General features: G+C 36.6%; 4 protein-coding genes and 3 long non-coding RNA genes across 12 annotated transcripts; 4 read left to right on the top strand and 3 right to left on the bottom strand.

The window, feature by feature from the left end:
• Positions 1–15,983: 15,983 nt before the first annotated feature.
• On the bottom strand, positions 15,984–28,490 carry LOC149773750 (uncharacterized). 2 transcript variants are annotated; one of them, XR_016417281.1, is made up of 3 exons: positions 28,068–28,490; positions 19,596–19,725; positions 15,984–16,412 (listed from the first exon to the last, which is right to left on the bottom strand). It is a non-coding gene; the product is annotated as an uncharacterized LOC149773750 (long non-coding RNA). The 2 variants fall into 2 exon arrangements; XR_016417280.1 differs by lacking the exon at positions 28,068–28,490 and adding an exon at positions 23,536–23,662.
• Positions 25,874–55,073, top strand: LOC149773749 (tetraspanin-1-like). The gene is made up of 8 exons (XM_089946036.1): positions 25,874–26,055; positions 30,492–30,574; positions 36,640–36,903; positions 37,775–37,849; positions 41,841–41,948; positions 47,309–47,506; positions 52,576–52,662; positions 54,136–55,073. Exons 2-8 carry the CDS (start codon positions 30,515–30,517, stop codon positions 54,313–54,315), a joined length of 972 nt encoding a protein of 323 aa, XP_089802162.1. The 5' UTR covers positions 25,874–26,055; positions 30,492–30,514; the 3' UTR covers positions 54,316–55,073.
• A 13,899-nt stretch (positions 55,074–68,972) lies between these two features.
• Positions 68,973–93,903, bottom strand: LOC149773748 (uncharacterized). Its single transcript, XR_016417288.1, has 3 exons — positions 93,796–93,903; positions 92,349–92,417; positions 68,973–70,341 (listed from the first exon to the last, which is right to left on the bottom strand). It is a non-coding gene; the product is annotated as an uncharacterized LOC149773748 (long non-coding RNA).
• An 8,259-nt stretch (positions 93,904–102,162) lies between these two features.
• LOC149773747 (uncharacterized) lies at positions 102,163–157,091 on the bottom strand. Its single transcript, XM_089946047.1, has 8 exons — positions 156,970–157,091; positions 122,821–122,903; positions 122,013–122,103; positions 120,960–121,036; positions 117,658–117,981; positions 117,069–117,199; positions 105,493–105,628; positions 102,163–102,224 (listed from the first exon to the last, which is right to left on the bottom strand). The coding sequence occupies exons 4-8, from the start codon at positions 121,018–121,020 to the stop codon at positions 102,163–102,165; spliced, it is 714 nt and encodes a 237-aa protein (XP_089802173.1). The 5' UTR covers positions 121,021–121,036; positions 122,013–122,103; positions 122,821–122,903; positions 156,970–157,091.
• LOC149773746 (uncharacterized) lies at positions 129,269–162,358 on the top strand. Its single transcript, XM_089946046.1, has 7 exons — positions 129,269–129,853; positions 155,803–155,919; positions 159,043–159,297; positions 159,492–159,801; positions 159,984–160,262; positions 161,144–161,275; positions 161,505–162,358. Exons 1-7 carry the CDS (start codon positions 129,269–129,271, stop codon positions 161,864–161,866), a joined length of 2,040 nt encoding a protein of 679 aa, XP_089802172.1. The 3' UTR covers positions 161,867–162,358.
• LOC149773745 (uncharacterized) lies at positions 156,459–175,818 on the top strand. Of its 5 annotated transcripts, none has more exons than XR_016417283.1 (6): positions 156,459–156,545; positions 168,849–168,937; positions 169,652–169,748; positions 170,626–170,680; positions 172,742–172,891; positions 175,576–175,818. It is a non-coding gene; the product is annotated as an uncharacterized LOC149773745 (long non-coding RNA). The 5 variants fall into 5 exon arrangements; XR_016417285.1 differs by having other exon boundaries at positions 168,849–168,942; XR_016417284.1 differs by lacking the exon at positions 156,459–156,545 and adding an exon at positions 162,569–163,004.
• A 33,209-nt stretch (positions 175,819–209,027) lies between these two features.
• On the top strand, positions 209,028–211,496 carry LOC149773744 (uncharacterized). The gene is made up of 3 exons (XM_089946045.1): positions 209,028–209,303; positions 210,186–210,335; positions 211,248–211,496. The coding sequence occupies exons 1-3, from the start codon at positions 209,277–209,279 to the stop codon at positions 211,494–211,496; spliced, it is 426 nt and encodes a 141-aa protein (XP_089802171.1). The 5' UTR covers positions 209,028–209,276.
• The last annotated feature ends 1,458 nt before the right edge of the window (positions 211,497–212,954 follow it).

Below are 212,954 nucleotides of genomic sequence, written 5' to 3'. Positions count from 1 at the left end.
ATTCCCCTGTATCAGCACTGTGATTCTCTTGTATCAGCACTGCCAATCCCTGTATCAGCACTGTCAATCCCCTGTATCAGCACTGTCTTTCCACTGTATGAGCACATATAATCCCTGCTGTCAATCCTATGTATCAGCATTTCTAATCCACTGTATCAGCGCTGTCAATACCCGGTACCCTTCCAACAACTCGAACGGAAAATATCATAAACTTTCTTGCGGTACTTCACAATGAATGAGTATAGTCGAGTTCGTATACCTGTCTCATACTTACCGCCTTTCCGCAAATATTTGTGACCGAACATTGTTTCAGCGTGACAAAAGGGACATTTCTAAACTCTTATTAAGTCACAAGCACAGAATCCTGGATAGTTACAGATTTTATTTATATTTAATTTGTATTGTGTGCTTGACCTTTGTCCGAAATTGACATTAGAGTAGTTATAGCATACCCGGTTAATGTCTCATTTGTTAGTTATAAATAAGTTGTTTACTGATATTTGAGTTGAAGGTTTAACGGTATTTACAAATTTAGAATGTTCTGGAAGAGAACGTGTGACCAACCGCCTGTTCGTTTTAATGTGTCTTATTATATAAAGTTGAGGTAAAAAAAAACATATTCATTCATATTTTAATATCAGTCTGAAATTATTTACTGTTGTGTTCAAATATAATTTGAGAGGAATCACTTATTTAAATAAGTCATTGGAATTGCAAAGTGCTCAGTGAATATTTGGACAAGACCGCTATTTAGGGATTGTTGCGAATTATTTCAAGGACATTCTGGATTATATCGTTGTGATACTTCAAGACTATTGGTGCATCAACCTATTCGAGACTATTTGTATATCAGCACATTCATTTTTGGAATTCATTCGGAACACTATAATTTGTATTTGTAATAGAACAATTAGGAGTATTTTGGATTCAATTCACAATAAATGTAAGTTCATTTTAAATTTTCACTTTTGTATTGGGGGGAAATAATGTGTTAAATTTTATAAAGCTTGTTGGATTTGCTTTTGTTTGTGTTACATAGTTTAAGACCATTGAGTCGCAACACATTTGTTAAACCTAACTTGGAATCTCCACATATAACGCCTCCCATTAAAAAATTCGTCTCGATATATTTAACAAGAATAAGCTCAATTTTCGATCCAAACGCAATCTAACCTTCACCTCTGCTATCTGGCGATTTACTATCCAGTTTTGGTTATTATCCCTGCAGCATATGCATGTTCATAGTATAACAAAATAGTTCCAAACAATTTCTTCACTGCAACAGGAATACTGAATTATTCTTTAAAAATACGTTAACATGCGGATATTTTGAAAATCTAAAATTGTTCATCCTCATTGGATCATTTCCGTTGTCAAATCTTCAGTTTCCGAGGTGGGTAGTTTTTTGCATGTTGTCGAGTTCTTCAATTTTGGAGGTAAGTAATTTTGCATGTAGTTGTCATTCCATAATGCTTAAATAGAAATGATCTATTTTTAAAACAAACACAGGAACTGATGAAATTTGACAGCCAACTAACTGCATGCCGTAAGAGGTAATTATTAGCGGCATGAGCTGTGGTGGTTTAGTAGTTAGCGTGTCGGATTCGCAATTGAAACGATTTTGACTGATAGCTACCATTGGATCAGCTCATAATGGCTACTGGGTCCCCTATCCTACCAGCTCCATGACTGAGACATGATTATAAATAGCTGCAAGACTACAATTTCCAGTACATTCTACTCCGTACCATATGAAAAAAAATAACAATGTAAAGATAGCAATCCAAATCTCTCTCTCTCTCTCGAACGAACGAACGAACGAACGAAAGAACGAACGAACGAATAGTCAATCAAGAAAATCTCATTTGAAACAAAAAATAAACGTCTTGCTAAAATACACGTGGAGCCTCGGCCTAACGCTTGATTATTGGAGTTTGAATCACACAATCATCAAATTAGAATAGGTACTACGAGAAATACGAGAAAACATCTAATCATGTTCTTCACGGGTTACTTTGATGAAAACGCTACATATCGTTGTATCTCTTCCACTAATCCAATCCCACTTCTGACACCACTGCTCATATGTATAGAGCGAGCAGTGAGAGCATAAATAAAATAAACGATAGCCTGTTTTAAAACAAAGAACTTTATTTACCAAGAAAGCAAGAAAAAAGGAAATAGTAAATGGCTGTGCTGTCACGAGCAATATTGAATCAACAAAATTACGAGATTTCAGATGTATCTAATATTGATACAATATTCAATAAAAGTTTTAATAGTTTCTAACATTGTTTTAATTACACACAGACTATGATAATTCATTTGATAGAGGAACTGAGAAGCTATCCACATGCAATGCAGAATTTGTTGTATGTTAATATAACAAAAATAGCTATACGTTGTCTTTTTTAATAAAAGAGAGAAATGCCCTAGTCATTTGCAATATGTGAAGTTATGTCAGTATAACAGAAATAGCTACAACAAATGTAACGTTATCCTCTCCACATAACAAGTATGCTGTTAGTCTGTCCACATAACAAGTATGAAGTTATTCTGTCCTCATAACAAGTGTTCTGTCCAGGTAGCAAGTGTGAAGTTATTCTTTCCATATAGCAACTGTGAAGTTAACCTGTCCACATAACAAGTGTGAAGTTATCCTGTCCACATAACAAGTGTGAAGTTATCCTGTCCACATAACAGGCGTTTATATTCTATTTAAATTTCATATGATGTGTGAAAGCAAAGAAAAACATAAAAAAAAACACAACACTTTTTAGGAAGCCAAAAACCTATCGACGGAACCTTACTCCAACGCAGGCTTAGGCACATCGTTCAAGCGGCACTCGGCACTGAACTGAGAAATAATTATAAAACAATCAGCCGTCACTTATTGATTACATACACGTCATTGCCAGGTCAAATATCCCGACTCATCTGACTTATCAGTGAACGGTACAATGCATAGTCTGCAATAGTTTGTACATTATGGTAAAAATACATGTTAACAAGCCCGGCATTGAAATATAACTTAAACAAGAACGAGAATACCATTCTCACCATGAATAGCATTCATAATTCATATCAACTTGTAAATAAGGATGCAAATAAGAATGTAACTCAAAACTATACACAATTTTAAATACTGTATCAAACACAAATGTTAGAAATATAGAGAAACGGAAGTGTCCATCCATACTCATGCTGCTGAAAGAAGCAACTATAATCAGCGAGACATTGTCCTGACAATGATTAAACGTCAATAATGGAGAATCGTTTCAAACAGTTTTCGTGCTATTTGCAGAACATTATGTTTAGATTAAAATTTCCGTCTCTCATTTAAAATTTACTTCAAATGAATTCCTGAAATTTACCGCTAAATTTAATCAAAAGTTAAAGATTATCCAAATTGCAAGTTAGACTGTCCAAATTACGTGCTAGACTGTCCAAAATTACAAGTTGGACTGTCCAAATTACAAGTTAGACTGTACAAATTACATGTTAGATTGTCCAAAATTACAAGTTAGCTGTCAAAATTACAAGTTAGACTGTCAAAATTACAAAATTACAAGTTAGACTGTCAAAATTACAAGTTAGACTGTCAAAATTACAAGTTAGACTATCAAAAATTGCCAACTGCATTATTGCTCTTGATTAAAGTTTGGTTCTACTGTTGTGTGTGATGTCAATCAAGAATGAGTCGATCAGCCACTGATGTAGAAGTGTCCGATTACACGATCGTTTCCTGTAAAAATTACACATTTTGTGCAGTGTGAGGTTAAGCATTGCAGTAAGCAAGTCTTTCTTTCTTTCGTTTATTTGATAAAAAAAGATTTTCTAAATAAAATAAAACTCAGAAAACATTAATCAAACAGGATGTAATGTGATGTGATCTGGATTTTTAACGTATCTTTAACAATTTTTCAGTCATATCGCGACGATGTCTGCAATGTGGCAGTTTATAGTGATGTCTAGCACTGGGGCATCATGCCGCAGACATGTAGCATGATGTCCCACCCAGTCACATTATCCTGACACCAGGCCGACCAGTCCTAACACTAACCTCTTAATGCTGAACGCCAAGCGAGGCAGCTGTTAGTACCATTGTTGTAAGTCTTTGGTATTTGTTAAACAGGAAAGTATTCAGAAGAAATTTTCGAGCTGGCTATACAGCTCGTTCTATCGGTGTCGCCAGGATACTACACGCGATCAAACTATCACAAAACTTTGTAGATGTTGAGGAAAAGAATGGATGCATACTTATCTTGTAGATAACCACTGGAGAAAAATAAGGAAGTGAATGCGAGAGATAGAGAAGAAGACTGGAAAATAATGTTTGTCAAACAGTTAATACTGCTGGCAGGTAGCACGGGACACGCTAGTTAGTCACAGAGAATATTGTTTACAGCTGGTATGGGCCACAATAAGTTAGTAAAACTGAATACTGCTGACAGCTGGCACAGTAAGTTAGTCAAATAAACGGATAACGGGACTCTCAATTTATTTATATATAACACAATGCAGCATAAACTGTATGCACACCATGTCGGCAAATGATAATAATAGCTCCTGATTCCATCATCTCTTTTAAAACAACTATAGTTTCGGACTAGAGTTTAGCTGATAATGTACAGACGAACACTCAGAAGCTTAAAATAGCAATGAAAATGTATCCTGTGTATAGCCATATCAGATATCTTAACAATGTATTCATGACGAAGTGTCTCCTGTGTATGTCCATATCAAATATCTTAACACTGTATTCATGACAAAGTGTCTCCTGTGTATGTCCATATCAAATATCTTAACACTGTATTCATGACAAAGTGTCTCCTGTGTATGTCCATATCAAATATCTTAACACTGTATTCATGACAAAGTGTCTCCTGTGTATGGCCATATCAAATATCTTAAAACTGTATCCATGAAAATGTATCCTGTGTATAGCCATATCTGATATATTAACACTGTATTCATGACAAAGTGTCTCCTGTGTATGGCCATATCAAATATCTTAACACTTCATTCATGACAAAGTGTCTCCTGTGTATGGCCATATCAAATATCTTAAAACTGTATCCATGAAATGTATCCTGTGTATAGCCATATCTGATATATTAACACTGTATTCATGACAAAGTGTCTCCTGTGTATAGCCATATCTGATATCTAAACACTGTATTCATGACAAAGTATCTCCTGTGTATGGCCATATCACATATCTTAACACTGTATCCACGAAAATGTAACCTGTGTATAGCCATATCTGATATCTAAACAGTGTATTCATGACAAAGTGTCTCCTGTGTATGGCCATATCACATATCTTAACACTGTATCTATGAAAATGTATCCTGTGTATAACATTATCTGATATCTTAACACTGTAGTCATGAAAAGTGTCTCCTGTGTATAGCTTTATCTGATATATCAACACTGTATTCATGAATTTGTGCTTTCTTTATATAGCCATAAAAGCACTGTATGAACTTCAATTTTTTTTATCACTAGGCAAACTTTGAAGAAGATGTGCACGATATATATTTTGTATTGTGCATTAAATATGCTTTTGCTCAAAAACTTAAAATGCACACATAATAATTATTTATTACTCTTCCTGTAAATGTGTGTGTGTGGGAGAGAGAGTGAGAGAGAGATATTTCTTCAGTGGCCAACCACATTTCAGTTCTTTCCGTACCACAATGAGACAGGCACACCTTTCATATTTATGTACTTGTACCCATCACAATTTGTCAGGCGTATACACGTACAGCGATTATATGTAGCATAAATGAGCAATCCATCTTCTTTAACGTATTTTTACTTATTTTGGGGGGCTCAAGTAAGGTTAACGTATGTGTATGTGTATATGTATGTGTGTTTGTGCCCGTGTGTGTGTGTGTGTGTGTGTGTGTGTGTGTTGAGAGAGAAAGATGTAAATATTTTTCACTATGGCCAACCACACTTTAGAATTCTATATTTCAAAATGAGACAGCTCCACGTTTTACATTCATGTGCATGTATCTTCGACAATTTGTCAAAAATACAGAAAGTTTATCTGTGGAATAAATGAACAATCTAACCAACATTTTTAACGTACGTTTATTTATTTTAAAATATCTCTCTCCATACATTCATTTTATGCGCAATTCAAGTAAATTTTAAGTTATGGTTTTATGTAGAAAATGTTTAAGAGAATAACATTTATTATTTTCATTATATGCTCATTTTATTTCTCCGTTAACTTTACAATGTCAGAATAGTGCAGTATATTTCGATTCTGAACACCTTCATATTGCATGAACGAGTGCATAAAAATAGTATCGTATGTTAGGAAGTACTTTCTATTGTAAACAGACATTGGACGCAGACGTCAGTACTTTTGATTTATTGGATTTGTCTACGGATGAAGTAAACAAACCGCTTGAGCCATTTGAAAACAGATGTGATAAAGTTGACAATCTGATGAATTCATTGTCATAAATGAATCTTTCAACGAAGCAAGCTACTGAACGTGATATCAGAAGTGTGCAGCGTTGGCTTTATGACAACAAACGTGAGATACGCTGCATTAAAAAATGTCATTCCGGATCATTTAAACAAGTATTTAGCAGCGATATTTATAACGATTCGCAAAGCTAATGGTTGTAGCTCTTTAACTTATATTTGACAAAAAGCATAGAAAGGCATCTTAAGGCTAATGGGTGTCCCATCTCTTTTAGAGACCGCCTATTTCACAATTCATTCGAAGCACAAAATTCTATTTATAAAAACATGCCATTATACAAGGCTGGTTTTGGAAGAAAAGCAAGAGCATCAGAGCCGATAAGCCACGATGAAGAAGAAGCCATATCTTCCGCCGGTGAAATTGGCTCTCATATGCCCGCTGATTTTGCAATTTCCCCTGTTTTCCTTTTTTGGGAAAAATGTTTGGGTTTAGAGACCAAGACGAGCAAAGAAATTTACAGTTTGGAGATCCATCTGTTTTCACATATTCCATCAGTACCCAATATCTTCAGTGTGCTGAGAGGGATAGCAAAACCTTTGACGGTACTGGGAGGGATGGCAACAGATCCACAATACCTCACATTTTTCCACCGGAACAGTACCGGGGCGAGACCTAGTTCATTTTACTTTCAGTATTTGAAGCGAAGACCCCCAAACGATGGACTGACCACAGTTCCAATGCAGAAACTGACAGAAGCTTCCCAGATGTCGTAATCATCTTTCTACTGATTCAATTAATGTCCATATTTCAAACAAAAATATAAATAAAGAAAAAACAATGTCGTAAAAAAATATTCTACAGACAATGTAATGAATGAATGAAAACAGATATGAAAGTAAACAAAAAGAATGGAAAAATCTTTAATAAAATGTGTAGTCTGCACATACCAAACAAGTTCCACAATCAAATGGATCAATTAACGTTGCAAAATATAGGAAAGCAAGGAGATTTTTTTAAAAACAAAATTAGATATAAAAAAAATTGAAAATTAAAAGTGTACATTGCAAAAGAATTTAAATAAAGATATATTTTACTTGACAAAATATTAAAAAATTGCAGGTATTATCCCAGGCTAATGGGAGTTATCAGCTGCGATCTCTGATGAAAATAAACGCAGAAAGGGCAGGAATGAAGGGTTGAATCACCAATCATTCAGTAAGGATGACTACTGCGACAACCCTTTCGAACGCTGGGGTCATTCCCAACAAACATCATGCAAGTGACTCGGCTTAAAAGTATGTCATCTATAACTGGTAATAATAATGAGAATAAATCTACATGCCTTTCTGCATCTTGAATCTCTTCACGATGTACATTGTTGGCTATTTCTACTAATAGGGTTTTCCGGGTTCTTCCTCCACCATTAATACAGGCCGCCATATATAGCCTATCGTGCTGAAAAATGGCGTTAAACCCCACAACAGCAACAACAACAACAACAACAACAAGAATTTCTACTAATAAGAATTACGTGGTTTCCAAATACTGATCCACATCGCGGAAATGTACTGTAACATGTAGGCCTATAATCAACACAACATTTTAAACCGAAATCTCATCCTAAACGAAAATGTACAAAACTCTGAAATGAAAAGAACTTATTTAATGTTCTTGAGAATTTAATTAAAGGACTTTCATATTTATCAAGCTTAAGATTTCAAACTATCAATGGTAGAACAGAAACAAATATGCAGCTTGTTGTCAACGCCAGTCCCTCAAGCTACATGTACATCGTGCAGAAAACAACCAGAACTAGATAAACAGAGTTTAGCTGGATTGACAAATGTAATGAACAAAATTCCTACATTCCTGACCAGCTGGGAAATTTGTTCAGCGGCGCAGTCATTCATAACACGACTTGAAATATAAATTTTATATAGAACGTAATGGGATTTCTTCTTTAAATGAGTGACTGAGCTCGCGGTGAGCTGGACATAGGACACAATTAATTTTACTATATGTTATCTACATTGGTTTCTCAGTACTGACCTTTCCACTGTGTGACAATCAATACAAATCATATGCTAATCTAAAATACCTTCAAAGATGACTTCACGGTGAAGTTCTCGTCAAAGGTTGACCTGCTCTTTTTTTAGATGCTGAACTGTCAACACATCACCATGTAAACAGAACACAGATTTCACTTCCGGAGCATCACCAAGGCCTTATTACTCACTGTGCACTGTCGCCGAAATACACACATACAACAACACCCTGAGCTCATATTATCAAGAATAAACAGTTACCTTTAAATCCCTACCAAAAATGCATAAATAAAACTCTTCTATCACCACCAAAATGAGAGAGGAAAAAATGTTCTAAAAATAGACTAGAACTACATTCGTGGGTACTGAACTGGAAGTATTAATTGTGAACCGATTCCTGACAGGGTTAGACAATTTCACCTCCATGGATAAAACCTCCATCCGTGATCAAATCAATGTCTCTTAAATGCTGCTGCAAAGTTTTAAGGACTTTCATCCATGAATAGGACAGATACAGGCTTTTAGCTGACACCACTGTAACACAGACACAACTCAATTCCAAATGGCCGAATTTCAAAAATGCACAAAACTTAAAGTTTAATTGTGATTTTGCTAATCAAGATAAACACTTCAAATAAACTGTAATTAGTTTTTAGTTCTAACACCAATCTGGAAATTACTAGAAATTAAACTAGACTGTTTAACTTTCTTAGAAAATTCAATTTTAAAAAATCATACATATTTTGATATGAAAATTTAAATTTAACTTCAATTTTAATGAAATTTTAAAACCTGAAGTTGACAAATTTTGTTCTATGGCAAAGTCTCTCCATTCCTTTGTCATAAACATCAATGGTTTTCCTTATCAGGTGTGAAGCAATTAAACCAAAGCTTGTCAATGAAAGGTAACACCTGAAATCTGGTAGCATCTAAATACGCAAGCTAGGTCTAACCAAGTACATGACATCATTTCCACCCATGAAGGGGAGGAGTCTTCAGATGTCAGGCTTCCAGTAGTATTGAAGAGTTGGTGAAGTTCTCTGAAACCAAGCTAGCATGCCTTCTCCTAACTATATAAGTGAGAGAGAGAGGATGATTCTTGTATTTTACATGCAGTTATCATAACTGAAACCATGAAAGGGTACAAAAAGAGGAAGACAACTTTTTTTAAACCTGGATATATTCCACATAACAAAGGAGTCACATATCTGACTGATGATACTCTACCAAGTTCCAGTGCTGCATCTGTTCCAGTGACCAGAAGAATGGATGCAGACAAGTTCTCTCTCATAGCAGTGACAAAGCCGACAAATGGGGGTCTCAAGTCAGTTCAGGCACCAGACTGTAATGGCACACCTGGGTCTGCAAACATTCTACAACCATCATCCAAAGCAATACTGGACCTGAAAGAGACAAATTTAAATGAGCATGATGGGACACGTATGATCTGTATGAAAAAAAATGTTGAAATGTGGAATGATATCATTCATCGCCATGGCAATCAAGTCAACATATGTGGTAGACCAGAGTTCCAAATTGCTAATGAAATAAAATGGGGACTTGCTTGGAAGCATACTATGATGTGTAAAAAACTGCAGCTTTAAGTCACCAGAGTATAAGTTGTATGATGAGATAAAAACAAATAAACCTGGGCCAAATCCTGCTGCTGTAAATATGATGTTTCAAGCTGGACTACAAGATATACCAATGGGCAACACCAGGGCTAGATACTTGCTTGCAGCCACTGACATTCCGCCACCTAGCAGAACATCTATGCAAAGGGCCTCCAACCTTGTAGGCAAAGCAACTGTGGAGCTGAATGAAATGGACATGACAGAGAAGCTGAAACTAGTCAGACAAGTTAATGTTATGTGTGGTGTTCAGCATCCTGAGCAAATAAATGTTGCTTTTGATGCGAGATACAATGCCATTAGCTTTGGACATGAAAAGAAACCTGGTCAAAGTTCATCACAAGCTGTTGGAATTGCCTGCGAAACTGTTACAGAGAAGCAATACACTGTGGGAACTACAATAGAAAACAAGCTGTGTTGGACTGGAGCATGGCTGAAGGGAAAAGGTTTTGATGTGAAATGTCCAGGAGGCCATGTTGACTGCACAGCAAATCTGTCACCAGTTGCACCACATTCAGAGTATGAAATGGCAAGAGAAATGGGACAAAACTTTCTTCTGCAAGAGATTCTCATTAGACATGCAACAACAGATGGAGATGCACAGGCTGCTGCTGGCTTCCAAAATGCTTATACCATTCTGCATCCAATGTGGAAAGTAGAAAGACTGTCGGATCCCATCCATTTGGGTCGTTTACAGTTCAAACGGTGTAATTCTGCAATATTTAGTGAAAACATGTTTCCAGGAATACGAACAAGAGAAGGAAAAAGGCTCAAACAGAAAATTGTCAGCCAAGACATTAAAGCACGTTGCGGTTTAATCTTCAAGCAAATGATGGAGGACAATAGTGGTGATGTTACAAAAATTAAATGTCAACTTCCCCAAGTATTGGATGCCACTCTGCGCTGTTATTCAGGGGACTGCTCCAAATGCCGGCATTATTCAAAAGTCTGTGGGGGAGGAAGTACTAACAGCTGGTGGATGCGATCAGCATACCTGGGCCCTCATCAAATGACTCATCTCAACATGACAGAAAATGATAAGAACATCCTGCTAGAAGTTCTGAAAATGAAACTCTCCTGTGATGTTGTAGAAAGATTGCGACTGAACACAAACACACAGAAATGTGAGGCAGTGAACAGATCAATCAGTGTTTCATTACCTAAGAATGTGAACTATTCCAGAAACTTTGAGGCAAGAGTGCATTCAACAATACACAGACTCAATAACAGCCTGGGATCATCACTGAAAAAAAAAGTGACACACTTGGGAGGTAAACTTTCAACAAGGACTCTGAGATCACTGGAGACAATGGATAAAGACTGCACTTACCATCAGTTGTATCAAAAGCATCCCCAAACCAGGAAACGTATTCTAGCAAGACGAGGAAATATGATACAGGCCCATCTGAGGTACAGGACACAGCAAGGCAATAGGAAGTCTGACTACTGCAAAGGACTGCTAGATACCAAGGGCGATCACTCCTATGCAAAGGTTTAGCAGGAGCCAATGGACACTGCAGACAGAAAAAGTTATCTTAATTCCATGTGCAAAATGAAAGCGCTCAAATACACCATGAATAACACATTGTACAGAAGGGAAAACTGTAGTGGGGAAATCCGTAGGTAACACAACGCATGTTATGTGCAGTTGTGTTACTTACTACCACCTGATGAGACCTATGGAGAGGTCGAAACAGTTTTCTCTGAATATGAAGACACAAATAAAGAAATAAAAAAGCAAAATAAATAAAGATTAAAAAAATCAAAATTAAAATAACATGACATGACAAGACATGACTTACTAGACTAGCTGAATGAATGAATGAATGAATGAATGAATGAAAGGAAGGAAAGAAGGAAGGAAGGAAGGAAGGAATGTATTTAAGAAAGCACTGTCATACCAGCATGGTCTACTAAAATAAAGACCACACTCTTTCCTTTCTCCTTGTTACTCAACACATACACCTATCCATCCATCCATCCATCCTTCCTTCCTTCCTTCCATGCCAGACATACATTGATATGGATGTGGGTGGGTGTAAAGGATATATCATGATACCTGAATTTATTCCATATTACAATTTCAACTTTAACATGCAGTCTGGATAGTCACCATGGCCAATGCAATGACCATAACCTTTGCAATACTGTCTATTATTATTAATGGAATGATGCTCTAGAACCAGATGATCCACATTCACACACAAACTATTATGGCATAAATGGGATGCATCTAGCTCCTTTGGTATAGTCAGACTTCTCAACTTCACCATCAGTGCCAGTCTGTGAACATGTTTTTTCTTCCACGTGTTTGTTGTGGGATCCTTATATGACAATAGGCCATATAATCCATTGGCTGTTACATTTCCTGTCCATATTTTACAAACACTATTATGTGCTATTACAGAATTCAATGAAATTTTTGCAGACAGGCTTTCAAAAAAATCCTCCATTGCAACTTCAATATGGTGTAGGAATACATTGCTGCTAATAATAATGAGTGTCATCTCCAACAGATACCATTTCTGTGAATTTATAGGGATTTTTTTTTTTTAAATTTTTACATTTTTTAAAATTAATTTTAAAAAAAATTAATATTTTAAAATTTTAATTATATTTTCGGATTGCTACAGTCAATATACACAAGGTGTGAAAATTTCATGTGTCTATCATTAATAATAAAAATATTATAGCAATTTAAAGTTGAATCAATCCTTCCCTGACAGGACATAGGACACAATTAATTTTACTATATGTTATCTACATTGGTTTCTCAGTACAGATCTTTCCACTGTGTGACAATCAATACAAATCATATGCTAATCTAAAATACCTTCAAAGATGACTTCACGGTGAAGTTCTCGTCAAAGGTTGACCTGCTCTTTTTTTAGATGCTGAACTGTCAACACATCACCATGTAAATAGAACACAGATTTCACTTCCGGAGCATCACCAAGGCCTTATTACTCACTGTGCACTGTCGCCGAAATACACACATACAACAACACCCTGAGCTCATATTATCAAGAATAAACAGTTACCTTTAAATCCCTACCAAAAATGCATAAATAAAACTCTTCTATCACCACCAAAATGAGAGAGGAAAAAATGTTCTAAAAATAGACTAGAACTACATTCGTGGGTACTGAACTGGAAGTATTAATTGTGAACCGATTCCAGCTGTCAATTTCAAAGGTCGCTGGGCGGTGCTATGTGCGCACGAATACTGTTATTGCGCATTGATGAATCTACGGCTGTGTATTTATTTTGGAACAGAGCATAACTGCAATTACTTTGTTTCTTGTAGTGTATTCTTTTATTATTATAGCCTTTGGTCATTAAAAAATGAGTATATAATAAAAAGGTTACTGTATTTGTATGGGAAAGTATATACTGCACTCCCAATCTCGTGCAACAATACTCAGTAAAATTCGTTCATATTTTAATACCAATCCAATTACCTATTAAAAAATACTAGCTGTCTTCATCTATCTAGAAAGTGACTCTATATGAACCAAGTTAAGGGGGTGCAACTCGTTCAAGAAACCAATAGTGGAGACCAAGTTGTCGCTAAATAGAATCAACAAATAAATATAACTAAGACTTGGTATTTGCCTCGCTTTATGTCGTCTCGTTTCACTCGTAGAATAATAACTATTTTAAAAGCTTACTGCAAGTATTAATCAACCTTTTATCTTGCAACAATCGTGCAATAAGAAACATTTGTCTTCAACAGGTAGAAGCACAAGTTAATATAAACATTTCTTTCTTTATGATAATGGTGGATTTAATAAACATTTAATTATTTGAGATACTGGCAGATAGTATTTTACGCTCTAATCATCTATCTGCCATTATCTGCACACTTTACGAATTGATTTTGTTCTTCATAGCACATAGTTAAATGTTATATATCACGTATTATTTGTTTGACTAGCTACAAAATGTATATATATATATATATATATATATATATATATATATATATATATATATATATATATATATATATACTAGATTATGAATTACTTATAACTACGACTTCGCCGTATTTGTCCTTGATGCGAATATTTCATAGTTACCTCTTACCTGATGAAAATATGAAATTTAGAAGATATATATATATATATATATATATATATATATATATATATATATATATATATATATATATATATATATATATATATATATATATATATCTGTGTGTGTGTGTGTGTGTGTGTGTGCTTAAATTTTGCAGCAAACAACGCAGATAGATACCTTAGTCCAATCGAACTGAACGAGCATAATATTCATAAAGACAAAAATATCTATGTTTTACATAAAAGCAAATAATCTCTATTAGAAAGAAATGCAGTTCATTTTTTAGTTTTCTTACTCATATCCCATTTTGCAGAGAAGACTATGAGATTGCCTTCCATTGTATTTTTAATAGTAAGAAATTTAGAATACCAGACTGACTTACACATTCCATAAAACATTCCAAAAACCAGCTATTCGTCCCATGTAGTGCTCATATACTAATTTTAGATCAGCTATCAAAAAGAACCTAAACGTCTTTGATTGACATGATACTCAAAGATTTCATTAATCTTCTAAGATAAACCACTTGACTACGGTGTGTCTTTGTTATCCTTTCTTCAGCCTTCTATTCTTGTCCATTTTCACTTCTTTATATCAGCTCTACACTTATTAGTTTCATTCACTTTACTTTGTTTAAATTTTGTTCTTTACGTATACTAGCATATTGAATGTTTCAAAAATGCATTTTTAAAAATGCACTATGTTTCGGATCGACGTGTAAGTATTTACTGCTACTATTTCGACTTGCCAATTATCATCCATCTGCTCGTAAATTTGGTGGAGAGCTGTTGCTCAGTTGTTACGACTTGTAACTCGGCTCCATTGGCTGAAAATATTGCAATATATTTTATTTAGACCAGAATTCAGATAGATTGAGAGAAATATTGTTTTCGATTTGAAGTGAAATTAAAGACACATACAAATCAAAAGCTATTTTGAATTCTCAGTTAAATACTTTATGGGTATCATACCGATGCATTCCATTAGCAAAAGTACAGGCTGTATGTTTCATTGTAGTTAACCTATGATTAGGTATGTATGTCACATAAGTGACCTATGATTCTGTGCTTATGTCCCATAAGTGACCTATCTGTCACAAAAGATGCTAGAATAATGAAACTGCTAACATACCTGAAAATGTCATCTTAGCGAGATCACTTTTGTGTGGGCAAGTCCTCACACGGTAAAAGCAACAATAAAAAGCAAATAATATATTCAGTTCTATCTCTCTTAATACGCTTACCTTAGCACAGTTATAAATAAATGACTCGAAAGTCTTGTAAAAGAAAAAGAAAAGAGCTACCATCCCAATAAAATTAAATTACTACTCTCCTATACCAGGAAGATGTGATATCTCATCGCACATAGATGAATAAGATACCTTTTATCAACATAAATAATAGCACAAGGCTACAATTTCGTACTCTTAACAGAATTAAGATATGTGATATGTGATAGAAATATTTCACAAGGTTAATAACAAAGTAGGGAACTCTATATCAAGTGATCATGTATATTTCGTTATATGTTTTGATGTCATGAAAGTATTTTTAAAGCTAGTTTTGGTACCACTGACAGTCAAAATGATACAACCATTTATCTGTCGATTGCGGACATGACCAAAAATCATCCAACGATTTAGAAAAGATGCTAATTGAACGATTATATTGTTACGAGTCTATGCTCTTAAAATAAGTAACAGAAACGAGTGAAAACAACAAGCTTTGTAAAATTTAAAAAATAATTTATTTCCCTAGAATACAAAGTGAAAATGAGAAAAAATTAAGTTATTGTGAATTAACACCAAACATAATCCAAGAATTAAAGACACAAGTCCTAGTAATAAAAAGTCCTGAATAAAACTCAACTCAAGTCCCGAAGAGATCCCAAATTGAAGGCGATGACGTGTCTATTATAGCCTACAAAGAACAGATGTGTCACCAATCTCTTGTTGAATCACATAAATATTATTCCAAGTTTGAAGTTAGTATAAATTCTAGAGAATGTCTATATCCAAGAATTTTGTCGGAGCACTTTTGTATTTCCAGAGAAAATAATCACTTGAATTTAATAATTTCAAGCAAAAAAAAAATTCAGCCTAAACTGGTCACAACATAAGATGTTAAAGCACGAATCGTAATATCCTCAGAGTTACAATATAATATAGTTCTCTGTTTGACCTCAGGTCACAATTAGCATTTTCTGAAAAAAAGAAAATAGAGAAAAATGAAGTTATTATTAGTTGTTTAATAAATGAAATAAAAATAAAAAAGTCAGTCAGGTCAAGCAGAAATGAATCCAATTTTGGACAAGGTCAAGTCCAGCAAACAATGTTAGTTACTATAGCATGTAATGAAATAATTATAAAAACTAAGAGACGAAAAGTTTTATTAAATATACATAACAATATGATAAGATGTTAACACTGCACTAAATAACACCTTCCTTTATAGCAAGAGTGGTAAAATAATGCAGTATGAAGAAGGAAAAAACTGCACACAGTATGTAAATAAATATGAAAATTGACACACATCTAATCTGACAGTATAACCTGAAGATCTCGTAAAATGTGTATGGTCAATCTAGTAAGATTCGATCAAAAACAACGACAAAATTTATGGAAAGCATAGTTAGATGTAACCATGCACAAAGAGCCTTAGAATATGAAGAACATGTTTTAGGTCCGTTCATAGGACAAACAACATTTGACATAAATCTGAAATCATGTATACCTTTGAAAGGATTGCAAAACTGTTACCAATTGTTGAAAATAAAATTACATGTTGTGTACTTTGTGAAGTATGTAGCTATAAAGTACGCTCTGGGTGTTTGTTTAGAATGTAGCCATAAAGTACGCTCTGGGTGTTTGTTTAGTATGTAGCCATAAAGTACGCTCTGAATGTTTGTTTAATATGTAGACATAAAGTACGCTCTGGATGTTTGTTTAGTATGTAGCAATAAAGTACGCTCTGGGTGTTTGTTTAGTATGTAGACATAAGTACGCTCTGGATGTTTGTTTAGAAAGCATTTTAAATAGCTGAATTTGGAGACGGCAAATCCTTTTCGACAAAATCGAATTGCCTGAGACTTGAATTTGAGGTTTACTTTTTGAGAACAAGACAAAGAACACTATTTAAGACATCTGTACTATGCTACTGAAAGTCCAGTTACTTACGCAAATATCAATCAATTGTAAAAATAAATCAAACGGGACAAATATTATATAAAATTGATTTATGCAATACTTCATTAAAGAATCTACCTAAATAGTGCACGAGCAAGCTTGAAGATACGAATTTGTTTTACAGAATAGTATATAAGGACTTATAGATGCCCATGGAATCCCGTACACTATTTCGTATCGTAGTTAGATCGCACTGAGTACATAACGCATATTTTGTGTCCCCACGTGTATGTTTATGTCTTACTTTATGTCTGTGTGCGGTACTTTTGAAAGACAGGCGGCATTGTTCAGTACACGTTCAGCTGATTGGGATGTGGCGTGGGGTTGATAATAACAATTTTGAACAAAGCCGGTTCAAGACCACGTTTGACCCAGTTTTTTATGCTGTTTGAAGGTCGTTGACCGCTTCCATCAAGGATGCGGTAGTGTGGAGATCGGGAGAAATCATGGCAAACCAGGCGGGATCTATTTCACGTGATAAAAATAGAATATTGTTGCAACATATTGTTTTCAACAATTGAAAATGAAACAATTTCTATTTATTTAAATTATTCAACTTTTCATCTAAAAGAGAAACCTCATTTACTATTGAGTAAGTATTATCTTATTATGTGTTAAGTAAGCATTTTTTCAAGGCAAAGAAATGAAAGCGCTGTGGCTCACTGGTTAGCATGCCGGCGTCGCGACCGAATCATCAGCCTGGATCGGATACCTTAGTGTCTCTGTGCGCATGGCACTGAACTCCAATTGCCTCGTCACTAAATCACCTGAGTGTATTGCTGAACCGTAAAACATAAAAAAATCAACAATAAAGGAAGTGTCGATCTTACTTAAGTCATATCCTTAGTTTTAAGGTGGATCCATTTTGAGTATCCATAGGAAAACGTTATGTTTATATTCAACCAATGTGCTTTAGTTTTAAGATTGTAGGTTCAATAGCATGGTAGCGAAACGACATGATGTCATAAATTTTTAATTCTCCATTTTATATCTTCTCTGTAAATAAATTTGGTTGCTTAACCTCTGCCACTTGTCTTTTCACTTATATATTCTCGCTCTGTCCATCCATATGACAACTGGTTTGCAGTTTAAGCATGAATGTAAGCTCCCCTGTTTGTAATATGGGACAATATATTTAGAATGTTCTATTTGCAATATGGGACATTATATTTTCAACCATTTATTACAACATTATGTCTCGGATGATATATACTGGTAAGTAATACATTCTTTTTTTGTCAAAATATCCCTGGGTGTAAATGTGTTGGATCCTTAATGCATCGACACATTAACATGTGGCCTAATTGCTCCACATTCACACTCACACTCTGCCCAACCAAACCATGTATTGATTGCTTGTTGATAACGACATGATACTAACCTATTACGGGAGCAGTATTCAATTGTAGAAGTATGTGAAATATAAAATTTACATTCTTTTCTTGCTATTAGTGTTATGTGATAGAATTGATTTGTATATTTGATGTTTTGAAAATTATTCTAAATTTTCCAGAGAGTCGGATCTATGTCACATAACACCATATGATAGATTATAATCTGTTTCAGGTTAGCAGTTTTTGTAGGTGGACAGATTAAATAACTATTAGTGTTGTTGTTTGGATTTAACGCCATTTCTCAGCGAAAGAAAGGTTATCCATGGCGGCCAGTATAACTGGTGGAGGAAGAACCGGGGAAAATCCGGGTAAGAACCACAGACTAACGGGAAGCTACTGACAGATTTCTCACATATTCACCTTGGCCTTGCCTGACGCTCGAACTGTGCGGACAGAGTAAGATGACAATGATCGGTAAAGGCAAGTGTTTTAGACCCGTTCGGCTACCCGGGACCCCGAAAAATAATTATATGATAAAAAATGAGTGATACTTTAGATTTTCTAATTCAGTAAGTTATTCTTGTCGCTCATGTATTAATGTTGAACTTGGTTATAATAATAATAATCTAGTCCAGTTGTCATGATGAAAGGATTTAATATGTAACGAAGCCAATTCATGTGCATGCATGCCTAACGTATATCACTGCCTTCGTTCTTGACCGTCTCATGTACTACACGGCTCAGTCATTATACTTTTAAGCTGCTTTGTTGACGAGAGTCGTAGAACTGAGGGTGGGTAGGTTCGTGAAACACGTATGCTGCTGTCGACTGAAACATTGGCTCAGATGATAGTATTGATTTACTCACCGTGAGGGACCTAAACGTAGAGATCATCGGGTCAGCATGGAATAAAGAGGCTCTCGAGAGATCCTGCGGCCGACTAGGAAGGGCAAGCAATGCGTGGTGGCTCCTTGACCATTCAACAACAGCTGTGGAACTGCAAATACATAACATTCATCAATGGGACGCTACGAGATACACAGATGTATCAGGCGATAGAGGCTTTCCTTAAAATGCCGCCTTATATTGCTGCAAATACCAAGATATTGCAAATTGTCTTAGAATGGTTCATAATCTTTTCACAGAGCATGTTGCGTGTACCACGCGATTTAATCTTGCCCTTATCTTGCCACAGATACCATGGATTGAAACCTGACTTAGAATGTTGCCCAATCTTGCTACAGAAGGTGTTATGTGTATAGGTAATTGAAGCTCACCTTAGAATGTCGACTAATCATGCCAAAGATAGTATAGAATGTTGCATACTTTTGTCACAGAGCGTGTTGTATGCACCAGGCGATTGAAGTTTGACTTAGAATTTCGCCTAATCTTGCCACAGCGTGTTATGTGTACCGTGTGATTGAAACTTGCTTTACAATGCAACATAATCTTGACCACAGATACCAAGAGATTGAAATTTGCCTTCAAAATATGACTTGTCTTACGCAGAGCGTGTTATATGAACCAGCCCATTACATTTTCATTGTATTGTCCCATAATCTTGACACAGAGCGTGTTCTGTGCACCAGGCGACCGAAACTTGAATTATTACGGTGCATATATAGTCTTGCCGCAGAGATTATTATGTGTATTAGGCGATTAAACCTTGGATGTTGCCTAATCTTGACACAAATACCATGCTAATGCAACTTACCTGAGAATGTTACTTAATCTTGCCACAGATATCATTCTAATGCAACTTACCTAAGAATGTTGCCTAATCATGCCACAGAGCGTATTATGTGTACTAGGCGATTAAAACTTGCCTTTGGATGTCGCATGCCACAAATACCATGCTAATGCAACTTACCTGAGAATGTTGCCTAATCATGCCACATAGCGTATTATGTGTACTAGGCGATTAAAACTTGCCTTAGGATGCTGCATGCCACAAATACCATGCTAATGCAACTTACCTGAGAATGTTACCTAATCTTGCCACAGAGAGTGTTATGTGTACAAGGCCATTAAAACTTGCCTTAAGATGGTGCTTAATCTTGCCACAGTGCACGCTTTGTGTTCCAGTCCATTGAAACTTATCTTAAATGTTGCCTGATATCTCCAAAGATACAATTGGATTGAAATTTTACGTGCAATGTTGTCTGACCTTGCCACAGAGCATGTTGTGTGTACCATGAGATTAAAATTTCACACAGAATATATCCTAATCTTGCCGCAAAATTTGGTATTTGTACCAGACTATTGCAACCTGCCGTAGAATATCGCCAAATCTTGCCACAGATACCATTAGATTGAAACTTTCCTTACAATCTCCTCTGATCTTGCTACAAAGAGTGTAATGTGCAATTCATATTTGCTATAAAATACAGCTTAATCTTGTCTTGGATACCTGGATACCATAGGATTAAACTTCCATTGGATACCTGGATACCATAGGATTAAACTTGCCTTGGAACTTTGCCATAGAGCGGGTAATGTCTTAAAAAGTGACATATAATGTCCACTAATCTTGATCGTCAGCGTATTAAGTGTACCAAGCAAATACAACTTGCCTTATAATACCCCTTATCTTGCTGTATAGCATAATTCATTGCGCAAAGGGCGATATCGTCCGCCAGAGCTTAACAGGCTTGAGGCAGCTACTCCGGCTTCTTGTACCCTTTTGCAGGATATATGTTTTTATTGTCAGTATTCGTCTACGATAATGTCTTCACCATGCATTGGCTGTTCTGTAAGAATATGTTTCTTCATTTAATTGATTTGTAAAACATAACTACTAGACATTTTCTCAGTCGTTATGCTCCACAGTTACAACCTCCTTTGTTGCGGAGCATGACGCTATCATGTTATACTCGCCTGTCGACCCGTTTATGCTATGTTGGACCCTCATTCATTGCATTAAATAACAAGTCTTTGGCACCCCATACTATATTATGCACTAGTCTTAACAACCTGGGACTACATTCTTCTTTACTTAAATGTGGGACCGCTCCGATGGCTTAGTGGTTAGAGCGTCCACCTCGGATGCGGAAAGTCGTGGGTTCGATTCCCGGTCGAGTCATACCAAAGACTTACAAAAATGGTACAGACAGCTGCCTCGCTTGGCGCTCAGCATTAAGAGGTTAGTGTTAGGACTAGTCGGCCTGGTGTCAGGTAAATGTGAATGGGAGGGACATCATGCCACATGTCTGCGGCATGATGCCCCAGTGCTAGACATCACTATAAACTGTCACACTGCAGACATCGTTGCGATGTGACTGAAATTTTTTTAAAGCTGCATTAAAAATCCAAATCACACACACACACTCACATACACACACACGCACACACACACACACTTAAATGTGAACGGCAGAGAAATAAGAAACGTGGTTTCAAAGCCGGCAGGTTAGAAAAGGAATAAACTTTCCAGTTATCCTCGCTTCGACCCTTCCTTCGCAGTCATTTGAAAACTCGACTCATAATTTGGATAACTTAATTCAAATTCCTCTTAAATAGTCAACCCTGAAATCTGACCAACCACTGCATATCGCATTATTCAACGCCCAATGATTAGGAGCATCAGAAATAGTTAACATTATCAGTGATCAGGATACTGACACGTTTTTCCTGTCAGAAACTTGGCTAAAAAATCACGCGATGATTCAAAGTGTACGGATCTAACAACCCCTCCCCCTCGGTTGTCGTAAAAATGAAAATATACTCCACCGTCTTAACCACTCACACAACTGTCAATTTCGACCACGCATAGTTTGAACTGGTCCAAACCACTCTCACACTGGAACAAAGGTCAGTCCATCTTTTTCTGCCACTACTGCCTTCATAGTCGAAAAAACAAGCTTATTGGATCTCTCTTTTTGGAGCAGTTTCCTAACCTTCTGGAGATTGTAAATTCGGTAGGTGGCAACCTGATTATTCTGGAAGATTTCAACTTTCACTTTGACCGTCGTGGAAACCCATGCAAGTCAAAACTCCTAGATTCCATTCACGTTTTTAACTTCAGTCGTTTAGGCAATCCACCCATAAACATGGCCACATTTTCGACTGGATTATTCAAAGACCTGATGATATTATTCTCCAGTCATCATTGGTGTCCCAAGGACTAGCATGAGATCACCCCTTCGTCATATGACGTATCAACATATCAGTCCCTAACCCTTCATCTTTGTTTGCTGCTTAGAAATACCTCCATATGATAAATATAACCGAACTAATGCATGACATCCAAGAAAATGTAACAACTTAGTCAGCTCCTTCAGCAGTACAACATGACAAGTGCTTGCGTTTATTGCTTGACAAATATGCCACAACAACCAAATTCAGAGAAGGAATTACAAAGTCTTCTACAGGGTGTAATGGTCCTACGGCACAGCTTGAGAACACAATTTTAATTGACTGATCGTTACAAACAGTTGTGATACAAAACTTCAACGGCAATCTTTGACGCCGTTTGGACCGGTTTCTATGGATTCGGTACTTACAAATATTATGAAGAGTGCCCCGAAATCCTGAGAACTGGATCCGATTCCGACATCACTTGCTTGAGTGCTTAGTTTCAATATTGAAATCACTAACTGATTAATACTTTTCTCTCTCCCGGGGAACTCCCATTTTATTTTTTAAAGCATAAAATCCAAACTTAGAAGAAAACTTTCCAAAGATAATAATTACACCACATGAAAGCTGATCACTTCATCAATGTATCCATAACATATTTTAGTGAATATAATCACATTTATCCATCCAATTTGGTGAAAAATCGGAAGCTCAAAAACACATGACTTACCCTAAGGTTGCTATCTTGTCCTCCCTAGTATGAAACACAAAATCTGTTCACTATGCTACATTTCGTTGACTGACCCTAATCCAATATACCTATCTGACCTCACCCATATGTATACCCCAACTAGAAACTTACGTTCATCTTTCGACAGATGTATTCTCATTGTTCCCACTAATAAAAATAACTCATACGTACAACGTTTATTTGCGTACCAGGGTAAAGATACGGGGAACTAATTGTCATTGATCTTTTCATACAATCACACCGTTATCTCATTCAAGAGCGTTCTTGAAAATCACCTTGTTCGAAGTGACTTAAAGACGTAGTATTGTTTACTTCCTTAATTGTTTTCAGCCTGTTTTTTTTTTGTAATTTCATTTTGTTTGCTTTTGTAAACTTTGCATTATATATGTTTTAATTTGCTGTTTAATATTGTAAATCGCTTAGAACTTCTAAAGATTAGGCGCTGTACTAAATCCTCCTTATAATAATAATAATAATAATAATAATAATAACAATACTACTACTACTGTTATTATTATTATTATCATTATTATTATTATCATTATTATTATTATTTTTATTATTATTATTCAATATCGTGTAGTTGGAAATGTCAGTAGCATACTTCCTGATTTTAGATTTCGCCTACTTCACTTTAATCTTTCTTCAAATTGGAGTGAATATGAAGAACTTCATCTGTGTGAAAATTCTTACTTAGGGTCCTATATCTCATATCATTTAGGTTCCTATATATCATATCACTTAGGGGCCTATATTTCTTATTGCTTAGGGTCCTATATATCTTATCACTTAGGGTCCTATATCTCATATGACTTAAGGTTCTATATCTCTTATCACTTAGGGTCCTATATCTCTTATCACTTAGGGTCCTATATTTCCTCGAACTATGGTTCCTATATCTCTTATCACTTAGGGTGATGTATCTCTCATCCCTTAGGGTCCTACATTTATTATCACTTAGGGTCCTACATCTCTTATCACTTAGGGTCCCACATTTCTCATCACTTATGGTCCTACATTTCTTATCACTTAGGGTCCTACATCTCTTATCAATTAGGGTCCTGTATCTCATATCACTTGGGGTCCTATATCTCTTATCACTTAGGGTCCTGTATCTCATATAACTTAGGGTCCTTCATTTCTTATCTCCTAGGGTCCTATATTTCCTCTCACTTAGGGTCCCATATTTCTTATCCTTCAGGGTCCTATATTTCTTATCCTTTAGGGTCCTGTATTTCTTATCATTTAGGGTCCTATATTTTTTATCGATTGGGATTATATATTTCTTATCCTTCAGGGTCCTATTTTTCTTATCCTTTAGGGTCCTATATTTCTCATCCTTTAGGGTCCTATATTTCTTATCATTTAGGGTGCTAGCTTTCTTATCATTTAGAATCCTATATTTTTTATCGATTAGGATTGTATATTTTATTCTCACTTAATGTCGTGTATCTACAAAAATTAGCACCCTCCTTTTCTAATTTTTGTAGATTTGACCTATTACAATTTATTTTTTTTATTTCTAAAGAATTCCATTGACACGTTTATTTCTTCTTAAGTGTTATAAAATATAAAATTCCTTGAACTCTTCTCGTTATCTTGATTTTGGCTATCACATAGTTTTCGAAAATGCACTCTGTACAGAGGTATTTCCCTTTGCTATACCAATTAGGTAGTTCAAATGTGAAAATAGTCAACACCCCCACACACCCCATATATATTATTCCGGATATTGGAGGAATTTTGTCTACCTCCGAAGGAACTATCGTGAAGATGTTATTGTTGAAATGATATGTAATAGCATTGCCGATTTAGTCAATGTATCAATGCATTTTCAAGCAGACTTTTATACGTCAACATAATATAAAATCCGTGACAATAAGTTATTAAATGTAATTCAAAAGAATTATTCCTCGATTAATTTAAATGCGTAATACTATTTCGGACATTATACTGATGTAATGAGCACTGTCCGAAATGTGTAACTTTTGCTCATTCCAAAGTTTTGAACAGTAATGGTAATATATATATATATATATATATATATATATATATATATATATATATATATATATATATATATATATATATATATATATATATATAAACTTACTTGACAACAGGATAACTATTTCACTTCATATTAACTGGACGAGAGAGAGAGAGAAAAAGAGAGAAAGAATGTTAGTTTCAGATGATTGAACCATTTGTTTTAGGTGTCCATAACAAGTATACATAGATCCCTTTGTTTCATTATTTATATAAAAAGTCGCATACAACTGAGTAATGGAGCATTGTAATTCATAAGGTAGTTCGAATGACTATGATAAAAATATGTCAGATAACAATATGAGAAAGAAAAGTTTCTTCATACTTGATAAGCTACACTACACAGAAATAGTGCTCTCGTACAATAAAGACTTGGTCATTCCATGAGACAAATTCATTTACAGTTCTACTTGCCTGGAATACAGGACCAGGTAGGAAAATATTACTGAGGTAAGGAAACTTCTTTTCAGACCAACATTTACATAAAATTGGAGACATTTATTTGTTGTTTCTTCGGACGTATGTTATCTTTACTATTTAATTTTGTACTTAGATTTCAATCTTACCGTATTCTTTAAAGAGTTTTCTTATGGTATTCAAGCATGTCAATAATTCCTGTTCTCTGTCAGAATTTTTGTTTTGTTTTTGTAAGTTATTGTTTTTCCTGATCAAGATTCTGATTAGCTAGACACGTTGTAAAACTCTCGATCGATCGATCGATTTACTTAAGTAACTTAGTGCTCTCAGTCGTATTACAGACATCGTACAGGTGCTTTTTCGTATATTAGAATATTGTCGCACAGCTTGTAAGATTACTTATCGAAGGATAAGTGTGGATCACAACCAAAATATGGACTTGCTGCATGTTCTTGAAGCATTTCAGCGCAGACATCCACATTTCCGATGTAACATTAACAAATTACATTTCGATTATCAAGTTGAATTATCCGATGATCCAAGTTGTATTTATTTATTTATTTATTTATTTGTTTATTTATTTATTTATTTATTTATTTATTTATTTATTTATTTATTCATCCAGTTAAAATCTTATGTTGCGTAGAATTAGAATGTTATGATATACGAGGGGTACGACTGAAGTGGATATCTGAATTGGGTTTATTTGAAGTAAAATCATACATTTTACAAGTTAAAAACAAATAATTTTCAGTATTCGAATAACGCCATTTATAAAATCGTTGTATCATAGTGTCGCATTATTACAGTAGTAGTTCTAAACAAGCTAGTTGCTGTTAACTCCCCCATGGTATAACGTTACATAATGTGACACAGTTTTATCATAGGGTGGCATTATTACATTAGTGATTGCAGCAATGCCAACTGGACACATCACAATTTTGACAGAGATCATTCTAAGTAATTTTCCTATCAGTTATTATTGATTTTTTTCGCCATAGACACGTGCTTAAAGATTTGTTTGAATGCGCTTCTTTTATTAGGAATCAGCGACACATCACTTATCACAAACGAATTTAATGAAGTAATGCACTGATTTCACAAAATGTAACAACGCCACCTAGTGTGAAACGTTAAACATCATGAGTAATTTTCTTCCTTATTTTGGTCCAAATTCGCAATAGAGAGAATGAAGGAATTTCCTCTAAGCATTATGAATTTTGGTAAACAATACATAATAAAAACAGAGAGAGAGAGAGAGAGAGAGAGAGATCTGTGTGTGTGCGGTGTGTGTATTTGTGTGTGTCTTTAGTCGACAATTTAAGTTCGTCTGGTATGATCCGAATGGAGACTATTTCCTGGTCTACTAATGATCTCAAAGGGGGAACGTGTACCTAGATCTCCTTGATACACTTTTAATGATACAATTGCACAAGTCAATAACCAATGACTTGCAATAGAAAATTAACTCTTTATCTCTTAGTGAATACACTTGAGTCAATGTTCCTAGTCGATGAGCACAAACGAACATTGTCTATTTAAAACTGGTGTTGTATATCAAGATTTGGTACCGTCATTGTATGTAGTGTAATTGGGGGGAATTTTGAGGGTCACACCAATTATCAAATTACTACCGATAAATAGAAAGCTGCCACATGTATTGCCAAAACTAGTGAAAGTCACCCACCCAAATCAAGTCCATTGAAACCATAACAATAAAAACTTTAAAAGCTTTCCACAGAATGAGAAAATGTATCCTCTAAAATTTACAGAATAAAGAAGGCTCAATAAGTTTTGCGAGGACGAAAGAGAACATGGAACGGTGTATTTGAGATATATTTATTGGTGTTATTTTGAAATGAAATTTATTAAATATTCAGGATAATTGATATATTTTGCGACCCTTCTGATTAAAAGATTGAAGTGTTATGCTACAAATGTGACAAAAATCATTTGATATCATGATAAATGTAATATTATACGATCACATGCTTCATAATATCGAGATTATTCACTAAAACCACACAAAAAGGTAGAGAACTCACTTTGATGCACAAACGGTGTCTCTGACATGACGTCCTTGCATAGTGAACTGACCTTGATGTACAGACAATGTCTCCGACATGACGTCCTTGCCACATATGAAAAGATAGTGAGCTGACTTTGATATACCGACGATGTCGCTGACATAACGTTCTTGGCACACATGAAAAGATAGTGATCTGACTTTGATATACAGACAATGTCTCCGAGATGACGTCCTTGCGACACGCGAAAAGATAGTGAGCCGACATTGATGTACAGACGGTGATGCTGACATGACGTCCTTGCCACACATGAAAAGGTACTGAGCCGACTTTGATGTACAGACGGTGTCGCTGACATGACCTCCCTGCCACACATGAAAAGATAGTGAGCCGACTTTGATGTACAGACAATGTCTCCGACATAACGTACTTGCCACACATGAAAAGAGAGTGAGCCGACTTTGATGTACAGACAATGTCTCCGACATGACGTCCTTGTCACGCATAAAACGGTTGTGAACTGACTCATTACAGATGGTTTCTCCTAAATGACAATTTTGCCTTGTGAACTGATTCTGATGTACATGCGATGTTTCCGACATACCGCCCTTGCCTTGCGAACTGACTTGGGTGTACAGACGATGTCTCCGACATACCGCCCTTGCATAACCAGCAACCTTTGATGTACAGACAATGTCTCCGACATGACATCCTTGTTACACATAAAACGGTTGTGAACTGACTGATTACAGATGGTTTCTCTTACATGACGACCTTACCTTGTGAACTGATTCTGATGTACATAAGATGTCTCCGACATACCGCCTTTGCCTTGGGAACTGACTTGGGTGTGCAGACGATGTCTCCGACATACCGCCCTTGCCTTGCGAACTGACTTGGGTGTACAGACGATGTCTCCGACATACCGCCCTTGCCTAACCAGCTATCTTTGGTGTACAGACGATGTCTCCGACATACCGCCCTTGCCTAACCAGCTACCTTTGGTATACAGACGATGTCTCCGACATGCTGTCCCTTTTGTACACTGTGTCACTATGAGCTTGAGCTGTTATACGTTTCTAATGTGACAAAATAGAAATTTGGGCTTATTACCTTCATAACACAGTAGTCACATGAAAAACATAATTCATTAAATGTCAATTTTGATGAAACATTTCAAAACCTTTCTCTCACTTTTCAATATCAAACGTACGTACCATCACATGCTGTCCTCACCAATTACAAGATATTGTTGTATGATGTACGAACTAATGACCAAAATATTTAGATATACTTCAAAATTATATAGCTGGCGCTCTACAGTTTTGGTATTTTGCATGGGTTAAATTTTTTATAGAACATTGTTTTTCCAAGTTTTCCTCACTGGTTATGCTGGCTATTTAAAAACAGACCTTGTATATCTTAGATAGTGTTAAAAGAACTTTATTTGGTATATGATTGATGGGTGTAAGTTGGGTTATAGAGTATACAGCGTGGCCTTAATTAGTTGTCCAGCTATTTAAAAAAAAAAACTGCTAGCTCCGCTTAGTAACGTTCACCTCCTGGACCTCAGAGGTAAATTGCTAAAAGCTGGAATTGTCAAAAATGACAAAATTTGTTTTCCCTATTTTAATAACTGCTAAAGATAGTGCACTTTAGTCTAATTCGGACTGATATTACGAGCACACGGGATCAGTCATTTTGGTTAACTCTGTGCTTAAGTCATATACAATTTGCACAAGTATAATAGACAAAGAAATTTCAGCTACAGTACATAAAATCAACATAGTTATTATTATTATCTCCAACGTGCTTGGTGCAAATGCAAACAACTTCACCTTACACCCGTCACCCTCTCAGAAGTTCACAATATCTGTACAGCGCCCCCAAATCCAGTGTCTGCGCTTGATAGTGCAAACTCAACTCTTTCCCGTCAATGATAACATCTTGATCATGTTCTTATAATAATGAGACTTGAATTGTTATTGTTATGTAATATGTCTTCATCAAGGATGGTGAAAGATAAAATGTTTTGAAATAGTCTCATATTCATTCGAAATATGTTGTTTGTATACAAATGGTTGGAGATCGTCATAATTTCCTTGGCTTTAAGTGACCGTCCAAGATCATTGCTCATTCAAATTATACCGATTATACTTTCTCTGTATATCGAAAACAGTATGTAAGTTGACTTGTTGGAGAATGGGTGTGTAGGATTTGGCATTAATGGGTAGGGGTATGTAGGATTGAGGAGATGTGTGTGTGGTTGCTAGGGATGATATCCTGCTTTTAGAAAGGCGACATAAACAGTTTCAAAGGAAATAAATGAATTATCTATTTTACCATTCCAAGGTCTAACCACTGCAGAACTATTCTCATACGCTACATTAAATTGAATAATATAGATGACTTAAAGTATTAATTTCAATTTTGACTTTGCAGGGAAAACTGAATCCAGTGTCGTCATGGGTTGTTGTGTGACAGCAAGTCGTGTTGTCATCGTACTTTTCAACATTTTATTCATAGTAAGTAAAATGATGTAAAATATAGCACGCGCACAATATTACATTTAATCTTGATATCTTCTCCACAAATCAGGTAATTGAATAGTATGGGTGGATTAATTATACAGCATACGTGATCGAGACGAGGTCTTGTACGTCGCTAACACGAGTTACCGATGCAATGCGTAATAGCTCTTTGATAAATACTGTCGACATTTTTTATCTCCGCAGTCACATGAACTTTACTTTTCCGGATAAATGCTACGACTGATAGACTACGGATCAGCCATATTGGGAAATATACCCAATTACAATCCAGAACTGAGAAACTCCAGAAAAGGGCTGCGTGAATAATTATTTAACTTGCTATTAGGACTCCCCCGAATGTTTTGTTTTCGCATCTCCAATGGCTATCTATGCATAAACATTATCTTTCTTTTGAAGAAATCATCACATATAAGTACCTTAACAGTTGTTTGCCAGGTTATCTATCGAACCCAACTGAAATAAGATCGACAAATACTGAACGCAATCTCCGATCAACAACTAACAACGAACTCCAGATTCCATGGTTGAAAGCCGACCATTTCAAAAGCTTACTTTACAGTGCCAGTACCTACCTCTAGAATTCATTACCCCATAGAATAAGTAATTCGAATTCCCTTGTTTGGTTTAAAACGTTATTAAAGAAAATCTGTCTTGACAAGATGGAATTATTTATCAAAGCCACCCAATCAAGAACTGTATAATTGTGTACAGAAATAATATGTGCATGTTTTATTATATGTAATTTTATATGATTTCTGACATGCCGAAATGCGTATACATGTGCATAGTATGTTGTTTATATATGTACCTGTTGACCACTATAGTGCATATATTAATTAATTTTAAATATGTCTGAGTCTGTGTGCGAGCATGCCTGAGAAGTTTTGAAAAAAAAATTAAATTTACCTGTTACAAAAATTGCGAACCACGTCGCAGACGGGTCTTTCATGACCAAATGTGTCATCCTCGTTAAATAAAGATTATTATTATTATTATTATTATTATTATTATTATTATTATAAATACCATTAAGACAGGAGGATGACAAAACTTTATATTTATGCCTGAGCGCCCGCAGCACATGTCAAGGGTGGGTGGGTCACATAACCACCCTGGAAATCATTCATACTGCATATATATATATATATATATATATATATATATATATATATATATATATATATATATATATATATATATATATATATATACTTAGTAAATATTAGCTTTAGTTTCAAACTGCTTACCATACTAACTCTCCCTGCCGTGACTCACTGACACCACCCTTTGCAAAAAGTCCTTACCCCCCTGCAAAAAAATTCCTTCAGGCTCCTAAGTATTTATGTTGATTTACTAACATTTTGCTGCAATATAACATGCCTCTGTAAGTTTGTCACCATACCTATATAATCATTTCAACTTACTGCCATGAGTAACTGATCTTCGGTGCACAAGAGAATTCAGTTCGATGGTTCATTGAAAACCTGCATGTTTATAAATATTTTAATTGATTTTATTGTACTGGCAGTTTTAATTCTAATTTGGAAATACCTCAACAAGCAACAAGTCTACAGAATCCTCAGTTCTTATGAACAATGGGCCTGAATTGTGTTACCTTGGTAACGATATTTTATCTGTGATGTTGTATCATACAAATCGACTCTAATGCCCCACACTCTTTCAACTTTTTGTAGCCTTGGTTATAAAGATGCAACTAGAGTTACACAAGAGTTTGCAGTAGAAGACAGGTTATATTGTTATAGCTAAAGTTTTCCAGACGGTGCAGAATAAGTCAGGTAGTAATAATATAGCTAGAGTTTCACAAGAGTTTGCAGAAAAAGCCATGTTGTAATAATATAGCTAGAGTTAAACCAGAGTGTGCAGAAAAGTCAGGTTATAATGATAAAGCTAGAGTTAAACCAGAACGTGTAGTAAAAGCTGTAAAACCTTAAGTTATATTATTGACTAGGGGAGAGAGATGGGGGGGGGGGAAATATATTTTAACGATTCATGACTTTCCAGAACGTCAATATGCGTGTCTTATGTTATTTGCAATTGGTTATTGCCAGCTGATCCGGATTTATGTTGTTTATCCTACTGATTAATCTTAACAAACTGGATTATGCGACGGCAGATCTGGATCTGTACAAATTTGCAGTTATGTCGTCTTGTACGCGAATTTTGAGGTCACTTGCATAGATGCATTGTTTGTTTGCTTTTTATTTTAAATATAGTGGGTGCAGTTTTAATTCCCATTTATTACATTGAATGCCCTTGTCTCATTCCGTTAATTGTATATCTGTCTGAAAACAATACTTTCTATCTACTACTCTGTGGATCCGTTACAATTATACGTGTAAAGTGTCCATTATAATCACACTGAATGACAACTCCTTTCACTGCTGCCACATCTGCTGGTCTGAAGGTCAGTAATACAATATCTAGTATTGTAGTATCGTACAAAAGTCTTCTTTCCAAAATTATATCTGGCCAAAGAAGCAGGGCTCTACAATAATGACATTAATTCTGGGCCGAGTAATGTTTGGTTTTCACCTGTATCTTTTCCCCAGGTCCGGCCCTTGGGCAAGGAGAACGAGGCAACCGCCGTGGGCCCCGCGCTTCTCCGCAGTGCAATTTATTTTTGCTTGCGGCCCAGCGCTCATCGCTTGCTGCCTTGGACCATGCAAATCCTATTTCCGGTCCTGCTTTCCACAGCTATTGTATTTGAGCTGTACTATAATATTAGCCCCAGTATTATGGCACTGATTATTACTTATTGCATAATGTAGTTCCAATACTAATTCTTTCAAATTTTAACCCTCGTTTTCAACAACTGCATGATGTTCAATAACAGAAAGGTGTACACTCACCTTTGGTTTCTAGAAGTAAAAGGACTGCAGTTTTCTTCTGTCAGTGTAACGATAGTTTTCGCTGAATTCTTTAATAGCACTACGGTGTTTGTGTGTCAGTCTATTGAATAGCAATACGATGTTGATGTGGCAAAGTATTGAATAGCAATATGGTGTTGATGTTGCAATGTATTGAATAACAATAAGGTGTTTATGCGGCAGTGATGTGAGGTGATATGCTTTGGAATTTTAACGTAACTTTAACAATTTTTCAGTCATATCACTACCATATCTGCAGTGTGGCAGTTTATAGTGATGTCTCGCACTGGGGCATCATGCCACAGACATGTAGCATGATGTCCCACCCAGTCACATTATCCTGACACCAGGCTGACCAGTCCTAACACTAACCTCTTAATGCTGAGCGCCAAGCGAGGCAGCTGTTAGTACCATTTTTTGTAAGCCTTTGGTATGACTCGGTCGGGGATCGAACCCACGACCTTCCGCATCCGAGGCGGACGCTCTAACCACTAGGTTATGTGGCAGTGTAGTGTCTAGCAATACCGTGTTGCTATAGCAATACGATGTTTATATGACAGTGTTTGGGATTGCAATACGGTGTTTATGTGGCAGGTTATTGAATATCAATGCAGTGTTTATGTGGTAGTGTATTGCGTATCAATGCAGTGTTTATATGGCAGGTATTAAATATCAATGCAGAGTTTATGTGGAAGGGTATTGAATATCAATACAGTGTTTATATGGCAGGGTACTGAATATCAATGCAGTGTTTATGTGGCAGGGTATTGAATAGCAATGCAGTGTTTATATGGTATGGTATTGAATAGCAATGCAGTTTTTAGGTGGCAGAGTATTGAATATCAATGCAGTGTTTATGTGGCAGGGTATTGAATAGTAATGCAGTGTTTATATGGCAGGGTATTGAATATCAATGCAGTTTGTATGTGGCAGGGTATTGAATATCAATGAAGTGTTTATGAGGCAGGATATTGAATATCGTTGCAGTGTTTATGTGGCAGTGTATGCTTTAAAGTTTTAAGTTGCTGTAGTTGCCAGGTAGCCATGAATTGGCTGGAAGACGAATGTTGTAGTATTTCCTTGAAATACTGATCCATTGTAGTAGGATGGGTTGTCTTCATGACTAGCATTAACAGGCGTCTTCTTCCACGAGTCTTGATTTTTATATCCAGCAACTCATAATTTTGCCATTCTGGAGAAAACATATTATCTGATTCAGTGGGGGTTGAGGGTTGGAAATGAATTGCACTTTGTTCCGGAGATTCCGACCTGTCGTCCTTTTTTAGAGTGTAGCCTCCACCACATCGTTAAACTTTGTTTGATTTTCATGCCTTGGTTTTTGTTATCTATTAACTGTCTTCAGAAATCCAAACCTCTTCGAAACAAAATACCTAGATTCTACATGTTCCAGGCATCATCATTTGTTTGGGGCTATCACTCTCTTTGGTTAGACAAAATATGGCTTCAATTGTTCAAAAACACGCTGGTAATATTCCACAGAGACTTTCATGACCTTGGTTTGAGCTATTCAAGGACATACTACGGATGTCTTACGTATTATTCCACATCTAATTTTGAACCTGACATCATCATTGTTTCCGATTTTTCTTTATTCATCTGTTTATGATCATCAGTCATCAGAAAGCTTTTTCTTTATGAAGAAACCTGATCACTTTTAACCTTAATTGTGATTTTTGTAAATGACGCTTTCCGCTGTTTCAGAATAGTATTTAATGTTTTCTATCCTCTAAACATGCGCCTCCTTTCCAAACTAAGCTTTAAACGCGATTTTATTTTCCTGTCTGGTTTTTGCTATTCTTTTTCACGCTCAGAAACGCAGATGAAATGTTCATTACTACTTGTACATCATCGATGTGTCATTAGTTTGTTTCAGTTATCATGATTTGTATGTCATAAAGAAAATGACGTTCGAATAGGGTTTCTTTCTGCTTCGCAAACGTTGACAAGATGGAGAATTTTAATCTATGTCTTCATAACTATCGCTCATTTACCTGCTGATGTTATTAATGCCTTTTCAGTTCCCCAATAGCACCACTCTTTTCTATTTAATTCCTAAATGAACATGTGCAATTTAGTTTTGAAAACGGATTAGACCTATTAGACCTAACCTTTCTGAGCTTCTACCTGTATCAAATACTGACTAATGAAAAAATAATGTTGCTAAAATTTGGATGAAATAATTAAATCCTTTTCAAACTAAACTTTCTTTATCATTTGTTTTCACTTCAAGTAAAGATTTCTCTTCCTGTTAATCCAGCACCATACAATTCTTGTTGACTTAGAGGTTATTTCAAGATAGAGGTTCCTCACATGCTTGTTATTTCTGTTGTTCTTATATTTTCGTCCATTTCGGATACATCCCACAGCGACCATCATACAAATTGTGTCTTTGCTGTAGCATTTATCCCTTCTAAAAACAGATTCATTCAAGACCGAAAAGTATATTAGGATGTTTCTAACTATAATCGCTAATAGGTATGCCGGGTATCTGCAGAATGGCGAGAAATGAATCATACTAAAGCCTATCAGTTCGAATGGAAACGGACAAGATAGTCCTGGCACTAAGATACAGAAAGTTAGTTTGAAAATTTATAATATCTTCAACCAATGTTCGGCATCAATATTCTGTTATTTAGTTCCGACAGAGCTAGAAACCGCTGAGGGTCTAAAAGAAACTATGAAGGATTAGTCATTACGAAACTCCCAACACGCTAATAATTTCCATTATTCTAATACAATGATATTGATGTGAACTTTCTAGCAATGGATTCATATTTATCCATAACTCGTCAGTTTCCATGGAAACTCTTAATAAATCAACAGTCCTACGTCTAATGCATTTTATATCATAAAGAATGACACTGCGTCACTGTGGTGTTTGAAATTGTGTCACAATTCCTTCCAACTTTTAATTATGCGTTGAAATTTGTTTCCACTAATACAAACAGAACAATGATCATCTATACTATTTTCAGGATATATAGTAGTTATCTCACTGTAAATATATCGGTCTGTGTAGTATTATGATTGACATGGCAAAATAATTTAGATTTAAGTAAAACCCATGTACAGCTTTCTTTATACGTGAACATGTATTTCGATGTGAATATTGTTTCCCATCTAATGCAGATTATCGGTCTGTTCTTCTTCGCCGGTGGACTTTTCCTCAAGTTTGGGTCAAGCGTGTACAAGAGTGCACTGGCCAGTGTGGAGACTAGCATCAAACAGTCTATATCTGCTACGGGAGGAGGAACCGTGGACATTAATCTAGATTTGGGGTCCGTGACAGAACCAGTTGCGTTCGCCTTCATTGGACTTGGATTGTTCATCCTTGTAATTTGCTTTCTGGGATGTTGCGGAGCCTGCTACAAATTCCGAGTCCTGCTAATGTTGGTAAGGATACGATATATTCAACTTTTACGAGGACCTGGATTTATTACTTTGCATCATCATCATCATCATCATCATCATCATCATCATCATCATCATCATCAACAACAACAACAACTTTCTCTTCTTTTTCTTCTTCTTCTTCTTCTTCTTCTTCTTGACGCACGCATTTTGATAGCTGATTATATTAGTGACAGTATCAGAAAGTTTACTTTTCAACAAGTGTGGGCGCTAATTACTAAAACGTGTAGTGGCATATAAAACCAGCAGTTGTAGATTCAAATCAAGACAACTAAACTGTGAAGTATTCTGTATAAAGATTCGCACTCTCCCTCTGTGTATTTCTCCGTCCCTCCCCCTCCCCCCTTCCAAAGGTGCTGCACGGCCTGTGTTCTCTAGTGCGTTTTCTTGGCTCATTTGCTTCTGTATTGTTCTTCAGAAGATAGATTTATTTGTACGTTTACCTCATATTATTTTGTAAAATATGGGATTTTTTAAAAAATTGTATTGTACGCTTATATTTAGCTCTCAATATGGACTAATTAATTTTGTATCTAAACTTTATTTTTTTAAAGAACAATGGCTTAGCGGATGGATTATATATTCTTGTTATGTTGGTTGACACAATTGTAATGTCGATAACGATGTTGATGATACTGATGATAATAATTACGACGGTGACAATGATATTGAAGATGATGATGAAGACACCGACGACGATCATTGTTACAATTATGATTATATTCTCTATAATGTTCTAATTTGCTCTCGTTACGTTGATCACCAACTCAGTCATTGTTTCTAAGAGTTTGCAGACGACATCACTGTGTGAATCGTGGTAATAATATCTACGGCTATACACTTTTCTTTTCAGTACATTGTCCCGTCCATCATTATTTTGGCAGCAGAGATTGTGGTTGTAATTCTATTTTTGGGAGTCCCATCAGTGGTAAGTAGCATTTTTTAACAGAAAATTGCATGTTATAACAGCAGTATGTGTTGGGACATACGGCATTTAAACAAAATTATTAAGTATTCGTTTCACAAATTTGTCAATTGAAGTTCTTTTAACTTGATAAACAAACACACACACACACAACACATACACAACCCCCCATATATATGTATGTATGTATGTATGTATGTATGTATGTATGTATGTATGTATGTATGTATGTATGTATGTATGTATGTATAGGAGAGAGAGATAGAAAAAGAGAGAGAGAGAATTTTTTAACGTAGCTTTAACAATTGTTCAGGCATATCTCTACGATGTCTGCAGCTGCAGTGTGGCAGTTTATAGTGATATCAAGTACTGGGGCATCATGCCGCAGACATGTAAACTATTGAAAACAATTTTAGATCGATAACTAGCACATCAAGGTTTTAGCACAATAAACACCTGTGTCAAAATTTCATTTGGGGTGGCTTTCTTTTCTAAACAAAACATCTATGTTTCTTTCAGTTTTGATTCATTTATGTTACTTATCGTAGAGAAAGGAAAACGGATGGAATTAATTGTATTAAAAGATATTTTGATTTGAAAATATCTTTCGGCTCAGTGTCATATGTAACTCGTACAAAAACTTTATCAAACTTTTTTCAAACGATTAACTTTGGTTCATTGGTATTTCTTTTATCGTCATTGGTAGCCAGATTATGCAGTCATGGGAATTCATATTTTCGCGTATTACCATCTTAAATAGGGATACGAGGGCACAAAATAAAAATAATACTTACTACATGAAAAGCTTATCGAAGTCACATATTTGTGTAAAAGCATCTCACGTTGGGATAACATAACACTCAAATAAAAATCAAACATTTCTAACTCACTTTTGTTTGGATAAGGTATGACCCTAGATAAAAAAAAAAACAATAAAAATAATTGAAACTGAAATTCAATAGTCCGTTAGTACTGGGTCAAAAATTGTCAATATTCACTGTCGCATGCAGAGCGTAGTGATTAGGACGTGTCTGTTAGTCAACATATATTTTTATATTATTAGTATATCCTACGTTTACGGCAATAATTACAGCTGAAACACGACAATGTGGTGTAGGAGATTTTAAACTAGATGAAAGGTAATTCTAGCCACATAAATGTTAATGTAGGATTTCCAATTTATGTTATCTCAAATCTTTCACCATCAGCTTTTATTTAACGAGCAAAAACATTATCGTTAAACAAATGGACAAAATTCAGCTGGAAACATAATTGGGATTTATATAAGATTAAATAAGAACTAATCCACATTTATCCAGAACTGGAAGAATATAAACATATTTTGACCATGGTAATTGCACATGAGAAATATTCAGGAAATCCTTACTGAATGAAATACATACTTTCCTTGATGTTTGTATGATATTTTTCTTACCTCCCCTGTTCATTTTAACCAGTGCTGATGTTGGTTAAAGCTGGATGAGTTATGAATAAGCAATGATATATATATATATATATATATATATATATATATATATATATATATATATATATATATATTATTGTTTAAAATTAAAATTGAAAATTGTATTCTTTATATGAAGTGATCATTATCATAAACCTTGTTTTTCAAATATTTGTTTTCTCAGTGATGTAGAAAATAGTTTTTGGATTAAAATATTTATCACCCTCCTCATTGAAATGCATTGCAGTTTTTAAGTCTTAATTCTTTTGGACTAGATTTACAATCTTTCCCGACACATCCCAATGAGCTGAATGCAGTTCCAGTCTCTGGCGGATAGAAATACATTTTCTGCAGACATATTTCTGCCTGCCGTATCGGTTTATTTACATTGACACTAACCTTAAAATGATATTTCCCATCATCATGGTTAATTTCATCTTGCAGTTATTAGGACCTCCATTCTGAAGCATTATTAACCTTTCAGGATATTTATACACAACTTGCTCTATGTCCTGGGAGGGTGTCATAATACGTATCACCGTTTAACCTAAGTGAACTTTTACAAATAATGAACCGTGCTGCAAAAAGATTATGTTCATGTTAAAAGTACATTTGCATAGAATGTACTTAGGCTATTAACAGCTCGAATTCTTTTCGTAGCTTTTACTAACACTAAAAAAACAAAATGCCTGTTTATTGGCAAATGATACATTGACCTGTACCCCGCTTGCCTATGTGAATATTGATTATTTGATTATTTCATTTTAAAATAGTGCACAACGCAAGCAATTCTTTTGAGAAAAAGGACCATTGTAGTGCCGACGAGTGGTTTGGTGTGAAAAACTGCTACTCACTTGAAATGTGAATTTGATTTTCTATCATTGTTATTGGTGTTGTATAATATGCACGAGCGCACTAGAGATTCATTTTTTTTGTTGTCTCTATATGATATGTTATGGCACGACAATTATTAAGCGCAAGAATGATTTATGAAGTTATTTTTATTTTGATATTTAATGTCCTTGCATTTCTATTTTGAACGGTGACACTCTTCGCTGTTCTGAATGATCATACATTAACAACAGTTGGCTAAGACACGAGAAAGGTTAAACGAAATAACAACGTAATCATCCATATTTCCAAGCTCGTTGTCAATACATGCGACCTCAATACCAATAGTACTAGTATTAGATCAAATGATTATTTCTCCTTGAGGGTGAACAATTCAAGTAATCAATATTCACTGAACAAGCTCTTTTATTATTACATCTAGATTTCATACCATTGGATGCTTCACAAATGCTTTTTTTTATTTAGGATACAATGACATATACTTAACGAAAATAATTTTTTAAAAAGCTTGATTTTGCATTATCCGATTATGAGGAATTAAATCCATTACACTGATGTTTGTCTATATTAATGTTAAAGATTAATCATCAATCTCACCTTATTTATAGAGTTGGAACAAGTAGGTAAATATATATCTGACAATGAAGTTTATAGCTCGGAAAGCTGTATTATCGCAGTGCATAATGTTCTTATCGGTTCATATTAAAACTGCTTTGCTATTACTGCTTACTTATAATTTGTAAAGTTTCAATGACTTTCCCTCTTTCTAGTCATATAAAAAAAAATCTGTGTCAATCCCAGCGTGTAAATCTAAATAAAACAGCATACTGTGGCTGACCCAGATTAGCGTACTTTGGGGGGAACAACTCTATATTATCGCGGTATTTTCCCAACTTAGGTATTGTAGCACGCAAGTATTATGATAAACATAAACTAAAACTTACCCGTGAGAAGGAATGTCCACGCTTGTAATGGAAAAATATTTCCACAATGAACGAACGGATCCAATGATCAAATCGAACACACATGTAATTAAACTGGAAATCCATGAATAACAACATTACAAATTAAAACCAATTATACTGAACTTTATATGAATTTTAAATGCAATGCAGGTAAAGAAATATAATTTTATTATTATTATTATTATTATTATTATTATTATTATTATTATTATTGAAATGTTACTGATTTCAGGAAAGTTTAACTGTTGCTGTATTCTTATTTACGTACGAGAAGTATGATCATAAGCAACATTTTGTCAATTTTTGGATCATATTGGCTACCATGGAATGAAATCGCAAGCTTTACGTTGTAAGGACATGTTCTTCACCGTCAGTATATGACCTATAATCATCAAACATCAGACGATACACTAAATATATTTCGTAATCAAAGCCAATGCATGTATAGTAAGTTCGACTGGAGTTTTGTACATGATGATCAACGGAATTACACGCATTTTACATAAAAAGTGATGTTCAGTTTTCAATGCAAACTTATAAAAATTGTTGACATTTTAGAAGAAATCGTGCTATAAGATATTTGCGTCTTTATTGGCTACAGCTTTACCCGTTTGCTGCGATAATATAGAGCCTGCGATAATACAGCGTTGGAGTATTTTGTCAAAATCCATTCTTATCTTAATATCAGTCTGGTATTCGTTGTATACTTTAGATTCAGACACCTCTAGCCAGCTCTTTGAAGTCCGGTATCCAGTCCGACTTCCAGGATCTCTCCGGTACCAACCTTGTTTCTGTGGCTTGGAATGTTGCTATGCAACAGGTAGATACTAAATCTGGATATATTTGTAAATAATAATAATTATATACTGTCCAATCGAGACAACGTGTTAAATTTAAAGGTTTATCGAGTGTGTGAGTCTATTGTGAATATATAGGTGGGGCTACGTTTATTTTATTTTATTTTATTTTATTTTTTGCAATTGATGACGCATAAAATGCATGCTCAACAAAGAACCATTCTATGTCATTCTAACATACTACAATCTTAATGATCCCTTCTCTGTAAGATTTCTATAACTTTTACCTTTTCTAACGAGTTCGCGTAGTACTTTAACACCCTTTACATATATCAACTCCATCTAACAAGCTGTTTGTCGAACCAATGTAGTAGAAATTTAACATACGTTTGAAAATACACAAATAAATGCGCCTGTATATGCACATTTTGTTACATTCCTCAAGTTTATATGTTTTGTTTGTCATTGGATGTAAACAGTATCTGAAGGTAAAACAGTACAAACTAATTATTGATAATGATGCAAGCAAAGAAAAAATAACTATGAAAAAGATAATTGGTGATATTTATGTTAGTAAACGAATAAACGAGTAATAATAATGCCACATACGCACATCTAATAAATTCTGCAGATTTTATTTTTTTTTAAAATTTACTTTCTGTGGCAGCCGTGTTATTGTTAAAGAAGTCGCATTTTGCATAAATTTTATATATTGTGTTCTGCAAATACATTTCAGCGAAATGTGATCAGAACTTTCCTAAATAGTTTCTTAAAGTCAAATTAAGACATATCAGTAAAATAGTATTATTTCAAATTAGGCGAAATAACCATATATTGTAATTTTTATGTCATAATCTGGACACACACTTTTGCCACGCGTTTAGTTGTGTAAAACCGCCGTTTTATTTAAACCTATTTTAGTCACAATATGGTTCACTGGCTTAAGAAAGAGTTCGACAAGTTCAGTTAGCCCTCCCCTATATTATACAAATATTTCAACATATCTCAACATAACAATAGTGTGTCAAAAATGAACCGATGGGGGTGGGGGGAGTAATAGAGGCACAATGATGTTAATAAATTATTGAAATCATCATGCATACCTGCATACATCGTGTCGAATTATATTTTTTCATTTTCATATATCGTCTGTTCCCAAAGCAGTAAATCTAAATTAACATTTTGACATGGAACGGAATGTAATTCTTATTAATTCATTTCGTTGCTGACTATTCTTGGGACAGAACAAGATGAAATTTTTAATAGTTTCAAAGCGAAATGATGTGTCAACAACATGAGCACGACAACGATCAGCTTTTAACATTTTTGCTTTGTGATGCGATTTATTATGGATAATACCGAAGGCTTCACGACTAAACCTTGACATTTTACTCGATTCGATATTTGGATATAAATATTTTCAACGCACTGTAAGATGCTACATTGTGTATCCTGTTGAAGGTTGTTTCTCAAGACTACTGTTAAGGGTATAAAAGACGATAATGTTCTAATATCGAATCCAGTAAAATTCCTAGTTTTAAAGAAGAAGCCTTAAATATTACCTGTTCAGTTTAGTTACCACTGAAAAGCTTCGATCAACTAATAATGATGTCAAAGTTTAGTTTCGAAACAAAAGACAACTCCGCCTATATATGAGATTTCAGGCTAACCGAGAGGAGAAAACATCGTGGGCAGATGAATACAGAATAAAAATGTACGTTGTTTACAAAAATGAACTAATTGGACTAAACTAATTGAATTTATAATTTCAAATATATATTTCCCAAAAGTGTATACCGGCTATTTCTGAATCTAAATCTGTTTTAATATGGCGTTTTAGGAGTCTCCTCTCTTTAGGAAACTGCAGTTTCCAGAGATGTTTATGATAAAAATTTATTTGTTTTATTTTATTACGAAAGTATCCATAATAATGCTGCTTTTTCTTTAATACTACAAAACATCTCTTCAAACCAAACACTAATACAGGAAGAAATTGTACTCAAAACATCGCTTTAAATCTAAACAAAATGGAGAGAGAAATGACAGTCAAACATACATGAGAATGACTAATCCTATATGATAGTCTCTGTGTTAATGTTGCTTTTTTAATACGTAAAATACAAAACATAGTTAATTAGACTGAAATGAAAAAATTTAAAGTGAGTACTACAGTGTTAGTAATCGAATGTTAAACTGCTATCTGTATCTGACACCATTTCCATTTCCGAATACCATACGGAAATATGTATATATATATATATATATGACGTCAGTAATCAACTATTGCTTTCTGTTGGGTTGTTGGTTTTATTAAGCACATTTGACCCAGAAAAGAATTGTTTCGCTGATCGTACTCTTCTGTTTACAAGTTTACAACCTAGATGAACCAAGTTTATTTGCTGAAGTAGATATATAGATAAATAAATATATTAATACATTTGTAGACAATTTATGATCAGAAAAATGTATTTCAATTTCAGCCTTTAAGGGTTTTCTTTGTGGTGAAAATCTGTGCATGAGGACATCTGCCACATAGATATTGGTCTATAGGATAATTATGTGTGCATGGCATCGATATTTGTCTATAGGATAAGAATGTGCGCATGGCATCTGCCATATCGATATTCGTATATAGGATAATAATATGTGCATGACATCGATATTTGTATATAGGATAAGAATGTGTGTATGGCATCTTCCATATCGATATTTGTATCTAGGATAAGAATGTGTGTATGGCATCAGCCATATCGATATTCGATTATAGGATAAGAATGTGTGAATGGCTTCTACCATATCGATATAGGTCTATAGGATAAGAATGTGTGTATGGCATCTGCCATATTGATATTGGTCTATAGGATAAGAATGTGTGCATGGCATCTGCCATATCGATATTCGTATATAGGATAAGAATGTGTGAATGGCTTCTACCATATCGATATTGGTCTATAGGATAAGAATGTGTGCATGAGGACATCTGCCTTATTGATATTGGTCTATAGGATAAGAATGTTTGCATAAAGACATCGGCTATACCGATATTTGTCTCTATAATACAAACGTGTGCATGAGGACATCTGCCATATCGATATTTGTCTATATAATACAAACGTGTGCATGAGGACATCTGCCATATCGATATTTGTCTATATAACACAAATGTGTGCATGAGGACATCTGCCATATCGATATTTGTCTATATAACACAAATGTGTGCATTAGGACATCTGCCATAGCGATATTGGTCTATAGGATAATAATGTGTGCATTAGGACATCTGCCATATCGATATTGGTCTATAGGATAATAATGTGTGCATGACATCTGCCATATCGATACTGGTCTATAGCATAAGAACGTGTGCATGACATCTGTCATAGCGATATTGGTCTATAGGATCATAATGTGTGCATGACATCTGCCATATCGATATTTGTCTATATGATAAGAATGTGTGCATGAGCACATCGGCTATACAGAAAAAAAATGTGGGTGACGACGTTGACCATCCCGATATTTGTCTCGACTGATTCGGGAAGCTGCAAAATCTTGGCTACTATTGAATACAGTGAGAAAGAAGAGTGCTAATGTTTTGGAAAGAGAATAAAAATATTACTACTACTACTACTATTACTGACGATGATGATAATGATGATGGTGATGAATGCATAAAAATACGTGTCACTTCTTAGCTCGAGTTTTGATGTTCATAATTTCTTCGTGCATCCTTTGCGCTAATGTAAACAAATTTACACGTATTTAAGATATAGGTCTTTTATGTAAAACATATAAGATATAGGTCATTTAGGTACAGCATTTAGGCTACATAAGTCATTAAGTAAAGCGTTTAAGATATAGATTATCTAAGTAAAGCATTTATGATATAAGTCATTTCGGTAAATCATTTAAAATATAGGTTATTTAAATAAAGCATTTAAGCTATAGGTCATTTAAGTAAAGCATTTAAGATATAGGTCATTTAAGTGAAGCATTTAAGATATAGGTCATTTAAGTAAAGCATTTATGATATAGGTCATTTAATTAAAGCATTTTAGATATAGGTGATTTAAGAGAAACATTTAAGGTATAGGTCATTTAAGAGAAACATTTAAGGTATGGATCATTGAAGAGAAGCATTTAAGGTATGGGTCATTGAAGAGAAGCATTTAAGGTATGGGTCATTGAAGAGAAACATTTAAGGTATAGGTCATTTAAGAGAAACATTTAAGGTATAGGTTATTGAAGAGAAGCATTTAAGGTATGGGTCATTGAATAGAAGCATTTAAGGTATGGGTCATTGAAGAGAAGCATTTAAGGTATGGGTCATTGAAGAGAAGCATTTAAGGTATGGGTCATTGAATAGAAGCGTTTAAGGTATGGGTCATTTAACTACGATATCTATGAAATAAGTCATTTAAATGAAGCATTTAAGATATAGGTCATTTAAGTAAAACGTTTTAGATATAGGTCATTTAAGAGAAGCATATAAGGTATGGGTCATTGAAGAGAAGCATTTAAGGTATGGGTCATTGAAGAGAAGCATTTAAGGTATGGGTCATTGAAGAGAAGCATTTAAGGTATAGGTAAATTACGTACGACATTTATGACATAAGTCATTTAAGTGAAGCATTTACGAAAAAAGTCATTTAACAGAGGTGTTTAAGATATGGGTCATTTGATAGAAGCATTTATGATATGTCATATAAGATAAGCATTTATTATATAAGTCATTTAAGTAAAGCATTGAATATATGGGTAATTTTAATTTGACTGCTAAGCCTTATCCTAGAATCTAACCAAGGAAGATTAAGAAAACAGAGTTCAATTAAATTTTACGAGTGTTAATGTTTCATGATTTATTTAATCACAATATAAGTTCTTAAGCTTTTATTCCTAAAAGTAATTTCTGTGTTTTGTTTAATATATAAATTTAATTTGCAATATATTCCCTACCTTGAAACTTTGGTTCGTCAGGATCCCATGTGAAAATAAGTTTTTATAAACTTTTATCGGCCTTATTATGAATAATACGTTTTTGTCTCCGTTTGTATTAGAACTGCGTTTATGTATGTATTGTGTCATTATTATGCAACTTATATCGATTTGTTATAAGTATTGCAACTTATGTTAAATGTTGATTCTCCCTAAATAAAGCTATTTTTATTGTTACTACTACTGAAAATAATAATAATAATAATAATAATAATAATAGCAGCAACAATAATAATAGCTATCATGCTCATCATCATTAATAATGTGACCAGTACGTGACGTTTTAATAAAACAGTATTACCTATGCAACTAGACAGCCGATTATCAAATTAGTTCACATTCATCAGTATAAAAATAACGTTAAAACGTTTTTAAAATAATTTTGCAGTTTAAATGTTGTGGAGCAAAGGACTACAGCGACTTCACTGGAGCTTCAAAATGGAACACCGCCAAATATAATACTGGTTCCTGCACCTGCACACTAACGACTCCGCTGGCCTGTTGTATGACACTACCATCCGGCAGTGATTCGGCGTCACTTTCTTGTGCAGTCACTCCAACAACGAGCAATAACTACCTTAACACGGTAAATCTCTGTCAGACTGTCTGCATGTATGTGTATCTCCTCTATCTCTCACACACGAACACACATAAAATAACATCTCTGTATACAAATACTTTTGAATAGTTCCATTTTCGCATGGGTCAATACTACTTACTTGCCTTCATATATAGACCGCCTGTTCATAATGACTGCTCTTTTAACATGTACTCTGAGTCGTATTTACACAAATATTTGTATATATATATATATATATATATATATATATATATATATATATATATATATATATATTGTAATGTTTGGTTCATTTTTGTAAATTGTACAGAGCATCTTTAGTTAGATTTTGCATATGTTACCTGAGTCTATTATTGAGCGAAAATTAAACAGGATCTATAAATACACGTTTACTTATGTGCTGACAATTAATAAAAATAATATTAATAATAAGACTAAACTGTGCCTTTGGATTAATTTCTATTTGGCTGATGGGGTTTAGACACTTATGGAAGAAATCAGTAACTTACGATTGGTTGGGCTGGGTCACATGAATAGGCAAATTCGCGGAAAAATGAGTAGCAAATTCCGTCAAGTAGGGTGTCTTGTGAAATTTATTTGCAATAGAAGGTGCATATAAGGAAAGAACTGAGCAATCAGATTCATTCCTATTTTGGAGTCATTCTCATTTCTTGTGTTTCTGTGCTCATTATTTGGACTATAATATTACTCTGCAACAGTTGTTGATTATTCAAATGAGTTCTTTCGACGCAATCTTGATAACGTCACGATCCTTGGTGGACAGTACATTTCCGGGTTTTAAAACTATACGGAACTTTTCATTTATTTGGACTTTCATGGAATTTTATCAGGATTGTTTTTGATTCGCTTCATATTACTGTAAATTCCTCTCAAATTTTCATTTATAACTTTGATAATTAAAGTATCTGTTAAGTTTTTACAAACATAGTTGTGCTTCTTTCTGTTATCCAGTTATATATATATATATATATATATATATATATATATATATATATATATATATATATATATATATATATATATATATATATATAAAACAATACTTTCCGCGTCGAATATTTATTTATAATTTCAATAAGCCAGAGTCAATTGAGTCAATAAAGGATTTAAAATTAATTCAAAGGATTTCGGTAAACTTAGCTACAATCGAATTCAGTAACTAGTGCGGGGTGGGTATTAATCTGAGGAATGCCGAGTCCCTTTCCATCATTATATGTTGATGAAATTATGGTATTCTCTCTTGCGGTTGACAGTTTACAGAGAAGGTTGTATGCTTTCCCTGGTTATTTTAATCTATTAAGGTTCGTTTGCTGTTGTTTTATTTGTATTTGCGTATGTTTTGTTTTGAAGCAATTTGCTGTCTGAATATATACATATTGATTATCCAGTCTTGAATTTAGTAAGTGTATAGATTTTCTTGCATATATATATATATATATATATATATATATATATATATATATATATATATATATATATATAGTTGCTTAAATTCAGATAGTGATTATTAGTATTATTAGGTTATAAATGTTCTGATTATTGGCAACCTCAAAATTTGTATAAATTAGTTTTACAATACTAAATTATAGTTCAGCGGTTTGATGATTTACTAAAGATTGAAAGTTATTTTGTGAAAGTTTAGGCGTAAAGTGGTGGACTAAAATAGTTTTATTTATGGGGAACTTCGAAGGAAAATCTTATTGTATGGTAGTTTGTCTAGAATCATCAAATACCGGCTTGTGATTTTTAATATGTTTGGCAGAAAATATATTGAAATTATATGTCGTTTGCTGCCGAGTAGGCTAAACATTTCCTGTGAGAACAAAAATGAAAATGCATTGTGATCCCTTGGTTCTTATGATGTTTGCGTGAATCAAAAGTAGAGAATAATACATATTGTTAGTGTTTAAAAGCAAGCGTTAACTCTTAACTTAGTGCAAAATTGCAATTCAACTTTATCTTGATCATCTGGAAAAGAATGTTAATTTTTTTTCCAGTTCTATATAGATCGATTCAATGTTCTGACGTTTTCCTTTTAGCAATTTGTAGTATCTTCTTCATGAACTCTCGTCTCCAACTTATTTTCTTGTATGATTTTTAACAGTTTACCAAACTTAATGCAATATATGCACATAGTCTTTTCCAGCAATTTAATTATACGTATTATTTAATATGAATTTCGAATTCATAATATTGCGACATTGAATGTGGCGCTAAATAATATCTAAAAACACTCAAGTACATGGCTAATCCACAACCACCATATAGGAATGCGTTACTAATATGACTTTATTATCGAGCGTCGCCGGCCATATTGGAAGTGAAAGTTATCCTCCAAGTTGAAGAGTTTAAAAGAAATCTATTTTATATTTAAAATTATACTTTCCCCAGAGTGGCGATAGTTACTTATCAGCATGCTTATATAAATTCAAAGTTTTTATAACAATATTTATCTTCGTATTAAGTATAATATAATGAGAAAAACCCATAGACAATAATTTTAGTTTCCTTATAGTTCATGTACGATTTTAAATGTTAGCGGGTTTTGTAGTGCCGTCTAACGTCTTAGTTTGGGTCACGTGATTCCGCCTGTTGGGTACATATACGAGCCAGCTGTGGCTGCAATGTTGGTGTGTGTTGAAGCGGTATTGTGGGAAGAGTTCCCTTGCAAGTGAAGCAGTATAACCACCCCGCCGGACCAAGCATTTCGTCATAGTTAACTGAACAGGAAAGGGCTCGGCAGGGGAATTTAGAAAGAGTAGGGACTAGGTATTTCGTCGACCAGAATACAGGCGCTACAAGGCTCGTTCAAGAAGCGCTAAAATCTTAGAATAACGACCTGACGACAATAAAATTTGTAACTGAAGATCTCTCTTCTCTCATCATTTCCATTCACTCTCTGTCGATTTTGAGCGAGTAATTACGCGCAACCACGACCTTGTCAGCGACCAAGAATGACGACCCTGTCAACGACTTAGCGACTCACTCAACGCCACAGTCGGTGACCCATATGACCACAAAGTCATCGACCCAATCAACAGTAAGTAAAGTCAGCGACCCAGTCGACGACCAGTCGGCGACCGAGTCGACGACCCAGTTTGCGACCCAGTCGGAGACCCAGAATGACGATCCAGTTAGCTACCCATTCGACGACACAGTCAGCAATCCAGAAGGACGAATCAGTCGACGACTCAGCGACTCAGATAACGACCCAGTCGGCGACCCAGAAAGACGACCCAGTTGAAGACTCGGCGACTCAGTCGACGACCCAGGAGGACGACCCAGCTGAAGCCAGGAATACGACGGTATCCCGCTGAGGCAGAAACCTGTCACACTCTGGAGAGCCAGTCCTCAGACAGTTACAGCGGAGTATCTCACCCAATACAAAAATCTGTCTTAAAGAACCCAAGATAGCGAGACTCGCGGTAGGGTAGCAGAGGGAGTTTCCGCTACAATATAAATATTACGCACAAACGGGTATTTACTTAAATTTCATTCAAATTTTGATGAAATATGCCGTAGTAATTCAATATATGAGTGACCCGGTCGGCGGAGTCGTAGATTCGTCTGTTTTCTTGGAGCCTGCGTAAAGCACAAGAACAGCACAAATTCTGAGACAACATTGTTGTCAGTGCTTTAGTAAATTGAAAGCTTTCTTTCTTTCCTAGAAAACGTCAAGCTACTTAACTTTACTTAGTTGTAATCCAAACGCCTGCATTGATTGAAATAAACAAACACAGCCTCTTCTTAAATACTAGTATTTACTCACTAGGAGGGGGTACAAATAAGTGTATTGTAGCGACTTGAATTCGTGTTATGTTCTGGGATGTATTAAATATCCTTAACACCTGTAAGGTTGCGTAGCAAAAGCAAAAATGTTCAAACGAGGTAATAAAAACAAAAAGGTCTGAAGACTGGTCATGGATAATTACCAATATTTCGCTTATCGTTACAAAGTTGGAGGAAAAATAAAGAAATGGGTTCCACCCATCCGTCATTACACTTTGGTTTCTGAATATAACTCCAAAATATTTTAAGATAGCTTTATGAAAACTTGGTACATACATTAGTCTCGTGGTCAGTTTGTGTCCCTTTTCAGATTTCTTTAGTTTCAGAGAACGTTTTCTTTTTGTTATCGGTTAATCCATTTATCATTCATACTTTTATTTCTGGATAATAACCCCATAATAATCTCATACAGCTCTACGAAACTTTACACACATATTAGGCAAGTTGTCCATATGTGCATTTTGTCATTCATAGTTCCTCCGTGCCAATCCATTCCACCATTATCCACACAATGGTTTCTGGGGCAAAAGACCCAAACCTGTTTGTCATATCTCTTTGAAATTTTGGTTCACGTATTAATTGCACAACGCTATTTGCAGTTCTTCAGTTTCAGCATCGTGTAACGTCTTCGTTGGTTTTCTGTTGATCTATTCACCAGTCATTTGCACGTTCGTTTTTGGAACATATCTCATTTCAATGGATAATAATACAACCTTCCTATATATGAAATCTTCAACAAATTCTATTATCTCCTAATATATTTTGAAATAGATGGAAATATATATATATATATATAACTCTATCTTTTTCATATTGATTAACCGATGGTTTCTGAATAAATGATAAAATCAAAACATTTCGAACCAATATCATGCCTTTTTCAGGTAAAATAAGATTCTTTTATTGTAGACATCAAACTACTCAAAGCGTGTTATTCTTGACTTTGGCTACTGTTCCTTGAAGATTTCATATTTACATTTAATTGCCGTTCCATGCAAAGAGCGAATATATATATATGAAGTGGAAATATACCTGGCTAGTGTGTATCTTACAATTTCTAGAAACTACTCTGCAAGATTAGCTGTTGACAGGATCTGAATTCCAAAGTTGGCTAGGTCTTTGATAGGAAGGGTTTTTGTTTTGTTCCCGATTAGAGACAATTTAAAAAAAAGAAAAACAGGAGTGACAATCCAAAAGAGAAGTAGCCAATTTCATTTCATTTTTTGTTCGGAGATACTTAAAACGTTTTCTTTCTCGGTCCTCAGGGGTGCGTGAAGAAGGTTTGGAACGACTACATCCTTTCAAATCAGGCCATTATTGGTGGGGGATTTACTGGACTGGCAATCTTCCAGGTACAAGCTTATATGTGTATGTATGTATATATGTATGTAAGTCTGTCTGTCTGTATGTATGTATGTCTATTTGTATGTATGTATGTCTGTATGTCTGCATGCATGTATGTATGTATGTATGGGCTGAAAGAAATGAATAATTTGTTAAATTTTGAGGCGATTTATGATGACGAAATTTAAAATGTTCAAACAGGTATGTGACTACATTGAAAGTTCATAAAACTATTCATCTTCCAGTTACATACTTATGTGTGTTCATATATATATATATATATATATATATATATATATATATATATATATATATATATATATATATATATAACAGTCACAACAACCATTATCTCACATTTCTTCATTAGATGATTGTTACTGAATCGTTTTCTGAGCTCAACTCCTACGTGCTACGTTTACAACCTTTTATGTGAAACTAATCATTGATACTGTTCCTGATGGTGCTGTTGTAACCATTTTAATCTTTTATAACAATGCCTATTGATATACATTATCTCATTAGGGATTGGAACTGGAACTTCATATGATATAATTACACCGATAAAGGTTAATCATTAATGTCATAACTAACATGGTACCTTATGTGCGTCAGTGCATGCAAAGTTACGGTTACGTTAGCATTATGCAGTTGATTGATCATAAATGTTGACTATTTAGGTATTAAGTCTTTTACATGGAGTGCAAGGATATTACGAGTATTTCAAATGTAATTACTCCGTATCATCATTTCATTCATTTGCGCATTAGCAAAATGATATGGAGTGATAGTAGCGTGACGTTGCTCCAAGACTCACAATACACATACTACTGCTACCTCTATTGCTGATGACGCCTCATTTGTTGCACCTACCGCATATAATACACAATTAAGACAAAATCAATGCTACTACACTTTCTACTCTTACTGATAGTTACCCAAGTTAATAAATTTAATAAAGTGACACTACTAAATCTATTAAACAAAAGATGGTGCTGTTGATTCTGCTAGCTCTGTTGCTATTAGTACAAGTTTAAAGCAAAAATAGCACTAGGGCAATTTGCTACGACCACGACTACAACTGCTATTGGTGATGTTGAATTTGTTACAACTGCTATTACTCCTGCTGGTTATGTTGCTTCAGCTTACAACTATTGCAAATAAGAAAAGCAAACCTTGCTCCTACTACTACGATCATAGCTAAGCATTTCAAATAGGGGACACGTTTATTTTGAACAGCACTTGTCCCGATCTGATTATGATTGTCACGATACATCAATCAAATGTGCGGTTTTGACTTTGCAGATTTATATATCTGACTTTATTGTACATTGTTTTAAAGTATTGATTCAGGATTCAGTACCTAGGTGACATAAACAAACAATTTTTATTAAATATTATTTCAGCAGTAATACTACTTCTACTACTTCTACTACTACTACTAATAATAATAATAATAATTATTATTATTATTGTTACAGGCCCTTCTCATTATTCTTGCCTTCATTATCTTCTGCGGTACCAAGAAAGAAGTGACTTCCGATGACGGGCCAATAAAAAAGAACAAAGTTGCCCCCATGAAAACTGTTACCAAGACCAAGATTAACGCTCGTCCAGCGATAGGTCAGAGAAAAAACAAAGTGTCTCCGGCAAGATATTAAAATTCAGATTTGTATGTTTCCTGTTATGAGTTCTGGTTCTGAATATAGACTGCGTAAATGACTATGTGACTTTTGTAAGGAATAGGACTGGATAATCTAACATATGCTTCATTTCGGAATATCTCTTGCATAAAATATTGATTATTACAGTGAATTTGATCAGCTCAAGTTTACAAACAGGTATTATTCGAATTTCATTTGAAACTGAATTTTAGTTTCCAAAGACGTACATGTATTTAGTTTCCTTAAATTTCAAAACCTCAAAACTGGAAGAATGTGTTACAGTGAGAATTGTATAATCATGTACGTTACAGATCGCATTTAGGCGCACCATGTACTTACGTTAATGAAGACTCGGTTAAGCCTTGCACTGATCGAAAGGCTTTCAACATAAAGCTGTAAAATACGCTGACCATACATTTAGTGACGTTAAGTTGTACATTGGGTTGACACATCATGTACTTGTTATGAAAATAGATAATCAAAACAACTTAAAATATTTAGTAAAGTTCCGTACAACGAGAGAGAGAGAGAGAGAGCATTGTACTGAGCTGGAAATATATTTGCTATTTATTAGTTTGCCAAAAATATAATATATATTTTAATGAATATGAATATGATTTATGTTGACATTTTAATTAATTGTTTGGTTTCATTTTAATAAAAAAAATACTCCATGTATTGATTATAAATGTTTTCTGGAAAATGTGTCATAGGCTTGCTTAGAGAATGACTGCGTGACGCAGTGTTTGCTCAACTGAAACCCTGTTCTTTCTGACGCCCGTCTTATATCTATCTATCTATCTATCTATCTATTCTGTATTACTTTCTGATATGTGATCATTTAAAATTTACTCAACAGATGCTGATAAAATTACTTATGTATATACTGCTTTTTCTTTAAAACACCTTTAGTGCTTAGAAGTATCCAGGCATTATTTCCATTTTGTTTCATTGTTCAGTTTTGCATTCACTTTAAAGAGGAAATTAAGAAAGTTTCTCTTTATTATTTAGCTACACAGTAAGTCCACAAATAGAGAGATTCTAACTGAAGTTCAGAAAGAAAAAATATGCAGCTGAAGTATCTGAAACTTTTAAAAATAGACTCGCACGTTTGGTTCTGCCATAGGTAAGCTTTATCAATGCTATGAAAATATTAGAGACTCTCTCATTGGTTTGTTGCGTCTCATGCTCGAATAGTGTTGCTCGAGAGAAATATTTTAATAAAATAAAATAAAGAATTAATCACACTATATATTAGAGGAGAAAGGTTTGCTTTCAAATAAACTGAGCAATATATGGCCCAAAATCGCATCTGCGGCTTTTACCAAACCAATAAGTAAAATGAGATGCCTTTGTCGCTCAACTGTCACCTGAAAAAAGGTAATATCTTGTTTTATCTGGCTGAAAATTTAAAGCATCAGTTTCTATTTCAAAGTCATCGTCAGGAATTCCTGACTAGTAAGTAATAATTTCCTTTTTCGGCAAGGAAATATATGTAATCATACATTTGAAATGTACCGTACATGTAGCCATCACCAAGGAAATACTGTAATCATGTTTGAAATGTACCGTACATGTAGCCATCACCAAGGAAATACTGTAATCATGTTTGAAATGAACGGTACATGTAGCCATTACCAAGGAAATACCGTAATCATATGTTTGAAATGCACGGTACATGTAGCCATTACCAAGGAAATACCATAGTCATTTGTTTGAAATATACGGTACATGTAGCCATTACCAAGGAAATACCATAGTCATTTGTTTGAAATGTACGGTACATGTAGCCATTACCAAGGAAATACCGTACTCATATGTTTGAAATGCACAGTACACGTAGCCATTACCAAGGAAATACCGTAATCATATGTTTGAAATGCACGGTACATGTAGCCATTACCAAGGAAATACCATAGTCATTTGTTTGAAATGTACGGTACATGTAGCCATTACCAAGGAAATACCGTAATCTTATGTTTGAAATGCACAGTACATGTAGCCATTACCAAGGAAATACCGTAATCATTTGTTTGAAATGAACGGTACATGTAGCCATTACCAAGGAAATTCCATAGTCATTTGTTTGAAATATACGGTACATGTAGCCATTACCAAGGAAATACCATAGTCATTTGTTTGAAATGTACGGTACATGTAGCCATTACCAAGGAAATACCGTAATCATATGTTTGAAATGCACGGTACGTGTAGCCATTACCAAGGAAATACCATAGTCATTTGTTTGAAATGTACGGTACATGTAGCCATTACCAAGGAAATACCGTAATCTTATGTTTGAAATGCACAGTACATGTAGTCATTACCAAGGAAATACCGTACTCATATGTTTGAAATGCACAGTACATGTAGCCATTACCAAGGAAATACCGTAATCATATGTTTGAAATGCACGGTACATGTAGCCATTACCAAGGAAATACCATAGTCATTTGTTTGAAATGTACGGTACATGTAGCCATTACCAAGGAAATACCGTAATCTTATGTTTGAAATGCACAGTACATGTAGCCATTACCAAGGAAATACCGTAATCATTTGTTTGAAATGAACGGTACATGTAGCCATTACCAAGGAAATACCATAGTCATTTGTTTGAAATATACGGTACATGTAGCCATTACCAAGGAAATACCATAGTCATTTGTTTGAAATGTACGGTACATGTAGCCATTACCAAAGAAATACCGTAATCATATGTTTGAAATGCACGGTACGTGTAGCCATTACCAAGGAAATACCATAGTCATTTGTTTGAAATGTACGGTACATGTAGCCATTACCAAGGAAATACCATAGTCATTTGTTTGAAATGTACGGTACATGTAGCCATTACCAAGGAAATACCGTAATCTTATGTTTGAAATGCACAGTACATGTAGCCATTACCAAGGAAATACCGTACTCATATGTTTTAAATGCACAGTACATGTAGCCATTACCAAGGAAATACCGTAATCATATGTTTGAAATGCACGGTGCATGTAGCCATTACCAAGGATATACCGTTTTGATTTATTTAAATTACCCTTGTTACAGTAATAATATCACACATTCAGTTGATGTAATTCGTGCTGATGCATAATAGTGTACATTCTATCTTGGAGTTCCAATTACTATTACACTTTACAGTACAAGTTAAAAGCAGAAAACATCGCACGATCTGTTTTCCCTGTTCAAGATACAGGGGCGAGCTTCACAGAACAAGTGATTATTGTACAAAAAAATTGATTCATAGTACAAACAGGTTTTAAGATGTCAATATATTATCCTATTCAAACGTTACATTGGACTATGTTCTTCTCTCTTGATGGTCACATTGTTCATTTGTACTGGCTGTTCGGCTTTCAATTGCTGGTCAACTCGTTCATTTATATTGACTGTTAGGCTCTCTCTAGTTGCTTGAATCGTTCATTTGTATTGTTTGCACCTTTATTTCCTCATGGACAATTGCTGTTTTTCGTACAACAGTAGATTGTTTCAATGGTCTGTCAAGAGGTTTACCATTTGGTGGTCATACTGTTTCTTCTTCTTTCTTCCAGCTTAGAGACTTAAGCTATAGAAGTGAACAACTTCATCTTATTTTGACTACCCTTTCTTGAAATCAGTATTTATTTTCTGCCCAACTTATGATATGGAATGTTTTACCTCAAACTATTTGTGAAGATGAATTATTAAAGAGTGTATTATCTATTTCAAAAGCGTGTGTAAACCCATTTTGTTTCTGCTCATATACAACAGCGCTTGATAAAACAGTTTTCAATCCCTCATTATCTACATTTGTCAGTGAAATCATCGTTTAGTATTAGAACATTGCTCCCCGTAGCTAAACTGATCTAAAAGGGGCTGTCAAATACATTATCAAAATCGTCTCCTATGTCTTATGACCACAGAAACAGAAGAATACCAACAATAACTGACATTTTTCATACAAAAACATATAAAGAGATTACTGGTAACATTTAAAATATGTTGACAAAGTGGACGAAAACATATCAAGAAAACATATACAATCTCTTTGAATTCAGATCAACTAAAGTATTCAAGCGGTATTTAGAGGTTATCATCCTAGGAGTAACAATTTTCATGATCATATGGATAAATTACAAAACGGATTTAAAAGAGGTTTGATAACAGCAAACAGAATAAAATAATTTGCTCCGTTTTTATTCTTTACGTTTGGTGTACCCCTGTTGACATTTTACGCACTCATCAAAAGAAAAAGGACAAAACTAAATCAAGATGGCAAATCAAATGAATACTGGATAACAACTGTAATAACTGCTTTTATTACTGGAGTATGTATATGTTGTCTATTGTCCGCTACATTCAGTAAAATCAGCTGTTCTTCTGGGTCAGAGAAGGCTACAGACACACCAAGAATGAGACTTATATCTAAATAACTATCACCCATACATTATGGTTTAGTGTAATTTCGGTATTCAAATTTTAAAAACAGTTTTCCAGTTGCATTTGCTTGTTTACATTTTGTCAGGTTAATTAAATTTCAGTCTAACTATCCTTCTCATCAAAGATATGCCAAAGAAATGAATGACCAAACAATGAACTTCAAACAGAATTTTTTTTTTCTATCTTGAACTACTTGGAGTAGACGAATTGTCTTCTCAGGACTAGGTCACTGAAGGGCTCGAGTGAATTATCTAAAGATGTAGGCCATATGATAGAATCATAAAACAGTTTCTTCGTAACAGATTTATGTTTAGAGTCCCATGCTAACAAATTTCTGATAACAATCTATCAGTCTTTAGATAGTTGGAAAATTAGAATCGATTGTTATTCTCAGTTCCCTCGCTTGAAATGTTTAGCATAATTACATTGCAGGCAAGTGAGGGAAAGAATGATAATATAAATAATTCCTAACCGAATTACGATTCGGCCAGTGCTAATAGAATTATGCTAAGAATCTCGTGATCCTGAGATAATTGGAACAATATAAATAATTTACTCTGGGGATCTTCTTCTATTAGCTAATAAACCTCGTAGAAGTATGCCATACATCATTTCCTAACAGAATTGTTGGAGTCTGATGTTATTATAATCTTGTAAAAATGTCATGGAGATGGTAAAATATTATGATGCGCTTTCAATTCCAGTCGAACAGAATTTCTCTAAGGTCAGATAATATAACTATGTAATATATCTCCTCATCGTGCGATGCTTTGATGAATATAAGCTATATCTGCTCAGGATGCAGTCGCTGTAAGGGCTGAACACAATTACCTTAGCAAACATGCTAAATGACAAAACTAGAATTTACTCTCTACCTATTATGATTGTGGGAGAATCTTTTAATAATGCAGTTCTTTAGGTGATGCCTAATCTTAAGATAAAGATACTCATTATTGTAATGGATTAACACATTTTTATAAATTATTATTTATTATTTATAGTAATATAAATTTCGCAATCTATAATGATCATGCAATCCCGTTCTCATGGAATTCTGTTCGAAAACCTTTCTAACGAAATTATGTTTTTAAAAAATGCTCTACACATTTTAGGATCACTGGACTATTAGAACCATCTTTATTACCGCACCGGCCGAAAAGAAGGTATGAGTTATGTCAGAGTGGTCCAACATCTTCAGCATCGTGGGCCACATGGACCAAATATTTGATTGTTGGGTCATAATTATATATTATAATTATATAATTGGCATTTGCACAAGAGCGGCTACAAAAAAAATGACATACAGAGCGGAAGTTTGACAACTGTTGTGTATGGTATTCTGCTCATCTGGTGATGTATATGCGTATATGTTCAACAGAGTAAATTCAGTATAATTAAGGATGGTCTGCAGATGTGAGCAACGGTTTTAAAACTTTCAAGCAGCCTTTGAGAGTGGGTTTTGAAAATTTGGTTTATTTTACATAATTTAAAATCTTTCTAACTTCGTGTCTGTAGCATGTTAATACAAACCCAATGTCATGCGGAACTTTGTATGTAACACGTGAGTCCTGCCAATTGGGTATACAATCAGGACCTCTTTTCAAAACTTTGAAACTATTTTGATCCCCATCAATCACTTTAAAAACTGCAATCGGGATTAAATAAGTATTTGAGATATGCAACTGACTTGGGGTCCATCTCTACCTCTATGGACTTAGCCCCTGTGTCTTGACTAAAACGAAAACTTTTTAGACCCCAACCCTATCGCCACATAAATTATAGACTTACAGAGACTAAACGACATATTTCGATTTCATCTGACTTCGGTGTCCATTTCAACATCTAGAGACTTAGCTCCTGGATCATAACTGGAACACTAAAGAGATTCCAACTATATACTAGTATCTACACTTACTACACATGGCAATTCAGACATTCATCTACAATTTGCCTTGGAGAACCTAACCCCTTACTTCTTGGCCAAGGGTAACACATTTCACGTGGGTAAGATACTTTATTATGCTTCTTTCTCTGCTATAACTTAACATAACTATGACAGGACAGGGGGAGACTCAAGGAGTCTTACCCCAACCAAATTATACTGGAGTTCCTAGCTAATAAAGTTATGTTAAGAACTTCAATATTTTGAGATACATGTACCTGAAGTAGAAGACAAATCTGGGTTCAGTCACTGTTAAAAACCTATCAGAATGAACAATCAAGTCTTACAGTGCCGTATAGGCAGGTGACAATGATAAATCACGCTATCATTTCATGGCCATATTTGCGTAAGTCTCTCTGTTTGAAAATATTTTAGCTTATAGAAACAATATTGGATCTGTGCTATAATGAATTAACTATTGCTGCATTTATATTTGTTTTCAATGTCATTTTTTGGGGATGACTAAACTTACTTGACAAAAAATAACCAGGATGGTACTGATGCGCCCTTAAACCCTATGCATCCATATGTGCATACATACATACATACATACATACATACATACGTCCATATAAAGGGAACATAACACAAGTCTGTGACGAATATTCATCCGAGATTTTCCGCAAAGTAAATGTGTAAGTCTGGTGCACAGCAGTCATTACAATTATAAATAATACTGTACATAATAACTCTAAAATATGCTTCGAAATCCCACGGTAGGAGTATTTTATACTAGATTATTCTCTGGATAATACAAACTGATGCAAACTCAAAAACTAAGATGGTATTATTAAATGATTATGAACGAATATATATACACACATATATATATATATATATATATATATATATATATATATATATATATATATATATATATATATATATATATATTACTGTCACTTAAAACATAATTGTAGGACACTATAAGGTAATGCTAAAGAGAAATAGTATTTTCATCACCTCAACATTAAGTTGGGATATATTTTATAGTTTAGGTTCAATTTAAATAAAGTCCGTAATAAATGAAATGAAGATTACTTGTCCAATAGGATAGACTAATTTGCATCAATACTAAGGATCGGGATTGCTTTTGCCTTAATTTTGTTGCAAACAAATTGAAAATAGCCAAAATAAAACGGTCATGAAAACTCTGTGGATGAAAAGGCTACATACGTAAAGACGAAACCTTCAAAACTGGAAGCACTCAAGGGAATTTAAAAGAGCCAGCCTGAAAGTCATGATAGAAATGCTATTTATATTTAATTTATATTGTGTGTTTGACCTTTACCTGTGATTGAGGGTAGCGTTTTGGACAACCTGATTGCTGTTATATTTTTGTCATGATGGTACTTGAATTTAAGTTCAATACCTGACCTTATTTGCGAATTTTCCATTAATAGTAACTGGTTTTCTAGAAAATGTTATTGCTTCATAGATCGTCTGACAGTTTGTATATTACAGAGACTAGATAAAGAATTATTATTTTCTGTTTAATAGCGATATTTGGGAATCTATGACCAGAGTTTATAGTTGTGTTCTGATATATTCTTGATGAATCATTCTTTAAGTTATTCATTGGAATTTCAAACTGCTGTTTGACTCTTTTGGAATAAACACTACTTTGGGATTATTGAGAACTCATTCAAAGACATTATGGGTTATATTAGTCTGGTGCATCAAGACATTCAAGATTATAGGAACTCATTTAGAACATTCTATACTTTTGGAGTTGTGATAGAATATTTTAGGATTATGTGGGATTTAATTCATGATGATATATGTGCTTTTTGAATTTTTGCTTTGTATTCTAGGGAAATAAATTATATGTGGAATTTTACTAAACTGGTTTTGTTTTGCTTCTTTCTGTTACTCAGTTTAAGACCATAGTGTTGTAACAGAAGCAAGTTCAAAATGTATTAACCAACGGATTAATTCACTTTTGTGATAATGCGTTTATCTATGATAAAGTTGTCCTGAATCGTAAATATATATCGAATAATAGCTACATTAGTTACTGTAAGAAACTGACAGTCATTTAAATGGGAAATGAGACAGACAACATGATTAACAGTGTTTACCTTGTACCATCATACACAACTATTACTTCTATGAAATATAAAAGTAATTATCCCAATTATATCTACCAGCTTACAACTACGCAACAAAACATGCATATGATAGGACACAATATTTAATGAAAATTAGTAAGCCACACAATTAGTACAAAATAATTAAAAACAGAAACCCATACAAGTATTACAAAGTGTTTTAAAAGCGTAAGCCAGACAACTAGCGCAAAGTTATTTAACAGAGTAAGCCACACAATTATTATTAATGGACCTAAGGATAATTACATTTCAGTCTTATGAAGCAATAGAAAATGGCTGTTAAGCTTCCACACACAGTGAAAAAATACCTGATTATTTTATTTGCAAACCCTATGTCTAAGATCTCTATTTCGCACTTTTAAATGGGTAAGAAAATAATAACTACACCACCAATGTATCTTATACTGCCGACCAACGATGGTAATAATTTCAATGAAATCAAGAGCAATCTGGTTAAAGAGCTCGAAAACTACAGAATGTTAGAGGGAAGTACAAAGTAAATGTTAAAATTTTAAACAGGGCTAGTAGTTAGCGTGGCTATACTTCAGGTGGGATTGGTGAAGCCATTTCTGTGTTAGGAGTCGTGGGGATAGCAACAGGATTATCATTTGTCTAACTGTTAGCAGATATGGGGCAACTTTACTTTAACCTTCGGTTAAAACGCTAAATAAACTTGCTATAGAGGAAATTATTAAAACATTAGGAGATAATGACATTTTCAATCGGTAAGCAAAACAGTATATACATAACATAATTAATAAGGTAATAAATCAGTTGCAAGGAGTTTAATTTCATAGTCACCGAGTATAGCAGTGACTAGACGTATAATTTCATTATCACACATCATAACATTTATAAGGAATCTAATTTCACGGTCACGAGTATAGCAGTTATAAGGAATTTAAATTCATAGTCAGCGAGTATAACGGTTAGAAGAAGTTTAATTTTAAAGTCACCAAGTTTAACGGACACAAAGAAATGAAGAATACAGTCAGCAAACACAGAAAACAACATGGAAACTTGATGGAACTAATAAAGGTTTATAGAAAATGAGGTTGTAGGTACGTAAAAAGATATTCAAATATGGAGCTAGTAAGTTGAAAGCAAAGGCATCGGCTACTATTCAAAGTAATAGCAAGTAGATAACACAATGAAAGAACTGCAAAAGGAAAAAATATTTTAGATGAACAGGGTCTGTAAAACAGAGGAATAATACCATGTTTAATGCTTTACAGTCTCTGCAAACTGTACGCTAAAATGCAGATGAAAGGACACACCTTGAACAATATTGCAACTAAATGCACAAATTAGAAGATTAACCACTTCTGGTCAAGATAAACTTCCAACATGTTTGTTAATTTCAGCCAGTTCCTCTGAAACATAATATGTTCTTAATCGTTTGCATTATTTGAAACTACTGTCAAGAAAGAGAACTATGGTACCGTTATGGATACGTTTGCGTCTGTCATGAAATATATTTGATGGGCTATAATCTTTAAAGTTTTGCACAGTTCATTTTAGCGGATGACTTATTACATTCTCGCAAATACATTCATACTCCAATGTGTAGTCGTATTCCCATTAAACTGCATATTACATTCCTTCACGGCTCACTTGGCTATGCTGCCATGAAATATTCTCATCGATGTTACGTAAATCAATACGTTGATTGACATCCTAATCTCATTATAAGTCTGTTCGGAACAGGTATTCTGTCAGAAGCTTCAGCGCGAATACGATGTTACGACTCTTCTTAAATGGGAATTTCATCGTTTTTTTCCATCGTCGGCTAGAAAAAAGAGAAAAACACCGATGTAAATAATTGGATTGCCATGAAGCCTGTGGTGGTCATTACGTGATATTAAGTTCATTAACGTGTTATCCTATACAGCAACGTAAGTGATAGTTCGAGTATATTGAAAACAAACGACTTCTTAAAATTATTAAAGTTGCACGAATAAAAAAAAAATCATTACGCATTCATTATCCATTGAAATGTTCGCTTTATTTTCAAACACCTATCGTTTTATAACAATATATTATTTTGACATCCAGCTGGATTTCGTCCGCACAAAACTAATCAGCTGGGAAGTATAGCTACGATTACCCCTGATTCTCTTTCAGAGAGTTGAACGTTTACAATTGACATTGGAAAGAGACGAGGATATTGCTATTGGACTACCATACTCAGAACTTCCTCTGCCTTTTTTTATAGCACGCTAGTTAAAAATCTCGGATGTATCTAGTGGCAAGTTTAAAGTGCCCTCAAGCCCATAGTTTTACTTCAACATAACATTTTTGATATCACAACTCGATAAAATCTCATCGCTATTAGCAAAATAAACAATATTTTGAAAGTATTTCAGCCAAATAATGTCTTAAATTGTTTCAGTAAAATGTTGTAAGAATAGCATCAACGAGTAAAAGTGAGGGTATTTCACTTATCAGTGAAACGTTATTTAGAGTTATTGTCAACACCTGTAATTTAATTAAGATTTACGTCCACCAACTTTTGAAGTATCACAATGATTACCGCCTCATTTCGTTAGAAAGCCAAACAGAGAGATGAGACTGTTCCTATTCGATTTTCTCGTTACATAGTACCAAGGAAAACATTGGCAATGCAACTCGTTTATTGACTGATGGTCTGTCAAACATTGCAGTACTTTGCAAATTCGCCTGCCGCTAAGTAAGCGCCTCTGTTCCAGTTTGTTACATTATCCCTATGCCAATCAACTCGGCAGACATGTATGTATTTTATAAGTCTGACAAAATAATCTTTAAACACGTGGTCCTTTAACCTTGTTTTGTCGTTATGACTTGCTAAGGGCAAGCCAATATGTCTAGATTTTAATTTCAATTAAGTCAAATTCTTCGTAAAAGAGTGTTAAGATGTCTTTTCGAAAAACGTAAAATTGTCCATGCTCTTTAGAATATTTCCGTTGTCAAATCATTACTTTAAAAGGTGTGTACTTTTTGAACAATGTCAAGGTTTTCTGTTGCAGAGGTAAACAAATCTGGCATGTAGTCCGCCATGCCATAATGCCTAAATGGAAGTAATCGGTTTTTTGGAAAACACCGAAACTTAGGAAACTTGACTTTGAAGCATTACTATCTACGACATACCGTCGTAAATACTGACACCATTCTAAAAGTGTGTCAAGAGGAGACCCGGATTGTGTTCGAGACCATTATTAATGGTTTCATTCTCGTAATATCCACTTTACGAATTTCGAAAACGAGCCGCTGGTAAAAATCAATGTGTAACCAAAAAGTACGATTAACATCCCGAATTCAGCAGTTACAAGGACTTTAATTAGCTGACTATTCTTGGACCAAATTTTCTAAAGTGGCTTCAGAAATGAGACCACGATTTTACGTTTGATGTTTTGGCGATTAAATGCAGTTTAAATTTAAAGAAAAATTCGTTTAACGGCAACACCGCTAGAAAATGTCCTGGTCTCTATCATATGTTGACAGGTTTTGCACCTTTCATCGCCACAGGGCCTATATTGACTAGAGTGGTCTTGATTAGTGATTGGCGTTAACTTCGCCCTATCAACATATGATAGAGACCAGGACATTATCTAGCACAGTGACTAGAGTAAAACTAAACATACATGGTCAAAACAAAACGTGCAAAACAGAGGATGTAATTTATCTCATCACATGTAAGACCTGTAGCCTTCAGTATGTCGGAGAAACTTAAAAGATACACAAAAGGATCAATCTTCATAGATCTTACTGGATGACAAAGAACCTGTACAGCAGCCTGGTCGCAGAACACTTCTCCTATCCTGACCACACTTTCAGTGATATAACACTTATAACAATTGCTCACAACCCTGCTTAATAGCCTATAATTATTACTATAACATTGAAATATCCGGGATATAATTTGCGCTTACAGAAATTCATATAAAATAACAGATGTTATGGCTCATCGATTTCTAGGTCAAAACAAATATTTTCATCATCCGCATCAAATTAAAATAAACTAGTTGAAACATAACAGATTTAAAGGTTTAATTCCTGCAGAAACAGTCATGTAAAGTTTTGCAACCACAACGGGTTTTCTGTTTTATTTGTTTGTCTTGTCTGTGTTTTTCATTTGCCTTTTAAAAAGACTCATTAAGAGTCGAAAGCGCTCAGGCTAATTATCTCTCTCTCTCTCTCTCTCTCTCTCTCTCTATATATATATATATATATATATATATATATATATATATATATATATATATATATATATATATATATATATATGCATGTATCAATGATGTACCACGAGATGTATAAGTGTTTTCATTAAAAGGAAACGGGGTTATGAAAAATTTACACAACAATTGGTATATAACTGATACAGTGTACATACTATACATATATTTTTTATTTATGTCGCATACAGATACACATATTTGCCCTTTAAACGGAGCTAAGATATGCTCCGGGAAACTGTGTATTGACTGAGTGAATGAACTCCTCACATCCCCGCGGTTGTGTCGTCTAATAAATGTAGTTCTATGCATTTTCTTGTTGTTCACAATCACATTTGCAAATTGATAAGTTGATTGTTTTCTTTTTTAGATTTTTTTTTGTATTCACATTGATTAAATCAATATAAGACACATTTATTATTTAAACATAAAATATTGTTTTTATGAAGAAAGTAGAGAGCTACAAACACGTTAGCCTCTTGTACACACTGAACGCTGAGGCATCGCATTCTGACGTATGGAAATTAGCGTGGAATAGAAACTAACCAACATGAGTTAATTAAAATATTTTTATATATTTACAGTTGATCTAAGTCATTATTCTACTTTAAGTAACATTACTACCGACCATAACAATTCTCTCTCTCTCTCTCTCTCTCTCTCTCTCTCTCTCTCTCTCTCCATGTCCCTTTTCCTTTGGACGGCTTGACTTAACCTTACCATCATTCAAAAGGACAGAGACATCTTCGTATGAAACAAGCGAAAGTCCACAACGATCGTATTATCATGGATTTTGGCCCGTATCATGCTACAATAGTCCAGAGAGAGAGAGAGAGCGAGAGAGAGAGAGAGAGAGAGAGAGAGAGAGAGAGAGAGAGAGAGAGAGAGAGAGAAAACGGGGGTGGGGGTGGGCGCCGTTTTGACATTTTCATATTTAATAATAATAATAATCGATTTTCAAAACATTATAATAGGTGTATAGTAAACCACACATTTAACTTATAGTGTCGGTATGCTATTGTAACTATGTATCACTGATATTATGAACACTGTAGATAGATCTTAAGGAACCTGTAAACATACCGTTATGACAAACCATATTCTTCTGGGTTACTTGGTGCCGTTTCAGTTTTAAGGTTTTCATCCATATTTCTGCGTAAGTTGCCACTTATATATATATGGTGGTGGTGGAGGTCGGGGGGGGGGGGGGCAAACTCATGACTGCTGGCTACAGGGCTGGTATATCCCGCCAAACCTCTAATCCTTGTTATGTTATCACCGACTACACTTCCCATAGCAGAATGTCCATTTTGAGTGAGGTGGGGTGGATTATTCAATATCGAGCCTTCCCTGGGTCCCATGTGTGTGTTAATGGAACAGCCCTGCTCGTGATTATACATACTATTTAGTGTTTCGTAATTTCTTTATCAGTTGAGTGTGAGTGCTGAAATTTCAAGTTTGTTTAATGCTGCGCTGGTGTTTATTCTTTAGCATACAGATTCATTGCTCTGTAATATAAATTTTATCTTTTGTCGAAATTTTGGCACATCCTATGAATAAAGTATTAACCAGTTTCAGCTGTTCTTTTTGTATTATTATCATTTCACACAATTCAACTGGATCGCTTCCGTAGTTAGAGAAACCCCCAGTCTCAGTGTCACAATATAAGCATCATTTTTTCGTCAGTTATAGTGTTTAATATGTTTATGAATCACATGTTGAATAATTCTTTATTACATATCAAATTCATATATGAAAAATAATTTAGAGTTTCAATGTCCGCACAAAAAAGTAAATGCCGCTCACATAGTTTTGGGCAAAGACTAATTAAAATGGCTTCGTATAACAAGAGCAAAATCATATATGCGATCGAACAATGAGTAACACAAGAAAGAATGAACACAACAACTTTTAAAAATATAATAATTTATTTCCTTGGAAAAATACTGTAAAAATGAAGAAGAAAAAAATATGAACTTACAGTTTTAAGAATCAAATCCAAAAATAATCCACGAATACAATTTTAGAAGTCCTAATAATTAAATGTTCTAATGATTTCAAGTTTGAGTTTCGACGAAGAATCCAAGATGGAAGGCGATGACGTATGATGTAACCTGTACTGTTTTGAAGTCTACAGTTCCTTGTAGAAACACAATAATTAATCCTCCGGTCTGGGAAATCCATATAAATTTTTTTGTAAGAGCTGTCGTGTTTCAAGAATTCTGTATGAGCACAAAATATGTCCAGAGAAACGAATTAATCTTTTAGATTTTGTTGTTGTTGTGATTTGAATTTTTAACGTAGCTTTAACAATTTCTCAGTCATATCGCTACGATGTCTGCAATGTGGCAGTTTATAGTGATGTCTAGCACTGGGGCATCATGCCGCAGACATGTAGCATGATGTCCCACCCAGTCACATTATCCTGACACCGGGCCGACCAGTCCTAACACTAACCTCTTAATGCTGAGCGCCAAGCGAGGGAGCTGTTAGTACCATTTTTGTAAGTCTTTGGTATGACTCGGTAATCTTTTAGAATCAGAAAAGTTAAATTAAAACTCAAAAACTCAGAACTAGTCACAACAGAAAAAACAACTTAGCATAAAGTGTTAAAATGCCCCAAAACTCTGATCTCTCTCTCTCTCTCTCTCTCTCTCTCTCTAAACATCACTATTAATACGAAGTATTTTGCAATTCTGGAAATGCCTACTTGTAAAATAGAGGATCACGTGATCATTTTTACATTAAAAAAAAATCATGTAGCCCCTGTATATCCTTGATAAGAAATAATCATTTTACTCCGATAATAAAAGTTGTTTACTTGACCTTCAAACAAGGCCAGGAACTAAGTCAAAAATAAGTATTTATGAAAAGATTCAGGTCAAACTGAATTGTCTGGAAAATATCAAGTTCCTTGCAAACAAAATTACATTACATTGACATGTAAAGAAAACAAAAGATTCCAAAACCCACAAACAATCAAATCAAATCAAACACATATTAAATAAAATATAAACTAAGTCACATTGACTAGCTCCAATTCTATCCTGCTATGATCTATTAAGAGATCAATTAACAATATTTGTGCTCTATACATGAACAGTACAAAAGGCGACAAGTGATTGTGAAAGGATAGATGCACCTATTTTAATAAAGAAAGAGTGACTGTTCAGTAATTGTCGTTCGTATCCATTTGCATACTAAGAATCAGGTTAATTGAAACCATCCAGGTTTAAAGTCAAAACATCTGATTAAATCAGGCAAATCTCCTCTCTACTGTTGGCTTTCTCTGTTCTAATCTTTCCTATTCATCATCGGCGGGTGTCTGTAAATAGTAATAAAATATATCTTCTGTCAGAAATGTGTGCTCAGATTGTAAATAAAAGTTAGTCTTCAAAAGTAAATTTGCTCTACACTATCAAGTTCATGTATAACAGAGTTTGCTACTTGGTAAGCCAAATCATGGAGTATTAACTCCCTTTAACTGTAATTGAGTGATAGTTTGTTTTCATTACGATTCAGATAAAATGTAAATATCTCTTGGAATAAACTACAATATTCTGAGATCGATGAAAAATGTACTATAGCTGATTATTGCCTGACCATGCGTTTTACATTGTGATATGTATCGTGATAACTGCTTTGGTCACACTATCATGGTAGTACATCATAAATAAATAAGCCAAAAAATGTACATACGAGTCTTCAAAGGAACCCTAATTGATATCATTGCATGAGTCTGTACTAGGAGGCTATTTACTAGGGACCAAACAAAATGGAACTTTGTGTTTCCTTTATGTCTTTCTGTAAATGTTCAATGAACATCGTTTAGAAACATATAAGAAATTTATAAACGAATTTATTATGCGTTTCAGATGCGTTAGATTAATACAAAATATATAGGGCATACTTATAAACGTAAACAATATTTGAAGGAATAAACATGTACATTTGGTAATGTTTGCAAATATTAATTGTTCAAGGCTTTAGAAGGTTTAATAATTGCTGTCTCATGTGAAAACCTCTTTGAATTAAAAAGGTTGCAAATACCATGGGCAAAAAACTCTTCTCACCTTCCTATATATGTGTGTGTGATCATATTTTCCATTGTGTGAACCAGTGTAATATATCTATCATACTTCACGTGTGACTTTTTATCCTGACTTATGGATTAGTTGGACCTTATAATGCGATCATAGTGTACACAAGGTAACTAACATTTCCAAATTTCAAGGATCAGTTGAAGTTAAGTGTTCCACAATCAGATTGTTTTGCAGTAATCAGTCTTGCTACATGTGGTCTAAGGTTGACATTGCCCGGGGTGGGAGTGGGAGACAAGCGCCCCAATCCTCCAAAAAATGCACCATGCGGCTTGCGTCTCTGACTGCCTCTGTCAACTAAAATCCAGCTCCTGGCCTTCGCGAGTGGCTTAGATTTGAAGCCAGGCAGACCATGTTTTCTACTAACAGGAGAAGGGGTGAAGGCGGCCCACTGGCGCCTTAAAACCAGTTGCTTCGGGTAGATGGGACTCGTAAACCTAGGATGGTAGCTCATCTAGGAGAAGGAAAACTCCGATTCCAAACCTCTGCTGCCTTGTGGCTATACCCACTCATGGGAAAGGCTAACGGAGTAAACCCCGACAGAAAATCCGGAGATGGAGTCCCTAAGGCGGTCTGACATTGACTTCAATGTCATTCCGGCAACTCCAGCGACGCCGTTGGTGCCAAGCTGTATCGGCATTCGTCGTTCCCTTGGGCACACCAGCTGCGTGGAGAGGGGGGATCTGCTGCATGGACAACAGCTGATTCTCCATACCACTCTGCCCAGCCTTCATAGCTCCACTGGAGAGGACACTCCAGCGTCGTCGTACGGCGTCGGCACAACACGAGAAGTAGCAGTTTACCGGTTCTAAGTCAAAGCTCGATTGGCGTAGAGCTTAGCGCCAGGGGTTACTTTTGACGGTGGGAGAGATCACCAGGTCTCACTGGACAGCTACCGCCCGCCTCAAGCTGGGCAGGCCCCAGTCAGTAAGGTGCTGCCCGCCATGGCCTGCCTGCTTCACTGGGTGCGTGGAGCTTAGAGAACCATCTCGACAAGTGGGTCACAAAACTCCGCACCAGGAAAGACTAGAAGAAGAAATAAAAAGACTCCAACTCTTCGTTTTGCAACCTGGAACATCAGGACCATGTGTCCTGGATTGACCACTGACCTACAGCAGATCGACGATGCACGGAAGACTGCCGTCATTGACAGAGAACTCTCCCGACAGAACATTGACATTGCCTGCCTCCAGGAGACCCGACTGGCTGACATCGGCACCATCAGGGAAGCCAATTACACATTCTTTTGGCAGGGGAAGCCCTCGGATGAACCTAGGCAGCATGGTGTAGGCTTTGCCGTAAAGAACACGCTAACCGCCTTCATTGAACCTCCATCATCAGGTACTGAGAGAATCCTTGCCCTCCGGCTGTCAACATCCTCAGGCCCAGTCAACATCTTCAGCATGTACGCCCCAACCCTCTGCTCCACCTACGAGGAGAAAGACAAGTTTTATGAGGCTCTGGATCAGGCAATATCCAGTATCCCCAACAATGAAAGCCTTTACTTACTAGGAGACTTCAATGTTAGAGTGGGAGCTGACCATGAGGCCTGGTCCACTTGTCTCGGCTATTACGGAAGGGGCAAGATCAACGAGAATGGTCAGCGACTGCTGGAGATGTGCTGCTCCCACAGCCTGTGTGACCAACACTTTCTTCAAATGCAAGGAGATCCACCAGGTGTCGTGGAGACACCCACGTTCACGTCACTGGTACCAGCTAGACCTCGTCATCACCAGGCGAGCAGAACTGACCAGTGTCCTCCTCACCCTAAGCTACCACAGTGCCGATTGTGACACGGACCATTCCCTCGTGGCAAGCAAGGTGCGAATATTACCCAAGAAGCTGCACCACGCCAAGAAGAAGGGTCACCCACGCAACAACACCTGCTGTGCAAGCAACCCAGAGAAAACACAGCAGTTCATCAGCAAACTGAAGGAAGCTCTCACCAAAGTGACACCTGATGACACCATTGACTCCAAGTGGTCCCATATCCGTGACTCTGTGTACAATTCAGCCATCACAGCTTACGGGAAGAGGGAGCGAAAGAATGTCGACTGGTATGAGGCAAACTGGGAGGAGATGGAGCCCGTGACTGAGGCAAAGAGGAAAGCCCTCCTGGCATACAAGGCTGCACCTAGCCCCAGAACACTACAAACCCTCAGGATTGCAAGGAACAACGCCCAGAAGACTGCCCGCCGCTGTGCCAACACCTACTGGCTGAACCTTTGCAACAGTATACAGACAGCTGCTGACACTGGGGATACAAGAGGAATGTATGAGGGTATCAAAAAGGCGACAGGCCCCCACAGCTACAAGACCGCCCCCCCCCCCAAGTCCAAGACGGGCGAAGTCATCACAGACCAGGGGAAACAACTGCAGCGATGGGTTGAGCACTATCTCGAGCTATATGCAACCCAAAACAATGTCACTGGAACTGCCCTGGACGCCATTCCAGACCTGCCTGTCATGGAGGAGCTAGACACACAGCCCACCCTGGAAGAGCTCGGAAAAGCCATCGAGTGCCATGCCTGTGGGAAGGCTCCTGGAAGCGACGGCATTCCGCCTGAAGTCCTCAAGAGCGGAAAACCAGCACTGCTCCAGCCCCTACACACACTCCTCTGCCTTTGCTGGGAACAGGAATACATCCCACAGGACATGCGTGACGCCAACATCGTCACTTTGTACAAAAACAGAGGAGACCGTAGCGACTGCAACAACTATCGGGGCATCTCCCTTCTCAGCATCGTTGGAAAGGCTTTCGCCCGTGTTGCCTTGGCGCGCTTGCAGATCCTAGCCTCCCTCGTCTACCCAGAGTCCCAGTGTGGATTTCGAGCCGGCAGGTCAACTGTAGACATGATCTTCTCACCACGTCAGCTGCAGGAGAAGTGTCGCGAGCAGCAGATGCCCCTCTACATTGCCTTCATAGACCTGACGAAGGCGTTTGACTTGGTTAGTCGGAGTGGACTCTTCAGACTACTGCAGAAGATCGGCTGCCCCCCACGTCTGCTTGCTGTCATCATGTCGTTCCACGAGAACATGCACAGCACAGTGTGCTTCAATGGCGCAACATCTGAAGCATTCCCAGTCATCAGCGGAGTCAAACAAGGCTGTGTCCTTGCGCCGACGCTCTTTGCCATCATCTTCTCCAATGCTTCTCCAGTACGCATTCAAGGACTGCAGCGAGGGAGTGTACATCCATACCAGGGCTGACGGCAAGCTGTTCAACATCGCCCGTCTCCGTGCTAAGACTAAAGTCACAGAGGTACTCATCCGTGAATTGCTCTTCGCCGACGATGCAGCCTTGACATCACACACGGAAGATGGACTTTAGCAGCTGGTATGCCGCCTCTCCCATGCTTGTAAGGAATTTGGACTGATCATCAGTTTGAAGAAAACGAACGTCATGGCGCAGGACACAGACTCCCCTCCCTCTGTCACCATCGATGGTTACAACTTGGAAGTTGTCGAGAACTTCACATACCTCGGGTCTAACATCTCCAGCTCACTCTCCATTGATTCTGCGTTGAACGGCAGGATTGCCAAGGCAGCAGCAGTGATGGCCAGACTTAACCAGAGAGTCTGGAACAACCCCAACCTCACAGAGAAGACCAAACTGCGTGTCTACCAAGCCTGCGTACTCAGCTTACTTCTCTACAGCAGCGAAACATGGACCACTTATGCAAGACACGAGAGGAAACTCAACAGCTTCCACCTGAGATGTCTGCGGCGCATTCTGCACATCCAGTGGCAGGACAAAGTACCCAACACAGAGGTTCTAGAACGCGCCAACATGAACAGCATGTCCTCCATTCTCAGCGAGAGGCGCCTTCGCTGGCTTGGCCGTGTCAAAAGAATGGACCCAGGTCGCATTCCCAAGGACCTCTTATATGGGGAGTTAGCAGAAGGTGCACGACCAACTGGACGACCACATCTGCGCTACAGAGATGTTTGCAAGAAGGATATGAAGACGGCAAACATCAATGTCAACAACTGGGAGAGCTGTGCAAACAACCGTTCCAGCTGGCACCTAGCTGTCAGGCAGGGAGTTCAAAACGCACAGGAAGAGAGAATAATAAAACAAGCTGAAAAGAGAGCTAGAAAGAAGGATAGACAAAAGCTTACTTTGGAACTACGCCATCGTCTCCCGTAGACGGACGGATGCCAAGAATCTTGCTACATGTTTTGCATCTTTAGTCATAGTTTCATCTTGGAAAGACATTGTTGCAAACACATTGATATTCTGATTTTTTGAATTCACAATATGTCATGTTTTACTTTGGCCCTCGGTTTTCATTCAGGAGTATAAGCAAATGAATCCATCATAATGCTTCAGTGTATGACAGTCAACGTCTATCCTCGGGATCAAAATTGTGCGCCTTGTGTCTCATGCAAATTCTGACCCTCAGATGGAATTTTCCTATCCTTAACTGATGCATATGAAGGATTCTAATGATGTTATGGTCGGTTGTTTTATGTCTGTCATTTCTCCCAAGTTTGTTATTGCTACTCCTCCTAAAATACTTGGACGTACGTTATATAACATTCTCACACGGTTCATTCCCAAAGCCTAGATGGGCTCAAATGAGATTCGCACTACTTGGATATCTAATAGAGGCAACCATAGCAGATAGCCTTAAAATCGTTATAATTTTTAATTAATCGTCCTGAATTTATAGTCATATCACCATAGAGTTTTCACTACATGACTTCTAGAAGTCTCTTGTTGTATGGTGTCCATCTGACATTAGATATGACCACAATTTTAACCATCTTGTCAATCTTGTCAATACTACTCCCCCAGAAACTGATGGTAATATTGACAGGGGTCTTTCACCAAAGACATCTCATGTACAGTGCTCCTGGATGAAACTGGTGTCAACCTGACATCCAGTGTTGCTAGCATATTTGCTTTCTTTAAAAGTTTGTTCATGCTACTCCTCCTTAACGGATGGTCATACTGAGATGGGGTTTACACTGACAAAATTCTGATGTCTACTTGATGCGAAATGAAAATAATGCCAATTCGATTACCACTATGGACACAACAGTGGTTACCTTGAAATTTTTGTCATTACTTATTCTCCTGAATGGACAGTCCTATCGACATACGGATTTCACCATAACATTTCGTATGAAGTCTAGTTGGTTTTGAATGAAATCTGTGCGTATTTGACAACTAGCATAGCCACAAGGCAACTAATTTGAAACCCTTTCGATGCTATTTCTCCCAATAGATGTTTCATTAGACATATTGTGTTTCACTAAAAGACTCCTAATAATGTCTAGATTGACCTAAGTAAAACAAATGCAGTTCCAACATTCAACTGGCCACTCAGACATAAAAGATTTATTTATAGATATGGTATGTTGTAGTTTCTCAAAAATATTAGAGGGTATTTCAAGAAGAAATGGGCAAAATATTATCTTCGATTCCTGGAAATTCTTTCCAGTCAGGTGAGCATCAGTAAAGCAATACTATTCTCCACGCTGAAAAGAATTCACAGGAAGGTTAAATACCATATAAAACAGTGATGTTTGTTTGACTGTAAATGCCACAGTACGGCTGTTATTAATTATTTGTTTTGTTTCGAAATTAAGAGTTATTCAAAACTTCTTGTTTGTCATAAATGTAACACAAATTTGACGTATTTCGTGAAGTCAGATACATATTATCCACATTTCGTTTCAATTTCTTGAAACGTATGCTGCTCCAATATGCTACTGATAGATATGTAGGTCAATAATTGAATTTCTTTTTTTAATGTGTGTCCGACTAATTAAGACCAATTTCTGTTTCAGCTTAGTTTCCCAACTACTTATTTCACAAGATTCGAAATTGTCTGCTTTTCTAATTATGAGCACAGGCAGACAACAGCATGGAGTGCAGGGACTCTGGTTGTGCATTCATGAAATGGTCTTTTCTTTACTTCATTAGTAAGAATAGGAGATGACTAGAAATCTTCATTTATATCAAGTGTTTCCAAATTTTGATGAGGCAAATTCCTTACAGACAAGGGATATATGTCTGATTTTGTCTCCTCATTTGCTGCAAACCAATATATATGGTGAAGATCTGAACAGCTTACAATTTATGACCAAGAGATAACTTTTAACCAAGTTCCAATCATAATGCATGTGATACGGATTTATTGTCACATCCATTTTTCATAGGATATTTTATTCGCTGAGCATGTTACCGCTTGCATACCGACCATAGCACAACTTGGTTTTACTTCATCCGTAATTTATATTATCAGTGTGATCTTTAATTATTGATATCATCACATATGAATGAGATGCCTTACTTCTGTGCTTGTTACATCAATTCTGTAGACTATAAATGTCTTAACATTTCAGTCAAACTTGATCAGTGGGTTTATGTTATTGCGATCTTGGAAGACTTTGATTAGAAGTTAGAAACTGCATATTAATCATGCATTTATGTTTTGAAAGAATCTTTCACTAGGATATAGTCACATTCATCATTTTATAAAGTTTTGGAGACAGTTTATACAATATATGTTCTTAAATTGTTACATATGAATCCTTAATGAAATGGTCATGTAATAAGCTATGTATGTCATGTGAGTGATACAACGCTCAACTGAGCTTCTTGTTCTAAAATTCTGTGTACATTACAGGTTGCATTTATGCCTTTTTAATATCTTCGTTAGTATGTAGATTTTTCTTTCGGATGTCGGATAATGATTTGATCCGTTGCGACTTCAATTAACAAAAAGTATATTGCCGATCTTCACTCTGCACACAAAATGAAAACCCAATACAAAATGAAGCAGCATTAGATGATAGGGCTGACTTTGGACCAATTAGCGAGTGTTTTACAGAAACTGACTCAGAATTTGAGCTCCTTGTAATTATGCAACTTCGGTTAAATTTGGTTTATGGTTGCAAAGGAAATGAGAAGTTAGAATGATAAGCAATATTTTACAGCTATAGAATACATTCATACTTAATTAAAGGCACGCGTTCTCAATGGTTCAAGGACAATGGCAATTCCTGTTATTACATAGAAAACACATTTTAAAAAATAAAATTACTACACCCATGGAGATTCACAGAGTTAACTCCTTTAAAAAATTCTAATTTTTTTTAAGGAATCAAAACTCGCATTTCAATGTTTATTTATGAAAATAATAGTGTTTTTTGCATAAGATAATACAGACCCCTAGATCATGATGCAAATTGAGACAAAGTTTCTCTAAAAATTTCTCGTAGCAAAATCTCAAACAGGCTGAAAATTGTATATAAGATGTTTGATTTGTCTCCACATCCCCTCCCTCTTAACATAAGCTTATTTTCTATTTTATGTGTACAACCTATATTAACTTACATGAATTTATATGATTTAAATTACTTAAATTTTTATTTTGGATGGAAACAAACACTAAATCAACTGAAGTACAGTGCTGGAATGGTAAATAGTAGTACTAACACACGGGCATTAACCTGCAACCAAAACCCTCGTGTCAGTGGACAAGTCCTTCAATCTTGGTAGAACACTGGTAAAACATTGTCATGTGCTGTCTATATTGAAGATGAAACCAATGCCAGGATTGATGAAGTAAGTGTGACCTTTGGCAGACGATGCGCAAATGTGTGGGACCTCAAAAGGATCAGTCTACAAACAAAAACTTTAGATTGCTCAACCTGGTGCAATCTCATCCACTTTGAGCTACAGACAAACGATGAGAATTCTAGAAGCAGTGCAGATGTGTGAGCAGTGGAGATCTTAAAGCTGCATCATATCCTCTATTGATTAAAACAAACCCAAGTGACACTGCCAAGTGCGCCATGGACAGTTCGGAGCACAAATTGGCTTTATCAGCCATTTCCATAGAAACCAAACCAATTAGTAATGTCATGGTCATCTTTGAATTCAAAAGATGAACAACATATACTGTGCTGTCCTACTGTAGCCATCAAAATTGGCACAGATAAAAGCACATACATATGTACAAGATCATCGAACCTCAATCACTGTTTCTTGTGGCCTGCACAACAGTTTGTAGAGGGTTTAATAACACCTACACCAAGGAAGGGTGCTCTTGTGGTTACCCATATACCTATATGTACATTCATTATTCTTTTAGGTTTCAGCCCCATTTCTCAGCACAGGATAGGATACACATTACAGCCGGTATAAGTGTTGGTGGAAGAACCCAGTAAAACCCCCGTAAGAACCACCAAAACATGGAAAGGTACTGGAAAGCTTTATCTCATACCGACATTGGCATATTATATGTATATCATAAATTTAACCTCCTTTTGCAAAATCAATCTATATGATCTGTATTTCATGCTTTCGGGATTCAATAAAAAGTGTTTAATATATATATATATATATATATATATATATATATATATATATATATATATATATATATATATATATATATATATATATATATATACACTTTAAATAATAAATTATGTATATAATATAATTTATTGGCTTCATTTGTGTTGTCCTCATGAAATGTATTAATCAAACACATCTCAATTACTAATACACTTCTAATACATAAGAAGGCCTCTGTGACCTACATTTTGTGCTTGAATAGCATGGATTAAATATTTGTGTATGCGATCATCTATTTCACACCATTATATACCGGTACATATCCTAGCATACCAAGAAAGTTCTTTTTTGACCAGTGCAATTGGAAGTAAGAATAATTTTAGGTTATTGCCTATGCATGGAAAAATATGAACGTGTTGTTTTTTTGTTTTTTTTTTTTGTTTTTTTTTACTACTGCACGATCTTCGGAGTGAATTTTTTTTCGAAAAAAAACTAGTTCATATTTTCCCATAAAAATAGATTGATCAATACACAGTAGCAATATTGATGCGCACATAGGATCGCCCAGCACACTTTTCGATCTTCATTGCGTGCTTGACAGTAGTTTAAAAATTCTCGTTTCATCTATTTAAAACTGAAATTTAGAGTCATATTTTGAATGAATGCACACTGGAAAACTTGGTCTGAAATGGATGGATTTTATTTTTTGTTGATCAGACACAATTCTGCTTGTCATCGTATGATGGACTGGATTTATTTGGTCAATTCCATACAGTAATGAGTATGTGATTTCAATTGAAAATGTAGCAAAAGTTAAATTACAATTTCGGTGTGTATCAGAATGTTCCAAGACATGGCTCATGTAAATTAGATTTGAAGAACTAAGAAAATACATTTTGAGGAAATTCAAGATGCATACATATATTTATTAATGTTCTTTTTACCAGCTAAAGAATACATATGTTTATGACCTGTCACTTTAATATTCATCGTTGGAGGACCCCATCCATGACCTGTACAATACAGTGTATGTCTCCTATCGCTAGCCTAACATCGTATAACTATACTTAAACGGGGAAAATTGCAAAGCATCTGTTGTGTGACAGAACATTTAGCCAGTGGAAATACTACGTTTCCGTCGTCTTAGCTTACTGGCTCTGAGGCTCTTAGATTCCTACCAAAACTTCAGTTACTTTTTTTTCTCGAATTTAGTGTTTTGTCTGAGCAGCAAAATGGTACGTCTTTGATAGATATGCGACTGCCCTTGCACGCAATATGCTTTCTGTTATATTGTGATAGATCCTGGAGTATACTGGTAATAGTCTGAACCATTCTACTTGCGAAACGTTACGAATATTTCTCCTAAAAAAAAACTGTTTCAATGATCATAATGGTATTTCTAATTACTGCGTCTCTCTAGTTTGCTGTCAACATATCAAGTTCACTCATTTGCTTATTTGAAAGTTTCATTTGTGACTGCGTAAACTGGTCCACATCGTTGAATTTATCATCTCTAGTTTTCAAATGGACGATACAGTTTGTTTAGTTTGTTCACAAACAAATGTAATAAATCTAAAACGTCTACTACATGAACGTACATTGTTTATTTACAAAGTAGTTCCTAATACATCATTTTATTTTAAGATACACGTCTCCTGCAATATGAATCAATGCAATATGGAAACTACTGAACGATTCTGATAATATAAAGTTAACGGCGAAAAAATGAGCATAAAAAACATGTTTATTAAATAGTACTCTTTCGATATGAATGACCATACACTATATATTGTAATTGTTACCTTTAATTGGTTAGCTGGGGGACCCCATATGGCCGAGTGACCTAAAGCGCTCACCTTTTCCAATCAATGCCACTTCACATCTGGGTTCGAGTCTCAGCCTTAGCCATTGTGTGCATGTGAGAAAGCTACCACATTCTTCCTGTGCGTCGGTGGTTCTTATCGGTGTTTTCCCGGATTATCCAAAATTTTTACTGTCGGTCATGCATAGTCGATTGTGCGCTGAGAAATGGCGTTAAGCCCAAACCAAATACAACACCTTGTTAACTGTATACTACAGATGTGAATGAATCAGATGAATGTACTGCATGCCTTTCATATTTTACATGACCTTAAATAGCTAATCAGATTAAGTACTTATGCATGAATTATGGACTGCAAACTGCCACTTTAAAGATTACTCAATGTCACGGAATTAAACTCTTTTATTTATTGAATACATATATTCGGGTTTCAATTCTTGTGTACAACGATACCCGAGGATGATTTGTGTATATTGTGTTGTATTTCGAAATAGTGAGTTCGGTTCATCCCATGCCGCACGTGCGAAGTGCACTAACTGGAACGAACCGAACTGCCTACATTGCACAGTCTGTGCATAAATACCACACCGTATGTACATTTCTTTGCAATACGAAACAGTCTTGTCTGCGGGAAGTCTGCTTCAAGGACTTGCACATCTTTAGCTGTAGAGGTATGTAAGTTGATAAATTTCTAGTCTATAAGTTATAACTACTGTATTAACACGTTTATTTTTGTATGTTTGCTATGTAGCTTTGGTTTACGCAGTATAATGCACATATTTCTATTCTCGTTTTCGACTTAGCAAGAGATTTGTATTAGTAATGTAAAGCTACAATTTTTTAAGGAACCGTTTAATATAGTAGGATTCTTATCGAGCAGGATTAGGTTTATTTCTGAACCTGTCATTTTGTAATTGTGCTGATAATATAATCTATATAAGTTACTGTGTATAACGTCATTACGTTATTATTCCCGTGTCATGTATAGTACACGGTACTGGATATATTTTCAACTGTCTGTGACCGGGGTGTCCGGAATGTCTACTGTCCTACTGTCTGTGACTGGAGTGTCTAATGTCCAGTGTCCGGAGTGTCGAGAGTGTCTAATGTCAGGGGTGTCCGGAATGTCTACTGTCTAATGTCTAATGTCCGGAGTGTCCGGAATGTCTAATGTTTGTGACCGGAGTGTCTGTCTGTGACCAGAGTGTCTGTGTCTGAAGTGATCAGAGAGTCTATTGCCCGAAATGTCCGGAGGGTCTAATGTCCGGAGGGTCTAATGTTCATAGTATTAAGAGTATTTCGAAATGTTCCGAGTTTTCGGAGTCTGTAGCAGCTGTGAAGCTGAATTGTAGCAGCTTTGGAGCTGAAACAGTACTGATGACTGAGTGCATTTCCGTACAAGCAATCTGTTAGCCGTGGGCTATTTTTGGGGTTCGTAAAACCCAGTGTATCTTTCGGGACTGTAAAGATAAGTTGTATATCTGTCCCTCTTTTCTATCACCATAATTTCGCTGCCTGCGTGAATGCATTTTACTACATGAGTAAATTTTTACATCGTTTACCACCTGAGTAAACTATATCCATCGTTTCATTATCAAATCGTTGTGAACCATTTACCCCATGTCTTTATATTTGTTAAATTAATTTATTTGTATTTTTCATCATTAAGTATGTGCGTTCTGATGTTAATTAAATCCAATATTTGGATTATATATACACGCACATTTTCATAATTAGTTGCTCATTCAAGTCATCCATTATTAAACATTGTATTTATATCATCGTCAAAAATGTTATGTTGTGAATCCGAAAATCGCAGCCGGTGATCATGTTACAAATGGTGTCAAAAGTGGGATCATTTCGGTTTTAACAGAACACTAATATTGTTTCATTATATTTGCGTTTTCTTGTGTGTTTCAGACGCTGTTGACAAGACCGTGAGGTTGAGTAGACACATAACATTACTTTATTTTTTGTATGTTTCATGTTTGTGTTGCCTTTCGAGAAGGAAAATACGGTTTGTTGTAATAATTACGCATTTTGCATAATACTGTACTTTAAGCTGGTCACACCAATCTTTTGAAATGTCGTCAATGAAAGAAATTTTGTTCGTGAAGTACAGGCTAGGGAAAGGGACCTAAGGTTATGGAGAGGGAAATAGAAAGGGAGAAACTAGAGATAGAAAGGGAAGCCAAGAAGGAGACGATAGAATTAGAAAAACAGGCAGAAAAGGAAAGGATAGAATGGTAAAGGGAAGCAGAGAGGGAGAAGATAGAATTGCTTAAAGAAGTAGAAGATCGGAAGTTAGAAAGGGAAAAACAAGTAAGGTTAGAAACTTTGGAGATGGAAGATAGAAATAGACAGAGGGAGTATCAAAAAATTCTGTGCTATTGCAAATTAAAAAGGAGGGGGAACATAATGTTAAACAGAGGTCGAACACTGCCACCATTTGAAGACGATAAAGATAACATGGATAGTTATCTAAACATGTTCGAAAAGTACGCCAAGGTACAAAAATGGAAGCAAGAAGATTGGTCGCTTCATCTTAGCGCGTTGTTGAAAGGTAAAGGGTTAGACGTGTATTCGCGTTTATCCGTGGCCGATTAGCTGAATTATCTTGCATTGTAAGATGCACTTCTGAAGAAATACGAGCTAACCGAGCAAGGATTTCGCAAGAAGTTTAAGTATAGCAAACCCGACAGAGGCGAGGCATTCACCCAGTTCGTCAGTAGGACGTGCAATTACTTGCAGCGATGGGTGGAATGTGGTATAATCGTTAAGACATTTGAGGGTCTTATCGATTTCTTGCTTCGACACCAACTATTGGCAATTTGTGGCACCGAGTTATATTTGTTCTTGAGGGAAAAGTCCTTTACGAATATATATGACATGGCCATACAGGCGGATTTATTCGCTGAAGCTCGGGGAGGTTCGCAGAACGTCATCACGCGAGACAACAAAGGTGGGAATCAGGTCAAGGACCAGAAACCCACGGAACCTGGAGGACTTGGTAGGAATAACCAGGAAAGGCACAAGGACAAGCAATGTTTCACTTGCAAGGAGTAGGGTCATATCTCCCCCAATTGTCCTAAGCGCAAGGGACCAGTCCAGAGAGTTGGGGTAGCCCTTGAAGGCAGACGGTCGGTAGATAGAAAACTCGATATTTCTCAGCAAGCTAAGCGGGAAGCGGTGTACGAGCCAGTGGTGCGTGCAGAGATCGGTCGCGATGCGATCCAATCGATCGGCACTTGTATTTTCCCCGATGCACGGGTACCGACGGTAAATGGCACAGTCAACGGACAAGAAATTACTGTTTTACGAGACACAGGGTGCACTACTGTAGTCGTGAAACGGAGCCTACTCCGCGATGATCATTTGCTTGGGTTTAAATCGCCTTGTATGCTACTAGACCAGACAACTGACCACGTTCCTGTCGCAAGGATAGCTATCGAAACACCTTTCTTGTCCGGAACCGTGGAAGCGTTGTGCATAGCCAACCCGATCTATGAACCTACGATTGGCAATGTACAGGGATCTAGACTCCCGAACATGTCAGACTTCCGATTCCCGATCATCCAAGCAGTGCAAACTAGGGCTCGGGTAAAAGAAGAGAACAAACCTTTACGTAATTTTAAAGTACCGGAAGCCGTTACTGATATCTTCCGCGAAGAATTTCATAATGAGCAAAACCGAGACGCATTCCTACGTGCAATTGCGGAGAAAGCATTATCGGGTACTGTGAGGAAGTGTAAAAACGGGGGTTCCTTTAAATTCCTTACTCAGAAAGGTTTAATGTATAGGGAATACTCTACACTTGATAGGAATTTCTTGCAACTAGTGGTCCCCCAGAAATTCAGGTCGCATGTACTCAGGGTCGCGCACGAGTCGAGTATGGCGGGTCATTTAGTCATGAAGAAAACAACAGATAGGGTATTACAGAATTTTACTGGCCTGGTGTCAGTAGCGACGTGACGTGGTTTTGTAGCTCATACGATGTTTGCCAGAAAGCTGTCTCTAAGGGCAGGGTAACTAGACTACCGTTAGGTCAGATACCCTTGATAGATACTCCGTTTAAACGAGTGGCCGTTGACATTGTGGGACCTATATTTCCATATACAGATCGGAAAAACCGATGCATATTGACGCTGGTAGATTACGCTACCAGATACCCCGTAGCCATAGGTTTGCCATCGATTGAAACCGAACGTGTAGCCGAAGCGCTCGTTGACTTGTTCAGCAGGGTCGGAGTGCCTGAAGAGGTTCTTACGGATTGTGGAGCGCAATTCACCTAAGATTTCATGGCAGAAATTAGTAGGTTGTTGTCTCTTAAACAGTTGCGCACGACACCCTACCACCCTATGTGCAATGGGTTGGTCGATAAATTCAATGTCACGGTGAAGCAAATGTTGCGAAGGACGTGTGCGGAAAGACTTAAGGATTGGGATAGGTATCTGAACGTAATTCTGTTCGCGTATCGCGAGGTTCCTCATGAAAGCTTAGGCTTCTCCCCGTTTGAACTATGCGCATTCTACGCGAACTGTGGTCAGACGAAGAAGTTAAGACTACTTACCAAGACGTAGTAGATTTGCGGGAAAGATTAGAGAGTACATGTCGAATGGCGCAAGACGAACTCGCGAAATATAGTCGTAGGTACGCGAAGTACTACAACCGAGGAACGCGGAGTTAACAGTTTGATGTAGGCAACCAAGTGTTGGTGCTTCTCCCAACGAATAAAAACAAGCTACTAGTCCAATGGAAAGGGCCATACGAAGTCAAACAGGTGAAAGACGAAATGGACTATACCATTGACGTGGAGGGTATGTCCAAGATATTTCATGCCAATATGCTTAAACTCTACGTAGAAAGACCTAGACAAACAACTGATAAAGGGGTCTTGAATGTAGTATGCGTAGCGGTGATAAAGGATAAGTCGTGTGACGAATCGGAATTCGTCTCCAGTACAGAAATGCCCCTTGAATACCCCACTGACGTAGGGAAAGAAGGTATTGACCAGATCAATGTATGTCCGGATATATCAGTAGGTCAGCGTACACAGATCTTGGAGGTTTTGTCCCAATACCCTGACGTGTTTACGGACAAACCGGGCCGTACTGGATTGATTCAACACGAGATCAAGTTGAATACCTCTGAGCCTATCAGAATTAAAGAATATCCAATACCCTTTAATGCGCGGGAGACAATCAACGAAGAAGTGGGGAAAATGTTAGACCAGAAGTGATCGAACCTTTCCATTCCCCGTACTCGTCCCCCGTTGTGTTAGAAAGAAAGACAGGACGAACCGTTTTTGCATTGACTTTCGACAATTGAACAATCACCGTGTTCGACGCAGAACCAATGCCAGACATGGAAAGTTTATTTTGAAAGTTGGCAGGTCATAAACACATTTCCAAATTAGACCTTACCAAGGGATATTGGCAGGTACCAATCGCTGATAATTTCCGCGAGTCAACGGCATTCGCGACTCTCAAAGTTCTTTATCAATTTAAAGTTATGCCTTTCGGTTTAGTCAACGCCGGTGCGTCGTGTGTTTGTTTCATGCGCAAACTGTTAAACGGTATGGAAAACGTCGACAGTTTCGTAGATGATATCTTTGTTTATACACATACATGGGATGAACACGTTAAGGCATTACGTGATCTGTTCGATAGACTTCACACTACAAATCTTACAGCTAAGCCCACCAAATGTAGTATAGGGTATTTTAGCCTAGAGTCTTTGGGACATCTCGTAAGTGGACTAGGTCAGTTCAAACCTCACCCAGATAAAATATGAGCAATCAGAGGTGCCCCTAGACCAGAAACTAAAAAACAAGATCTTTCCTAGGTTTGATTGGGTTTTACAGGAAATGTGTCCCCAATGTTGCGGCTATTGCCAGCCCATTAACAGACTTGACTAGGAAAGGGCAACCGAATAAAGTTCCCTGGGGTGTATGCCAGGAAAAAGCATTTAACGCTTTAAAACAGAAATTTGTAAGTGCACCAATCTTAAAGTTGCCAGAATTGAACAAACCTTTCTTGCTGAGGACTGATGCATCCGATACAGGTATTGGGGCTGTTTTGCTATAGGAGCAAGAGGGGATGAAATTGCCCATTGCTTATGCAAGTAGGAAATTGCTTTCTAGGGAGAAAAACTACTCCGTGATTGAGAAGGAGTGCCTAGCCTTAGTATGGGGGATAGCAAAATTCCATACGTATCTTTTCGGGAGGGAGTTTACCTTACAAACGGACCATCAGCCGCTCTTATACCTGAACAAAGCAAAGGTCGCCAATGCAAGATTGATGCGTTGGGCTTTGTCTTTGCAACCGTATAGTTTCCGGATCGAGGCGATTCGAGGATCGGAAAATGTGGGTGCTGATTTTTTAAAGTAGGGTGTAATTAGCAGATCATTTTCGTTCAGTATTCAAATTGGACGTTTTAACAATTATTTATGTTCAGATTCCGTGATTTCTTTAAAAGTGTTACCACTTTTTTTAGGGGGGATGTATTGTCACAGAATTAAACTTTTATTTATTGAATACATGTACTCGCGTTTCGTTTTTTGTGTACAACGATACCCGAGGATGATTTATGTATATTGAGTTGTATTTCGCAATAGTGAGTTCGGTTCATCCCATGCCGCACGTGCGAAGTACTCTCGATGGGACTAACCTAATGCCTACATTGCACAGAATGTCTGTGTATAAATACCTCACCGTATGTGCATTTCTTTACAATACGAAACAGTCTTGTCAGCGGGAAGTCTGCTTCAAGGACTTACACATCTTCAGCTGTAGAGGTATGTAAGTTTATTAATTTCTAGTCTATAAGTTATAACTACTGTATTAACACGTTTATTTTTGTATGTTTGCTATGTAGCTTTGGTTTACGCAGTATAATGCACATATTTATATTCTCGTTTTCGTCTTAGCAAGGGATTTATATTAGTAATGTAAAGCTACATTTTTTAAGGAACCGTTTAATATAGCAGGATTCTTATCGAGCAGGATTAGGTTCATTTCTGAACCTGTCATTTTGTAATTATTGTGCTGATAATTTATCTATATAAGTTACTGTGTATAACGTCATTACGTTATTATTCCCGTGACATGTATAGTACACGGTATTGGATATATTTTCAACTGTCTGTGACTGGGGTGTCCGGCATGTCTACTGTCTGACTGGAGTGTCTAATGTCCAATGTCGGGAGGGTCTAATGTCCGGGGTGTCCGGAATGTCTACTGTCTAATGTCCGGTGTGTCCGGAATATCTAGTGTCTGTGACCGGAGTGTATCTGTCTGTGTCTGTGACCGGAGTGTCTGTGTCTGAAGTGACCAGAGTGTCTAATGCCCGGAATGTCCGGAGTGTCTAATGTTCGGAGTGTTCCGAGTGTTTCGAAGTGTTCTGTATTCAGAGTCTGTAGCAGCTGTGAAGCTGAATTGTAGCAGCCGTGGACCCGAAACAGTGTACTGATGACGGAGTGTATCTCCGTACATGTAATTTGTTAGCCCTGGGCTATTTTTGGGGTTCGTAAAACCCAGTGTATCTTTCGGGACTGTAAAAAGTTGTATATCTGTCCCTCTTTTCTATCACCATAATTTCGCTGCCTGCGTGAATGCATTTTACTACATGAGTAAAATTTTACATCGTTTACCACCTGAGTAAACTATATCCATCGTTTCAATATCAAATCGTTGTGAACCATTCACCCCTTGTCTTTATATTTGTTAAATTAATTTATTTGTATTTTTCATCATTAAGTATGTGCGTTCTGATAATTAAATCCAATATTTGGATTATACATACACGCACATTTTCATAATTAATTGCTCATTCAAGTCATCCATTATTAAACACTATTTATATCATCGTCAAAAGTGTTATGTTGTGAATCTGAAAATCCCACCCGGTTATCTTGTTACACTCAAAGCCTACGACTCCCCCCGTAGAACCTGGCACTGATAGCTCATCAATCAGTTGTCTAAAAGCCAGTGTGCAATAACATTGCACCTGTGGCCAAAATAAGAAATGACCGACAGCGTATACTTTATATTACAATATGGTCATCTCCAACTGTTCCTGTTAAGTCCTCTGTTCAGCATACAACATTTCAAGTACTTTCTGTTAGTGTGAAATCTGCTGTTTGAAGCAGGTTAGGTACATACTGATTAGTATGTTTAGTATGTTGAGCTTTGACAACTGGATATAATGTGTCATGCCCAATGAAATTGAAGAAGTACTGATAGTTGTTGAAATAGTTCGTCTGATTTAAACGATTATTTGGTAAAGAAGCACAAATATGAAAACTACAACTGAAACAACTCAAGTGATTTCCATGATCACTACTATAGAAACTTAAGTTAAACCACGTTATGTTATTTTTCATAAGTTACACTAACTCGTTACTTTTACAGCCTAAGGCTAAAGGTATAGCAATGTAAGGTTAGGTATAACAGCAACAATTGTACATGAGCAGGAGGTAGGAACTAAATGTGTAGGCTAGCTGTGATTTGTGCATTGCATAAAAGTTGTAACTTCCGACATTTTATATATTTGAGTCTGATTACTGCATGTGAGATTATGTTAAATTATATTTACATCAGCGCTTGTAACTTGTACTATTAGTTTTTCGTTTTAAATATAACGCTACATAGGTAAGTATGTGTCTCTTGTCTCAGGGCAATTCTTACCAGTCTGTTTACAACATACTTGTCTCTCTGAAAGGCTGTGAAGTACATGGTTATGTCGTCATTGAATTTATAGTTTACGACTGCTCTCCATTATAGCATGAAATACATGCTTAAACAACGGAAAAGGCATATCTATTTCACCTAATGTTAATACTGAAAACAACTGTACCATGATACCTTTTTTGTGGTTGTGGGCTTCACGCTATGCTTTGAGCACACAACAGACTATACATGGCGGCCAGTATAACAGATGGAGGAAGAAACCTGAAAAATTCCAGGAATAACCACCAACCCACTAGAAGCTAATGGCAAGCTTTCTCACATACTCATATAGGTTGAGCCTGAGACTAGATCTCACGTCGTGGGAGAGGTGAGATGGCAGTGATCAGTAAAGATGAATGTTTCGGACCACTTAGCCACACTGGACTCCGATAATAGACGGCATGGTTTGACATTAAAATGGATAGCAAAGATGGGTTAATGTTTTTATTTCAAGCTGATGGTATCACTGTTTTATCCATAGGCCTAAATGCTAATGGTCGGTGAAATAATGTATTTTCTATCCAACTTCAGCACGCGTGTCACACAATATCATAGAGAACAATTTGCACAATTTAACAAAAAGAAAAACCAGGCAATGCACTTCAGTTAAGAGATAACTCTGCTGTGATTAAAGAAAGACATAACTATTCAGTCAGAACACTTTCCTTTTTCAATGAGGTTGGTCACATGTTTAAAAAATATCATAAAAAGTACAAAACATTATCTAGATAAGACTTTGCATAATTTCACATGTTGCCAAGAGACTCATCTTCTTTTAAAGCCAGACGGAAACAAGAACTCGTATACATTTCGCTATTTCGTTGTTTATTTCTGAATACAATTTTCCCTTTACATTAAATTCTGCCTACTGGGGTTGTTCAGTTGTACCAGATGATGCGTGGATATGGGACTGGTAATTTACATGAGTGTGTTGTTCGCCATTTGTTAGTGATTAAGACTGTATTTTTTCAGAAAGCAGCAGCACCGCCAACATTATAAGTCTGAGTAATCCTTACAAAAATATTCTAGCCTCGAGCTAACCAGTGAGCATTTATGTCAAGCATGCATGGAGTGTCGTGAGAATACATTTTTCTTCTCATCAAGAGATAAAATTCAAGAGGTAAAATTTCTTTGATATGAAAGCGAATGAAATGTTTTTTTGTCACAAACGTGGTAACCAATTAAGAAACTGATGGTAATTTCTTAAGCTCAATGTGAAATAGTTTAATTATGTTACAGCCTTTTTCAATAATTAAATATATTAATTAATTTTAATGCACACATACTTGTGTATCAAAATTGTGGATATATTATGTTATTAGGATTCCAATTTTTTATGAACTGGATATTGATCTGAATTTTTTTACACATCGATACATTCTGATTTGATTCCTTGTTTCCAGTTAATTTTATGTAATGTTTTATCTTTTCCAGTACCTTACACCATAATAATAATAAGCCCTCCCCCCATCCACCCCTGAGATTTCCGATCAAAAGTTACAAACCCCAGATTAAATTCGCCCATTAGAAGTTAAACCAATGTAATTGCACAGACCGTCCCGCACTCCAATACTCTTTTTGCTGAAGAAGGCATATGGCACGCTTTACAAGCAAATCTCCAGAATTTATTGCCTTTAGCACAATATAGGCTATACATGGCGGCCAGAATAAATGGTGGAGGAGGAACCCGGGAAAACCACGGAAAGAACACCGACCCACGAGAAGCTACTGGCAAGTTTTCTCATATACCCACACTGGCTAAGCCCGAGACTTGAACCCACGCAGACAGAGGTGCGATGGCAGTAATTCGTAACGGTGAACGCTTTAGACCACTCGGTCACTCGGGGCCCCGAGTGATTAGGTAAAATTTACACATCGATAAATACCCAACTATAACCATTTAATCCTATATTAAACCTGTCATTTCCTATGTTTTCTTACCAAAAGACAATATCAACTAAGATCAGAATTAAGGGAGTAGTACGTTAACAATACTGTTAGTCCTATATTTAACGAAGCCCAAGAAGTTAGGAGGTTTTTGGTTGGATTTAATGTCCCTTGCTTATATCATGTGAGAAAATGGCAGCTAAGTGCTTTTCCAAATAAAACACCTTGACAGCCTTCCCTGGCTGGCCCGGTCAATTAACAATCTCTTGTAATACTAGTCTGACACACTACCAGCATAGCTACCATTGTTTCCAAATGAAGATCACGATGCCTAATCTGCATTGGAGTATTTTGTTCATCCACTACAAATTCTATGTGAAATCGCATACGTTAACCATGAGATTTTCCTCTAAATATATCATACCACAACTAAAGAGAACCTTTTGTTAGAAAGATTTCAGTTGTAGAACATACCTGTCTTAAACGGTTGGTCTTCTGTATTGTGCTCTTCATTCCTACCTGCATTCTTACACCTTGCAAAAACTGTGGAGACAAAAGTCTATGATATTTACAATATGCTTCGTTCAATTATAGTAAATGATACTACCGAAATGAAGCTCGATTTAATCATGAATAGTTTAGTGAATTTGTTGCATACTACTCCTGAACATAAAAAAATTGCAAATTGAAACCAAAAGACATATTAGATTAGTAGAGAAGTAACTTTTCATGAATAAAGTTGGTATAAATTAGTAAGACTATTTTTTAAGATTTTGTCGACGTTCTCTTACTGTGTGGTGAGGTACAAAATTTCGGAAGCAGCTCTTATTTCACTTGCTAGGGATACGAGAACACTTCAGTGAAGACTAAATACTTTCACTGTTAACTGGAAGTAAAACTATATTGTTGGTGCAACTGATGAAATGTCCCACAGTTTCTCTCATCAATATATTTTGTTCTAATACTTATATTTTGCATATGGTATGATACAATGAAATATAAATGCAACATATTTAGTGTATTACCTTTCTCAAATCATATGGATTGGATCAATAAACTTTTTTCCGTATGAAGTTCATACTAAATATGATATAAACTATTTTTTAAAATATTAAGTTGTGATAATGGTAACTGATTGCTGCCTGATAAGAATTTGATTTTCCTTTGATTTACTAGCTAAGTTATAATTGAGCATTGAGGTCATTGAATAAAAGTTTGCTACATACATTTTAACCTAGTGGCCCAATTGCTTACGATATAGTACAAGTTTTTCATTCCATTGAATCAGTTTTCATCCATTACTGCTAATGATTTAAAAACTTCATATTCTCATTGTTTAGTCATGAGGACCATTTCCACTGTCACCTTTCGGTGGAAGGACAGCGAATTGCACATGCATTCACCTTTCTATATGCTATGGACACTTTTCAAAAGGTATTGATACGTTGAAATCTTTAATATAATGGTAGGGGTGATTTATAAAAATGTCTCGGAATGGCTGAAAATAAGGATTTAATTTCATTTTGAATCAAACATTTTCAGAGAACATTTCCATCATAACCTTTGGAAGAGACCTACGAATTTAATCATAATGTGTGATAGTGTATAACAATGTTTTTTATATTTATAAAATACTCATTTATCATGGATCATTTTAATGCATATGTTAAAATGCAACTGACAATAATTTCACTTTTCCTGTGATACACAACACTGCCAAATATTCTTATTGTTGGGCTACTATTTAGGAATTGCAGTCATTTGATCATACCTGTTTTGTTGATTATGTTGTTTAGTACATCCAGTAATATTGGAGTCCTACACACAAATGGGTTTTATTTTAAACCTGCCAATGAATACTTTCCATGCTCAACAACTGTTTAACCAACACCATCTCACAAAAAATCCGAACGGAACTTACGCTGCAGTAGTCTTCTCCTGTAGCACCACATGATAATCATCACTAACACAACTATAATAGCTATCAAAATCTGAATGATCAGTGGATTCATGTCTGTTGTACCAGTGTGATCTGCAACAAAAAAGAAACAAACATGTCTTATAAATTCTAAGTACAAACGTATCACTCAAGGATAAATGGAACATTACCTTTCGCTTTGATTTTCTTGTGATGTGTGCAATTTAGTTATCTAAATGGTATTAATTACGTTGACATGTCGTGAGAAGTACAATATACTCTTTAAAGCACACTTGTTTTGGAGGTTGTTAACAGAACACTTTTGTTAGTGGTAAAATGTGCTATCAATGATGTCAATTTCTCTGAACAGGAGTTTTGGTTGCTAATAGTTATATTCTTTAAATGGTTCATTAATTGTGAATGCTGATGTTTTAAGCTATACGTCTTTTGTGATGCAAATTTGAAGGTTCATTTTCTAAGACTCAGTTACAAGATTAGACTGGCTGTTAAGTATTTTAAATACGGATTTTTAGTGAATAAAACAATGCGAAACTGCTTGCATTTATAGCAATAATAAAATTAACATTGTTTAACTGTAATAGCAAGTGTTGTTAAAATTGGTTTGCTTCACAATATTGGTGTTGGGCATTTTATGGAAGAGTAACACTTGCAAGGAAAGTGCATTGTCTGAGGAAACTCCAATGGAGCTAATGTGAGCTGAACTGATGATAGGTATCAACTTGTACCCTTCTCATCACCATGCAGTCTAATGCATAAACCACACAGCTACAGCAGCTTGAATCGTAACTTTGAAATCTTGCTAACAGCCGATTTAATGGTCTATAATTCATTTTATGACATTTGCAATCTTCATACCTGTTGAAAGTGACAAATCCAATTAGTTTTGATGCAAACAACGTAAGACATTAATATTATCTTTTTAGTAACGGATATCGATCCCTTTTAAGGCCTTTATTTTTGGATGTCATGTTTTCTCAGCATTGATATATGAGCAAATATGGTCAATTTTGGTGGATAATAAAACAAATTTTAATTTCAGTTACAATAGGCATGTACCCCATTATTGCCTTAAACAAATATAAATTTAGTGACTTACTGCAATATGATTCACTGACGCAATCAGCAATATTCGTCTGCTCTTCATTAGTGCGGACATATCCTACTGTTGTGCCACATGTATTTGAAGTCCGCTAGTAATCAAATGTTACCTGTTTGGACTTCGATTTTACAGCAAAATATTGCATAATGCAAAGGTAAAAGTTCATACTTTGTTTTAAACGGTATTAGTGAACTAGTCTTCTTGCTTACAGGACTATAATTTGAAATATGGTTCTTTTAAATGGCGTCGGTGGATAAATATGTTTATACTGTCGACAATATCACATTACACAGCATAAAACAGTGATATTATACAAAAGTTAGAATGAAACATATGTAATAAATTTGGAATTAGCTCTACTGATAAATCTGTGGCTGGGGAAAGGATATCAGAAATCTTATTCACAAAACAATATCAAAAGATTCAATACCTTTCTCCAAAAGTATCAAAACTTTTACTAAACTTTATATAAAATAGAAGCAAACTAGTGCCTAAATAAAAACATAAAATTTAAAAGTTCCATATATATGCAATTTATTTAGCTAAATAATCAGAATGAACACTTCAACACTTAATATGCCAAAATAAATAGTTATTACAATAACCCCGTTACATTTTATCAAACTTGAAAAAGCATGAATAAGACAAATTTTAACAGAATCGTCATAGAAAGACGTAGAGATTATTCGACTGAGGGCAGATTTAACAGCAGTTATAAAACAATTTGTACACATGTTTTATAATGACACTGGACCACATTTGGAGAAGATCACCTTTGGAATAAATCAGATAAGTTAATAAGTTCACCTAACAAATCAGTACACATCAAATTCAAAGATATCGACAAATGTTTCAATTGACAGCTGTAAAAGAACTCGGTTATGCTGGTAGAAATCACTATTGAAATCAATACATAACATAATTGTATTATGCATAAAAGCATTGGAAATATTGCAATAAACCATTTTTTTCTAGTAAAAAATGTTTCTTTGATAATACGTGTCCGATAATCGAATCTTTGGAGACTCACAACCAAATCGCATATCCACCCCTCTCAGATTAACTTTTAGCTAAAATGCTAAACGTTATCTGCACATAGGTGACAGTTAAAGCGATCTCTCCTTTTTCCCTTTGATACTGAGATTTGTGCCATGTCACATGAAATTGTCAGTTACTATATGAATGGAAGGCATGGTCTATATATGGCTGTAACTTTGTGGAGGATGGGAGGGTGTATGTATATCGTGGTGGGGTAAGTATTATCGAAGGCAAATGTTTTACCAGAAAATAAGATTTCCTTTTCAAATACGTTACCTAACCATATTACCTTAGGAGAATAGATAAGAGGTAGAGGGAGTTATATCTCTTTACCCTGGATACACCATCTTCGGTCCCCTAAGGTATTCAAGACAGCTTCTAGGTACCTACATCGGACAATGGACTCCAAATGTTCTGGAGCTGTTTCTAAAAGGAAATCTTTTCCTTCATGCACATTCAGCGGATACCATGCAGCCATACCCTCACCAAGTTGTCGAACAATCTGGGAAGGTAACCTTTTGTGTAACAGCTATAAATCTGGCCGAGTCTTCTAGGATGAAAGATCTCTAAGATAATGAGTTTTAACGTCTATTTCTATCCCACTGCATTTATAATAACATTAAGAGAACGATTTCAGTCATACGCGATGCTTTTGGTGACTGTCCTTATTTTGTGAGCCAAGATACAAAGCAGATTCATTGGTGAGGGTTATTTCTGATGTGCGGAACGAGTATATACATCACTGTATCCAGGAGGAAAGTATCTATGTTGATAAATCGTCCTGTCCTTTTGTTAATGCAAAAGGAGGTATGATACCCCTTTGGCAAGGTCTCCTTAAGTACCACTTAAGAGCTCACATTGCGTTTTGTAGATAACCTTGACATGAAGTGTCCAGAGTGTCAGGGTAGACAGGAATTATTAGCAAAGGCTGATTAGCCATGTATGGTAACCTGCTCTTGGCAATGAAATTATGGGTCGTCATAATTGATGCTGTTTCATCTTTTCCAAACTGCATATAGACGGGTTCACCAACAGGACGTCTATTAGCTTATTTGACCTGCCATTCTCCAATGCAATGAGGAGGCATGACTTATATCAGAGATGAACCAATTAAACTCTTAAGGGACGTTTAAATGGTGTGTTGTTCAGCCAGGATAGTATCCATGACAAATTCCACTTGGGTCCAATGTGATTAGATGTGTGTAGTCCTAATGGATATAACATGGAATAGGTAACTGATTAGTTCGATAATATCCCTTTGATGATAACGCACTGCACCAGTCATCCTGGAATGGTAGGCTTTTAATTATGATTGGTGCTAACTGTTTGTCAACAAAGAGCCACTTGAAGTTTGATATTGTTATGCATATTTACTTTTTATTGTGTGATGGCTTTTTTGCTTATATGTTATGTATATTTGATTTATCTGAGTGGATGACTTTAATAATTAAAGGTAGAAGTGTATATGACTTCACATTTTTTGTAAAGAATATATTGCATAGCTAATACTTGTCTATGATTGCAGAATATATATTAATAATATTATTAGCGCTAAACATATTTGCTTGAGCTTGAATTCAGGACATTGACAGTCCCCTGGGAAAAACCTGGTCTACCTGGTCTTTCCCATGTGGCTTTCTAAACTTTAAGTAAACAGACCTGATCATGTTTATGAATTTGATTGAAAATTCCATTAAAGAGATTGAGTATTATCAGAAAATGGTGATTGCAAAATAGGTCATATGGGAAGGTTTATAAAGTTACTAAACTCAGAACGGACAAAGTCCTAATATTAACATCTGGGGGTTTTATGTTCAGTTGAAGAGATGTATTATATTTATTTACATTATTCACTGGAATGACAAAGTGCTTGGTTTAATTAAATACATTCAAAATCGGAATTCATTAGGAACACCACTAGAATTCATTTGGAATACTCTATACTTTTAGAATGTGGTAGAATTTGATGACTATATGGGATTTAATTAAAAGCACTTTGTATTCTAGGGAAATATATTATTTGTAAGATAGTAGGGCTTGAAAGTTTCTCCACACTGGTTTCAAGAACTGTTTCTTCCTGATAGCAAATTTTATAAGATCACATCATGCATATTCAGTAAGTCTGGCTGGGATAAACCACCTGTCATCCTTGTTGCTAAAACGAGATTTGTTGTTGTTGTTGTTCTAGGGTATAACGCCATTTTTCAGCACAAGATAGGCTATACATGGCGGCCAGTATAACTGGTGGAGGAAGAACCCTGGAAAACCCAGGGAAGAACCACCGACCCACGAGAAGCTACTGGCAGGCTTTCCCACGTAGTCACGTTAGACGAGCCTTGACTCTAACCCACAGACAGAGGGGAGATGGCAGTGATCCGGAACGGTGAGCGCTTTTGACCACTCGGCCACTCGGGGTCCCGCTAAAATGAGATAAAGGAATATCACAATTTGCTGGCGAGTCTTTTGCGAGATAGATGAGGTGATTCAATATTTTCTTTTTAAGTGGAGTTGTCAGAATAAGGAGACACTTGTTCGAAAGGCCATTTCAGTCTGTAGAAAAAGTATCAGGTAACCAAACATGTGGATTCGAGACTGGTGAGGTAGAAGTTAGAATACTGGAAATCCACCATGTCACCAAAATGTACAACATAGGTCTTCCAAAGATATGTCGAACTTAAACAAAGATGCGTCGTTGCAGACATCATTTTAGAAACACTGAAACAAGAATAAAAATGACTGGAGACTTGGTTCTGACTTCCCAAAGTGCAGTTGTTGGCCCTGCAGTTGCAAGTTGACACTGAGTGCATTGTCGCCCCAACGAACGTCATTTATAATCCGTTGATGCATTCAAACATAAATACGGGAGCGTAAAAAGAAGATTGAATGCATTAGGTTTACAGCAAAGTGAATAATGACACATTTATAGTTAAAGCAAGTCTGAATAAACGGGAATGTGTGCTGAATATGATTCCGAGTCTCCCAACACCATTGCTTTGGGTCACATGTCATCATAACAAATTGTCCCGTTTAGGAGTGGAGATTGGAGCATTCAAACTACCTGGATCTGTTATGGGGGGGGGGGGGGCATGACAGTGATATCATTTGAAACGGGGAGAGCCTCTTGGAGAGAAACGCTGGAGAAGACACTTGCCCCACACCACTTGCTTCTTTTCCACTTTAGTTCGGTAGAACTGTAAATTAGAATGGGCTACTTCAAGTGGCCTGCGCACTGGGTACGTCAATGCAATCTTTTGTTGGTTTCTTTGCAAATCCAACTGCCATAATTTAGACTGAGGGATGGAAGAACGCATTTTTGATGGCTTATTGCAAATTCTGTCAGCCTCATCATTAACGAGATTAGATGATTAATGATGCAAGCATGACTTGACCTACAATGCTCATTTTGAAAGGTTGAAGCAGAGATCATTGCATCACGTTCCGCCTGTTTTAAGTTCATAGTTGCTCTTATGGCCATGGTCTAAAAATATTGTTAATAAGTGGGCCATCCAATAAACAGGCTCCCACGTATGTCTGATGAGATTTAAGATAGAAAAAAATAAAATATTTTCAAACAATGGAACAATTGCCATAGATATTAAATTCAACGTTGATCCCATGGTCACGAGATTACGAATCAACTGATTGGCATCCAAATGTATAACTGATGTCAATGGCTTGTAGAACCGCCAACATTAATTCAAGGAAAGAAATATGAGATATTTGAGATTTGTTGCTGATATGTAAGAATCCAAGAAGGACAGTAACTCTGCTGATTGTGGAAGTAATTGACGGTAGATTTTTTATTAGCCAATGATCACCTGATATTGGAACCGTAGACCAGGAAGATGTTGTAAAGGAATGAGACAGACAGAACCCCGATGGTAGTGGGTGGAAAACGTCTTCAGTACAAACCGATAGGGATAATTATTCACACATCATAGTATAATCTAATAATGATGAGTGAGCCTAAGAGCATGTTTTCATAATCTCTGGATTAAGTTAATGTAGCCGAACCTTCTTGTGCTACCTGTGATTTAGTGTAGAGATAGATCCCATTACTTCCGGTGTCTCTAGGTAGAGGCTTTCTTTGGGTCGTAAAAACATGAGGACGAGTGAAATGACATCTTTTGGAAACTGGGGCACCAAGTTGTACATCACAAACCGCAAGTGTCCACAGTTGCTATGCGCGTTACATGCAACCTTGAGTTTCCTATTTACAATGGACGTCATCCACAGGAAGAGCCTAGCGATGCTATGCGGGACAGAAAGATTCATGATTTTGTTGTTCTAGGGTTTAACGCCATTTTTCAGCACAAGATAGGCTATACATGGCGGCCAGTATAACTGGTGGAGGAAGAACACTAGAATACCCAGGAAAGAACCACCGACCCACGAGAAGCTACTGGCAGGCTTTCCCACGTACCCACGCTAGCTGAGCCTTGGACTCGAACCCACGCAGACAGTGGTGAGATGGCAGTGATCCAGAACGGTGAGCGCTTTAGACCACCCTGCCACTCGGGGCCCCAAAGATCCATGAAAGTACATGTATAGACCGCACATGATATGCAGGAAGTGCCTAGCAGCTCTGTGCAGGTTACACTCAGCCAAGATAATGCAGGTATGAACTGTACATTGCCCATAGGAAGTGCCTAGCAGCACTATTCGCGTGAAACATTTGTATGTCTAGGTTAATGAACTGGGGTCTTGAGTTCGCCTAGTGGTACTATGTGAGTTGTGGAACTGAACAAGTTCGTTTTCTTGTGGTTGATAATGTAGTATCAATTGTGGTTGTGGCTCATTGCAATCGGTTGTCAAGGAACATTACCATTTTGGATGGCATGAGGTTGTCCAGCTCTGAGGATGGGTACAGAATATTGATCCACGTAGCCGGTGTGCAGTTCTGATATTCGAGATGGTAACTTAACCTGCTATTGCTTTATAGTTTTGCTCGCCAGTAAATGATATGGTTTCGAACATTGTGTGCCAGCTGATAAGTCTTCTGTCCTCAAGGTGTTCTTCTAAGCCTTCCCCTTTAGTATCATAGAATTGCTTCCCATCGACTTCAGTCCATAACATGCAAGTCTGATATATGTATCCACAAAATGGCAACCAAGGAAATCTACACATGTAGAGTGGTCGTCAGTCTCGGCTCACCCATAGTCTACATCTGTAGAACTAAATAGAGCAGACAACATATATAGGTGCAGTAAGGTACACGTCATACTGTATGAACTTAGAAGTGTCAGTGCAGAATAACTCACTATGACAAATATCTCTATAAGTGTGTATGTGTTTTGTATAGGCAGAGAACCAAAGCGTCTCTATTACTACTTACGCAATGGATGCTAAATAATTAAATATAGTAATAAGTTACCTGCAGGAAGGCCAATTTTTTATTATGCATTCGCATTTAGTTATCCGATGACGACGGAAATTATACAGTAATATAAATGAGTTTTCTAAAAACTATGCCTGCAAATACAAAATTCACTGAAGAGTAAATTAATACTTACAAAATGACGCTACAATATCAATTGTGAGACAATGTTACCTAGAGTAAAGGCACAATAACTTTAAATACTAATAAAAACATTAAAGCGTCACGTATATAACTGAAGTGGATAACACGATCATATAAAAATCCCATGTATCCGGACATAGCGGATATTGTACTGTAATATATTTCTATATCAAACACCAACCATACACTTATTAATACGGTTATATCAAAGTGAGGGGACGCATATATGCACCTAAATATGTGAAGACGGTAACGTGATAACGATGAAAAGTAAAACATATCGTCCACGACAAGAAGAACAGAAAAGTTGGAAATTTATAAACAGAATATGCTTCCTTTCGAAGATGAAACTTCATCTACTTGTTTAAAGGTAGAAAACGTCCATATTGCTTGTATGGATTTTGCGAGGCCTATCTACCTGTAAAAAGCGCGTTTCTCGGCATAAGCGGAAGTAGTAACTAACGATTTCATATACTTTGGCGACAATCCTGGTATCAAAGGAAAATCATCGTAACTGCAGCCTAGGTGGCCAGATAACGTTTATCTTTTTAGCTAAAACGTTTAATCTTGAAGAACTGGATTTGCGAGGTAGTATTAGTTCTACAAAGGTATTATGATCGGGTATTAAGTATTTGAAGTAGAAACTTACATATATAACAACTCATTAATAAAACTGTAGCCTAGATGCATTTTAACCTGCAAAACTATTTAATTCATCAAATAATTTGTGACCACATATGTAGTCCTTGCTGACTATAGTATTGAAGGAGGGAATACATAATTAAATAGCTAATTAAATGTGAATTGGTCACATCTTGTGATTGACAAGAGAATTTCAGAAACATGATGTATGTATGTATCAAAATGTCAAATGATGTAAAGTAAATTTCATTTCCTGGTCTTACCGTTTAGTAATAAAATCAACCCTCTGTCAGGCAACCGTAAAGTAATACAATTTGCACTCTATCAGGCTCGTAATGGTTGTTGTAATATTGGTTTCTTTGCACATCTGCTGTAGGTATGGCCTACAAAGTAGGGTTTTTCCTAGTGATTTGCCTCTGTGCTTTAAACATTCTGGTTTCCTGTTTTCATGCCGTACAATTAGCTTTGGGATTAGTTCCAGTTTGTAAATGACATGTCATAAAGCTCAATCAGGATTTAGAAAGTACCACTCGTGCCAAACAGAACTTACCAAATTAACTGATCTTTGGCTGAAGGAAATGGATAATGGACATATGACTGGGATTGTTTTCCTTGACTTCAAGAAAGCCTTTGATCTTGTTGATCATGAAATTCTGCTGCAAAAGTTGAACTGTTACAGATTTGACAATCCTTCTTTAAACTGGTTTAGATCATACCTAAACCAAAGGTCTCAACAAGTAAGCATTGGCAATATTAGCTCTCAAACTCGCACTATTCATTCAGGAGTCCCTCAAGGCTCAGTTTTGGGCCCTCTCCTCTTCCTTATCTATATCAATGATCTACCATTAAATAATGAATCCACAAACACAGATTTGTTTGCAGATGATGCAACTTTGTATACATCTAGTTCTGATACTGAAGTTATCCAAATGAAATTAAACTCAGACCTTATCAGAGTCCAAAACTGGGCACAACAAAATAGGATGGTAATTAATGAAGGTAAAACAAAATGTATGATTTTGGGGACATCACAAAAGCTACACAAGTCAGGGAACCCAAAACTGTCTCTTGCAATAAATAATCATCCATTAGAAAATGTCAAACATGAAAGGCTTGTAGGTGTGTCTGTAGATAATAATTTGTTATGGAATGACCATATTGATAAGCTTTGTAAAACACTGTCATCCAAAATTGCCCTTCTCAGCAGAATCAAGAAATATTTACCTATGGAAACTCTCAATCTATACTACAAGTCATATATTGTTCCAACAATGGATTATTGTTCTAATGTATGGGGAAACTGTGCCAAATCTGAGCTTGACAGGATTTATAAACTTCAGAAACGAGCAGCACGTGTAATTTTAGATGCATCTGTTGATCATCCCTCAAAAGCATTATTTACAGAACTCAAATGGTTCACAATATATGACAGGATAGATTTTCACAAGGCAGTTCTTTTATATAAATGTCTACATGGAACTGCACCAGAGTATCTTCAAGACTTATTCAGGCCTTTTTCAGCACAATACCAGTTGAGATCAATATCACATGGAAACATTCTAATACCAAAACCAAGAACAGAGCAATTTAAAAAGAGTTTTCAATACTCTGGCACAGTTCTGTGGAATAAGCTTCCACTACATGTAAAATCTGCTGAAAATATTAGAATATTTAAGAAAAGATATCATGAGCATGTATGTGTTTCTAACAGATAATGGAATTTAGTATTTTAATACTAAACATGTTAAAATAAACAGTAATTATTGCCATCTTCATATAATGTGCATTGTTATACTCTCCTTAAGAGGGCCTCAAGGGAGAATAGTCCTTGACTAATGAGTCACCCTCTATAAATAAAGCATTATTATTATTATTATTATTATTATAATACCAACAAGCTACAGAAAGTAGACACATAAATAGCTTTTCCATTTTCAGCTCCTCTCGTTGCTCTAATTTTAATTTTTTCACATGCTGTTCTCAATCACCTATATTTTCTATTTCCGCTTCATCAACAGTAAAATAATGAATCTATTTATACATACTTTTTACGTTTTATACTTTCGTAAATAAATCCCGTTCTTCCTTATGCAAATTAGTTAGTTAGTAACTTGTATGCGTCTTCTGTGGTTATCTAGATCATTTGCCTAGACTTTCGTCTACAATGTTTACAATTCGAATTATTGTTGAACTTCATATATGCTGTGATCTGTACTGACTTGCATTTTTTGCAGTGCATGTGATGCTACGTATAATTGTCACTCGGAGCAAACGCTCCAGCAATTAGTTTACTGCTTTAAGCATGTTAATTTCGCTTATCACAATAGGGTATTTTACTTTCATGCCTTGTGTTTCAACTCACTATGCCCCTTTCTCAGCAACTATGAAAGTAGTGTTGATAAATGCCGCTAAATAATTTGCACTAAATGAATGATACTGACAGTCACAGGTTGTTTATACGTATTACCATAAGCCATCAAATGTTAAAAGAGGTCGGGTTTGAAAAAGGCTGCACAGGCAAATATATAAATCATCTGTACAGTGAAGTTACATACATTATCTTGTACAATGTTTTTTGTTTAATTTTTTGTTTAAAATGTTTGTCACTCATCATCAAACAGTTTTAATCGTTTCATAGAGCATTCTGCTTATGTGTAACTCTTTTTGGTTCGGCAAAATATATGTTATTTAATGCAATTAATGTCACACTCTGCCAATGCAAACGTTCAGTTCTTTCTACAGCTTTCATTAAGTAGCATATTCCATTGGTGTCTGGTAAATATTTTTTGTCCTATTCCCTAAAAATACGTGTATTGATATATGCAGACTTTTTCACTATGTTGATTCAAATGTATGCACATTAGTTAATCTTACCAAATACAGATCAACTGGAGTTGTATTAGTGACCATTCAAAATATATGATTGAAATACTAGAGTTTCATGATTTCTTTAATTTAATGAGTATTTATTCCTACAAATTATCCTGCCTTTTAATAGTCATCAGCATTCACAAAAAGCACTTGATATTCAATTACATAACGTGGTGCCTAGTATTTTCTGTGCTCTGATAATGTACTCACGTACAAGAAAATGTAGAAGATTTTATATGGCACTGGTATCTGGATTTTTTTTCAGTGAAATTATCATATTATACAAATATATTTTCCTGATGTGTAATAATTTGATCAGGATGGAACGTTGTAGGCAGTCATCGTTAATAAACTTTAACAATTACACTTTTCTATCTCATTAGAAGCTTGTAAACTGTTGGAGAAATATCAAAGGTTAATAATATAAAAGTGATTTATTATATATATATATATATATATATATATATATATATATATATATATATATATATATATATATATATATTGCCTGTAGATGGAATGGGAGTCGATGTGCAAAAAGAAAGCGGATCCCCTTTAAAACACTCCATGATTGGTCCTTGTGGACAGCAAACCATATTTTTAACATCCAATGAAGAATTCACTTTCAAGTAACTTTCGTTGCTCTGTAAACAGATAAAGAATCATTCATAACAATGAGTTTTGACAAAAATAATTTATGTTCTTCCTTCTATGATAATGTTGCTATTGGGTGTTATGTAAAAATAATGTTATAGAAAGGTGATATTATAAAAGAACAGTTATTTGATTACACTTAACAAGCTGTTTTCTTGATTCATGACAAATATAAACGTAAATAATCATGTTATAATTATGAATGACCAATTACTAATTAGTTTAAAATGGGGTTAGTTTCATTGGTTGAAATGTAAATAAAAAGAGTAATCAAAATTGTTAAAAATATATTTTCATTACTACAACAGGCGAAAACGCAAACCGTGTAATAGAGATAGTGGTAACTGAAATGGAAACGAGTGAGATATAAAAGTAGCTGCTCCGTGGGTTTGGCCCCTTACAAATTAAACTTAATATTTTTACATCATACATGTCATCAGAATCATTGTGTCTGGTGGAGTCAATCACGTTTGACTTGTTTGAAGAACATATTATCATTTATGATATGTTGTGTGGTAATCGATACAAGCATTTACATGACAAAGCTTGGACTCTATGGTCAAAAACTATGTAACAGAAAGAAGCAAAAACAAGGGTTGTAAAACTTAGCAAAAAAGAATTTAATTGTCAAAGTTATAAGTTAAAATGTGAGAGGAACTCACAGTAGTATGATATGAAACCAACATGATTTTGATAAAGTTTTAGGCATATCCTAAAAAAGAATCAAAATGTTGTCAAGATGTTGTTGTCAGGAATCCTTTGAATAACTCCCAATAGTTCCAAATAATAGTATAGTCCCAATAATGAGCACTTTCTATTTCCACTACACAGTCCAAACAAATGTTTTTCGTCTCGAATAATATCTAACTACAATGTAAAACACGTCTACCGACCTACAACAGAAACATAAATAACATTCAGACAAAATTAAGAATGAATCCTATTGCTCAGATCTTTCCTTATATGCACCCTGTAGTATTACTATATTTCACAACATATCCCACTTGACAGATCGCACTACTCAATTTATTTCGAAATATGCCTTTTCATGTGACCTAGTTCAGGCATTGGGAAATTATGTAATTTTTCTAGAACCGTCCAAAACCCCATCAGCCAATAAGAAAATAACCGAACGTTGTCCTTGAGACTATGATTAATATTTGTCAAAACAAATGTAAGCCTCTCTTTATAGATTCTATGTAACTTTACGCTCTTTAATATTTCTAAACCAGACCCTTGTCACATAGGCAAAATCTAGCTAAAGATAATGAGAAATTACTACAATTTACAGCCATGAATAAATATTACAAAAATTGGATAAAACTATCTAACAGAAGTTACAGAAACTATGGACATACATAACAGCCCCCATTCGTGACGTAAAGTGATTTGGGCAATAAAGCTTTTTGCATATTATTCAAGTGCACAAATGCTAATAATAAAGAAATTATATAGGAAGATATATAATGTACAAATATGTATACAAAATAAAGCAATAGTAAACTCCTGTGCACATAAAAGTGCATCTGTGATTACATTTTATATACCTTTATGTGCTGAATATCGATGTTGTATTCTTACAACATCAAACTTTATCCCAACAATCTCGGATTTATATTTTTCCTTTGATTGGTTAAAGTAAGGGGGTTGTGATTGCTGAATACAATTAATCGGAGATGGAGCAGAATTAACATACATTTCAAAGTGTAGTAAAGTTCAAACTGAAGCCAAGCATTCCTTCTCTATTGTGAAATATTATCACTGGTGCTTAGGTAATTTTTTTTAGAAATAGGATACTGAATGATCCATGATATTTTTATCTTCTTGAATGAATGCGCCACTAATCCATACATCACTTGCATCAACAGACTTCAACAATTGGCTGAAATCTTGAGTTAAAAGAGCTGGTGTATATTTAAGTACGGCCATTAATTTATCAAACGTCTCCTGACATTTACATACCAATAAAACCCGTTCTTCTTACTCAGTAAATTGGTCAGGGGCTTAGCAATTATGAAATAATTTGAAGAAAAATTTCAAATAACATCCATCAATACCCGAAAATCGCATCAGTTGATTTTTATTGATAGGCGCAGGGAAGTCGGAGATATTTTTAACCTTACAATACCTCCTCAAAATGTGACACAAGCTCACCAAATCTACATTTCCTTAAATTGTCAAACTGGCCTCACTCAAGCAAACAAAGAGTCTCCGGAGAGTTTCCAGCTGATCTTTCAATGGCATCACTTTGTTTTGTTAGTGTCCATCTGCAGCTGCAAAGATCAGTATTTCTTGGGCTCTGTTTGTGGAATCTGCCAGAATTATTTTAGCATGTAAAAATCGGTAACATATTTTGCATTTCCAATTCTTTCAATACAGTCAGCAATTCTTGGTATTATAATTATATCTGTTTTGGTGATACTTTTCACTTTTCTGTAGTCTGTACACATACGGACATATTTCTTTGGTTGCAGACAAGAATACAGGGCGAGCTCCAGTTACTTTTGATTGGTTCAATAAAGTCATTCTCCAACAAATATTTAACTTCCTTCCTCAGACATTCCTGCTGAAGAGGATTCATCCTTTAAGGGTGTTGTTTACAGGTTTAGAATATACAATTTCAACATCATTGTAGATTTTGTTTGTTCGACTTGGAACATCTGGGAACAAGTGCTCATATTCACATATTAACTACTTTAACTCATATGTTTTTTTCCGCCGTAACGATAGATGTGAACGTTTATTTCCAGATCTTTTAATAATTCAGAATTTTGAAGACTGGTTGAACCAAAATCACTTCAATCCGTTTGTACGTCATCATTTAAATCTTTACTCTGTAGAACATGTATAAATAAATTTATTGAATGATTTACAGGGCTATCTCGATCAACATACACCTCAAATAATATTTACATGACTGGTAAAGGAGTTATTTCTGTTTCGTCGCCCAGGAGTATTGATATAATTCAAATCACTTTCTTTTTAATTTTATGAGGACCATGCTATCTAACCTGAAGAGGATTTTGAAGCTTTGGCAAAAGGAGACAATACTTTCTCACCTGGCTGAAAAGTTCTTACCTCTATAATTTTATCCTGCCTTAACTGTATTTTGAATTATTAGACAGAATAGTATATCCTGCTACTTCACAATCAAAGATATAATTTAAAAGAAGTATGTCTGAATCCTCTATTAAAAGAATGTTTTCTTTAATAATTATAATGGTCCATGGACAGTATGCCCAAAACATAGTTCGAGAAAACTAATAATGGTCAATGTACACATAAATCAAGATCTACAATATTAGGAACATTGTTTTTAATTTCCAGTCAATAAACAGCGTGTAACTCCGGTGGTCTCCATGTTTTCATAAGGACCCAAGTTGTCAAACATTTGCATGTTGGTACCTCTGCAGCATCTGCTTCTCTATTAGCCCTTTGAAACAAACAGGATATCTCGGGCTTTTTTCTGTATAGTAACAAGAAATTGTCATTTGTCACCCTTATTAGATATAAAAGAATGCGTAAGTTTATGAGGATCACAATATTCTTTACCTTTTGACTGATCAGTAACAGGAGCAACAAGTTACCACATCCAAAACTTGACCAATACATGTGTCAGAGAAAGGAATAATTCCTGATCAACTTTTCTCTCAAGAGTTCATTTTGCCATAGCTCTATTAACTGCATAAAAAGGGTTTAAATCAAGGATTTCATTTTCAATAGGATGAACCTTTAGATCCAAACATGGCTTGTGAGTTAATTTACCACAACCTTCTTTCAAATGAAGTCATTGCCTAGCAATAAATAAACACCCTCAACGGTCAAACAAATCACAGCAGCAATAGCCACTGGCTCTGAAACTAAATCTGATGATAAATTCACATTATGAAGAGGAACTTGAAAAAAAACCGCACTCTATTTACTGAAGAACACTATCAGAAGCGTTATTTAATATTTTAATAGAGATATGATCGGTCGAATCACTAATAATTTCTAAAGTACCTTTAAACATGAATGGTTCATGATTCTCCATAATAGATGCAGATTTGGGGTTTGTATGACCCAATACATCATCATGACCATGACCATGACCTATGAGAAATAAAAGCATTTGGATTACTCTGTAGTTATTCTGTTTATTTTTTAACTGAATGCAGAAATAGCATGCCCTATTTTCTTGCAGTAAGTGCACATATGAAGAGATAACGATTTCTGATCAGTCTTATTAGATATTTAATTCTTACAAGTTGTACCAGATTGAAATTTGTAACTCGATTTGAGAGTTGGTTTCTTGCTGACCATCTGCTGAGAAGAAAACACTATTGACAAATGAAACTTTGTACGCCAAGAACTATTGGTCATTAGTACGAGCAACGGTTTCTCAAGTATCGGTCTTGTGTTCATCAAGGTAAATTGTGACATCACTATGGATGCAGCTCTTGATCCGTCACTGTGTTCGCAGTGCTTGAACTTTTCAACTAATAGACGTTTGTTATAATCGTTATCGATCTTATTAGATGCACACCACATGTCAAACAGTTTTGAGTTTTACCGTGCAGACATGGATTTGGCTACTTTCTATTTGCTATCCCTAAACCTGTCTCAAGAAGCCACAGGTACCAACCCATGAGCATTCAAGATACAATCCCTGGCCCAATAATAATCTTCAATCGCTTCTAGTAACAGTGAAGTACACACTTAACAAGCTTTGCCAATAAATACTCTCTGCAATAGCGAGATTCAGTGCTCTCTCGGCCATTTCGAACTTGCAGCTATTTTTTCAAAATGCAACAAATATTGATGTACTTCATTTTCCTTGAAATGGGGGAACTAGTTTGATATTTCTGATAACATCAAAACCTTGATCATATGGGGAGTAAATTTTGAACTTCCTTTCTTTCTTTTCCTTTCTATTTGCAATTTCATCCTCATCTTTCTTTCGTCCTTTTGAATTTGCCTCTCTCATTGTTTTCCTGCATTTGCTGTCTCCTTTTTCCTGCTCCCCCTGCGGGTCCGGGTTTGTAGAATTGGCCCGACGTGCCTCGCTACGTGTCGTAAAAGGCCACTAAGTAGAAGCAACCTGTTTGCCGTGGGTTGCGTCTCGTGTCGGGGGAGGAAAGGATCCTGGTAGTTGAGCAGAGGCTTTCCATGCGATACACTACTTTGGCCTCTACTTCTCTTAGACGGGTGGTCGGGATGGGCCCGGTCTCGACAAATCTGGTGGTCACGCCGAGCCCTAGTAAGTCTTTATTTACTCTCGCACCTACTTTATATTTCTCCTTGTATCTCTCTTGATACCACCGTTGCCCATGTAGTCTATTCCTTTATCTTTCCCTTTCCCAAGTCTTAGAAGACTTCCTAGAAGGCGGTGGCTTAACGGGTCAATCGGGTGGTAATTTTAATGACCCTAAAAGGTGGTGACTTCACGGGTCAATCAAAGGTAATTTTATCAACTAAGTATGGCATCTGTGTATCCCTGGCACTTGAAAAGTGTTCCCTTGTTGGGCTCCATGGTGGGCGGGGACCACGGGTGCTTAATTTTAAATAAAACCAACATGGAAAATAAATTAAAAAATAAAAATAAACGTACCAAAACTGGATCAGAGTCGGATGAAGAACCATGTAGAGTGGAATCCTTTCCTCGCTTCATGGTCATCCAATAAAAAGACGAATCGAAACCACTTGCTGCACTATCGCCATTTATAGTCGAAAAGACTATACTTGGATTAGTCGGCAAACCAAAAAGTGTCAAAAAACTTAAATCAGGCGGTCTACTTGTAGAATGCGAGCGCAAAGCACATACTGAAAATATCCACAAAATTAAAACCTTTCACGATATTCTAGTAACCTGTTTCGCCCACTCTACACTTAATACATCAAAAGGCGTCATTCGTTGCCGTAACTTAGCTGGAGTCAGCGACAAAGAAATCGTCCAGGGGATGAAAAATGAAGGTGTAACTGCAATCCGCAGAATTCGTATCAAACGAAACAACAATCTGCAGGACACCAACACTACTATACTCACCTTCAACAAGCCAACAGTACCTAAAGTGGTCAAAGTTGGGTTCCTATAAGTTAAGGTTGAGATATACATACCAAATCCCCTCCGATGGTACAAATGCAAAAAATACGGCCATCATGAAGACCGATGCTCCAGAAGCCAAATATGTGGCCGATGCGGAGACCCTTTTCATCGGAAATCCGAGTGCAAAGCCACTCCGCATTGCGTCAACTGCTGAAAGGAACACTATGCTAATTCAAAGTAATGCGACACATGGAAACATGAGAAGGAAATACAGAGGGTTAAATACACACCCAACATCCCCTATCCAGAGGCTAGGAAGCTTGTACAAGCTCGAACATCCCTCCCCGGCCCGTCCTTCTGAACTGTAGTGAAAAGCAACCAAAAAACAACGAAAGACAAACAAACCCACCTGAATCCCCTTCAGGCTCGAACATTCCGCATTACAAACCCCCGAAAAACTCAATATCTACTCAAACAACATTGAACAATACTCCACCACTAAGATCACCAAACAGTAAAAAAAGTCGCAAACAAATAGGCAGCAAAAAGGGCCTGATGACCCCATAAAGCTGCACAATAGGTTTGGAGACTTTGAGGATATGGATGCAGAAGAAACTGCTCCATGTCCTCAAGGTGGCTCCAGACCTAACAACAAACATACACCCCGGTACTTCCTCCAGATAAATAACCAAACAGATTGCCTCCGCGAAAGGTCTAACCTAGCTCCAGAATCTTCAATATAAACTTGTAATGAAGAACAACATCATGCTATGGAACTGTAGAGGACTTAAAGTCAATTACCATGATATTCTTCTGCTTTTAAACGAACATGATCCTGCTCTACTATGCCTTCAGGAAACGTTTTTGAAAGATACGGATAACATCACACTTAAAAACTACTGTTTAACACCTACTCTCAAAATGCTGACAAGGCCTCAGGAGGAGTCTCTGTTATTGTGAACAACAGAGCCCCTCATAGCGTCATCCTTTTAAAAGACAAATTTACAAGCCATTGCTGTAAGCGTCACTCTACATCGAGTGATTACCGTTTGTTCTATTTACATACCACCAAACACCAACCTAGTACCAAACGAATTAGACAATCTTGTTAAACAACTTCCCCCACCCCTTGTTTTACTCGGGGACTTTAATGCCCATAACATTTTATGGGGATCAAATCACATAAGTGACAGAGGCCACAAAATAGAAGATTTCATTTCCAGACACGATTTGTGTCTATATAACACCAAATCACCGACATATTTACACCCAGGAACGGGTGCATACACATGTATCGATTTGATAATATGTTCTCCTTCGATGGCTTTGGACTCTGAATGGAAGGTCGCTGATAACCTTCACAGCAGTGATCACTTTCCAATATTCCTTGAAAATATTAACTCTACAACTGATGACGTAATTCCACAATGGAATATAAAGAAGGCTGACTGGGCTAAGTTTGAAACACTCTGTAAAACTAGGCTGAATGATGATACAGTTTTCAATGTTAATGACCCTATTCAGCATTTTACATCATTTGTAACCGAGATTGCAGAAGAATCTAGCACCAAGTCCTCACCAAACTGTAAAAGAACCCCAAAATCTTGGTTCACTAAGGAATGTAAGGAAGCCATTAGACAACGCCGAGAAGCATTGAAAAAATTTAACAGTCGTCCGACGCCCGAAAATTTAAGTAAATATCGTATTCTCCGGGCCAAAGCTCGCCGCACAATCAAAGAAAGTAAACGAGCATCAGGGAAGAAATATGTTTCTACTTTAAACTCTCGTTCCTCCATTAAGAAAGTTTGGGACACGATCCGCAAAATAAAAGGAAAGAGAAAACACAATATTCTCCGACATCTGAAACTGAACAATAACAATTTTAGTTCAAAACGTGACAAAGCAAATGTTCTTGCTGACACATTCTCAAAAAGTTCCTCATCATCTAATTATTCAAAAGCCTTCCAAAAATTGAAAACTCAAAAGAAAAGTCACGTTTAAAATTCACATCCAACAACTCGGAAAGTTATAACCAACTGTTCTCACTATCAGAGCTTATGGAGCCTTTAGACAATGCCCATGATACATCCGCTGGGCCTGACGAAATACATTACCAGTTTTTAAAACACATTCCAGAATCATCATTAACATCTCTTTTGAAACTCTTCAATGATTTTTGGATTACTGGTATTTTACCTAAGATTTGGAAAGAAGCAACAGTAATACCAGTTCCCAAACCAGGTAAAAATAACGAAGATCCTACCAACTATCGACCTGTAGCACTCACAAACTGTGTGTGCAAAACAATGGAACGAATGATTAATTCTCGGCTTGTATGGTACCTGCAAAGTAACAATTTAATATCTCCTCTCCAAAGTGGCTTTCGTTATGGATTGAGCACCATTTATCCTCTGGTTAGACTGGAAACATTTTTTCGCGACGCATTTATCAAGAAAGAACATTTAGTAGCGGTTTTCTTCGATTTAGAAAAGGCCTATGACACGATATGGAAGTACGGAATACTAAATGACTTGCACTATCTGGGTCCAAAATGCCATCTGCCCTCTTTTATATCCAACTTTCTCTCAGACAGAGAATGCAAGGTACGAGTCGGCTCTACTCTCTCAGATCTGCACGAGCAAGAGATGGGTGTGCCCCAGGGCAGTATTGTATCTGTGACGCTTTTCAATATCAAAATCAATAGCATCACCAAGTGTTTGACTCCTGGTGTGGATTGCTCGTTATATGTTGATGATTTTCTAATATGTTATCGATCAAAGCACATGCACACAACTGAAAGACAACTGCAGCAAAATATAAACAAGATTCAGAATTGGGCTAGTACGAACGGCTTCAAATTCTCGAATTCCAAAACGGTATGTACGCATTTCTGTCAGTTACGACGACACCACGATGAACCTAAACTCACGCTGGACGGAACACCTATTCCAGTTGTTGAGCAAACAAAATTTTTAGGTATTATCTTTGACAGAAAACTGACTTTTATTCCACACCTAAAGAACTTGAAAGATAAATGCTTAAAAGCACTTGACCTACTTAACGTAGTAGTGCACACTGACTGGGGTGCTGATAGAAAAGTCATACTCAGCTTCTATAGAACGTTTATTCGCTCCAAACTGGACTATGGTTGCGATGTGTATGGTTCAGCCAGAAAGTCATATCTTAAAATACTTGATCCAATTCATCATCATGGAATAAGACTGGCTCTGGGAGCATTTAAAACATCCCGTGTGAAAGCCTACTAGCTGAAGCGAACGAACCACCGTTATCACATCGAAAAGAAATGCTTTCCACACCGAATGCTCTCAAATTAAAATCAAACCCTCTGAATCCTGCTTTTTCGGCTGTTTTTCAACCCAAATACAAAACTTTATACCAAAATAAACCAAACGCCATACCTTGGTTTGGCATTAGAATATCATCCAGCCTTGACAGTACAAAAATAGATCTTTCTAAAATTCAGAAAACGTCCATCTCCGAAACACCACCCTGGCTACTTAAAAAACCAAAAGTACTTTTTACGCTACACGATGGAAAAAAATCGGAGACAAACCCTTCTGTCTTCCACAACTCTTACCATGAACTCCTCACCGAATTTAAAAACTACACAAGAATTTACACCGATGGATCAAAGGATGACGAAAAGGCTGCTGCAGCCTTCGTTTGTGGAAATCACACAAAGCAAGTTCGCTTACAAAATGGAACATCAATTTTTTCAGCCGAAATCAGAGCAATAGGCCTTGCTCTGCAACATATAGAAAACAAACGTATTTTAAACAGCATCATCTTCTCCGACTAACTATCAATACTTCAGTCACTACACAATAGAAAACTGGAGAATCCATTATTGAAAAACATACTCGTCAAAAATATCGACCTCGAGTGTCTCCCACAATATAATATACTGTTGGTTACCTAGCCATATTGGTATTAAAGGTAACGAAAAAGCTGATCGCGCTGCTATAATGGCCCTTACTCAAGAACCAACTGATTTTAAAATACCGTATACTGATTTTAAACCTAGTGTCAAAAAGTCCTTACGTCAGAAGTGGCAGGCATCATGAATAATGCAGTGAATAACAAACTTCATGCAAGCAAGCCAACTCTAGGTGAATGGACTCCTTCCAACAGAATCATCCGTAGAGAGGAGGTAGTCATTGCAAGAATCGCGTTGGTCATACTTACATCACCCATTCCCACATACTAAAAGGTGAATACCCACCAGAGTGCGTTTCTTGCAATGAACCATTCAGTGTTAAGCACTTAATGATAGAGTGTTTTGACCTGCAACCTACGCGCGATCAATATTACAATGTGCATGACATGAAGGAACTTTTTCATACAATGAACGTAAGTTGTATTCTATAATCCTTAATAGAAATAAATATTTATTCTAATCTTTAACTTTTAAGTCATCACGTTGAGAAGTTTTAAGTAATGTAACCCCTTTTCATCTGTCATCATTAAGATACACCGTTTACAATCCCCGTTGATCGGGAAGCTTTATTTATTACCTTTTCCATCTTGTCGTTTTACATTCAACTCTTTGGTTTTATATCACTGGTCGATACGAAACCTTTTATCGCTTTTAAATAACCCTACATATGACCTTTTGTTTGGCGCTAAATAGCCAAATCGTGCTGAAGCGCCGTAAAAATAAAATCAATCAATCAATCAAACCTTTTCCTGCATTTGCATGTTTCTTTTTCCTGCATTTGCATTTCGTTTTCATATGCATTTGCAGTTTTGTTTCTATTTCGTTTTCGTGTTTTCAATATCAAGCTTTCTTAACTTCATTTCATTCATGTATTTTAATTTCAATTCCATAACTTAAAAGGTAGAGCCAGATGAAGACTTAATAATCTAACCCAGAGCATTTTTATCAAAACAATTCATTTCTACCAAATACTGAACTAAAATAATAAAAAAAAAATTATTTCTTGTTTTAACAAAGGTGGATTGGCCTCTGAAAGATCATGTTTCCTGTTCTTGGGTAGGGTTTAAAATAAAGTATTCCACTTTGGACGACATTGTGAAAGCTGGTTGGTTTCACTATCTAAAATCAAAAGACCAAGGATAAAGAAATGTCCAAAATAAAATGAATTTACATTTGTTTTAAATTTCAAGTTCTCTAAAATATTTCTAAAATGAATATCCCGGAAGAGCCATCATTCCTGATACAACTCTATCGACATAAACTAAGTAACAGAAAGAAACAAAACCAGCAAGCTTTTTAACACTTAACGAATAATGTAATTGTCAAAGTTATAAATGGAAATGTGGGAGGAACTTACAGCATTATGAAAGCAATCCATTATAATCCGATATAGTTCTATGAATGTTCAAAAGAATGAAAACAAAATATAGACATACGTAACACATACCACTGGGTATCGTTCTCCTAAAATTCTCCATTGGATCTTTAACTCTGATTTTCCACAAGTATTTGTTGAACAGGATATTACATTACTAGAATGGATGGTTATATTCGGTTTGCACTGGCTTGTTGGTTTGTCTGTATAAGGAAAAATAGTTAAAATATTAGTTTTGCAAAATTGAAACTAGTAATGGAAGAAACAACAGATCTCTTAATTTTTTTTACCCCAATGCAGGCTTTCAGATACACAAATGCTTCATTGCTATAAGTCGATTCTCATGGAATATTATATCACATATGACCAAACCTACACTCACCATAGTTGCAATAGATAACGTGGAGGTTAAATGGACGTATTGTTAGTACATGTGACTTTCTGACACCCCCACCAACCCACGCCTGCCTTCAAAGGGGCTATATCGAGGGTCAAAAACCTTCAACAGTAAGACGCGAAAATATGTGCAATGGCTTCATTTCTCTTTTCTCATGACTAAATTGCTTTCATGTGAAGCAAATAAGCTGTTGATTCCCGAATGAATATAATTATGGGCACACATACGCAACAGTTAAAGAACAAGAACAAGCATAATACACACCATATACGGTAAGACGAATTGTCAGTTTGTTTTCGGTTTGCTCTCTGGCTAACTTAATGTATAACGTATATTCCCCGGAATCGTATGAGGAAACTTTCTTCAGGGTTATCCCTGCTCTTCCATTCTTCTCAACTTTGCCAACGTATGGAGCTTCAGCAAAAAATCCTGCAGACACTGAGTCATAACATATCAATGTTATGTTATTGAAATACCATTGTAGCTGCTTGACTATGTCACTGCTTTCTGTGGTATAGTTCCACATTAATAGCTTGTCTTCACCTTCACAGCCTGCAGTTGATAATGTAGTTGTGGTCCAGTTTAGTTCTGAATTATACAAGAAGGAAATGACTAGTGAATATTCAGTAATTCTATATTAACATTTTAGTGATGTTTGATTAGTTATATGATTGTGATCATATAATCCAATGCTGTTTAATTCATTCTTTTGTTTCCTGTTAATAAATAATATTTTATGCACATTCTTGTAAAGAATTTAATTTAAATTGTTTATTCCACAATTGAAAAAGAAATTTTTACAGACAGTATATATCTAATTATGTAAGGGATCACAGGTACAGAAGTTATGCAAACATAATTTTGATGACAACAATACGCAAAAGGTCAGTTGATTATTATTATATATACTTTCATACTTTGACTATATCTGCATGACTGATGATATTTTCTGAAGCAATTTAGACAATTACAACACATTAAGCCTTTTACAATACAATCCTGGTATATTTTTTCTGCATGTATTGAAATGTGAACACTCAAACAAATAAAGCTGCTCATCTCAAATACAATTTGAATTATGCATTTATCTTCGTGAGTGTCTGTATTAACCATCATCCGGCATATTTGTATAAAGACAAATCTGGTTTTAGTTCACGTGGCCATAAGGTCAAGTGAGCTTTAGTACAAATCTCTAACCGTACTAAATGTTGACCAGCATCGATCTTAATGCTAACACGATCGATTCTTGATTAAAATAATTCACGTCTTAATTTTACAAATGAATTAAAGAAATTCACTTCATGTCTTGACTACAATATTTGCTAACTAACAATTCACTGGATTATAATTTCCAGATATAGAAATATCAAATCCTATCCAACATGATTCGCATTATATATAAACAAAAAAATTAAAAAATTCTCTCAAGATTCCTTATTAGAATATATTAATCATATAACATTTAAGACAAATGAATGCAACACTTATATTCCGAAATCATATCAAAGGAAATTAATGTGTTAATTTAAAACAAATAAATACAACAAATAATTACAAACTCAGATAAAAAAGCGAATTGCATGAGATTGAGACAAATACCCTGTGCTTCAAGAGCCGCTTGTTTCTATCGTAGAAGAATCTTTCTGTACCTTTAAGGTTCCGTGTCCCTGAAACTTGCAGACACCCATCCCTTGAACACATTTTAACGAGAGACTATTTGCTACTCCCACGGAGCTGAGAACTTCTCGAATTCCCGCAAAAACTATAACTAATTATGCAAGGCAGAACACATAAAACATTGAACTTCGACTGGGAAACACACTCAAGTTGGTCAGCTTAGCCAATCCGAATTAAACTCATTTAAGTGCTAAAAATTAACACACGCCTATCCAGGTCTAAGGAACTCCTCATATTCCCGCACATTCGTATTAAGCCAGCTTCTGGAAAGTTTCGATTTATAACACTTATTTCAAATGGTAGAAAAATTATCTTTGCATCATTTCAACTGTAATTTTTCCGATATTTTGCCCCAAATTCGCCTTGTCTGACCGTCATCAAATGGACCATAATTAAAACTCAATCTGGCCATAACAGATGTATTAAAATCACTGCAGTCCAGCGATTTCACACTGTAACTATATTCATTCGCCAATTTAAGTTGTCATGTGTCACACTCAACACGGCAAATATCCTGTGAGAACATATAAAAAAATCTACACTGTTACGCCTATATAAATGTATTTTAGGCTAAATCTTGAATCACGCTATATTTAGTCTTGGCTTTCCGTGAATTTGTATATTTTCCTTACTATAATTTGCCCAATGTTTTACGAAAACAGAGAATCTAATGAAGTGATACTTACTAGACACAGTGATAACCGCCATTTTTCCCCATGACAGGTTCACTCAGTTTCAAACTGATTTTAACGAGAGAAAAACACCAGCGCGGCAATTCGTTTCTAAGTTAGAAAGTGATTCTATTCTTAAAACACACTGATATTCAAATTTCAGAACAACAATATATATATATATATATGTATTTATCATCAAATGATAACTTGCGAAAATCGTGCAGTGAATGTTGTTAACTTGCTCTGAAGAGTTAATGGACAATCAGCTATTAAAAGACATATTTGTGAATATACAAGAGGTCGTTGTCGGAGCGATTGATATCAACACCGCATGTAGTCCATTACGCCATGGGCGTCATTGCTGGAACTAGGGTGTGAGATAATCTAAAAAAACTCTTAAAGTACTGTCACTCGGTGTACATCTAATAATCACAGGGAGACATCGTTTCCGCTTCCATAACAGAAACAAACCATAATTTACATCATTTAGGCGACTTAGTTACCCATTTAGCCCAGTAGAATGATCACAAGCACACACACACACACACACACACCGCCATCCTACACACACACACACACACACACATAGTCAACTTTGCTTGTTTGCTTTGATTATTTGCCAGGAAATTTATGCAAATTTTGCAAACAATCGTCGTGACTAAGAATTAATGGGAGATAACTCATGATATGACAGTGTATATGATTTATAGTCCATTTCTGATTTCCTTTCCCGTTTTCATTTGTCTAATATTTTAAAATAATTTCAATTGTTCAGATGAAACATGAGATAACTATAACTAAGTTCACCTAAATCTATAACTGGAGATTTTATGCACTGTCAGCACATATGTTTTTTTTGCAAAGAATGTGTTTAACAGATCACGCAGGTATCAGTTTCTTTTTCTAAATTTACGGGCATAGGTCATAAAATAAAACCAGACTAAAAAATGGTGTGGCCTTCCTTGTTCCCAAGTGGTACTAAGATTATGAAAATTGTTATGCATCTGTCACAGTTATAATGTTGACGATTCTAACTGTAAAAGGTCTCGGTTGTTACAGACAACCCTAATGTGTTTTTTGTTGTCTTTTTAAAAATTTCAAATAAGTGTAACTATAGACTAGATTCCTTAATGTTTAAAGCTTCTTGATGAGATATTTATGAAACATAACATGGAATATGTAATTTATAAACATATTACTAGATGTTCTACTTACCAAATGACAAGCTGACCATCACAAACATGGTCAATCCTGCGAGTTGTTGTTCTTCATTCATTTTGATCTGACAGGTGCTGTAATCATAAGGTTGAAAAAAATTCCATTGAAACATTATTACGGTAGATCTAAAGCCACATAATAACTCCCAAAAATGTGAGATATATGCCTTGTGTTATTTTACATGTTGCAAAGCTGTGTCCGTGTCAAGATTTCTGCAATTTGTGTACAAGGGAAGGACCTTATCTATACAAAATATTGGTTTTGATCCGGAACTTCTACACGTGAAATACAGTTTGGTTTCCAGAAAGTAATTAGTTAATGAAATTTGTCATTGCATTTATATTTTTTCATTAATCAAAATGTAAAAGTCATGGTAAAATATATTTATATATATTTTAATTTTTCATCTTTACTGTTTAAAACTGTTAAGCTTCATGACAAAAATCGAAAACAAATTAAGGATCAAAGAGGATAATCACCTTAGGAATCGGCCCTTCGTGAGCAAACAGTAACTTAAAAAGTGGTCTCTTATTGTTTGAACGAAGTGAATAAATAATAATAATGTGTGTGTGTGTGTGTGATTTGGATTTTTAACGTAGCTTTAACAATTTTTCAGTCATATCGCTACGATGTCTGCAGTGTGACAGTTTATAGTGATGTCTAGTACTGGGGCATCATGCCGCAGACATGTAGCATGATGTCCCACCCAGTCACATTATCCTGACACCAGGCCCATCAGTCCTAACACTAACTTCTTAATGCTGAGCGCCAAGCGAGGCAGCTGTTGTATCATTTTTGTAAGTCTTTGGTATGACTTGGCCGGGGATCGAACCCAAGATCATCCCGCTTCCGAGGCGGACGCTCTAACCACTAGGCCACCTGAGCGGTCAATAATAATAATAATAATAATAATAACTTGTATTGAAAAATAAAATTGGCAGTGAAGATATCAGTCTAAATTATCTCTGCCAAGCTGCTCATTACAAGGTCTTTAAAGCTCATAAATGATTATCGAAACGGAAATGTAATTAACTCTGCAGTTTTCCTTACCTCAGATGATGATTTGTGTGAAACAGTGATGCACGTGTATTTAAGTCTGTAGTTTCCTATGTATTTCAAATAATGGCTTTGCGAATGATACCTGTAAATTAATAAAGCAATGTAAAAAAAACCCAAATAATATAAAAGTATGTAAGGAATATGACAGCTAAAAGTTAAACTCCAAGACATAGTAGCAGTAACAGTGGCAGTGGAGGTGCTGGTGATTGTGGTGTTGGTTCTTGTGGCAGTAGTATTATCACAGTGGATCTGAATGAAAATGATAGCTATTTATTGAGTAGTGGTTTAGAAACAGTAAATTACAGTATTAAATACTGCTTTATACTAGCTTTGTGGGGAAAAAATGAAATGGTAATTTTTAATTTGTTGAATGTTGTTAATAAGGTTACAAATTTCGGCTTACAAAGCACTCAGAACCATTTTCAATATGTGTGTACATAGGCTAAAATCTCTGCCACGATAAATTGGTTAAAAATTTAATGTGATAAAACAAAGTACATAATGAAAATTCAACTTTTCATGACACATATGAAATCGTAGTTAGGAAATATAGTAAATCCTTCCTCCCCAAATTGAATTGACTAATGTGAAACTTCAAAAACAACAAAAAGTCTTATTAGTGAATAGTATGAAATCTGAAAAATAAACCTAGAACCAGGTCATACTGTATCAGCTAATCAGTTCTGCAGTTTGGAGTTGGTTCGTTTCTAGAGAAGAGTTAAAGCTCATTTGATGTTAGCAGCTGAGTTCAGGTCAGTAGCATGATTAATTATATTGAATTTGCCCAAAGTATACCTACTTGATGGATAATTGGAAATCAGAGTACTCTTGGAAGTGCAGGATTCACAACTACAGATCCAGCGCAGGTGTAGATATAACAACCTTTAAAGAGAGCAAAAAAAAAAAAAAAAAAAAAAACTGACGAGCATTTAAATCATAATGGATATTCTTGAAAAACTCTAAGATATCAAAAATAATAAGAAAACTATTTTATGATGTTCAAGTTACAATTTTCTCAAGATGGTAGTAAGTGCAGTATAAAAATCTTTATTATGGCTTTTTGACCCTCAACTTGATATGGATAGAACATTACTGAATTTGTTTCAGGTAAATGCCAGGACATTAACTTTAAGCTACGTTTCGTTATGTTCGTACTATAAGTAATATTTTGACAGTAAATGTGTTCGTAAGCTCGCTGAAGTACAAAAGTATATGCAATTTCGTTTGATTTTACCCCAAAATTGATTAGGTCTGCTTTTGATATATTGGTGAAAAGATCTGAATCTCATTTTCATTCCGATTCAATTAAATATTGCAAGTGCTTTAATGGAAACCCCATGTAAATGCCATCATTCACCCTCCCATGTCAATCCCATCATTTAACCTAGGGTACAGATGACAAGATTTTTGAGATTACTATGATGCCATGTTGGAAGCCATGCGAGCACATATTTCATTAGAACTACATACAAAACAGTCTAAACAAAATATTACTCAATACGGGTAATACTTCAAACTTGATTTTCAATTGTTCACAGCACATAATTTACTGAGAAAAATAAGTTTTTCATTATGGGATTAATTCACAATTTGCAGAACAATTATTCTAATAATTAATTACTTAGTATTAAGTTTACTTAGCGTTGCTTACTCAGTAAAACATTGCTTAGCAAATTACTAGTAATAAAGCAATACCAAGTTATTTTCCTTCAATTACTCAATAGTTAATAAATTATCAGTATGAAACCTATTAGGCATTAAAGAAATATGTCATAATAAATCATGTATAAAATAATTCCTGGCTGTAATGTTTCCATACTACACTATGGAAATGGTTGGAATGGTTGGAATGCATTGAAAAAACATGTAAAGCCCTGGAAAACGGTGGAAAAATCAAACATTTTGCAGAATGTATCAATAAACCCGGGTTAAATGAAATATGGGTGCAAAAAAAGACACCAGCAGCTATAAGATAATTTGACTTGACACCAGGCATGTTCCTACCTTGACCCTGAAAAATGAAAACATGATATGCAATACACTTTCTGTATTAGTATAAATAGACAGCTACAGCCTGGATAAAAAATTAATACTTTAATATTTAACAAGAATCATGGAAGTGATATATGAAACATTCTGATTATCACTGATATGATAATATTCAGTTTCATCTCTCTAAATATGTGTTTTTGGTCAAGGTTTGGCAAGAAGTGTATGCATATTTGCATGTGACCAAAACATTCAGGCTAAGACTATGAAAGTCAGAATTAGTCCATAAATGAAATTGTACAATGATTGATAATATTACTGTGAATGGCTTAAAGTAACCGCCATGACATCACAAGTAAGTAGCTTTGAGATGAATGCTTCCTTAACTTTGCAGATGGGATCTTGATGGTGGTACAAAACACACCATCCAAAAGATTTTATTTTCACTACTTGAATAGATTCCGAACTACAGCCAGACTATGAAAAATGACACTGACCTAATATTGGATTTATGTGACATGACCTTGGGTCAAGATTCCTGAATAAACTAGGTTTAATCTCACTATCCTTGAGAGTGTGTGATCTAGACTGTTGACGAAAAAAATATATAAATGTTGATCTATAATGAAACTATTAATAAAAATAAATCACAAATTCAGAAGTAATGAGTTAGTCATAAATTTAATTAAAGTACCTTCAATCATTTTTTAGTTACATTCCTAAAGAAAAAGTGAGTAATCATCACATCTGAATTTGATCTTTTTGATACGTCCTCAAGATATGTTTTTACGGGGGGAAACATTTAATTCCATGATCTTTATCAATATCTTCTAGCTCATAGTTTGTATACACAAAACAATATATTGACCAGAGACCCAAGACTTGGCCCTACAGAGAGATCGATTAAAGTGACAAGTGACAACATCAAGTCATGCCAGTCTGCTATTTCAAGATAAGTATATATTACTGCATTCAGAAGTTTGCACGTTACAGCTCCAAACAAACATAATAATGTCCATCTCTGACCTTTAAATGAGAAGCATGAAAGTGGCAACTTTTATACCTGTATTTTACATATGTGTAAATGTTTACAATTGCTCAAACTACTACCTCTATCAGATTCGTAATTATAAACAGCGCACTTAAGGTAACCTTAAATTTAATATGTGACCGTAGCCTTCAAGAATAACAAGACACTCTCTAGATCTGGTAAATATTTTTAAAAAAATATCATCCAGCCAATAGACTAGTTTCAGTAAATATTCCAATCAGAATAATATATGAAGATTTTGTACAAAATCCATATACACTAATTGCACATTTTCTTTAGGAAGTATGTGGCAATGACAGCTGTACAGTTTTCACGTGTGGTTATTGCTGGGTTAACCATCAAAATCCAAAACAAGATACAGGAAATACCTAGAATTAGGTAAATTACGTGGCATATCATATTACCACGTTTTCAATCTATGCGGCCAGGAGTATGGCTAATTCGAGTTTTATCTGACTCTAGCTACCCCATTTTTGATATTTTAACATTTATATTGCGGTGTATGATCGGAGTCCATTGCTTATAGAAAAGTTTAAATTCGCCGACAACATACGGTGTCGGCATAGGTTAGCCACTTGCTAGCTTGCCTAGCAAACTTAAACGATATTTCATTGAGATATCTGCATGATATCAATATGAATGGGTTTTTTCTCTCAGAAATTGCGAGTATGCATTCATTAGGTCTTTAATCCGCTGACAGAAGAGACGAAACTACGGAGTTTGAGCAGGAACCCTCTATTAGCCTTATTAGTCACATGTCAAAAATGGGGTAGCTATGATATTCAATTTGGAACGCTGAGCGGTTTTTCTCGTGAGAGCTTTGTACCTATCTCTCAGTTACTTCAGGTAATGCCGCGTGGTGAGAATTGCTAGTCCTGCTAACGCCTTGTACTCATTGACGACTTTACGGCGGCCTCTTGACATCGCCTTGAGGTCTCCTCTGACTCATTCGATGAGCTCATGCAAAGCGGCATTCGATCAAGGGAATGGGTACTCGTGTACTATATACATCGATTGAGCGATGCTTCTAAGTTGACGAGCAAGATCATTACGAATGATAAACTCTCTTCTTGGATCAGATTCTATGGATATTGAGCGAGATTTGAGTTTATAGTGTAATCCTATATAATATATTCCTGTCATTTCTTTATTTGCTTCTTATATAGCAAAATATTTAATATATTATATAACATAATGCCTTTGCTTGGGACACAGAAGTGTGTGGTTACAATAGGTCCGCACGGAAAAGTGCACTGATAAGCAGCGCTATGTCAAAAGGATCTCCACGCAGATATGTTCGGATTTTATTGAGCATGTTCTGAATGGACAGCATAGCCTGCCTGGTACTATTGTTTTTGGCTTCTATTCGTGGGACGATGCGTTTCATCAGAGTTTGCGAGGTGAGTCCAGCTCCGGATAAAATCAATATCATCGGATTAGCCATCTCTCCCGTGGAAATGACTCGCGTATTCGTCACAAGAAAAGAAATTATCGAAATAACTCTCAGGATGCGTTTGTAAAGTCTATAGCCATGTCTATAGACATAGACTCTCCTTTGATAATAGAGTTAATACAATTCTAGTTCGCCACGCCGCTCTGATGAGTTGAGGATCATTCTCTTATATCAGTTTCAATGTAGACTCAAGGCCAGTCAGATTCTCGTGTAAGAAGGTCGTGTACTTTTCAACGCTAAATTGTCTAGAATGGACATCCTCGAGCATCTCTGAGGTAATTATACCGTCAGCATTTAAATCTAGACCAGTCTTTACCGTGGTGACTTGACTAATCTTCATTAGATCTTCCACCATCTCATTCAGACTCATTCAGGTCGATCATTTCCAGATGGAGGTAAGAGGCAAGTGTGCTACAGTCAGCCACCACAGGATCGAGCTGATAGTGATACCTATACAAATAATAAAAGGCAATAGCGATTGTTCACTTTTTCATACTGTATAATGGCCATCATCAATGCTTTGAAAAATGCCCCAGAATTCGGCCCGCTCATTTTCCAATATTTTGACATAAGTTGTCTGCTCATATCGTTGTTTTTGAGAAAATCTGCCGCTGAGAGTCGAAATTTTAGCTCGTTTTTCGGTAGGGTGATACGCATGCATTTAAAACAGAGTTTCTAAGTATTTTTCAGCATCAAATGGCTCCGCTCGTACTTCATATTCGCTTTCTCCGACAGCAGAGCGTTTATCGAGCGCCATCGTTGCCATAATCTTGTCCACGTCTTCCTATTCTGGTCCCACCTGCTAAAAAACCTACGATTCTCGACTGCGTTACGCAGGGCTCGATCATAGCGAAAGCGTTTTCGTGACACCATTTTGTGTATGCAGTCATGATCTTTTTTTATTAGCCTTGTCTTCTTCCTTTCGACCAAATGTGCTCGTTTGACATAGCCCGTTATCCACGAGGTCTGGATGTAAATCGTGAATGATATCATGGACGACCTCTTCGATGGTTTTGACTAACCGTGCTGACTCTCGATCATTACAAAATTTAAAGAATATCCAGTATCGATCGATGTATGTGTTCTACAGACAGATAAGACCGTTTTACGTCATGATTTTTGCAGCATTCAAAGGAGGATTTACCCGCTTGTCTTACTTCATTCAGCAATCCGTGTACTCTCGAAGGCTGCTTGAGCACATGCTAGTTATTGTTAGAATAAGACGCCTCCTGTCTATACGTATCTTTGAACAGCAAATGGTATAGCTCCGTAGCGATGCCGACGATTTCATTCATGATCCATACAAGATTATCACAAGAATCTTACACCAGAGCGGCTAGAGTAAATAGTTGAAAATACTTAAAACCACGATTGGTGGGTTATGCCGTTAGTCCCACAAATTTAAAACCGGTGACCTTGGTATCGGTGATGGTCGTCGTGAACTTCTGTAGACTGCTTCCGATTGCTATCGTTCCATTATACAGCACATCACTAGTAGAATTGGATTTAATGCCATCGATTCTCCAAGTGAGAAAGCGCTGTATTTCTGTCACGCGTCCACGCAACTGAAATGTCCAGATTGAGACTGGTACGGGAACATCTACCTGCATCCAAAAAATTAGAAGTCACTCCAGCCATCGTCCACTCGTTAGCGGTATTACTCGCGGCTAAATAGTGAGCGTACAGGAGATAGGCCATATGAGAGACATTCTATTCCGAATATGCCGTGACAGAAACTCCACATGATTTTCAGTCGCTGAAAGCAACACGGGAACACGACCATTGCTATTTTTGTCGTGCCGTTTATCAAAGTACTGTTTGGGAGTCGCTTCGGTGTCGAGTACGGGAGAATACGTGATCATCAATCGTGCTCCCGTAGCCAAAAGCATGTTGCCCGTTACCGTATCAAGGCTTTTGTTCCATGCAGAACTTTTTACCTTTTCATAACTCGCTGCAATATCATCGCTCGACGAATTCGTCGCGGAAAGACCTTTGATGGCATTTCATGACATTGTGATCATTCCTGTCATGGTTCCTCCTGTCGTAGACAATTTAGTGCTTCCAAACGAGCAAACGTTATGTACAAACTTATTAGAGTATCGTTGATGTCCACCAAGAAGAAGTAACTGGACTTGTTGATTCTGAAACCTTCTACGGTTTGAATTAAAATGGGAGTGTAAATACCACTAGCATCTCTCTCGATCCAGATGGAGCGATCTACAGTTTCTAAATTATACATGTTTGCTCTGGTGTTGATCCTTGGTACCAGAGGCTGGTGAGGACATCACCATACTGTTTGTGACTTGACCTTCTGTGGAAATCGTGTCCGTCACTGCGACATTGCCACGATTGTACTTCCCATTTTATCGTATTTGTCAGGCAGCGATAACCCATTGTCAGAGGTTCCCAAGGGATTTCCATGTTCTCATCGGAAAGCTTCCCAGACCTCGTGGTAGATGAATGCTTCCAGGTAATAAATGTACAGGACCATGGAATCCCTTATAACAACAACTGAATGAAAACGATCAGCCACTGTCAGATCAGAAACCTTACAATGGTGTCGATGCCATCGAGATGAAAATCGATATCTGTTACAGAGGTCATCCCGATGATAAAGCGGGTTGCTATCGAGTCATATTGACGGACTTAAAAGAACCTAAGCCTAAAAATATCAGAGAACGTGTAGATCGACCTCTCGTGCGTGGCATCATTTGCACTAAACTTAAGGGGTAATGAAAGATCTCGCCGAAAAAGATGCGTAAACCCGGCACGCAACCATTTTCCACGTGTACAGCAGACCTCGTCGATATGAGAGATTACAGCGCGTACAACGATCATTTCCATTTTCGCATGACAGTCATTGATGTTTGTAGTAAATACGTATGGGTCATTCCTCTCAAAAACAAAACAGGAAAATCCATCGTGGAAGCACTGGATAAAAAAGTAGGAGAACGAAAACCCAGTACACTCTGGGTAGATCACAGGAGTGAATTTCATAACAAAACCATCTCAGACTGGCTTCAAAAAGACAACATCACTTTGTACAGCACCCTCAAAGCCTCTGTCGTCGAATGGTTTAACAGAACTCTTAAAAATCGCATGTGGAAGGGATTCACCAGCGATAATGCCAACCGATACTTAGATTTCCTGCCAGACATTGTGGACCAATATAATCATACCTGCATAACAAAGAAGAGACATTCTATTACAAAGCACATCTCTAACACAGCGACCCTCTCAGAAGAAAAATTGAGCCAGGAACAACTGTGCCAGAAACCCCGTAACATAGTAGTATATTTGAATGTGATACTCACTCACCTAGACCAAGTAGTTGCCCAGGTGAGCCAGAACTCCCATTTCCTCTACTGACCAGTGCAACATTTTCAAATTGCGTCAACAATTTGTCTATGATTTCTTCCTTGTCTTTGAACATGGGCATGATCAGATGTATCGGTCTTCTGTCTTCAGATAGCCTACTTGTGTGTCTTAAAATTTCATTCAGATGTTCACCCCTCCTAGCCTCGGCTTCGATCCACAACCTCTCCATAACTAACGTATGTTTGCGTTCTTTTGCTTTTTTCTTTGGCTTGCAGACTGGCCAAATCAAGCTCTTTCTCCTTTTTTCCCTCCGCTGCTTGTCTTTCCTTTCTTTCTCTGGCTCCGCTGCTCATTCTTTTGCTTCTTTCTCTGGCCCCGGCGTTTGTTGCTCTTTCGGTTTTCTAAAACGTCGCTCCACAAATTCAGCTAAATGGGTCCGATCGTAACCTAACTCGTCGCGAAAAGTCTTCAGAGTTGTGAAAAAATACAGAAACACAGGTGGAGTTTCGCGCACGCATACGGGTAATTTTTATACGTGTTGAAAGAATACATTTAAGTACGTTTCGGAAAGACATAATTGTTCCTAGCCGAGAGTATGTTTTCAACCTTGGAAGATATCAACGTGATGGCCGAGAGTTACGAGAGTACGTACTCGCGTCGAATCACGTGGGGTGGATGGGACCAACCCGTCATCAGTGGACTGAGTAAGGCCATCGGGGGCTGACCCCAAAAACGAAATGGTCAGAACGGTGGGAGACCATGGGCAAGTAATCACAGCCGTGATTGTTTCCGTGAGACAGGGAATACCCAGGGAGTGGGGAAAAATAAGGGTACCTTCTGTGATAAAGAAGTTCTCTTATGCTACAGCTGCAACAAGCCAGCCCACGTTGTGAAGTGCTGTAGAAAGTATCCTCCGACAACGATTAAATCAGCAACTTTGCGTACTGTTTCGAAGCGTAAAACAGTAGAGTTGACTAAATCAGCGATATCTAAGATGAATGGTGAGACGGCAACCGTGCTGTATGTTACGGGCTGTAGTTATCCAACCTCAGTATATAGAAATATGTCAAGCGGTGGGATTGTACAGGCAGACGGTGGACGTCAAGTTTGCAAAAAGGACTATACATTCGCTCCCGGTAGTGTTTATTGTGCCATATATGCCATATATGAAAGGGTGAATTGATGCAGTATACTTGTCGGACTTATCTCCCGATGTGATCCTAGAGTGTAGGTATTTGTTGCCACGGTCTATCCTTGTGATTCATTTGATTCATTTGCCTTAAAATGTATGTATATGAATCGCTAATGAGCAAATGAACGTCGGTAGGAAAAGGACTGAAGTCCATTATTCGTGTTATTATGTTGTGAATTTTCTTCAACCGAGAATCTAGTAATGTGTACCGACTGGTCTAGTTCAGCAGGAGATTTATAGCCACAGCTGGTCAGTAATAGCATCTGAGAGGTTTAATTATGACATGGTCTTGTTGTAATGACAGCTAGAAAAACATGAATTCACATCTATAGATTGTAAGCAAGTATTGGTGCGAAATGACTATAGCTAGTTCTGTTTAATTTCGATAGACAATATGTGACATAAAAAGTATGAATATTGTTGATCTTAGGTGAAGAAAAAACCTGCCATGTATTTAGGTTGGATACTTTATTTTACTTTTGAAGGAAAAGAAAATAGCTCCATACCTGTATTCCACAATGGAAAAGCAGCAAAGCCTGCAAACAAAACTGTTGATGAGAGAGAGAGAGAGAGAGAGAGAGAGAGAGAGAGAGAGAGAGAGAGAGAGAGAGAGAAAGAAAAAATACGGAAACACAGACCTATCACCAGCAGTTATTTGGAAAAGAACGGTGCAACAGCTGATGATGTCATGTTGGCAATCTGAGATTAATCACTCACTCGATTATATGATCAAATTTGTTCTATCAGTATAACAAAATGGTTAATTCATTTTTGTATAAATTTTGTACCTCTACTCCTAAGACAGAGTTAATCATTCACATTTCATTTTTTTTACGTAATTAAATTATTGGATACTACATTTGGGGGATCGTGTTATTCTATTAAATATCTCTGCTGAGATCTCTGTTATTCCATCCATTTATTTCATATTTTGCTTTATTGTTACTCGCTCCAGGCAATGCCATCGTGGTTGATCATGTTCGAGATAACAATAATCAGAATCATTAAGGAGAGGATAAGATAGTACGTCTTCACCACCTCCTGACAGACAGAAATGTTAAAACTGTAGACCTCCAAATATTGCATTGCATAAATAGGTATATGTTGCATTATCAACGTAATCCCAACCACCCGACCCCAGCATCACCTATTTTAAAGCAATAATGCTGCATGACAGGAAAGTCGGTAAATTAGAAAATGTTGAAACTTAATGTAAAATAACGTTTAAGCACAATCGACGAAACTTTCATTTAATTAAAGTATCTCAAACAATTAAAGCGCAACCATACAATTGCGCAATCTCTCAAACAAGCCACACCTCCCAATCCCTCCCACCTCAAAAAAAAAATAAAAAAAAAAAAATAACCAAACATAATGGATGAAAATGACAGTACTAGGTAACGACTCTTTAGCAACATAAACATTACACATTTAGTTACCATAACGGAGACTAATACAACCATACAACAGTGGCAACAGAACTGAAAATTACTGATATATATTTATATTTGTTTATTGCCAAAAGTTTCGTATAACTTCCGCCATCTTGAATTTTGCTATTTGTACCTGCCATTCAACATTGCATGCATGGCCTATTGTGATAAAGTGGCACGTGCTAGTTTCCTAAATTGGCCCGTGGTAAATTTCGTAACTTAATGCTATGGTGTGACTTTTTCAGCTTGTATTATTTACTAATTAGAGATAAGGATATATTTCTGAATTAAGTGTTTCGGGCTTGTGTTCTTCCTGAAATTGATATCAGGCATGTACACATTCCATAGTTACTCTGCAGTATGTTGATAGTGAAATACCATTAGTCGGCTACTAAGAAGATCTAGCCTTCTACAGCATTAAACACGTGGGTTCGGGGCAAGTAAAACATCTCAAAAACGGCTTAGATGACAACTATTTTCAGTTGCATCAGCTTGTTTCGTACACACTGGTTTGCAGCATTATCATCTAGGAAAAGTGCTTATGTTTGCACTGTGAGAATCACGTGGTGTCAAAGATGACCTTTGGACGTGAAAAATTGCAGGTATAAATTTGAGATTTGGGTCCATACACTTCTTCCGCTATGAATTGCCATTGACTTCTCTGGTCGAGTGGGAGTAGTGAATAGGGCCACCTTACGTACAATGCAAAATAACATTACAGAGACCCCTGGGCCACTTTACGTACAATGGAAATTTAACATGGAGAAAAATCGTATACCACTTTACGTACAAGGGGAATTAACATGGGAATAAATTGTGGTCCATTTTACGTACAAGGGGAATTTAACATGGGATTTTTTAAAAAAAATTTTTTTTTAAAAAAAGGGTAGGCAATTGGAAAGTCATTCTCTTTTCGAGAAATATGGGGGCCCTGAAAAGGGCCTTTGGGTTTATGTTAATGTATTCATTAACATAAAGGGCACCGCATTGGTCTTCTTCTTGTTCTTAGGCTGCGTCTCACTGTTGGCCCGTAAATCAGCGCTCTTTTCAGGCATCCTTGTCTTTTAACGTAGGTCCTACGTATCCACAGACTGGTGTTTGTCCTGTGGACAACGGTCCACTTGGATCGGACATACATGAGCATATCCGTCCTAAACATCATGGAAGACACAAGGGTGGATGACTCAACTGTGGTCCACATCTTGAAGCGACGAGAACAGGTGAATCAATGCAGTGAACTGCGCTTATTTATAGGTAGAGGTAGGATTGAAACGGATTGAGTTCATTCACCAATCCAAACACGCGTTACAAAATTCAGTCAGCTCGCATCCAATCCGAAGAGAACAGTCTGTGAAGTCACGTGGTCTATATAGATTCGTTAGCGCTTGTGTGCAGTCAATCTATGCGACAGTGATTCAACATGACGGAAACTCAGAAAACGATCCATTGGGGTGCACCAGCAGGGGAGACTGCCCAAGGGAACCCGGACTTACTTTCAGAAGAGGTGAACTGGGATTTTGTGGAGTTTCTTACCTCGCAAGAATTTGTTCCGGAACCTTCGTTACCTTCTTCATTACCGCAAGTGGAGAATTTTAGACAGAGACAGAAAGAAGAATTGGAGAAATTTATACAACGACAAAAGGAAGCGGAACAAGCTTTTCTCCTACAGCAACAGCAGCAAGAAGAAGAGGTAAGAAAAAAACAACAGCAACAACAGCAAGAAGAAGTAGCAGCAAAGAAACAAGAGGGTGAAAATCAAACCGCCACGGTACTGTTGGACATTTTAGCCGAGTTAAGAAGTCTGAAACAAATGTATCAGACTTCTTTATTACGACCGAAGAGAATACGACCTTCCCGAGCTAAACACGTTAACCCTGTGACTAAGCCTACCGTACCACCCTTAGTGATTTCAACCCAATCATCATCATCAACATTACGCAGTCCAGAAGTAGGCCTTGGTCGTGGCAAAGGCTTAAGGCAGTTAAAGTTGATTGGTTAAACTCACCCCTACACCAAAATAAAAAGGCCCTTTTCAGGGCCACCCACATTTCTCGAAAAGAAATACAATTTCAATTTGCCAATAACTCAAAAAACCCACCCATTTTACCCTTATAGTACGTGTCTGTGTATGAGTGCGTGAGTGTAGCTTCTTATTTTAAAATCAAAACTCAAAGACACTTACCTTGTATCATTAATTTATTCTTTTCTCCATTTTTTTACAATCCAATTCACAATTCACAACAGAACAATTTAATTAAAAGTTCATTGACTTCTTCTTTCTCCTTGTTTAGTCTCTCTGTTTTTTTTTAATTTCTTCACCTTCACACTCTTTTCCTCTTCTTCCTCCTCGCTTTCTTCCCTTCTTCTTTTCTTCTCCTGTTTCTTTTTCTTCACCTGTCTTCTTTCTTCCTCAGAAGAATCCCTCTCTTCCTCTGAAGAATCCCTCTCTTCCTCTGAAGAATCCCTCTTTTCTTCTGATTCCTCTTGTTTCTTTTTTGGGCAATCTGGAGACCAATGTCCTTTTTCTTTACAATAATAACAGGTATCTTGACTTTTGTCTTTTTTAGCCCCTGTTTTTGTTCTTTTTTGACGGTCTGGACACTCTGAAGACCAATGCCCTTTCTTCTGACAGATATAGCAAGTATCCTGACTTTTATCTCGAAAGGAAGGAGAGTAGTCCGTGGGCTGGTCTGAAGAGAATTTTCTAATGACCCCTCGCAAAGCTCTGACGAAACGTTCGATTTGGTTAGTCTCTTCCATCGTTGTACTCGGCTTGAGAGTGAAATGAATAGTGAAAGGACAAGACACACACCCTTTTATATACGCTGGTCTGCCACGACTATAAATTAGTCTATGGTGTTTAAACTTGAGTCATTTGACGTTTTGCACTCAAGATGAAACGATCCTATTCATTCGAGAAGAAAGAAGAAGAAGAAAGTAAGAGGCAGAAACGTGATCTATCGCCTCGTACCAGGGCTGAAATCTTGGCACAAATTCATGCCAGTGATTTTGAAGAGGACATGAGTGAACCAGAATTTGAAACCTCTAAACCAAGTTCACCACCCTTAGTCAACCCTGAAAAGTACTATTCCATTCGAGAGACGGAAAAGCGCTCCTCTAGAAAATTTAGAACCACGGCTTACAAATACACGGTGAAGTTTAAAGATTTCAAGGCTGAAGTGCCGTTAGAGAAAGCAGAAGTGTTTATCACTGGGGTGTGGGATTCTTTGCTCACTGCACTCAAGCGACAATGTCAACCCAAAGAAGACGATCGCTTGAGACTTTCCATACAACACGACGGTTTGAAATCCTCTGTTTGGATCGAGTTTAGCACCCCTGCAGAATTGACTGCTTCCAAAGTCATGGACAAGATTCAACACGTACAACAATCTAATGATCAGTTTGACATCACCGATGGAAAAGCCACACTGGACATGACCCACGTCTCTCCTCCTCAAGGAACTGGACGCAAAAAGATGTTATTGGTGGACGACCTTCGCAACACCAAAAAGAGTCTCGTCCGAATTAACAACACTCATGACCAGGTGTGTTTAGCTCGTGCCATCGTGGTGGGACGAACCTATGCCAACAAGAACGACACGGTAGAATGGAAAAGAACCTGGAACACTATTCAACGTTCCTATCGAGCCAAACAACGAAACGAAGCACAACTCCTGTTGCAACAAGCTGGCCTGTCCAAAGACACACCCTGTGCCATTCTTGAGATGCAAAAATTGCAAGATGTCCTAGCTCCACGCTACACCTTGAAAGTGCACCCTCAAGAAATGCGCGGGCCTCTGTTGTTTCGAGGCCAAGATTTTAAGGACGGAAAATACATTCATGTTTATTATCACGATGACCATTTCGATACCATTACCACCATCACTGGATTCCTGGGATACAGATATTACTGTGAGAAATGTGATTATGATTATAACAATCGAGAGCAACACAAGCATTGTGGAATGAAATGTCCAGGATGTTTGGCCTCTCCACCCTGTCTGAGCGAAGAACCAGTGCCTTGTTCAACTTGTCTGCGCACGTTTGTCAGCCCTACCTGTTACCAACAACATTTGAAAACGCAAGGTTCACAGAAGAAATGTGCTTGTCAACTCCTGAGATTGTGCCCTACCTGTGGACAAAGCATATGTACCAATACTGCCAAGGCACACGTATGTCGAGGAAAGAAAAAATGTCACATTTGTCACCACATCGTGGACTTGGAACACCAATGCTACGTGCAAAAATACCAACCCCCACCAGAGAAAGAGGACGGTCACAAGAAGAAAGGCAATTTCATCTTTTTCGATTTCGAATGCATGCAAGAGACTGGCATTCACATCCCTAATTTCTGCGTGGCTCATCAAGCGTGCGAGAAGTGCATTCAAGAACCTATCTTCAGTCATTGCCCTCACTGCAGCAAGATTCCTGGAGGGCGTGAAAAAATCTTTCGGGGACCGAACACGTTAGCCGATTTTGCCCAATGGGTCTTAGACCCCATCGACAAGACGTGGAGCCAAGAGGACATCGAACGTTACGGAGATTGTCATCGTCATGCCACGGTGATGGCTCACAATTTTTCCGGATACGATAGACAGTTTCTTCTCAGATACTATACGGAACATGGCACCGAACGTCCTAAAGTGACTTTGAACGGAGCCAAAATCATTTTCATGCAAATGGGACAAGTACAGTTTAAATATTCGATGAGCTATTTGGCCATGCCTTTGAGTCGAATGCCTAAAACGTTTGGAATGACAGAAATGGCTAAAGGGTACTTTCCATACTTTTTCAATACGGAAGCCAATCAACACGCCGTTCTACCCCATTTACCTGAGGCTCACTATTACGACCCCGACAACATGCGTACCGAACAACGAGAAGCTTTCTACGCTTGGTACCAGGCTCACGCCTCGGACCCTTTCGACTTTCAAGAAGAAATGCTAAAGTATTGTCGTTCCGACGTGGACATTTTACGACGTTGCTGTGGAAAATTTCGAGAACTGTTCATGGAACACGGAGGGGTCGATCCTTTGAAAGAAGCTTGCACCATTGCCAAAGCGTGTTCCTTAGTGTATCGACAACGATTCATGCCTGAAAACACCGCAGCTGTCATCAGCCCACAAACGACCCACTATGTCAAGCGTCAATACTCGGTCAAAGCCCTACGCTGGTTACATTACTTGTGCGACAAGGAAGACAAATGGATTCAGCATGCCCGCAACGGAGGGGGTGAAAAGACCATCGGAACGTATTCGGTAGATGGCTGGGACTTAGAAAACCCTAAGATCGTGTACGAATTTAACGGCTGCTTATTTCACGGATGTCCCGTCTGTTACCCTGACCGTAGCACTAGAAATCAGTTTTTGCAACGAACCATGGAAGACTTGTACCAGGACACTTGTCAGCGACGCCTAAAGTTAGAACAGGAAGGATACCAAGTGGTGGAAATGTGGGAACACGAGTACGATCACCGTATGAAAACCGATCCCGAGTTTAAACGCCTCGTGGAAAGTTACCAGTTCATGGACCCGCTGAACCCGAGGGATAGTTTGTACGGAGGAAGGACCAATGCCACCTGTTTGCTGTACCAAGCCGACGAAGAGAAAGGAGAAGAAATCAAATACTTGGACGTGTGTTCGCTGTATCCCTACGTGTGCAAATATTGTCGCTTTCCTGTAGGGCACCCGCAATTGCTGACGGAACACATCGACCTGAAAAACATTCGACAATACGAAGGCTTGATCAAGTGTAAACTTTTGCCTCCCACGAACCTATACCATCCCGTCTTACCTCACCATTGTCAAGGCAAACTGATGTTTCCCTTGTGCCGTACTTGTGCCGAAACGTGCAACCAGGACCGGCCTTGCCAGCACACCCAGGAAGAACGTGTCTTGACGGGAACCTGGGTCAGCGTAGAATTGTTCAAAGCTCTGGACATGGGATACCAACTGTTAGAAGTGTACGAAATTTGCCACTTTCCCAAGACACAACAATACCACAAGGGTGACCCTACTCAGAAAGGCATTTTCGCTGACTACGTGGATGCCTTTTTGAAACTGAAGCAAGAAGCCAGCGGCTATCCTTCCTGGTGTCACACTCCCGAAGACCAAATACAATTCAAAGAGAAATACTACGAACAAGAAGGCATCACTTTAGACCACATCGAGAAAAACGAAGGCAGGCGATCGTTTGCCAAAGTGATGTTAAACTGCTTGTCGGGTAAAATGGCACAACGACCGTGTTTACCCAAGACGGAATATTTGACAGAACCTTCCCGCTACTTCCAGATGATTCACGACAAAACCAAATACATGAAACACGTGGACGTCGTTCGAGAGAATTTGATCTTGGTCAATTACGAAGAAGATCTGGACTTTGTACAAGACGACCCTTTTGGAAATGTCATCATTGCGGCTTACGTGACAGCTCATGCTCGCTTAAAATTGTACGAAGCTTTAGAACTGTTAGAAGAACGCGTCCTGTACTTTGACACGGACAGTTGCATTTACATCCATCGCCCGAGTCAACAGCACCGTAACATCGAAGGAGACCGTTTAGGAGCCTGGACAGACGAGCATCCCGACGACAAGATTCTAAGTTTCGTCAGTGGCGGCCCCAAAAATTATGGCTACGAATACCGGGACAAACAAGGAGAAGTGCACACGACGTGCAAAGTGAAAGGACTGACTCTGAATTATCGTACCAGTCGAGTGGTCAACTTTGGGGTATTGAAAGAAGCCTTGCAATCGGGAGAGGATGGAAACTTTAAAGTGACCACCTATCAACCGAACAAGATTGTACGTTTACCCACTCACCACATCGTCAGTCGACCCTTGGAAAAAGTCTATCAAATCGTGTACCAGAAGCGAGTTCGACTTCCCAATCATTTCACCTTACCGTATGGACACGTTGGTATAAAACACTGGTTGTAAGAGGATAGTCACCCACCAGAAAGATGACTTCGCCACAGCAAGAATCGAGTGAGAAACCCGATGAGAACTCCAAGTTCAAACCCTACCATTTTCCAGTCTTCTTACCTGACTATTGTGATTGTGCCCGTCGATTGGACACGTTTCAGAAATGGCCTACGGATAGGGAAGGATTACCTTCTTCGCATGTTTTAGCTAGAACAGGATTTGTCTACTTGGGACCTGAGTCAGGATTGGGATACGAGGTACAGTGTTTCGCTTGCGGACTGAAGTTACGAATGGATCTATGTATCTATAAAGATTCAGCTATTCTGGAACATACTCGATGGTCTCCGCACTGCCCTTACCTTTCTATGGCCTTTCCGCCCATCACACTACGGTACAATGTTGACGGTACCTTAGAGACGGTACCTTCCAGAACAAGACATAAAAAACATAAAAAAGGAAAGATGTACAAGCTGGAGACTGCATTGCGACTAGTATAAAAAGGGGCTATGGTCAAGATCGATAGTTCATTGTGACTACCAAGACCGAGCGAACAAGATGAATACTTTCAGAGAAACACAGAACAAGTTGTTTAGAAAGGCACAATTCAAGTGTGAGGCTTCGGAAGTGGAATGCGATTGTGAGCCTTGCGATGGGTACGATGCTGTACGCTGTGACCTTAGCGATGCCGTAAAGCATCATGGGAACTTTAGTGTCACTACCCCTATCATGGAAAGGGATGCTGTGCGTGTCATACCTGTGGGATGCGAAAGTGATGCCGCTCGTCCTCTTGGACACTTTACTGGGTTTAAAGGGGAATGTTCACCTTCACGTCTACCCCCCTACGGATGTCATCCAGCCCTGAGCAAACTCCTGCCCATGTCACTCAACCCTCATCGAAACGAACCTGTGAAAGACGAATATTCGTTCCCTGTGCGTTTGTCGGAATACTGCGACTTTGAAAATCGTCTTCAATCGTTCAAAGGAAAATGGCCTAAGTATCTGGGAGGACCGACCCCCGAAGAATTAGCCAGAGCCGGATTTTTCTACTTGGGCGAAGGAGATAAAGTCAAGTGCTTCAGTTGCGGTGTGTCACTTCACCACTGGGAACCGCAAGATTCGGCCTACGTTGAACATGCTCGATGGTCACCGAATTGTCATTACTTACCCTTAGTGGGACCGAGACATTGAAGTAACTTACCATAATCTGTTCATGGATACTTTACAAGAGAACATTCGTGCTTTGCCTGTGGAGTTGAGAGAACGCATTTACCGAGAGCTGGTCAAAATACAAGTGAAACGTAAAGAACAATTGCATCCGTTACGTCACCGGTGTTTGAACCACTGGTACCTGAAGGCTATACAAGGATTGATTCAACTGAAAGTGTTCCATCGGACAGACATTGATGAACGATCCTCTAGTTTTAAAAAGGATTGGTTTGTTATGGACGATTCTACCTACATCATTGTAAACTTACTGCATCGAATTCCAGAGGAAGAGTTAACGAATTACCAACATCTTGAACACAATGTCAACTTAGTGAAAGAGGAAACTTCTGAACGAATTGTAATGTGCAAATTAGTAACTAAAGGATTTAAATTCGACACTGAAGTAAAACCATGTTTGTGCAAACAGTACATGTCTTGTGTCAGACCAAAGAGGATTTAGTATGACCTATTCATGGATACTTTGCTAGAGAACATTCGTGCTTTGCCTGTGGAGTTGAGAGAACGCATTTACCGAGAACTGATCAAAATACAAGTGAAACGCAAACTCAAAGTGATTCATCCGTTTTTAAATTATGCTCTGTTCCAAAGTACAAGAAGACTGATTATGAGTGGATATTACATTAGGCACAAAGTTAAACGAGGTTCTTGGCCACCACCAAACGATTCCAAAAACAGTGTATATACTTATGGATACTTTACAAGAGAACATTTTGGGCTTGCCTGAGTAGTTGAGAGAAAGGATTTACCGAGAGCTGGTGAAAATACAAGTGAAACGTAAAGAACAATTGCATCCGTTACGTCACCAGATCTTTAACCACTGGTACCTGAATGGTATAAGAGGACTGATTCGTCAGAAATTTTTTCAGTGGTCAGACCTTGTTGAACACTTTCAGTTTGGGGATGATGATGGACTAGACGTTCGTAATTTTGGTTACTTCGAGATTCACTTACTGCAACGTATTGAGGAAGACGAGTTAAAGGATTACCAACATTTGTTACATGGAATCTGCTTAGAAAAAGACGAAACATCTAGACAAACTCTGACGTTTCAGTTACAGTATGTAACATTTAAATTCCCTACCGGAAAACGAACATGTTTGGTTAGAAATTACCTTTATTACTTCCGAAACAAAGACACTATAAAATCAAGTTGCCATGCCACGGATTATGTCACATATTATTCAACAGATTCCATGGAAGGAACTCAATGACCATATTCAAACCGTGGATCATTACCATCGATTATTACAAGAACTGTATCCATTCAATTTGGGACGACAAGTGGTGTGTGTCTTAGTGACTTGTTTTCTGGGATTTCGTTTACCAGCCGATTCTTTGTGGACTCTTTACGATCAGTACTTACCACCTCAATGGCCTTAAATGGTCACGAAAAACTCCTTTTGCTCAAAGCCTTGCGTTTTCATCTGGATACTTCTCGACCTCAACAGGAAAAAAAGATTCGTCAACTTTTAGCTACCCAAGACGTGTATGACGATGTGTGTGTAGCTTGTGACTTACATCCCCATTGGACAGATGTCCGTGCCTGGAAAGAATGGGGTTTTGAGGCTTGGACCCAAGAAGTGGCCCAGTATGCACGAGAGTTGTTCAAGGAAAAAAGTTACTTTTCAACCCGTGTTAGTGACGGTGCCAGAAGAACCCGTCACCCAGGACGGGACTGTCGTGGACAGGCCTGAAAGACCCTTTCGGGAGGACACTTGTGTGACCTTACCCCCTACTATAGAACTGGTTAGAACATTACCCAAAACATGTTGTTGTACAGACACTTGTTTTTATTCCACGTTAATGGTTATCATGTCCCTTTTATTCTTGTACTTAAGCCTTTGGCTTTTATGTATTTTTGTCTTTCGTATTCATGTTTGAAAAAAAACATTCAATAAACGTGTTCTGAAAAAGTATATAAACTCTTGTCTTGTTTGTTTTTCGTGTCACAAGTGACATTTCTCACACAATGGCTACCTCTGCTGTCTCTGCTCCCTCTTCCTCTACTGTCAAAGTCATCGACGAACACTTAGATCGTGCCAGTTGGGAGGCTTTGTATCATCGCCATCCCTTTAACATGCTCATTGCTGGACCTAGCGGTTCAGGCAAAACCGAATTCGTCAAACGTTTGATCGAACATAAACATCATTTGATCGATCGGCCACCTCAACGGATCGTGTGGTGTTACAAAGAGTGGCAATCGGCGTATAACCTCTTGCGAGAAAGTCAAGGCGATTCCATCGTGTTTGTGGAAGGCATTCCTAAAGAAGACGACGGCATCGTCTCTGACTCCCGTCAAACCCATTTGGTCATTTTCGACGACATGTTAGGAGAAGACGAAGAAGAAATTAAACTGTGGTTCACGCGCAAAGGGCATCACCGTAATGCCAGTGTCGTTTACATCACCCAAAATTTGTTTCAACAAAGTAAAGCCCATCGCACCATCAGTCTCAATGCGCATTACGTGGTCTTGTTTAAAAGCCCTCGAGATAAATCGCAAGTGCAAGTCTTAGCCAAACAGTTAGGAACGCCTTGGCTGACTCAGGCGTACGACGATGCCACTCAAACGCCACACGCCTATTTACTCGTCGATTTGAAACCTACGACTCCCGAGGATTTGCGATTTCGTACCCACTTGTTTCACCACTGGTGCCAAGACGGAGGGACTGTCCTGTACACGTCTCCGTCCTCGACTTCATTTCACTCCCCATAAAAAAATCTATAAAAACCTCAGACCCTTTTTCGTCTGTCTCACACAGTGTGAACATGACGTCCCTTCAGTCGCATCTTCCCGTCAAATTGATTCGTGCCTTGTATGGCATCAGTCGAGAAAAAAATCCACAAACACGAGCCCGTGTCTTAGAAGCTAGTCTCAAAGAAGTCTTACGATGGTTCACGGTGACGGCACGTCAAATACTCCAAGGAATCATTCAGATTCCTCATCAAACCAAACGCTTTTTCGATCGAAACAAAGTCGCTTTGGTCCAACTGGCCGATCCCCGTATCGACACTCAAACCAAAAAACAAATCATTTTGAAACCTGGAGGGAGCGGTACTCTAGGAGGGGTCATCATTCGCTCTCTCTTAAGATGGGATCCTAATGCCCCCAAAGTTATACCCAAGAAAAAAGTCCAACGAAGCCCCAAGAAGAAGAAAAAGACCAGGTCCCCAAGGAGAACTTCTCCAGTGGCAGGACCCTCCTCTGACCAGACACCACCCCGGAAAAAGAAAAGAAGCCCCCAGAAAAAGAAACAGAAAAAAAGTCCCCAGAAAAAGAAAAGTCCACAGAAGAAAACTAGTCGCAAGAGAGGTACTTCGGCCAGGACGCAACCTTACACTCGCAAACCACGACCTGCCACAGCGGTGACTGCGTCTTCGGCAGCCTCACGTTTATCCACTTCTCCGTTAATGACACCCAGAACTGAAGAGTACTTGGAGACGTTGATCACACCAAGAACTTCTCCGTTGATGACCCCCAAAAGAACTTCCCCAGTGGCAGGATCCTCCAATTTAGTGGCAGTGGCTGCTGCTCACAAAGTACCTTCTCCCAAAATCAAAGTCCAAGAAAGATCGGGCATGTTACAAAGTTTACTGGATTTGTCCAAGCAAGAACTGGCTCGATTTAGTCCGTTACGTACCCCTGCACGACGTGTCATGCCTGTCCTCAAACTGATACGACGTAAAGACAATCAGTGGCGACGCGTTCCAGTATAAAAAAGGCCTGTGACCAAGTAGGGTATCAGTGTTTTTTTTGGTGCTCCTGAAGACTCAAAGATGTCACCCTCCAGAAAACCCCAAGGAAAGAAAAGGAAAGGACTGCCACCACGTTTAGCCAAACTTGGGGACATGTTATCTGTCCTGTCCAAAGCTTCTCCACCCCTACGAAAAAAACTCATTCAAACGGCCTCCAAAGAGGTCATCGATACCGTGTGCGAATGTTGTTTGAACGTTTTGAAAGGCACGATCCCTTTGTCCAAACACCAGAAACAATGCTTAGGCAAACATCGTCACGTTCTTCGCCAAATGGTTCAAAAGAAAATTCCCATTCGTTAAAAAAAGATGTTAGTGCAACGTGGAGGTATTTTGCCTCTCTTGTTAGGCCCCATACTGAAAGGAGTCTTGGGAACCATGTTGGGAGGACTGGTGGGAGCAAGATAAAAAGGCCCTCGGAAGTCTCAAGATCTCAGAATCGACCGCTGACAACCCCATGGAAGGACGAAAACTAGCTTTAGTGCCTTACAAACGACGGATGGAATACCATCGGTGGCAAGAACAACGCACCCCGCATTTACCTCCCAATCCCAATCTGAGCGAGATGTCCCAGTTACAACACGAACTGCAGTCCTTAATGGATCGCCAAGATTTGTCCGAAACAGAAAAATCGCAAAAGTACGGTCAACTCTTGCAACGACTGCAACTCTTTCACCAGAAAGCTTTAGACGAAACAGCTCTACCCACTCTGAAAGATTTTAAGACCTTGATGAAAAGTTCAGCACCATCACCAGTACAAGTACAAGTACCAGTGACCAAGACAGAAAAAGGAGAAGAAGAAGAAGGGTTTCAAACTCCACCAGAAAAAGTACGCAAGTTAACAACACCACCTACCTCCAGAATTGGATGGATTAAAAAGATGATGGCCACCCCTTCTTCATCACAAGAGAAAAAGAAAGTGAAGACAGAAGTGAAACAAGAACCGATATCCCCCGCTCAGACATCCTCCTCTTCGACACCTATTGCCGGTCGCACACGCAAAGCATTGCAATCCAAGAAAATACCCCAAGAGAAAAAGAGTAGCATCCTCCAAGAGTGGGTGTCTTATTAACACACAAACACAAAAAAAATGGAAAAAGTCTTAGCCAGCATTTACTACGATCCCTCCCATCCTGCAGGTTACGCAGGAGTTCAAAAATTGTATCGTACTGCCAAAACGCGACTGAAAAGTCTCCGTTTACCTCAAGTGCAACGATGGTTACAAGAACAAGCTACCTACACTTTACACAAACCCATTCGACGCAAGTTTGCCAGAAGTCGCACCCGAGTGGAAGGCATCGATCATCAATGGCAAGCCGATTTAGCCGATGTCTCTCATTTGGCCAGCTACAATCGCGGCTACAAATATTTGTTTTGTGTCATCGACGTCTTTTCCAAATTTGCTTGGGTCGTGCCCTTGACTTCCAAATCCAGCAACGAGTTAGTGCGAGCCCTGCAACGGGTGTTGAAACAAAGCGGTCGTCACCCTCTTTGATGGCAAACGGACAAAGGCACCGAATTTCTGAACCAAGCTTTCCAAAAAGAATTAAAGAAACGTGACATTCATTATTTTACCACCGAGAATCCTGAAACCAAAGCCAGCATCGTGGAACGTTTTCAACGCACTTTGAAAGAACGCATGTGGAAATATTTTACGCATCACCACACTCTGAAGTACATCGACATCTTACCGCACCTGGTGCAAGCGTACAACCAATCTTACCATCGAAGCATCGGACGTGCCCCGCAAGACGTGACTCCTCTTTTTTTTTTTTTTTTTTTTTTTATTTCCGTACCGTTACTGCGTGTCATTCCTTTCAAAGTGGATTCTGCCACGAACGCTGACGAGGAAGGTGGAAACACTTACCACGTCCACCGCGAATTTGTCCATCCTCACTATTTGCCGGTCAGCAAGTCGTATTTGGATACGGTCAACATTACTATAAAAGGAGATTTGGGACAAAATATTCCATTCACCAAAGGAAAAGTCACAGTGAAACTCCATTTTCGAAAACGGTTCTCTCACGACTCGTAAGTCATGTATCCAGTGTACCGAGGGGTTGCTCGACAGCGAGGACACGGTTTAGGAGATATGCTGAAATCGGCCTTTCGTTCGGTGGCCCCAGTGTTGAAACCGATGGTGACACGCGGATTGCACGCCTTGAAAGATGCGGCACTGACGCAAGGCAAAGAATTTCTCCAAAATGTCATCATCGACAAACAAAACCCTAAAGAAGCCTTCATGAGGGCTGGCAAAAATGTCTTGCTGCAAACGGGCAAAGACATTTTGGGTCGCCGAGACACACCTATAAATGCCCTGCACGCTACCGAGTCAGGCATTCAGCAAGGACAAGGCAGAAAGAGACGACGAAGAAAACACCCTTCACCAGACTTCAAGCGAGAAAGGCCAAGAAAAGAAGAACCGTTCGAGACTTAGACGTTTTCGATTATTGAGAAAGAGAAAAAAATGATGCACCGAGAGTCTTGCGCCTGTTCCAAGACGGAACTGGATCTGTTTGCCATGCCCCCCACGATGATGACGATGCAAGAATCCCAGTGGGTGGAATTTCACTCCGTCTTCTCATTGACGGATTCCGCTCCCATCGAGTTTGAAATCAAAGGACAACCCGAAGATTACATCGATCTAAATAGCAGTTACTTGTACTTGAAAGTCCAAGTTCTAGATAAGGATGATGGTGGAGTAGATGACGCTGAGAATATAGCTCCCGTCAACAATTTCATGCATTCCTTGTTCAGCTCAGTGGATTTGTACTTGAATAACAAACTAGTCAGCAGCAGCATGGATACTTACCCTTACCGTGCCTACCTGGAAAATCTCTTGACGTACGGAATAGATGCCAAGGATACTCATCTCAATGCCTGTGTGATGTGGGAACCTGACGAAGCGACCAAGTTCGACGCATTGGATGGAAGCAATTCCGGCTTTGAGCAAAGAGAAAGCAAAATCATAGAAAAGAAGAGTTTAGAACTGATGGATCGTTTGCATTTGGACATGTGGTTGCAAGAGAAATATTTGCTGAACGGGGTGAATGTCCGCTTGAGACTGAATCGCAGCAGTACCGCTTTCCATTTGCTGGCTGATCCTGCTAAGGCTCCTAAAAGCAAAACCGAAGAGGCCAAACTCTACGTACGACGCGTGGAAGTGTTACCCAAAGTGGGAAACGAAATCAGTCAAACGTTGAGCAGAACGACCGCCAAGTATCCCATACGACGTGTGGAAGTGAAAACGTTCACCATTCCCAAGGGACAGCATTCTATGATCGAAGATCATCTGTTTCAAGGACAGTTACCCAAGCGTTTAATCCTTGGTATGGTCTCGAATTCAGCCTTCAACGGAGCCTTCACTGAAAATCCTTTCAACTTTCAACACTTCAACGTAAAGAAAATCGAAGTCAGTCGCGATGGCAAGACCTTGTGTACCCGACCTTTCGAACCTGACTTTACTGACAAGAAGATGAATTACTTGAGATCGTACTTGTCCCTGTACGAAGCCACCGGCCAGTTAGGAACCAACACCAGTCACGGCATTACGTACGACGAGTATGCAGGAGGCTATGCTTTGTGGGCTTTCGATTTCACTCCAGACCAAGGCAGCGACGAGGGACATTTCCACCCTATAAAATCAGGCCAGATTCGTGTGGAACTTCAGTTTGCAAAAGAACTACCAGCGACAGTGAACGTCATCCTGTATGCAGAATTCGATAATACCATAGAAATCAACAGTTTGAGAGAAGTCATTCTAGATTATTAGAAGCCATGGAAGACTGTTATCCCTCTTTACCTAGTGGAGAAACTTTGGACATGAAATGTGAGGAGACCGTGGAAGGAGAAGAATCTCAAGACAAAGACGAAGAAGTTGTCATGATGAAGTCGAGATGGCCAGAACAAGAAGCCCATTTAGTCTCCTGTTTTGCCAAACACTTGGTCGAAAAAATGACGGAATTGATCAAGAAAAATTGCTATGGATGTCAAAACGATCATCCCAGTCAAATTCAACACGATAAATGCCTGATGTTGAGTCAAGAAGAAAAATTGGACGAGTATCTGGACGAAGCTTGGAGTCTCATCTCGAACAAAGACGTGTTGCATCAGTGGTATAAAGACTTGCGTGAACATTCTTGTCCACCATTAACCACTCAAGAGATCCATCGTATCGAAGCTCTCCTGAATCAGAGTGAGGAAACAAGACGAATAACCGTTTATTCGTCAGACATTTTCAAGCAAAAAGTCAGGATCGAATTGACGACTTATTATTACCTGTGAAGAAGAAAAAAAGCACACACAAATCAATGGATACCTGGGAACTTTATTACCTTTTGAACCACAGTTCGTATACGGCTTCTTGGAATCCTGTCGTCTGTGCTAAAGATGAACTCCCTCATCGCAAACCTAAAGACCATCAAGCTTACGTGATCAACACGGACGACAGTCATCTCCCAGGAACCCACTGGGTAGCCGTCTACTTTCCTCAAGAAGGATGTGTGGAATATTTCGATTCGTACGGATTGCCCCCTTTGGAAGACGATATCATTGACTTTATGAGAAGAAATGCTCAAACCACCCGATTCAATAATGTGAAATTACAAGGCACAGATTCCTTGGTGTGTGGACAGTACTGTGTGTATTTTCTGCATCATCGCAGCCTGGGCTATTCCTTAGAACATTTAGTGACTCATTTTGATCCTCGTTCTTCTTTTAGAAACGATGTGAAAGTAGATCTATGGTTTTGTGACCATTATGCTTATCTTTTGTCTCAAGCTAGGAAACGTAGTGTCCATCAATGGCCTAATGACTTCCAACAGTGGAAATCACAACGTTGTCAGCCCTGTTTAAAGTAGACTGTAAATTGAAAAAAAATGTTAGTGATCTGAAGCAATTGTTTGATGTTATATTGTTGGATTATTGTTAAAAATGTTAGAGTTGTTGTTTAGTGTTAAGTGATTTTTGAATAAAAAATGTTGTGTTTTGAAAAAATGCCTTTGTCTTTTGTTTAGCTAGAAGAATGTTGGATTGATGCTCTTTCACTTCTTACTATCCCTCTCATGTCACTCATTGAACGTTGCGGCTCGAAAACCGTGTGGGGGATGTTTTCCTTCACGTCCGCGCTTTGACTTTAAGAACCGGGGTTGTTTCCAGTCTAACCATCCATTGTCGACTCATCCTCCTAAGAAGATGTGCTCTAAACTAGCTAAGCTCAACGAAGCCTACGTGAATTTGCATAGGGTCAGACACAGTCTGATACCGAAGCCAGAAGAAATAGAGAATGTGAGAATGTTAAAAGTCACTGAAGACCTGATAGAAGAACTCTTCAGAGAAGAAATGAACAGGGAGAAAGAAGAATGGACAGAAAAGTACAGACTTCAGAGACAGCAACAACAGCAGCAACAGCAGCAACAACAACAGCAGCAACAACCTGAACCTGACAGAGGCTTTGTCGATTGTCGTATCGACACCAAAGAGTTCTTCTTCTCTTTCCGAAGAAGCAGACCTATCGCCAGAAAGTCTATCCTCAGAGGACATCGCATTCTTAGAAACTAAAAAGATTGCCATAGCAAACAAAAAAAACAGCCCTTTTCAGGGCTACCCCAATACTCTAGAAAAGAAATAACTATTAATTTGCCAATGTGTGTGTAGGTAGAGTAGTGTGAATATAAACACTAACTCTTTTTTAAAAAATGTGAGGGTATGTGTTTGTGTGTTTGTGTTTGTAAGTGCTTAAGTACGTTGGTATGGATAGTAGATTAAAATGATGTCTTTTTTGGTGTTTGAGGTGTATATTTGGGGTTAGATTGGATTGCTTTGCGTATGTGGATAGTCTATTGAAGCGATTTATAAAAAATTTTAAAATAGTGATGGGTAGTATAAAAAAAGTGAGTGAGTGTTTCTTTTAGGTCCGCGCGTTGTTGTTTTTTGGTTATGATCTAGGTAAGATCAATTTTATGTTTTTTAGGGGATGTTTTCCATCACGTCCGCGCTTTCAGTATAAATTGAAACTCGCTCGGCAGTCTAGCTACCCTTGTTGATTGATCAACACCACCAGAAGAATGAACACCAGAATTGTGAAACTGTTAGAACTCCAGATGCACCTGGAATATGCCAGGCGCATACTAAATGAACTGGCCGCGGAGGCCATTGTCGAAGAAGCAAGAATGAAAGAGGAGGAGGAAAGAAGAAGAAAAGAATATGAGGAGAGAAGAAACAAAGAAGAGGAGGAGGAGGAGGAAAAGGAGAGAAGAAGAAATTTCAGAATCCCAGAAACCGAAAATTGGGATTCTGAAGCCACATATCCTGCCTCTGCACTCCCAAGAAGAAAGGTGAAAGGAGACTGGGGAAAAAGATGCGTGTGCGGCGTCAGGCCAGGAAGGTGCAACCATTAGATAGGTGCATCTGGAGTTCAAAAAAAACCAACAGCCCTTTTCAGGGCTACCCAATACTCTAGAAAAGAAATAACTATTAATTTGCCAATGTGTGTAGGTAGAGTAGTGTGAATATAAACACTAACTCTTTTTTCATAGTGTGAGTGTATGTGTGTTTGTGTTTGTGTTCGTGTTTGTAACTGCTCACGTAAGTTTGTGTGAATAGTAGATTATGGGTTTGTTTATTGTTTCTTAGCGTATGTGAATAGTATAGTTCGGGTTTTATTATACGAAATGAGAAAGTAGGGGGATGTTTTCCTTCACGTCCGCGCGTTGTTTGGTTGTGATCTAGGTAATATCAATTTTATGTCTTGGGGGATGTTTTCCATCACGTCCGCGCTTTTCGTATAAGAACCCACAGTATTCGTCGTTCAAACCATTCTGCAAAGAATAAAAAAGATGGCTTCGAACCACCTTGACAAAATGGAAAAATTGCAAAACGTCCTGGACAATTTAGGAATGATGGAGCAAATGTTGGTTAACCTAAACGAGGATCACTATTCTTATAGTCCCCATCGAGTGAAGATGGAGATAAACAACTTACGAAAAATGAAGGTAATCATCAGTGATCTGTTGAAAGAAATAAAGGAGGAGAAGGAGGATGAAGAGGAAAGGATAAGGATGAGAGCATGGAACGAAAAAATTGAAAAAGAAGAAGAAAATGAGAAGAGGAAGAAAGAAGAGGAGGAGAAGAAAGAAGAGGAGGAGAAAAGAAAGAAAGAAAAGAAGAGAAAAAGTGTAGGACAGAAAATAAGAAGCTGGTGGAGAAATAGAAGAAATTAGAAGAAAACCAAAGGCCCTTTTCAGGGCCCCCATATTTCTCGAAAAGAGAATGACTTTTCAATTGCCTACCCTTTTTTTTAAAAAATTTTTTTTAAAAAAAATCCCATGTTAAATTCCCCTTGTACGTAAAATGACCCACAATTTATTCCCATGTTAATTCCCCTTGTACGTAAAGTGGTATACGATTTTTTTCCATGTTAAATTTCCATTGTACGTAAAGTGGCCCAGGGGTCTCTGTAATGTTATTTTGCATTGTACGTAAGGTGGCCCTATTCACTACTAGTGGGTAATATTCTAATGCTTTGTTTTAATTTAGGTATCCAAAAATATGGACCAATTGACCTGGCTTGTCTTTTTTATTGTTTATGAATTTTATATACTATGCCTTGCGGCATTAAATTTGTATATAAAAGATGGCCCCTAACCCCAAAGAAAAATACGAGGCCAGACTATCCAGCGGTTAATATATTTACCACCTTGACGTGGAACAATAAACCTAGAAAGGATCTACATATATGTTCACACACACCTCTTGTCTGTTCTCACATTTGTAAATGTAATAAATTAGCTTCCAAGTTTATAGGTTTTAGGATTCATATAACTTGAAAATAGAGTGTAAATTATGAGAGAACGGACATCGATTGGCTAAGGCTCTAAACGCAGTGCTTAATCGCCACGGGTTAACATATCATGTTTTCTTGCACCACACGATGAAATATGTCTGGAATTTACGCTAGAAAAAATATGTTATGCTTCTCCCTGTTTTTGACAATATCTCTCACCATATAATCGGATCTTTCATCAATGGAAATGAACTAAATGTGCCTAATATTATTTTCATGGAGATGTGATTAGTTATTCTACAAGTAAAGGCTAGTCATTGCTAACGCGGATGCTATATGGGTGTAATATTTATTATATTCAGATCCGATCGGTAAAACCTACTCATCCAGCATAACGAAATCTATCAGGCGAGCTGAATTAAAATATATTAGATGCATGCCTAAATGGGACTGCTTCCTCTCATTTTTGAACCAGACCCTCCAGTTCAATTTGTAGGACAAGTTACTCTACTGCGTAGTATAATGCTGTGTTCTATATTCTCTAGAGTTTTTAACCACATCGTGGGACCATTGGGACCAACCATTTAACTTTCGGGGGTGGAGCTCAGGATTGTGTTGAAAATGAATAACGCCTGTCAAATAGCTTGGACAGCAAATATAATTGCTTAATTCAAAGAAAAAAGGAGATATATTGTATCCATTATATTAGCTTAACGAAATAAATGATCTCAAACTTGAGGACTAACCTTATTTTAGGGGGACAAAAATTCCGCTCCAAAAGTTTTGTAAAAGTATTGTTTATGATAACAAAAATTATGATTTTACTTGAAGGCAAATTATTTTGAGATGATAGTCAAAAATATGTTCTGACTGGAAAGAAAATATTAGGCTGAGTCTGTCTCCCTCCCGGCCAAGTCCCCTACTTTCCCCCTCACCCTTTCCGCCCCACGCGGATGTTAAGTGGCTGGTCGCTTAAGAACACAGCACGGCATTCTAAACACTTGTCTGAGAATTGAAATCGTTACTAGAGCGCAGGAGCGCAGCAGGATATCATCTGATCTACCGGATAGTATGGGGTACCGTAAACAAGAATCCTGGACCATGATAGCGTTAATATATTCCGCACCTTGACGCGTAATAACACGATTATAAAGGAACAACGTACACATTCACGCCCACTAATGTGTTCTGACAACAGTTTTTGGGCTATAATTATGTTATGTATTTTTTGTGGGTTGCTATTCTTTTCAGTACTATTTGTGAATATAAGAATTTTACTTTCTAGTTTATGTTGTTCATGAGTCACCTAGATTGAAAATCGATCGAACACTGTAAAGTAACTATATTAGCTATGTCGAATATAATATAATTAAGATTAATTTAAACGGTACATTACAACCTGGATTTCACTTTGACAACGTTTTAATTTTAATGAAACGTTCGCTGCATTAAATTATGGCTACAAATATGAAAAGGAAAACAATTCATTTCAATATATACGTTAGCCGTGACCCGCAAAAGCTGTGAAAGATAAATAATAAAATGCTAGAATCGTGGTTAATATATGGCGTGTGCATAGATCGTAATATCATATATTAATATTTTCAAAAGAAGAAAACCAAGCATTCTCTGTCTTAGACAATGCAATCAACATACTGTATGTGCATATTTACCTGACGTTTCATTTCTTAAATCCTCTGAAATATTCCAAAATAGGAATCCAATTCGATCACAAAAGTATATCCAGCCAGATTATTATTCATAAATGAACATGATTAAACAAAATGTATAATTCAACGGCGGCTTATCTACGCAGCAAACGATAAAAAAAAAAAAAATGGGAACACGAATATCTTCTGTTGATAGGCGTGGCGAAATAACCGTGTCAAGCAGACCTTTCAAAGCGCGGCATGCTATTTCAGTTGTACAAGGAAGTAACTACCGATTAACGGTAAACAACAAAAGCCTTTTTGGTTGTGTAGCCCAATCCCAATCTACATTTGATTATGAAACATTGTGTAGATATCCGTGAAACCTAGACATTACATTTCACACTAATTGCACCTTTCTGGCATGCTTTATAAATTTGAACGAATAAAATGGGGACTAAGGTCAGCAGCCAATTCTTTTCCTCCTATTTGTATAAAGATAATTTAAGCGATGCACTTTTCTTAAACAAAAGGTAGACATAGTGTTGTTGTTTAGATTTAAGATTTTTCACAACCACGATTGGCCGAGTCCGGGACACGAACCCACTCGGACAGAGATGAGATGACAGTGATCGGTACAGGCAAGCGCTGTAGACCACTCGGCCACTCGCGGCTACGTAGCTAGGTATTATCTGATAAGAACTGATGCCAGCTTTTTCTTATTTTAAGAAAACCTTTAGTGATATTAACCCTGAATCCATTCTTGCCATCCAGTAATGATATTTCAATGGTCAAACCATAGCCCGAAATGTATTAACAAGACGACTAGGACTTGCATGTGAATCCCACGATAAAAGCGCTGGTGAACAACGATAAACCTTGACGAAAAGGTCAATAAGCACAGGACGCTTGTAGCAAACTAACTTTTCTTAGCTTTATAACGATTCATCCAAGCGGCCTTAATAAACTATTAATCATTATAACCATTCTAAAAGTGGTGTTCTGCATCGCACATCCTCACCGTGTATGGCTTTGGTAATTGTGTTCTTGCAAGTACGTGTGTGTGTGTATGTGTGTATATGTGTGTTTGGAATATAAACGTTATACGTGTAAACTTTGATGACGGTACCAACAATTTTTCTCCCAGAATTTCATTCCAATTACCAATGTTAAAAACTGAATTCCTTCCAATCGAATGCGTGTCAACTACGCAGATGCTACATGTAGCACTAGACGTAGTCCGAGTTTCCTCTGACCCTTGCCACCCCATGTTTGGATATTTGTACATTCATGTTGGTGTGTAGGATCAGAGTCCATTGCCTATCGAAAAGCTGGAACTCGCCTAACACCGTTTGGTGTCGGATTGTGGTAGCCACTTACTAGCCTGCCTAGCAAACTTGAACAACCTTTTGATCGATATGTACCTGCATGAAATCGATAGGAATATGATTTATTTTCTCAGAAATTGCAAGCATAGCATTCGTTATATCTTTAGTTCGCTGACAGACGAGTAGAAAGGACATTGTTGTTGATATTTGACTGAATGGTGTCGGCGAATTCCAACGTTTCGATCGGCAATTTACTCTGATCCTACAACCCAACATAAATGTACAAATATCAAAGAGGGTGGCAAGTCAAAGGAAACACGGACTACAATAGACGCTAATATAGTTTGTCTCAAATAAAGGCAATTCGCTTCTATGACTTTTGTGCTGTATTATTTTGTTAGCTTGTAGATTGCAGTTTAAATAAGATTTTACAGTAATTCTTAGAAGTGTTTTCGATCGAGGTTATAATATCGCTTCATTTAGAAACATGCGTATATGTTTAATATACCTAAATTCGACTGGAAGAGTGCTCGCGAGTCGAGTGTTTGCTGTCACTCATATACTTGATTACGGTATCGCAGTACCAGGATGGGGGGGGGGGTCTAGTTGGTATGTTTGTTTGTTGGGGAGGGGTGCAGACGTTAATGTTAATATTTGGTGAATAAATGTACTCTCTATCTTATTTCAGCATGTGTATCACACACTGTTACAGACAGCAATGCTAGGTTGTCATTTTGACAAGGACAGACCCAGGTATTCCACTGCATTTAAGAGAGATAACCAAACTGGGAAGGGAAAGCCGCAGGTACCCGGCGGTGATCAAAATTTTTCCCTACATTATTGTATGGGCAACAATTAGCGGCTCCTAAAATGACGGTGATTACAATCTTTCTCTATATTTTTATATGAACTACAATTAGCGGCTCCTACAACAATTAGCGGCTCCTAAAACACTTTTAATCTACGGCTCCGTTAATAAAAATCACAATTTACAGGTCCAGAAACACGTGTAGCTCAGTCTACTATGGAAAGCCGCAGGTCTTTCCATATTTCCATAGTCTACAAACTACAATCACCCGCTCCTTCCACAGTAACGCCGCTGTAATTTTGATCTCCGTCTTTACTACCGAACGAGATTTCAACTCAAAAACGTATGGAAAGCCGCAGGTACCCGGCGGCTTTCCATAAAAACGAGATCTACTAACTATAATCACCGGCTCCTTCAGCAGTAACGTCGCTGATAATTTTGATCTCCGGCTGTAGTACCGAACGAGATTTAAACTCATAAACGAGATTTTAATCACGTGATGACATATTCGGAATACCATCATCTTATCCGCATAAGCGTGTTGTATCTTAGAAGATGGAGAATTATCGATTTATGCTTTAGAAGCGTGAAGGCCAGAGTCATCCAATATCATTCGATGCAAGGTATTTTTTTCCAATAAAAGAATAATTATAAATACAAACGTTTTAGGCAGGTATATTATAAATAAATATCATGGTTACACCAACAGCCCCAGTGATCTGTACTGTAGTATAATACAGGAAAGACCTCGAAATTACGTATCTCATGGGTGTAGTAACTAGTTGGAGGACTCACGGTACTAATTCCACTCCAATGGTCAAAATTCAATAACTTGAAATTTATGGGTGCTGATAATGACACCTATAATTCTTCATGCACATCTAACCTTGGTGCTAGACCAGCAAGTTGTTCTCCACCTTTTTTTTTTTCTTTGACTGGCGGCGGAGACCAACGTTGTTCTGCACCAGTCGTGCTGAGACGTCCGAGCTATATCACCTCGGATGATCGGACCGCGCGCTATTAATTAATAAATTTATTTAGACTAACCTTTGTATCCAGACGGTAAGTGTAATCCCTCTTCTAATGATCCATAGCGTTAAATCCTTTAGAACACACTTTTAGTATAAATCCCTGTCCGAACAGAACACCTGTGTATTCATCGGCTGTTTACCTGAGATTTAAATTACCCACGCATGCGTATAAAGCAGCATCACCACAAGGAAAGAGTAATGCGTGAAAACCGTCTAGCGAGGCGTAGATCACTAGGAATTTACTGAAGCTTGGGTGGGAACTGTGTCGTTACGGCAGAAATTTAGGAGATGGACAGAGAGAGACTTCATGTCAGAAATGTGAGATAGAGTGAATGATAAATAAATTGTAAAAAGACCACAAACTGTATTTAGGTGTGAAAATATGCTACACAATAATAATAATAATAATAATTTATTATTATTACTAGTGGTAGTATCTTCAATCATATTTAATAACATTTACTATGGTATAAATGGATTTTATGACATACATGCATATCTACATATTAATACTTTACTTATAAGAAGAACATGATTATTATGATGAATATTATTAATAACATTTGCAATGGTATTTATACATACATACATGCATACATACATACATTACTTATAACATGATTAGCATGATGAACTTTATTAATAACATTTACAATGGTATTTATGAATACAAACATACATGCATACATACATATATACGTCTGTTATAATTTTACACCATAACTTATAACATATGGATAATATTATATTTTAATCAAAAACAATAATTTCTTCTTCCCTTCTGACCACTGCATTGACAAGTGTTGCAACAATTTACACAACAGTTACATTTGCCGCAAGAGCATATATTGCAACTTCCTGCGGAACATTATTTTAGGCCAGCGGGAAGTTTATCCATTTCGGGGATCCACAATGCCGCAAGAATTTTTCTTCTTAAACAGACTTGACGATTTTTCGCAACTTCTATCATGTTTTCATCTGTTGTTGTCTTCATCATGCTTGTCATGTAAGGTAGGAGACAAGCATAACATTTTCTCCCATCTCTGGCACATCTCCCATCTCTTGCCAATAGCTCAGAATGCTCTTTGGGCATCCCAAAAGAATAACGATATCTACATCGCTGATTTGGATCCCCATTCCGAATGCTACCATAGCAACAAGACAGTGAATTATGCTTTCGGGTCTTCGAAATTCCTTGATAATTCTGTCCCGTGTCTCTTTATCCGTGGAAGAATGATACATTTCAATCCTGACTATAAATCATAGCACAGTGAATCACGGACATATATTAAACACAGCATTTAATTAGTTTCTTAAATTTCACACCATAAATAGGCTATACTATTTGCTGGAACAATGTTGGCCGACAGTTAAAGGCAAGGCATCATACTAGGAACCATGGCAACAAGTACATGATTTGGGCTTTAGCATATATAGCAAAGAACAGAGTGAACACCATAATGTACAAGGAGGCCTCTGATGTGAGAAGAGCTGTAGATCTACCAATGACCACTTATTTTCCTTCTCGAGAGGAGATACAAACGACCAGGGATAGAATGGAAGCTGTGGTGTCTCGAATCCTGACTGAAAATGTCCCATGCCTCTATCCACTGGCGGACCTTGTTTGTCATCATATTGATCACAAACATTGGTACAAATCAAGGCGGAAAAGTGAAGTAGTATGTACTTGCCTGATATTTATACTAAATGCCATTCTTCTATCACGATAATGACAATAATCTCATTCAAACGATGTACTGTTCGTTGTATTGATGTATGTTCAACATTATTATGCTTGTGCCTACGATTTGTCCGTGTTTTGGATTAAAAGTTTACATGAAGCAGTTTAAACAAATGTACATTTACGATCTGAGGAGATATGTGTGCACTTAGTTTTAGATTTGCAATTGTTTTTCTTTTCTTACTCTAATAGGTTGAAAGTAAGAGAATGTTCGTATTTATTTTGTTGCAAAAATACAACAATAGCAAGTGGAGAAAATTATTTTTTGTCTCAAACGCTTTAACTGCAATTACTCTGTTATAAAGGCTTGGTATAAGTACAGTAATTAAACTGTGTTCCATTTCACAGTTTAATATTGGTGTGATCCCAGAAAATCCTTCAACAACCGCATGTGTTATTAGGATACTGGAGTGGCTGCATGATTATGTTCCAAGAAGAGATGATAATCATGTGTATCCCATAGTGTGCTGGTGGGATGGCCTGTCTTGTGAAAGACACATAGATGCTCAAAATGCAAGATCCAATGCTGGGAATCCTGTACAAAGATTGGAGGGCTTGGTGCCATCACCTGGAGAATTTCACAAAAGAATACTACTGCTTCAGGTAAAATAATACACATCTATAGCTTGTTTTGTACAGCTTTATGATGGAAATTCTATTGTTTCAAAATTATCCGTATTCTATGTTTTTTTCACAAGTGATAAACATCAGTACCAATGTGCTTCACTTAGTCAAAATCAGTATCAATGTACATCATTGTTAAACTAATAACAGTTTTGGTCTTATCGAATACAAAGATATCTCCTGACAAACTCAAATTATTTCCAGATCTGGGAGAACTGGGAGAAGATGAACCAATGATACAATGCCTGAATAGATCCTGCCCTAGAGGCTCCTTTTTCCATATATGTTGTTTTAGCCTAGAGGAAGACAATCTGCCAGATGAGTGGGTGTGCGGTGACACATGCAGGAAAACTGTAGATGAGAAGATTTATTGTGCATGCCAGTCGGTCAAAGAAGAACCAATGGTCGAATGTTCCAATCAGCAATGTGACCATCAGTGGTTTTATGTTTCATGCAGAGGGATTAAAGAGCTTCCAGACAGTGGTAATAACATAATGTATCTCTTTATTATTGTTCATCTCATGGAACTTTATCAATAGAAAGGATATGGAATTATCTAAAATCATACCCCAATTGTTACTTTATAATATTGGTCATATTGACGTACTTAGAATTTTTTTTCATATTCTCATTTTTATGTAAGATACATGTGTTTTCATTTCCAGACGAAAAATGGTTTTGCTCTGAAAATTGCAAAAAGATATCAAGAAGGAAATCTAAGAAAAGGAAGAGCAAGAAAGACTCTGTAAGTGAAAAGGCTGTTGACCGTAAATTCGAGTATACAAAGACAATTTTCATCCGAGGGATGAAAGATAAAGTAAGAAGAGATGCTGTCAGAGAAAATGATAGCCCATCAATGGTGTCCTTTTGGAAGCAAGACATGGTCAAATTCCACAACAATAACCACAGAAGATACTTTATCCTGGGGCACAATCTAATTACAAGTAAGCTATGTTATATTTGTTTCAGAGCATTAATGTATTTATATGTTAATTAGGTCAAGCTAACTCCATCTAACATCTATGAAGGAACAACCTATATTGAAGACTTTTATTACTGTAATTATTCTATATTAGTTCATTATCCCAGCGACTATAAAGAACAAAATGGTTATCCATGATAAAACACATACAAGAAAAATCCACTAAATGCTTACTTGTTCATAAAGTAATTTTTAAAAAATTCCTGCTTTATATTTTTTGGGGTCCTTTTTTTGCCGTACTTAGTGTTTGCTTTAGGGTTACTGTACAAAAAATATTAAAATGTCATGTGAAAATAAATTATAAAAGTTATGACAAGTGTTTAATTGGATGTTACAAAAGTTCCACAGTAAAGATTCTATCGGTTCATTTATTTAAAAACAAGTCACCTATATTTAATATAATTTTGGAACATCAAGGAAGTGACAGCTGAATACCCATTAGGACCACGGCGGGCGCCAAACCCAACCAGACTATCTGGCGCCCTAGGCAAGGTTAGATTCTGGCACCGCCACCCCACCCACCCCCCCACCCCCCCGAAAATATCAATTTCAACATTTATAAACAATTATTAAAAAAAAAAATGCGCCCCCTGAAATCAGTGCCCTAGGCAGCTGCTGAGTTTGCCTATATGGTAGCGCCGGCCCTGATTAGGACTATATCAGAATCATCAGATGCATATATCAAATATTCTGAAGAAAATAGTTTTAATTTAGTGTGATCATTCTGCGGTAGTATATAACATCTTTATTTCATTTGTGTGTCAGTAACAGTAAATTTGTATAAGAATCAGTTAAACAATGAGAAAACAGTCCCAAGTAACAAAGCAATTTATATTCTTGCAGACTTATCTGGGTGCGTATCAGAGAGAATGCAGCAAGACTTTATGTGGAACAGAACAGTTAATCTTCGAGGAGGTGCCAGAAACAATGATGAGGTTGACCTAGTCAATGAATATTTGAACAAGGAGTTCAAAGGTAAATCATTTGATAACGGAATTATAATTAATCGTTTTAAATTGGAAGAATTTTGTTTTATAAATATATGAAGTCTTAGTATATGCAATATTTTGTAATTCATGGAAATATGACTTTAACATGATTTCTTGGTGTCTAATATATTATGTGTTCATTAATTTGAAAACTACCACATAATGTTAATTTTGGAGGTTAAAATATTAATGCTGACTTTTTATTATCTTTATAGAAAGCTTACGATCGGCCAGTCATCAGCTGAGTGACGCCACTTTGGACAGGCATAGCATGTTGGCTGGTGGGGTTGGCCATGCTCTAGATAAAATATACTCTACAACAGTCTCCGAATTGGAAAGTTTCCAGACAGGAAAATCGAAGTTTTCACGAAGAAAGGAAATTGAGACTTTTGTCAGAGTACTGAAGGACGAGGAACTCTTAAGAGAAATCCCTGGAAGATATCAAAGAGCTTATCAGAATTTCCGCTCATTAGCAAGAATAAAGAACCCAGACATATACATCTCGCACATAAACAAATTATCACGCAAATTTAACTCACATGTCAATTTATGTATGTATGTATGTATGTATGCATAAAGTTCATCATACTAATCATGTTATAAGTAACGATTTGTTGCACGAGGGATTAAAGTATGAAGGAGAAAGTTTATCTGTGCAGTCAAAACAGGAAATGGGGAAGTGAGTCGGATGTACATGGTCTGATACCAGCAGTGCAGGGGAATATTTCATATGAAAAGGATCGTTATTATTATTATTATTATTATTTTATTTCAGAACATACAGTGCTGTATTTAATGTTTGGTCATGGTTGGTTGAAGAAATGGGAGACCAAGTATACCGAGGCGAAAAATCAGCAAAGACACGTTTGATTGAAAAGTATCATTCCTCCACGGATCAAGAGACATAGGACAGAATTATCAAGGAATTTTGAAGACCAATGGTCAGAAGGGAAGAAGAAGCTATTGTTTTTGATTAAAATATAACATTATCCATATGTTATAAGTTATGGTGTAAAATTATAACAGATGTATATATGTATGTATGCATGTATGTTTGTATTCATAAATACCATTGTAAATGTTATTAATAAAGTTCATCATGCTAATCATGTTATAAGTAATGTATGTATGTATGTATTCATAAATACCATTGCAAAAGTTATTAATAATATTCATCATAATAATCATGTTCTTCTTATAAGTAATGTAAAGTATTAATATGTAGATATGCATGTATGTCATAAAATCCATTTATACCATTGTAAATGTTATTAAATATGATTGAAGATACTACCACTAGTAATAATAATAAATTATTATTATTATTATTATTATTGTGTAGCATATTTTCACATCAGAATACAGTCTGTGGTCGTTTTACAATTTATTTATCATTCACTCTATCTCACATTTCTGACATGAAGTCTCTCTCTCTCCGTCTCCTAAATTTCTGCCGTAACGACACAGTTCCCACCCAAGCATCAGTAAATTCCTAGTGATCTACGCCTCGCTAGACGGTTTTCACGCGTTACTCTTTCCTCGTGGTGATGCTGCTTTACACGCATGCGTGGGTAATTCAAATCTGAGGTCAACAGCCGATGAATACACAGGTGTTCTGTTCTGACAGGGATTTATACTAAAAAAGTGTGTGTTCTAAAGGATTTAACACTGTGGATCATTAGAAGAGGGATTATACTTACCGTCTGGATACAAAGGTTAGTCTAAATAAATTTATTAATTAATAGCGCGCGGTCCGATCATCCGAGGTGACATAGCTCGGACGTCTCAGCACGACTGGTGCAGAACAACGTTGGTCTCCGCCGCCAGTCAAAGAAAAAAAAAAGGTGGAGAACAACTTGCTGGTCTAACCTTGGTGCAAGCTTATGTGTGGAGAACACCATATGACCCACGGCAATTTGTTTACATACATGTGCATGAAACACGTGTTATTGATTCTGCACCAAATGAATCAGGTGCTACTTTCAGCATTGAGTACTCCTGAGTCAAGCCTGTATAAATGCTAAAATTGCATCAGTAGAAATTTGTCAATATTTTTTTTTACATTACATATAGGATAAGCTCTCAAAAGATATTTTTCCTAAAATTTTAATTTTCATTATTAACCAATTATGGACCACCAAACCTGTAAATACTCTATTATTTCTTGGTTCACAGTTCATCAGTATAATTAGTACCGTGTGTCCTATAACCAGATTTAAATTTTTTAGAAAAAGTTGTATTTGACTCCTTGATATTAGAGCATAATTGTAAGAAAGAATTGGCCATGCTTGTGCATGGATAATAGTGCAATAGCATTTTATGTGATACCAATATCTATAGTTAAATTGCATCCGCATTACATGTTGCGTTGTTGTATTGTACTTATTAGTGGCTTATTCTTGTTATTAAAATAATTGTTTTCTGCCTTTGTATCTTCATGCTATCTTTCTATGGCATGCATGCTACACAAAAGAAACACAAGCATGCTGACATCAGTAACTATGACATCACAGGGTATCAAATTACATGACGCATTGTATTTTCATCTCTCACTGGCTATAAGACAAGTTTGAAATGTTTTAAATTTCAAAATTGCATTTCTTTTCTTGCTGACTCTCACAGAAATAAGATGCAGTGCATCCCTATTCACATCAATCAAACAAAACAAATAAGTGTGCCACATGACAGGTCAAAATGATAAGAGGCCATTGCCCTTTTCTGACTAAAACAAATACACACACCCATGAAGCATCAAGAGATGCTGACATTCCAAACTTATTTAAACTATCATCACATGTGATTCATGACCCCCAAATGTTAATCAAAAGGTATAAAAGCCAAGGAAGAGTTCCATAAGCTGTATTATACTGAATAATTAAATAACATAGTGCTACTTTTTAGTATAAAACTATGGGGAAGGGTGAATAAGCAAAGAATAGACAGAGTAAAAAGCCTGGTAATGTTCCCCACAACAAGTGGGGGGGGGGGGGAAATGTGTATCAACCCAAATAACACATCAACATGAGGTATGTTACATAAGGACAACAAGAGACAAATTTGAAAAAGCTATCCAAAGTTCCTATAATGTTGACACTGATGTTGGAGACAGAAAGTGTTTGCACAAACTGTTATGACTCAAGCTATTAAGTATGCTGGAGGTGGAGAAATGTGTGAAAAACTTTGCTATTCCAAGACAAGTTCACATCTCTATGCAATATGCAGACACTGATAAAACTTGTCACTGAATACACTACTTGTTAAATTTAAGTAATAGAACTGAATTGCATATTGAAGTTGTCTAATACATAAATATATACCTACATTTACCCAAAGCTCATAAAAAGTTAAGAAAAAGTCTCAAAATCATTACTGTGGCTACTTTCCACTATAAGCAGTGTTAAATTACTTACTTTTTAATATAAAGCTGAAAAAATGCATACATTATTGAACAAAAGAGAAACAAAGCAAACATTGCAATCACTCAATTACAGTCAAAGGGGAGGTAATACACCTTTATTTGGCAAACCAAATAGCAAGCTCTAATTTACAGCTAAATGATTCCTTACTATTACTTGATGGTAAGAACAGAGCAATGTAGGTTTTATAAATAGCTTTTGTTTCAAATATGAAACCATATTTCTGACATGAAGCTTGTTTTCATTTATTCACAACAACATATATGGTGAACAAAACACATATCGCTTAGTGCACGCAGTAATCAAATGCTGAGATTTGGAATAATGTGTTCTGAGACCACAAGTTGCAACACCCTGAGTATAAAGGTTTTCTATCATGGGACTTGGTACATGAAGAAAAAAGAGATTTGGTTTGGTGGGAGAGAGCAGTATGTTCATCATGCAGTTATACATCAAGAATGTTTCAACTGTATGAAGAGAGGTTGGGGAAGAAAAACTGCCTGTGTAAAGAATGCAATACATCTAGGACTTTTGCAGACTTATATTGGGAATGAAAGGTTGAAAACTATTATTTTAAGTGAAAATATCCCTCCCTGCTCCCTCAACGAAAGGGATGCAGAAAAGTTCCAATACTGTTTGCCCAAAAATGTAATGTACCAATATGAGAAACATGCTGAACATAGAATAGGTGTCAAGGAGTTTAATTCTAGGATAAGAAATAAGACCGGTATAATTGATATTCAATGTGACTCGACATATAATAATTCAATTTACAGGTTGAGGCAATGCAGCATGTGCAGTTTTGTGCACAGTCATTATTTTTACAATGTTCTCTGCTTTGATCTGCTGAGTGTGTCTCTAAAGTTAAATGATCAGTACTGATACATAAGTGATTGTGACATAAGTGGCTTACATATAAAATCTCCTCCCACCCCATTTTGGGGAATTGTTGCATGTGTTAAGTGGTATTTCACCATATAGGCCAATCTATGGGTACCATCATATGAAATTCTGCCATCAGGCCATACTATGCTCTTTTCCCTATGGCCTGAGCTATCTACTTCCACTCTCCAGTGTATAAAACCATCCCCATCTTCTTTTGTATAGAATTTTTCTCCAAAATCACATGCAAACCATGATAAAAAGACTCCATTATGATTGTCATATGTAAAAACCACCAAACTGATACCCTGGATGCACATGGTAACCATGGAAACAACAAGCTCCTATTATGGTATTGGTCACATATAGGACTCACGGTACTAATTCCACTCCAATGGTAAACATAAGGAAACACTATCATATTCAAAATTCAATAACTTAAAATTTATGGGTGCTGATAATGACACCTATAATTCTTCATGCACATCTAACCTTGGTGCAAGCTTATGTGTGGAGAACACCATATGACCCGCGGCAATTTGTTTACATACATGTGCATGAAACACGTGTTATTAATTCTGCACCAAATGAATCAGGTGCTACTTTCAGCATTGAGTACTCCTGAGTCAAGCCTGTAAAAATGCTAAAATTGCATCAGTAGAAATTTGTCAATATTTTTTTTTACATTACATATAGGATAAGGTCTCAAAAGATATTTTTCCTAAAATTTTAATTTTCATTAGTAGCCAATTATGGACCACCAAACCTGTGAATACTCTATTATTTCTTCACCCATTTCTAGACTGGTTCACAGTTCTTCCGTATAATTAGTACCGTGTGTCCTGGAGCTTATCACGTAGGTTGGATTTAAACTGAAATTCTTCAAATGAACTGGTGAGTAAACAGCTTTCTAACCAAATGGTGTAATAATTGATGATTGTTGCCTCTTTATATTTAACTCGTCGTTAACTAGAATGGGCAAGACCGCTCCAGTGGCCTAGGTCTAGGGGTTAGTGTCCGTCTCGGATGCGGGAGGTCGCGGGTTCGAAGCCCGGCTGATTCATACCAGAGACTTGTAAGAAGGGTAGTAACAGCTGCCTCGCTAGACGCTCAGCATTACGAGGTTAGTGTTAGGACTGGTCGGCCTGGTGTTAGGATTATGTGTCTGGGTGGGATATATTTGTGGCATGATGCCCCAGTGCTAGACATCACAATAAACTGCCACACTGCAGACATCGTAGCGATAAGACTGAAAAATTGTTAAAGCTACGTTAAAACTCCAAAACATACACACTAGCATGTGCTAATAGGTATATCATCACCCCCATGGGAACTGTTTTTCTTTGCCTCTGGCTCTGTATTATTTGTATGTAAGTAAAAGCACACAACACCAGCCCCTTATTCAGTTTAAGAAATGTCATGAATGGCTTAACTTTTGCATTAAACACCTAATATTATTGTAACACTTTGTGCTTATTTGCTTGTTTTTACTCAACAGGAATGATGTAGTTTATAATATTCTGTAAGCTTTAAATAATTCTGTACATTTCCATTATCTCGTAATGTACTCGCACAAATAATAGGGTTATTGTGTCCTTTCATTTCAATATATTTCCACAATTGTCTTTAGTATGGGGACATGGGTCAGTTATTTCCCCCTTAATATTCAAGGCAGCACTTGCAAATATGGTTTACTTCGTCTATGTTCAACTGATACTCATGACTTTCTGAAAAATGATTGTCATGTCTCAATGAAAGAGTGAGTAACCTTTATTATAGACATTCCTTTAAAAAGGAATATCGGATTAATCAGTCACAGTGTGAATGTGGTATTGAAATTTGTTCAAATGACTGTATATGTCTGCATAATAGCTGGCCCTGAGTTAGTACTTTTATGTTGTCTTTGCTATGATCATTAAATAAACTTTCTTGTATCATGCATTTTGTACCTTGGCATTTCATTGGTCTTAACTGCTGATATAACTTCCTGTCTGCAGTATGTTTTATGTATACATGCATGATACAAACCAGAAATCACATTATGGTAAATTATAGATATTGACATGGGTGAATTGTAATGACATTCTTTTTTTGTTTTGTACCATTTGTACCAAAACACCCACCATCATGTTGATATTGAAATTTACACCAAGTACAAATTATTATTATTATTATTAATATTATGGTGCTTCTATTATCTTTTCAGTAGTGGTGATGATAATATTATTATTATCGCAAATAATCCCAGTATTTTTATCATAATGGCACATGTATGTGTTTGTATTTGTCCCTCACTGCATATGCTTTGATATGGGGGGAGCGGGGCAATAATACAAATTTCAGTCAGTAAAAGTCATTAAGTTTGTCAGGTTGGAGTTTTTTTAATGGCTTGATCACAAACAGTATAAATGCTTTGCAGAAATAATAAATGCTTTTGTAAAGTATTGTTATGGTATTTTGTGTTGTAATGTTTTTTTCACTGTTAAGAAATGGGCCTGTGTGTAGGGATTTAGCCAGGTGACTTAAAGATATAATTTTTATTTGCACGAAAGTTGTGCATTATTTCATGATAAAATAAAATGTGTACATTCATTCAGGGCTGACATCAAAAGTTTATTTCCAAATGCTGTGCACATTGATGGCCCTACATTTAAATCCAGGGGGCCTGCCAAATTGATTCAAATTGGGCCCCACCTTTGATAAGGCCATTACTGCATTCATTGCAGAATGCAAAATATTAGGATACAATTTCCATTGGATTTTTCATTATTACCACTAGGAAATACACTGGGTTTATATTGTGCAAGGTGCAGCAATTTTGTGGGGTGGGTGGTCTTCTGTGCCCAAATACAGCCATAATTGCAATGTAATTACTATATACTGTTAGTTTCCAATCTTTTTGTATCAAGAAGACTTGCCAACTTGAGTATTCATTAAGGTTTTATTCCCAACTATCAACCTAGAAAAATGTGAAGTCCTAAAAGAAGTTGGCAGGATGCTCCTTGGTGACATAACCAAGTTGCTGTACATTATTTTAGGACAATTTTAAACACATAAGAATTTATGATTGCTATAGCAATTAGTCATGCTGAATGATTGCACTATATGAGGCATCCTATGTTTTGTTTTGTATTGTTTTTCATTGTTAGTAAAATGATTTTATTTTGGTTGCCTTTCTTTTATTTTCTGTTACACTTTATTTTACCAATGAATAAAGACCACATTGATAATATAAATTGCACATTACTATTTGATTTGCAGAGAATTTGCTGATGGAATTGTACAAGAGCTAGATAAGAATGATGTAGAATGGAGAAAGAGAAGAAGGCTGCATCGAAAACAATATATCGGTAAAGTGAGTTACAGTGGACAGTATTGCAAATCTTTTTAACAAGTATTCACATAAATTGCATCCCATGCAAACATGAAATATTGCAATAAATTTGTTTCTTAAAAATGAAACCTCTTTAGATGGGTCACTTGATAACAGGGTATATTTGATTATTCTTAGCGTTAGATTACATGTGAAAAAGTCCTCCAATTATGATGTTACATCAGTTTGGTTGGGAAATCTATCCATAATTTAGGTCAATAAGAGTATCATAATAAAGCAGAGTGATTGTCGGTTATTTGTTTTGAAAAAAAAAGGCTTTTCATACATGGTTTACATTAGTCTCATTTAGCATTTGTCCCATTTTTGTGTCACAATTATATTTTGAATTTTCAGGGAGTATGTGACTTAGTCATGAAATATAGCACATGGATATTTTGCCTCCTTATGATAGTTTGTCAATTGGTATTTTTCAACAGACAGTGCTATTTATATAGCTTGTTTAATTTATGGCATTTCTTCTCAGTACACCCCAAACCATTGTAAGGTAATTAATCAGAAAATTTGATGTTAGTACAAGCTTTTAAAATGGTTCAGTCTTATTCAGACCTTTCCACTTTTAAAGCGTGGTTTCAAATGTTTTCACATTTTTATCAGGACTGTATTTTGTATGTGTCTGGTACATTTTAATTTTGAAATGGTTTTTTATGGTCAGTGTACTTATCTCTTGCAGGGTCCAAACTATATAAGGCAGGTTGGTTAGTAAAAAAAATGTTATTACATGCATTCTGTGAGAGATGGCTTGCAGTTGAATGGCACAGCTTTGTATGGTATGTAACATTTCTTCCTGTCACATCATAGTTGATGTGGCATTTGTACAGTTGTAAAGAAAATTATTGGTAAAATTATATCCTTCCTATATATTCTTGGTAAAAATATTCCTTTATAAAACAGGGTTTCCTACCATGCCATGTGATATGTGATTATAGATGTTATACTTACAGCAAGAAAAATTAGCATTTTGTGAGACAAAGAAAGAAATTGTAACTATGTAACCTTTCAGGCATGGAATGTATCTTTTGCTGAATATATCTGACTGTTTGCTTCATTATAACGTGATTCTGCTTATAACACGATGGCAGCAGGTCTCCCATTTTTTTAATATAAGGTGCCCTCTCTTTTTAACACCTAAATACATGCTATTGGAAAAACCAATTATTCATATCCCTAGCATATTTATATGATCAAGAGGTTAGTTAAAATTGATGACATTGAACTTTCAATGCACATTTTGTGTAGGGAAGTTTTTCAAAAAATTTGTTAACTCATCCAGCTTATATTGTGATGTTATTCTTTGGACCCTTGAGCAACGCATTATAAAGGGCTTTACCTGTATGTAATTATATATCAAATTTACAGAGGTATATATTGTCATACACCTAGTACATAATGTTGAAAACAGAAATGTCAAAGTTTGGGATATGATTGGAGTTTATATGATGTATACAGCTCTATCAGAATTTCATTTTTCCCCCTTCTTTGTGGGTCCAGTCTAGGGTCATGGGTATGAATATATCATGGTGTTCGACAAAAGTGGGAAAAAAGATAGGGACAATGTTGCTATGCTGCACACTTTTAAGTCTTGAAATATACATGTTTCTTTATTTCAATATTTTCCTAATGTGATGTTATATTTCCTTTTTTCAGATGGGTATGATAAATTGACATCTTATGGTATTGGCACACATGGATGTATTGATAGGTATGTATGCATACATACGTACATACATAAAGCCACAGGCATTCAGTGGTTAGTGTGCCAGACTCAGGTCCATAAGGGGGTGGGTTTTGTATCTTACCATAGGACCATTCTGTCCTTGGCAAGACACTTGACTACAGTTGTCACAGCACTAAGTAAGTGACCTTCGTTATTATACCTTAAAGCACCAAAACAAAAGTAGCAGAGAAAATACATAAGTGGTTATGATGTGGCAGTCTCAAAGGTTTCTAAAGTTGGGACCCAGGTAACCCAATGGTCATATAAACAAATTAGCAATAGCAAACATTTAAAACTTAAAATTATATTAAGTTCTAGGTAGAACCTTTAAGACCTGTGATGGTTTAAAATTTTAAAACCAAAGGTACATTTTAGACCACTCATAAATCATGTCCCATAGTTACAATATTGAACTGTGTTTTTATCTTGAACTGTTTATAAGTTGCACGACACAGTGAACATACACATGCATACACCACACATACAAGTATACAAGGACCTAAAATCTAATAACATCCATTGGGAAGACATCTTGATTTAAATAAATTTTATTTACAGTTGGACTAAAATGTAAAAATAGTTATTTTATAAGACATTATTTTAGTAACAAATGTTTCCTATTTTAAGTGAAAGTGCAACATTAATGGGAAAGCTGAAGATTCTGCTGCGAATGTTTATGCAAATTTGTTCTATTCATTCTTCAGCTTTTTATTATATTTCATTTCTGTTATGTACATACAGTTTATCTTGACAATGGATAAATTACCCCGCCTTGTGTGATACAATGTATTTTTAAGCAATCTTATTTTCAGTTTTTTTGTAGAAGATAATATGGCTACATGCTGGAATAACTAATAGATGACCAGATATAGTTGCCTTGTACTTTTTCAATACAGTTGTTAAATTGCATGGTAAATGAAGACAATATCAACTCACATAATGCAAATTATAAAGTAATTACATGTTTATATATATTATTGTAATTGCAGTTAAAATTTTGAATAATTGGCATCTCAGTATTGTCATTTTTTAAAATGAAATCTTGACAGGTATGTATTTGACTTGGAATTGTAAACTGAGTAAATTTAGTGCATTGTTTATCATGTCTTCCTGTTCACACTCACAATTTTAAAGGTGGGTATACTTTTTTAATGACTGTTTTATACACCCATACAAAGAAATTATATGCCAAAACAACGTTACTGTAAAAATTGAATTACTTGAAGACAGTAAATGAGATATTCAAATGCAGGATTAACTGAGCTATGTCATCTCTTCTTGGACTATGGATGTAAGCAAAGCTAGATATAATTGGTTGATTGGTCAGTCATACATCAGTTTGTTTGCAGGCCTGGTGTCACACATGTAAAGCTTACTATTTTGTACAAATCTTGCATTATCTCTGCTACAGTATCTGCTCAAGGGGCAGATTTAGAACATTTATGATCCATATCAGATGAATGTTTTGCTCATCGATCTTAATTATTATTTCTTAATTGCCCTTGAAGCAAATACTGTATTGGCATTTGGTTTTGGTATTATAGGCAGTGTATCCCCTAGGGGTGCAAGACTGAGAGTCAAAAATCTCCTTGGTGTCAAAACTGGGGGTCAGACTGAGTAAAAAATAAACTTTGGTATCAAAACTGGGGGTCAAATTAAAAATATGGGGGTCTCTGAAGCGCAAATGAGGGTAAAGGAAAATACTGATTATAGGGGAAAAAAGTATATTACTTACAGTATTCTCATGGTGAATTAGTAATTTTCTCAGTGTCTTTTTGATAACAGAACAATGCTGTTGTACACTACACAATTTGTGCAACTACCACTGTGTCACAAGTTTATATGACCAGTTTATGTGGTAAGTTGGATTCCAATAAAGTTTGTAAAAATTTAGTAAAATAACAAATCTTGTACATTTCCTGTACATTAGTAAAATACAGACAGTATTTAAAGGCAAAAGATAACTTTAACTTCCATCACAAAAGTCGATAAAAATTATAAATTTTGTATGTGATGCTAATAATATTATACTAACCTACTTTTCAGGGTGTCCAGTAAAAGTGAGAGGCAATCCAGGCACTGGAAATGGCATAGTTACTGCAGTGCAGATGGCCTTCTTAGCAATGAAAATGCCTTCATATATGGTGCATCACATGTAAACCAGGCAGGTTTTGAATTGAAAGAAGGGTAATACAGGTCAGTTAGAAACCATTGCAAGTGCCCTTTTGTATATCTGTATATTGTATATATTGTTTAACTCTTGTCCACGATTGTAAGGGTCATATGTAAGCAAGATATCGCAAAGCTAACTTTTGTCCATGATTGTAGATTATCATCTGAGATGATATTTGTAAACATGTTTACTTGGCTTTGAGTTCAGAAAATTGTTTTGTCCATTAGAAACAAATGTTCTCATTTGCCAGGTAGTTTGCTAAATAGTGAAACTATAAAGTAAACAGACTTTACCTTGTTTACGAATTCGATGGGAAAAGGACCCACATCCTATATCTCTTATTGTCTTAGGTTTTTATATAAAGTTTGTGATCAATTTTATATAAAGGTTGTGATCAACGTAGTTAACAACATATTCCTATTGTAACATCTCTCAAGTGAAATCTGTCTTTTAGTTGTGTTCAGTTGTAATTTCACAGGATTTATATACTTCAATTATTCACTGAAATAACAAAATGCTTTCAGATACTTTTGGACTTGATCACTGTTTTAGGATTAGAGTGAATTCCTTCAAGGACATTCTAGATTATATCATTGTGATAAGATTATCACATCGACACATTTAAGACTCTTGGAACTACAGCACATTCAAGATTGGAATCAATTTGGAACACCACTGTAATTCATTTGGAATACCTTTTTTCCTTTGGATCTGTGAGAGCTATTTGGGATATATTTCATAATGTAAGCTACTTTTAAATTTTCACATTATCTGTGAAAATAAAGTATTTGTTGAATTTTACTTGTTGGTTTCACTTTTTTCTCTTTAAGATCTTTGAGGTATAATACCTCTAACTTCAGATCAGCATGCTCATCTGATTGAAAATAAAAGACTTTGCTCTGTAAGTGTTCTATATGTATGAAGTTATGAATGCAAGTACAATTAATGTGAATCCTTGTTATACTTTAATACCTTGTATGAGTTTCAAAAAATGAAAAGATGGCAGAAATTGGATCAGTTAGTATAGCAGTTGCTTCCCGCTTCATTTTTGTTTTGTCCTAACCATATCTTTGGAGACACCCATTCGGGTCATCATCACATACATCTGGGTCATTGCCATACCACATTTGGGTAATCATCACAAGTACATTTGGAACTCTGTCACACCACATTTGGGTCATCATCACATATACATTTGGGTCACCATCACATATACATTTGGGTCACCACCATCACATATACATTTGGGTTACCATCACATACAAATGTGGGCCATCATCACATATATACATTTGCGTCACAATCACATATACATTTGGGTCAGTATTATTGTTTCAGGTCTGACGTTTGAAAAACCATTTATATATCTAATGTCTTGTGAGCATTGTCAAGCATAACATGTAATGAAAGAATACACTTTTTGGAATCCTTACAAGTTAAAATATCATCAGTATGGATAGGTTGGATGTAATACAAAAGTTATTATTTTGTGCATGTATTTTCTTTTTCCAGTGAACAGGATGATACAAGTTGTTCAAGTTAATTTGGCAAATTTCCTAAAATTGGCAGATTAAAACACCTGCAATATTTGTTACATGTATGACACATGCACGAAATGAAAATATGCCAAACCACATAAACACAAAAATAGAGATCCCTTTTTCTTTCTTAAAAAAAACCCCTTTGTTTCTCTAAATTTACATTTTCTTAAAAACATTTCTTCTGTGATCACATTTGAGTCATCATTTTTAACAGACGTCAAAATAAATGTACTCTGTATCACTATTCCAAGCTGTGTCTGCAGTTTGTATATGTACTGCTCATTCAGAAACATCTAAGAGACATGGTAGGACTGTGGAACATCAACAAAAAATGGAGGATGTAGTTAATGGCATTGTACAAAATTTGCAGCAAATGGGCTGAACTCCTTTTTCCAAATGATCTATTGTCATTTTGAAATATCAACAGTTTGTGAAAGAAGGACACATTGATATCCATATCTCTTTTTAAAATATGGGCTTTTAGAAATAACAGAACCTATTATTCTGTTGACTGCCATTGGATAGCAAGTGTTAAATACTGATTTATGCTGCAAAAATAAAAGAGGCAACATCTTTTGAATTGTTTTCATTTTGCATAATAAGTTCGTACTGTTTTATGTAGCCTGCACACTTGGTCGGCAAGCTCCCAAACAGTTGGAAGAATAAAATGATCCAGGTCATTTTAACTTCTGTTGGTTTGAGAAACTACACTTTCTTCTGACAAAGATAACTGCTGGTGTTCTCTGTGAAATAAGAGACTCGATAACTTGTTTGAATGGACTTGTAGAATTTGTTCATATGCTCCTCCTGGTGTCAATATTATTTCATGTACTAAATTTACAGGTTTTTTTTCTCTAAAATGTTGAATTAAAAATGAAGGGAATCTACTTACACAGTACATGGTAATTTACAGTGGCTTTTGTACATTTATTATTTTTATATTGTAACCAAACAATGCATTTGAACCTGTTGTAAGCTGTTATTTCAAAGACTTTAAAGAACATGGTCTCTTAAGACAGGTTTATTTAAACAAGTCAGTTATAAGAAGCATTAAAAAAAAAATGCTGCTCTACGTCATGGATGGAATAGATTCATGGTGAATGTGGCTGTTAATGCTGGTTTAACTACATCAATACAATTTAATCTTAATACAAATTTTTTTTCAGGAGCAGAGAACTGTTAAGCACCAGTGACAGAGGAAATTCAGGACTTGAAGGAACTGTGTCAAAATAATTATACAGAACTTGATCCAGATTTTGTTAGAATTATACAAGAAGTAACAGAGACTTATCAGATACCAAATGCAGCTGAAGACTTTTATACTACTAAAAACTTTGTTTTGTCAGAAGTGATTACAAAACTGTATCATCAGATGTAACATAACAAATTAAATTGAATTATAATTATTATCCATACAGTTATTATCTTTACTACCATGACAAATAAAATATTTGCTTTTTACATCATGTGCTTAAGAATGAATCTAATTATCCAATCACATCACTAGCATATACCAAGAAATTAAAAGCAAATATTGTACAGTTATAATAACTGTGGTCTTATGAATAATGACATTATGTTAAGGTAACAATAAATACAATTCGGAGAGAGGAGCTGAGAGAGTGAGATGCAAGAAAAAGTTCATTCTTGCACACAGTCCTCCCTAAGTGATTGTCATATAATAAAATGTAATTTGTCATACAGAAAAACCAAGATAATCAAGCATGATTAAAGACTTGTAATGTCACATCTAAAGGCATTCATTAGTGTAAGCCAATGTAATTGTCGTTTAATAATAAAGGCTGACTTAACAGGGAATACAAGTTCATCAGCTATTGACACAAATGCAAGTAGAATCTACATCAGCCAATTTTTCTTTCATCAAAACAAATTAACACTTTTTGTCACAAGATCATATACAATAAGACTTTCCAGTAACACTTGATGTTGTCATTGCATCAAGCTCTTAAATATGCCAGAATGTTAATATTGACTTCATTACCGATGCATATACAATTGAAGTATACAGGGCTCCCATGCTACTAGGAAATTTGGAAAAAGTTGGAAGAAATGATAATTTCTTTTCTGACCATGAAAATTCCTTGAAGTTTGCAAATGTTGATGAAAGTCAGGAAAGTTTGCAACTACTTAATGACAGAAACAATTACGTAATTGAGTTGTAACTGATTGTGAATTAAATTTATTGAGTTCTGCCCAGAATATTTGGAGGTTGCAGTATGGATCATTAGGGTGGTTACCATAATTATAGTTGTTGAGTCAATCTTAACACTCACTGGATTAGATTAGAAGACTGGTTGTTTCACAGTCAGCTTGATATTGATATTTTTTCTGACATGAAAGGTTTGAAAACCAGTCTAGCATCACAAGACACCAATATGTTGTCGGCAAAGCGTAGCCGCATACCAGATGGCCTAGCAAACTTAATGCTGTTACCCCGAGGCATACCTACATGAAACCGATATGAAAATTATTTATTTTCTCAGAAAATGCAAGTATTAGAATAATTATGTCTTTACTCAGCTGAAAGATAAGATGAAACTATGGCGTTGATGAAATTTGACCTGATACTCACCATTTGCATTGCTAGTCGCATGGGTACACAAATATCACAACCAACATATTCATGACATCATAGGTCCAGTTGTCACATGATGTCAGTAATAACACATTTCAGATGTAGAAACAAACAAAAATAAAAAAAAAGTAAAAATAAAGTTGTAAACTGTTCGTAATAAAGAAACTACAATGAAAGAACACAGAATTCTGTATATATTTATTAAAAAAATAACTACCTATGTTTTGTTGTATCATGTGACTACCTTGTTGACATGTGCTCTTTGCTTGATGAACTGTCCAGATTGCAGTGACAGCGACAGGTTTCTGGTTGTTTTCTCAAGATAAACATATTCTTTCTGGTTCTTACAGAAGCTTTCTGACTTTCATTTATTTTAATTTTTTTACATTAGATAGAAGCTTGTTGATATCATCCGACTATTGGATTTCTGATGTATTGTAAGATTTGCGTAATCATATAACTAGTAATGCAAATAGTGAGTACCGGGTCAGGTTCCATCTGTGCTGTAGTTTTGTCTAGTTTGTCACGGATTAAGACATAATGATTATAATACTCTCCATTTCTGAGAAAATGAATCACCTTCTTATTGATTTCATACAGGTATGACTTGATGTGACATTGTTTCAAGTTTTCCAGGACCACTGATGGGGTTCAATTTAAATTTGTAGTCAAAATGTTGAATCTCTGATGTTAATTTTGGTGTTAAACTATGACACTGAACATGTGGCTCAAAGGATTGGTTTCAAATCCTTATCGGTCGCAGGAGAAATGTGAGATTGTTGTCACTTGTATTATGAGTATCACTACAGGTTTAGGTACTGCTCTTCTTTCTGTAATACTGCTCCGGTGGTCAAGTGGTTAGAGCGTCCGCCTCGGATGCGGGAGGTCGTGGGTTCGATCCCCGTCCAAGTCATACCAAAGACTTACAAAAATGGTACTAATAACTGCCTCGCTTGACGCCAAGCATTAAGAGGTTAGTGTTAGGACTCGTCGGCCCGGTGTCAGGATAATGTGACTGGGTGGGACATCGTGCTACATGTCTGCGGCATGATGCCCCAGTGCTAGACATCACTATAAACTGCCACATAGCAGACATCGTAGCGATATGACTGAATAATTGTTAAAGCTACGTTAAAAATCCAAATCACATCACATCTTTCTGTAATTGCAGTTTCATTTGTAACTCTTATTTTTGTATGTCTCTCTCTTTTTCCTGCATTTGCATCTCCCTTTCTTTTTCCTGCATTTGTATTTTTATTTCTTTTTCTTCCTTTTGCATTTGTCATTTCTTCTCCATTTCTTTCTCTTCTTTTTGAATTTGCATTTGTTTATCTCTTTCCTATTTTTCAAGCTTTCTTAACTTTATTTTGTTCTTGAATTTTAATTTCAATTTCATAACTTGCAGGTTTGAGCCAGAGTCAAAGCACTTTTGTCCAAAATATTCTTCTCTACCAAATTTAAACCAAAATATTTTTTATTTCTTGTTTTGACAAATATGGCTTTGCACAGGAAAGATATTGTCTGGAACGTTGGAGCAATTCGTCCTCTTTCAAAGACTAATTGTTCCTGGCTAGGATTTAACCCTTTACCTCATACAACCGTCTTTGGACGCCTCTACAAAAGTCGCATCGAAGTGACTTTTGACGCTTCTACAGAAGTCCCATAGAAGCGCCTTTTGACGTCTGCTGTAAACATCAGCCATTTTAAGCCGGTTTTCGTAGTGCCACCTTCGGGGAAAACCCCTTATTAGATACTACATTCATTTCTGTGAATGACAATTACGTCAGATCACGTGGTCACTGTTTATGTACTGGTCGATATCTGCTATTTAAAGTAACAGGGTCGTAATCTCCACTATCCAAAATTACGAAGTTTTCATGATTAGAATCACAACTATGAAAGATTCAATAACCTAGGTAAAGGCTCTGATATTGATATAGGCTGCAATTAGTTTTTATAAATTATCAAATTTAGATGACAAACTTGTAAATTTCGAGTATGAGAAATGGCAGCTCTACGGTTCGTCACACGGCCACACTGACATGACGGTGAACGAATTCTCTCCAGATTTTAAAGCACATAACAAATTCTTCCGTGATAAATAATTACACAGCTATAACAATCAGACTTTAAATTGTTCCACATGTAATAGATGTGTACCAAAAATGTAAAATGGTTAAAATTGCTGTTAAACGTAACATACACTACATTGCTTAATAGTTCACATGCAAGCTATGCGTATGCGGTCGACTAGGTAACCTGTGTTCTATGTATAGCGAGCTGCACTTTGTCACTATGCTCTATGAGGTAAAGGGTTAAAGTACAATTCTCCACTTTAGTTTATATCATAAAAGCTTGTTGGTTTCACTATGTAAAGTCAGAAATATTAGGGACTAAGATAATTTAAACTTCAAAACAATTTCAATTTCTGTGAAATTGGTATCCCCAGTTAGCCCCCAAGTTTCTGTTACGTCTCAATGATTGCAAACTTAAGTAACAGAAAAGAAGCAAAAACAACAAATTTTATAAAACTTAACACTTTAATTATCAAAGTTATAAATAAAAATTATGAAAGGAACATAAAGTATTATGAAGTGAATCCAAGCTAGTCCTTATACTGGTCTGTGAAAGTCCTAAATGAAAGAAATGTTCCTCATAAATTTCAATACCGGAAATGTACTGGTCCTCCAAGAACTTTGTAGTTGTCAAGATGGCATTGTCCTGAATTCCTTCAATAACAGTTCCAGACTAATATTTAAGTCCAAATAATGAGCGATTTCTATTTACACTGAACAGTCCAAACAAATGTTTTTCCTGTCTAAATATATCTAAACTTGTACAACATAAAATACGTCTATAGACTTAAAACAGGAATGCAATAATGTGAATGAACACAATAATGTGAATAACTCCAAACTTCGGAATGAAACAGTGCTTAATTTTCTCCTTGTATATAACATTTGTTGTGACAGTACTTTGCAATAGACCCCACGTGACAGCATATACTATTGATTTTGTGTCGAATTAACCAAAGTGAATATTATTCACATAATCTCGCGCAACCAATGGGAAGCCACAGAATTATCGAAACACCGGTCTCAACAGTCACTGTTAAACTACACTGTATGCCATTTTAAGCCTTATTAAGAGTATTATTACTAACTGTCAACAATGAACTGAAGGAGCTTTTTGCTTAAGTGTGGCGTTCAAATATCCCAAAGACGAGACGCCATGTAATTTTCTCAAGAAAGAAACCAAATGAACTGGAAATTACCTAGCTTAAGTTGGAAGATGGAGTAATACTTTAACTGCAATTTATGAAGAACTAAATTTAAGAACTGAAAAGTCAACCCTTACATTTTGTTACCAAATTTGCAAAAACAGTTAACTACGAAAATAAATCGGGTATCAGGGCTGATCAAATTTTGTTTTCACATACTCGTCCAAGACAAATAGTTTCATAAAATTCACTTGTCTCACCTTACTTTTTACAAGTCCCAATAATGTAATCTCTTCCAAAGATTTGATAAAATGTATGCGCTTTATTCCATAGATATAAGAAAGAAAATAATATACAACTTTATTTCCTAAAAGGATTTACATTTTTCACAAATATTGGTTGATGCTACACATTTCGCTGCTTAATGTATATATGTTTTGCTACTGGAGATGGACTGCCTGTATGCCCTCATTTTTGCTCTTAATTCCAGATGATTGAAAAAAATCTTTAGGTCTTTCCTAACGTATTACATCAGATCTGCCCTCTCATGCACAAAGTGCATCTTCTAACTAAAAATACACTGGTTTAATTTCTAACTCTGCCAATTTCGGATATTCTTTACAATAACTGCAATCTAAGTAAATAAATTAAAGCCAACATTTTAACCATCCACTTCACATGAAATTATATTTATTGAAACTTTTTGTTTCCTTTGTAACTCTGTTGCCACTTTCAACCACATGCTGATAGTTACTTGCACTGTAACACCTCTACCAGTTAAGTTGTTCCAAGCACTTAAACATTAAGTTAAAGGCTGAATGGCTAAAAAAAAATTATACTGTGCAAGGTACATGTTCATATGTGAGCCATTAAACAAATTTGTGGGAGTCATCACACACCACTTAAGTGAGCGAATTCATGTAAAGTTTGTTCAAATGACACAATCACATTCCCTGGTAGGTTATCTGATGATCTGCTTATGACTGTGATAGTTCTCAACACCTGCTTTCAAACAATAAATTTTAACAGAAACACTGTATTTTATATTTTGATAAATGTCCAATCATAGTTATAGCTCTTTTTTTTAGCAAGCTTTCATGGTACTTTTGCTTATTATCCTGCCAATGTGTCCTCAGTTTAAAAAATACCGCAATAACGTTCTTCCACCCCACCCCCATGAGATACTTAATTTAGAGATCTGTCCAGTGTTGTAAAGATATATGAGAACTTTTTAGTCTAAGCAAAATATCTGCAGTATAAAAAAGCAAGTTATTATTCTTTACTAATGGAAAATACCTTGTTACAAATTCTGAAAACTATACTTCGCTCGAAAACGGTAAAGGACACTGATGCGGATAAGAATCATAATGATAGTATTCCGAATATGACGGCACGTGATTAAAATCTCGTTTGAGTTTAAATCTTGTTCGGTTCGTTAGTGAAATTGGAGCTGAAAATTATCAGCAGCGTTACTGGAATTACATCACAATTAATACTTCCAGTTCAGTACCCACGAATGTAGTTCTAGTCTATTTTTAGAACATTTTTTCCTCTCTCATTTTGGTGGTGATAGAAGAGTTTTATTTATGCATTTTTGGTAGGGATTTAAAGGTAACTGTTTATTCTTGATAATATGAGCTCAGGGTGTTGTTGTCTGTATGTATTTTGGCGACAGTGCACAGTGAGTAATAAGGCCTTGGTGATGATCCGGAAGTGAAATTCGTGTTCTGGTTACATGCTGTTATGTTGACAGTCAATAATCTAAAAAAAGAGCAGGTCAACCTTTGACAAGAACTTCACCGTGAAGTCATCTTTGAAGGTATTTTAGATTAACATATGATTTGCATTGATTGTCACACAGTGGAAAGGTCAGTACTGAGAAACAAATGTAGAGAACATACAGTAAAATTAATTGTGTACTATGTCCTACTGTCGAAGGAGCCGGAGATAATAGCTTAGTAGATCTCGTTTTTGAGTTGAAATCTCGTTTGAATCTCGTTCGGTAGTAAAGACGGAGATCAAAATTACAGCGGCGTTACTGTGGAAGAAGCCGGTGATTGTAGTTTGTAGACTGAGCTTCAAGTGTTTCTGGAGCCGTAAATTGTGATTTTTATTAACGGAGCCGTAGATTAAAAGTGTTTTAGGAGCCGCTAATTGTAGAAGGAGCCGCAAATTGTTGTAGGAGCCGCTAATTATAGTTCATATAAAAATATAAGGAAAGATTGTAATCACCGTAATTTTAGGAGCTGCTAATTGTTGTCAGAGCCGCTAATTGTTGCCCATATAATAAAATAGGGAAAAATTTTGATCACCGCCGGGTACCTGCGGCTTTCCATAGTATATAGCTAATTTATCTGTAAACTGTAGGAACTCCTATGTACTGGATTAGAGTCGACACTTAATGTTTGACTACAACTGCGATGAATGAAAACAAGAAATCAGCTTCTGAACAATTTTGATGTTGAGATAGTTTACAGCTTGTCGTTACAAGAATACCGACAAACACATTCATTCCGGTACTGGGGTAAATTTTGTCGGGAAAACGCATATTTCTCACACTGTGATATAATATCTGAGATGAGTTGCAGGTGGATATATCAGGTGTACACCTGAATAGGACTGCTTAATTTCGAACCAGACATTCCAGGTCAATTTTCGGAAGTTATTCGGTTGTGTAGTATAATACGATTTTTTATACTCTTTAGAAGGTTCATTAATGTGATGGAATCGTTGGGACAGACCACCTCGGTTTTTATGCGATCGAATTAGGATTCTTTTGAAGCCACAAATTTACGTAGGGCAAGATTCGCTACACCCGTTACCTGTTTTTCTCCACACTTCCCCGCAAGGGCCCGTAAATGCCTCCCTTCGTTCCTACCCCACCCCAGACAGCTGTTAAGTAGCTGTCCCTTCAAGTGTTTTGAGTGAGGAAGCAGCATGGCAGCTGACCTACATTAGTCTGGGACTCGAAAGCGTTACTCCTACGTAGGAGTCCAGCACGCAGTCTACGCGTCAGTTTGGGGAACTGGGGATAAACACTTGGTATAGCCCGGTATCCTGGCTTCTAATGACGTTCCGCATACGAACCAAGGCCGATACCGGTCTAGAAATTTTTGATAGCTGAAGTAATACAAAAAATGTGCTGGGAATAAATAAATAGCCATAAATCGTTAAATTTCAGCTGTGTCGCCACCGGTGTTTTCCTTGCATTACTCACAGCTACGCCAATTAAAGAAAAACTGAATGTTTGTTTAAAGTGTTATTATCCAGGTCTGTCATGTTTAGCTATTATATGTGAGTTTTGGGGGCTATTGTGAGAGATTGTGAACACGAGAGAGAGAGACAGAGAGAGAGGGAGAGATCGCCCGCACATGTGTGTGTGTGTGTGTGTGTGTGTGTTATTGATAATTCAACAGATACCGATTACAGATACCAATTTGTGTAATGCTATTTTGAAGATGAACCCTAGGAGAGAATCTTTGCGAGCAAGAATTAAACAGTATAAATGTAGTAAAAATGGAATACTACTGGCAAAGTAATCCGATACTTCTTTAGTGTCTAAGACAAAAAAAAATTCAACTGATTCGTGTAATTTGGAAACCTTAAAACAGGAAATTCGATATCGCTTGGGTGATAAAATATTTTATTTGGCAAGAATGATGAATTGATAAAAGTCCGGTTTTTAGTTTCGTAAAGACGAGCGGAATATTTTAATCACACGCAGTATCCAAGCCAGTCAACGTAGCGTTAGACACCAGTTGTACGCATCTGCAAATGTCTCAGAATTGCATGTCTAGTATAGTTGTACACTCTTGTTTTGTCATACCTTCAGCAGCAGTTCTAATATGTCCTAAGGAACCCCAAAATTCCTACATACATGACCACTTGTACATTTCAATTCATAAGTAAACAGAAGGTTAAAACCTGGACATTTCTTTGAATATTGCACATTATATTTGTGCCAAGTAACATCAGTCGGCGTTTGAACATAATTGGTAACAGCATAGGTCTCCACTCTCAGGAGCATGTATTCATTCATGTTTCATAAAGCTGTAATTGTATTTGTGCATTTTGCATAATGGCGAACTGTTTTCATCATCCAGAATTTTCCATCTTTAAAATTGACTAAAGCTTTACATATTCCTTTACATCAAGTATTATCTATCCTGAAGTCAAAAATACAAACAATATCTGACTAAATTAAAAAGGAAAATGTCAAGAAGTTCCAAGATGAGTAGTGCTAGTGTTTAAGAGAGACTGGATAAACCTAGCATCTATCTTATAGCAGAGCACATTTGTTTCATTTTAACACTGCTCAGCTAATAGCTACATAAGTCTAACATTTTTGTGTCAAGGCCAATCAGTTATTTAAAATACAGATCTATTTTCTGATCATTTATTTCATGTAGTACTAATAGTATTACTTGACCTAATTTCCAGCCGTGGATATGATAACGTAACTTGCGAATATTATTTTTCGAAACAAGATGGCTAGAAATGGGAAAACTGTAATTCTCCAATAAAAGTGCATTGCGTAATAGGTATTATTGCATTGCCAACCATATCCCACCCACCCCAATCCCATTATCGGCCCCAATAATGCATTAAAGCTCCACGACAGGAAAGTTGTCATATCAGAAAATGCTGAAACTTGATGTAAAATAACGGTAAAACACAATCGATAAAACCGTCTTTTAAATAAAGTATATATGACATAAGTATTAAAGTACAACCACACAATTCTGCAATCTCTCACATTAAACCCTCCCCCATCCTCCGTAATGGCAGATAATGATAGTTTTACATAGTGAGACTTTGAAAAGACAATCACTACTTTAGTTGATAAAGTTGTGACGAATACAGCAATAAAAACGGTGACGACACAGCCGGAAATAACTGATTTAATGCTATTTGTTTATTGCCGACATATAATTGAATAATTCCGACATAACTGGGTTTTCCACCGGTATCCTCTATTCAAAGTTAGTGCATGACTGGACGGATAGCCAGTGAATGATGTTACCATTAATATATACAGTTCCTTCACGTGTAAAAATAACACTAGAAAGAAAATATGCATATATGTACAGTATTAGTATTTTCAAAAGAAGAAAACCAAGCATTCTCTGTCTTAGACAATGCAATCAACATACTGTATGTGCATATTTACCTGACGTTTCATTTCTTAAATCCTCTGAAATATTCCAAATTAGGAATCCAATTCGATCACAAAAGTATATCCAGCCAGATTATTATTCATAAATGAACATGATTAAACAAAACGTATAATTCAACGGCGGCTTATCCACGCAGCAAACAATAAAAAAAAAAAATGGGAACACGAATATCTTCTGTTGATAGGCGTGGCGAAATAACTGTGTCAAGCAGACCTTTCAAAGCGCGGCATGCTATTTCAGTTGTACAAGGAAGTAACTACCGATTAACGGTAAACAACAAAAGCCTTTTTGTTTGTGTAGCCCAATCCCAATCTACATTAGATTATGAAACATTGTGTAGATATCCGTGAGACCTAGACATTACATTTCACACTAATTGCACCTTTCTGGCATGCTTTATAAATTTGAACGAATAAAATGGGGACTAAGGTCAGCAGCTAATTCTTTTCCTCCTATTTGTATAAAGATAATTTAAGCGATGCACTTTTCTTAAACAAAAGGTAGACATAGTGTTGTTGTTTAGATTTAAGATTTTTCACAACCACGATTGGCCGAGTCCGGGACACGAACCCACTCGGACAGAGATGAGATGACAGTGATCGGTACAGGCAAGCGCTGTAGACCACTCGGCCACTCGCGGCCACTACGTAGCTAGGTATTATCTGATAAGAACTGATGCCAGCTTTTTCTTATTTTAAGAAAACCTTTAGTGATATTAACCCTGAATCCATTTTTGCCATCCAGTAATGATATTTCAATGGTCAAACCATAGCCCGAAATGTATTAACAAGACGACTAGGACTTGCATGTGAATCCCACGATAAAAGCGCTGGTGAACAACGATAAACCTTGACGAAAAGGTCAATATGCACAGGACGCTTGTAGCAAACTAACTTCTCTTAGCTTTATAACGATTCATCCAAATGGCCTTAATAAGCGATTTATCATTATAACCATTCTAAAAGTAGTGTTCTGCATCGCACATCCTCACCGTGTATGGCTCTGGTAATTGTGTTCTTGCAGGTACATGTGTGCGTGTGTGGGTGTGTGTTTGGAATATAAACGTTATACGTGAAAACTTTGATGACGGTACCAACAATTTTTCTCCCAGAATTTCGTTCCAGTTACCAATTTTAAAAACTGAATTCCTTCCAATCGAATGCGTGTCTACTACGCAGATGTTACCTGTAGCACTAGACGTAGTCCGAATTTCCTCTGACCCTTGCCACTCCATGTTTTGATATTTGTACATTTATATTGGTGTGTAGGATCAGAGTCCATTGCTTATCGAAAAGCTGGAATTCGCCTAACACCATTTGGTGTCAGACTGTGGTAGCCACTTACTAGCCGGCCTAGCAAACTTGAACGACCTTTCGTCGAGATATATCTGCATGAAATCGATAGAAATATGATTTATTTTCTCAGAAATTGCAAGCATAACATTCGTTATATCTTTAGTCCGCTGTCAGACGAGTCGAAAGTACATCGTTGATGATATTTGACCTGGATCTGGTCTTTTGCATTTCTAGTCACGTGACTACACACATCTCGCAATTTGCATGTCAATTACATTACAGGTGATATAGTCACGGGATTTCACAGTAAACCATCTCTAGTTTTGCTGTAGAAAAACAAATCGAACATATAAATGAAAGTCACGCAATTTTGTATATATAGGAAAATGAAGAGAAAACACTACAAACTTCTCAAAATATTTATTGTTAAAACAATAACTGAAAACCTGTATTAAAAAAACCAGATTCACTAAGCAGAGAGCGCATCAGTGTGGTATTCACGTGATACCAACAAAAGCATCGTCGACACGTGCTCGGTACTTCTTGAAAATGGTTTTCTCTGCCATGCTGTGATACCCTCATGTTTCTGATTGGGCCGTGCTGAGGATTTTGAGGCCCCGAGCATCACTCAGAATTTGCCCCCACCCCCCCCCCCAAAAAAAGAAGCCCAGCTTTCTGTTGTTACAAGGTCATATTTCTTATACTTGTTTCAGGAAATTCCTCAATGATATCATGGAAATCAAGTTTTCGCTAATTCATACCCGCTACTCAAGATCACTAGTTCGTTCTTGTCCCATAGTTGAGCGGGGTCCACGAGTAGCCGTGTGGTCTACAGCGCCCTCCGGTACCTATCACTGCCATCGTACCTCAGTCTGCGTGGGTTCGAGTCTAGGATTCGGCCAATGTGGGTATGTGAGAAAGCTTGCCAGTAAAATCTCGTGGGTCGGTGGTTCTTCCCGGGGTTTTCGATAGTTCTTCCTCCACCATTAATACTGACCGCAATGCGTAGCCTATCGTGTTCTGGAACATGGCGTTAAACACCAGAAAACAACGACAATAACAACATAGTTGAGCGCAAGAAATTCTTGATGAATTTCAATTTACTGAACAAACGCTCACTTGAGGCAACTGTTACTAGTATTGAAGAGAAAATACGCAGCGCTATTACTGCTTTCTGAAGAGTTCACCAGGTTTCATTTCTTAAATCTTGTTCAACTAGTCAAAAGGAGAAAGAGGTTTCTCACCAAAATTTGCTGCATGAATTTTTTTTCATATGAAGCAATTCTTCAGATAGTTAAGTTTCATAAATATTTCTTCGAAAAATCAGAACAGGCATTCTTAATTTCATCTTCAGACTGTTTTTGATACTCCCACAAGAAACAGAATGTAGCCAAGATTTTTTGAATGGCTGTGAAACGAACTGTAAGTCCACCAATAACTGAATCAATAATGTGATTTTAAAAAACAGTTCTCCGAAAAGTTGCCTCTTCTTTTGACCCAATTTCCGTTGAATCTGTGTTAGGTTCATCGCCTTCAACTTGTTCTCCAGCAAAATGTTTACGCTTCACTTTCCGATGAATTGGAAATTCAAAATTGATTTTTGCAGACACTGCCACTGTTTTGGCTTCTTTCAAAATCGTTGGCCAGTCATCCCGAACAGATTTTAGGTGACTGATCATTGTTGTTCACCTCAACATCAATAGTTGCCTTTCTGGCCAGAATGACCTGGATGCAGCGATTAATCAATGTGAGGACTTTCATCCAAATGTCTGTCATGAGAATACATTTGAATGAGTTCATATATTTTATGGCACCTTTCGCATCAGTTCGTGTTTGTGCAGTCAGATTCAAGCTCTGAACTTCTTCCAAAGAGGCAATGATGATTCCACACAAGTGATTAGAGAAAGGGCGAATGTTATCAATCTCTCAGTCCATCGCGTCCCAGATTGCCCATGCAGAGACACACCATGCAGCTTCTTTGTAATATTTCCCAGCGTTGTGGACTAGCAGAGAAGATGGTATACACAGTTTGAAAAATTCCAAAGAAGGTCTCAGCATCTGTGCTGCTTGAGGCAGCACTCAATCCACACAAATTCAATGAATGACAGCCACATGGTGAGAATATAGAAAGTGGGTTCTTCTTTAGGAAAATTTCTTGAACCCCTTTGTACTTGTCATAGCCTTGGCCACGGCAGTTCTCAAAGCGAATTTTCAAAGTTTCCAAAGTCTCCAGGACTAATCTTGCAATATCAGATCCAGTCTTTTTTGCACAATCTGCAACGATCAATAACCGCTCTTCGATGGAAAATTTTACAAATTATTCATGTATGACAAAAGTAGTTTATTCAGTATGACTCACATCAGGGGTGGCATCAACGATAATTGAAAACTACTTTGCAGATTCACACTCTTCTACGATTCGTCTCAGAACTTTAGCAGCACAAACTTCAATGAATTCATTTTGAGAACGATTTGAGAGATAATGCGCTTGAAGCCTTTAACCCTTTTCCTGTGACCGTTTAACTTTCATCACATGTTCCTTGAGAATTGGATCATAATGCGAAATCAGTTCTAGCAATCCTAAGAAATTTCTATTATGAGGATCTCCGATAATGTCGGACATTACGCGAAAAGCCGATCCACGTTCACCAAGAAACAGAACTACTTCCAAGATTCGTTCTAGAATTATTCTCCATGTAGCTGCTTTGGTGAGGATTTGGCGATCCAGAAAATATTGTTGTTGTTGTTGTAGGGTTTAACGCCATTTTTCAACACAGGCTATACATGGCGGCCAGAAAATAATCAATTGACCGATCATTCTTCACTCGAACTTCTAATTCACACCACTGAAGAAATGTAGCACTGTTTATGGGCTTTTGAATGCTCATGCTCGGGAATACGATTGATAAGATTCTTCCATTCCTTTCCAGGTCGACATCCTTTAGTCATTGCGAGTGATGATGTCAAGCGTTGAATCTGACTTTCAGGTGAAAATAATCGACATGGCTAACAAAATAGTGCTCGGCTAAATACAAGCCAATCTCGCGAAAATGGTTCCCCATTTGGCAGTTTACCTTTCAAAACAGACATTGGAAATATGTGATTTCCAATATCTTTGGGAAGCTCCAGAGGAAAGGAAATGTGACCAGCCTTGACATAATTTTCCAGCTGAGTGGGTAAGAATTTTTCAGTTTCAAATTCCTCAATGTCAAATGGCTGCAAGAAAACTGCTCCAGTTGGCCGTGCAGAAGTATTATCACTCTCATCGATTTCAGTGATTTGACTGTCCTCAGTAATGGCTGGTGCACTTGTGCTGTCACTGTCAGCATGTTACCAGTAACATATGCACCTGTACTTTGGCTTTTTGCGGAACTTCTTAAGTCATGACCAGTGGTATCAGCTTCTAAACTCTATAGCTGCTGGAACAAAAAATTGGATGTCAGGGTCATCTTCTTTGTGAGTTGATGAACTACTGGAACGGGCATCTGAGGTCTTGGGAGTCGTCGTAATTCCAACATCACATTAGGTTTACCTCCCTTTTTGCAGGGCTGCTGTTTTGCTTTGCTGATTTTAAGCTTTGACGCATCTGGTGGATATCGTACTATGCAATGCTTTGACGACTTTAGGGGTATATCTTCCAACTAGAAAAGTAACGTACTGAAATGCAGTACTTGCTAAGTACTACTGTAGTACTGCTTAATCTTCAACTAAAGCACTCATTTCTCAGCAGCATTTCCATATTTCCGCCTTTAAATACTGTACCCGTGAATTATTTTCAATTTGGAAGACATCGGCAGATCACCGCTCACAGATTCTTTTCATGCAAAATATATGCATGACGACTGACGTTTCAGACCAAGAGAAAGTGACGAACTGACGAAGTCGTATAAAACTCACGTCAGTCAAGTGAGTCGCATTACCGGTAGAAACTATATAGCAGGATGATTCAACCCGTCATCTAACTTCCTTTTTTTTCCTGTCTCACATTGTCATTAGTTACTTCGTGCTGTAGTGCATGTTATAACTGGTTCTCTTTTTAAAAAAATAAAATAGAAAACAAGAACAAAACGCAAGCTTTCGGTAGGGAGAATTTGCCGTGTTTGACTGCGAGTGGGTGCCCCCTTGGGGGACTGGGCCCCGAGCAAGTTGCTCGGGTATCTCGGCCTCTGCACTGCCCTGGTTTCTGATCGTTGTTCTCCTAATAAATATGTGCAGAATTGAGTGTGAATTATATATATATTTACATACATTAGCCGTGAACCGCAAAATCTGTGAAGACAAATAATAAAACGCTAGCATCGTGGTTAATGTATGACGTGTAAATAGGTCTTTATATCATATATTAATATTTTCAAAAGAAGAAAAACAAGCATTCCATGACTGAGTCAATATAAACAGCATACTGTATATGCATATTTACCTGACGTTTCCTTTCATTAATCCTCTAAAACAGAGGTGGGAAAACTTTCCAGTGCAAGTGCCGCATACACAAATTTACACCTTGTCGCGGGCCGCATAGTTCATTAAGTAAAATAATTAATATTTGAAATAGCAAAAACAAAATGTTTTTCTAAATAACATTAATTAATTTTCAGTTGTTAATATGTTGTTAATATTTGAAAACTTAAATTTAAACTTCAAAAGAAGCACATTTATTTGATAAACAGAGTAACATAAACAGAGTCAGTGCGAATGATGACTTGTTCCTAGGCGGCATGAAAACCCTTGGCGGGCCGTATGAAAGCCCTTGGCGGTGTGCGGCCCCCGCGAGCCGTATGCGGCCCGCGGGCCGTAGTTTGCCCACCCCTGCTCTAAAATAACACACAACAGAATCCAACTCGATCACAAAAGGCGTATATCCAACTAAATTGTTATTCATACTTGGACATAATGGAAACAAATGTATTCAACGACGGCAAATCTGCATAGCAAATGAAAGCTAAACTTAAACAAAAAGAAAAAAAATCAAAACCTATAGCTTATGTTAATAGGTAGGCGTACCTAAGTAAACTGACCGTATACGTTATTAGCTACAAGGAAGTAACAACCGATTGAAGGGTAAACAAAAAAATCTTCTTCATTTGTCTAATCCGTCTAAAACACTTTTAAAGCTTGTCGTTACAAGAATGCCAACAAACTCATTCATTCTAGTACCGGGGTAAATTTTGATGGGAATATGTGAGTTTTGGTGGCTACGTGGAGAGATTGAGATTTCTCCCAGTGTAGCATAATCGCTCAAACGAGTAATAGGTTTATATACTAGGCGCATGCCTGAATGGAAATGGAACGGACTCTTTCCACACCGTTCGGAAGCAGCAGACGTGTTTCACCATCAGTAAAGCAGTGATAGGTTGACAACTATCCTGGCACAACCAGCTAAATGATATTTTTGCGGTTCATCCCGCTTTTTTGGCATCAGCCATAAATGAATCGGCAATACACCCTGAGTTAGCTGAAGTTACCACGACAGGTCATTACAGTGCGATATATCTACAGAAAGCCAATTCCAGTTCACTAGCCAGTCATTGTTCTAGTCAAAACCACTTTTCCTGCCCGCCGGCAACCAGTATCCAGCCAGCCAACCACAACTGCAACAACTTTCTCTGCAAGACATTTTGGAGCTTCGAACAGTGAGGTACGAGATGGAAACTTCGGGTGGTAAAAGTAACAATAAACTCTGTGCTCATTAAAAAATAGGGATTCTTCGCTGCCCTATTCCTGTCTATCGCTACAATTCATTTTCATGTTGACTACCACATTTTAAACAACCAACCATCTCACTGATTAACGGTGAATTATTGTACTGTAAATCAAGGCATTTATCTTCAACAACTAAAATTCCCTTGTTATGTTTTAGACGCCATCTTCCTTGTTAGCGTACCTGGATGCCATTTCATATTCCAATATAATTCCTTTGTTTCGACTAACTTGGACCTGAGCGTATTGTGATATTTTTTTCCACGCTTAGGAAAAGGTGCTAGGACTCATACTAGCGTACGCCTGAACGTAATCCTTACATATATTCTTCTTTTTGGGCACCAGACAGTCACCCCCCACCCACTTATCCAAAAATAAAATAAAAGGTGTTTTATGTGTAAGTGTTACACACAGATATGTTGTTTGTTTTATTTTAAGATATAATTTAGATCAAAAATGTATTTAGAATAAATTTTGGACGGGGTATTTTTTAAATCCCTAGTGTTATCTATAGGGTTGTTCTTCCGAGTGGGTTTATATCACCCAACTCGAAATCCCTTCTCTACATTCCAAGTAGACCTTGGCTAAAGGTCGCCTATATCCCGTGTGTGCTATACGAGTATATGCTATATTGTATGTGTGCTATATATATAGTTTTCGTGTAGGGATATCCAATTATTGTCAAATCGTCCCCATTTGTCTTGCGATCCAGATGATAATTGGATAAAAGCTTTACTTTTATATTAATTCATTTTAATTTTGAATTTCGGCGAAGTAGCGGTGTAATACGGTTTGATTGAAGAAAGAAACAATTTCCCTATTGTTTCGTGTGAGTGTTAGTTAATCTGTGTCATTCTTGGCATAATTGCTTTATTGATTGAGGTCAGCTGTGCTCGAGTTGGGGTCCACACATTCTTTCTTTATTCATTTGTATTTCTCTCAACTCGAGTTAGGCCGCCTCTAATTATTTATTGGATTATTGCCAAAGTTCCAAGAGGGTTTAAGATTCCCACACAAAGGGGATTAACTGTACAGTACGAGAGCTGTAGAGTTGAAGGAAAGAAATAGAAGAGAAAATTACACTAGAGTCTTTGTTTTTATGTTATGCATGTAAGTTTTCCTACCTGGAGTAATTTTTTCCAAAACTGTTCACTTCGCATGGCGCCGTGTGACATAGCTCCATGACGTCCTTATCTCGTACTTTCGCATTAAGGATCCCTGTCCCTCCCTGTTCACATTTTTAGAGTATTTAAAATTTTCCCTAATCTAAAAAGGTAGTTTTTAAGGTACACACAGTGTCGTTGTTTAAATTAAATTTTTTATTTATTTTTTAGAATTGTTACATTTATTATAATCTTAAAACACATCTAGAAATTCATGTTGCCTCACGGCCCAGACAGCCCCAGAGTCAGGGAGCGAGATTGGGATCTCCGGTCCGTTTCAAGGTGATATCCATAAGGAGTGCCTTCTGAACCGCCCCCTCCCGCCCCCTTCTCCTCACCCTCAGTCCATAGGCCCCCGAAATCTTTAAATGAATCTTAATTTAGTTATTATAACTTATTATATTTTAATTGTTATGACTTGGCCACATGCCATCATTGTTTTAGTTATATAATCCGTAATCTTCCTTATTAAATGTTTTATCGAAGTTGCCGTCTAAATATAGGATTTGATTTCTTCTGTATTTCTCCTTCTTATAGATTTCCATTATCAATTAAATTCTTTCATTTTTACTTTCTTTGCATTGTGCTATAGCATGATATTTCGTAAAATTTGCTTTTTTGCACGTGGGGCATTTAACAATTGTTCTAATCATTCTTCTTCGTAGTGCGACTTCTCCAGTTAACCATGCGTTATGTAAGTATTTAAATATTATACTTTGAATCTTGGGTGAGCCGATTTTGGCTCAATGCCTCCAAACTCTATCCCAATTAACAGAGATATTTTCTTCTTCTACTATTTTTTTTATTAGGGTTAAAATTTTCCTTATCCAATTATAAGTTTTCTTTGTTTCAATTCCCCATAGTTCATCAACATCCCTATATTTACATAAAAGTTCTTTTATATTCCTAAATTTCCTTGGTACTTCCAGTTTGTTGACTAACTTATTCCTTTTGTATATATATATCACTTCTATTCCTAATGGTAAAACCAAACCAATAAATATATAACGCTTCCCAAAGAGGTTTTGGTTGGTTATTTAGCTTTTCAAATCTATTTAAAATATTGGAACATTTAATTAAAATTGGGAATGGTAGGGCCAGTCCTCCATTATTCTTGGCCCTATATAGTGTAGATTTTTTAACTTAATGTGTTTTAAAATTCCAAATATATTTTATAATGTCATTATCAATTTTATCAAGTTCATTGTTCCCTACATCTACAGAATTTAAAAGATAATTTATATTAGAATATACATACGTTTTTGAAACTTGTGTTTGCTCCATTATGCATAATGACGTAAGTATCCAGATTTTCATATTTTCATTTATTTTCATTTTTACATTTTTGCACTTTTCCTTTTCTTCATTTTTTCCAAAAAAAAATTCCTATGGCTTTGACCCTATCTTTAATTAAGACTGAGGTCTCACTGGACAGTTTATCTGGTGAATTTTCATCCGACAATGACCAATTACAGAAAAATGAGAATAATTTTACACTGAAAATACAAATAAAAACAAACTAATGATTTTTGTAGAAAGCATACATGTGAGATTTTGACTGCAGTAATCAGGTTAATTCCTGGTGCAAATGGTGGTTTTTATACTGAACCAACACTGCCACCAACCCCTAAATTTTACATTCATTTTTGACAAGAAATTGCTATGTTTACTATTTTTCTGTGACAAGGCAGCTAAAAGAATCAGTATGTGCCTTATGCATGAATAAAGTTCACTAGTACTATAACAAATTAGCATACTTTTCATCACCCCTCAACCATCTAGATTTTTAGATATTTACCTCTGTAGCAGACACACATAAATACGTAAGCCAAGTCGACAGCTCATTTGCAGCCCAAGTTACGCATTTGATCTCCAATACAAATCTAACTGTGACAGGCAGTCACCAACAAGCCAACCTATTTCCAAGCCTAACTCAAAGTAAATCTAAACCACATTATAGATTTAGCTTATGTGTGAATTTATAAATGATAGGCTTGTGATAATTAGGTTCATGCCTTCTTCCTTAAAAATTAGGGGGGTGTCAAAATACGAAACTATCCAGTGAGACCTGAGTGGTGATTCTATGTTTGTCCACATCTTGTGACGAGAACAGGTGAAAAGAATGCAGTGAACTGCACGTTATGCCGGTATATCTGGTTTAAGTCAACAGATTCAACTTTAGCCTGTTTACAGCATGGCATTTCTCGTTCACTGCACCATCGTAATATTATCTTTTTCATGAAATGAGCTATTTCATGCAAATAGGAATGACCATATTAGTTATATGTAGTTATACTTAAAATGTCCCAGTTTTAATTCACAGATATGTAGACTTATTTCGGCAGATGTGATTTGAACCTTCATTAATGCGGAGCACATGTTGTTTATTATTACCGCTACGATGTGTTGTCGACGGATGTTGGAAGAAACGTATTTTGAACTGATTTGACATTTTGATCACACGGCTTTTCTACTTACATCTTAAATGTATGACGCCTTGTGATGTTGCATTTTATTTATAATCATTCGTGTTTCTTTAGCATGTCCCGTGTTGTTGGGTCTTCATGTTTATACGATTACGTCACTTTCAGCATAGAATATTTGATGCTTGATTGTGATTGGTCAGTAATTTTTTCTTGCCCGATGATGGAAGGTGTTAAATTCTGATTGGTCAATAATAATAGTATAAAAGGAGGTCAGCGTTCACGAACTTTGTCTGTTATATTTGAGTAATTACAGAGGTGGCTAACACATTATTGGTTTTAGTGTGTCCATATTCACAACTGAACTTGAATTATGTACGGGCTAGCGTTTCGGGGAGTACACAGCGTCCATGGCTGGCTTGCCGAATGCCTTTTCCTCTTTTACCATGCTCGGACAACGTACACGTGGCAGAATGTGGAACGATTTCCACCTGTCACACGAGCAGGTGTCCTAATGTGACATCATCGCGGTCGACCAATCGTAGCGGGCGTCACATACTGCTTGGTTGACACCTGGGGCATCTCAATGCATCTGAACCTTCTAGGAATAGGAATGAGCTGTGTGGTACTATTCCTTCTCATGTAACAGCCATTCAGTCAGGTTGTTAAGGACTAATTATCTTACAACTTGAAGGCTTAATTAAATAGTACTCACTGGATACATTAAAGCCTGGGGGATGTGGCTCTAATTCCTTCCCCCAGGAGTAATTAAATAGGTGTCGATGACACCATTAACCAGTGGTAAATGTCCCTAGTGGACGCACACCACTTAAAATCTAAATAAGAAGAAAAAGAAACGAACTTTGTCACTTTCCAGTCTTTGTCCAAGGCGATAAATACCAAAATGGCTCAACCAACGTTCTGGTACGGGGCCCAATACCTCCACCCCATTGCCAGAAACGTTTTCAAAAAAAGGAAAGCGAGATCGAATTCCTCACAAGAAGGAATAACAGAGGAAACAGACACTGACACCCCGAAAACGACAGACGAGAAAAATGAGCCCAAAATGATGGAAATGAAACTGAAAAAGAAACGACCAGAAAAAAGCAATCGAAAGTGACACTGACCCAATAGAATACGACAGCGACAGTGAAGACGAAAGCGAAAGCGAAGAATTTGAAATTGTAAATGAAGACGACAGCGAAACGGAAAACACAAAACAGATCAAAGACACAATGGACACAGAAAGTACAACGGACATGACAAATAACACTGAAGTAGTGTCGACAGACACGCCATCAAATAGCACACTAGGGGGATCCAGTGCCCCCTCAGAAATTGATACATTTTAGAACTTACTTAAATGCATACACTTAATAGAATACTCAGTAGTTTAAGTTAAATAGATTACAATGCAACCATTAATTCGACGTCCTGGTGGAAAGACAAAAATGGAAGGAAAAACCTCCGTCTTTTGTCAGTAAATGTGCATGGGGTAAGTAGGGATAAAATATTAAAAATTAGCAATAACCTAAATTATGATATAATGTTTATCCAAGAAACTCATAATGGCTTTACAAAAGAAAGTATGTCCTTATGTGAGGAAAAACTAAAGGGGGTTATACAGTTAAATGATTTTACAGGGAAATATGTGAAGGGGGGTGCGACAATAATAAAATATAAAGGGGGTGTTAAATGGGAGAGAAAGAATAAGGGAGATTTTTAATGGGAGGATGTTACGTATTATAATGGAATGCACACATTATATATATATATATATATATATATATATATATATATATATATATATATATATATATATGCCGGCAAATAAGTACCAGAAGCAGAAAATTTTAGATAACTTATCTAAATACTTAGCAAAATCCACAATGGATAATCTTATATTAGGAGGAGATTTTAATGGGGTGGGGGACAATATAGACAGAATAGGAACCTTAGCTACAAATGATTTAAGATTTAGGCAAGAAATATAAAACTTTATTAAAAATCATAATTTTGTGGATATATATAGACGATTAAATCTACCCAGAAGGGAATTTACATATGAATATAAATTGAATAAAGGCAGCAGATTGGACAAATTCTTACGTACAAATTTTAAAATAATATCTATAAAGAAGCAGGAATCATTGAATTCAAAGTATCTGACCACAAACGTATATATCTAGAAACTGAATTTTAAAAAAATAAAAACAAATCGGGTAGAGGGAGTTGGAATATCAGCAATACAGTACTAGACGAGCCAGATTTTAACAAGGAAATTAGGGAAGAAATTAAAAAATTCTTAGAAGAAGGAAATAAGGATATCATTATGGAACGGGACAATTTAAAAAATACTTTCAAAAAGCAAAGCAATAAAATATTCAAAAATAAGAATAGAGAAGCAAAGGATATAGAAAGAGGAGATAAAGAAGAAAATGAATAAAGAAATCACGTTAGAAATCAAAAATAATCTAAATGAAAGATTAAACAAAATACTAGAGGATGAACAAAAGGGGAGGGAAATTAGAGCGGGAAAATTTCCACACACATATAAAAAAAAGCAGAAGGACTTCATAAGCGGGAAGAATTAAGACGGGGGTGTGGAATGTATGGAAAGTCTAAAAATAGACAATAATAAAGTAACGACGGGCAAAAGTAAAATCTTAAACCTTATTAAAAGAAAACACTTTTACACTAATTTATACAAGAGTAGTGAATGGGGGCGATATAGCGACAATGGGAAAATACATTACGCTCCTCCCCCCGGGCCTGTTTAGCGACAAGAGTTATAGCGACAATGGTAATTAGCATTACCAGACCCCCTTGGGCCTGTATAGCGACAAGACTTTGAAGTACACACTGGGCCACTATAGCGACATGGGGAATTGAACATAAGACTATTGGGTTTGTAAAAAAGAAAAATTGGTGGGAGGCAAGAAAATCATTTCTTTTCGATGCCTATGAGGGGCCCTGAAAAGGGCCTTTGGCTTATTCTGCTTCTTCCTCTATTTTCTCCAGTTCTTCAGCCATTATCTAATTTTTCCTAATATTCCTTTCTTCTTTATCTCTGACTCTGTCATTCAGTCAGGATGGCCTATGGCTCTAAATTTCTTCTGTATCCTTGTCGGTTATCGTTGAGTTTCTCAAAACTTTCTTTTGCCTTTCTATTATCTTCTTCTTCCCTTTCCTTTGACCGCTTTTCTTTTATGTTCTTTACCTATTGGGCCAGCACTGTTCTCATCAGTTCCTCTGCTTTAATGAATTGGTCTAATCCCCACTTAACAAATGACCACTCACTCCATTCCAAGGTATCTTCTTGGAAGCACCTGACTCTCGCGACATGATCAAGGGCTTCTTTCAAGCTACATACTCTTACATACCGAGGGTCAATGAATCTTCTTAATGTTTTTATTTCCTCTTCTAACATACCCTGGAGATGACCCATGGCTAATTTGAGACTGGTCACTTGTCTGGTCAAAAAATCCTTTGTAACTGGATATCTCCATTCCTTCTCAAGCCTTTCCACCACGTATGTGCCATCCATTATCCAGTACCAACAGTCCTTTAGTTCATTGAACAGTTTTATTCTCATCTTCTTTGTTTATTCCGTAAAATGGCGCGAATTACGAACGCTTTGATTTTTATATCTAAAACACGGACGTGAAGGAAAACATCCCCTACTTTTGTCGTCTCATAGTATCTACTATTCACAGAAATGTAATGAGACAAAAAACTAACCACATTATAAACTATTCACAAACGCGAAAAGCAGAAACCTAACCATAATCTACTATATACACACGCGAAAAGCAGAAACATAACCATAATCTCTATCCACACACGCGAAGGAGCAAAGTCAAACCCATAATATACTATCCACACACGTGAAAGAGCTAAACTAACCCAAATTATACTATCCAAACACGCGAAGAAACAAAATCAAACCCATACAATACTATTCACACACGGGAAGAAGCTAAACTAACCCAAATTATACTATCTACACACGCGAAGAAGCAAAATTAAACCCATAATATACTATCCACACACGGGAAGGAGCTAAACTAACCCAAATTATACTATCCACACACGCGAAGAAGCAAAATCAAACCCCAGCTTTACTATCCACACACGCGAAAAACAGAAACATAACCATAATATACTATCCACACATGCGAAGGAGAAAAATCAAACCCAATCATACCATCCACACATAAGGGTAGGATAAAAGCCACACACTCTACTATCTACACGAACGTACGTGAGCGCTTACAAAACCCAATAATCTACTATCCACACAAACGTACGTGAGCTCATACAAACACACACAGATAACCACATTATTAAAAGAGTAAGTGTTTATAATCACACTACTCCACACTCATACCATTGGCAATTTTAATAGTATCTTTTCTAGAGTTTTGGTTTGCTCTGAAAAGGGCTGGTTTTATTTTTAACTGCACGTTTTGGTGATGGCACCTTCCAGGTCTTGCTCCATAAACACATATTCTGCTCCAGTCATTATCACAGTTGACTGTAGCAGACGGGAGTTCAGAGGCCTGATGATTAGCCTCAGAACCCCAATCTGCTGTCTGTGGGATAGTGAAGACTTCCCTCTCATTCATCCTATTCCTAACTCGAGGATGAATTGGCATCCTTGCCTCATGCGTTCGTTGTACTGGTTGTGGCTGTGGCTGTGGTGCAGCTACTGACTGTGGTGCTGCTATTGCCTGTGGAGGTGCCCTCACCATAGGCTTCACCTCACAATTTTGTGTCTGTATGAGGTGAGGCAGGATCCCTCTCTTCTTTTCCTCCTCTTCTTTCTTTCTTCTATGCTCCTCCTCCTCTGTAATTCTTCCTTCCTATACGATAGCCTCCGCTGCTAGTTCATTTAGAAGGCACCTGGCGTATTCCAGGTGCGTGTGGAGTTTTAACAGTTTTGCGAGTCTACTACTCATTTTCACTGATGTCTCGTTGACAATGGGTAGCCAGACTGACGACCTTTTCCTATAAATACGTTAAACACAAACGTGAAGGAAAACATCCCCTAATACCCAAACTTACTTACTTAAAATGGATTTAGTTCGCTCTGCACATGGTGCTTTCGCGACCGGTTAAGTCCTGATTGTCATGATTTTTAATTGGTCGGTTGTAGGTAATAGAGCCTCTATAATCCCGTGTTTATTGTGCGATGGTCGCACTAACTAATTAATCTGGTCTAGGTAAAGTGTAAAGTTGTCCAGGCAAGGTTTGCAAAACCAAACTTAATTACACCGCTATTTATTAAGTGCCTTTAATTCAATCAGTAATAGTCAAAGTTGTTGAAAATAATACCAATCTGCAAAAATAAGCTATTGAGTTAACTGCCAGTGAGAATCGAGGTTGTATTCTAGTTATCCCGCTTAAAGTGCGGTGTTTTATTTCCCCATGTTTCAATCCGTTTTACCTCCTGCTGGATTGAAAGCCAGACAAGTTTCAACTACCAATCAGAACCGTGTTTACAAGTTTTGGTTATCCCGCGCAAAGTTGCAAGTGCAGTTTTCCAGGTTTCAATCCGTTTTGTTTCAAACCGTTTGCCAATCTTTGATGCTTGAGTTTGTCGTAGGATTGAAATGCAACTACCAATCTGAATCGAGTTAACAAACCTGACTGTCCCGCGCAAAGATGCGGGCTCAGTTTTCCCAATTTCAGTCCGTGTGAGTTTCAATCCGTTTTCCGATTTTAGTTGTAGAAGCTGCTTTGGGATTGAAATTCCAACTTGTAAGATACCAACCAGAATCGAGTTGACAAATCCGTCGTCTTCTTCAAGTACCCAAACTTACAATATCCATATTTTCACCAAAAAAACGCGCGGACATAAAAGAAACACTCACTATTTTTTACTAACAATCACTCAATGAACATTTTATGACAAGTGACGGAAACAAAGGGTTTAGAGTCACACTTTCAAACCAAGATAAAAAAATAATGTGCTTATAGACGCACTTCTAAAAAAAATTCTGGCTGACTAACGTATCATAGGCAATTGAATGTCTATTTCTTTTCTAGAGTACTGGATAGCCCTAATAAGGGCTCTTTGTTGTGTGAACGAGGAGCTATGGCAATCTTTTATGGTCTAAGATTGCGACCTCCTCTGGTGGCAGACTTTCTCACAGGATAAGGTCTGCTTCTTCGGAAAGAGAAGGATAACTCTTTGGTGTCGACATGGCAGTCGACAAAGCCTCTGTCAGGTTCCTGTTGCTGTTGCTCTTTCTCTCTCTCTCTCTCTCTCTCTCTCTCTGCTGCTTCTGAAGTCTGTACTTGTTTCTCCATTCTTCTTTATCCCTGTTTATTTCCTCTTTGAAGAGCTCTTCTATCAGGTCTTCAGTGACTTTTAACATTCTAACATTCACTATCTCTTCAGGCTTTGGTATCAGACTGTCTGACACGATGCAAATTCACTTTGGCTTCGTTCAACTTGGCTAATCTTGTGCACATATTCGTATAAGGATGCGTCGACAATGGATGGTCAGACTTGCCTACTTACTTAGTTGGATTAAAGTGATTTTCGCTCCAATGGAGCATGTATCGCTGTTTGATGCACGCACAGCGTGCTATTTAAATACAGTTGGGGGAAGGAAAGAGAGCCAGCAGCAGGGAGGGCGAACAGACTCTAATAGGTATACCCTGGAATTGTCATACCCTGGAATTGTAAAAAAATGTTATACCTAAATTTGGTACCAAGTCGGAGTCGCGCCTCCCTGCTGCTATACACAGATTAAAATAATTTATCAAGACCGATTCGATATCTTGTTCTAGGATCGAGTAAATTTATTGTTATAAATCCATGTGGAGATGACTGAGCCCGACTAAATAGATTTCTGAATTTAATAATATCCATATCACCGCTGCACCAAGTTTGGTGAATATTTCTCAGCGTGTGTGTATCTACGCCATTAAATACAGCTATAATATTACAATTATCCCTGATCACCTTAGGAATCTGCGTGTATTGCTGAGTAATATAAATAACATCAGTAATTTTATGTCTACCTCGAGAAAATAGCCTTGCTGGACTTGATTGTTTGTCTAGCATCACGTCATCTTATACAACTAAATTATTAATAGGTCCATCAATAGAATCAACGGATGGTACTTCATCAATATCAATAATAAATTCGATAACATCATCGCAGTGTTCATTTAACAATCGTATATTTTCATTAAGATCTTTAAGTACTTCATAACATCGTTGATCATCAACTGATGGTGCTACTAAATATAATTTATCCCATTTTAACCATCTCATTATCAAATTAAGCAACAACTGTGTTCTTCCACTACCAGATGGACCTATTATACTCATTCTAATAGAATCTGGTAACGCGGCATGATGTTTAACTGCACCCTGTTGGTTAATAAATACTGCAATGAAAGGTAAATTAGCTCTAGGTGCTGATAATATATAAAAAATGGAATCAATTTATTATTCCCCAACTGGATTCTGGAAGGGTAAAGCAGCAATTAATAAACTTGCTAAGGCTGCAAAATTAAAAATTTCTACTTCTAAATTATGGTTATCAAAACAGGCAATATGGCAAATTTATTTACCACCGCCTAAACGAATTCAATATGCACATTTTGATGTTAGTGTTCCTAATGAAGTTCATCAAGCTGATATTATGTTTTTACCGCATGATAGTATTAATCAAAAAACATACAAGTATGTACTAACAATAGTAGATATTGCAAGTAGATATAAAGAAGCAGAACCATTATCAACAAAAACTGCCGTTGACGTAGCAGATGTATTTAATAAAATTTATCAACAAGGACCTCTACGGTGGCCAAATTTGTTACAAATTGATCCCGGCAGAGAATTTTTAGGTGCAGTATCATTTTTAATGAAAAAAAAATGATGTTAAAATGCGACGAGGACACACTGGAATTCATAATGATCAGGGAATTGTTGAACGATTTAATAGAACACTTGCTGAGCGGTTATTCGGATATCAATATGCGAGGGAATTTATTCAGGATATGAGACCTACGAATGGGTTGAAAGACTACCAAATGTTATATCCTCATTAAATAATAAAACAATCCAAACAATAAATATGAAACCTATTCAAGAAATTACAAACGCGTTCATACCAATACCACGACGTGATTTTTCAACACAACCGGTATTAGGTAGTATCATCGTGAGATATTTATATAAACCTGGTGAACTTGAAGACAGCAGAAAAAGAGCGGCTGATCCTAATTGGAGCATCACAACATATACAATATCTGCCGTGAAAAGATCAACTGGTAGACCAGCAATTTATATACTTGATTCACTTGCTCCTCAGCGCGGATTTAAACGTGAAGAACTACAAGTAATTCCTGCTGACACTCAATTACCACCTAAATCACTCAAATAGCAGCAGCTCCTTTACGTCGATTACACTCCAGACATGCCAACGTGACATTTCCTCGTGTATGACCAAGATGATTATTTTTTCTATCTACGGTAAATTGTCTTGAATCATTTTTTTTTTGTTGATATTTCCATAACATTACACAATTGCAACTTGCACAATGATTATCCTGCTGTTGTTTTAGTTTCATGATAAATTCAACATCAAGATCAAATTCGTGATTATTTTGTTTTATCAAATCGTTTATAACTATATAATTTTTTTCTTATTACATCGTTGTCGAGTTCATCATTGATTATTAATTTATCTAGGATTATTCTTCGTAACTGAGATATTTTTCTAACTCTAGATACCGCTAGATAAACTAAATTTGACCACTCGATGCGATCACCAACGATCCAAACAACTGTATCAGAAATAGTTAATCCCTGAGATGAATGGATCGTCATCACATATCCAAGTGTCCACGTAGATTTATCTGTATTTAGTGCTTCTTCAACGAAATTAATATCAACTGTAACAGTATCATTTAATACTAAATTTCGTTTTCCTTGTCCTGTTTTCACTACCATGGGAAATTTTAATCAACGTCAATATTTTGCCTTCACGTATCAGCTGATCGATAACATAACGGAACTTGCATCGTTGGAAATTTCTCTCGTTGTAACTGAAATAATTCTCGTTGAAGTGTATCTTTGACCATTTTAATACTTGCAACTATCAAATCATTTGGTTTCCACGATTGTAAAAAGTCCTTCATAGATGTTTCTGAAATTATCTTACGCATCACCGTACACTGAATTTTATTCGGTTGTAGTCGGATTAATTTTTTAAACTCACTTAATTCTGCATCAATTGATCTGTAATCGGTATCAACTTCTTCGTAGCAATCAACAAAATTCTTCAGCCAATAATGTGGAGATGTTCCATCGATGGGACTCGGTTGACCGTGATCACCACACATAATTATAGCAGTATTTTTCAATAATAACCAATCAAGAAATGTTTTTAATATTTCCAACGACACTGTGCAAATTTCATCCCAAATAAAAACCTTATTGATATATTTTTCTCCCATTCGATCAGGAGTCCATGTACCACCGCTATATTTGAAAAAACTATGATAAGTACACGAATTAACTCCCCGTTGTTTCATTTCTCGCGAGAGTCTGTGTGTTGGTGTCAACACGATCACGTCAGAATTTCTAAATAATTCTATTACTCGTGTTGTTTTACCAGAACTACCAGGCCCTTTCAGGTAAACTGTTTTATGTCTAGATGCTGGATTATACACAGATGGTTCTAACGAAATTTCTGATATTTTATTACGATAATAATTATCTTTTATCGTAACATCAGCTGATTCGCAACAACCGAGAATATTCTCGTTTTTGATTATCCATGAACCCCATGATGAACCATCACTTACAAAACTTTCTAATAGCGCCGAATGTTTTTTTTTATCAATATAAAACGAATCCCTAGCTACTCTAACTGCGTCATTGGGAAATCTATTTATCATCGATAGTAAATTTATAGAAACATAAGCAAGCATCGAAGATCTTAAAAGAGTATACTGAGGAGATTCTCCATCAATGTAACTAACAACTGTTCCTAATTTATTTCCACATGGCAAGTAAATATTTTTTCGATTACAAAATATATTTCTCGCTGCTGTATCAGCGATTATAAAATCTAATTCAGCATCGTCCATGATTAATCGTGAATGATGTCGTCGGTGATCATATGCTCCACCCTGAGTGAATTTACCAATTATTTTTCTACCGAGATCTTTTGCTGTTTTTTCGTCATGTTTGGTTGGCAGCCAAACATCAGTTTGTTTTTTATATGATATAATCGCCTCGCTGACTATCAATGACGTTAATATTGAACAATCGATCATATATCTCAGTAGTGCTATATGAACCCAGCGTCGCTCTGAGAAATGTCTACCAAACCAAATATAGAAGATTTTATGAAATTTTTTAGCAAATTCAAATGATACTACACGAGCGAATCCCGTCAAAGGAAAATCTGGCAATGGACCATTAATTGATACTCGTGTCATCTCGTCATTAGGATGTCCGAATATTTTAAAGTACTCAGTACATTCACCCATCGCCAGAAAACCACCCGGATAACACGCGACCATATCGACGGATATCATATCGCTGTAATTATACTTAGTATTCCATAAACCGCCGTGTCCGTATTCGATACAACTTTGTTGTACATCTTTGAGAAATTCATTTCTTGTCGGTTTCCACAGGTTTTTCTCGAGCAGCATGAGTAGGAACCGATGGAACTGTAAAACAATTAACTAATAATTGTTCGGAGTTTATAGAATATTTCTCTGCTAGTTTTTTCATCTCATCATGTAGAGATTCATTTCCGTATAAATCACCATTAGGTCTTACAAATTGATCATATTCAATTTCGGAGCTCTTAAATAACCACACTGACACAGGATCGGATTTACTTATTTCGTAAATAAAATTAAATAATTCTGAGGAATAAAATTTCACAACACGATCTCGTGGAAATATTGTTACCACGGACGTCCATGCATGTGCATTATGATCAATAATTGTAATTGGTCTTCCTCTTGATTTATTTACTGATTCGTATAAAATTTTCCCCGATAATGTTTTCACTACCATGGGAAATTTTAATTTACTTGATAATTCAGCAACATTATTTATTGATGCTCCTTTGTCCGCGACCGATTCAGCCCATGTGATTATTTTTTTACGTATTAAATCTGTTAAACCTGATCCACGTTTCGTATTCGCAAAATATTCCATTACTCGTTCGGCCACACAATTTAACGAAGAAAATTTCATCGGAGCAAGATCTCCAACATTAGGTTTATTATTAAATTGGTAAATTCCATAAACAACTGCTGTAACAGGATACGATCGCTCATAATACGGTTTATCAATACCGGTTAATAGACCGGGTTTAGAATCACCACACACAATAAAAGTTTTTTCCCCGCTAACTACAGGATCACGTTTATCACGAATAATCCATACATCATTGCCAATCATTTGCGCAATAAATTTTATTCTAAATATGAATTTTTTATCACGATGATTACTACCAATATGATTAATAATTGTTTTCGCCCGCATATCATTCATTTTATTATCAATAATACCGTCGACACCTTCGGTGTTGTGCATGATTTTCCACGTAGACCATACATGAGATGCTCCATCATCATAAAACTCTTTTCTCGCACTATTAACGTCATTTAAATCGTGTTCGGCATCATGAAGATCAAATATATTCATATGATATTTTAGACAAATATCTAATATAATAATAAATCAGTGCAAATGGTTAATAGTTGGTTTGTTGGATTATTCTGGAAAATCATGCACAAGTGGATTCTGCGGACAGCATTTATAGTGTATTCGTCGAGGTTGTTCAGGACCAATATCATGTATGCAATGTGGTGCTGGAGTCTGAGGAAAAACACGATTATGTGCAGATTGTGGTGGAAAACGCTACAGAGAACTTAAAAGATATTATAACAAAAATATAATGACAGTGATAAAATTATCAATTGTGAAGAGGATTATTTAAATAAGTTTTCAGACAAATTATAATTTAAACAAATAGTATTACTATATGAGCGAAGTCTTTGTGAAGCATCCAATCATTGAAAACAACAAAGCATCTTGCAGTGGCGTAGTTAGAAATTGCAGATCGAAAAATCCGGTTGGTACTGTTAATAATACTGGTTATCTTAGAGTCAGTACTGAAAAAAAATGTATTCATGTCATCGTTTTATATACGAGTGTTTCTTCGGATTAATCAGAGATGATCTTGTGATTGATCATATTGACGGTAATAAACTAAATAATAATTTATCTAATCTAAGGGCTGTCACACAGAGTGAGAACTGTAAATTTGGAAACACCGGTTGTAATGATAAGAGTGCCAGAGCGATTAAATCCTTCAACATGGAAACCGGTGAAGAAATGATATTTCAGTCAATGTATTCGACTGGAAAATATTTTGATATTAATTCGCGTTCGGTCAAACGTGCTGCAGATAAAATAGCCAAATCATCGTTTTCGTATCGGTTCGGAAGCTGGATTTCGTTTCTTATATTCCTCTAATGGATTATTTAGAAATCATCTTATTTTTTTACTTTTAGAAATATAATATTAAGTATATAATGAATGATGAAAATATTAATGATGTAATTTATGCTATTGAAAGATTAAAAATTCATGGAACAAAAATATCTGATAAATTAACTATTGAAAAAATTATTTCTGATTTTGAAATACTAGTACAAAATAAACACGAAGGAAGATACATTCTACCAGCCGAATACCACCCGATACATCCATTGTTACAGCCTACAAGCCTGGAATTGTTGATATTGTTAAGGCCTTCAACCCTCAACAACGTATATTTTCGTACGATGCAGTATATGTTATGTCGCTACCAAGCCTTAACAATGTTGCTGGAATATTTTCTCTGTTGCGCATGTGCGCAATTTTTAAACTAAAACAACCGGTTGCGGAAGCTGTGCGTAATTAAGTAGTTGAAAGCAGAGCGTTGAGAATTTGAAATGGAAAATATGTCGACTGAGGCTCATATGACAGCTCATATTATGCTGGTATATTTATCCTAATATTTCCTCAACACACTTGTTACAATATATGAAATTGATTTTTTGCTCACATGTTTAAACCTTGAATAATTCACCACTATCTCACCTTATGTTGCATCACTGTAGACTGTAACACGGTAATCATCATAGCGATATGACTCAAATTGTTAAAGCAACGTTAAAAATGCCAATCAAACCAAAACATACTGCTTGGTCCTGAATTAAAATAATACCCCTTTGATATGAAATACATCTACCATGGTGGTCATCTTGAAAATTGTACAGGTACTCTTAGTGGGTGCATGGTAATAGGTTAGTCCTACAGGTAAGACATAGCACACTTTGATTTTGTTTAGGTGCTAGAAACTTGAAAACGGGTCCATTTCTTTTGTGAGAATTTGAATTTATTAGAGAAAAGGCATCATAGTAAATAAAGTCCGACTAAAACATTATAACTTTACTTTGTAGAAAAGCATCATTATTTTAGTTGTCAGTTGTGTGAAATATTCCTGAAAATTTTACTTTCGTAACGATGTTAGTTGACATCAAAACACACTACACAGCGCCGTTAGTTAAAACATAAGTATCAGCATCAGGTCTTACAGGTAGGACTAGGTAATAGGTCACATGTCAGTTACTAAAAGATTTATAATTTTCTGTTTAGTTGGTCCTTAGAACTTTTACAACATCTAATATTTACATCATGTTATTCATTTTGAAAATCGTTCTGTTAGTACTCCTCCACAATGGATGTATATGTAGATACGGTGTTTTAACCAAAGATGACCCAAAATTAAAATGGTGCTGATTTGATGAAAATCTAATCACCACTGGTCCTGTATTTTTAATTGACAGTACTATCTATATCGTGTTTCCTCTCAAGACTTTTTATTGTGCTTGGTTTTTCCTAAATGAAAATGGTACCAATATAGTATCCAATACTGCTACAATTGTAGCCGTTTTGTCAAATTAGTTGATATGTGATTTTCAATGAAAGACTTCTTATCATGTCCTGTTGATTCAGAATGAAATATACCTCTCAGACATTAGACATCTGCTAGGACAGTCATCTTCAGAATCATTTAGCTACTTCCCCTGAATTGGTAGTCCTATTTATAAGGAATCAAAACAATGTAATAACTCATAATTTGTTATCATCTGCTGCAGTCAGCATCCAAAAAGCTGCACCACATCTTTACAGATGAACAACTGCATGCATTGGAAACAGAATGGAATGCAGGATTGACGAGTGTAAAGGATGGCAGAAGAATCGAGAACCTGGCCAACTCTCTGAACCTTACAGTGCAACAAGTCAAGGTTAGTTGTTTAAAAGAATCTCCTCTTTCTTGCAAATTTTTGATATCCAGCAGCTTAATGAATTGCATTTCTTAATAATTTAAAAGCAATACTGTTTGTTATATTAATCAATGACTGTCGTAATTCAGAGTTGCAGGATATATCCAGTGTTTGCTTCTCAATTTTCAAAGAAAGTGAAACTTCTCAAAAGTACATTTCTTTTTGATTAATTAAAATCTTTGGCTTTAAAATTTCTTTAGGTTTCTTGATCTCTATTTCACCTAAGAAATGAATGTTCTCAGTTGTTTTCATATTCAGTTTTTTTTTTTTGGGGGGGGGCAGAAGTAAATGTATTCAGTAGTTTGTAAATCATTTAAATACATCTGTTCTTGGAAGTTATGATTTTATTGCATCTTTGAATTTATTTTAGTCTGCCTAAAAACATATGCTAGCCACATGCTTTGCAATTTGGTTTTTGGAGGTTGGTACAAAATGGATTGCCCATTGTCAAGGATCATAGGGGGCCCCGAATGGCCGAGTGGTCTAAAGCACTCTCCATTAAAGATCACTGCCATCTCACCTCAGTCTGCATGGGTTCGAGTCTCGGATTCGGCAAATGTGGATATGTGAGATACTTGCCAGTAGCTTCTCGTGGGTCGGTGGTTCTTTCCGGGGTTTTCCAGGGTTCTTCCTCCACCATTAATACTGGACGCCATGTATAGCCTATCGTGTGCTGAAAAATGGTGTTAAACCCCACAACAACAACAACAACAACAAATCAAGGATCATTATTCTCAAGGACAGATTATACAGGAAACAAACATGATGAAATAGAGTGCAGCAGGTCAGTGGAAGCTCTCATTATCTAGGATAAATTTTATAATGTTGATGACACAATGAATAGCATATAGTCTGGTTATTTATTATTTTCAGGACTGGATTGGAAATAAGCGGCAAAAACAGAAACACAGCATTCAGCAGCCTGCTGTCTCAAGCTCTGCTTCCAAGCCAGAACCAATACAGTTGAAAGGGCCTAGTGCATACAATATTTTTTGCAAGGGAAAATTGCTTGGTAGGCTTAATATGTTATTGGTCACAAACTATTTTATTGCTCTGTGCAGCTTTGATAAAGCCAGTCCTGTGCCACACTATTTCCAAAAATGGAAGAAAAAGGAAATTTAATTTCATTCCTTTTGAAAGTGTTGCTCTGTTTTTAACAGATTCTAACACAAGAATGTTTAGATCTTTGTCCTACCCTGTATAAGACCATGTTATATCTGAATTCATATAATAACGGAGTGTGCTATAACGGGGGTAAAACTGTATATATTGACTTATGCTGACATCATTTGCTTAATTATTCTGCATAAACTTAGATTTTCTCTTATACCTTACCATGTGCCCACTTGGTAATGTTACACTGAATAATCCTGTCTGTCCATCAGTTTGCTCATATGCAGGTCATTTATGTACTTCTTGTAAACTTATTAGTACACTGGTGGTGAGATAGTGATCATCTTTTGGGGATGTTTCATTAAGATGCATGTATGTATGTATGTATGTATGTATGTTACATCTTATGACACCTCAGCACAATAGTGGCTATACAGTGGCAACTAAAGGTACATTTAACATGATCTAACAGTGAATTTGCACATAAGTTTAGGAAGACAAACCATTCATGAACATTATTATCAACATAATAAAATATAAATTGTAAAGATGTTAAATTCTGTCAAATGTACATGAAATAAAAAATAAAGGTCATTAGTTGTGTGTTGAGAACACTCTTATTGGGTTATTGACAAATTTAGAAAGCAAATGAATTGTATTGTACGGAAATTACTACAAATGCATCTGTGTTGAATGGCTTCATTTTGGAAATATATAATATAATGAAGGAGTCTTATAAATCTATTACTCTTGTTCTATTACTAATTTTTTATTTATTTTCAGTATGTACGTTTAAGATGTCAGAGAGGTAAAATAACTTCGATTTAGTGATATATACACTCTGGTAATGGTGTTAATGGCTGTTTGTTTAGTACGAATGTAATTTAAAACTCTTTTTTTCTGACCACTTTGCTTTTTGTCTTGTTTTTGATGCTGCAACATAGTGAATGTGTGGAAAGTACTGCTTTACCTGTTTCTTCTGGCATGTTCTGTTATTAATTTATTATTCAGGTATTATTGCTTATATTTTTCTCTAGCCTTGTGTATGCACATGTATAACCAGACTCATTAATCTCTTTGCAGTATACTCTGAGCAATTGTTTGTAAAATGCACCTTTAAATTATATTCACATATATGTGTAACTGTATGCTAATGGTGTTATAAAATAATGACAGTGTTATTCTTAATACATGTTAATACCTACATGGTAAAGTGAATTTTGTTTATTATTATTGTAAACTTCAATTTATATGCCGATATCACTGTTGAATTATTTTTTGTGGTTAGTTTTGTTTATGAAAGTATCAGAATTCTTTTATATTATTATATATATTTGTTTAAAGAGCCATCATCCTCAGGAACTACTTTTGTTCAGTGGGCAAATGAATGGAAGCATCTGCCTGCTTTAGAAAAGGCACAATATCAGCAAACTGCTGAGGAACAGAGGCAAAATTTGTCAACATCTG

The sequence above is a fragment of the Sinohyriopsis cumingii genome, unplaced genomic scaffold, assembly GCF_028554795.1.
Source record: "Sinohyriopsis cumingii isolate HCF-2022 unplaced genomic scaffold, ASM2855479v2 utg000615l, whole genome shotgun sequence".
Lineage (NCBI taxonomy): Eukaryota > Metazoa > Mollusca > Bivalvia > Unionida > Unionidae > Sinohyriopsis > Sinohyriopsis cumingii.
Note: the sequence above shows the minus strand (reverse complement) of the source record. Positions and strands in the feature narration are given on the sequence as shown.

Coding starts and splice junctions, on each gene's coding strand:
- LOC149773749 (XM_089946036.1), top strand. CDS start 30,515: ATGGGTTGTTGTGTGACAGCAAGTCGTGTTGTCATCGTACTTTTCAAC. Junction 30,575..36,639: donor TTTTCAACATTTTATTCATA/GTAAGTAAAATG, acceptor CATCTAATGCAG/ATTATCGGTCTGTTCTTCTT. Junction 36,904..37,774: donor TCCGAGTCCTGCTAATGTTG/GTAAGGATACGA, acceptor TTTTCTTTTCAG/TACATTGTCCCGTCCATCAT.
- LOC149773747 (XM_089946047.1), bottom strand. CDS start 121,020: ATGAATGAAGAACAACAACTCGCAGGATTGACCATGTTTGTGATGGTC. Junction 117,982..120,959: donor GATGGTCAGCTTGTCATTTG/GTAAGTAGAACA, acceptor TGTATAATTCAG/AACTAAACTGGACCACAACT. Junction 105,629..117,068: donor TAGGAGAACGATACCCAGTG/GTATGTGTTACG, acceptor ATCTGTTTACAG/AGCAACGAAAGTTACTTGAA.
- LOC149773746 (XM_089946046.1), top strand. CDS start 129,269: ATGCGTAAACCCGGCACGCAACCATTTTCCACGTGTACAGCAGACCTC. Junction 155,920..159,042: donor CTGGGAAGGGAAAGCCGCAG/GTACCCGGCGGT, acceptor TCCATTTCACAG/TTTAATATTGGTGTGATCCC. Junction 159,298..159,491: donor AAAGAATACTACTGCTTCAG/GTAAAATAATAC, acceptor TCGAATACAAAG/ATATCTCCTGACAAACTCAA.
- LOC149773744 (XM_089946045.1), top strand. CDS start 209,277: ATGGTGGTCATCTTGAAAATTGTACAG. Junction 209,304..210,185: donor TCATCTTGAAAATTGTACAG/GTACTCTTAGTG, acceptor CATCTGCTGCAG/TCAGCATCCAAAAAGCTGCA. Junction 210,336..211,247: donor TTACAGTGCAACAAGTCAAG/GTTAGTTGTTTA, acceptor TATTATTTTCAG/GACTGGATTGGAAATAAGCG.